At 41.4% G+C, this 286,992-nt stretch overlaps 9 protein-coding genes, 1 long non-coding RNA gene and 3 other non-coding genes across 19 annotated transcripts; 3 read left to right on the forward strand and 10 right to left on the reverse strand.

The window, feature by feature from the left end:
• Positions 1 to 2,649: 2,649 nt before the first annotated feature.
• On the reverse strand, positions 2,650 to 19,361 carry LAMP3 (lysosomal associated membrane protein 3). Its single transcript, XM_053986245.1, has 6 exons — positions 19,188 to 19,361; positions 14,765 to 15,525; positions 13,661 to 13,783; positions 10,839 to 10,896; positions 10,135 to 10,302; positions 2,650 to 6,863 (listed from the first exon to the last, which is right to left on the reverse strand). Exons 1-6 carry the CDS (start codon positions 19,231 to 19,233, stop codon positions 6,724 to 6,726), a joined length of 1,296 nt encoding a protein of 431 aa, XP_053842220.1. The 5' UTR covers positions 19,234 to 19,361; the 3' UTR covers positions 2,650 to 6,723.
• Positions 19,362 to 20,648: 1,287 nt separating this feature from the next.
• On the reverse strand, positions 20,649 to 157,700 carry MCF2L2 (MCF.2 cell line derived transforming sequence-like 2). The gene is made up of 34 exons (XM_053986444.1): positions 157,559 to 157,700; positions 141,210 to 141,293; positions 131,490 to 131,604; positions 126,084 to 126,174; positions 124,799 to 124,918; positions 119,376 to 119,492; positions 116,069 to 116,218; positions 114,964 to 115,088; positions 113,289 to 113,403; positions 112,515 to 112,634; positions 111,822 to 112,013; positions 111,279 to 111,470; positions 110,697 to 110,874; positions 101,784 to 101,887; positions 100,295 to 100,383; positions 62,064 to 62,130; positions 60,818 to 60,933; positions 59,475 to 59,544; positions 54,646 to 54,738; positions 54,060 to 54,152; positions 51,689 to 51,814; positions 47,482 to 47,703; positions 46,139 to 46,231; positions 45,659 to 45,737; positions 42,525 to 42,597; positions 39,313 to 39,422; positions 35,401 to 35,496; positions 32,761 to 32,850; positions 30,595 to 30,666; positions 28,831 to 28,917; positions 26,640 to 26,758; positions 25,983 to 26,095; positions 25,463 to 25,566; positions 20,649 to 24,319 (listed from the first exon to the last, which is right to left on the reverse strand). The coding sequence occupies exons 1-34, from the start codon at positions 157,698 to 157,700 to the stop codon at positions 24,219 to 24,221; spliced, it is 3,858 nt and encodes a 1,285-aa protein (XP_053842419.1). The 3' UTR covers positions 20,649 to 24,218.
• B3GNT5 (UDP-GlcNAc:betaGal beta-1,3-N-acetylglucosaminyltransferase 5) lies at positions 80,615 to 99,678 on the forward strand. 3 transcript variants are annotated; one of them, XM_053986451.1, is made up of 2 exons: positions 80,615 to 80,640; positions 94,978 to 99,678. In XM_053986451.1, exon 2 carries the CDS (start codon positions 95,318 to 95,320, stop codon positions 96,452 to 96,454), a length of 1,137 nt encoding a protein of 378 aa, XP_053842426.1. In that variant the 5' UTR covers positions 80,615 to 80,640; positions 94,978 to 95,317; the 3' UTR covers positions 96,455 to 99,678. The 3 variants fall into 3 exon arrangements, with proteins under 3 accessions (XP_053842426.1, XP_053842425.1, XP_053842424.1); XM_053986450.1 differs by lacking the exon at positions 80,615 to 80,640 and adding an exon at positions 93,968 to 94,008; XM_053986449.1 differs by lacking the exon at positions 80,615 to 80,640 and adding an exon at positions 94,374 to 94,445.
• LOC128812201 (uncharacterized) lies at positions 100,376 to 108,518 on the forward strand. 2 transcript variants are annotated; one of them, XR_008438647.1, is made up of 4 exons: positions 100,376 to 101,773; positions 103,614 to 103,782; positions 105,414 to 105,656; positions 107,644 to 108,518. It is a non-coding gene; the product is annotated as an uncharacterized LOC128812201 (long non-coding RNA). The 2 variants fall into 2 exon arrangements; XR_008438648.1 differs by lacking the exon at positions 100,376 to 101,773 and having other exon boundaries at positions 103,268 to 103,782.
• A 28,622-nt stretch (positions 157,701 to 186,322) lies between the features above and the next one.
• On the forward strand, positions 186,323 to 198,502 carry RFC4 (replication factor C subunit 4). Its single transcript, XM_053986453.1, has 10 exons — positions 186,323 to 186,552; positions 187,130 to 187,208; positions 191,623 to 191,702; positions 192,857 to 192,976; positions 193,827 to 193,970; positions 194,261 to 194,381; positions 194,827 to 194,952; positions 196,516 to 196,596; positions 197,500 to 197,616; positions 198,295 to 198,502. Exons 1-10 carry the CDS (start codon positions 186,428 to 186,430, stop codon positions 198,388 to 198,390), a joined length of 1,089 nt encoding a protein of 362 aa, XP_053842428.1. The 5' UTR covers positions 186,323 to 186,427; the 3' UTR covers positions 198,391 to 198,502.
• Positions 198,503 to 199,390: 888 nt separating this feature from the next.
• EIF4A2 (eukaryotic translation initiation factor 4A2) lies at positions 199,391 to 206,599 on the reverse strand. 2 transcript variants are annotated; one of them, XM_053986448.1, is made up of 12 exons: positions 206,513 to 206,599; positions 206,263 to 206,388; positions 205,353 to 205,398; positions 205,134 to 205,266; positions 204,737 to 204,876; positions 203,439 to 203,607; positions 203,145 to 203,254; positions 202,876 to 203,019; positions 202,344 to 202,481; positions 201,967 to 202,056; positions 201,648 to 201,727; positions 199,391 to 200,197 (listed from the first exon to the last, which is right to left on the reverse strand). In XM_053986448.1, exons 2-12 carry the CDS (start codon positions 206,289 to 206,291, stop codon positions 200,053 to 200,055), a joined length of 1,224 nt encoding a protein of 407 aa, XP_053842423.1. In that variant the 5' UTR covers positions 206,292 to 206,388; positions 206,513 to 206,599; the 3' UTR covers positions 199,391 to 200,052. The 2 variants fall into 2 exon arrangements, with proteins under 2 accessions (XP_053842423.1, XP_053842422.1); XM_053986447.1 differs by having other exon boundaries at positions 206,263 to 206,591.
• On the reverse strand, positions 202,135 to 202,262 carry LOC128812527 (small nucleolar RNA SNORA63). The gene has a single exon (XR_008438753.1). It is a non-coding gene; the product is annotated as a small nucleolar RNA SNORA63 (small nucleolar RNA).
• LOC128812535 (small nucleolar RNA SNORA81) lies at positions 202,648 to 202,828 on the reverse strand. Its single transcript, XR_008438761.1, has one exon. It is a non-coding gene; the product is annotated as a small nucleolar RNA SNORA81 (small nucleolar RNA).
• On the reverse strand, positions 204,953 to 205,023 carry LOC128812537 (small nucleolar RNA SNORD2). The gene has a single exon (XR_008438763.1). It is a non-coding gene; the product is annotated as a small nucleolar RNA SNORD2 (small nucleolar RNA).
• Positions 206,600 to 221,896: 15,297 nt separating the features above from the next.
• KNG1 (kininogen 1) lies at positions 221,897 to 239,065 on the reverse strand. 2 transcript variants are annotated; one of them, XM_053986446.1, is made up of 11 exons: positions 238,796 to 239,061; positions 235,838 to 235,948; positions 234,835 to 234,919; positions 232,390 to 232,562; positions 230,580 to 230,687; positions 228,193 to 228,274; positions 227,535 to 227,701; positions 226,006 to 226,113; positions 224,938 to 225,027; positions 223,271 to 223,430; positions 221,897 to 222,922 (listed from the first exon to the last, which is right to left on the reverse strand). In XM_053986446.1, exons 1-11 carry the CDS (start codon positions 238,988 to 238,990, stop codon positions 222,735 to 222,737), a joined length of 1,467 nt encoding a protein of 488 aa, XP_053842421.1. In that variant the 5' UTR covers positions 238,991 to 239,061; the 3' UTR covers positions 221,897 to 222,734. The 2 variants fall into 2 exon arrangements, with proteins under 2 accessions (XP_053842421.1, XP_053842420.1); XM_053986445.1 differs by having other exon boundaries at positions 221,897 to 223,430; positions 238,796 to 239,065.
• A 2,537-nt stretch (positions 239,066 to 241,602) lies between these two features.
• Positions 241,603 to 251,899, reverse strand: HRG (histidine rich glycoprotein). Of its 2 annotated transcripts, XM_053986405.1 has the most exons (7): positions 251,663 to 251,899; positions 248,636 to 248,743; positions 247,585 to 247,672; positions 246,909 to 247,075; positions 245,158 to 245,274; positions 243,534 to 243,620; positions 241,603 to 242,924 (listed from the first exon to the last, which is right to left on the reverse strand). In XM_053986405.1, the coding sequence occupies exons 1-7, from the start codon at positions 251,858 to 251,860 to the stop codon at positions 242,067 to 242,069; spliced, it is 1,623 nt and encodes a 540-aa protein (XP_053842380.1). In that variant the 5' UTR covers positions 251,861 to 251,899; the 3' UTR covers positions 241,603 to 242,066. The 2 variants fall into 2 exon arrangements, with proteins under 2 accessions (XP_053842380.1, XP_053842379.1); XM_053986404.1 differs by lacking the exons at positions 248,636 to 248,743; positions 251,663 to 251,899 and adding an exon at positions 247,298 to 247,461 and having other exon boundaries at positions 247,585 to 247,670.
• Positions 251,900 to 260,134: 8,235 nt separating this feature from the next.
• Positions 260,135 to 269,990, reverse strand: FETUB (fetuin B). Its single transcript, XM_053986589.1, has 7 exons — positions 269,672 to 269,990; positions 265,244 to 265,354; positions 263,778 to 263,865; positions 263,086 to 263,252; positions 262,148 to 262,261; positions 261,140 to 261,223; positions 260,135 to 260,658 (listed from the first exon to the last, which is right to left on the reverse strand). The coding sequence occupies exons 1-7, from the start codon at positions 269,891 to 269,893 to the stop codon at positions 260,242 to 260,244; spliced, it is 1,203 nt and encodes a 400-aa protein (XP_053842564.1). The 5' UTR covers positions 269,894 to 269,990; the 3' UTR covers positions 260,135 to 260,241.
• A 3,637-nt stretch (positions 269,991 to 273,627) lies between these two features.
• AHSG (alpha 2-HS glycoprotein) lies at positions 273,628 to 280,395 on the reverse strand. The gene is made up of 7 exons (XM_053986590.1): positions 280,113 to 280,395; positions 278,623 to 278,733; positions 277,400 to 277,484; positions 276,395 to 276,558; positions 275,997 to 276,110; positions 275,084 to 275,164; positions 273,628 to 274,255 (listed from the first exon to the last, which is right to left on the reverse strand). Exons 1-7 carry the CDS (start codon positions 280,314 to 280,316, stop codon positions 273,980 to 273,982), a joined length of 1,035 nt encoding a protein of 344 aa, XP_053842565.1. The 5' UTR covers positions 280,317 to 280,395; the 3' UTR covers positions 273,628 to 273,979.
• Between the last annotated feature and the right edge of the window lie 6,597 nt (positions 280,396 to 286,992).

Below are 286,992 nucleotides of genomic sequence, written 5' to 3' on the forward strand. Positions count from 1 at the left end.
AGGAGGTCACCGAGCGGGGGGATCAGGAAGCCGTCAGGATCCATTCCGCTCCTTCAGGCTTTGAAGCTTTGCAAGTCACAAAGCCAAAGAACTGGGTTGGAAGGGAGCTTAAAGCTCATCACATCACATTACATTACTCTCCCTTAAGCAGGGACACCTTCCAGTAGCCCAGGTTGCTGCCAACCCCATCCAGCCTGGCCTTGGATACTTCCAGGGATGGGGCATCCGCAGCTGCTCTGTGCCAGGGCCTCACCACCCTCAGAGGGAAGAGGGAAGAATTTCTTCCCAGTATCTGTCAGTTTAAGGCCCAGCCCACGCCAGTGTGGGGCCTTGCTAAACCTGCCCAGCCCCAGCACAGTCAAAATAAGTATTTCCAGTTGTTGTTTACAAAGAGCAAAGCTGCCGTGCTTTTTCACAACAGGAACACACAAGCTATCAATTGCAATAGCGGCAGTGTTTAATGTCTTAAGTTTTTCTCCATTAACAGTTCCTTACATGAAGAGCATCTTCACTATGCAGGCAATCTCCGCTTGCTCCACTCTTGCTGTTTATACTCTGCCATGGTGACCCCTCACACCAGTGACTGGAAGGTTCAAGTAGGTTAAACAGACACCAGATCAGCTTGGGGAAATCATCCCTTGCACCTGACTGCAAGAGGGATCAGCACTTGCTCTAAGGAGAAGATTTTAAAAACTAAATTATTAAGTGAAGCTTCCACTTTTCTGTAATCCATACACTCCAATCTTCTTCAACATAAGATGCTGACAGTGTAGATCTTACTTTTGCGTTTCATAATCCAGATTTTTAAACGGTTGTGTTTAATTTGTCTCTAAACACAAGATGGCAGCATTTTATGTAGTTTAACTGTTGCACACTGGGGAGAGATGCAGATATTTTATAGTACATAAATCAGAGGTGGTGGGGGAGGCTTTTAGCAATAGAACTAATGGAAGTGGCAAACTCATTTACACTGCAAATCTGCTCTTGGTGGAGGCATCCTGCCAGCAGGGTTTTTAGGGCTTGCAAAGTTAAGAGGGATCACCAAACTATACACACAGATGTTTGAAAGTACAGTGTAATAAAGCTTAAATGCAGAAATAATAATTTCCTCAGTGACACCAGTAATATGTTTGATGTGCACTTCCATAGTCAGAAGCACTCAGGTGAACCTACCAATGTAGTGGATAGATTGGGCTGGCAACTTCTTTTTTTAATTTTATTGTGGAAGCTGGGCATATTTTGAAAGATGCTTTGATTAATAATTTGAGTTGTTTTCTCGTAACAATTTTTCCCATGAGCAGGTTGTGAAAAATGTAATATGAAATATTAATTCATTTTCCTTGACCTGATGACAAAAAAGCCATTCCTTGGTAAAATGAGGTTAATCATTGTCTGGGCTCATGATTCATAGTCTTCAAACATTTTTTGATATGGGAAACCCTCAGTAAAACTGAGGTTCAGAACCAAGATCTGTGTCTGTAATAAACACAGATATCCTGACTCAGACTGAGCACCTTCCTTTTTCCCAAGAGCCATTTATTTTGTTTTTGCATGTTGGAAATACACCTGCTCCTATCTAAAATTGTGAAGAAAAAGCTAAGTAAGAATCTGGGTCAGTTAGTTTATAATTTAATAAACTACTCGGGATCTACCAATTCCATAGGCAGTAAGACTCACTGAAAAAGAGAAACATATGTTTTGTGACATTTTTGTGGCTATCTAGGAAAGCCCAGATGCTGATGAAAGCCCAGCAGTGTTATGTTGCTGTGGCAAATAAACTCCAGACCCATGTTCCCCTGCTTTGTTGCCATGCAATGGCCACAGCCCTGAATGTGAGGAAAAAAGCAGTGTCCAAGTCTTGTCACCTTAGTCACAAAGGGTTAACTCCACAGAAATCTTTCTCTTTTCACACTTGTTATTTTGCTCAAATTGATGCTTAAAAAATACACCTCCTTTTTTCTTCTAAATATTCTGATGCAAATGTTTCTTCAATGAATTCCAAACCTTTGTGCCTCTGGGACAGTCCAGGGTGTGACTCACAGATGGGGACTTTTTGCCTTTAAGTAAAATATTTGACTTTTCCTCCGTATGCCACTAAACCTTGTCAAGAAAGAATTTTGAAACACCAGCAGCCTTTGAGGGCCTACTTCACATACACGAGTATTTACCAGCCCAGCTTTTAAAACGTAAAGAAGTAAGGAATCTTGCCACTAAATAGGTGCAAGCTGGCACAAAATTTAACATTGTACTAGGCCAAGCAAGTGCCAAAGGGCAGAGCAAACTGCCCCTGCTCTCCAGGCAGCCCTGCTTTTCTTCTGAAGGACAAATCAAGGGGCTTGCAAAGTTTTTACCTTGTGACATTAAATTATCCATCATCTAGGGATACACCCTGACACCAGAAATGAAGTGAAGCATAATTCTGGTATTTTATCCCTGAGGGAAGGTACAGCCTCAGTGCTGCCCTCACTGGCACTTCTCCAACAGCCAAGTTCCTCAATCAGCTGCTGGCAGCAGAGAGATTGTTTTTTCTCCCCCATCTTTACCACGTCTTCTGCTTTCCTGCAGTCCATCTAACAACCTTTGCTTCGTGAAGAGCACAACATGTGAGACACACTCAGCCATTTCAGAGATAAAATCATTGCACACTCGAATGATTAAATACAGCCTTTATTGTATGGAAACACCAATAATATAAAAATAAAGAGTATATCTTACTTCTCATAGCAAGTTATTTTTAGCAGCCATACATTATAGCAAGCTAGAAGTGATCAGCCAAGCCATGCTCAGATACTCAAGATGCCAATCTAATCTCCCTTCCTCTTTCAACTGAATTAACAGCTGTTTCTTAATTTGTGCTTGTCCATTTGTGCTTCTCTGCTGTCAGAGAACAGAAAGGACTGAAAGAAATTAAACCCTTCTTTTTAAACCCCTCAGTGACTTGTCTAAGTGTGACATCATTGTGTTTCTGGGATACCCTCATTCTGTCTTGGGTGTGCAGAGACCACGGGGGATGGTCTGACATGGGAGCTGCAGCAGAGCACCAGGGAGCCAACAGGATGTGGGCATGTGCTCACCTCCTAGTCCCTGTGATGGCCCCACAGCCCCCTGACCAGCACACGCTTGAACAGAAATTAAGCTTTGCTTCCCTGGTGGATTCATCACATCACCCTGATCAGCACCTTCTGGTTCAGAGCTGAGTTGATCTGAGCCTGCAGCTGGGGGAAGAAGTGAGCTGGGGTTGCTGAGTCACTCTGGGACCCAGCTGCAGCCTTGTCTCCTCCCACAGCAGACAAAACTGCCCTGCTGCCCCAGGTATGGCCATTATGGCCTACCTAGTGTGCAAGCAGTTTGCCAAATATCCTCCTTTTGTATGGTGTTCTTTTAGGGACTTTTTGCTCAAGGTACTTCCTCAGACAAGATGCTTTAAAAAGCAAGTCTGGCATCACCAAGAGGAGTTAACCCTATAGAGTCTTTCCAGTAGGAGGGAGACCTCAAAGCCAGTCCATTAGATAAAAAAGTGCCAGCTAAATATATTCCTATATTCTGGCAGAAAATAAACATGAGCATCAGCTTTTAGAGCTGCACACAGCAGCTGAGGGAGCAGCTGGGCTGTCTGATTCTAATTCAGCATTAAATCTGGAAAGGCAACACTCCCTGCTATGCTGACACATCCCTGCTGCAGGCTGCTTGGGTTTTGGGGTCAGGGATGGAGGTGACAGGATGCAGGCTGGGAGAAAGGTTGCACTTCAGGGCTGGGATGTCCTGATGCAGTAAGGATTTCTCCAATGGATACTCTACTGCTGTAAAGCACTAACTCCATTGGATTAATTTTGCTGCATGTTGGCAGCATTTCCTGTGAGCATCCAATCGTTTCATTGGTTTGCACCATGTGCACTTCACCAGTGCCAGTTACAGCAAGCCCAGAGTATAATTCATGTACAAATGGCAGAATGCAGCTTCATAAAAACAGCAAACAAAAAATAGCAAGAAAAAGCATAAGAACAAATAAGGTAAATCTGAATCCAAACATTGTTCAATACCAACATGTTGATTCACTGTAGAAAGAAAAAAAAAAAAACTATGAGGGAAAACATTATTTGTGCATCACTAGTGAAAATGCCAGGTGTCACAATATTAACCACAGAATTAGCAGTCATTAGTAACTATTTTCTGTCCTCATGCTGATATCAGACTTTTTTAAAAGACTGAATATTAACATAAAGCAATTTTTCAGAACAGAACAAGCAAATGCTATATCCATGCCAGTAGAAGTAACACAGATCACACAGTCCAGCAATCCAAAGAACATGTGAAATGGGACTCAGCTTTGACAAGGGAGAGATGTCTATTGATCCCCAGGCAGAACAGCTTAGGGCCAGACCATGTGCTGAGCTTTTTAGGCAGCTTTTGTTAAAATGTCCACATGTAACAGACTGGGACAGTGACATCCCTACTGCAGGCACAGGCTCCTTTTCAAATGGACGCTCTTCATCTATTTACCTTTTCTCCCAGACATGTCATTTTTTAAAAAAAAGGTGAATGCTTTAATTGAGTATAAAAATCTGCTTTCTAAACAACAGATTCATAGTATTAAGTAACCCTGAGAATTAGAGGGACATTATTAGGCCCAATGTCTGAGTCTAGTGGCTGCTTGTCTGCTAAGAGGGGTGGAGGAAGGGAAAGTGAACTTGATAAAGTTCACTAAGCATTATGAACAGTGCTGGAGCCCTTTGGAAAAGAATAATTGAAATACTTATATTTTAATTTGAGTATTCAGCTGAATACAGTCTAAATCGTGGTATCTGTACTCAAGGGTTGAAAGTTTGGTGTCCTATTTCTTGTGCTGTTTTACCTTATAAATGTATCCAGCTGTTCCTGTGCTCACAGCTGGTTCTGATGTTTCTCCAAGCGTAAAAGTGCTTCAAAATTATCTTTGTCTTTCTTATTTATTGGTTCATTCAGACTCAAAGGGAACATTTCTAGAGAATGTTAATTACTTCCACAGCTACATATTATACTGATTATAGAGCAGTATGGCCATGTTTCCTGCTTCACACGGACCCACATCTCTAATTAATTCATAGAATGGAAGAATTTATTTTCTTTCTTCATTTAAATAAGTAAACTTGCAATAGTGAAATACTAGTAAAATATCAAAACTATTTTTAAAATACTTAAGGGAATATCTGACATGACATAACCATCAATTTTATCCAGTGAAAATCCAGTGAGGTTTCATCACCATTAATAACTGTGCAGGATTTGGGCCATTATTCATAGAAATTAAATTAACTCCCAGCATTTCCTTTTTGTTTAGATACAGATTAAACTGTCAAGGCATTTTTGCCTATGGCTTCAGTCTTTCTTTTGTTTAATGAGTGCCATTCCACAGTCCTTTCCCAGGCCAAACTTTTATTAGTAAAATTTAAGCCATTAGCCTAACTCCTTGGAGGAAGTGTGCTCTTATATAATATAATTTTCTCTTTTGCAAATGCTTTTCTATATAATTTCTTATCATCTTGATGTCATTTGCTTCAGTGAGCAGATTGTGTGGCATGGGCACATATGTATGTGTGTGTATGTGCACATTTCTGCACATGTAAATCTTTTGTGACAAGAAACTTTTCCTTGTTACAACAAAGAACACGAGCTGGACTTAAATCTCAAAAGCAATTACTATTCTCATGCCTTCATCATTGGTTTAGCAGGAAATAGACTACAGGGTGTATCAGTATGCTTTGCAGCAACTCCAAATTATTTCCACGTGAAAATCCAGCTGCTCAGCTGTGAGCACACTGGAGAACACTCCCTTTTGGGCAGAGTTTGTCCAAGCCTCTGCAAGCTTTTATATCCCACTGAAACCTTGACCATACAGCATCAGTGGATTTCCATTTCTCATGGACCTCATGCAGGTGCCCCAGTGGTGGTCACTTAATCCCAGGCATTTCCAGCAAGTGTGGCATCTTCCTGGGTTAAGAGACTGCCCTGTTGCTCCAGCAGAGGACAATTCCTGGCCTCAGTGTGGTCACTGGGACAGGTCCATGTCTGAAGAGCACATGGGGGATTCCTCAGCTCTCACAAGACCAGGAACATATTAAGCTCCAGGGTAAGAGTCACAATGACCACTCTGTCTTTGCAAAGGGCTTAGTGGGAGAACCCCAGGAGCTTGGCAAGTGTAACTGTGTTTAGGACTGGTGAGAATTTGCTTGTGAGTGGAGTCACACTGACAATTCCCCTGAGATTTTGGCACACACCATGTTCTGAAAAAAGCTTTGAGTGAGCTCTCACTTAGCAGGGTTATCTGTAGCTGTGGGCCTCTTGGTTTATTCACCTGAAGGTCAGACTTACATCTTTTGATAAATCTAAACACCAACATTAACAAACCTGGTGGATTTTCTGGGGGATAGTGATACTGCTTGCTTTAAGCTATTTTTAGGAATCTGGTTTAGGTGATCTGAATGACCTCCTTTGTTGACAACAGAATTTAGCCTCCTCATTTTGGACTACATCTAAATTAGATGCTAAGAATAGCCTAAAGCAGAAGGTGTGAGTTCTCTCCTTCCCACCTTAAAAAAAACTCCTTCCAGAAACATTCATTAGCTGAAAACACATGGTGTTGTGTCACTTAAAAATGTGGCTTCAGGGCAGGGAGATTGCCAGGCAGAAGCAAAAACTCCTGTGACTTCTCTGCTTGCTGCACACACTTGGAAGCACAAGGCCACCTCAGATGCGTTCATATCCTCTATGTGGCTTCCTCCTGGAGATCAGGAAGGTGGCAAACACAATGACAAACAATCCCAGGACAGTCAGGCACACTGCAATGGGAGCTACTTTGCCGTTTCTATCAGGAAAACATTCTTCTTCTGAAAGGAAAAGGAGATCGGAGAATGTTACAGCAGAACACCATACTCCTAACCTGTACATCTGTATCCCAGTAAAGTTGGCAAATACAATCCAGAAGGTCTCAAAACCCTGCTTTCTTTTGTTTTTTCTTTCTTTTTCCTGAGCTGTACTTAGTACACTTTTTATCTGTTATCTTATCTCAAGAAAACCATCCTTGCTCCTTCTACAATAGTTCTGTGCTTCCCTGCAGAGTGGCCCTCACATCTGCAGGAATTGTTTCACCACTCAGCACACACACAGCAGGGGCTTTTTCCCAAAAGCAGATGGGGAGCATCACAATACTAAGTGCCAGCCTGAAAATAAAGAGCAAGACATCCTGCATGGTCAAAAACTGCTCCTATGTGGCATTTGATTGCTTCTTCCCAGTGAAGAAGATCAGGCAGAGACAGAAGCCCATAGCCCAGCACATCACTAGTGCAGTAGGGATCCTTGTTACGTCAGTGTTTTCTAAGGAAAATCAAATTCTAATTGTTCTCTCTGTTTAATTCAGAGTATTTGTGGATAATGGTTGCTAACTCAGAACATTCAGAGATTAGGAAGGCAGAAGCCTTGGACATAGTCCAGGGAATTGCTTTAGCAGTACCTTTGCAAATTTTTTGTACATATGATGATATCAGACACAAATCATATCTTTGAAGGACCATCCAAAGATATTACTCCAAACATACCTCTTATCTACAGAGAGGGCAAATTCTGGCTTCCTCAGCCAGTTCCTACCCAAATTAATATTCAAATCATCCTCTGATTAAACAGAAACTTATTATTTTAAAGTGAACTTCTAGACTGAAGTAAATTGGCAGCTTTCCTATGGAGAGACTGCACCATGTGGGCCACTGACAGAAATGGAAAATTTACCCAGTAACAATGGCAGGATCAGCCTCAAATTCAAAATACAAGTGTAGTCCTGGGAGTGAAGGCAGTGTCTGGGAATGACCACTAATGTGTTATCCCAGAATTGGATCAGGCCTACATCTCCTACCAGATCTACGGGAATGATCTTCCTCAAGCTCCAGGGAAAGACAGACCTTGTCATGCTGCTGCGAGTGGCACCTGCAGAGCAAGCTGTTCTCTACAGGGCAGCGTGGTCAGCCAAACCCCACAGCCAAACCCCACAGTAGATCCTAGCTCAGCAGCAAATCCAGTTTACAGCCAGGATACGAGGGAGATCCCAGACCCTGTGCCCCCTCACTCCCTGGGAGTGTTCTGAGGCAGGATTTGACAGTGCTCAGAGATAAAAACCTCGACTCTTATTCCATCACTGTGCTGGCACAGGTTGTAGCTTGGCTTGGGCTTTTCCCCCATGGGAATTTTATACTGTCAGTGGGCAATGAGCCCAGGGAACATGTGGAGTCCATGACATCATGTCACAGCTCCAGAGCCTCCACATGGCTCTTCCCAAAAGCTGATCCTCTTCTGCTGTAATCCAGATGGTGATGCAATGCCACAAAGCCAGCAGCATGAGCATTCTGTTAGAGGTTGCCTTTTAAAAGCTCTGTCTGGTTAATGTAACCTGCTGTTAAATGAGCTGAAAAGTATTTGCATCTAAGTGTTGTAAAAGCCAGAGATGTTTGAATTGGCCATTTTGCTTTGATTAAACATTGGGAATGAAGGAATGAACTCTATGAACTTAAAAAATTGTTTCTGATACAATGAAGTACAGAAGGCTCTTTTACAGATTTCCAGACTCAAACAGATCAAGGTATTGATATAACACTGCTGTAATCTGTACAAAATTGTAAGGAACTTGAAACCAGTGACCATTAATGTTTTCTTTTTCTTCCCCATTTAAAGATAAGCAAATCAGGAGCAACAGAAGTGAAACTATTAGTCTTTAGACACCCAAAGGGAGAAGCTGGCAATGTGTTAATCATTCCTTCACTGGGGATTTTCTCTTTCAGAATCTGCACACGCAGCCAATACACAACAGTTTCATGACTATTTTATAGCCACAGGGGAATTATTTCAGAGGTGGGAGCTGCTTTCTTAGCTCTCTGATTAAGAGCAAAACTAATTTAAATTTGTATATGGTATTGACTAGCAGAGATTAGTCTGACTTGGAGAGAGAGGGAGAAACAGAAAGCATCTTTCTCAGCTTAGTCTCTTCTAGAGGTGAGACCATACCTAATCCCGTAAGTAATATCATCCATTGTACACATTTAAATGGGAATGCAGGGACTAGATGGGATCCCGTGAGTTCTTCCAGCTCATTGTTATTCCATGAAAAAATTCTCCACAGAATGAGAGCATAGATGGGATTCTCAGTGTGGAGAAGGACCATGTATTTAAAAAACCCCAAATGTTGTTTCCCATTATATTCATTTTAGAATGGAAAAGGGAACCAAAATGATGACCTAACAGAAGAAGAATTGGTCAAACAGAGCCAAATAGAGTCAAAAGACAGATCTAAAGTAAAAAGAAGAATACAGGGGCAATATTTTGTAAGCATACAGAAAGATAAATAGCAGAAGAGAGAATGTTTTATTGCTGCATCTAAAGGGCTGGAGAGCTGGTCAGCCCCTCTGTGCACCTGAGTTCTTCTATGGAAATGCCCTGAGAGGAAGTCTCAGAAAGGAGAAAATGGACAACTTGAAAGAGACTACAAGGTCCCACTGAGTGCCCCTCTCTGGTCTTTGTCTTTTACTGAGATACCTGATTGCCTCTTTGTGGCACTTCTCCAAGACAAACTGAATAGATGAGCATCATGTTTAATTCTGAAGCTGGGAATGGGCCAGTTGTGCTCCTCCTCAGGTGCACATTTCATCATGTCTAGACACAGCTGCTCTGAAAATATCATCCTGCATTCACAAATATCCCTTATTAGCTGGCAGTTTTGCTGTTGCAGCTGAGTGAGTATCAGGAGCCTTTTAGAATAGCTAAAATCTGGCTATATTGAGAACAGTGACCTGGAAATGAACTGTGCACACTGGGGTTTGGGCAGTGCACTGGTGGTGAACACACCTCTGCTTGTTCCAGGAGAAAATGGATGAAGAAGAAAATGGTGGCTGTAGAGCTGAACATTTTTAATGAGCAGGTGAAATAGAAGGTACTGAATGTAGAGGGGGAAGGATATTTTTCCATCCTCCATAGGTACTAGCACTGTGTTGGAAATGACTCAGGAAAGGTTGAGAAAACAGCAGTGGGATGTGTATGGGTACAATTTAGCAGATTACATCCATGAGGCCACCAGAGTGCTGTAGATCTGGGAAGGGTGGAAAAGTGTCCTTCACTCACCTTTTCCAAACTGGTTACCCACAATGTCAAATGCCTGCAGCTGCATATGAACAAAGAGGATCTGGAAGTTCTTCTCCAAGAGGAAGATTTGTCTGCTGGCACACTTAAAGGAATTCCCCAGCTTTGTTGTGAACAGCTTCTCATTTAGGGCTGCATAGAAAAGCATACCTGGAGGCCAGAGAGAGACAGATGAGAATCCACACTGACTCCATTGGAACCAACATCTTCCTGAGGTAAAATGGTCCCAGAGGTGACTAAAGCATGGACATTTTCTCCATAAACTATCACTTATTCTTCTTACATGTTTAAATGAGTGCTTTAGCTATCAATGGACAACTCAGCTGAGCTTAGGTCTGAAAAAGTGGTTAAAATTTCAGATGGTTCTTCAAATCACATTTTAACAAATTGAGTCTGCAAGAGGGGGGTTAGAATTCTCACAGGAGCAGGCAAGGTTTGAAGTAATCTCTATTCTGAAAGGGTGGAGCAGGGAAAGCTTTTGAGATCAAAAAGAAAATCTAATAATAGTGATGTAACTGCAGCCAGGCCCTTTCTCTTCCATTTTTGTACCATAAGATTTAGGTGAATGACACATTGAAAGCTTGATAAAACACATATTTGCAAAATCCAGTGTTTTAAAGATCTGAAAGCTTATCCCACACCCAGAACAGTTTGATATGAAATTAAGACAGGGTAAAATCACTGACCTTCAGAAGATAACTGTATACTGCTCTCAATTTTAGTGACAGAGTAACTTGGAGCTTGCTGCAAAAGAAGATGTATCTTTATTTATAATACATGCTTATACTTGCAGGGGAAAGAACACAGCTTACTTCAGCAAAATGGTCATAAAGAATTTCCCAAAGAATCACTTTGTAAAGCATCACCTTTGAGACCCAAGAACCAACTCTCTTGGATGTATTTTTCTTTTCCGAATCTCAGCTGCATCACCAGTTCTGTTCAGTTCAATGAAATGGGACCATGCAGGTGTCATTTTATACAAACTGCTCAAGCTGGGCACTCGTGAGATACTTGTGATAAGCAATAGAAGGAAGATTGCTGACATGGAAAGCACCTGGCACAACAGCACAGAACAAAATTTCCAGCCAGGTGTTCTGCCTGCATGTGCCCTGAAACCCTGGTGCAGCCTGGACACTGCTCACCCCTGGAGTGTCACAGGGCAAGAGCCAGCCCTGGGAGCTTCTCCATGGTAGCATTGTTGGAGTAAAATGTGATGCCTCATGCAGCAGCTCTGCTATGCAGTTTAATTCCTGCTGTGAGCACACACGGATTAATGAGTGCAGCTGGTGGATAAATGGTAATAGATATGAATGTCTCCTGGGCACTTGTAGGATGGAGTGGGAAAATTGAAGGAAGAAATACATCAGAGAAGAGGTTCTCAGCATTGTTCCAACTTAAAGACATAAATATGACCATTTTTGGGTGGCAGTGCTTTGTTCTGTTTGGCCACGGTTAAAAACTTTGCCTGGGGAAAACACCTGCTCCTACTTCACATCTTGTGGGTTGGTTACACAACTTCCTTTTTTCAAGCCCTTCACAGAGGCCACTGGAGTGGCGAGCACTGAACCATCCCCTCTCCTGTGCCACCCCAGCCCCGGGGCCCGAGCCAGCTCCTCTCCCCCCAGGGACAGCCACAAGTGCCACTGCTGGAGCACTCCTGCTTCAAAGTGCTGAGAGAGGCTGTGGAGACCAAACACAGAAAGCCAGCAGCAAACTGTTTTCTTATTAACTTGAATTTCAAAGCAGTCCAAGCTGAGCCCTACTATGCTCTTGAGGCTTATCTTTAAGTGGAGGGTGCATTGTCTAATGCCATGCCAAAAACCACCTTTTTCAGGGCAAGGCAGGTCAAGCACCACCTAAAGGTTCACATCACTCTCCTTAGCACTGCTGCAACCTAGGGGCTTTCGGGGATACTTGAATCCCCAGCCTTTCCCTAAGGATTCTTGTAATACCAAAAATGCTCCTCTTGTTGCAGGAAGCACACATTTAAAACAAACACTCAAGAGTCTGAACTGATCCTTTGTTTTGAAAGAGCTCCTTCATTTTTTACCTTACTTTTCCTCTGTAGCTCATAGAAAACTTTTAGCGATAAGCTAAAATAAAGATGACTACTAATTGAAATATTTTCTCTGTTCAAGAATTAATGAAACGTGGGGTATAATTTGCTGTTCTCTCTTGGACTTTCTATGAAAATGACTGATTAACCATGTGTACTTTTCCTAATTGTCTCTTACTTGAGCTTGGAACTAGGCTGCAACACTGACATTTAGCTTGGTTAATTGAAGGACACAGATCAACAGTGATGGCCAGATGCAGCTCTCAGCTGCTGTGGGGCTCCAGGACACGGCCTTGATGCTCATTACACCTGCCAGAGTTTGATGGGATCCAACCCAGGCCGTGTTCCTGCCCATTCCTCCCTGCACATTAGTGACTTTATACACTGTTATTTCTGTTTTACCTCTGTTGGCATCATCATGCAGCCCTTACACCTTTCAGGTAAATAGTGCAGCCTCCCAAAATGTGCAAATGCCTGATTTAGCAAGAGGATGGCTGCACTCCGGGATTTTTTCCTGTGCTTATAAAAGCTACAGCACTCTTGGTAGCTTGTGTTAAAGCCACACCTACATGTCATGTGGTCTCAGTGGGGAACATGGAATTAATAGCTATAATGTCAAAAACAAAGCTCAGTTTCCCACTGTGTAAGCAGGATCTCTCATCTTGCCCAAGTTTCTGTGTGTGTTTATACATCTCCCTGGTGTGGTGCATTTTAAGGCCATTTATCTACAATTTTGTTGTTGCAGTTCACATGTTTGGAATTTTCCACTCAGAAATTAGATGAAATTAGACTCCTTCAGCTGTGGATGTGTCATGGCTCCTGGGCACTTAAAACTGCACAGGCTGTCCTTTGAATTTGACAACCCCAGCTGGCTTTAAGGGGACACAAATGGCTGAGAGCAACTTGACAGTGAGAGTCAGAGCTCCCAGCACACCTTGTTCCTGCACAGGGATTCCAGTCCCAAACCCCTTTCCTCTGCACCACTCCAATGCAAACAGCAGAGCTGACCTCCCCTCCCTTGAGACTTTTACCTATGTAAAAAAGAGACTCAGATTTTGCTTGGCTGTTCCTAGACTTTGTGTTGCTTGATGGGCAGCTTTAACACTGCTCTCTGGCACTTTCTGTCAGAGGATGGCAGAGTACTGTGCTTCCCCTTCCCTTCCAAACTGAAAGTTCAAACAAAGCTGATTTAACACTGAAGTCAGTTGTACTGGGAGCATGACATTGCACCAGGCAGCCTCCAGGGGTATTTTCCAATCTGAGTTAATTAAACCATGGTTCTGTGGTTCTAGCCCTTTGGGAAGAACAGGAGTAACCATGCCTTATATACAGATGGAAAACAAGGCCTGAGATAGATAAAATGCCTTTTCCCACAGCTCACGCTGGATCAAAGGCAGCCTAAGTTCTGCTTTCCAGTCCTAAACACTCCTTCCCTCTAAATGCAACAATTACCTTTACAAAGGTGATGTTTACAAATCCTCCACTAAAAGTTAAGTTCAGCTCAGCCTGCACCATCCCACAGCTTCCAGATATCTTTGTGGCATTGGGGTTGATGGTCACATATTCCATCTGCTCCTGTAGAGAAAAGAGACATTGTAGGGCTGCTGATGAATGAAAGCAAACATGCAGAGATTTGATAACTTTAAAACATGCAGAGATTTGCCCTTTTTTTTACCCCCAGACAGGCTCTGCGTGGCTGAATGAGCGGGCTAGTGGTGGTGGCAGCCGAACTGCTGCCTGCCAGGGTTGTTGCCCACTTATAAACCAGTACTGGTGGTTGTCTGACACATCACTGAGCTGTTCCAGTGCATTAAGCTGGCAGAAAATATTTGGTTTCTGTTCATTCAGTGAACTGATATGATTCAGGCAGGGTCAGGTGAGTACGAGTGGTAATTTACAAAGAGGGAGTACCTTGAATTATTATCAACATCTCACTTTGTATTTGTAACAGGGATGGCTTAAGCATAAGAACTCCAGAGCCTGAGGATGTAGCTCCATATGGTGTATTAACGGAGGCAACAAAACCTTAAGCCTGAGGGACAAAATTGCCATTTCAGGTTGTATGGCATCTTTTGCTGAATCATTCTCAGTGAATCACTTCTAGGGGAGAGGAGCAGCTCTTCAAGACCTGGCAGTTCCCATGATCCTAAAATGTCCATACATGAGCATCAGGACAACCCACCTCTAAATCCAAGTCTCTGACCTGGCAATTTCTTGCTTTCGTTGCAACTCACAATGTCAAGCTCTTATCTGAAGTCAGTTCAGATTTTAACTAACCTCCCATTCTGGGAAGCACCCTGCAGGCTGATCCCCTGCCCCAGCATTGCTCCCACACAAATATCACTGAAGTAAGAAAGCACCTTTATGTCCCCTTGGCATCATCACCACACAGGCCAAAGTACAGCAGCTGGGATGCTGTGACACATGAGGGGCCTTAGACTGGCAGCAAACCACTTATTTTGATCACAGAAGCTAATTCTGAAAATGGCTTGGAAAGAGGAAGAATAAACTCCAGCTAATGAATGAAGTCAGTACAAAGCTCAGCTTCCACCTCACCTGTTGTGTATTTTGGGCCATCAGCTGCAGACCCATGACGGCTTTGACGCAGGTCACGTTCCCATCAGAAATGGTGTAGGTGCCTGTGGGGATGGCAGGGGGCTGCGGGGTGGGAGGGGGTCTCACTGTGCTGGCAGGGGACGTGGGGGCTGTTTGTGTCCCTGCATGGGTGGCTGTTGTGTTGGTCACGGCCGTGGCTGTTGGGCCACCAGTGGCTGTTGTTTGGTTCTGTGACCGAGTGCTGGGCCCGGCCCTCTTTGTGCCGGTGGCTGCAGAGGCGGTGATGGCACCTGAGCCCTGGGTACTCGCTGTCTTGTGCTCCAGGGAGGTGTTGGTGGCCACTGCTGCAGTTCCTGTGGTCACATGTGGTCCCTTGCCATGCCTGGTGGAGGACACAGGGGGACTGGTTGTGTTCTTCACTGCAGCTGTAAGCGAGGGCATCGCCGGGGTCGTGGCCTGGCCGGCCGTGCCGGGGCTGTCTGCAGGGGCTGTGGGTACGGTGCCTGCTCCTGCCCGGGCTGCCGTGTGCTGGCCTGCAGCTGATGTTGTCTGGAGCTTCTCCGTTGTCTGCTCAGTTGTTCTGTGGCTCACGGGCAGTGTTTGAAGAGGGCCTGTGCCAGGAAAATGAACTGTGGTGCTTTGATGGGGTGAAGAATGATAAAGGGAAAGTGGCTGAGCAGAAGTCGCGATTTGGTGGAAGGATGTGGTTTCTGGAGACAGTTTGACCCCCAGGGCCACTTCAGCAAAGCAGGAGGAAAATGCTGCAAGGAAACTAAAGTCAGTAGTCTAGAAATCTTTACATTTCACTTCTATGTTGATAACTACAACATACCTGCACTGGCTTTGTTATCAAGTGGGTGATACACTTTCACTCTTCATTTGGCTCCAGTCATGATAGGAGAGTGAAGGCAGACACCCTGTAGAACTATCCACAGCTAGGCGCCACTCCCACAAGCTTCACACCTCTGAGTATTCCCATTCCAGGGGAGCACACTGGCTCCCAGCTCTCCACACACTGAGGAACCAGACCTTGCACAGTCCTCAAGCAGCACAAGAATTCCCTGCAGGAGGTAGTTCAGCAGGATTTGCTGGAAGCAAATTGTCAAGGTCTAAGGAAGATGAAGTGGGTGTAGCAGCCAAAGGGGTTGTTGGTTTCTTACTAACAAAGTGTAGGGAAAGGGGATGTGTCTGTGTGTGTGAAGGAAGTGAGGCAGTGCAATGGTCTTACAGTGATTCACAGGTCTGGGAAACCAATCTGGGAACAGGGAAATTCCAGGTATTTATTTTGTTGTAGCCATGTCAGCTTGAACCCTGGAGTTCTTCCTCCTGGAAGAACCCAAAGAAAGACCATCCCTTTTTCTCATTTTTTCAGAAATGAGAAAAAAAAAATCAGGGTGCAGCATCCAGGAGCATTTTGGACCTTCCACCTAATAACATTTACAGAAATGTGTCCCTTGCAGAAGTGAAAAAAAAAAAAAATCTGGCTCCTAAATATAAATACAGAAGTGAACAAAAAGTGGGAAAGTACATTGTAGAATATTTGAATGTCACAACTCTTCTGTTTAAGTCTTTGTGTGTGTGCAACAAGACTCTGGAAAGACAAGGTCGAGTTAAAGAAATAAATCACTGAGGTATGTGAATTCTTTGATGTACATAAAAGTATAGGTGTAGTTAAATGCTTTACTGCCTAAATTAGTGGGAGGACAGAGATAAATTCTCCAGTTTGGAGACAGAAGGGACCCAAAAGTCCAAGATAGCTCATATTCCCAGCAGTACAGCTTCACAGAGAACGCCTCAGCATGTCTGAGTTCACTGTACACTGGTTCTTTCAAAGAAATTTCTCATGAATCAATGTCAAAGTTGATGGCAGGCAGGCTGCTGAGATTAGGATTTTAGGATAGATTAATGCCAGAGGCACATTTAGAGTGCAAATGGCTGAAATCTCACAAGGTCTTCCATTTATTCATTTATTTATTGTCACTCATCATGAACAGAGGTCTTCAATAATAGCTGAATTCACAAAATCTAACCATTTTCGGATACATATAAACTAAGAATAATGAAACTTACTGGCTTTTTAATCAAATTCAAGACAAAAATCAAAGAAACAAGAGCAGAGGCACAGATCTTAACCCTTACCACAATTTTCCCTTAAAAACAGCTATGCTGGAGAAGAGTAGAAATGTAGATGTAAATACTCCATACTCCTCAAATTGCCTGGGTTTCACTCTGAGCTGTGCAGAACACACCTGACTGCCACCTTAGGTGTTACCATCAAAATGCAAAAATATTGTGATTTTTCTCAAAATGAACCTAAAAATGCATAATTCATATGATATTTTAGTTAATTTTCTCTCTTTTCCCTATGCTTTACCACAGCTGATGTAGAGCTGTTAATCAGACGACTGATCTTCTGTGGGGTTAGGGGGAAGCCAGAGCAGTTGCCATGCATCAGTTATGGGTAGCTGCATCCAAGTGTATCAGCACGATAAAAACAAGAAAGAAGAAGTTGCAATTTTCACTCTTTCTTCCCCTCTAAGACTGTGAAACAATCCATATTTAAATTTTCACGAGTCCTAAATTGTATGTACGTCTTAGTTTTCAGTTCACAGATTGGTTTTGATTACTGACCAGGTAACACAGATGTAGAAAGAAATATTGAAGTGACATTAGAATGCCACCCACAGCTTTTGAATAAAACTCCTCAAAAGGTCATTTCAACCCAATTATTTTTCATTATTCAGCCGGACAGGATGACCTGAGGGGTAAAGGCAGAAATGTCTTTGGAATGGCCCATGGCTCTTGCTCACTGGGTGACTACCAGACTGTTTCTTCAAGCATTTAGGGGCTTCTGCCAGTGCATGATGGCCACACTGCTAAATCCATGGGCTTGGACTGTCATCCCAAAAGGCATTTGGCCACATCAGCTCCCAGGGATGGGCAGGGATCATTCTCCAGCTGCACCCATTGGCACTGGCTGTGTTTGGGTGGCTGCTGGACGTGGTTTGGTGGCCCTGCTGTATGAAGAGGCAGATGGACCCATGGGGTCCCTGACCTACCCTCCAGCTGAGGCTGGGAAGGCTTCCGTCGCTCCTTAGCATGACCATGCTCCTCTCTGGGAGCTTGGCACAGCTCAGAAAGCAGCTGTGAGCACAACTGCTTTGGTGACGAGTTTTGGTCACAAGGAACATCGCTGCTCAGCTCCCAGGTGTTACGGTGGGAAGCTGAGTGCTCAGTGCCATGGCCTGGCTGTGCCATTTCTCAGCCTGTGATGGGGTATGTGACAGAAACTCATCCCCTTTTCATCTAACCACACTCATCTGTTCAGCTGCCCAGCAGTTTTGTTCTGTACTAATTATGTTTCATTCCCTGTCTGCATAGAAAGACTTGACTTTATGACATTAATAAAACATTCCAACAAATTATTAAAGGAAAGATCAAAATCGGCTAAAGAACAGAGGAAACAAGTTCTTTCTGGTCAAACGTGATTGCTGACCACTGAATTATTAGTGTTGCTTCTCAGTCTGATCTTACTCTCCCTTTCATCTCTATGTTTTGGGGCTATTTCAGCAGACTTTGGCTTTGAAGCAGGCTTGGGAAAGCAGAGAGATACAGCAGGAACTGCTCATAGTTGAGTCCCTGGGCACTTTCCCTGCCCATGGACTGGGAGAGGGACAGGGTTGTTCTTTGTGTGATGTGCCAATGGCAAACACTCTCAACAGCAAGCTCAAACCCCTGGCTGTTCCACGGATTAAATCACATTTTGTCCTCTTCACCAGGCAAATTTGGCACTGCTGCAGGTGTTGAGCAGTGCCTTAAAGCACTGGGAGATGTTCCTCATGTGTATGGCTCCCCAGATTTTCACAGAGCAGCATTAAGGATCAAATGGTGGGGTTTGTCATTGAGAGAAGCCCCAGCCTGTCTTCTCCAAGCCTCTGCCTCACTCCCATTTTCCTGATCCTGCTCTGCATCTTGCAGTGCAGATAAATTAATGACTCGAGCAACACCTTCTTAGTTTTTTTGTTTCCTGCTTGTCTCACTCAGGATTTTCAGTTAATTCTGCAGGTCTAGGAATTATTTTTAATTAAGAAAAGCAAAGCCAAAAAAGTCTGCTTCTAACATGGCTTTGAACAAACTCCTTCACACAGAGTTTATGCCACCACAAGAGTTCAAGGGAAAATACAGAGGAAAACATCACAAACTAAGTGTATACCACTACACAGTTTGATACACTAAGTGTATACCAGCTGCAATTAACAGCAGGTACGGTTATTTCTTACCAGTGGGACTTTACTGAAAGCACCCTTAGTGTTAGCAACAAAACTGTCCAAAGTTTTGAGCCTGTTGGGTGCTGTCCTGACTGCAAGGAAACCAAACTGACATAATGTCCCGTTTTTCAGGTAGAAAGGATGCTGTTACTCACCACAGGCGAGGGTCAGCGAGATGAGCTGCCGTGCACTCCTCCCCATGGCCAGCGCGGCTGCGGCGGTGAGAGGCGCGGCTTCTCCCGGGAGCGGGTGCGGAGCAAACCGAGCTTTCCTGCGGGCTGAAAAGTTTCACTTGATGCAGGGAGTGCTCAGTCACATGGCTGGGAAGGAGGTGGAGGGAGAGGGGGAGACCGGTCCCTCTCGTCTGTAAACTCACGCAGAAGGAAATAAATGATGGTTAGGAAAGAAAGTGAAAAGTGAAGTGACTGCTGGGCTGACTGGGAGGAGACCTGAGGCTTTGCGAGGCCAGGGAAAGCTTCGTGCATCTCCCTCCCTGTCTGAGAACCTGGTGCACAGTGCCCCAGCAGAGGGTTACAGCCTGTAAATCAGTGCCTCCCCTGTGTTCTTTAGAAAATACTTTATTTAAGGCCAATATCTTTTATGTTAAGGCACAGGAGGGAGAGGTGCGACCATCTCCAAAGAGCACCTGCTAAAAGCAAGACAGGGCGGAGCAGAGCCCCAGATGAGCTCTTGCCCCATGGGGACCATCCTGGTGTTGCTCCCAGGCCTGCTCCTGTTTGAGGTGGATGGGCAGGGGCTCACTGTTAGTGCTGCATCCAAACACCCCTGTCACCCAGAGGGCTCTTCTGTCACACACAGAGGGCTCTTCTGTCGCACAGAGGGCTCTTCTGTCACACCCAGAGGGCTCCTCTGTCACCCAGAGGGCTCCTCTGTCGCACACAGAGGGCTCTTCTGTCGCACAGAGGGCTCTTCTGTCACACCCAGAGGGCTCCTCTGTCACCCAGAGGGCTCCTCTGTCGCACACAGAGGGCTCTTCTGTCGCACAGAGGGCTCCTGCACAGCTCCCCGGGCCCGGGCAGGAGCTGTGCAGGCAGTGCCGGCTGCGGGCCGGGATGTGCAGCAGGAGAGCATCACTCACTCCTGCCAGGGGCATTTGCCAGGGGCCTGCTTGGGGCAGGGAACAAAGCAGCCCCCACGCTGGCCTCTGGCATGCTCCTAATTCTTCTTTTCCTCATACCAATATCAACTGGAGGAACATGGTGAAGCCAAGGACTTGATAAGTCAGGTGAATTGAAGTTTGCCCCCAGAAATCTGGATACTGCATGAAATCAGCTCCAGTTTATCTTGCTCTGTTTGCACTGTGCTTCTACATTCTCATTTTTACTTGTTTGCCTTTCTGCATGACCCACAACTTGTATTTGGATCAATTAGAACTCCCTAATAAACACTGGTAGGCAAAAGCTCGCAGATATCTCAGGAGTAACTATTATAAAATCATCTACGACTTCCTCTGAGCTGTCTGTGTGAAGCTTTGCACTCTCCTAAGAGTAACAGTGATTCAGAACATGACTAAGGGGGATGGGTAAAGGAAAAAAAACCTACTCTGCTTTTTGACACATGTGTTGAACAAATTAAACTTATATTGGACAAATGTGTCAATTTTTTCAGCTCTGATAATGTGCCTTAACTGATAATTCATTTATTTCAAATAGAAAAAAAATCTCATTTTACTTGTTGCTTCATATAGAGACATTAACCACAAGGTTTTTTACTAGTTATAATTTTTATAAATTTCAAACAAAGTGTGGTTCTACACAGGTCAGAATGGCCTAATTACAGGAAGTTCATTTGCACACTTTTTTTCTTGTAATAAATTCATACATTCTGTATTGACTGGAAAAAAGGACAGGTAATTCTGTTCTCTTTCCCTGTCTGATTATCTCTCATCAGTCACAATATACAAATACATCATTATCAACACCATGGAAATCATGTAAGAAAAACAAACTGTACCAATTCTCAGCTGGGGAGAGGAAATATTAGCAGCTATTTCAGTCCAGCTGCAAGAAGAAATATGCATTTTGGATCTTTTTTCTTATTATTCTTATATATTTCTAATCACATATATATATTTGAAGTCTTTGAGTATTTTTGGAAAGGAAGTGCATGGCCTTTCTCATACCCAATCCTGTTTGAAATATCAAGAGTCTAAGAAAATCGTAGATAATAAAATGGCTTCTCATCACACACATGACCAGAACATGACACACACAGAGCTTTGCTGTCGCTGGCAAGAAAAGCCAGATTTCAGATGTGGTTTGGCTGCAGCTGTTTGAGTTCAAGACAACGAGCACTGGTCTGGTTCTCCACCTGGTGGGGTTCCAGGTGAGAGGAGAGGATCAGGCCTGATTCTATTTTAGCCTGGTTTGTTAAAAGCAAGACTTGTGTGTCATGCAACTGCCCGTCTCTGTTCGCCGTTGGTGCCAGGGAAGGACTCTGCAGCCCACCCACACCTGAGTGAGCACTTTTGAGGATGTGAAGTTTCTGAAGTTTTACAGAAGAGCAACAGAGCAGAGAGAGGAGAGCCCAAGCAAACCCTCATCCTGGAGGGCAGGTGTGACCAGCCCAGGCCCAGGAGCACAGCCAGGCACAGGGCCAGCAGCAAGGGCTGCAGCAGCACAGATTTACCTGGGATCTGGTGTCTTCTACAGCCAAATCTTAGTCACAACCATTACTTTTAAATGACTTCTAAATGGTCACTATAGCATCTCCAAACAACACTGAAATGAAATCCTTATTTGAAATCTATGATTTTTAGGTCCATCTACCTGAATTGGATGGTGTCAAAGACCTACAGACAGAATAAGCATACCCTAACATACACATTAGTCTTGCTGGACTTTACCAAATCATCTTCTAGACTGTACATGGAGAGTCACTCCCTTAATTATCACTTTGCTTGACAGAAATACACTAATTAAAAGACTGCCCTGCATACTATTTTAAAAACTCAAAAAGTCATCAGACCCCATTTTGTCTCATCAGCAAAGCCAGAAGGTTGTCTTTCCATCCTTTGTCCTTCCATCCATCAGCAATGTCACAAATCTTCAATTTGGCAGTTTCATACACTCAAGGTAACCATTCCCTATCTCTCTTTCCCACACACAAAAGTTTACTATACTCAGTAATGTGCAATCAAAGCTCCCTAGCCCTTCCCTCTCCTATGCTCAGGGCAGGGGTAGACAGCAGCACTGTTCCTGTGCAAAAATTACTGAAAGTAATACAGAAACCAGAATGAACTCATTTTAGAGAGAGGATAAATATTTGCACTATGAGAAAATGTCACTGCATATTTCCTTAGGGGACTGAAAGGAATCAATTCTTCCTGCAAGATGCTGATAACCACAGTAGACTAAGAGGATTCCTGTTCCTGAGAGCCTACATGTCACTTTTGAGGTAAATGACCAACTCAAAGAGGCAAGCTCCTACCTCTGTAGGACAAAAATAGCTTCCAGAAAGGTCCTTTAGTCCTGAACAGAAAATGTCAAAAATCACAGTTTAAATATGGAGGGTTAGAAGAGCCATGGGAATCAATCACCACAGTGCAACTTATAATCAAGCAGTAAGTCTTCATAGGCAAAAAAAAAAAAAAATCTGACTAAGCCTTTACCTAGTCCAAGGCTTTTTCTCAAACAGGACTATCTACCTGCTCCACAGCTATCCTGACTCACACACTAAGGTACTTGCTTCCACTGAGACACAAAGGAAAACATTCGAGTCCCTGCGAAGGTGAGAGCAGAAACAATACACACACCTACTGCTTTGCTCAGAGGCTCAGTTAGTAAAGAGTGGGTTTTGGTTTGCTTTATCTCCATTTCTAGTGCTTTTAGTGCCCTTTGTTATTTACATAAAGCACCACTAGTCTGAGGGTTAAACAAAACATCCCTAAGAGTGAAAGCCACTCACTCACTCTTGAGCTTCTTCTGGGTTCACTTTTACCAGATTGATCTTTGCCTGTTTGCAACTCTTACTCAATATTTATCTTTACCAAAGTACTAGCAGCTTTTGTGGGACCTAAGGCCCAATTACCATCAAAATGCCTTCATGCCTTAACAGCTGCTCTAAATGAGCTAATGGATTGTATAGGAATCATAACATCTGTAATCCCTTTATATTATACATTACATCCTTATGTGGCAGAGATTTGGTACAGTCCTTTCATTCAGTCCTGGAAAGAAGTATTTAACAACAACACTTTATCCACTCATTGGAGCATCTAATGCTCACTGCCTATTTGCAATGCTTAAGTATATTCCAAATGGGGGGTGAAATGTATCTACTCATAGCCCAGCACACAAGGAAAGCATGCAGTCTACTCAAACATGTGTCAGTAAATGGCATTCAACTGAATTCTCGGCACCAAATGCAAAGGGTTGTGATCCAGCAACCAGAGACTGTAGAGGGGGCAGAGGAATGACTTAGATTGTAAAAAGAGTTCAAAGTGTTCTTTGTCACAGTAGCTGTTACACATCTTCACTTCCCTGCTTAGCCCTGCAGCTCCCAGGCAGGAGCTGCCACCTGCACCGTGCCAGGTGTGGAATGTGTGCAGCAGAGCCTTCCCGGGCCACCGCAGAGGAGTCACGTCACTGCTGCACGGAGCCTCTCTGATGGTCCCAGCCAGAAGTCTCCCTTCCACAGCCACCCTCAAGTGGGGTGTTTTTGGTGTTGACTGACAGCAAAAAGGGCACATTTGTGACGATGTATCAGCTGGAATTAAGGAGGACCGGGAAGGCACAGCCAGAGGCAAGCAAATGGAAAAACCTCCAGGTGACCCCAGGGTGGAGCAAGGACTCGTAACCACCACGTGCCCCTCTGCAGTGATGTGGTGCTCAAGCAAAGTTGCCAAAAGGTGCGTGCATAGAGACTCTTCAGCTCTGCTGTTGGCCTAATTTAGGCCACATCTTCTGAAACAGTTTGATAATCAATGCAAGAAGCATTTTTCTCCTCTAATACTGAAGGTAGGTTTGATGTTTTCTGGATGTTTAATGCTCCTTTCCTTTTTTTTCCCAGCTTGCCAGGTGGACAGCACAGTTCTCATCTGTTCATGTTGATAAAACTTTAGTGAATTATGAACCTCAGAGCTTGTGAGAAAGGCAACTTTGATCCAGTGCCCACCCAAGATAAAGACAGGTGGACGGGGTCCTGAGGAAGGCTGGTCCTGCTGTTCAGCTGCCAGCCCTCTGTTCTGCTGGGAAACTTTTGGCCACCTCATTTTCCTTCGTGTCTGACTCTACTGAGGCTGTGCTGCAGGAATCGTTGTACATGTCTGAAAAGGAGGACATGGGCATTGTCACTACAATATGTCTACAGGGTTTTTCATCTACAGTCTTGAGGTTCTTTGTTAAAAGCCTGTAATAAAATAAAATATAAAATCACAATTCTCCTGCTCTCCTAATTCCTTCACATAAGGCAAGGGAGGCTTTTCTGGTGTGTAACTGTAATGTGTGCCTGGCTTTGTTTTTATTTTGAAGCACTGGACATGCCAGTGAAATGAGAGCCATCATTGGGCAGGTGAGGAGAGAACTGACCTGCTGTGGAGATGAACTCCATTTACATCACAGCAAAGAATCCTGAGGTTGAAAAAGGATTTCCTCCATTTAAACCAACTGACCAAAAAAATCAGAAGAGATCAGTAACTCAGAATAAAGTGCTGGTATCTTTCCATTGCAGATCCCCAGGAAATGGCTGTGCCAGATTTTGCTTTCTTCTGCTACTAGCAGAAAAGCAGGACACATTTTGGTAAATTATATTTAAGGATGGACAAATATTAGTCTAGAATTGTAAACCTTTGATCTGCAGAGTTGCTCAGATTCAGCTTTTCCAGTGCAACCTGTTTGGGTGTTAGGTCAGAACCAAAGCTGTGACCGGATGGCTTTTAGTACTGATTTGGCTGAAATCTTGCCAGAGCAGCCCTTCCTGCAGCTTTTAGAGCCAGCTGTGAAATATGATGAAGGCAGTAATGGTTCATGAAATTTTAATATTTTCAAACCTAGGCCAGAAGCACAGCCCTGATGCTGGTCTCCATCCAAAGTCTATCCATGCCAGGATCAAAGCTGTCTTGCAGGCACACCCTGTGTATGAGACACTTGGGCCCGCTGTAAAGCAGCCAGCCTGAGTACTGATAGCCATAGAAGTAGGATGGGAGCTTCAAATTCTGCTCAGAAAGGGGAAAACAATTAAGCCAGGACAAGGAAAGCTGCTGTGCCCGACTAGCTCTGACACCCAGGCACCAAATTTCAGGTTCGCTCAGCCATGTCACCAGAGACTGCAGCACAGACATGCACTCAGGTGAGTACTTCAATACAGAAGTGCACTTTTTACCCCTTTTTTTTTTTTTTTACTATCACATTCTTTTTCAGTATGGAGAAAAAAAAATACCACCAAACCAGTAACACATTTTCTCTATTACCTGCATTGCTGCTCTTCATTGTGTTGTTACTGTCCCCCTCTGCTGGCTGCAATATGCTGGAGGGAACCCAGTCGCTTTTCTCAGAGACCAGTTTCTTCACTAACCTGAAACTCAGAGAACAATCAGTGAATTTTCCTACATTGCCCTTTCCTGGGTTGTGTTTCTTAGAGGTGCATGTTTAGGCTATTATTTCCTCAACTATGGAAGAAGGCAGAGGACCCAGGGCAGTCCTACAGGTATCCACACAGAATCACAGAATGACAGGTTGGAAGAGACCTTCAAGACCATCAGGTCCAACCCAGCCCTAACACCTCAACTAAACCATGCACTGAGGGCCACATCCAGTCTTTTTTTAAACACATCCAGGGATGGTGACTCCACCATGTCCCTGGACAGACCATTCCAGAACTTTATCACTCTTTCCATTAAAAAAACTGTTCCATAATAACCTCTATTTCCATCTTTTCCAGGAGGTTCTGGCTGTTCTAGCTGTCCAGTTCTGTCTCTCTGCCATACTCACCATTGACCATTCTCTCCTTCCTGCACAAACTGCACTAAATCTCCATCCTCGAGAGTAAGAGAATCTGGGAAACAGCTGTCAAAACTGCCTTCGACCCGGAAGAGATTGCTCCCCTAAAATGAATGAAACAAGGCACCAGAAATACAATCACTATGGATGAAAGAGCACTCTGCAAGAGATTTTAGCTAAATACTGAAGTAGGCATTTCAAGCTGGCAGAGATTTCTTCTGTAGGCAAATGTTTTTTATCATGTCCAGGTTAAATATTAATCAAAATTTGGATAGACCTGTTCTCTGCATTTAGACTTTAGGCTTAACCCACCAGCCATTATTCTGATATAAAAATTGTGTTTGTGACAGCAGATGAAGTTATCTGGAAAAGTCTGAAATTATTTTTTTTTAAAGACTCAGAGTTTTCCCTCACTTTTGTAGCAGGCAAAGTGACAGATTACAAATATGGGTGACTTTTTATGATCCTCATCCTGATCAACAAAAGTCTTGTAATAATCTTCCAACACCCCAGATCAAATTTCCATCTTCTGTATTCCTACACACCCATGGATTTAAGGCTGGTACGACCCCAAACTTTGCAGGTTACATTGTGATCCTTAAAGAGAAGGAAGTTGTGCTGGGAAAGGGCAGTGTAAAAAGCAATTACATTGTTAGGGTTGGTCTCTTCCTCCAAATCAGAAGAGTTGGAGAGTTCATCCATGCTGGAAGGGATGGCTTCAAAATCTTCAAATGTGTCTAGAGAAGGCATTTGTCTGCTGGGCCAACCTTTTCAAAATACATAAGCCAGAAAGAGTTAGCTATCAGACATTAGCCTCTTTGAGAACCAGTCTGTAAAATAAATGTCACAGGTCCACTTCCCAGTCTTCCACTTACCGAATTGCTGGTACTTTTTTATAGCTTATTCCATGGCTTTGCCATAAAAATTATGTCACAGCCATTACTCTGTCTCAAAAACCTGCACCACTCACTGTGCCTGGTGTGAGAGCAGCGTGTGTGACTGCAGTGTTCACACCCATGGATACTCCCAGTGCTCAGCATTGCTCAATCCCCTCAGCTCAGGAGGTACAAAAAACAAGGACCAGGAATCTTCCTGCAGAGCAAATGATAACTTGTGCTGACATGACTTTCAGAGGGCCATGATGATTCAGTTTTCAGCTTACCTCCATATGTTTAAGTACAAAGCCATGGAATTTTGGTTGACTTCTTATCTCCATCTCACCCTAAAGTGATAATACCACCTGAGCAATTACAAGACTATACCCTGGAGCAGGCTGCAAGTGCAGGGAAGGGACAGAGTAAACAGCAAGGCACAAAGACAGCCAGGGTGGGGGGGTGAGGAGAGATCTCAATCATATTTGTGCTGTTACCTGTCTTACTGCATGATTTTCACCAGAACCATCCCAATCCAGTGGAATGGACTCAGTGGGAGATTTCCAGCCCAAGCTCAAAAGCCAGCCTCTCTTCACCTAGAAAGGCATGTCCGTAGGATGTGTCCTGAGGGAAACTGAGACTGAGCCTTATAAGACCTGTCTGCCTGAGGCTCCCATGGTGCAAAAGTAGCTCAGGCTCTTTTGTGCAGATGGCAACCATCATCTGCACTTTCCTACACTTGATGCCTGTCCCTTTTCTGGTGGGGATGGGGATAACTACAGTTCAGCTCAGAGGAAATAGACCTTGCATCTGCCAAATGTTTCTGCAGCCCTGAGAGATACAAGCTGAATGGAGTCAGTCAATTTACCATTGCCTTCCTAATTAGTGTACCTGCTGGGCATTAGCTGATTCACAGGGACTTGGGCTGAGCAGATGCTGAACTAAATTCTTTACATCCTGTGGACCTCTGCTCTCTTTAAAAAAAAAAAAACAAGGTGAAGCTCTAGCCACAAGGCATGGAGACAGATGCTCACACAGTGGGATTATGCACATCCCAGCACTCTCAACCCACACCAAACCCTGGCCCGAGACAATACAAAATGCAAGCCAGGCAGTTCAGGTAGTAAACAGAAAAGTGACCTGATCTGGGAGAAATAAGTTTATTAACCGGTTTATTTAATCCCTCCCCATGCACATCCTCCCTGCACTGGTTCGTGTAACACGGTCATGCAGCTCTGCAGCCCCTTCTGCCACCCAGGGATTGTCTGCTCCAACAGCTGCAGCCCAGATACAAGGGACACAGGGACCTTCTTCCAGCACAGCTGCATCCCCAGCTATCGCCCCACAGGTATGGTCTCATCATCTGTGCTTTTAAGGATGCAAACCAGCCTCTGAAGTGACGCTGTCCTGTACCAGTTTATTCACACCAGCAATACTAGCAAAGGTCTAAACATACAAGAATACTCTGATTATAATTAACTTCAAACTGCTACTGCAATTTTAGTTCAAATTCACAGGCTGGACTACAAACACCAAGAGAAAAAGATAACCCTCTACTCCATTAGACAAAGCTTCCACAGTCTTTTGCCACTGTCATTTAGAAACCTCACCAGCAAGAATTCCTTACAAATACATGCATCAGCCTCCCCCTTCCATACAAATCCCTATTCTAATTTCAGAGACTAAGAAACAGCTTGTTTTTTATGCTTAATTCTTATAAAATAAGACAGATCAAATTCTGAGCTCTCTTGCTTTCAATTAAAATAATTATTTTCAGCCTGACCTCAGAAAACCAGAATCTGGGGCATTGTTTCTAAGCTAGTGATCCAAGCTTTTTCTTTCATTGTTGTGATGGGAAATAATATTCACCAAAAGAGAAGACTCTCCTTATAATAAAGAGAGTAAATATTATCATGAATTTAGTTGCACTCTCAAATTGAGTTTACTAATAGTTTAATTTTGTTTACCTGTCTGTGAAGCAGATCTAGGTACGGACCTCGTGGTGGAACCAGCATTACATTTAGTCTGGGCCAAAATGGTGTTCTCAAAAGCATCTGTGACAGGAAGTACAATTTGTGTCTTCAAGGTGAAATAGTGACCAGACAACCAGTACAAAGTGAATTCCTGCATCACCTCTGCAACTGACAGTCTCTTTAACAAACAGGTGGACTGGGGTCCAACAGTTATAAAAGAGGAGACACATGACCAGCACAAATGAGTGAAAGGACAGCAGCATTCCACAGAAAAACTGTAAGTCTGAGAAGGACAGAGAACAGCGAAATGAATCAAACAGAAGCATTGATGTTAATTAAGGAAGACAGTTGCTGAGTGAATAGTGCAGTGTTCTATTTCATTACAGTTTCCTTACCCATTTTTAACATATTTTCCTTGCAGCTTTTCAAATCATTTTGTAGGTGATAATTTATGGTTTTGATCCTAATCTATACAGCAGCAAAAGGGGACCAGGGAGACCAGAAATTAATTATTTCACCCCTGATGAATGCAACAGAATTTTGGGGGGGAATCCCTTGTATTATTACCTCAGTCAGAGCCCTGGCAATAGCAGCAATATCTTCTGGTAAAGGGGTGATAATGTTCATTGTTTCCTACTTAATGATACTCAATCTGGTGAGTGATGCTGTGCAGCAGTACCTTGTTTTTAACCTGTGAGGAGCAAGTCAGTTCTATGCTGCAGATAGTTCTTGCACCTTGAAATCCCCTCTGCCCCTGCAGCCACAGGGGATGCTGAGATCAGGGCATCTGCCAGTGCGGAAAGCAAGGCATAAACCCCACACTTTGGGAAACTCTGGTGCTGGGTGCCAGGATGGTTCTAAACCAAGTGCCAGGAGTCACTGGCAGAAGGAAATATTCTGCAAACAGCAAAACTACTTTTGCTGTCTCTGAATTGTTTCTTCCAACTTCTCTGTTCCTCTTCTGCTGGGAGTGCCATGGGAGATAGCTCTGATATTTCACCAGTTCCATCACTGACCTGTTCACTGGCTCTTCCTACCAAGTTTTTGTGCAGAACAACACAATGAAAGGAGTCCTCAGCCCACATCTCTCTCCTGCCTGTCCTGCAGCAGAGGTACCTGGCTCCTTGTGTCCCCCTAAGGCAAATGGTCAGGGGAAGGGGAAGGCTGACAATGGAAGTTGATGATCTTCCAGTGGCTGAGGAACAGCATCCCAATTTAACTCTTTGGTACTGTTTATTAAACAGTAATTTATGAATCTGCTGCAACAGATTGGTGGAAATTCTGCTTGTCTGAAATGAAACACTGCACCTGAAATGGCTATTAATGCACAGTCTAGCCTCCCCTGTAGTCTTCATGCACATGGCTCCTGCTTCTCTCATCAAGAGTAGACACCAACAAGGGAAGAGGGATGCAAGTGGCCAGACTGCAGGTGAAGATGAAAAGTAGCCCCTTGGCTCCCTGCTGCTTCTCCCTGTGGAGGGAGGCAGAGCCAGGCAGAAAATCCAGATCCAGGTAACAGCCTAGAGCTTTACTTCCCAAAACAGGCTGAGAACTGGGGGTTTAATTTAGGCCCATGCCTAGGTGAATATGAGTGCAGGGGACAGGCAAGAGAGTAACAAGCTGTCTTTATCCCAGTTATGCAGATAAACTGACCCCAGCCCTCTAATGAACTCCAGTGTCACCCACCAGCTGTGATGAAATATGAATTCAGTGAGTGATATCAAACAAGGTTTTCATGCAGGATGGAAATACTCCTACCTTCAAACCCCAGGGGAGTTGGGTCACTCTTTATTTCATGTCTCTTGACTTTAACTGCAGGAACAAGGGGACCTGTGTGGAGTTCATAGAGTCACAAGGCTGTAAATATTGTTAAAGGAGAAACTTGCTTTCCTACCACCTGAAAACACTAACTACCTAACACTTTTAATTTTACCCAGAAGAAAGACCAACCCCTGGGTTCTAGGTGGTGAAGACACAAACTTCTGTGAAGGGGAACAGACCCCTTTTGTCAAAAGACATTGAGACATCACAGCAGAAGAATCTGCTTCCCTTCAGGTGTCTCAGAGGCTCCGTCTCACTCTTGCCCAGGAGATGGCACTAATGCAGCCAGACCCGCAGCGCCCGCCTTCAGCCGTGAGGCTGGCAGGGCACAGCCCACAAAGCCAACACTTTTGACCCACAGAAGTGGGGGACACCAGCCACAGGTCCATGTGCAGCGCCTCTCCTGTGCCCCGACTGCAGATGTAGGGGGAGCTGAACTGTCAGGAGTGAGGATCAGGCACAGCAGCAGCTGCAGCCTCAGAAGTGATGACCACAACAGCCTGGCTAGGTCTGCATCTGGGCTGGTGCTGAGACAAGACTCAGGCTTCAGTTCTTTTGTCATCTGAAATATTTTCTTATAGCAGATGCTGTAACTAAAACACTTAATTGAAAAGCACTGATTCTGTTTTCTAGCTTTGAAAATCATTGCAGAAGTCGCTTTCTCAGTATCCCAAGAGATTGCCAACAGTCTTTTGGCAGACAGGATTCTAGGATAGAACTTTCTGATATGAAACTGTAACGAATTTTAACTTTCATTGCAATTCACACATGCTGTCTTTGATAAACCACACTAAAGAACAACCCTTGTTGCCAGTTTTCTTTGTAGAGATGTGATTCATTCTGTTCCCCAGCTTTGAAAATAATTATTAGGAAATAACTCAGTCTTCCCATAATTTAGCAACTGATCATGTATTTCTGAGATGTTGCTAAGGGCAAAAAGCTGTAATAACCTCTTCTCATGTGCTATGCCCATCACTTCCATGTGAGGATGTTCTAGTGCTGTGGTCTAAAGGTGCTGTCAAAGAAACATTTGTAGGTAGTGAGACTATCACATCCTTCCACTGCCCATCAACCCCACCGTGCCCTCATCCCCTGGCAGCCTCATTACAGCCAAGGATGTGGCTCATCTCCTTCACAGCTGTTCAGAAGGCAACAGATACTCAGCAACTTTCTTCCTGACAAGATTTTTATACAAATTAACTCTGTCATTTTGCCTTCTATTTTGATTTGTGAATTGCCCTGAAAATCTTAACCTTGCAAATCAGTTCCTCCAGTCCATTCCAGGAACTGCCAAAAGGTGGCATATTCAGAATTCCATGTAAAACCATATGTTGTATTGTCAAAATTATCACTGACATGTAGGACATGTGCCCACAATGCTACTGATTTTCAACACAATCAACTTGCCTAAATGCATGGGTTGCTTTTGAGTTTAAATCTAGGCACTGGTACAGTAACTTATATTTTGTAAGTGCCTTTTCTAAAGCTAAATAAAGCATATAAATAAAACTTCCATAAGCTCCCACACAAACTGCTTGGAGTTCAGTGCACTAAGCACCCAGCTCCTTTGCACTTTGGAAAATCTCCCTGCAAACATAGTTTCTAATTGTAACAGTGATATTGCTAAACATGATTAAAACTGGCATCTATTGCTCCTCTGGCTTTGACTTGATTTCAGGCTTTCTTGATATCTGCTATGCAATGAGGAGATTCTCTCCTTCTTGAAAGCAGAAATCCTAAAGAGCTTTAAGGAAACAGAAATAATTTCAATTGAACCTCAGTTAATCCAAACTAGGGAGAAGTTGGAAACCTAACCCCACATCAGCCAAAAATTAATCCAATTTCCATGGACACTTTTTGAAGCCTACAATGGAGAAACTGGGAAGAGTCACTCTGTGTGCTGGCAGCACACCTCAATACACATTCCGAATGTCCCGAGCTGCCTTCCTGCAGGTGCTACACTGGTGCTGACTCTTCTTCTACTGGAGCCTCCTGCCTTTGTAAAAACTGAGCCTGAGGTGCTCACTCTGTGAGCAGCATTTGGCAGTGAATGTGCCAGGCAGCAGGCAGGGAGGGGGAGCTAAGCAAGCAGCAGGACAGTACCTTTGGTGACAGCAGAAGCATTAACTGTGGTGCTGATGGAGGAGGCTAGGGAAAAGCGACGGGTAACTTCTCTGTCCTTAGACTCTGGATCTGGGAGAACAGACAGATGCAATGCAGGGCAGGGTTAGAGGTTAATAAGCACTGAGGGTAAAAGATGTTCAAAGCAAAGCAGCAGCTGGAAAAGGGTAAAGAAATGAAAGGTTGCTCCTCTAAAACAGAGAGAAAAAATACCCTCAACAAGGTGAAAAGCACAGAAAGTGTTATTATGAACATATTTTCAAAGCAATTCTAATTGCACCAATTTTAATGTTTCAGAAAAGAGCCATGCCAATTATTATTTTAGCAACCAACTAGTGTCCAAGTACAGCTACAAAACACAGAGAAATGAGCATGATGGCTGGAATGGGCTGTGCATCTACGCATGAGGTTTGGATCATTTTAGACACTGAACTGTTGTTCTGTGATGACTGACCTGAAATACACCAAAAACAAGCATGAATGGTTTGGAGTTCACATTTGTCATTTCTAAAATTTGAACGTGTGAATGTCTGAAAATATTCTCCAAGCTTCCATCTTTACCAGTGCAAACCAGCTCGGAGAAAGTGAAGGCTACATAGTGGTTTTTTGTTTCCTTATTTAGCATCCTGCCTTTTCTCTAAGTCTGCTCAGGAGTAAAGACACGGCTTCCCCACATTTCACTATGAGATGTGCTGGAGTTGTGCCCACCCCAGGGAATATGAACTTGGCTCTGCAAACCAGGATGGCTAATGCTGACCCAGGGGTGGGGAGATGCAGGGTGCTTTGAGTGTGGCTTTGGATACACTTCAGTGCCAGCTCTGGGATGGCTGCCCCAGGGATCTCTGCACTGATGGAGTGCAGGATGCCAAAGTTTCTTCTCCAGACATCAGCATTTCTTTGACTAAAACACCAAAGTGATCATATACAACATTTTCCAGCCTGTCATATCCAGCCTAGGCAGACAGTTCAGCATTTCTCTGAGTATCCATGCTCCACTGCCAGTTGATACCCAATCTTGTTTTCACCCTAGTTAGTTGGGGTATTATATTGTTCAGATCTTCCTTTTTATATGCTCTGGACAGGAGCAGACACAGCAGGTCTGAACCAAAGTATGCTCAGCTTAACACACCATCCTTCACCATGGCCAGTTACAAAAACCTTTAGACAAAGTCTTGAGGAGCAGGACAAGCTGATGGCACACACTTCCCTGTTCCTTTCTCCCATCTTCCAGCCTGCCTCAGCAGCCAGCCCTGCAGTGCTGAGAGGCTTTGCCTATGGCCATGACCACGGCCAGCCGGTCTGTCTGCCAGCAGCTCCCTCTGGGCAGGAGCAGGTCAGCACCACAAAGTGAAACAGGACATTGTGCAAGAGGTATTCCACAGGAATCTCAAGTAACCAGACCCAGCAAGGCTTTGAACTCAGAGCACCTACAGCTGAGGGGTTACGAGCTCTTCTGGGCTGTGCTTCACTGCCTGGAACACTGAATACAAGGCAAGACATTTCATATGACAAGAAAAACTCAGATTAAAAAGTAAAAGAGGCCCCAGACAAAATTGTAAATCTAGACTAGCAAAAATTACAGCATTATTTCTGAATTCTGTGTTTTGTCATTGATTTTCCTGAGTCACAAGATCTAAAATCCACTTATTTTTATATTCAGACATTCAACTTTGTTTGTCCATCTTGGATCTCGCTACTACATACAGCCTTAATCTTGTAGCCAGAATCTTACAGTAGTGATGACTCTTGGTACATTCTTATCTACTTTATCACATTATAATTTAATGCTTCTGTATTTCTGCTTTTATGTTTTCATCTTGGTTCTTCCTCCTTTGATGTTCACCCTCTCCATCACTGCATACTAACCCTTTGTCTCACAGAGGAAATACTATTTATCAGAACAGGAGAAAAGCCACACAAAAACAATAAAGGGAGTAATTACAGTATCTTTTCAGAAAGTGCTTGTAAGTAGTCATTCAATTAAATTTCTATTCACATTGCTTTTTTTTTTTTCTCTTCTAAAGTCTCTTCTTTGTACAGCTGTCACAGGAACTTGCAATGCTCTCTGTTCATGGATATCTACTAAACATTTATGCACAAGTTCTCAAAACACAGCATTTTATGGTGTCATATAACATAATTAAGTGGAATAAAAGCCCAGATCTCCTGAATTCTGATTCCCCACTAGGCCACAACTGAACAATATTTGAAAAAACAACATCCAACCAATGAATGATTTCACACATGAAAATCTCATGTAGCACAACAGATATGATACTCTTTTTCTTCAAGCCTGTAAGCTGCTGAAAGAAGACCATTTAAAACCAGTTCACACTTGGACCCTTGAGAGAAACTGGAAACAAATGTTATTTGCACTTTGCACCAGTAAAAGACCCAACCAGCCAACCCAGAGGTTGTCTTGCCAATGCTGCTGTGGGAGCAATTTTTGGTGACGGTGTCTTTGAGCAGAGGAGCCACTTGTGTGCACCAGGAAGGAGCATTTGGGTGAGATGCAGCAGCACTTTAGGAAAGGATGATGGATGGCACCATGGGATGGAGAGAACATTGTGGGAGTGCAGGAGACAGATGGCCTGAGACCAAATGCTGCATTGGTGATTTTACCTTTGGGTGGAGCTCTGCGGTTGGAAAGACCTTGCAATGTGAATCGCTTTCTAGCAAGCGCTGTGCGCTCAAGGTTAAGGCTGCTGGAAGCATCAACTAGGAGAGAGAGGGAGAGGGAAGAGAAATAAGGAAGGAAGGGACAGCTGTTCAGCTTATGGGAAAGGAAAGGTTAGCACTGGATGACAACTAAAAAGAAATCAATAAATTTTGATTCAGTTCAAGCCTGAGCAAGAGCTAATCAATTAGAAAGGTGACATGAGGTCAGGGTGAATAAACCAGCGGAACCAAACAGAGCCCCTGGGTTGAGTTTGGCTCACTGAGTTTCAATGGAGAACAACAACAAAACAATACCAAAGAATAACAGGTGAAGGGAGGTAGCTCTCATCAAAAGAAAATACAACTTAGCAGCAAGCTAGTGCCTTCTGTTATCATCATTGGTTGGAACAGCAAGGTGTTGGAGAAGAGAAGAAGCCTTGCAGTGCAGGACATGCAAGTGCTGGGAGCAATCCCTCTTCTGCAATCCAGCACTGGCACTGAAGAGTCTGCCCTCACCAGCCCTGTGGCTGGTCCACCTTCAGCCTTACCTGCTGAAGCCTTTCTAAAGCCTCTGAAGCTGGCAGAGTCATGCAAATGATCTCCTGATTTGCTGGGATGTAAGGATGCCATGCCAGCAAAGCTCACATGCCAGGCTCCTGCATGAATAATCAGCCATGCTGTCTGACAGCTGCCTCTGCAGAGATCTGTCACAGATGGATCGAGGTCCTGAGGCTCTGGGCTTGAAAGATACTCAGTTACTCACATTGCAGGAAACAGGACCTAGATCAAACCCCCAGATCCACACATTCCTGCCAAATCCTCCATCTGCTCCTTTCTTGGTGTGGGTAGGTAACACCCAGAAGGTTTATGGCAAAGGAGCAGGAGAAAAAAACATGTGTTGGGTACCTGGTTCTGAGCCTTGGGATTTAACCAATAGATTTTCCTCCTCTTTAGTTCATACACTGTCACATGAAAATCTTTAGAGGGACAAATGAAGACCAAAAGTACAAAGGGAACACAAAGAGACAGTGAATCCACACTGACAGACAAGCTGTGCTTCCAAAGGAAAGTGCATCCCATCACTTCCTGATTTGCAGCCAAGATAATCCAGGATCTGAGGTGCCTGCATGCATAGGTGGGTGTGAGAGGAACAGATTTTAACACAGAAGAATTATGTCACTCTGGTTCAGCTCCTTCTACCCAGTGCCAGCTCTGGGCCAGGCAGGTGCACCTGGTGAGAAGCTGCTCCCAAGCAGTGGATTCCGCTGTGGGGCTGCCTTTGGCTTTCAGTCTGTGTTGGCCATTCCCTGCCATGGCTGCTCCCACTGCCAGGCAATCTTTGAACAGATACTGTAGCTTATAAAGAATTCAAAAACTGGTATATAAAATATATTTACATTCTGTTTTCTTAGGGCAAGAATATCCAGAGCATTTAATTATCAGAGAGTCCCACAGGGAGTACAGCAGTGCCTGTGCAGAGGGGTGGGTTCCTGTGTTAGTTCTTCAGCTCTGCAATTGAATCACTTCACTGAGGGACCCCTTTGCATTTCACAAGTCCCCACAGCCTCTCAGCCCACAAAGCATTAGATACTGGTCTATAAAGTCATGTTGTCTCCACCTGAGTAATTCAAACCTTTTCCTTCATTCTGCAGGTATACCAAATAACCCTGGAAATTATTTCCAAAGATAATAAGAACCAGGTCCTGATGGGCAGCAGGATGAATGAGACCTGCAATGCATACTTGTGGCACAGGAAGCCAACAGCATCCTGGGCTGCATTAGGCAGAGCTGTGCCAGCAGGTGATGTTCCCCCTTGTCTCAGCACAAGAGAGACCCTCCTGCAGTGCTGTCCTGTCCTGGGCTCCTCAGGACATGGGCATACTCCAGTGAAAATCCAGTGAAAGGCCATGAAGATCATTAAGGAATTGCAGTAGCTGACATGAGGAGAGATTGAAAGAGCTGTGATTGCACAGCCTGGAGAACAACAGGCTCAGGAGGATCTTACAAAATAAAGAAGATTGAGCAGATGCTTCTCAGTGGAGCCCAGTGAAAGCATGAGAGAGGCAACGGGCACAAATTGAAATATGGGAAATTCCATTTTAAAATGTGAAAAAGCCTTTTTACTGTGAAAGGGGATAAACCTAGGACAGTGTCCCCATGGCAAATTATGGAGTCATTGTCCTTGGAGCTGTTCAGAACTCAAATGGACATGGCTGTGAGCAGCTTGCTGCAGCTGACCCTGCTTTGAGCAGGGCAGTCAGACAAGGGGGTCCCCACAGGTTCCTGCAGGATTTGCTCCCGTTTTATTTCAAGGCAGTGACTCCACCAGTCAGGTCCACACAAAACACTGGTTTACATGAGAAAACTCTGCCACAGGCACTTGTCAACAAGAATAACAAAACTGAAATAGCTTGTAATAGTACCCTCCCCTTCTGTACTACAGAAACTCCCCAGTATTTTAAAATAATCTGTGTTCACATTAACTACGCTGATACTGGAAGCATTTTCCAGGCAGTAGGTGGCACAAAAGGGACAGTTTTGGCAGAGCTCCAGGCTGTGTGCCGAGTGTTGGGACATTTTTGAGTTCAGCCCCCTGCAGAGCCCCAGCGGTAAGTGCCTCACAGGGACACAAACTCGAGTTTTGGTGGGACATCTAGAGATGCTGGAGAGCATCTCTGCAGAGCGAGGTTTGCAGCTCAGGATGCACAGGACACCCGAATCACCAACCAAGAATGGACTCACTGCCCAGCCCTGCAGAAGAGCCACCCACCCGAGGATGAGGATGCTCTGGGCTGAGCCAGTGGGATCCCAGCCAGAGCCCTGAGGAGCTGCTCATGGGAAAGCAGAAGACAGAAGAATGACAATCAGCACGGAATGTGAGCCCCGTTCCCACACTCTTGAGTAAGCTGGACAGTTAGAAAACATCAGTAATCTTCCTGGATTTTTTTTTTAAGGGTTTCTCAATTTAAAAGGAAAAGCTACTTTTCTGCTTTTTGAATTAGAAAAAAAGTCTAAATGTTTTAAAAATAAAATTTTACTGAAACAAAATTTTAAGATTGGGTTTTTTAATGAAGAACCCATAACTTTTTTCCCAGCATGGAAACCTAATGCAATTAAAAATCTTTTAGTGAATAGCCTATTTTTCCAAGAGAGATATTCCATTTTCTTTTAAAATATCTTTATTTAAAAAGGGCCTGTTACTTTATGCCTCATTTGGGCATTAATCTCTTAAGACCTCACAATTTTCTTTTCTCATATTCGTAGAAAATTCTTTGTTCAACATTAAGAAATACTGCCTAAAAGAGAAACTGCTGTCAAAGGATTTTCTCTTCCTGCTGTCAGATGAGATTCAGTTTCTTTATAGTGTTTAAGTTCTGTTTTATAGAAGATCTATTGTACTTATGGCCTCAAATAATAGAGGGACTTTCTGTGACTGCCTGTGGGTTTATTTACTGTACACCTGAGGAGAACTGATATACACAGAGGAGGCAAAACTCTCTCCTTGACTTAAACAAAGAAATCAGTTAGCAAAGTCTGTAGAAAAAAAATTTAAATTAAATATGTCTAGAAATCAACTTCACCAGGATGCAGAAGGTTAAAACACATATGCTATTGTCCCCTAAGTTCTATTTTTAAACAACACAAGTTGTATACAGAGCACTATAAAGCATCAAAATTCAGACTTAAATTCCAAACCTGGTAATGCCTTTTGGTGCTTACAAATTTTCATGGTACAGTCATTCAGCTTTGTAGCATTGGTTTTTTGATGTTGGGTTAAAACAGCATAGATTTAAAGTATCCTCATCAAACTCCAGAAATATGTGCAAATATAAAAATATTACCCTTTGGGAGCAAAAGCTCTGTCAGAACTCCTACCTCTCTTTTGTCTGGCGCTGGGACTGGAATTCCTGTTTTTATTGTTTGATGCATCCACATTTGATGTCTCAGATTTGTTTTCATATATACTTGATGACTTCCTGCTATACCTTGGGACAAAAGAAATACAAAAATAGTAACAACCTTGGTTAACATCTAATAAAGCACTGAGCACTAAGCATTCTTTTTTTCCACTCAGACATGGAAGCCTAAGAAACAAAGGACTGGTTTTACAATGCTGTGTGCTATAAAAGCCTGCATCTGTGCAGGCATGTGTGGTGGGAAAAACCCATCCTGCCTCCTCTCCACACCACACAGTGAGGGATGTGCTTCATCAGAGTTGAGAAGGGGGAAATGGAGAAACAAGCTGATTGTCTGCACAAGTTCTTTTTGCAAGTGCAGCAGATTTGAAAGGTTGGAGTGGGAAGCCAGGTAAGAAAAGACAATCCAGATTTCCCATCCTTTGCAGCATTTGTCTCCAGGAGAGAAATGGATACTGGATGGTCATGTAGAAGTCATACCATGCATAGAGCAACATATGAATTCTATTGGCTTCCCCAACATCTGTTTCTTCTGCTCTTTGGAGCATGAATCCCAGTGGGATATCCCTGTCTGCAGCTGAATCACAAATGGGAGGATCCACCTTGACAAACCTGCCCAGGTACTGGCCTTGGGTAATGGGACTGAGGCCCCTGTCCCAGGTTTGTAGGACATTCAAGCTGCAAAGGTTTTCTTGTGGTTCTTTGCAAATGTCTGGTGGTTTAATTTGGGTGTTTGACTGTTATCTTTGGCAGACTGCTCCACACAAATAATTTTATCTACACATTTGAAATACTCTTTGCCAAAGTGCCTGTTATTGACATGTATCAGCAATTAAACTGCTGCTTGCAATTAACACATGAACTGCTAAACTTAAAGTTCACAGGGTTTGCTCTGCTGTAAGGGAAGGTCTGAGATATCATTAAAAACTTAAAAACATTTTAAATACTAGAGATTTGTAAATACCTTTTCTAAATATAAGGCAGTCCAGAACTCATTGCTTTGCATTTGAACTTCTGACCTGTTTCTGATGGATCTTAGCAGGGTCTCTGTTACCTCCTGTACTAAATCAAAATGTGATTTTGCAGCCTAATATCGGGTACAAAATGGGGCTCAAAATAAACATGGGAACAAATCCAAAGCACACTCACATTTCCTTATTCTTTTTCCTCTCTTTCTTCCCAGCTAGGCTGGGATAACTGTGAAATATGCAGCTGACAGAGTTAAAGATTTACAGCTGTGAGAAAGACACCAAGAAAATACACACGCTTTTTTGAAACAGCATCTGCAGCCAGATTCCAAGAGTTTGTGTTTATCCATGTTCACAGGATATTTTTACATGGATGTATGACTACATCAGCCATTTCCAACAAAGCAGATAGTTAAGCAGTTAGAACAATAGACTATTTAAGTTTCATATGTTTAAATAGATTGGAAAACAATACAAAGGGATGACTTCATTATCAGTGAAATACAGCAGCTATCCCTTGAGAGAGATAGAGCAGCAGTAGATACCACAGGGCATCCCAGTTTAGGATTAAACAGTGAACCTTGTGGAAGAACTTGGAGAGAGAGAGAGAGAATTTAAATAGATTGAACAGGACTTGGGGACAATCAGTAACTGCCTGTATTAAGGACACTGGCTCTCAGTGTCCCTTTTCCCAACACCTCAGCTCCAATCCCAAGTCAGGCCTGCCTTATGTCATGGAATTGTAGTCCCAAGTGATGTTGGTGGCATGTAAACAGTAAAGGGGATTGTCTTTGTCATTGAACAGATACAGCTTGGGGAGGGGAAAGCATCCTGCAAACAGATTTCCCCAATGTCACAGCAGAGGTTTGACAATTCCCAACAACAGCAGAGTCACTGTCACACATGGGCAACCCAGGAGTAGGTGTCTGTTGGGTAGATAATATGCCAATGATTAATCAGCCTTCTTCTGCTGGCAGAGCACTGATGGTGCTGGCTGCTCTTTAGCAAATGCTGTCTCCACTGGCCTCCAGCACCTCTCACAACTGGAGCTGCTTGGTCATGTCAGCTATGAGCACAGATTGTGCCACGTGGTGGCTACTGCAGTCCAGCCTCTTCCTTCCCCTCCTTGTGTCCCCCCAGCATCCCAGAACAGGCTGCAGAAAGGGCTCCCCAATCTGAGGAACTCTGGATCCACCATTTCACATCAACTCCTGCAAAGTCAGCTTGATGCTGCAATTCCACTGCCCTTGCTTATCTTGGGGACACCCTGATAAGCATATAGCATATTACAGATAATGGGACACCCTGAACTTTGTGCCATTCATCACAGCCCAGAGCATTGTTCTTTAATGAAGACTCACTGTATTCTTCCTGTTCCTATAATAACCCAGCATTTGGAGCAGGAGGATCTGACCTGTCCTTTTCTGGCACAGTTGGCAGAGTGAGGACAACAAACACTTCATTTTTCCTTTGGTTTAATCCACTCTAGGACAAATAGCTGATCACATGGCCTTTCTTCCTGGAGTTAATTTTCTGTTGACATATTTTGTCTGTAATTTGTGCTCTGGAAAATCTCACTTTAAGAGCCTTATAAGAAGGATGCACATCTGGATTCTTCTGAAACATTTTTGTGATTGCACTTCACATCTTACTGGAATAATTTTCTCCTATCCCCAGGGTGGTTCTGCTGAAAGATTTCCACCCTTGAACCCTTAAAAAAGCAAATTAACCAAGCCTAGAGAAAATATGGTGCAGGATTAATAGCACTACATCTGTTTAATATTTCTTGCATTGAGTTGTACAGCTCTCAAAGGCTGGATGTTACCTGGGATGTCCTGGCTTGGTTGAACCTGCTAAAATTTTACAGTGATATCCCATGCCAACTTACATTAAACTTGCCCAGCAACTGGATCATTACAAAACTTGGAGCTGACAGCTCCATTTAAGATCTTGGAAATGTTCCAATACTTTTTGTCTAAATTTGAGTTAATCTTTGAAATTAATTCTGCATTCTGATATTACTTCTTTCCTGAGCAAACCTTTATCTGCATTTATATTCTTTAGAGAATTTGAAGACAATTGAGTAAATTCATACCCAGGAGGCTAAACACAAAAACCTATGAATTTATATACTCCAAAAGCACAAATGCAAGTTTGTGCAAGACAAAACATGGCCCTGATATGTCAAGGCAGCTGTAGTTACCTGCTTGCATTGGAGGAATCCATTGGTGCATGATACACACTCTCAGTGATTCTTTGGTGCAGCTGACTTGCTTCTGTTAAAGAAAAAGTAAAAAGAAGTTGCTCCAAAATGTGTAAGTTTCTTCTGTGTTTATGTAGAAGACAGAGAAAGAAACAGGAGAGGATTTTGACTGCCACAGAAATCAAAATGGAATGCTTGTACTTTAAGAGAAGGGCATATTAAGACCTTAATGAAACCTTTTAGCTCACCAAACAACTCTTCTACTCACTATTTTTTCACCACAAAAGAGATTTCTTTCCCTACTACCTTCTGTTTCTCCGGTACCTCTTCCTAGCTATCTGCATGATATTGATCTGGAGAATGGACATAATGGCCTTTTTCCCAGAATACAAGTTTTGTGGCTCACAGCTTTGTCTGGATTTAGCAACATATGTCCATCAGTCCTTTTGCATATTCAGCCGCATAGCAGAATATATCCCCACCTCTGCAGAATGCTTTTGCTCAGCATCCTGGACCAACAATAATAAGAAAATATTATTCATATGCCACTTGTTCACTCTTTTTACAGGGCTGCAAGGTAGCAACATACTTGTACATTGTCCAGTAAATGCTGAGTGAAGAAAAATTATAAGACAGTTGCTCAGAGCCTGGATTTCAGGGCCAAGAGAGTCAAACACTGAGAAGTGAGGAAGTAATGGAAGGAGCTGCTTTGAAACTCTCACATTGCTGAAATCCCTGGGCTATTTCACTCTGGAAAAAGATGAACCTCCTATCAGTGAAAGAGAAGTGACAAGGGGATGGGGCAGCACTGAAAGATTAAACCCAAGTCCTTTGTTGGTGGGGTAGAAATGTTCATGCTGACTGAGGAGTCGGACGTAGCTCCATTCCTGGTTTGGCAATTGATTCATGGCCTTACACAAATCCCTTAAGCTGTATCAGTAATTCCTTTCCCTGCAAGAGACAGCTGCATTCTTGGGGATTGATAGAGCAAGGGGTTGCCCAAAGCCTGATTAGCATTCCATGCTCACTGCAGTATCTGATGGGGCTGGGTACACACTGAGTGTTTGGACACAAGTGACCCATATTTTAAACTATTTATCCCACCTTCCCTGCCCCTCACTCTTTCACCTCAGCTGGTTCCTTCCAGCATTCCAACCCCCTGTGCAACTCCTGACAACAGTCATTAAAAACAGCCAAACAAACAAATATATCCCTCTTCCTTCTCCCATTGCAATGTTCAGTTGTAAAAATATCCAGTCTTGGATTAAGGCCTCTTCTTCTGTGAGTCATTAGAAAAAGAAAATTTAAAACCACAGGACAAAGCATGTGCTTCCTGACACCAGTTATTGTAGTAAGGAGTTTGATTCATGTGATCATTTGGGAAAAGGCAACGGGAAGAGTTGCAATAGCATATGAGATACAATTTATATCCTCTGTTCTGCTGGATTCACAAGGAAAGCTTGACTTTACTCATAGAGTAGGATGAAAGTCACCCTTGGATGGTTTCGAGACCAGACTGAATAAAGTCTTGAGTAACCTTGTTTGACCAATAACTGACTGACTTTGCTCTGAGCAGGACCTTGGACTGTGATGTTCTGAGGTCCCTTGAAACCTGAAATATTCTAGAATGGTATGCTCTTAGGGCAAAACAATAAAGAACATCAAAATAGAAATGCTTCAATCAGTCTTGATTCCTGTATATTTTTCTCTGGAAAATGCAAAGTAAATCTAATAGCTGATAGATCTTGTATCCTATAGAGATTTCACAAATGCTCATCTGGGTAACATACAGGCTTAATTTCCTTTGCCTAGAAACACAAATGGAGGACTAGCACTCTATCATATTAAATATGTACATTTTCTCCATTAGCAACTCTTTGCGGTAGCCTAAGTAACCAGCTTTTATACTTCAGAAGCAAATATTACAAACCATATCAGAAAGTCTCTAGATCCAGTCCTGAAACTGCACTAACAAGAATCTTGAGGTCTTTCCTCAGCAGTTCCTGATGAGCTAATCACAGTAAAATTCAGAATAAAAAGGAGAAAGGATGAAGACAAGATCAGTAACACAAGACCAGAGTAGTAAACATTGTAAATAAGTGTATTGTTATGGGTTGGATTCAATTGCTGAGGCTAACATTCACAATTGTTTCCTTGTACCTAAGGAGGATACAAGAACTCATTGTCTTTGTGAAACAGGCAATGAAAATAGAGGTGAACTCTAAAGTTAAAGCACAGACACATGTTTCCACCTTGGACAAAATCTGCTAAGGAATTTGAAGGATGTGGGTGGAGAGGCTTTGCTGACCTTGCTTTAAAGAGAGATGAGTGTATGAGAGAAGCAGAAAATGACAGACAAAGGTGAGAGGCAATGGCAAGATTCAGGAAAAGTCTGTGGGGTTTTTCGTCCTAAGAGAATAAATAGCATCTATGATAGCTATCATCACCATGTTCTTTTACTATCTGAAATAACCTGACTGAATTTTGTCTGTCTGGGATTCAATATATCATATAAAAAAAGGGTGTCATTATCTTAGGTATTTAGGAGGCTTCGATCATTCATGGTGTTGAACACATCACAAATCACCTTCATAGTGACATCTCAGTGAGAGAAAAGTGTCATGAACCATGTTTTACAGGGAGGTCACTAAGATGGAAAGATGGGCCAACTGACATTTAGAACATAAGGTGGGTGACTAGATTTGAAACAAAACCCCTCAAAACCCAAACAAAACAAAACAAACACTAAGACAGAGGAGCAGTTGCTGTGTCCAGTCATGGATGTGGAAGGAGACCTTTTGATCCAGGAGACACAGAGTGCACACCCCATCTCCTCACATGCTGAGGTAAAAGGATGCTTCTGCAGTTGTGGCTTGAGAGGGACAACAGAGGAAAACCATGTTCCTTGGACTAACTGTGAATGCAATAGTTATCCCTGTCACTTATAAAAGTCCAAGAAATTTTCTTTGACTGGGACATGGCTTTAAATCCCAGCAATGCTGCAACTGCCCAGCTGGTCCTTGCTGGCTTCACTGGGGGTACTGGCTGGCACTGTAAGCTGTCCCAGGCCCATATTGTCACACACAGCTACAGGGGGAAGGACACATTCCCAGCTGCTGCTCTGTGAGCCCTACCTCTGCATGCCTCCAGCTGTCCTGTCAGGACTTTGCGGATCTCTGAAATCCAGGTGTTTTTCAGCTCAACAGAAGATGCCTGAGAACAAAAGAGGACAAGGCAAAGCAGATCCAGTTAAAACGTGCTGCCAATCACTGGGCTGCCCTGACCTACACTGGCTTGCCAACAATTGGAACACTGTGGCCAGCTCTGAGCAAAGCAGACGCTCCTCAAGATGGAAAAGTTACCACAAATCCAAAGTCCTGTCCTTGCTTTTCTGTCCAGCATTCCAAGAAATTTTCCATTACTTTATTTCTTCTTTTGGCCAAAATCCTGACTATTTTCACTATAAATTAGCCATTTCAGTGCCTATGAAAGTGCTTCAACAATGAAGCTTTCAATGGCTATTGTTTCTGCAGTGTACAGGACAGTGAACATTCTTAAAAACAATTCAATTGAAAGGAAGTATAGCCCTTGGAAACGAAAAGGATTGTCATTACCTGAATGATATAGACTTCTTCTCTTCCATTATACCAGATCTCAAACTTCTTATTATCCCCTTTTACATTTTCTGTAATGCCCACAGTGCTCATCTGTTTCAAAATAGAAAACAAGAAGCTGGAATATGGAAAATATCAATAGTCTTTAAACTTGATCCTCTGAGAAGTATTTTTAAAAGGCTGCATTCACTTCTGACACCTTTGGGAATAATTAAAAGTAAAATTCAGAGCATGTTATTTCTCAATATCTAATTTTTCATTTGTCTTTTTGATTGCTAAAGGGAAAAAGAATGTTCAAAATTAACCCAAGCTAATGTCTGATCTTGAATTTATCCTCTTTTATTGCTTGATCTGTGGATCAGTTTTCAACTCCATCCTGGCTCTTGTTCACCTTGACAAATTTTCAGTTTTAGGACTGTTTTTTTCACTTGCTATCACTGTCCTGTTGAGGTGGGAGAGAAAGAGGGATGGAGTAGGGCTTTGTGAGATTTAATGTCCAGTCTGCAAATCCAGAAGACAAAAAACCTGAAGGAAAAAAAATCTAGATTTGTCAAATGAAAAATTTTTAATCACAGTCTTGAAGTTCAGCTGCTACTAACCAGCTTCTCATCTTATTACTGTATTTGCTAATGCCTCTTGTTCACATTCACATCAGCATTAATTTAAAGATTTAGACAGTGTTCTGCCACCATTCCTTCTATCTCTACAGAAAGAAACTTGAAATGTTTCTGTGAATTGGTTCAAGCCTTGAAGCAGGTTCTGTTACAATTCCTGTACAGGTACCCTGAAATAAGTTTGGAACATTACACTCGATGATCCGTGTTAGCTGGTTAAAGTCACAAGTGTCACACCAATGTGCTTAGAGGGAAAATGTGGCCTACTTATGATTGCCACCTTAAAATGTCCTGACTCATATCTGGAAATTTCACTCTTGCAAATAAAAGGGCACTTCTACTGCACTGATTAATCCGTAGGTGTTACTGTCACAGAATATATTTGCTCAGCTGTGCCAATAGTAAAACCTGCCATAGAACTACACCTGGAGGATGCCCATAGCCAGAACAATGACAGGTCCAGGTCCATTCAGTCTGGCTTCTCTTTATGGGACGCTGGGCAAGAACACACAAGGTGCCCCTTTGTATGAAGTTGCAAAGAACAAGGTTCATATCTGCAGTTACAGGACACATGGCTTGGTTTGGCTCCAGCCCAAAACTAAATGGGAGCTGTCATTTACTCAGGGGTGCAAGACAGCTCCAGGTATGTGCACTTCTTCATATGGACACATCCCTGTCTGTAAGAACACCAGACTTATTTCCCTCCCCCACCATTACTGCATTTATTACCTTTAATGAATTTTTAAAGCTGTATGAAGCTGTCTTCTCATGGCCATCGGTGTTCTCCTCTCGTTTCTTGCAGAAAAGTAGCATCTTTGTGTAGAGGAAGAGATGTCTCTGCATTGGTTTGAATCTAGCCAAGTCCTTCACCTTGTTGTGCCCCTTCTTGTGGTCAGTCCATACGTTGAAGGAACCCTGCATCAACAGCTTGCCAAGCTCACTGACATCCCCCTGGCAAGCAAGGAAAAGAGAGAGCATGCATCACACTCAAACCAGGGTAGTCCCAGGCACAGCTCATTGCTCTGGTGGTGTTTGAGGTTCCAGGCAGAGGCATCCCTTGTGTTGGAGAGTGCACATGTCCCCTTGCTAAGCCTGTGTGGTTTGTGCCCACAACCATTAACTCACCAGTTTCCATGTCCATAATTCCCAGTTTTTCTCCCCACTCATAGTTAGCATTTAAGATTCGTCTTAGAATCTCTTTGGATGTGACACACAGGCTGTCCCCTCTGGTCACTTCAGAGGAAACTTTTTCTGACAAAAACTGGGTTTCAAGGCCCCTGACTCCAAGGCAATAGGAAAGGCCAGCACAGTCCAATGCCCAAACAAAGGCTTTGACTCTGGAAGATCTAGCTTCAGTTTCCACTCTTGTACAAGCTCCCTCCATCCCTGGGCAAAACCTTGAAAGAGCTTAGATGCCTGAAGTCACGGATCAGTGCCTAGAGCTGTGTAGGTATGTAATTCCCTCCTGTTTCAAAATAGTCTTTACAAGCTTTGTCAATAACTTCTTGGCTCACCATCTGCAAACTATGCAATGCTGCACAGCCCTGGGCAAAGAGAGAGTGCATGCACCAAGGAGCCATAAAAGTACCTGAGGGAGAATGAAACTAGGCAGGAACAAGACCTTTCTAAATTAAAGCTCTTGTCTGAAGACCACTGATGGGAAAATACTTCAACTGATATAAATGTTTAGCTCAGATGTCACCAGAACAATCCCATGTTAAAAATGGAGGAACGTGTGTATATAAGACATGGCAATGTCTATATGGTAATGGGATTCAACAAATAATGATAATCATAATTATCTTAGCACAAGTTTTCCTAGGAATGCTTTGTATAATAAGTTGAGGGAATAACCCCAGTGCATTATTAAAGTACTTGCTTTCAACATTTGCATGTTCTGTTGATTATAAGGTGAAGACGTTGGCTCCAAGTGGGAATGTCTCATTTCTTATACTTAGAATTGCAACCTGTTCTCCCTCTCTCTCCCCCTCCTCTACCCTACATTAAACTGCAAAACCAGAGCTTTATTAGGTACTTTTACACTCTATATCAGGGTATTATTAGACTCTCCAAACCATTCAGAATACCTCAGCAATTTAGATAAGTCTGTCATCTTTAATATCTAGATCTGGATATTTTCTTTGTGCATACAGGATTGTGGGTGTTTGTATTTATATGTGCCTGTAGCTTTAAACTGCAAGCCTATGAAAAGCACATTGATATGCAAAGCTAAATTAAAAAACAAAAAAAACCACCAAGCATATTTTCTACATGGTTCTGACAATGGTGAGAGGCTCCTGTCACTCCACGCATTGGTCAATACAGCACTGAGATCCAGAAGCTCAGTTCAAGTCTTGTGACAGGTCAGTCTCTCCAGCTTTGAACCTGGGATTGGGATAATAGTGAGTGAAGTGGGAGACAAGAAAGAGGCAGACAGGGATGGCAGTCTGCAGCAATCCCACAGGAGACTTTGTGGCCCACAAGCACTGCACTCTCTTCAGTGTAGGCAACAATAGGGGGACACTGTTTCTGGTAATTTCTGCTAGTGGACAGCAATATTTTATCCTAAAGGAAGTTTATTTAAAGTGGAAGATTTGGTCACTATCTCAAATATTATTCCCTGTTAGAGCAATACATAGTATCCCATGTTTCCCGTGGAAGATGAGCAATACATATGATAATATATAAGAATCTCTCATCATAATTCATGAACAAACTACCAAGGCCAGACTGTGTATAAACATTGAGATAATAGTAGGAAACACATCTAAATCTTCTGCTCTCTGTGCTTTATTCTACTTGTTTTTTGTGGTTTTGCCAAAAAATAAAAAAACATACACCAAACCAACCCCAGACTTACATGTTAGCAATTTCTTACACAAGAGTTCAGCTCTTCAAATCTGCACGTGCCCTAGTCCAAGAAACAGAATGTGCAGTTGGGACCATCCATCAGCTGTCACAAAACCTGCTTTCCTACTGACATAATATCCCTCTCTGAAAGGTTTTCCAGGCAACTATTTCTATCCTGGATGTGTGGGAAAGACTCCCCAAGATGTGGTGTGGTTTCATTGTCTATGGGAGGTGTTTATTTGGTACCACAGCTGAGCACCTGGGACAGGTAGAACAGGGAGAAGAAATTATTGGGTACATCCTCTTTCACACTTTCACCCCATTTAAAAATCATGTAACAAACCATCTCAGGAATGCTGTCAGCATTGGGCTAAACAGTGGCCATGTCCCACTGTGCCATGTTTTGCAGTTCAGCTAAGAAAGCAGAGGCCAAAAATCTAATCCTTGGACTTACTATCTGGTATTTCATGAAAGGCTGGAAAAATCAAAAGTAGAATTTGAAAAGAAACAGGAATGTTCTGATGAATTCCTGAGTACAAAACTACTCACACTTTAAAGCAAGAACAGAAGGATGACCTCAGCATTTATATGGACAGGAATCTGGATAAATCCCCCCTACTCAGGATAATATGTTACCTTTCTTGGAGAAGCTCTTCTTCCCTTCCCTTTATGGAACTGTTTTGAAATAAATTTTTTGCTGAATTGCTGTAAGTACATACATTTAAACTGAGAAATACAGGAGGAAAGCTACCTTTCTCTTTGGGAATTAATAAGAAACAGTGGAAACTGGGAGGCAGAAGGTGTGCTGTATCCATGAGCTTCCCATGTTCCATGTTGACTGGTTCAAGTCTGCAATAATAATATACAGGCTCTAAAGAGTTTTTCTAAAATGACTATCTGAGACACTCAGACTTAGTCATGACCAGAATGGATTAAGTATGTGCTGCTTTATTTAAGTCTGTCAGGTTTAGGAGATCTAAGATTGTATTTATGACCTGTGGTGTTTCTCTGATCCACAATCACCACACTTATTCCGTGTTTGCCAGTTCAGTGAGGTGGCCACTGCTTCACCTTCAACCCAGTAGAGCTACTGCAGGCAGAACTCACATTCTCATCCCAAATGTAATGCACAGTCCACATCTCCAGCTGTGCAGAAATGGATCTCTGACAAGCAGTTAAACAAGCAAGTAGTTGAATTTATTTATAAAATTATGTTGGCAGCAGGCATGGGTTCCTCAGCTACCAGATGCAGGTGAACTTGCACAAAAGAGAACTATAGAAATCAAAACTCCACTCCCATCCTGATAAACAGAATAACTCTTCCCACCCTGTCTGTATAGACCTCAGCACCTTCTCAGGAAGTCAGATTCCACAAAAAATAGCTTTTTTGGATTAAAGCCTGTTACCATGATGTAAAAATTCTTTGAACAATACTCAGTATATTGTTTCTTTCTTGACATTTTCACCCTGCAGCTATTTCAAAATGGGAAACCACATGACTCTCAGGCCTCATTTTGCTAGACTTTTTTTTCCTTTATGTGTCAATCACTTCCACTTCTCAATTAAGAGATCGTTTTATGTAGTCAGCACTAGTTCTTGAAAGTCATATGACTTCAATGGAGATTCTGCAGAGACATATTTGATTTGTACCATGGCTGTTACTTCACATTTCAGATAACAAGCTTGCGAATCACTGGCACAGATTCCATTACCCACTTTAAATGAAAGCCACATTTTTCTCCCTAAGTGCAAAAGATTTGAAAACACTTGAATTGCACAGGAGTCACAAAGTTTCAGCAAATTTCTTAGCTCTGCCACACTTGTACCTCTCACCTACAAATGAGTTTTTGGTGCAATTACTCAAAAGTTCTGCATTTTCCCCATTGTGCCCCCACATACACACCCCAGCTTCACATGACAGGGGTGCTGAGATGTATTTTTGGTCATCACAACACATCTCTGAGTGACACCCTTCAGGAACGTGGCACAGGCTCCACAAAGCACAGTACCAGCCATGGGCACAGCATGATCAGTGGTGACAGGAACATGGGATGGCTCAGAGCAGAGTAGGAGCAGCAGCAGTTACCTCATATCCTGTGATTGCTATCTGGTGCATGGAATCATTTACTGATTTGATGATATCAAGCACCGTGGCCAGGGCTTCTTCCAATTCAGCAGTACCTTCTGAATTCTTACTGCACTTCAGCATTTCCTGATTAAAAAAATATATGGGGAATACTTGAGAACTTCTGATAGCAGAAGACACCATAAGACAATCCTCCCTGGAATTTGTGTTGCATAAACAAAGTAGCAGAATTAGAGGAAAACAAAAGAGGAACAAAAAACCCCAAATATGACATTCACTAGGGTGGTCATTGAGGACACACATTTGATCTTTTGAACATTTTCAAGTTTAAAGGGTTAATTTAAGATGAGACAGGACCATTCTGACATATTTACAATGAGCTCCTTGCATGTCATAAATTACATCCAGGGTTTTTTTTTTCTTCACATCTGCTAGAAAAGAAACTCAGTATAATTATTTCAGGTGTTAGACAGTTCCCCATTTTCTTTTGCAATTAGTTGCAAAATTAATTTCTAGTCTGAATTTGGCAGGTTTGACATTCTGCATTTTGAGTTTGGAAATATTTTAATCCAAAACTGAGGCACTTGTGTTCCTGTAAAATGCAAAAAGATAGCTCCTGCAAACCCCAAACAGCAGCAGTCTCTCCTCAAGTGCTTGGGTAACCAGGGATGAGAAGATAAAAGCAGGATGCCAGGATGCATTCCTACAGTACCTGCTGCACATTTTCTAGGATGAGGATGGATCTCTGTACAGTGAGCATGCTGCTTTTATCAGCATGATCATATTAGCTAAACTGATTGAAACCAGAGGGTTGCAGTAATTGTGACCCAAAATTCAAATCCAGTCTGCTTGCCACTCAAGGCACACAGCTTCTTAAACATTTGTTTGCTACCAACTTTTTACTGGCTTCCATTTTTGTACACTTTTAAATGCTCCTGCAGCCAGGGAAGGAGTGCACCATCTTCCCAGACCTCATAAACCCTGACAAAGTAAATGCCAATGCCAATGTGTTGTTGCTAAGTACAAAACTGGTCTGACCAGCTTCAAACCCCAATGGCTGAGACCTGTTTTACTTGAGAATTTTACTCCTTGATCTAATCTTGGGTTTATTTAAAGTCATATTTCAAATTAAAAGTAAAATCTGGTTTACTCTTGCTTTCCTGGAGACCTTGACAATTTTCCCTTCTCACAGTTTCAAGAAATAGAGTTCAAGTTTATTTCTGGACTTGTTTTTTTTATTTTTTGGACTTTGTTGATGTAAATCTACTGGAATCAGTGAAGTTGCATCCTTGTCAATATCCATGTTCAATATTTGGATTCTACAGTTTTACATTAAGTCAATAAACAGTTCACAGAAATACAAGAATGGCCAACCAGGTCCTCCCATGGCTTATACTGGCACATTTTGAGCAGTGCCATAGTAGCTATTAGCAAGTTAAATGGCAACCTAAAAATCTTCATTGCAAATTTCAATGCTGTTTCATGACAGTACATACTACTTTAAGCCCAGAGGCTTGAGAACAGCATGTAATATCACCTTCATGACCTTCCCATAGGCAAAGTCAGTAAATATTATTTTTGAGAACTGAGTAGATGGAGACAGAAATTTAAGCCACCACCTTAAAAAGAAAAAAAAAAAAAAAAAAAAAAGAAATCATTGTTTTGAGTGTATATATTTTCTATTGCCCAGTTCAGACCAGAATTTCAAGCATGAACCATTCATGGTTCCAACCAATCGAGAGGAAGTTCACATATTCACCCTGTGGAAAAATGACAGACAATTTGTTCCTGGCTGTGTCTTTTAAAAAGTAGCAGCAAAAGGGAGTGGCTCCCTCTGAAAGGTTTGAGTCACAACCATGGGAAAATATTACTTCAGGGACCTGAAAGAGTTTTGTTAAACAGGGACAGATGTTACAGACAGGATTTAAGGCATCAGTTCCTGTTTTCAAATTGTAAAACCATATACTGATACAATAAAGCCAAGCTCATTTTCTGTTTAGAGATAAATAAAACAATAAATAAGACAATAAAATACCATCTTAAAAGTAAGTAAAATATTTTATATAGAGAGACCTACATGTGTAATAGTATACTGCTATTGCTTAGTATAAGTACTGCTAAGTAATAGCAGTTCCCAATCTAAAACAGATTGGGAACTATTGGGAAAAAGTCTAATCTAAAATCTAAAATAGATTTGGAACAGGAAGTCCCTGTACAAGACTGTTTTCTACCATTTACAACTAAAAAAATACTGAGTATTTGCTGAAGAACTGAGTGAGGATTTATTTCCAGATAGTCCTGACTGATATGCATTTCCAGAAGTAAAACAAGCCATACATTGGAATTTTTTGCATTGCCATGGAGAATTTACCTTTAGCAGCAGCTGGTACTTGGTGATTCTCTGAACTGGCTTTAAGAGATAAGCATCAAGTGAGAGCTTATGATCCAATTTACGTTGACATTCCTGCAGGAGACAACACGGAAGAAAAATAAAATTGTTTCTTGAAACACAGGCAAGTCACCGAGATCATTATCATTTGACAATCTGAAGATCTGTGAATTAATTAAGAGAGAAATTTGTTCCATCTGCATAGGGGTTTCCGGGTTACTTATGCCACAGAGAAAATATATCTAAACAAGAGCTAAGGTTTAGGTTCAACTTAGTGTTGAGATCTGACATTCCCTGCTGATGAGATTGCAATCAGCTGGGATTTGCAAAGCAGCCAGCACTTTTTTGGTGTGGGTATAGCCTGCAGAATCAGGCTCCTGTCCAGGAAATCTACTGCTCTGCCTGCCCAGTCTCCTGTAGAGAATGCCTTGACCCACACTGGGCACCTGCCATCAGTATAAGCATGCAGGAAAGTCTGTATATTACCCTAGGTTTTCTAAAGAGTAGAGATACACAAGGAAAATGAGCTTTCAGGGTCTTGCACTGCTAGTCTGCAATGAAATTCCACCTGAAAAAAGATGCTGTCTCCACACTGTCTCCAGAGAGCTTCAGACCTTGGTTTGTTCTGACAGTACTTTTCATATATTTGGAGGTCCTCCTTCTGCAAGAAAAGAAGAGTTTAGGCAAGGGAAGAAAAAAGAATCCAGAGAGTATCTTTCTTGAATCACACTTTTTCTTACCTTCCATCCTAAGATATGAAGTAATTATTACATGGAACAACTCCGTATGTAAAAACATACTGAAACCACCAAACCTGCTTTTTACTTCTGATTAAGTTAAATACACCTGAAAGTGAGGTTTTTGTTTTTCCTTACTTTTCATACAAAGCAAGGAGACTGCAGACTGGAAGACAGATAATCTAACAGCAAAACCAGTATCTTTTTCAGGGAGGTGAATTGATAGTTTGGGAAAAAAAAACAAAACAAAACAAAAAAAAAGAAACATTAGAATTTTAAAATTTACTAACAATTTTATTAACAATACTGGCATAGACTGTAATTTTTAATGATGACTAAGGTTTACCAGTTTATCACACTTTGAAAATAGTGTTGGCTCTCAACAGTACAAGGACAAATTAAAAAGGAGGAAGTTAGTCATGTTGATGTCCTAGACCAGGCAGGGGGATTTGCTTAAACCCTGTCCTCTCCAAATTAGAAGTGGGTGGATTCACTTTATTTAGCTTTGACTACACTCCAAGTGCTCTCACTGAGGTCCATGGCAAAAATCTCCCTGACTTCAGTGAAAACAGAGACAATCTCTGCAAAAGCCTGGAGAAGGTGTTCTGAGCTCCCTGGGCTCTGTGGGTGGATGCAGGGATGGGTGTTCCTCTGCCACGTTCTGGGCTTGCTGCCTGTGCACCCAGGTGGCCACGGGGCAGTGCCATGGGGCTCCTGAGCAGGGCTGGCTGTGCCCGACCAGCTGGGAGCTTCTCACTTTCATCTGCACCTACCCTGCTGGATGTGACCTCAGCAAATCAAAGAAAACACCAAAAATAAATCTCAGCAATTCCTGTATCGTTCCTCTGCGCTTTCAGCCCACGAGGCAGTTCCCATATACTCCTGCTGCAGGAAAATCACTTCCTTCTATACAGTTACCAGAAGAAATCAGCATTGCTGCTGTCTTCCTCTAGAGACCCATCCTGACATCACCCTGATGAATCAGCTGGGAAATCAGAGCTGTGCCACCTAACACCACACCGTGTCAAGGATTATGCAATACAAAAACCTCTTCTGTTGCAACTTGATAGAATATTTATGGTGCTGTTTCAAAATAGGTGCAGTTTTCTTCACAAAAATATAATTGTTCACACATGTTTCCCTGAAGGGAAGTTAGCAGGGGGTAAACCCCACCAAACTAAAAATAGCAACAAAGCATAATCAAGCATTACAATCTTATTCTAGCTCATAGAAACCTAACTGGACTGGGTAGGAAGAACAGAGAGAGCAATAGACAAGAGAATTATGAGGGATAAGAGAAAAGAACCAATTTAAACTTAAAGAAAAGGTACAATAACCAACAATTTACCAGTAATTTGCCATAGTGGAACCACCCAATGCCAGTGCAATCTACTGCTGCTTAAATCAGTGATACGTGTTAAGGCAGATACTTACATATTTAATTACAGCTTTAAGTTTTGCAATAGTGTTAGGAATAGAATTAGGCTCAAACTTCAAAATGCCAAGAAATAATTGATTGTCTAATTATTCAAATCCCAGTCTTAAATATTCCACACATCTGTATTTTCACATGCAAACGTTCTGACTTCTTGCTGGTACTTTTACACCACGCTCCTCTCTCCTGTAAAGCTTTTCCTTTCCACACTGATTTGGATCCTGAAAGCTCTGTAAGCTCCAATGCACATGGCATATATACACAGCTCCAATTATCTTTTTGACTGCTGATTTAGGAATAATTTTTGCATTAGTCTAGAATTTGACCTTTGAATCCAGCTCACAGGTTCCTGATCAGCTGCTGCTGTCCTTTCACAGGTAGATTCCTTTTCTAAATGCTTCTTTCTCCCTGAATGACCAAATGCCCCAAATGCTGACTCCTATTAAACTATTGCTTTTTTTAAGGTTAGCAATATGAATAAGTGAAGAGTGGTAATCCACAGTGAATCACTCCTGCCAGACACATCACCTGGCACGTTCTGGTAAGCAGTCTGGCACACCTTTGGTTCCATCCTGGGCATTCTTGCCTTGGTTTGGTAAGGTTTCCTTCTTCACACCCCTTTGGAAAGCAGATCAGCCCAGAGTGTCCCCCCTGTTGCTGATAAAGCACCAGAAGACCATTCTGCAAGGAATTCAGTGCACATCCCTCCTGTCTTTGAATGCTGTGTAATCCTTGACCACACAGAGCTGTAAGTAAGGCCAAGCATCTTGCTGATGGCAAAATAGCTGCCATGTTGGTAAAGTTGAGCTAGCTCACTTGTAATTTAGCTCATCTGCAGATCATGCCCTAAACGAGGTCAGGCAAAGTGGGAGGGAGAACAAGAAAGGCATTTCTGGCTCATCTTTTACCAGATTCTGCTGCCATGTTCCAGGAGACAAAGCCAAAGAGAGACCCCACAGCCTGTTTCTCCCATCACCTGAGATGCAGGGTTCACATTCATGGTGACAGCTGCTCAGGTGGCATTGGTGGAGCTGGGAGGGTGTGTGGGGACATGGCAGAGGAATGACTGGCAAGGGATGGAGTGACTTTGGCACCAGAGTGTCTCACTGCAGCTCTCAGGGTACTTTCAAGCAGCTCTGGAAGCAGGTCTGAAAAGGCCCAGTGTGATCAGACAGAGTAAAACTCTTCAATGTATGAATCTAAAAAAACCGGCCTGTTTCTAATCATAGGCCCAGCCTGCTGTTGTGGCAGGATGGTCACACCCATACAAAGGAGGAGAACCTGCAAGAGTGTGAGTTTCCTCCCAGAGCTCAGCATCACTTGGAACAGCAGCTGCTTCTGTTTGCCCCGTCATAGCAAGCACAGCCATAACTCACGGGGCAGCCAGAAGCCACTGCTCAGCAGGAAGGCATAAAAAGCTGCCAAATCATGGGGAACACAAACACACAACCAGACTTTTGTTTGTGCCTCCTAAAAGCAGTCCAACAGAAACAACACATTTCTGGACTTCATGTGGCTTCTTCTAAAAACAGAATATAAGGGTAGGAATCAAAGGTGCTACTGTGTGAGCAGAGACATCTCAAGAGAGAAGCTTGTGCTTTCTTAGTGTGAAATTTGAAATAGCAAGAAAGCAAATGCATGATTTAACCTCTTATTTGATAGATTTAGTGTGGTTTGACGAGGCCACAGAAAGTGATGAGCTAAGGTGATGGAGGGACTGGTTTTCCTTCACTTCATACTTGAACCCCAGCTTTAGTGCTGTTTTCATATTGGTATAATAGTGAGGAGAATTGAGCTTAGCAGCTGTTTTTACAGAGAGACAAGCTACAATATTTAAATATGGAGTTTGAACCTCCTGTAGAATCAGAACATTTCCACATTTTTATACCATGAATTTTAATTTAGCTGCATTCTTTAGGGATATATGCAGCACATGGACTATTTTACATTTCTTGGGTTTCAGAGGTCTGCATTCTTCAAAGACTTCTTTTCCTCATTTGTATAACGATTTCACCACAGTATTTTCCTGCCCAGCATCTGAATCCTATGATAACAACATATGCCTTAGTAGTGTCATTTACTCAAGCTCTAAATGCTCAGTTGTTGAACAGAAGATAATCCAATGGACATATAATCACATTTACACTTGCATGATTCTCTCCAGTCTATTTGTAAATTGGAAGTATACCTTTTGCAAGTATCGCATGCTCAAATTCCCATTAAATCTTAGTAATGTGGCAGTGCTCAGCACCTCTGACTAGTTCATCCAAATGTGTCTGTATTTAATGTGTGCTCTGGAAAAGCAGCAAATGCTACCTGTAGTATACAGTAGAAGCAGGAGGTAGCTTTGATTACAGAGGACACATTTTCCCACTTCTCATGCCACTTCCATTTCCTGTGCAAAACACAGAGCCTTATTCACACGGTTTTGTCAAACTCTGAAAGCAGCAGCAAACCATCAAAACAGTTTTTTTTTTTTTTTCATTAGTAGGGCCCCTGAAGGAGTGCTATATAAACAAGCACCTTTGGTTGTGTTGCAGGAATGAACTAATGGTCAGGCTGAGTGGGGGTGGAGGTGGAGGAGGGACATCACAGGGAGCTCTTGGAGAGCTGCAGCACTTGGGCACTGAGTCACCTCTCAGCAGAGCGGAGAATCCCACTTGGTGAGTTATGTGGAGAAGTAAAGGGAACCTCACAGAGCCTTGTGGGGCTGGTGGGGTCCCTGCAAGGACAGCAGCAGACTCTGCTGAGACAGTTCTAGGGGACCAAGTGTCCTGAATTGTGCAGAGAAGAGAGCGATAAGATAAAGCAGGAACAGGATGTGTTGTCTGCGCTCAGAGCAACCTGCTGTGACACCGATACTGTCCTCTGCTTATTTACTGCAGGGTGGTGTCTGGGTTGCATCATTCTCCTGCTATAGATGTGTCTGATATGAAAAGCATGTCAAACATTTGGATCACTGTTATTTCTTGTTTTTTTTCTTTTAGATGGGACTTAAAATACTTTAAAAACACTGGTAACAGATCTCTTCCTGTCAGTAAACCAGGTAAAGAGTCAGATATCAGAATACATGCTTGGTAACTGTGGCTTAATTTGGGAATATCTGCTTGGAGGAGTTTCCCTCATTCACAAAAGCAAACAGACTGAAAAGATGTGAGTAAATCTGTAAGTACTGTAGGGTAAGACCATAGATATTCATTCAAACCTGAAAAAGGATATACTTACTCTTTTCAAAAAGCATCGGGCAAGAAGCTCAGGGTTTTCAATGCAATTTTCTATCTCTTTAAGGAAAATCCTGAGAGGAAGAAAAAAAGAGCAATGTAAAATCCCACTCACATTGTGTGTTAGCTTCTGTGCAAATACAGCTTAAAGCCTTCATTTTTTGTACTATGAAGATTCAATGAGGAAGGTAACAGTTTTGACACACCAAGAAATATATATTTTAGAAAAATGGGATGTGGCTGCCACCTATTCCCTGAATCACAAATAATATCATATTTTATCTGGTACATCTGATTCCTCTGGCTGTTGAAATTTGTTTCCAATCTGTAGCCCAAATACCTGCTTTCCATTTGGGTATGAGGATTTTTCAGAACAGCTAGAAAAGACAGGAATGCTCTGTCTTTGATGCAGTTGCTCAATCAGCAAGCAGTGAAAATATGGGATGTAGTCCAAAGGCTTCTGCAGTGACAGTCAGTGCACTAAACCTTTAGGGAAAGAAAGATTGGGCTTGCAAAGGGAGAGGAATATCTTTCTCCAAGTGGAAGACACAATCTTTGAAAATAATACATAAACTGGAAAACATTTTTTCTACTATGTATTAAGTACTCTGGCATAATATTAAGACTTGCAAAAGAGATTTTTTAAAATTTATTTTGTTCAACTAATTGTTACATCTTACAGGCAATTATTATTCAAAAGAGTTCCTAAATTCCCACTTTGGTTACAGCCAGTTTTGCTTAAGCAAGGCTAGGAAAAGCAGGATATTTATAGAAGTTGCCCTGAGCTTTGTGTTTTGAAAGCCAATTACAAAAGGATTAATCTTGTTCATAACTGGTATTCTGTAGTTATGGGCTCTGGATTTCCTTGTCCACAGTATTGACATGGCTTCTGGATAAGTTTGTGATCTTATATGTGGGATAAAAAGAAAAGTGGTATCAAATATATAACATCTTCTGATCTGGTAACAGAAATACAGGACAAATAAGAAAATTTCCTCACAGAGGTGTCTTGCCAGACAGAAAATATCAGGATTTAGTCCTGTGACATCTACCAGTGTATCAAGAGAGGTGGTAAAATACTGACCACTAGGGACATTCAAAATGGATCCTGCCAGGAGAAATCACTAGTAAGTGCACAGAGAATACAATCTTCACCCAAAAAAAAGATGAAATAGATGACCTTGGAGGTGTTCTCTACACATGGGTTTTACAGGATATGCACAGAGACCAAGTGAGGATGACTTTTCCTGCCAGTGTAAGTGTGAGCATGACAAAGCACCCAACAGAAAAGGACTGGACGTGATGGTGGCACCCAAGGATGTAGGAGAACCAGCAGTTCCCATGTACCTGTTGTGGAAATAGTAGATTTCTGGGAGGTTCCCAAAAAGAATTTCCTTCTTGTTCTGAAGTGCAGATGGAATCAGATGTACTAAATTGGGATTGTCCATTTCTGAAGCGTACCCCTGCAGGGAGGAGTGGAAAATAAAACCAGCCTGTTTTTACCAGGGAAGAAGTACTGTATTTAAGGCACTGAAAATCTCCAAAGTTCATATGGTTTTGTTCTCCACAGAGCAAACAAAGCTTCTCCAATGCCCACTGCTTTGTTGCTCCCATGAATTCCTGATGCTCATGATTTTCCCCAGAGATTTTACCCTGTAACTGTGAAAACACATTTTAACCACAATTGGACAGGTCATGAGGTTAAGAAAAAATAGACAAAATTATGGTCTAGGATTCAAAAGCCATTTGGGTCATGTAGGGATGGAGACTGCTAAGATTGACAGACAGATATCTTTCTGCTACCCCGCTTCATTGCACAAGAGTTAGTTTGGATTTATTTGTTGGACTATTTTTTTTGTTTGTTTGTTTCTTGTAGAAACTGTACTGTGTTTCTTCAATAATAACTTTGAGAAAAGAACATTCAGATTTTAAACTCAAGAGCAATATATCAATTACCAGAGCTGCCAGCTCCCATGGAACAAATGCAATAAAGAATCAACCGCACGTCCCCAAAGCCCCACCCAAATACAAGCAGGATTGATCCCTACTCAGTTTCTGTCCTCCCACAGACTGGGGACCTCAGACTCCTCACACACTGAATATGCTGGTATCCTATTGGTTTCAAAAGCTCAAGAATTATATTTGCAGCATGAGCTTTTTTTTCTGTGTTCAAGCACAGCATGGGACAATCAAGAGGAGCATGAGGGGTGCCTTCCTTTTCCTCAATCATTTTCCAAACGCAGATTCACAGAATTTAGTGTCTGGCCCCATGGACATCAAAGTGCTGCTTCTGAGACCTATTGGCAATATTTTGAAAATACATTATTAACTCTTTCTCTGTCCATAACTTTCAGAACCATGCAAATTGTCATTCTGTGGGCTTGGGCCAAAGAAGGTGCCTTTTCCTTTAAGGCCTGAGGAAGGATGTTCAAAACATCCTTCCCATTATCCATCTTCAAGGCTGAGCTATCTTGCCAACACAGCCTGTGTGTTATAAACAGGAGGTGGGAGTGCTCAGCCCATGAAGAATGTGCACCTGCAGTGATGACTTAGAGGTTAAGCACCAAAAAATAATTTCAGAAGAGTTTCTTACCTCTATTATACTTTGAAGTTCTTCTACATAAACCCGTTCTGTTTCTATCAGCTCATTGATTATGTGGCTGAAAGACAAGAAGGTAGAGAGTCATAGTGTTAACCAAGCACAAGTGAAAGAAAAAAATAGGATTCCTTACATATACCTGTTTATGCCTTCGACTACATGCAAAAACCCTCTGAAGGTCATTTCTCAGTTCTTCAATATTGTGCTTTGTTGATAAGATTAAAAGACCTAAGCACATCTTGGACTGTAATTTTTTTCAGTTCATTTTAAACTTCAGCTTGGATTTTTCTGTCATTTTTATACCTGCAAACTGGAAAAAAAATTCCCAAGAAGGAAAAAAAAAAAGGTTTCTTTTCTAAGGATAACTAATACTGAATAAAATGAAACTATATGTCAGAGCTATGCTAATGTTTCTATTTCATTTCTTTTATAAAATAAACAAAATCAATGGCTAGACTTCCATCCTTTAATACAATGCAAAAATAGGCAACAGGATGATGTCAGAAGTCTGAAAACATGAAAGTGTATTAGAGGAAATATTTTTACTTCATTTTAGACTTTTCATTTCTAATGTTAGTTTAATGCTCCTAGGTAACTTGAAGACATGTATCTTGAAGATGCCTGACTTATTTCACAGAAACGTAAACGTAAGTAATTCACTTTTGGACAAATAACTAATTAGATTTTAAAATAAAATCACATTAGATCTCTCATGTTTTTATGCATCAAATATCCCATATTATCGAGAAAGTGTTGTCTTTAGTAGTGTTATGAACAAAGTTTTCAGGGTAGCTCCTCCAGAGGTGTGAGCAGTAGGAAAGGACAAGTACCTGGTGTTCTTTTCCTGGCTTGTGCTTCTCGAGAGTCTTTAAGCACAGCTATCTCAAGCCAAAACACATCCCCAGAAGGACACTAGGGAATAATGTCTAGAGGAACTGGAGTGTGGCCAGCCATGAGCAGCACACAACCTGAGGCCAGTAAAGTGTAGGCAACTCTTGGCATCAATACCAGCACGTGCATTCATGCAGCATCTCCCTGCACACAGTGCCTGTGCCTGGTTACCTGGCTTTGTGCATCACACAACAGCCACACCGTCAGCCAGACCCTGGTTACCTGGCTTTGTGTGTCACACAACAGCCACACCATCAGCCAGACCCTGGTTACCTGGCTTTGTGTGTCACACAACAGCCACACCATCAGCCAGACCCTGGTTACCTGGCTTTGTGTGTCACACAACAGCCACACCATCAGCCAGACCCCGTCAGCCTTCAGATCATGAGTCATGATTGTACTGTTGCATCCACTATAAAGGGATTTCCCCATTCTCCACAATTTTTAGCATGTCCTTTTTGAGGCTAAAAAAACAATCATACCTCTGATAAAACCTCATTTGAATGGTTTGGCCAAGCATTTGAAAATAAAATAGCCACATTTCAGCTTGCAGCTTGAAATGCAAAAGCAATGACTAAAATAATAGATTCACTGGTCTCCTTTGGATTTCCCCAGTCCTTTTTCAAGGAAATGTGGTTTTGTAGGCTAGCTGGAGACCACTTATTCAGGTCTCAAAGGCTATTACTCCTTTATGGACCACTGCTTGAGAAACATTATAAATACTGAGAAAACCAGACCTTACCTTTAACTGATGTTTCAAATTTCATTATAAAATATCTGGGATTTCATAGCTGTCTTGACATAATGTCTTAAATTGCAGTGTCTAGCACAAGGTAGGGCAGTGGGTGAGAGCTGTACCAGTGCTCCCCTGGCCACACTCAGGTTCTACTGGCCACTCTTGCACTGGCTGTGGGCTCCTGGTGACTCTCTGTGCTCCCCCTCAGGTGTCCCTAGTTTGGGAGACCCCCCCCCAAAATATTCCACTGCTGATTGTTCCAGGACTGGAGCTGCTCCGTGACTGTCATAGGCAATGAGGGGAGCTTAGCACACACCTGCTGTCAGTATCACATTTAACAAAAATATGAGGCAGCAACTGACAGGATTATTGTCACAGGCAGCTCCTCCCACCCCCTTTTCCCCTTTGACATGCATGACTAGTCTGGAAGTAATTTCTAGTGCAACTGGGATATGTGAGGTAAAGGGGCTGGGGAGAACTTCCACACTGTATTGTTCATTCATTTCAGAGAAATTTTACAAGAATTTGAAGTTTGCATGGCAGCAGTCCAAACACAACAAAACTCTGAGCTCGCTGAAGTTTATGGACAGTTCTGTCAAGGATAACTCCTCACCAAGATCATTCCCAAGCAAACTGGCCATCTCAGCAGGGATGGTAAAGGATTAGGCATCTGACCTAAAAATGTGAGAATCTGAGAAATCCCTAAGGTCCTATTTGTAGGCATCCTTGTTGCTAGTAAAACTTCATTCCACTCAAGTATACTTGTTCCTTCCCCCATGAAACAAAGAGATTCACCAAACCAGCAGAGTTAGCCAAAGGTAGAATATTCTGGTCCCAGTAATACCTGACTCAGTAGTTTTTCTGGCATGGAAATAGTGACGTGAAACACAGCTCAGGAGGTCAAGGCCCGCTGTCCCTCTGTGGAGGGAGTTAAACACGTCCTAACAGAGGGAGCTCAGCAGCCACCAACCTGGCAAAGCCCTGAGTATGGCAGGGCCCCTGCTGCCCCCCTGCTTGGCAGAATTAGGGTGGGTTTGTGGCAGGGATCACACACAGATTCACTGATAGGATGTTGTCAGATGTTCCTCCAGCAAAGGAAATTTCTTGCTATGGAACTTAATTACAATGCATGCACGAGCTCACATTTGCTTGAATGATTGATCTGGGTTTCTAAGGAAACATTGTGGCTTTGGATGCACCAAGACCACATTTCCCACAAGGGGGATTTTACAGAGGTGCCATTTGGGCTGGTTTTTCTCACTTCAGCAGATGTGATATCCTGTGGCCCTGCAGCACTACTAAGATCCACACTGGGCTCAATGCCACTTTCCATGACTCCCAGCTGTGAGAAGCCCTGAAGTGCCAGCACAATATGGATGATAAGAAAGGAGAGAGTAATAAGAAAACAATTTCTGCTTTGTCAATAGTGCTGTCTCTGGCAAGCTAGTCATGCCATGCTGCAGTGAAGAAAAAAAAATATTTCACAGAGGAAGTTCCTCAACAAGGGTTAGAATGTAGGAACTGCAATGGACAACAAAGCATTGGGAAAAGATTTGTTTTTAGCCAAGGCTGCAAGTGAAACCTTGAAACTGAGGTAAACTCTGCCATTACCTATCACCCTTGACTTTTAGAGATGCATTTCTCTATCTGCCCCTGCCTGTGCTGGTATTTAGATCAAAGGTAGCTATTTATATAACTTTGGACTGTGCAAATAGCAATTAGCAGCACTGTTGTTATAAGTATAAACTTACCCTGCACTGTATTGTGTTGTTGCAACAAATTTTTTTCAGTACATATTTATCTGAGTTGGCTTCTTCAGGTAACTGAGGGCACACTTCTAGGAAGGGCCTCACCACAGTGACAATAAAGCAGACATATCAGACCATTTCATCTCAGTAACTCTTTCTCCTTCCTTCTTCTTTAAAAACAGAAGGAAAAAGAAACATAACTGAATTGGCCAACATACACATATCTTGGCCATCTGAAGTTGGCCAAGCTCCCCAGAGTTGTCAGGTCATTCTGCAAGCCTCTGTCACAGTAATTTTGGTAGAATGGTTTCTCTGCTGTGATGTGCTGCCTTTAAAAACCCCATCAAATATAATGAAACACTAAGCAGGAATATTATCTAGAGATTACCACAACCTATTAATATCTCCTCTGGCTAAATCTCAATTGCTTTGTCCTCATACAGTTACTATTTGTGCATCCCGCTCAGATGACAATAGAAACTAATTCAGGATTTTTTTTTTCCATAGCTGTGTTTCTCTAACAAACTCATTGGCTCACCTCCACTCACAGATCCTGTTTCTATGCCAGGATTTGCTATCACACATACCTGTCCTGATAAGGAGTCTTTTCCCAGAAGAGGAATTGAAGACATCAATTAGAATTAAACAAGGGAGCTTTTCTGAAAAGAACCCCTGGCATAAATCATAACTGGTGTTCCAAAATTATTGTGCTGCAGAAAACCTGACTGTGTGGCAGGTGTGGAACCAGCAGAAATGGCACTCATGAATGAGCTCTCCATACCTGGCTTACAAAAGCATATGGTGGCTAGTAGATGGAACAGGAGTATTTTCAACAGCCAGAACAGCAGGAAATGGGTATGCAAGAGCAAAATATTTAATTTAATAAATTAATAAAAAAACACTCCCATCACTTTTATAAATATATCTAATATAGATAGAGAGCTACTTAAATTGAAAATACTGGCTCTTTTAATACCTGAAGCTTCAAATACAATAGTAAGTACTGAAAGAACCTGTGTGCACTGTAATGGAAATATAAACGTAGAAAAAATATCAACATTGGATAGACTTGGACTTAAGGGAAGTCAGAGTGAATAATTTACTGGCTTGCAAAAACGAGCACAGTGGTAAAAACCCCTCTGGTCTAGCACTCTGGCTAGTTCTAAGTACTGTGAAATTTCTATTTCTGAATGTAAATAAAATTTAACAAAACTATATTTTTTGCAATGGTTTCTTCTTTGTAGGTAGTATATGATGAAAGTCTTACTGTTGCAGTAGAAACAGAATCAGCAATAAATATCACATCCAGGTTTGAATTAGAAATCACCACAAGAAATTCTAAGACTGGTCTAATTGTAAAATCTCAAAATTATCTCGGTGCTATGGAATGAAAAGAAACTACAGCATGTCAATAGCTGAGTAGAAGAAACCTCCATTCCACCTACATAATTGCATTTAAGAGAATTTTTTTTTTTCTTTTGTTTCTCACAGTGCTAAAAAGGCCTTTTTCAGTTGAAAAGTATTCTCAACTGAGGTTGTGCAACAACTCAAATGAAATTTGAGTAATGAGTCAGTGGCTGTACTTTACCTCCTGAAATGTAATAAAAGATCATTCTGGATGTAAGAACATTTGTTTCAACAGAACCTGTTGCTAGTTGATACAGTATTTGTTAGTTGATACAGAAAACAGTTCTTATTTCTCTGCCATGTGCTCTTTTTATTGTTGTTGTTTTTTTTTTTTTTTTCAATGAGTGCAATGCCTCAAAAGAACAATAGTTCTTAAAATACACTTCATGGCTGCAAACAAAACCCAACCAAGTAACTTTGAGAAGCATAAGGGACTTAGGTAATACTCCACTCCATCTCAAAATTCGTGCCCTTTACTGAAGTTATTGTAATTGCCTGCTGCAATATCTAATGGATTTGCTCTGTTATGGAAATTCCTCTGAGCAGAAGGATTGCATCTTTGTTAGAAATATATTTCACCACCAAAGTCACCATTTATAATATTTTGCTTCTTCTTAAATGATCTGAACTCTTCATATAAAAGGAATTGTCCCACATTCATTGTTCCCGAAACAATTGACCTTGGGGAAATATTTTTATATATCTTAATTAGTTGGCCTACATTATAGGAACCAGAGCATAGTTGTTAATGGAGAGGTAAATTAATTAAATCACCTACAGAAAGGAATAATATGAATAGAGGACTAAAAGTCACACAGGAGCTGTTTCTCATCTCAACCGTGCATCTACACTGAAAAGATGCATTTCTGAACCCAAATTTGAGCTACCTTTAGACAATGTGGATGCTACAGACTGGTTCTTACTGTAGGCCAAAATAACAGACCATATAGCTGTGTACATATTTTGTCAACTACCCATATTTGTGAACTACCCATCAGGCCCCCCTCGTGATTTTGGTTTTAATTTTGCAGCTCCACTGTTTCTGTTTCATGATAAAGATATATTTAGCTCTGTGATATCTCAGCATTGAGTAATCAATTAGCTAAGAGCAGGTGAATAAATTATATACAAAAATTGTGTAACTGCTAAGAGTTATTAGTATTTGGTTGTATTCCAGCAGATTGTATTAGGTTGGTAGTAAATTGAGATCCATAGAAACTACTACACACACATGCTTGTGAAATATCTGATGTAACTGAGACACTGCAGGTTAACAAATTGCTCCCACACTGTGTAGACTTCCAAGCAATTTCTTTGTTTGTTTGAGATCATGAGTATTTACATGCAGGCCAGAGAATTAACTTAATTACTCAGATTTCAGTATTCTTCTTTAGAAATATTACCCAGTCAAAAGAAAGCGTGGTGATTTCCTAGGCCAGGCAGATCTAGTACAGCAACAAACCATATTGCATAAAGGATTTAAAGTGAGGACAGAAGAGGAAGACATAATTCTTCACTACACTTCCTTAAGGATGGATTTGATCTGCTGAACTGAAGCCATAACCCAATACTGGGTTACCAGCCAACAAAGGAAGCTCACTGTTTTTTAAAATGTAGAAATAGAAATATATGCACATATGCATAAAAGTAAAGGTAATTAATATACTAACACTGACACTCTCATACTTGCTTCTAGCTTAGAACATACCTTGTGAATATATATCAGTCATATATATATATATATACACACACATATATCAGTGAGATATATATATATTCATGTATCAGTCACAACTGATATTCAAAAGATAAGGCCTCTGAAATTAAGCACTTTAGATTTTGCATGTCCTACTCATGTGGGAAATTCACAGGGGGGTTTTTTGTGTCCTGGTAGTAATTTCTTCATGGCTGCCTTTTTCTTAAAAGTTGAAAATAGAGCAGGTAAAAAAAAAAAGTCTCTAGATGTGTAATAGTTTCTGACTTCTGAAAAAAAATATTTAACAGCCCAACCTGACTTTTAAGACAGCAACTACTTTCAGATTACGTGCTGTATGCTTTTTCTGTTCCTTTGTAGACACAATACAGCAATATTCAAATACCAGTTGACCTCATTGAGCAAGAAATCTGATAAGGGCTGACAGTGCGGTGGATTTTCCCACACAGTGTGGTGAAGCACTTTTTCAATAACAGCAAAAGTTACAGTGGTAAAACCCCAAAACTTTCAGATAGACAAGACCAGCCATGCAAAACCCAGAAGTAGGTTAAAGGAAACGTAATGGACTCTGTTTATAGTGAGAATTCATGCTGACTGCTAGAGCTCAGGCTATAAGCAAACCTAAACCTAAACCTAAACCTAAACCTAATCCTAAACCTAAACCTAATCCTAAACCTAAGGCTAGACCTAAACCTAAACCTAAACCATGCCCACAGCCTCGCTCCAAAATTCTCAGCAGTCTCAGGTGGGTATCCTTGCTGTGGGTGTCTTGCTGGGACAGAGAAGGATTTAGGCACTTGTGATTCTGCTCCCTACGGATTCCTACACCACCCTAACCTCTCACTGCAGAGCACCTCTGATAGTGCTGTGACTTACACGCCTCATGCCTGTGGTACTCACTTGTCCCCTTCCTGTCCCTGCAAAGACATTTTGTGCCATAAGGAGCCATTCTTGATTGGAATACAAAAGCTTAACACAGAACTATAATTTACTTCATGCAAATGGCAACACAAATTCTATCCTGAAGGGCCAACTTCTTCAGAAGAGCATCAGTGGTTTTGATTGTCGTGGCAGATATGCCTTTGATAGCTTTGCTCTGCAAGACTTTGTAAGGCCATTTGGGTAGAATGAAGAATTAGTTTTAATAATTTTATTTATATAGTTGTAATTATAATTTATATATTTAATATATTTATATTTCTATATATATATATTTATTTGTATATATTTGTATTTTCTATATATTTAATTATGAGTTATAATTTATAATAATTTTATTTTAATAATTTAATAATAGTTTTAATAAAATTAATAATAATTGATCTTATGGACAGGCCTGAGTTTATGTTGGAGAGGGCTGATCAGGGAAGTTCATGTTGCACTTGGAAGTGAGAGGATAGGTTTGGTGATGATGCCTCATCCTTTGAGGGTCTGTATTTCAAGCACTGGAACAGGCTGCCCAGGAAAGTGGTCAAGTCACCATCTCTGGAGGTATTTAAAAGTTGTGTAGATGTGGCACCTGGGGACATGGTTTGGTGGTGGTCTTAGCAGTGCTGGGGTAATGGTTGCACTTGATGACCTTAAAGGTCCTTTCCAACTGAAATAATTCTATGGTTCTATGGTTTCATTCTGAGATAGGACCCTAAGGAAACTCCATCCTGCAAAATCTGCAGGATTTATTCTTCCTGTAATAGAACACAGCATTGTGCCAGACTTACAATCTATGGTCCTCCAGCCCAAACTCTAGTGTACCTTGGACTCTGCTTTTAAATACGCTCAAGAATCAGCATTCTTTGGGGCCTGGGAGAAGTAAACTCAGGTGTTAGTTACAGGACAACAGCAATGGAACAGGGAGAGAAAATTCTGATAAGCTCAAATGGAGTTTATGAGAGAACTGAAACACATATTATGTGTTGGCACAAATGTGCCAATCTCTTCTTGGCACATTTACATCAGTCAGTAAGTTGTGAACTGCCACAGCTGAGGACAAACATCCCCTTTTTGTGTGTCACACTTCCTCAGCTGCAGCAATCTGGGCCAGAGGGGCAGGCAAGGATCCTGCCATCTGCAGCTACCACACTCCACCCAGCAGGGACTGGGAATCACAGCTCTCAGCAATATCCACATCCATTTACTGAACTATACTTTGGGCAACCCTGTCTGCCACACCCCGAAACACTGCTTGCAGAATTTAATGATAAACTTGGAGAAAGAGGGAGAGGCACTCATGGAAGATATTCCAAACTTAGAAAGAAAATTTAGAGAACTGACAAATAGACTCCATCTGGAGAATGTGTTCAGAGGGCCATGTTACACAATAGGAAACTCAGAGGGAAACTCTCACAATTGCAGATTGCACGAAACTGGAAGGACATTACCCAGTATTTAGGTTTCTTAGGTTTTTCTCTAAGCAGCTGCTAATGGGGAACGTCCAAGATAATACAATGGGACAGAGAGATTTCTAGGCTCATCCACGACAACCATTCCTCTCCTTTTCTCCCCTGAAGAACAGGGAGCTTGGTTTATCAGCCTCAGTGGCTCTTGCAGGTCTTACACAAGCCTTGCCTACGTGGGAAATGCCTTGTTTGTCACTCCAGTGTTTGTAGTTAGAGCTGGGGCTGGGTGCAGCTGCAACGTTGCCTGGCAGAGGTAAGAGCACTGCACCAGGCATGGCTCTTACAGGGGCTGGAGCTCTCGGTGTCCTCTGCCCACACAGGAAGTCTTGCCTGACAGACTGCCGGGGCAGCCAGCACAGACAAATAGAACTTAGGCACTTTTACCAAGAAGAGCACGCTCAGCATCACATTGTTTAGCTCTAATGTAGGTCAGGTGCCACAAAGGCAAGACTGTCCATGCTAGTTTGTCCAACATGGATATTAACCAGGGAACAGTATTTGAAGACAGGTCTGTAATAACTAGAAATACAAATAAAGCATTGGTGTCTTCCAACTAGAGGCCACAGAGAAAGATCAGCAACAGTGTATTAAATAATCTGCATATTCACAGGAACTTTGCAGAGTCTACAGAGGAGCTGCTGGACAGACAAGTCATACTGTGTAAAACAGAATTCCTTTCTAGACTCATACGAAGAAAGAATGTTCCTGCTGGATGAAAAAATCCACATGAATTTTCAGAAGTGAATACAGAATTCTAAACATGATTACGTCACAAATCTTCCAAACCTAGTTATTATATTCCAGTTAATGAGCAGTTTGTTAAATGCAGGAAATAAAGTCAGCAGTGATTTACTGCACAGTGCAATAAATCACAGCTCCATTGAATCACTCACTACATGGAACTGAGTGATCTTGTATCTGCTCTGTCCCGTCTGCTGCTGTGCAATTATTTAGATCAGCTCAGTGTGGGCGCTGAAGTCACTGACATCTGATTAGGCAACATGACGTGCTCTTTGTGCTGCTGTAAATAACAATGTGAAGTGCTCAGCACTCCTTCATGAGCTAATTGACACACAGGAGCTGCATGTTTTTAACTACAGAGTTTAAAACCAGATTCCATCGAAAACGGAAAATTTTAAACTCTGAGAGGTGTGATTGCTCCTGGTTTATTTCCGTGGTTTCCCAGTCTGGAGACTGTCACTGTTCTGCCCTTTACAGAGAAAGCAGCACCACCTGAACTGAGGTGGTATAAAATCACACCAGTGCCCCTCCTTCTCCTTCCCCATCCATCAGCTGATAACACTGACAACAGGGATAATTTCCTCTGCTCCTTGGCTTGTGCCTGTGTTACCTGGGATTTCGAGGTATTATGTATTATGCAAATACATAAAGGCCAAGGACTATAGACCTGCCTTGCTGGACCAAAGCCAGGTTTTTATAGAGAGGTGAACAAGCTGCAGTTAGGGGAGAAACAAACAAAAACTTCAAGTCCACATGTGCTTCTTCAGAGAAGATGCACCCAGTCCCAAGCCAACACAGAGCTGCCTTTCTTTGCATGTGCTCTGTAAATCCTGAGTTGGATCAGGCATGTGAGAGAGCAGACCTGTAGTCCTGTCCTGGATAGGCAGAGGAAGAGGAGGGAGATTGCTGTCCCTTGTCTGTGTGCTTGCAGAAATTTTCAGTGCTTTTCAAGTGGAGCACATGCATTTCTGTGACACAGGACTAGACAGAAGATACCTCTGATCTTAAACACCCCATGTGCCTAAACCAAACCGACCATCCAGGATGTGCATGTGGCCAGCTGCATTCCAGGAGCCTGCCCAGAGCCAGCAGGCAGCAGAACAACTGCACAGAAAACAAGTTGAGGAATTCCTGGAATTTCTGAAGAGCATTAAAATAACCTTAGTATCCAATAGCAAGCAGGTATGAGAGATAATAGCAGAAGTGACTGCTTAATGCTCTTTTATATTCGATTAAGTGCAGATTTTGTTAGAAAACATATTGAGAGTGCTTTTTTCAGCTTTTCTCTACCTCCCAGACTCTTTGGGAGCAAGGACACAAGGACTCCAAGGACTTCAGAAAGCCTCCAGAACACTTAATCAAATACTGCATTGTAACAATAAGAATTTTTTTTCTCCTCTTCATAATAATTTTCCGAGTTCCCAGAAATATTTGGAACTCTAGTAGGAATCCATCTCCCCATGCTATTCTACACAGATTTCTATCAGCAGCCAGATCTCTCTACATGGCAGCATACACTTCACTTCAAAGGTCTTCCCAACCCTTTAGGCTGTAATTAGACTTGTAAATGCTGGAGCCAATCTGCCCAACAGGGAAACTTCTCTAAAAACAAAGGTTTTGTAAAAGTTGAAAGAGATGATGGCAAACAAGAAATGGCTTGTGGCTTCTTGAAATTTCTCCTGCTGACTGAACTTTCATTAAGTCTGGCGAAAGAAAACAGCTCCCTGTGCCTATTGATAAAGTCAAGAACATAGTTTGTCTTTTGAAATGTAGATTCCAATTCTTCCCTTCTACCGGCTGGGAGTTTTCATGAGCCTGGAAAGACATGCTGTTGGGCTCCTACTGTAACACTCACCAAAATCACCTTCTTTCAGTTGTAACAGAAGTCTTATATTACACTATTTTATGAAATTTGTTATATATTTTTACATTCAGGTTATACATATTTTTCCATTAATTTACACACTGAATGGAAACCTTTGCAGCAGATCTTACTTATGTCATGTAAAGGGGAGACATCGTTGTCCAGTCTGAAGAAAAGGCTTTAGGCTTTGGCCTTTTAAAATATAAAGGAGGCTTACAAGAGAGAGAGATTTACCAAAACCTGTAGTGACAGCACAAGGGGTGATGGTTTTAAACTGGCTGAAGGCAGATTTAGATTAGATATCAGGGAGAAATTCTTTACTGTGAGGGTGGTGAGGCACTGGAACAGGTTGCCCAGAGAGGTTGAGGATTACTCTTCCTTGAAAGTGTTCAAGGCTAGCCTGGATGGGGCTCTAAACAACCTGTTCTAGTGCAAGGTTCCCTGGCCATGGTAGGGGAGTTGCACTACAAGATTTTTGGGTCCATCCAATCCACACTATTCTAGATTCTAATATTTATCTCTGCCTCCTGTAGAAGCTCTGCATCTCTGGCCAATAGCTAATGAAATCAGGAAACTTAGTTCTCTCCTGCATACACAGCTCTGATGATTACAATAAGCACTTGGACACCAAAGCTTTTAGTAGCACTCCCTGAGCTACTAGTATTTTTGACACCAGTCCACACCTAAATTTAGCAATTCCCAGATCTAATGTCATCACAACTTTGCTATTGCTGATTTAGAATAGGGCTCTGGCACAATATTCTCATTCTGAAAATAGCTTCTAATTCTTTACCCAGGGCAGAAGTGCTGTCCTGCTCTACCCATACAACCTGATGATTCAGTGATACACTTATTCTCATGTTCAGAGGGATACACAGACTGGAGGTCCCCAGTTCTTGTTAGATCAATAACCCTGACCCAGATAATGAGATACACTGAATCTAAAGGATTCTTAGATTTAAATAATATCCAAATCTACAATGGGAACCTGTCATTCAAGGGCACAAACAACTTCAGGCACACAGGCTGCACACTCCAGGATGTGAATATGCAAAGTGACAGCTGGTTGCTGGTGTGCAGAAGTGATCCCAGATGCTCCACAGGTTTCCTCAGTATGTAAAGCACACTTTATGTGCATGTTCAGAGGACAAACAGTGAGTCTGGACTGTGTACATGCTTGGAGATTATTTTGCATGTGTACAGAAATGCTCCATGCATACATGATAGCTGAGGCCACTCCTTAGTCTTAAACTTGACTCTCTTTCATTAAAGTCACAAAAATGATACCTCAGACTTCAAACCCTGAACTGGTCATTCATGAAGTTAATTCTGTCTGAATATAAATGTAGGAGAGGTTACTGTCTCATGAGAATTTAATTCAGAAAGGAGGGATTATGCTGCTTATTTGACATGCCTCACCTGAGTACAAAACCACCAATGCCTTGCTTATTATTCAGCTTATTATTCAGCAGTAATAGATCTGAATGAAGATGAAACATGAATAACACTGTAACTCCTGCCACTGCACACCAGTCACTTCCAGATACACATTGCTGTGCTTGTAAGTGATCTCTGTCAAGGCCATATTGACCACTCACTGAGAACACCAAATCCACATGCACGATCTGGGGGGTCATCTCATGAAAAGAGTGAAACTGTGGTCAGAAAGCCCTGGAACAGGTGTCATACTTCTGTGTTTTCAAAATGAAGCACTAACACCGCCCAACAGTCCCCCAGCCCTTGTTGCAAGGTGGACTATAAAAATGCTGGGTTTATCAGATCCAAAGCAAAGCCACCAGAAAAATATTCCAAATTTACAGGGAATTCAGTTTCCTATCTGATGGGGATTGCCAATATCAGCTTTTTGGATGGAGTTTCTTGATCAGTTTATCCACTTCATAACTATAAAGGAACAGCTGAGCATCTTTGCATGCTCCCAGAACCTCCATCCTGCCCCCTTCCTCACATTTGACAGTGAGTGTACACCAGCATGCACACTCAGGTAAACTGGTGAGCAAGAGGAGTTGACCCAACTCAAAAGCAACCTCACAAAAAGAAAAAAAAAAAAAAAAATACATGAGGTGAGTGTGTGGAGAGAGAACAAAAGGTGCAGCAGCAGCCCTAAATGAGCTTAGACTGGTTGTGAAATTATTTTCAGAATAGATCTATGAATCAGATTTCTGGCCATAAATTCAAACCACAGAACAGCCAAGCAAATAATTTCCCCACAATAACATTTGAACATAAATTGAGCAATATTCCAGCAAAATAGTCAATGAATGATTTGGCCAGTTTGCTACAGGAACAGGCTGCCTACAGACATTTGTGCAAATGAACTAGAAAGAGTTGCCTTGCTTGAAATTTTGTCCAAAATGCCCAGCTCTGTTATACTTACAGTCTAAGCACAGTCATGTGGTTGTGAAAGACTTTCACACTTCTCATACAAGAAGCACCTGAAGGATACACAAAAAGATGCTGGTTTGGCTTATCAAATAGAACTGTGCTTCTGGGTTTTTAGATTGTCTTTCCACTGATTGAATATCTCTTCTCATGAATGTTGGGTCTGGACTATCCTGGGCTACACTGGACAACACAACAGGTGCTGGTGGATCATGCCGTTCCCTCCTGTTGGGATGGGTCTGTGGGATAAGCCCAGCAGCAGCTGGGCCAGAAGCACAACCCCTCTGAGAGCACTGTGTGGCTTCCTCAGGGCTCCTTGGAGATTCAAAGGCTCAGAAGCATTAAATGACAGACCTCTGATCCCAACCTCCTTGTGCAAATACTTCATTGGTAAGTAGGTTTCTGTGTTACAAAGTATTTTATGGAATTTCCCTCAGACCTTCCGCTTCCGCTGGGCAACAATAACTAAACCATGTTGCTCATACAGTAGGAAGCAATAAGAGCACAGCAGCTCAACACAAATCTGCAGAAATTACAAACCATTCTACAAAACAGTTAACATCTAGGTATTTCTCTGTGTTCTGTTGAATCTTATCAACTCATTATTTACTCTGAAATAGAGCCTGAGGTTTCCAGCTGGATGTGAGGCCAGTGAGTGGCCCATACAGGAATCAAACCCACAGTCTAGGTTGACACTGCCATGGTGTGACTGACTGAGTGAAATGGAAAGGCTGTTTGGGCACCTGCTAAACCCCCATCCCTGTGAGCTGACTGCACTGTCCCACATCCTTCCACTGATAAACCACGCTGCTCTCTGCACAGTGACCTGAGCCTGTGCATGCAGGACAGCATGATTACAGCAGGGGAGGTTTCCTGGGGAAAACTACGTGTGAGGGGCCTCTCAGAACAGCCAGCCAGATAGTGCTGCCTCCTGCTTTGTTGGTTTAGAGACACAACCAGCTCTGCACTTCTGCCAGGGCTGAGTGGGCCTGATACGGCCGAGAAGGGATGTTTAAATGTAATTTATAAACAAATAAGGGTGGTGCTCTGAAAAACTCTCCCTACCAGCATCACTGGGGAAAAAAAAAAGAAAAGGTGGAGCTTAATTTCTAAGTAAGTTTTATCTCAACAGAGGACCTAACAAGATTTGGTTTAATACAAAGGAAATGGAAAGGGGAAGGGAAAGTGGAAAGGGAAAAGGAGAAGGGAAGTGAAAGTGGAAAGAGGGAGGGAAAATGGAAAGAAAAAAATGGAAGGGAAAGGGGAAAGGGGAAAGGGGAAAGGGAAAAGGGGAAAGGGAATTCCATTTTGCATTCTGTTTACTGAAAAATAAAATCTATGAAGAGATGCAGATATAAACTTTCCTACTGCAATTTCGGGTCAGAAGAAGAATGAAGTGTGATTACATCAATGACACTGATCTGGAGAAAATCCAGATCAATCAAGATGGGACATTAGTGAAGACAAAGAAAAGGTTGTGGATCCTTTGAGCAGATGTCACTTTTCAGGAAAAAAGTGGTCACAAATGTATGACAAACTCAGTTTCTTTGCAGTGCTGATTAAAAATAGTCATTTTTGTTCAATAATTGAAATATTTCTGACTTTGTTTTCTATGGAGCCAGTTCTTCAAATATTTTAATTATGTCTGAATGATGTTTCCACATAAACAGACCTTAAATTTTAAAGTTATCTCCTGATTTTGAGACTGACTCAAAATCAGTCAATTTTTTTGTGACTCATTAAAGCTGTATTTTCTGGGAGCTGCATTATCCAGACACAGATAATGCAGAAATGCAGAGACTTAAAAGTAAGAAAGAAGAATAATGTATGGAAAAACACCCATCACATTTGTGAACTAGGGAAGGAATAAACAATCATAATTGTGGTAAGAAAAACGAATGATGCTTTGTTTATAAGGTTATTTCCATTGTTTTTTAAACACTGTTCAGAAAACATGTCAAATCTCCACAATGACCTACAAACTTTTCCTTCTAAGGTGAACTGAAGATTGCACAGAATTACGTTTCGTCTTACTCCAGAATCAAACAGACAAAGAAAAATCTGGGAAGGCTGCTATAAAGTATTTAGTCATACTAAGACACACACAGGAGAAAGGAGAAATCAAGTGAAAAACTCCTTAGGCCTTGAAGATTCCCAAGCAAAACCTTTATTGCAAAACAACACATCCTTCCATAGTATCATCAGCTGCTCAGGTCTTACCCTTGCTCTACTTTTGCTGGGTGACCTTGACAACAGTATTCCTATCTCTATTTTCTCTCTTGTGTGTGAAAAGAAAACAATTCCTTGCCTCACAAAGATGTTGTCAGATTTATGGTTGCAAAGTGACAAACAGACCCTAATTGTCTGATATGCAATAGTTAAATTTCTATGAAGTCAATGATGAGGTCAGGAATGATTCAGATCAATCACAGTCATGTGAAAGAATTAGAGATACACTATGGGTTTGTGTTTGATATTTACAGACAGTGAGAAGTCTATGATTCTGTGATTCTATAAAATTACACAAGGCACAGCATTGTAGTGGCTTTCCAAGTGAATTTGAATGCCATTTTAAACCCAGTTTTTCTCTTTACAAAAGTTAGGCAAAAGCGTATTCAATGAAGGCGCGTTCGCAGCATTTTCTTTGGTTTGTTTTTTAAATACTTCTGTCTCAGTCCTACTGCCCATGGAGACTGACTTACTATTGATGTTCTTCAATGAATCAGGCATTCCCCTCAGGTTGGTGTAAGGAAGTCACCAAGATTTGTGGGGAAGGTGGAAGAGGAAAAGAAACCCTAAATCACGCTCTTCTTTACTCCTCTGAAGAGTCCCAACAGCAAAGTGTGACAAACAAGTTTCACTGTGACCTACAAACTAACTACCCAGCAATAAGATGTTATTTGGCACCTCGGAGACTCAGAGGAGCAATTAGCTAAACTTTTATGGCGTCCCCTAAGAAATTTTTAAGATGTAAGTACTTTAGAACTTTCAGCACATCACTTTTCGCGCTGTGAGCGTCAGCGCATGACAGAGTTTTCCCACGTCGCACACTGCAGTCTCACCCTGCCCAGCCGCTCGGGAGCAGCGCCGCGGGCGGGCAGGGTGTTTGCGAGCAGCGGGACAGCCGAGCCGAGGAGGGAGCCCGGGCCGGGCGCGGGGAGCCGGCGCGGGGGGCGGAGCCGGTGGCTCCCGGGCCGCCGGAGCCCATCTGCTGCCGGGGAGCGCCGTGTCCCGGCCCGTCCCTGCTGCCCGAGCGAGCCAGCCGAGGAGAAAGCAGCTCTCCGGCCAGTTTGGTAGGTGAGCTGCGGGGATCTCTGCTGGGTGTCTGTCGTCCCGCTGCCCCTCGCGCTTTCTGAACTAAGAGCGGCCGGGCTGTTCGTCCCTCTGATGGCTAAAGCGAGTGCCGGGGAACTAAAAGTAGTGAAAATACTCCGGTTTTCTAAATTTTTTTATCTTCTCTGCCTGGCTTCAGGGATTGTAAGAGATGGTCTGTTTAGGGGAGGAGTGTGTCTCACTTCTCCGCGTTTCAGGAATTGCGGTTCCCTGCTTTGGACAAACGAGTTTTCCAACTGCTTTGTTCCCAAGGTCTCGGTGCAGACCGCATCCATTATCGCCGTACGCGCTTGCCCCTCTCCCGTCCTAAAGAAGGGTCTTGTTGGGGTTTGGGATTTCAAATTCCTGTGATAAACGAGACCCAAACTTCAGTGTAGTTTTGATGTCTGTTCTGCGTAACCTTTTAGCACATTAGCACATTCCCCCCAAACCTCTGATTGTCTGGCAGTCGATTATGTTTATAAAAAAAAAAAAAAAAAAAAAAAAAAAAAAAAAAAAAAAAAAAAAGCCAGAAAATTATCAGCCTTTTGTTGTTCTTTCAGGGTCTTTCTCATGCCCTGAGCCTTGGAGGGAAAACTCGCGGCCACTCGAGCATTGCGGTGAAACAACCCATTCAAAGGCGCGCCGTTTCCTCCCGCCCCTTGTTCCAGCAGCCCCTCCCGGCTTCCTATTCCTCCAAACAATTTTTTTTTCCTACAGGAAAAGTGTGGTATTTTTTTTTTCTTCCTCCACTGTTCCCACACAAGAAACTCGCAGATCCAGCTGGGAGTTTCTCCGCGCAGCCCTGCGTTGCAACACGGGGACGCGCCCCCGAGAGCGCCGGGGCTGCCGCCCGCCTGCTGAGCGCGGAACGTGGGCTCGGAGCTGCCACCGCCCCGAGCAGTTTTTGGGCACCCCGTAGGAAAAATCGGCAGGAGAAATCACATTAGGGAAAAGAAGGAGAGTGAACGCTTTCAAAAAAGGCCGTTTGCGCGAAGCAAAGCTTGAAAAAAAAGTATCTTTTTTTTTTTTTTTTTGTCTGTGCTCTTGGCCAGGCTGCGGAGCTCCCGATGGGGGGAGGCTGGCGGCGGGCGGTGTGCAGGGACGGGCCCGCCGGCTCCCGCCTTTGTTCCCCCGAAGGGGCGCCCGCAGCCGCATGGCTGGAAGCTGTTCCCTGCCCGCCGCCCCTCCCAGGCCGCTGCCGGGCTCCGCGGGTGCTCCGGAGGACGGGGATGGGGGAAGGCGCGGTGGCGGGCAGGATCACCATCGGTTTGGGGCCGCGGGGCTGCCGGGAGGTGGCAACAACCATCGGGGGAAAGCCCGTGGGGGCGGCGGGGTGTCCTCCAGCCCGCGACTTTCCCGGTATGTTCGATTCTCCTGGGTTCCAAAGATTTCGAGAGAGCTGGAGATGCCCTTGTTGCCGCGCCGGGAGGCGGGCGCGGGGCGCGGGAGGCGGGCGCGGGTTCGGCCGGGCTGGGGGCGGCGGGAGCCAGGAAAGGGAGAATCGCAGCGCCTCATCCGCGCTGCGGGGAGCACAGAAATCACCTGAGCTCTTTGGGAGACAGTAGCTTCGTTAACTGCTTCTGCGCAAGATCTTGGAAGTATCCGGAGATGGGAGGTGTTGGTGTGAGCAACTACATGGAGTGCAAGACAATGATAAGAACCCCTGTAATTATCTTGGCAAGGCAGTGCAGAACTCGGTACGTGCTGCAGCATCCTCAACTCGGATACCCAGGCGCATGCCTGAGGATCTCTTAGCAGCAGTGTTGAAACTACCAATGCGGCTGTTGAAACCTGGTTTGTATGATGCTGTCTGGTTCTCACTTCTCTGTACTTGCATTTCTTCTAGCAGTTGGAAAGGGAAAAGGATGGGGCTAGAAAAGGAACTCATTATCTTTTAAAAGGAAAAATAGCTGCAATCTAAGGGGGTTTTGTTGAATAGGGCAGGAGACAGTAAGTCACTGTTGATAACAGCTGTGGAATATTCTAGCAGTATTCCAGAAGCCTGGACTGTCACATAAAGCTGGGTGTTGCTCTGGTATTATGGAAGTTACCAGTTGTTTCCCCAGAACTTGTTTCATACAAGTCCACCATCTATTATATACAGAAATGTAGTATCACAGTAAAAATGTGGGGGTTTTTTTTGCAGGTAAGGGGTTTGGAGCTTGTTTGTTTTTCTGCTTAGAAATTTAATAGTATCTGCTTACTGGTTGTCTTCCACTGAGTGAAAAAAAACTGTATCACTTTCTGCTTTCTCTGAGATCCCATGTTATTGAGAAACAAACTGGTTGCTCCTGCTGCCCCAAGCAGCAGCTGGGACAGTCTCTCTGACATCTGGCCAAACTGGAGTAGTGAGTACTGATGATAGGAATGGTAATTCACCTACAGATTAGGGAGAAGCATGTGGAAAACACTGCGAGTCATGGCTTATCGTTGGAAATGCCAGTGGCTGATGTGTTTGGAGTCACTCTGCACCACCAGTGTTACAGCATCCAGGATGTACTGAGTGTTGCCTCTGCCATGGTTATCCCTCTGTGTCTGAGCAGTTGTCTAGGTAATCCTCTAACTTGAAGACATTGGTTACTAGAAGTACAAGAAATACTGAGGGGGTTTTGTTGTTGAGAAACCGCCCTGAGGCATTGCTGTTACTGCAGTGGGTCTGGCTGGGACTTGGGACTGGCAGAAAGAGGTGGAGGGAACCACCTGATGGTTGAGCATTGCACTACTGTGATGGATTAGCACTGCACTACCGGCTCTTCCTTCCACATGGAAGGAACTTGCAGAGTTTAGTCAGACACCTTCCTTAGCTTCCTAGGATGGGCAGATCTCAAGTGAGGCTATCTCATTCAGCAGACCTCAGCAATAACTAATCTTTAAATTCCTGTGGAAAGCAGCATGGCCCACCTCTGTCAGGTTGGCCAGAAGTTGAAAGCAGGATTTTTCTCTCATAAAGGAGACATATCTTTGGATTCTTTGCAACATTTGGGAGATTGTGGTCCAGATCCTGAACTGAGATCTGTGCATTCCTGAGTCTTCATAAACTAAAATAATAGTTATGGATACGAGAGGTTCCACTCTTTCATAAGTTTTCTTTGTAGGACATTTGTCCCTGCAGCAAAGGGGAGAATACTGTGGAAGGATCTTTGAAAGATGAACTTGACTTAAATTTTATAGTCAATGGGGAAACCATAACCATGCATGGAAGTAGGATGATGACATGCCTTGATTTGAGAATTGCAACATTTTAGAATAAACTTGTAGCAGTCCTGAAGCTTACTTGTTGCTTGGCCAGCTGTGTAGTCTGATCTTCAACTCAGAATTGTGACTTGGACATGCTGTGGCTGCTACATGCCCAAATAACTCAGAAAATCTAACAGATCCCAGGACTGCTTAAACAACCTGTAAACAGACGACCTCAGAAAGGGAATGCTATAAGCAAAAGCAACTTAGTTGGCAGCACTGTTGAAGTGGGACATACATGTACACACTGCAAAGACCAAAAGCTGTAGGATTTCCTGCCTTGGCTTTCTGCAAAGCAGTTTCATGAGGTCAGGGTTGACTGTCTGGTACCAACTCCAGATTTCTGAATGTAGTTTAAAACTTGAATAAAAAATGGTCACTCAGAACTCCCAGGAATGTTGCCATGCTCTGAAGGTTCATGATCACCCTTCACATGCAGCAGCTCAACCTCACCAACTCAGATGAGGCAGGAAATTTGGAATGAAGAACATCTTTTGTCAACACAGAGCATATGGTTGGAGGTGCTTTGGGACATGGCAGCAAAGGAAAGGATTTAACTGGTCCTTTGCATTTAGAGCTAAGGAAAGTTTCTTCAGATTGAACATGCTGTTGGCCTGCTAAGACTGTATCCTGCATAATTTGTTTCTCCCAGTCTCACTTCCACTAAGACCTGAGGAGGCTTGTCAGACAAAACAGACCTTTTGTCTTAGGGCAGAAAACTTAATTTTTCTTGTTCTTTAAACTGCTACTCATCAGTAGCAGTTTACAAACAGCGCTGCAGCTCTGTGCCCTCAGCCCTCGATAAGCTGTGTTTTTATAAGGAATATGAAACAGACAGAGGAAGGATGAACTTTCTGCTACTTGACTTAGTTAACTAAAGGATGCTTAGTCTTTAACTTTGCACTGTGCACCAGACTGTGCAAGCCATGTTTTTTACTGTTAAAACCACACAAAGCGCTTTCACGCAAAGTGCTTTCTTCTTTGTAACATTCCTGACTTTCCAGTAACATATTTATTCCCTACATTTTTAGTAGGAAGCCTTCTAGTGAGTGATAAGGGTGGCAAAGGGACCATACCTATGACTAATTGTTTGCTGAGGTTCCGGCTGCTTTGTTAGCAAGCCGTGAGTAAAGTCCTGTGGTAATTACAAATACTGGCTTTCTAGTGCATTGCTCTCCAAGTTCAACTTTCTAGAATGATCAGGCTTCTTTAGCGACATCTTTGGTTTTCCTTCTTAAGTCATGCCTTAAGTCATCCCTGCCTTGCAAGCCTCTGCTCCCATCTTTGTAGCTTCCTTCTGCAGTCCACAGACTGTTTTTTTGTGGTTCTGTCTCTCATTGAAGTGCATTTGTAGTTTCTACTTAACTCCGTTCCACTGAACTGTCCTCCCAGCAGTTCCTAAACTGGTGCTGTGTGTATGCAAGTGCTGTAGGTAGTTTGTTACATTCTTGGCCTTAAATTAATCTTGCAAAGAAGTGTGTATGTGTATATACACACATATATACAACAGACATGTATTTTTACATATGTAAAAATATTATTTTACTGGTTCTTGGTGTTATTGACTAGTGTGACCTACTATCCCTTTCTTCTAAGCTGAGACAAGCACTTCTAGTTAAATGCAAGAACACAAGTTCCTTAATTTAATTTACAAAGACTGTCACCTTGGAGAAATCTCAGTGCTTATTAAACACATTGGGAGTGTTTAGCAGCTCCTTTGTTTGAGTTTTCTTATCTGATTTGCATCTTGAGGAACTCTTTGCTTAGCCCTCTGTTTTGTAGCTTGTTGTGGCTGCTTGTTAGCAGCTCTCAGGGAGGGCACTTGAGCCATGGTGAGCTGGAACTGCGGGATGCTGTTCCTCAGCGGCTGCAGCTCTGTTTCCCTCCTAAGTGCATGGGGTGGGGAAGGAGGGGTGCTTTACTCTGCTTTTCTGCCATGAGCCTGTGCTCGTCCTGCTCCCTGTATTTAATAACTACTAAGAGCAGGCAAGCATCTCTTTTTCAATCCCTGCCCTTGTTGCATTGCAGAAGAGGCTGTATAAAAGCCAAAATTCTCCTTAGTTCCCACAGAAGTAGGAGAGGACTAATGGAATTCATCCCACCCCGTTTACAGACAGGCTTAAACAAAGCCTTGCACCGCTATTATCCCAGCCAATCTGCAGCTCCTTTGTATATGCTGAGGTGGCTCTCGATCCACATTATCTTAAAATCTGAAATGCTTACGTCTTTCTGGCTGGCTTGAAGCAATCATGGAGACCCCCAATATGCATGTAGAAACCTTCAGTACTGAATCTGTTTTTAAATTTTCAAAGAACTATCGGCTTGTGAAATATTTGACAGTCTTGAAAACTTTAAAATGTGCAAACCACACAAGAACCGTGAAATTTATGTAATCATATAAAATAATTTAAATTAAACACTTCACTGATGAACTAATGGAAAAGGATAGCTGGATAGATGAATCCAGATGTCACAGAAGTGCTAAATCAGTGGAGAAACATTATCCTCTCTGGTCTTTTTTGGTGGCCAGCTCATCGAGTACACTTATAATAGCAAAACTTTGCCGTCTTCTATAACCCTCTCCCCTAACTGACAGCCCCTTCCCAAGAAGTGGGATCTTTTATACAAATAGAGATTGGAGAATATGAACCTTACAGGTTTGGATAGTGCTTGTTTGTTTGGATAGTGCTTGGTTACTCAAACTATCTCCCGTGCCTCTTAACATAACAATTCTTCAGTTTCAATGCTATAACTATTTCGGGCTATTCTTTGATCTGTGAAAACTGTGAATGCTTTCAGAATTGAAGGGTGGAAGTTAGAAGAAATGGACAGTCTGATGTGTTCCTATTTCTAGATAATGATTTGCCTCAAGTTAGAGTGACTCCTTAGTTGAATTTAAGGTGCTGTTTGTGTAACTTTAATTTTAAAGTAGTTAAAAATGTAAGTTCTTTAACTTCTGCTAGTATATCTTGAATGACTGGTACTTCAGGCTTTTATATAAAATGTGTGTGTGTTTAGTATATATAAACTTCACATTTACACAGCATCTGCACAGTTTTATCAAATTACTGCTGAGCTACCCCAAATGGTAATTAATCTCTTAAGAAAATAACTGCAGTACAAGTGCTAAACATGAAATGAATGTGTGATAGGACAGGCTGATTGCTTGATTCAAATAGATGCATTTCCTATGAATGAAAGAAGACAACCCACTAGATGGGATTATGCAAGAAGCAGACAGGACCATTAACAGCTTTCCTCTTCCCTCAGCCTCGAGCAGAATACAGCATTTCTCTCTTTCTGCTTAAGTGCTGGTGGTAGCTATGCACAGCAGTGAATGGGAGGGGGTGAGGATGAACAAGAGCAGACTCTGTTCAGGGCCAAAGAACAGTGGGCAATGACTGTCTTTTCTTAAGTGCATGCAGGTCTGTGGGTGTATGGAAAGATGGAGTGGATTGGGCAATATTTGCTCTTGGTGATCTCAAGAGGAGGCCTCTGAAGTGTTGTGGTAGTGGCAGCTCCACTGCAGTCATGGGAGGGGATGAGACATTAGCGGTCATCTTAAAGAGGTTCTCTTCCTCATTATCATTAATCAGAAAGCTCATTTTTAATAATTAATTATATATACACGTGCATCCTTAGATGTTGATAGAAGTATTGCTTTTCTCCACACAGCAGCTTCCTTTCTAGGCCAATCCTATAGTTTAAATTACTAGACCTGTGTGTGTAAGCGTGTGCTGTGCTCGAGGTACAGGTTTGTGCGTGGTGGATTCAGTGTAGCATTGGACCTTGTGCTTGCTGGGTGTGTGCATGTGGTGGGGAAAGCATGGCCTTGAAACTGCAGACCTGGATACCTCCCTCATAACAGAACTGAAAACCAGGCTATGGTCCTGGTTGATGGAAGAGTTTTCAGTAAAAGTGGTGTCAGTTCTGACTGATGGGATCTTGGGATGGGAATGAGCACTAGTGTTCTGCAACCAAGCTTCCTCAAACTCTTGCGTATGTACTTTGCAGGTTACAAGCAAACCTGAAGATTTGTCTCCCTGGGCTCTACTTGTAGGTTTGGGAAAGGATTTGAAGCAGAAAAAAGTGATGCAGGACTTCTGTCATGTTTAGTTGTCTATAGAGCATAAATGGTGTCTGGATGGTAAGACAGCATGAGACTTGGCTGAGTTGAATCAACCATGCTTAAGAGAGCAGCTGAGATGATTTGGGAAGTCTTGATGGGATGATACTCTGCTGTGTGGACTCAAGAGTCCACCTCTGGTCTGTGCTAACTTCAGTGCAGAACAGGGAGAGTTAATCTAATAGAGCAGTAAGAAAACCCACAATACTCCCATACCCTGCAGGTTAACCAGTATATTTGACATTTTTAATACCAACATGTTTTATCATCACTAGTTTAACTGAAAGAGAAAAACACAATAATTTGGCACAAAACCACCCTGCATCCTAATCTAAAACTGAACTTACAAATTCTCATTTATCTGTCTTCCTGCCTCAGTGTCTACATTGTAGAGGCCCATGCAACATCCAAGCTCTTGCTGCAGTGTGGGACATCCATTTGGAGTTAGATGCAGAATTAGGTTAATAGGCTACAGTATTGTCTGAGGAAGAGGGATAGACTGGGAAGTAGACGAGAGAATATTTACTCTGGAATGAAAATCTTAAAACCTAGAAATGGCCATGGTACAATGGTGTTAGCCTTCGGTTTAAACAAGCCCTTCACACACTTTCTGACTCACTGCATTATTTTTAAGTATTCTTACTGGGCAAAAGAAAGGTTTCTGAGAGGCTCCATAGAAAGGCAGCTTGAACTAGTCTTACAGATAGTTGTGTCAGTCTGAAACTTGACTTCCTCTTTTAGTTTGGCAGCTAGCATGGAAAAAGTCTGCTTCAGATAGTTGTTCAGCTTGATCTTCAGGTATGGCCTGCAGACTGGAACAGAAATCACCTTGGATTTGTGGGGAAAATAGACAGGAAATAACATCTCTAAATCTAGCTGCAAATAAATATTTGAATGGGCTTACTTAAAACAGGCACCCAAAAAATTATTGATTAGGTGGAGGCCTGATGTTGTAGCTCTTCAACTGGAACACGCTATGAAACAGGGACATTCAGTATTAATGCCTAACTAGGGAATTTCCATTTTCTTGTCTTCCAGTGCTGAGTTTTGTACTGGATCCTTAACTGCTTGATAGTTCATAATTGCTTTCTCTACTATGGGGAAAATGGTTTTCTTCAGTGTTCAGCTCAAAGCGTGCCATGTTTAATGGGATGTCCTTCTTGCAAGATTGTCTGAAATTCACTTTTGTAAAGAGGTGAATACACTAATGTGGGATATAAAGTAGTGGTGAGCCGTTTGTAATGCCTCCTGTGGTCCTTGCCCACTTCTGCAGGCAAGCTGTGTTTATAATATTCTGGGAGTAAGTGATATTATAATCACTAGAAAATTCATTACACCACTTGCACAGAAGCTTCCAGATAAGACTCCAAATGCAAACAGAAATGGTCTACTGTAAAATGGAGAGGGAGGTGACTTTCCAGAGGCTATAGTAATGGGGTAACATTAATAGCTGCAGTTAATGTGCCCTGCCCCTTTGCTACCTCTTTTTGCCTTGGTGCATGGGAGGAGAAAGGAATGTGTGTCAGAGTCATATGTGTTTAAATGCTGGCACTGTGAAAGTGAACTTACATAAATTCAGACTGCTGTTCAGTGCATCATTAGAGCTCATTGCTGCCAAAACAGATGTGGTGGGTTGTACAATAGGTGCCATTACAGCCTTTGTAGCTGAGTCTCAAGAGTTCTGACTTGTCTGTGTGGAAGTTGAGTGTTTAACTTAGTCCCTCTTCTCAGAACATGAGGACATGTGGCCTCAATCATGTCACTGACAGACAGAAACTTAAGAACATTATCCTTACTGTCAGTACAAAGAACAGGCTCTTTTCACCTCATCTGCTGCATGTAAAACAAAAAAAATCATGTTGGTGCTTGTGCATTTTATGCAAATCCCTTGAAGTAAATGATTCATATTTTGGAGACTCATTCTGGAAAATGCTGTCCTTCCTTCTAGGTTGTATGAGGAAGAGTCTGCAGTGGATATGGGAGGTTAAAACAGCTGAGAACTGCAGTCTCATGTAGACTGATAACTGAAAGATGTGGTCCTTCTCCTCTCCTGCCATCTCCATAAAGGCTGTTTTGGACAACTGATCTTGATAAAAGCAATTTAAGAAGGCAAATCTGTCCTTTCTGGCAGATGTCTCCATTTACATTGGCTTGTAGCAGCTGGGAAGTTTCAGTTCATTTTAGGGGAAATCATTCTCTCTCTTTCCACCCAATAGTGGAAAAGCAGAAGAAATTATTCTCTTTCTTTCCACCCAATAGTTACAGTAAGTGCAAAACCTCTGTAGAAACTAAATCTCTATTGGCAATTAGCTGCTTCCTGGCAGTGCTAAGCATTTACAACCTCTTTCTGCTTCCAGCCCTGAAGGAATTGAACTGCTTTGCTCAATTGCCATCTAAAGCTTTGCCATCCTTTTAATTTCTCTGCCAACATTGCTCAGCACTTGCAAGTTTCAGCCATCAGTGAGAAACAGCAATTGGGCACAGCATCAAATGGCTCATTTTTCTAGGTGGTGATGTAGTTAGTCTGATACAGAACTTCCTTGGACAAAGTGTTGTGCTTCAAAGCCCATTGTTTTAAATAAGGAGATTCCTCTTGACCAAGCAATTTCAGAATCATTTAAGGAGTCTGTGTTTTGGAAAGTGCTGGATGTTTACCTTCATGGAAAGTCAGGTGTCTGTTCAACCTGAGAAGTCCTCAACACATACACAAAGAGCATGTAAGAATGCTGCTGTACCATCCCAGGAAACTGTACCCTGAGTAGGAGTTGCAAGCAAACTCAAGAGCTTGCAGGTGAAGCCTGCATTGGAAGTTGCAAAAGATGGGTTATATGTTCTTGAAACAAAATTTGCAAAGCTACTGTCAGTCATTGCTGCATTATGTTTCACATCTGTGACCTGATTCTAAACTTTTCATAGATCTTTGGAGCACAGGACTATTTCTTTTTGTTAATTCCATTGCCATTGTGACCATGTTTTCCTAAAGAATACTTGTCTGAATTGGCTTCCATTTCTCAACAGTTTGGACAGAACAAGGTATAATAGGGGAAGTCTTTACATTTTTGAAATAATTTTCTTTGCAGACTGTTTGTGACTTCTTTTCATCTTGGTGCTTGCAAACTGTGTAGGAAGGCAGCCTTAGCTAAGCAATTACTGCATCTTTTTTTCCTAAAGTGACCTTCTGTCACTATGGCAGGAAGTTCTAGAAGTGCCAGGAACTGTCCTTTATTTTCTGGCACAACTCACATAACAGAAGAACATGAGGATTAATATATAAGTGCTTAATATATAAGAAGTGAATGGGAAGTGAAGAAGGAGGACATAGGCTTGGGAAGAGATGACAGATAACATAACTTGTGAAGAAACATCAGCAACAGAAAAACCATCAGAGGAACCTGGGTTATATAACCTTGTAGCTAAAGCTGTAAGCAGCAAAGTCCATTCAGGCTTTGCTCCCATTAACTTAGACACATACTTTCATCATCTTCAATTACTCAATTGTAATGAAAAATCTTTATAAACTTGTGTTTTGACAGCTTATTTGATGTGTGAACTTGGCTAGATTTCTTTTGAACTTTGGGTGTAAACAGTACATAAATCAATATTAGTGATGGGAGAATTCAATTTCACAGGAATTACAACTGTTTAAATTGCTTCAAACACAGCAAAAAATGTTTTGAATTCTACTTAACAAATAAAACTCTCAAACATATCAAGATGTGTTCTTTGGACCCCATAGTCCCTTTCTAAACAGATTTTGAAAGCTTCAAGAAAATCCAACTCACTTTTCTCAGGATTGTTCCATCCTTGCACTAGGTTTGACACATCTCTCTGAATTTAAAGCCAGGCAGTGATAATCTTGGCCCATGCAGCTTTAACTGCAACATATCGGTCACCTCTGTGGCTGGACACGTTCCTTTAGTGCTGTAGAAGTAGTGTTGCAGCTTAGAGGATATCTCATGTCACATCTGATATCAAGATGGAGCAAGCAGGATAGAGTGCAGCTGAAACAGGAGCTGAAACACATCTCTACAATGTGACTTCTAACCTGGGCATCCACTCCAGTGTCAAACAAGCTGATATGGAGTAGCTTGTGCGACAGAACTATCCCATCCTTAAAGCAAAAGCCTGTCCTAGGGCTTCAAAATTTCTGTAGCACCAGTGTCTGGCAGTAGCTTTAGAATTGAAAAGACTGAAAGCTTTAGAAACTGTGTGTTATATCAGGTTCTACAAAAGAAAATCCTTAAGTCCTATTGTGCACCTAGGTTAGACACAGCTGGACCTCAATTAGTCACTTTCTGATAATTCCTTCAGGGATTCAGCAGGTTGCTTTTTGGAGGTAAGAGGATGGGAGGAGCTAAATTTGGATTGTTGAGCAACTATATAAACTCCAGAGCTGTTGGAAGCTGTGGAAGGTTAGTGTGGTAAGGATGAGAGGGCAGAGTGACTGTAAGACTGTCCCCAGTAGCCAAGGACAGACAATACATGGACATAGAAATCAGCAGCTCTTCAGATTACTTCTGTTTGGAACTAAGTAATGTTTGAGGTCTTCAGTCTTTCTGGTAGATCTTCTGAATTTTAACCAAGAGTTGCTGATATGAAAGGGCCAGTTGCTACAAGTTGATTGTAAAAAATGGTTCTATTTAAAATAGTGTTTCCTGGTATATCCTGGCAAAGCCATTGTGATCTGAACTTATCTTCTGTCCTGGGTGGGAAGAGTGAAAAATAACTATACATTGTGATCTTTGTCCTAAAATACATGTCGTGCTGGGATGTGGTGTATTGAAGCCCACCCTGTGTATGGTACCACATGACAAAATCTGTAGCTGGGAGTTTTGAGATGTTCTCTCTGGGCAGTCTTAGTTGGTCTCTTGGATTTAGGTTTTTATCAGGGTGGTGTTAGTTGGAAAAATCCCCATGTTGGACATCTTTTGTGTAAACGTTGTCTCTTCGTGTTCTTCCTGTGAAGGTCTGTACCTCTAGTGTCTCATGTCTAGAGTGTCTTTATTTCTCTTTAGGACGTGTCTTGTCTGTCTCTCCTTAGCTGACTTTCCAAAACTGTTCTACTTCTGTCCTGAAACAAACTTCATACTGACTTTTTTCAAAAGTTAAAGTAGGTCCCTAAGGATTTGCTTTTCCATAGTGGTTACTCTACAAACTATTGAGTTTGCAAGTCAAACTACGCCAGCTCCTCTTTCACCCTAGAATATATTCCAGATGCAAAACAGAGAACAGTGGACAGTTGCTACAATGAGTCATGCTTGTGGAAGTATTAAAAGGTTAAATAAACTCCTTTAGCAAAGACAGGATTGCTACAGGATGGCAAAAGCCTACAGTACTTGCAACTGGGGGAACACCACAGGCAGCTCTAATCTTAACTCTGCAGAAAGGAAGGCAGTTACAGGAACTGTGTATGGATCCTTGGTTCTTACAGTCTTTCTCCAGTATTAGAGTGGATCTAACAGCTTTCAAACCACAAGTAAGAAAATGTACAACAAGAGGAAAACCACCTTAGTTATGGTCAGAAAAATGGCTGTCAAGCACAGCTTTATCTCTGTTCCATTGTGTTTCCTCTTGCTAGGGAGAACACATTGATGAGTTGGATTGCTTTCCTTTCCTGGAATGATGAAATTTGAATAGCAGTAAATACGCTGCTGTGGTGTCTCAACCTGTTTTCCAGTTAAGGGAAGGACAACATGACTAAGTCCAAAGGCTGGTTCTTGTAAATGGGCTATAAAAAGTTCTGACACTCAAAGAGACTCCACTTGTGCATTTGTACCTTCAGTGCACATCTCCATGCTTTTTTGGAGAGATGGGTGAGTGGGTATAGACTGTCTTAAATTTCACCGTATTGCTCATCTATAGTCACATTTTAAAGTTTTACCTGAAAGGTTTTTTTGTAAGGAGGATTCTGAACAACTTTTGTCTACTAATGGTTCATCCAATTCCACTGAATTAGAACAAGGAAATGACAGACCAGACTGTTCCAGCCCTTAGCCAGTTAATTTTATAGCTTTTTTTTTTTTCCTCATAGGAAAAGTTTAAGTTCTCTTTCCAGCATCCCTGACTGGATGGTGCTAGGGAGCAGAAAACTGACTCTCTGCATGCCTCCCCTGCTACCTGCTCCATATTTAAAGCTATTTCAATTATGTGCTTTGTGGTGGATTTTCTTGGTGGGTGTGTGGGTTTGGTTTGAGTGTTGTTGGTGGTTTTGTTTTTTTTCTGGAGACTGGTTTTTTTTCCTAGTGGGGAATAACTGTCATGTAGGTTAGTTTCACTGCTACCTTGCAGGGACCATGTCCTTTTTATCTGTGGTGTTGACTGTTGACTCCTTTTACCCAATGGCTTTGGCAATTGCAGACTGTTTCCTGAACTTCTTATCCAAGTGTAAACCAAAAAAGTTGTATTTGGTGATGACTATCCTTGTGTTTACCAAGGTAAACTTTGCTTCAGGTGGTTAAATAGATTGCCTTGTGCTCCCTTTGCTTTCAGTTCTCTGTTTTAAGTTTATCATGATGGCAGTGAACAACCTGACTACCTGGTAGCTTCAGACTCACTCCTTCAAAAGGACCTACCAAAAGTTGGGATTTCTATAACACTCCAGCTTGTCTGCATCCCTGTGCTTCATCTGAAATAGGAGTAAGCTTTGTAATAGTGTTCTATTGTAAAGTTGCTGAGTTTATAACTCTGACGTGCATTGTTTAACTTCATGTTTCCAAAATAAAAAGGGTTTAAACTGATACTATAAAAAGTGCTGACTGACTTTTATTCACCAAACTGCCCATACAGCTTTTCTGTTATGCATTACAATCTGCAATCCTCGGGTACACCAATGCATGGTTTCCATTTTGAGCAGCTGGTCCCCTTCCTGGAGCACCACAAAATTGCCCCAGGTATTCTTATCACTGTTTACTCTATTGTGTTTGCATCATGCTATTCTAGTTACAAGACTTCAGATGGCTAAAACAGTCTCAAAATATTTGTGCTGCACGTAACTTCTGACTTGAAAGTGATAGCTTGTGTTCTCTTGCTTCTGGGGCTGTTTCCATGCAACAAGTGCTTAGTCCATGGGATGTCATTCCTTATGGTGCTAGTCCTACACTTCTTGCTTGACAGCTAATTTTGGCTTTTTATGGGATGAACAAGTAGTTGCTACTTCAGGCTGCTCTTGTTTGTTATACAGCAGAGACAACTCTGGCTACAAGAACCAAATTTTAACGTGCAGGGCAAGAAGGCTGAACTTGGGTGGCTTTTTGTGCTTTGGGTTCTTCAGTTAAACCCTGGCCGGTAGCAGAGACAGCGGCGCTGTGTGAGCAGTGCGGTGTCGAGAGGGGTACCTGTGGCAGGGGTGCCTAGCGGGAGACCCAGTGAGTCAGTGTGTCCGTGTGTCCGTGTGTCCCGGGTAACTCGGGTGCCCGAAGGGGCCGGGCAGAGTCCGTGTGTCCCGAGTAACTTGGGTGCCCGAAGGTGCGGGCCGGGCAGAGTCAGTGTGTCTGTGTGTCCGTGTGTCCCGAGTAACTCGGGTGCCAGAAGGTGAGGGCCGGGCAGAGTCTGTGTGTCCGTGTGTCCGTGTGTCCCGGGTAACTCGGGTGCCCGAAGGGGCCGGGCAGAGTCTGTGTGTCCGTGTGTCTGTGTGTCCGTGTGTCCCGGGTAACTCGGGTGCCCGAAGGGGCCGGGCGGTAACGGCCGGCGCGGGCTCGCGGCGCCTCGCGCCCCGCGGCCGTTGGGCCCAACGGCCGCTGCCCTCAGGCCGGCGGGGACGCGCGCAGCGGCGGGGCCGGCCTGGGGCTTCGCGGCCACCAAGGTGCGGGACGAGGCCATCCCGGCGCCCCCAGGGCTGGGGGGGAAGGAGCGGTGCGGGAGAGGAGGCGGCGGGGCGGGGACACGGAGCGCGGCCGGGCGGGACCCCGAGCGCTGGCCCCGCACTCGCTGCCCGGGAGCAGTCGCAGGGCTCCGCCTGGCTCGGGGTCCAGCCGACTGCCGGCCCAAAAGGCAATTTTTAAACCCGGCCGTTTGTAGCGTGCGGCGCTCTCCGAGCTTAGAGCAGTTTTAAAAGATTGTCATCGGCCCGCTAACGGCAGTGGGGGTTTCTAAGAAAGAGGTTTCTGTGTCAGTCTCCTCTCTCACTGGCCTCCACAAGCTTGCTCCGGGCCACTGACCGCCTCTGACTTGCTGCCAGTCGGCTCTTTTTTTTTTATTTATATTTTGAGGAGTGGGAGGGATGTCTGTATGTGGGTGGTGATGGGCAGTGACTGAAAAGTCACCTCATTTCCGTGACCAAACCTAAAACCAAATGTGTTAATAACAGCTCAAACTTTTTTCCTCTCCCCTTTCAGAATTGGCAGGTGTTCATCTTCATGAAGGAAAGAAACACTAGAAGTTCTGACTAGAACTGTAGTGTTTGCTTCAAGATGCCCCAAAGGGAAAATATTCATCTGCAAGTCTCATCTTTCAAAACTGCCTGTATTCTTTCAATCAAAGAGAAACATTTTTTGAGAAAGATGACTCGTGAAGTCTGTGAACAAAGCTGTCTTCACAAGGATACTGAATGAAAGACATCATGCCTTACAAGGGACACTTATCTTGAAGGGTGACACTGTGCTCTTAAACTAAAACACAGGCACTGTAAAAACACTGATCCTGAACAAAAATAAGGATTATAAAAACTGCATCAGAATGTTTGTTAGTCCCAGAAGAGTCAGAAAATGCCATTTTTTGCAGATATGTGCCACTTGCTTCATACTGTGTCTCATGATTTTTTGGGTACCGTTTGATAATCATATTGTGAGCCATATGAAGTCCTATTCCTACAGATACCTCATAAATAGCTACCATTTTGTGAATGACAGCCTATCTGTCAGCAGGGATAACCTGAACAGAGTATCAAGCTACCAGTACTTGATCAACCACAGAGAGAAATGTCAGCAGCAGGATGTCCTTCTCCTATTGTTTGTGAAGTCTTCTCCTGAAAACCGTCATCGAAGGGATGCGATTAGACAGACTTGGGGTAATGAGAACTATGTTCGTTCTCAACTTAATGCCAACATTAAAACCCTTTTTGCTTTAGGACGACCAACACGCCATCTGCAGAAAACACAGCAGCAAAGAGAACTTGAGCTCGAAGACCAGAAATACCAGGATTTGATTCAGCAAGACTTCTTGGATACTTTTCACAATCTTACTCTTAAATTGCTTTTACAGTTTAGCTGGGTGAATGCTTACTGTCCTCATGCCAGGTTCATTATGTCTGCAGATGATGACATATTTATCCATATGCCAAATCTCATTGATTATCTCCAAAGTCTCACACAAATGGGTGCTCAAGATCTCTGGATTGGTCGTGTCCATCGTGGATCCCCTCCCGTAAGAGACAAGAGCAGCAAATACTATGTTCCATATGAAATGTACCAGTGGCCCTCTTACCCTGACTACACAGCAGGAGCTGCATATGTAATATCAAATGATGTAGCAGCTAAAGTCTACGAGGCTTCATTGACTCTGAATACAAGTCTTTATATAGATGATGTTTTCATGGGTCTCTGTGCCAATAAAATGGGAATTGTACCACAATATCATGTATTTTTTTCTGGGGAAGGAAAGGCTCCATATCATCCCTGCATTTATAACAAGATGATGACATCTCATGGACATGTAGATGATCTTCGCCAGCTCTGGAAGCAGGCTACAGATCCCAAAGTTAAAAAGATTACTTCAGGGATTTGGGGTAGAATGTACTGCAGACTAGTCAATATTGTGCTCCTCTGTAAACTGTACTATGTGGACACGTATCCTTGTTCAGCTGCGTTTTCTTAATACTTGAATATCTGCATTGAAGATCCACTGAGCCAAGACAGAGCAACAACATTTTAGGTGTTTATCCAAAATATATGTAAACATGGAAAGAGGTAAAATTTACACGTGAATACTTGGGGTGGGCAGAGGGAGAGGAAGAAGATGGTCCCAGGGTCCCAGATTCTGTTCAGAGACTTATTGGAATAGCTCTTCTGTTGTACTTCAACATTTTACATTGTAGCCTGTTTTTTTACACCTTTCAAGGGATGCAAGTCTGGATTATAAGTGAACTATAACGGACTTGACTTCTAGACTTTGAAATGCTTGTTGAAAATATCTGTTTCTTTGAACTTGTCAGTAAGTCTTGATGGTTTTTATAAAAGCTATGTGAACTAAAGCATGTGGCAAAAAAATTCCCTGTTATACCAGAATGGAGTAGACCTTTCAAAGCATGAGGAAAGTGGAACTTCTGACTTAATGAATGAGGCTATCACAGTAGTTTAAGGTAGTGTAAACTCTCTACAAATATTCACCATTTCTCAGTGCTTCATATGAAGTCAGTCTGGACATGCATAGCTGACAAATAGTGAGTGCTAGAAGTGAAGACCTGCTACAATTGTTTTGTCAAAGCTGCCTAAATCTTTGAAATAGGGAAACAGTGTCTGGATGCCTTCTGACTTGGTGGTTTTAAATAACAAAGGAACCCCCTTTAGAACCTGAAGCTATAAAAAACCAAATACCACTCATGTGTCTGGTTGGGTTAATACTTCTCTGTTTTCTGAAAAGTGAATCAGCACATTTAAAGAGTCCAATCTTTAATAAGCAAATAAGTTAAATTTTCTTCTAATAATGCTTCTGTTTTCCAGTATTCTAGAGGTGAAAAGCAAGCTAAAGTCCCCAGATATGTTACTTCGATCTAGTTAAAGACTTAAAAAAGCAAAATTTCATGCTTGTACTAACAGAGAGGGAGGATATTTTCTGTATAAACTTTGACTTTGCATTGAAGAGATAGGGAGATGGTGATTCACACAAACTCAGTACACAAATCATAATAACTAAAATATTTCTCCTGAAGTCAAAATTGTCTTTAAAATTCCAGGGTTGTTTGTGTCCACAAACCCCTGTACCTTGAATATATCTCAACATTAATATCACTTGCAAAGGAATAAAATGCCTGTGCTTTGTAAGCCAAAACAGAGCTAAGTGATGTGCAATCTGCAGCCCTTATGAGTTGTCCTGTGGTGCCATAAAGGTACGGCATAGAACCAGAGTTGTAGGCTGCCTGCAGTCCTTGCACAGCTCAGTCATGGTGCTTCCACAGACTCTCAGGACAGATATCTTAGTTGCTAATTGCCAAACCTGTGGCAGCTGTACAGGACTTGCTAGTTTGAAGCTGTGAGTAGTAAATTTGGTGTAACTAACTGCTACTGCTCTTGGAGCTGTGCTGCAGGTTTTCTGGTTTGAATGGATAATGGCATCTGTCAGTGCAGACAGAATCCAGGAGAGAGCTTGCTGACTGTTCTCTAAGCTGTTCAGATGGAGGGTAGGTAGTTACTGGAACTAAGTCAAACATGTAACTTTGTATCATTGGTTTTACAGAAGTAAGATAATAAGATTCCTAACTGGTCCCAAATGTTGGGCATATAAAGAGCTCACAAAGAAATAATTAATCAGCATCAGAATGACTGACAAGTATAACAGCTATACTTCAGAAGGAACAAATCCAGTTCCTTTTCTTGCCTAAACAAATGGATAATAGTACTGGGGATGTAGATCTTTATAACCTGTTGCATACAGAGAAGATGAATGCACATATAGAGAAAGTATTATTGTATATTGAAGGAAGCTGCTTCATCAGATTTCTGACTTCTTGTGAGCCGTTTAAATCAACAAAGCTGCACAGCAAAACTGCACTGCTAGAAAAGCCACCCTGTTCACTGAAGGGAAAGAGGGTCTTCATATGCAGTATGCAACCCAAATGTGCTAGTAAGACTATAGTCTTCCAGCATATCTATGTGTTGGGATTTGTTTTCACTCATATATGCAAAAGTAAAGTAATCTTTAAGTAGCTTTAACTAGCTAACATCTAAAACGCTGCTTAAATGTAGTTGCCATTATCTGAAAATCACTTTTGACCGTTGAAATGCTTTGTTTTACAGTTGGTTTGAGCTTTGTTTGGATTGTTTCTTAATCTTAAAAGGGCCTTGATGTTTGCAGTATGTATTTTCTTTTGCTGCAGTGAAAAGAAGTTGCTTGTTGAATAAAAAGGAAAGCATGAAGGCACTCCTTTCAAAAAATAGAAAAGACATAGAAAACTTCATATTTTCTGGTTCTAAACACAAATTAAGATTTGTACACTTCCATCAGGAATCTTTTTTAACAATAGTCAGTGCTCCAATGCAGGGCTGATAGGTTTTACTTCAAATAAAACTGTATCAGCCTGAATGGTCACTCCTCATTAAGAGTTTGACATTGTTGCACAGCATATTTAATGCTTTTTTTTTACCTGTTTGTTTGGTTTGCATCAGTTTCCCTTTGATATTACTAATTTTTATACAAAGTATTCAATATTTATTCTTAAAGTTTGCTCTGTACCACAGAAAGACAGTTGTTTTGTAAAATTTGTTTTGAATAAACAGACTTATTTCTTTTAAAAAACCTAAGAATACAGAAAAGGTAATTATCTCCTGTTGCTTTCTTTGTAACTGACAGGATCAGTTCTGATACTTTTAAGTGTTGTTCTGAGTTCCCTTTTACAAGAGGACTTCAAATTGCCCCTCATTCCCCCCCGCCTCTGGTGTGTGCAAAAGGCAAAATTGGTGCTCCCAAGAAAAGAGAGAGCTCACAAATTTGTTTACCAAGCTTCTAGGTCTAAAGTTGTATAAAATTGCCAGATATTAGAAGCTGAACCTGTTGTTAATGTTATAATTTGTATGTTCTCTTCAGGCAGCAGTTCCCCTGGAGATGTGTATCTGTCTACATAAGATTTCAGATCATACTTTGCACCTTTGGAAAAGTAGCTGATGGTTTGGGGACCAGACATGGTATTTTCATAGGGTATAATTAAATTCAGATAATTATGATTTGTATGACTCTCCAATTTGTCTGACATAATGTATCAAGTTAGGGTTTTTACAGATGGAGTCATTTGCATCAGGTAGCTCCAATGTACAAGACAGAGGCATAACTAAAGCATGAATTATCTAAATGATAGTGAAGAAGAGAACAAAGGAAATGAAGTCAGAATTGTGGTATTTGGCTTCTTGCGGGGCGGGGGGGCGTTTGTTGTGGGTTTTTTGTTTTCTGGGGGTTTTTTATTTAATTGTTCCCTTTGGCCTAGAAACTGCAGTTCACCTAAAATTAGGTTTGCTTGATACTTTTTGTTGAAGTAAGTGATTTAAGTATCTGGTGCTTTAGAATGTGTTGTTAATAATCTTTTTCTCAAGCTTTTGCAGAAACTTGAGCTTGCAGTTAAATGTCTTGAAGTCCTCAGAGGTATATAGTCAAATGTGAATATTCTGAACACTGTGAGAGGACTTTTTAACACCAGGTTTTTTTTTTGTAAATACATGCAAGGCTTATTCTAAATACTTCTTTTCTCACATCTTGTAATTAATGCTTCTAAGAGAAAAAAACCTGTAAAAAAGCCCCAACACAAACAAAAGATAACTCTTATTTGCTTTTCCATCTGATAGACTCGGTATAAATGCATGGCTGTAAGCATTTCAGTGACTTCATTATTGCTAATTATTTATTAATCTGGGGGAACTTCAAAGAGGTTGTAGAGAATGTACTACAAATGCAGCAATTTGCATTCTAAGAATTAAAAAAAAATACAGTGGCTCGTATGTTCAGCCTTACCTCCTCCTTGTTGACAAGTTCTCATCACTTTCACTGGTCACCAGGACTCTGCTGGATCCTCCTTGACTGGCTTCATGCATCACTTCAATCTGAATGAGAAGGACATGTTAAAACTGAAAATACTTAATTGCTGATGCTTTTATTTAGAGAACTTTAACTCTTTGAAAGAATAAAAATCAGATCCTACCTAACCTAGAAAGTCACTAGACAAGTTCAAATAATTGAATTCTAGATGTGCAGAAATATGTCCTATTTATATATTCCATCCTTGCTCAGTGCTGGCATGGAGGCATTCCTTACTCCAGGCAAAGTCATTATATTCTTGCACCACAGAAGGGGAATTATCTCCTTGTGTAGATAATTACAGGCATAATAATCTGTTCCTTAGACTCTGGAATACTGTTTTTTCATTTCCTGTCTGAAGCCAACCCAAAGACTCCACATTTCCAGAGTTCTTTGTAGAATGCCCTGTGGAGGAATCTGGGAATCCTCCGTGTGCCTCTGAGAAGTGTCTGTGTCCCAGCAGCAGTGCTGGGTGAGGCAGTGCTGAGCACAGGTACCTGTGCAGAGCCCGTGCCCAGGCTGAAACAGAGCTTTTGCACAGCTCTAGTGTTTGTTTTGATGAACACTCACACACTCCCTTGTCCAGTCTTGCAGAGTTAGATCATTTCAAGTGCTCTCCAGGCAAGTTTTAAGCAGGCTTTTCTTCCTTTTGCCTGCAGCTTTAAGAGCACCAAGCACTACTTGCACTTACTCAACAGCCAATCTCTTCAAATTCAGTTAAACAACCCATCTGCTGAGTTTGCTGTTAATCCAAGCCAATATCTAAATCCCAGCAGAATCCAATTTCCTGAGCACTTTCATTTTTAAGAGCTGATTCTTACATTCTATACTACTAAATTATTTAGCTGGTTATATATGATAATGATGGAATCCAGTAGTGAACTGTCCTCATATGAACTATTATCAGAACAATGGGAGGAAAGGGAGGGGGCATAATTTGCAGTGTAGTGTTGGGAAGTGGATTTAAAAATTAATGTATGGATGTTTTATAAAGCCTATACCACAATGCTGCATACACCTAACTACGTGGGAGAAATGCAACTGATTATCTGCATTACTGATGAGAGTAAAACTAATTCTACAGTCTTCTGTGATTTTAGGCAAAGAGGAGACCACCTGTATGTTCCTGCTCATAACTGTGTTTTATTCTGTGCTTATTGCTGAAGCTGTGGGCTGTGCTGGGCATTTCAGAAAATGGGCTGCATTTAATTTTTGCTTTCAGCTTTAGAGGAAAAAATATAAAGTGTATGAGCAAGTCAGGGGTGTGGATAACAGACAAGTTGGGTTAAAGTAGCTTGTCCTTATTAGAGATTTAACTTAGCAATGCTCCAATTTTTTTTTAATTACAAGTATAGGTATGTAAATCTATATGAGGTTTTGAGTTCTCTCACAATATGGGATGTCCCCAAATTACAGGTAATCCTACCTTAATTCCACCTTTTGTCTTCTTAATGCTTTTCTTTTTTGATAACTCTACTTCAGAAACAGTCTTTGGAGGGCAGGAAATTTCTGTAGACCTCCTGTTGGTAGCTGAAAGAGTAGAAAAGAAAGTAACATTAGAAAATGTGCTAAAAGTTAAAATTCTACTTCCTAATAAAAGCAATGAACAAAGTGGTAAATGAGACCTGACTTAGAGAACTGAGCTGTGCTGGAGCAGTGATGGACTGGGTGGAACAGGGGATGGGTTCCCTTGTTCAGTGCTGTACTGTGTCTCAAATTGGCATCTTCAGCTCCACACTGAAAGGATTACTTTGGTTTGGCTTCCCCTGGGAAAACCATCTTTAGGACAGCACAGGTAAATGTGAGCCACCTGTACCAGCCAGGGTAATTGTCACTTGCATGGTGGCAATTACCCAGGAAATTTTGTTTCTGGTCATGGTTTGCTGATTGGTGTTAGATTAAAGTATTGTTCCCTGTAAGGTTTCATTACAACTCTCAAAAGAGAAATCACAGGAGTTCAGCAAGGCACAATGACAGGTGTGTAAGGACAGAATCTGAAGATACTATTTCAGAATATGCCCTGTTGTGTCAGGTTTGGTGGCCCTTGCAGGCTCTGAAAGACCCAGCTGACACTGAGGTGTCTGAGGCTACTGGACAGTCATCCTTAACAACAAAACCACCTGTGCTGAGCCTCCTATCCAAAGCAAAGAGTTAGAATAAAGTATGAAAAGGGGAATCATACATTTGGCTTGAGTAGAAAATAATATCTATTACAGCTTTATCTTTTTTTTAGATTGTAATGAGTTCACAGCACATGCAAGTACAAGGTCAACAGCACTCTCCATTTTCTTCATTGCTGAATTGATATGGGCAGCCATTCATGTCATGGGTGAAAACATATATGAAAGCCAGATTAAATGCTGAAAGAATGTGGGTCAGGCAACAAAGAACAAAATTGAGGTTAAGTCCTTTTCTTTTTTATTCTGGCAAAACTTTCTAATTGAACAAGCACTTTATTCTTAGAAAAAACCTGGTGTTTTCAAATGCATCTGGCAACATTTTGTTTAAGAGGGTTTCACCAAGTTTAATGTTTTGAAGGGTTGAGAGTCTTGATAGTCATTAACTTTTTCTTCTTTGGGAGAAGCTGAGGGATACAGTAAAAAAGATGCAGACATCTTTGAATGAGGAGGACCTAGTATCAAAGGTTTGATGTAGGAGAGGTCTGAATACTTTTTTAAAAGAAACACCTTAACAAAGTTTCAAATGCCCTTATCATTATATTCTTCTTTTAAAGTAGTTTTTAAAAAGACAAAAAGAAGCACATAGAAACACCTCAAATTATATTCAGTCAAAAAGACAACATATCAGTTTCACAGATGATAATAATGGAAGCTGACATTTCTTCTACCCTGTATCTTTTCAACAGCCTTATCACACAACTGGGAAGAGAATTAATTAAAGCAGCCTGTCTCCAACTCTTCCCTAAATCTTCTTGGATTTATCCGATGCTGAATGATATAAGGACTTGGCAATGCCCATTTCATGCCTGTTACCTCCTCACAATGACTCCATACTAGAAATTTTCCTCAATGGAACAGTGAAATCTGGCAGTCACCAGCAGCTATTATTGACTGGTAGAGAATTCTTGTGGTTCCCAGGACAGAGCTGAAATGCAAATGTCTCTTTTTGGCTCTCCCATCACTCTTTCAGAATATACAGCAGGGGATTTGTTTTGATTTTGAACACTACTTTCAACAAATAGCTTTTTCCTATCCCCAAGCAAGCTTTCCCTGAAGTAGTATTTGTTCTCTCAAAGGTATTTTTATTTCATCCCGAAAGTGGTGTACTGACATTTTGGAACCAAGAGAACAAAAATATGCAAGATGCAGCACATGGAAGCTATTGATCCTGATTGTCAAACTTCTTAATGCCTTTCTAATCTGCAGGGAGGGTGACTGCTACTGTTGGCAAAACCAGAATATTTGGTAAGTTTTCAAATGGGTCCTTTTATGTGTTTTCCCATTAATCTCTGAGTACAGTACCTATAAGCATCAGCAAATTCACCCTTTTCTGTATTGATGCAGCCTGGAGATTCTATTTAGCCATAAAGTCTCACCTACCACGATCATGGCAAAACAGGCTGTGCTCAGACCTATTACACTAAAAACTATTCTGGACTGGAGCTTCTCCCAGCTATATCCCATTTATACCTTGAAAAATCAGCATAAAGAAAACAGATCTAAGACTTGGCCACCAAGATATTGTTTCATAATCTTACCCACATCTGAATACCCTAGATATGCTGCCAATGTCTAGTTGCCCTTTCTAAATCTGAATTCAGTCCCTTGGATTGCTCTACAATCTAATTCACAATTTTTATGGATATGTCATGGAAATTAAAGGAAGCAACAGAAATAACTTCAGAAAACACGAGGACTTTTGCTTAGAAGAGCATGGTCAGCAATACCAAGTTGTTTGGCTTATTCATTAATCAGAAAATTTTGTAGCTTGAAGGGATGGTTGATACTGGTATGAAAACCCTTGCTGAAAGCAATCAGCAGAAAATGTGGAAATCAATTACAACTTTGATGTCTGGATCACAACTTGAAAGCTCAGAGAGCTCCAGGTGATCCAGGAAAGAGAGCACAGTGCAGTTTAAAGGAAAGATGGCACATTCACAAGAAGCCAAACTGCAGGTGCTCCTTGATCCAGCAGCCAATTCTCAGGTCAGTTCACAATCTGAGTCTTGGCTTCTTCAGTGTGAGATATTTCAGAAAAGGAGACAGGTACAAGATAAGAAAGCAGTCAAATTCAACTGAGTCTCTGTCAGAGATGAATTTGATTCATATTGACACAGTGAACTTCCCTTTCCAATTAGACCCAGAAATGAACTGAAAAGAGGTAACAAGCTGCTTTGGTTATGCTCTGGAGAATTTTTCAGTTATTGATTGGCCTATAGTCAGAAACTGCTACATGTCACTGCATTTAAGTAGTTGCTGAAGAAGTACAGAAAGAAACAGCCCAAATACCTGCCAATTATTATGGTACTAATTACTGTGGAACTGGAAATATAAGGGAAACTCCCTTATAGAATTCAGTACAGTTGGCTGTTTTAAGGTTAGTACAGTGCTGTCTTGCTGAAGAAGCTGAAAATTACAATGTTGAACTGCCTACTGAAAGAATAAAGGCACAGGAACAAAGGAGAACTAGAAATGATCTAATGTCTGCATGGTTTCAGGGTTGTTTTCATCCTACTGTTTCACACTACTCTCCTGGATGATACATAATGATGATTTCATTTTGAATTCATTAATATTTTAAATTGCTTGATGCTGCTTTTAAAGCAAATATTGTCAAAGGGCATTGTAAAGCAGAGTTTGGGTCTGTCACTTGCATTCACCTGGAGCACCACTACACTTTGCCAATGGGGCTTTAGTAGAGTTTTTTATGAACAAGTTGTATGACAAGCATGGAATCACTGTTGTATTATTTACATAATACTCTGTTGTATTATTATTTGTATTATTTAGCCTATAGCAAATGGTAAAGTGGGCTGTACTGTCCCTAAAGCTGCCAGAAAATGACAGAGACTCATGTGCCCTGTTTTGCTTTGCAGTCTCTCCACCCCTCTAAGACTGAAATAAATTCAGTGAGGAAAACTTGCTGTGCCGCTTGTGAGAAAGAGCTGTGGTTTCACCCATTCACCCCCCTGCTCCTTTGTGGCAGGACACAGGCACCATCTCTCAGGTGCTGATCTCTTACAGGGGGACTACATCCCCCACTGAGGGACAGACTGAGGGACAGACAGAACTGTGGGCAGCTCCCAGGTGCTCAGAGACAGTTGGATTAGTTCACCTGGGTAAGTGACCCTAAGCTAGCTCCTGCTAGAATAAGTAGCAAGAGACACAGGCCATAGCCAAGGGTAATGATACATACTCAGCACCTGCAAGATTTCCCAAACCCCCCTCAAGTAAATGCCACACTTGACATTCAGGTTTGGGGGGAATTCCCCCATCACATTTCCCATCTGTTTTCTGTATGGATTTGTGCATTCTCACTAATCACCTACAGCAGAACTGAATTTTTTTGGCAAGAACAAGCACAGAAATAACTAATGTGCTAAACTTTACTGGGGCTTGCTGGTCATGCTGTCCAACAGGAAAACGAGTTTGAAGATAATTAGTGGCTTCATTGCTGTTTTGAATGCTGGTGATGGCAAAACAATGTTTAGGCAGCTAAAGAAACACCAGAGCAGCTATGGTTTGTCACTTAATGGCTTAGGGCAGAAAGACTTCGCCATTCTTAGGCAATATCATTTAGGCTTTTTCTCTCTGGGAAAATTTCTGTCAAGCCCCCTGAAAATCTGCTGATATAAGAAGCACAGAGCGAGCTTCCTGGATGTGGAATATTCTTCTACAAGGAGACACTACTTGGTTTCCTCTGGCCCAAGTGTAATAGCAATCCCACAGCCACAAAACTGAAAGTATCTTTTTTTCAACTTCATTTATAGAAATATACTGAACTAGACAAACTAGTGGTTTCTCAAACCATTCATGAGTCACACACACCATCTCTTCTGAGTCAGCTAATCTCTCCACAGCCTCACTTCCCCTGCACACATCCCCAGACTCTTGCAAGAAATTCTTCCTTTATCCTCCATCCAGATGTTATTAGTTAGTGAGTGTTATGCACTAGTGACTGTGAGGAATGCTGGACTGAATCCAATGAGCAGTTGTATACATTTAACTGAGATGGAACCAGCTTAAATTTTATTCTTTGAAGAACTGAAAAGGCTCCAGCTGTGTTCCCCCCTTATGAATCTTGTGTTCCAAGATGGCCTTCTAAGATGCTTGTATGGTGAGTCATGGATTTTGTATGTGCAATGTGCTGTTAAACATGTTATTTGTTTAACAAGCTCACAGAAATTTTGACATTGCTGCTCCTGTATTTCACATTTATGTTGCCCACAAAGAACTTCCAGGTGAATATTCTATAGCACTTTGTGCTGCCATGTTCCAACTCTTGTCAGAAAGGTAACTAAAGCAAGACATTTTTCCTAACCATGGTCACTGAGATGGCCAAATCATCTTTTACTGAAATTTTCCAAGAATATGTGAGGTTGAAGGGAATTGTCTTTGGGAAAGTATCATTTCAAAAAGTAAGAGTTTGGGAGAATTACAAGCAAATTAAAAAAAGATAAATGCTAACTGCAGTAATTTCTAGTTGCCTGCATTATCCTTTACAGTTCTATAGTTCATCTCATTGTGTCTGACAGACTGTGTGGTTTGACTCTGTGGACCTATTCCAATTCACTCCATGCTAAAGAGTTTTGCACAGAAATGCAGAGAACAAATGTGTAGTCAGATCATCAAAAATGTTGCCCTCAAAAGTGAATCAGAGCAAAAACATTTCCCTATCAAGTGCCACTTCTTTCCTCACAACAGACATAAATTTATCTATTAGAATTTAACAAATTTAGCTATTAGACAAATTTAGCTATTTGACAAATTTAGCTATTAGAATTCAAGCAGCTTCCACTGGGAGAAAATGGAGTTCTCCTTAAAATAAGGTATCATATATACTACTTAAATATTTTAAAGGCTCTTGTTATAAAAAGGTCAACAGAGTTTTCTGCCTTTTCAGGGTTGATCTGTGAATAATATTTAATCAAATTCTCACAGCTAAAACATGTGCCAAATACAGCTGGCACAGACTTTTCAGCATCAGAATAATTCCAGAACTAGTACTTCAGTCCTGAGTAGGCCTGTCTCTGCAAAATATAGAAGTCCACTTGTGAAACCAGAAGCATCAAGCAAAATTTGGATTAATGTAAATTTTTTCTTCAGTTTCCAGACCCATAGAAGAGTGTTGACTGAAGGAAAGTCAACTCTGAGCTGCCATTCTGGATCTTCACTGAGCTAAAAGATTGCTGAGAATCACCAGAAACCACAAGGACATGCACATGAAACTGTGACAGTCATTTCCATGAGAGAAACCTGCCCTTTCTCTCAGACATGGTATCAGCTATGCCTGTATGCAGAAACTCCATCTCTGCCTACGTATTTGCCCATGTAAAATGGAGAGTCTGACAGTTACAATAATAGAGTATTTAATGTCTGAGCCTTCATACCTGTGAAAATTTTTCCATTAGCATCCTGAATTGGACTGAATTTTCCCTACTGCTCCCTGTTAGGGAAATGGAAAGTCAGCAAGGAAGAACAAAACAAAATCTATTCAGGAACAAATGTAACTTCTTTTCCTTTCACAGACCAACCACCCCAGTGCTGCCATGGTATTGTTATTCTGCTGCCTGGGGACAAAAGCCTTTCTTTCTGGTCTTCTATTTCTGTTTACCACATTTTATTGCCTTTGCTTGCCTTTTTATTTACAGAGTCTAGGAACATGGTATTTTACTGTTGTCATATTCTATTTTGCAAGCTTTTAGAAATATTCAGGTATGTCCTGGGTAACAAATGACAAATGAATTACAAAACCTGTTTCGAGAAGGTGCTCTAAGCCTCTCTCAGGTTTCCAAGATGTTGCTCAATAAATTGTCCCCATAAGTAAATGCTGATTGTGCATTGATGCCATGAATGTGAAGAAAGGACACAGAGGAAAGTCCAAAAGAGGGTAGCTTCAAGAAGAGCAGAATTTCACAGCCTCATTTTCAGGCTTGGAATAGGACTCAGTGTCCCTGGTTCTATTCTCAGACACAGACTGTGAAACACCTTGGTGAATTCCTTGGTTTATATGTGCTTCAGTTTTCTTTCTGAAAAAAAAAAAGAGGTTGAAACACTGACCAGTACTTGCCAAGTGCTTTAGCATTCTGAGGGAAAGGACACTCAGGATTTCAAAGTATGATCCTTTGTAGCAGACAACTGGATAACACCAAAGTGATTGATAAAGAATATGTGAATATACATGCACTATTCACAGCTGTTAAAGTCATTGACTGTGAGTCCCTGGATGAGCTGTAGATCCTCAGGCACTTCTGTTTCTTTGCACAGAGGTACTCTTGGTCAGTCACCTTCAAGAATCTGAATGAAATGGCAGAGTCTGCTTATCAATGTCTGAACAGAACTGGGTTGCACTTTGCACTTTCTCACAACCAGAGTAGCATTTTAACATAAATTTCAGCTACCTATTATTTTGCAACAGGACATTAAAGGCTAAGCCTTGTCACACAATTATCCTCTATTGGGTTGTATAACCATGAACTGCAATTCAAGGGACAGAGCAAGGGAGCATCTCATGGCTTTTTGTGAAAGAGCTGATGGTATGTGGGATGGGCTGTACGAACAAGAATCAAAACTTAGAGCACTGTCATAAACCAGTGGCTGTTCTATAAGTTTCTATCTATATCAACAATTTAATTTAAAAATCTGCAAATGTGCTAAAATGACAAGAAAGAAGTTCAAGAAACAGTTCAAGAGACTGCATGCATAAACAGAATGGCAAGATGAGCTTTTAGTCTGAAGATGCAGTTTCACAGTAGGTGAAAGCCATCCTAAAACTGTGCTGCCACTGACAAGAACTAACAGGCTCTGACCTACTAACCCCATAACCCCATTTTCTGCAACTTCCTTTGCTTCAGCGCTAGTGGCCATGCAGTGAGCAATCTGATGAACACTGACATTAGTGCTGCTTGGAGCAGGTGACTGCACTGTGTGATCTCCAGAGCTCCCTGCATTTCTCTAACTCGTGCAATGGAAAAAGAAGTACTACAGTTTTGCAGTCTGTGTATTCAGTTTTCAAGGCAAATCACAACTCCAGCAAACTGACTGCCCACCCCAGTACAAGAGAGGAGCACAGTGCTGGAAGATGTGTGTGTGGGAGAGCAGGACCTCTTCACAGGCATTGTGTTCTCAGCTTGCCTCAAACTAAAAGAGAAGCTGGAAGTTGAGGTAGGAACTGTACATAAAAAACACAGCTAGCATGGTTTGGGGGAAAAAATGTACAGATGTCAAAACAGCATGGGAACGGGAAGAAGATGATTTTCCTTTGGAAGAAAAGATGAATGCTGGGGAGCAGAGGAGAACAGGAACATTGGTGTGACTTTCTGCTGGTATGCCTAGAAAGCAAAATGGTCAGGCTACTGGCCATCCTAATCTTCCTATTGAGAAAGCAGTTTATTGAATGCTCTTCATGCAAATTAGAGGGGTTTTTTAAGGCTTTTTGCTAAAGGTTCCCCTTTTGAACAGCCCTAAAAGTTCCAAAGGGACAACCTCTTCCTGCCACCGAGCACAGGGTGGCTGGTCTTCAGGATACACTGTTTCAAATTAGTTTCACGCATGTTCCTTTTGCAAAAACCAGCTATCTTGGCTAAACACACGCTAACCTCAAATCAGGAACTTCCAGTGATTTCCAAAGAGAAGCAATGCTCAGCTTCTATGGTTAGCAGAGGACAAGGTAGAAAGTGAACTAACATCTGTGTAGAGGGGGAAAAGCAAAACTTCCACAAATGAGTCAGTGTCACTCACTAATGGACCCTTAATTTTGCAAGTATCTGATTGAAACTTGAGTAATTATGACACTTGAAAGCCAAATATTCATATTACATTACGAGCAATATAAAAGAGGTTCACATGCTTACATTGCAGGCTTGCATTGACTACCCTGGTGTGGGTATTTGAGAATTAGCAATACAAGACACACTGAGACATAGTATGGAAATGTACTCTGTAGATTAGACCTAGGAAGATAAACCTGGTGGGTTTTCTTGATTCACCCTTGTTTGTATGTTTGCAGTGAGATACATTTCATATTCATTTTTACTAGCTGCACCTACAAGGTTGACACTGCACATCAAATTCAATTGTTCATTCTGATAGCAAAAATCAAACATGACTATGTGGACAAAACATTGGTGTGAGTCTGAAAGCAACTGCTCATGGCCTACCTACTGCTGCTGGTCTGGTAATCTTTGGTGATGCTCGCTTTGGGGAAGATTCAGGATGTGGAGCAACAGGTTGTACTGGCCGGGTCTGTTTGGCTGCCAGCTTCTTCAGACTTACTTGCCTCTTGTCAAACATTTCTTGCACATCTTCGAGTTTTTGTACAATTCTTTGGGCATTGGCCTTGACAAAGAAAAGGCAAACAACAAATGGTTGTCAGTGCTGGACTGAGTGAATGAAGAAAGGAATTGTATTACCTGACTCAGACTAGAGCTGGAGATCACACTGTGCTGAAGTTTATTGCAGCCCAGTCCTCACATTCTGCCCAGATCACAGTTTCTCTGACCAAGACATGGTGACTCAAGCAGTGTTTCTAGCACTGCTCTGAAGAAAATGACATAAGTGTTGCATGACTACTCTTATGAGTATAACTTATTGCCAGAAATACTGACCTCTGTGCCCTTTTGGAGTAGGGAAAGAGTCATATTTTAGCAGACTCAAATATATAGCCCAGTACACTTTCATGGACAAAACAATCGGAAATTTTTAACTTCTAAGTGAGCACATGCACATCTGAGGGGTTTTACCTTTATTTCAGGGGTGAGGATCATGTCAAACTGATTGTAGAACTCCTTCGGGTTGGAGAGCTGGTGTTCCTTAGCTGTTACCAAGAACTTCTCAATTTCAACGAGTGCAGTTTCAGCTCCCTCTTGTGACTGGCACTTGTCCACAGCTTGGGAAGCTAAGAGGTAGATTCCAGCTTCACACCATTGGCTTGCCTTTAAAGAAAAGTGGGAGAACAAGGACTTGTCATCACTGACAGTCCAAGTTGTCAGATGTTCCTTCTACTCCATGAAAAACAGATTTGCCCTAACATGTCATTAAAAGGGGATCAATGTTACTCATAGTTTGCCTGCCCTAATTCCTGCCCACAAGTCATTCCATCAGCATATGCAGAATTGAACTTGCTGAACTAATGGAAAGCTCCAATATTTATACTAACATTTACTAAATAAAATGGAGAAAAACCAAACATAACTTTTTATCTTCATCATAATTACCTGAGCTAATAAAATCCTTCATTTTTAATAGAACCTTGCCAGAGCTGTTATCTGAGAAGTTTCACTCACCTTATCTAACTGCTTATGCAGCTCAAGAGACTTTCCCAAAATATCATACTTTTTCTTGGTCTCATTGGTAAAGTCATCACAAATTCGCCTGAGTTCAACACACTTTGGTCTAATGGAGTCAACTGCATAATGGTTGTTTTGGATGAGCTGTTCTCCATGGAGAGCCAGAGACTGGGCCTTCTCCAAAGGTTCCTGTGAAATTAATGAGAAAAATCCAAAGTTAGAATGACATGCCTAATGAGGACAATCCTTTTCTGTAACCCCTCCTGTTGCCTGATATATCTTATTTTATATTTACATTGAAGGCCAACTTCCATGTCAATGAGTACATTGAAACTCGTGAGGGTCCATCTGAACACCAGGAAGCACTTTTTTTGTTGTGAGGGTGACCAAACACTGGAACAGATTGCCCACTGAGATTATAGAGTCCACTTCTTCTGTCTCACATACTGGGGACATTCATTATACAAGGTTTTTTCCTACTTTTTCCCTAGTTTTCCAAGTAATGAAATGGAACTACTGGGTCTGAACAACCCTGGCTTCTGGAAATTAGGGTCTATGTTTTGCAATTTAAAGAAATGACTCATGAGAAGAGAGTAAATCTGAACCAAAAAAAAAAAAAAAAAAAAAGACAGTGACAAGTGCCTAGAATACCATGTCTATAGCAGCTAGAATACTAAATTGAGTGCAAACCTGTCCTTTCTCTTCCAGATGTTTCTGTTCCTTTAGGAGGTTCTCAACTCGAGTCACACTGTCTCCAATGTCAGCAAAACCTGCTTGTGTTTCCATGAGGTTATCCAATGTCAATTTTACCTAAAAAACAACAACAACAAAAACATAAACCAAAACAAAATAAACCCACTCAAAACCCCATCACAAGAATGAAAATTACAACAAACATTCACCTACATCTCTGAGAAGAGTCTGCATCTCAAGTTTACTCTTTCAGTTTGTTCCAAAAAGGAAAATCCAAGGAATAAATCAACAACCAACTATTCTTCAAAGAGTTTCCCTGCTTCTCACTAATTAGGCCCACAAAGTTTTGACAACCTGTAACTCCAGAGTTTATATTACTTCAGAATCTGTACTACTCCAGTCTCTGGGCTGACAGTTGAGCTTTCTGAACTGTATTCCCTTGACTCTGGTGGGATTGGTGACTTATCATCACAGAAGAATCTATGTTTGATAACTTCACACCTAAATGCAAAATTATTTATCAAGATAAATTTACTTATTGGTGCTCCACATTTTGGCCTCACAGTCTGGCACTTTCCTCACTGTGTCTTATTCAAGTGTTGTAAGAAATCTGAAAGCTGTCAAGACTTTAATTTGTGAATATTCATTTCCTATTGCATAATGAAGGTCTTCTCTCCCGACCTCCTTTTTGGACTGCTGGTATACTCTAAGTATGTATAGAATTTGACCTTATTTATCAGAGAAGGCTAGACAGCATGAACAAAGAAATACCTCTCTAAAATCATGTTCAAAGTGTCGAAGCTGCAGGCACTGTTCTAGTTTTAGATGATGCTTGGTCCAAAATTGATCAAAAGCCTTTTCTGTTTCATCCAACTGAGCCAACAACCTGTTAAGAAATTATAATGAACAGAATGTACTTATTTCCTATAGTTCATTTCTTTTAAGTTACAGTAATTGATGGAAGAAAGCAGAGCAGAACATAAGTTTAGGGTGGGGAGCCCTAAACTTATGTAAGAGAGCTCTGTGTCAGCTCTCCCATAAGCAAAAGAGAATGGAATTTGCAGTAGGACAGGTGGGAATGTGACAGATGAGTGACAACTACATGGATCTACTGTGGCAGTTACAGTCCTGCCTCCTGATGTGCAAGAGGGACTCAGAGCTGTTCCATGTGCTGGCAGCCAAGGGCAGCTGTCACTCCCTAACTTCCACCCAATGCTTCAAAGATAATCCATCCCAACTAATGCAGATTGAATATGATGCAATTATTATTTTATGGAATGATTAAAACAGAACTCTACAACTTGCTAATTTTCTTCACCCATCAGAAGAAGGCAAGGGCTGAATCATTTTTCCCAGTCCATTAAAAAAATAGATTAGGAGCTCATAATGACTCCCATGGACATTGCTTTCCTTTGTATAAATGATGAAACATTTATTTGCAAAGACATTAATATCAAGGTGTCATCTCCTCAGTAAAATATCTGACACCAGGCTAGTGAGTCATCTTCACAGTTTCTCAGTGATCCATTAATTATGAAGTAGAACAGTTTTAAACAAGTAGAAAAAACAAAAAGGAAATGTTCTCTGAATATCTTATATTTCAATAGATGGGCATTCTTTGAGCAGATAAGGGATCAGTGCATGCTTAAACAATCAAGTCACTGGGGCAAATGCCAATAGCTCCTTCCTATTTGTCTCAAAAACAAGTTTCTGTTTTCAGTCTGTCCCTGGAAAACTTTTTTTAATCAAAGCTAGTTGTTGAATTCAAGATGAATTCACAAATTCCCTTGGGATGACTGTTCAAAGGATTTTAAAGTATTCAGTGAAAAATATCAGCTCAGCTTTACTTTCAGCACCTTTGTTCCCAGTGAATGCAGACATGCTGAAACCCTAGCATGGCATTTCTCTTTGCTCTGCATCACATGGCACAGCAGAAACTTCTACATGGTGACTAAAAGCTTTATGGTAATAACTAGCATTGTAGGAAGGAAAAGGGGGTTCTCTCTGTGTGTATCTCTGCAGCTGTGACACACAGAATGTTTCAGGTATCATCTTCATCTGCTCCTCCCCCAGTGTTTCATAGACACTCACAAGCACATCAGCCACTCATCTCACAGAGACTCAGGTACTACCTTCTAACCAGGCACAGAGGTTTGGAGGACATGCATGTTATGGAGAAAATAAGTCCCACCTTAAATCTTCAGCCAGGTAGGTAGTGGTCTGACCAAAAATTACCAAGAAATTCAGGACTTGTTTGAAGTTGCCTTGACAGTTTTAATTGAGTCATTTCCTCTAAGGTATTTCCTTCTCTGACTTACCTGTCCATAAATCCTGAGTATGTGAACCAGTGGTAATTTATAACCTGCATATTTAAATTCTTTAAATTACATTTGCATCTCCTAGGAATAAATTGACAAGTTGCACAAGGTAATTTAGCTCCACTGACCTTTCCACTGTGGCCACATTTTCCAGTTCATCTGGACTGAGTTTGCTGTTGGCACTTCGGGTGACCGGCTCCCGGATGCATGTCAGTAAGGTGGCCCCCTGCTTCACTGCTAGCTTCAGCTCATCCTGAGGGGAAAAAACAAGCCAAAAACCAAATTGTATGTACTTCTAACAACACTCACATCTCTTAGGTGACAACAGAGTGATGATAAAGGAGGATTCTTTCATAGGTACAAAATACTTGAAACAAAATATAAATTTTTACCAAAGGTGGTATGTTTTTCTAGCAAATGCAGAGACCTAAATCTTTTAACTTTGAATAGTAGATCTATTTCTGAGAAAAGAAATAGAGTAATTTCTGAGCAGATTGCATATCTGACCAGGCCACTTGCAGAATAAATTATTCTACCACAAATTGAATCTATGCTGTAGTTTGTGAGCTGAGACATTGTCCTTCTTAATGGGATTTCCTCAAACAACATTGTGCCATGCTGAGCCATAGTACCTCAGCTATAAGAAGTCATCCACAGAAGTGTCTTCCCAGCATGGAGCAATAAAAAAGACAGAGGCTCAAATATTAACTTGTCAGACGATGAATCCCCACATCACTGCATAGTTCTTCCATAGAAATTGTTCTTGTGCTAATATAGCTTAAATAGTATTTTTAATCTTGTGTTTAACCTAAGGCATTTGCTGACAGCAGTAATATTTACTTCTGATCCTTACTCTGCAAAGCTAAACTAGCCCCAAATTTTTTTAAACGAAACAACAGTCATCATCTAGTTAGATCCTGACTATCCTCACAGATGTTCTCTGTTTCTGCTCTAATGTAAGTCCATCCTTTCTGATGAACTCTTCATCAGGAGCCCATGCTATTCCAGATGTGATCCCATTACTCCCTCTCACGCAGTGGAAGTGACACTTCCCCATTCTATCATTCCTGAAGCTGTAAAATATCCTTTTCCACATCTGAATCAAATTGACCTCCTGAACCCAGGTGTCTGTCCTCCTCAGGATGAGGAGGACAATGGCAAGTGATGGCAGAAAATTTTGTTAGATCACAGCTCATCTATTGCACTGCCGAAGCCATAGTGGGCAACAATCACCTTCAGCTTGCTGTGGTGGTCGGTGTGTGAGGAGAGAAGCTCCTCTGTGCACTGCACATCATTGGGAAGTTCAGTCTCTGCTAAGTCTGTTCCAAAGGTCTGTAGCATCTGTGCTGTTGTTTTTACTGTCATTGCAAAGTTTTCAATGGCCTGGAAAAGCAAAAGCATAAAGTCACAGATTGGTTATTTACCCATAGCCCTTTAACCACACTTTGTGCTTCAGGCACACCGTGCTGCAAGTATTACATGCCTTAAAGCTGGTCACGTTGCCTTTTTTGGGTAGATGTGCTTAAAGTTACAAATTAAACCATGTGTCACAAATGACCTTTTCACAGGTCTGCACGTATTGTCACCTTGGTGAGCCAGTGGGGAACTCCCAGAGCTCAGCAAACATAATGAAACCACAGAGGACATCAGCTTCAAAGCCAAGCCTGGAATTTCAGATCCTCTGCCCATGCTTGCTGGGAAATTCTGCCATGTTTAAAAATTTAATTAAGGCTTTATTTAAGTTTAGAACACTACTAAAATATACAGGGCAAAGTCTTTATATTTATACAGCCTTTGTTCACTCAGCAGTAATCTGTCTTCCCCTGACTTCTGAATATGTGCATCTCCATCTTGCCTATCTGTAGGAGGTGCATTTTAGTCACTTCCTCCCATCTGTCCATGCTAGTACACAAATACAGGAACAAGTAACTACAAATACAGTTAAAATGCATAAATTCATGGGAACATTGCTGTTTCTTTATCACTTGGGTGCACCAACACAAAACTTGTCATAAATCTGTGATTTTAATGAAGAATGGGAAAGTGAGGGAGGCTAAAAAAAGCAATGCCATCTTCTCAGAGCAGAATATAATGTTCAGACCTGTGACATGTGATTAAAATCTTTACATCTAGTAGTAAGTAACTACATGGGATGTTTTTCCATGATCATGCCCAGATTTGGGGGTGGCAGTGTTGTTCTGTGTAGCTCTTTATTCTTTGTACTTTTTGATCTAATTCCCCACAGGTTTGAGTCAGTCAACAAGCACTAGGAATGCTCTTACACCCAATCAAACACTATGTAGTTGTTGCACACTGCACTCCTTTCTCCAGCAATGATGGGAATTCATTGTTTGCAACCATGACAGATGAAATTATGCTGTGTGCTCAGTGAAAAACAAACTGGAGGTAGATCATCATTCAAAAGGCGTAGAGGGAAATTAGCCCACATTTGTGATCTTAAACATGCCCCTCATGAAGGAATGCTAGCAGAGTTCACAGTCTTCTTCCCTTTTCCCCTATAAATTCGTGTCTGCTTTCAACACAAGCAGTACAGACCCACACATGCTCTATCTTAGTGCTCTGCAGCTGTATGCTGCTGCTCTCAACATTGAAACTACTGGATTAGAGCTGGCTGAAATGCCACACTTCTGACTGCAACACAGACATGGCCATCCATGACCAAAGGCCATTTACTGAAAGCCAAAAATGCACTCTGTGGGCAAGAAAGTCCATAGGCTCCTGGCAGCCAAGAGAGGAGAGCAGAAACAGTGAACGATGTGAGGAGGTTGCTGTGTCACTGCCATTTAGCCAGAGTTTAAAGCTTTTTCAGAAGAAAAGCACTGGCAGAACAAGATATAAGAACACTGAGAGAAGCAGCAAAGGGCATGAAGTTCATATCTCAGCAAGACTGGAAGTCAGATTGTTTCAAGGTGCCATGGAAGACAACACTTCCCTGATGAGAGCCTTTTATCCAGCAGATATTCCTTGGCTGACTGCACCATGAACTTGTCAGTGTTTCACTCAATAGCATGCTTGCCTCTACTCTCTCCTATGTTTATGAGCAATAAATTGTTTCATGTACCTAAGTTACATCTGTGGATTGTTTTTTTTCCAGTCTCTGTGCTTGGTAAAAAATTTTCCAACAAATTTAACCAAAACCTCTGGGGATTACATAGCCCTACTCCTCTAAATTCTTAGCTCGTTTTGTTTGTGTATTTTACCAAAATATGTATTATTGCTTTATGTAAACCCCCTGCCATTAATAAATGATACAAACTTTCTTGTGCCTCTTTTTACCCCCTTCATATTTTCAAATCTTTTGCTGTTTGAAAGATCTTATAGATGATTCATTTTTTCACACTCCCCCTTCCTGCAAGGACAGTTTCATATTTGTGATACTTTTGACACATGAGCCTATTCACTCATCTCAACCCTAACCTCATTATAGTCAACACAGTTATAAATGTAGAAAATCAATGTTAGATGAAGTTCAGATTCTATGTTTTAGAAGCCTGAAATATTTGGTGGTTCTCAAAGAGACTAAAATTTAATTTTATAAGGACAGCAAAGCACAAAAAAAGTATAGCAAGAAAGTGACAGAAGTGATTTGACGTAAATTACCTCAGAAAAACTCTTTTTATGAGTTAGGTGTAACCTGCTCATCAGCAACAACAGACTCAAACCCAGCACTGCTCAGAACTTTGCAAAATATTGAGGCTCACATTGGATGTGGGCTCTAATATATCAATCTTCTAAGTAGACCCACAAAGAGAGATGTAAACATTGTATAAACCCTCTGTGAAATTAATTACTTTTCCAGGATTGTGACCCAGCTTAGCCCATTTTTGCTTAGGAAGAATGAAACAATATTTTGTCTGCTAATGTGCTGGAGTTTGGAGTCTGTTTTTTGTGAACTGTCATCTTACCTGGGCACCATAATGAATTGCTTACATTGTTTTGAAGGAGACACTGAAATGCATTAACCAGCCCAAAAAGGGAACAATCAAACCTGTACAAGTTTCCTCAATAGAATAAAAAAGTCTTTCTGCCTTCCTTCTAACAACTGTTCTTCAATTTCCCAAAATAAGACCCAGTGGAGTGCTAGTATAGGATAGAAATGAAAACTATAACATAGTGCCCTGAATATTTTTATTCTCCTAAAAGCATGGACATAATTAATCATTAAAGTGAGACTTTTGACCTTATTTTTGACCTTTGTAAAGTCAGCAAAGTGCTGCAGCCTATTTTCAATTGCAGCTGAAGGCCTATGAATCCCATCAATTATTTAAAAGGCAAGAGAAGGCATTGCTGAGTGAGAATACCACGACACTGTCAGGCCCTGGGCCAGGTAGGCAGTGAGATACAATTACTGCTTCCATTACAAACTTCTGGGGAATTTGCCTTTCTCTGTTTGAGTCATGGATTTCCTCTTCCCCTGAGTCCCTAGCAGAATCCATAGGCTGTAATGCAACTGAAAAGTTCCTGTTTAATGGTTGCTCTGCATTTGTCCCTGGGACAGCTGTGGTGCAGCAGCACTCACCGTTCGGTGATGGATCCACTGGCTGTGGCCGTACTCCAGGGTTCCTCCCAGCTCCCGGGTCAGCTGGCTCTTGTCAATGTAGCCATGCAGATCAGAGACAGAATTCAACATGATGATCTGAAATGAATCCAAACACACTGTACTGAGAGAAATAACGAGCCTTTCAATCATTGTTCTAAGATATGGGTTTGCCTGAACATAGATGACCACTGCAGTTCCACCAGAGGCCATCAGTTCTCATTTTGCATTTTCTCATGCCATGGCCACAGTTTATTTTTCCTAGATTTTGCCTTCTCAATGTGTACATGGACATGAACTAACCTTGGTTTGATATAATCTTCCTCCTTGCTGGGCAGACTCATTTTGCATGTGCATCAAGAGCAAAAGTATGGTATTGATAATGTTCACACAAACTTCCATGACATATTTTATTCTCTAGATAACATTTATTTACAGAGAAATGGAGGCACAGGCAAGTTAAACAGCTTCTTCAACACCAACCACTTGATCCAGGGAAGTGCTGAAATAAAACCATTGAGAATAAGATTTTTCTTTCTGTTTTCTGATTTTTTGGCACTGTATCTTCACTGAATTCACTGGCATTTTTCCATTTAAAACCATAATGTAAGAGAAAGGAGAAATACACCTAGATCAATTCTTTTACTTTAGAACCTCCTCACCACTAGACTTGCTTGAAGAAAGCAAACAGGATTTGAGTTCAGCTTCAGATAAGAAGCATTAACTTTTGGCAACCAAGTGGCAAATTTGTCAACACAAGAGGTTACACAAGTAACACTCATTTATTGTTGTTCCAACAGCTAGAAGATACGCCATGATTTCAGCAACAGAAGAATAAAAAGTTGAGCACAAATAACTAAGAATTTTAAATAAACAAATGTCAGAAATACGTCAAATGGGTTACTTGACCCTATTTAAAGAAAGCTTAAGTGGCTCTGCATGTCAGCAGACTCCAAGGGAGCATGGTAAGTACACTGACAAATACTGTGGACAGTGAGATGAGTGCAGATGTATGGAGACAAGAAGATACATATTCTAGGCTAAGAGCGCTCTAGGAAAAGCCTCAAGAACAAACCTGAACAAGTTTTTAGCTGATCTTTGTTACAAAATCTTTCTAGAATAATTCAGGTTGGCACGAACCTCAGCTCTCTAGTCCAACTTTTTTCTCAAAGCTGTGTCAGCTGTGAGATCAAACCAGGTTGCTCAGGTCTTTATCCACCTAAGACTTAAAAACATCCAAGGACTGAGATTGTACAACCTCTTTGGGCAGTCTGCTCTGCTGCCTGACTGTCTTTGTGGTGAGAAAGCTTTTCCCTTATGTCAAGTCAGAGCTGCCCTTGTTTCACTTTATGTCAGTTATTTCTTATCCTTCCACCACACACAATCTGGCTGCAGTGCCCAGTAACCTGGAGGGACTGGAAAGCTGCTGCTATGTCATATTAACCCTCCTAAGCCTTTCCTTCTCCATGTTAGACAAGCACAGATCCCTCAGCATCTTCTTACAGAACACATGCTCCAGGTTCTGACCTTCTTGGCTCTCCAAGATTACTCCAGATTAATATTTTTTTTGTACTGGGGGAACCAAAACTCAGGGTGTTCTCAATGTGAATTAATTAGAGCCAAGTAAAGGGGGATGAGTGATCAACCTGTTGGCTCTGCTCCTGTTCATCCTGTTAATGCAGGATGCTGATGGCTTCCTTTGCTGCCAGGCCACACTCTGGCTCATGTACAGTTTGCTGTCTACCAAGTTCCCAGCTCCTTTTCTGCAGAGATGCTCACCAGATAGTCAGGCTACAGTGTTGTCAACAACACAACTGTTGTGTTGTCAGAAGGGAAGAACATGAGTTCTTTCTTGAGTAAGAAAATCCTTCTGGAAGGAAACCCTTTCCCAGTTGCAGGACTTTGCTTTGCCCCTTTGGTATATATAAAATAATATGCTGGTCAGCCTGTTCCTTGAGTTTTTGTTCCAGTGGCCCTGTCTTGGAATATAACATCTGCTCCTCCTGGTTTAGTGTCATCTGCACACTTGATGACAGTGCAGCCTCTTGCCTCTTCCGTGTCACTGATGAAGACATCAAACAGGGCAGGTTCCAGCACGTATCACTCACTACAACACTCCACTTGTTGCCCACTTCCTGGCAGAGTATGACCCATTACCATTACCCTCCTAACCCATCATGAAACTAGTTTTTAAAACCACATATAGTTGCCCATCCATCCAGACTTTAACCTGACTTGCATACAAGAATATAGTGGAGGATGCATTTGGCCCCAGGGACCCATAAAGGCTGAAAATTCTCAAGCAGGCCCTCACTCTGTTCTTTTTCACTTCCAGCAGTTCATTTTCTCCTTGACCCTGTCTTTAAACACAGAAACAAGGAGATCTTGTTGGTGAAGAAACTGTGGCAAAGAAAGGTATCTCAGCCAAAGTTAAAGGAAAAACTGTTCCCTGAATGTGTTATGAAACACTGTTCTGTTATGATCAAAGCTTGGAAAGCTCAAAAAGCTGCATCATCTTGAAAAGGCCTCACACTGGAACATAAAGTCTATGCACTAATTCAGAATTGGAAATCACATTTGAAAAAGTAAATCTCAACTGCTTTGTAGCTTTTCACCATCAGAGATGTTGCTGACAAGTTGGAACTCTTCTGATACTTCAAACCTCACTGAAACCACAGAGGTATGCTGTCATGCAGTTTTCTTTTAGGAAGAATGTTATGTTTGTTTTAACTTGGTATGCTCAGCATGAGCCACAAAACAAACCTATTAATATTGCCAGCTATGGTGATACCCAACAGGGTGTTGGTCTTCACCATGCAGGCATTCCTGCAGGAGAAAGCCTATGAGCAATTCAGCATCCATCTAAAAAACCAATCTAAGAGAGCATTAGCATCTCCCATGCTGCTTGCCAGACTGGAGACAGCCACAGTCAGTCAGCTGGAGAGTGCAAAGGAGCAGCAGTTTAGAAGAGAAGGGTCAGTGTGGAACATGCAGCTGTGGGGGGGCTGCTTCTGGATGGGTTAGGCTGCCAAAAAGAAGTCACAGCCTACAAAGCTCAAGGAAGTATTTGCTATGGACAGATTGTTCAGACTGTTATGTATGTTCTGAAGATGCTTTAATTCACTTCCTATGATGGGAGGTTTCTTGGGTGCATCTCTGGGTGTTCCTTTTGAATTCACAGATTTTAATCTCAGATGAACCCTGCTGTGTTTCCTATATTTCTATGTCTTGATCCTGGCTAATGATATCTACTCAAATCACTATCCCAATAGAAATTTACCTGATGACATTTTATTACCCACATTTGTATGTCAATGTGATATAAATCCTGCATTTCCTTTTTGTGTCTGGCTTTATTTCAGCCTTTATTTCCATCTCCTGTTTGATCTTCTGGTTTCTACTCATTCCAGTATTGATTTAACACAGAAAAATCTATTTTACGGAGCATATTTGCAGTCTGATAGCTCAAATAAACTATTAAATAAAAATGTTTCCTTAACAAACACAAACAATATTCTTGGAGCTCCTTTTGAATGCTCATGTCTTGGTCCTGACTCACTTACAGTTGTGACAGGAAATGCCACTCATCCACAGGCCAGTTATGACATGAATGTTGTCATAGGGCCAAACACACAACATGAACAAACAACCTGCAAACACTTTAAAAGATATGGTGATATTGAAGATAGGTACTGATCCCTAATTCCTTGAGTAAGGACATCTCCAATGGGACAAGAGCTCTGTGATCCTGTTCTCCTGCTTGGCATTTAGGATGCTGTTTTCAAGGAGGACAAACAGACATTGCTCTCAGTAACTTCCCTGCCCTGAAACTGAAGTATGCAAGGACATGCCCAGATGGTATTTTTAGGATGGGCTGCAACACAGGAGAAAAGCCCCTCCAGAGGGCATAACAGATCCAAGGAACTTAGAACACTTGTAGTACAACCCAAGTAACTTAGAACAGCATCAGACATATGTGGGCAGCCTGTCTATAAATCTGACCGGCTGTCTACAGATATCTGGGCAGGAGGCAGCAAGCCTGTCATGCTCTTAGTTTTTGTAAGGCTGCTCTCTAAGAGCTCTGTGGACACACCCAGGATGGCTCAAAATATCCAAAACAACCCCAAACTAAACTGATATCTTGATCTTCCTGCCTGTAAGAAAGATAAGTTAGCATTTCATACTTAATGCAATGCTTGACCCCTGCCAAGAGTAACCTCCCTTCCAACTTCAATCCCTTTCAAGTTTTGAAATGTAACTCTGATGTCAAATAAATTGCTAAAAACATAGGAAATGCTGAATTGTTGGAAAATGCCAGTCCTTGATGAAGTTTCTGGGCTGCAGTCACTGGTACAATGGTTGCTGTAGCAACAGATTGTGGCATATTAAATATAGGTACATCCATTTTTAAGAGTACTATAAAATATTGTATGCAAACATATTTTTTTTCATCAATTTTGCATTTTGTCAAAAGCCACCCTTACCAAATGGCAGTAAATGTTACAATTTAACCACAGTAACCAAATGTCTATTCATGGTTCCTTTCCTGTATGCACTGTAATAAATAGCTGCTGTCTCTCACTTCAGGAGAAGCAGAAAGTGTTTTTAACACCTGAACTTCAAACTTGAGTTTCAACAGAGCTAGAATTTGTTGGAGGAGAGCCATAAGTATTTTGCAAAACAACATAAACCCAAAAGCAAAATCCAAAACAGTCATCTCAAATCCCTCCAGTAAAGTCACTGTGGAACACAGTATGAGTCTGATCCAGGATGAAATATCATCAATAATCATAATTCAAATTTATAAAACTTAAAAATTTTTGACACCACATACAAACATGCAGCTAAAAACATCTCCTAAAAGACCCCTCAGAGAATAATCTCAAACGCTTTCAGGATTGATAACCTTCTTCATATCACAGTCTCATCAACCTACAGCATATGCCAAGTGCATATAAAAATAAGTAAAACACAAACTCTGAATCTTGAGGGCATGGGAATCATAAAAGACATTCAGAGTAAGCAATGTCACAGGGACTGCCATGGATAACCCATCAAACAGTGCAGAATTCAGCCCTAGGCTTCCACTGCTCTGTAGCCCTATATACTTATGTTTGTCACTGGAATGGGATCTTCCTCTGCCTACATGAAGGAAACATCTCCACTGAGTTAAAATGCCAATACTTAAAAACTGAGCCACATTTTATAGCTAGACTGGACGTGGGAACATGTCCATTAGATAGTATGAATCATCCACTACTAAATAACTCTTTGGCATCTCCACACAGACCCAGATGAAAGGCCCCAGGTGCCACTTGCAATCCTGGGTGGTGGGAAATTGCTGACAGCCCAGAACTGCAGAAATGGAGAAAAGAAAATGCATGGACAAAAAACTGCATGCTTACCGGTACCTTCATTTTAAAGTCATCTCGATAGAGTTTGATGCCAATGTCAGCGATTGCCCTTTGGATAAAGCGGGAGGGTCTCAGGACAAACACCAGCTGCAGGTTTCCTGGAAATGCTCCCTGCAAGAAATATAGAATTCTTAGAAGGCACATTTCTACCTTACAAGGGAATTTTCAACCAAGTGTTTCCTCACCAGTAGGGCAAAGTAGGTAGGACTTCTGCTCATTGCCCCAGCTGGTCCATTCAGCACGTGCTCATTGTCACTATTTCCAAACCCAGCAGGAAGACTGACCCAGGGGTTTTACTGCCCAGCCACATGTTGTTTCGTGATACAGATTTATCACAGAGCTCCAAAGTTCCTGACAAATGCCTTTCTCCCCCAGACCCGAATCCTACCAATCCCTTTTGCACCACCACACTAGAATTTTTCCCATTTTTTAGGCTGCAGCCACTAGAGGGCAAAGCTGGCTGCCCACGTTGGACTGGTGAGGGAAGCTGGCAGCACAGATGGATTCCCCAGGCTGACCTACCTATTCACTCTGCAAAGGGTTTTGAATCTTTTTAACCTCACATATTTTTACGCACAGGCAGGCACTCAACATGTTCATTAGATATGGCCCTGCCTGCAACACCCAGCCTACATCTCTCACACTTCTCTGAGCTCATCAAGCATAAAAAAAGGACAATTTCTTGAAGAGAGCAGCAAAAAAGCCTGAGAATAAAAACATTTCTGTCTAAATACCTTGAAAGAATTTAAAGTTGCCTTTGTCATCCCGCCATCCTACACCTCTGTAAGTGCTTGGTCCTCTCACAGTAAATGCTCCTAGTAAGAGATGTATAAAACCAGCTGCTTTTTTTAGCACTGAAAATCAGTGCCCAGCTCTGACTTTTGCAAATAAGATATAATAAGCTATAATAATTTACTACTGTGCAAACACAAATCCCTATTTCTTTCATAAGCAGGCCACATCATCCCTTCTCTGGGGACAGAAGGGGTACCTCTTAATACTCCTCTAGGAACCAACTTCAAGTTACTAAAATATATATTGCAGTCAACCCAGAAAGTAAGGAATTTGTCCTAATTCAGCAGTAAACAAGACTATGTAATTTGTCTCTGCAGCTTCCTCCCTCTCTTATTTAACACTAACTGCAGGGCCGAGGACAATCTGCATCCACAACCAGAAAATGGGAGCTTAAAATGAGCAGAGGAAGCTGTATCGTGTGCTGAAGGTTCAGCAGAGAATTTCAATTTCTAGAAGATAAAAAACAAAAGCAAGCACTTACTGCTATTCGTGTCAGGGATGCCTTGACTGCACTCCATTTGTCCCGTCGTCTGTCTATGATGATGATGAATCCGATGCTGGCAGCCTCCAGACTGCAAAACAGATGAAATAGGTGTGCTGGGTTACAGGGAGACACTCCTGTTCCAAGGCAGAGAACTGCAGCAAAACACAGCCTCCGTAACACCACGCTCAGAGCCCATTATGAAAACACAACATACAGTGGAAAGAATGAGTATTTGGCAGAAATGCACATGAAAAGAAAAGCCAGCAAAATTTTCTCTTTCCAGCATAAGGCTAGCAGCTTACACAAAACATGAATATTTTATCCGCTGAATCTCTCAGCTGCTGTGCTACTCTGCTGCCAGTCTAGGTGACATGAATAGTTCAGGAGCACAAATTACACTGTGCTCCTTTGAAGACAAAACCCCCAGGTATTTTTTTTTTCCTGCAAAATTAGACACCCCCCTACAGTCTTCATTCTCCAAGTATGCTGACACCTGACAGGGGCACTGAGCTCCAGGGCGTCAGTATCCCCTGACTTGCGTACACAAAGCCCAGGAATTCAGTAGGCAAAGCAGAAAATGAAGAGTTCTATTTTGCCAATTACAAATTTGTTCTGGGGTTGCAAGTCATTCAAAACTATCCTTTTCAATATATTGGCTAGAATAACAGTTCCTGTTCCTTCTCAGTGCTTTTCAAGGAGGATCTAGGAGGCAGTGATTTGGTGCTCCATTCCACCTATGTAGACCTCATAAATACCCCATCCTCTCCCTCTCAAAAATCCCACTCTGGAGTGCCAGGTTTCAGTGGGACTGCTCTTCTCTCTGCCTTCCAAGAGCACTCAGCAGTGGAGAAGCTAAGAAGCACACACTGAGTGTCCAGAACCTTCACTAAAGCAGGATGGCTCAGCCATCTCAGAACAAACCAGAGGGAGGCAGGAAGAGTATAAATGTCATAATCAGAGGACATGCTCCAATCAAACATATAATCACAGATTAAGGGAAAAAAATTGTTTAAAGTATCTCCTTGATCCCTAGTCCAGCGTCCATACAAGGACCAACTCAGGAAACACTGTTTCCATGGGTCATTTATCCAAACTCGTGTCAATAATCTATTGAAGACTATCAACACAATAACAACTCTGAGCTCTTGCTGCAGCTCTGCAGGATCAAAAACTGAAAACCAAAATTGTGCAAAACTGGGATGTCATGTGAATGCTCCTAGTAGTTCATACTGATAACAGGAAAACTCACTGAATTTTCCAATTCAGTATTTTTACAGCATTCCTCTGAGGATTACAAAATTCAGTGACAATATAAGACCTTTCCTCTTTAGTAGTGCAACATGCAGCTCTCTGCAGAGGACAGAAAATATGTTTGCAGCAGTGCCTTTCAAGCACAGGGAAGAGAATCTGTTTTACCTTTTATAAATACACAAATGTATACATACCCTTCAGTAGTCTTAGATATACACAAACACATACATATCCTTCAGTAGCTCAACAAATATTCCACAGAATAAAATTCCTTGATAAAGTCCAAATAAAGGCAACAAAGGTATTTTGTATGTATTGCATATTGTTACAGAAAGGATGAGAAACTGAACACAAAAGTCTCAACCTGGGGCCTTCATGTTCAAATGATGTTCAGCATAGCCTCAGTTGTAGACACTGAGATAAGCCAATGGTACTTGTATGTTTACTTTTTGATGTGGAGGTTTTTTGTTGTTTTGCTTGTTTGTGGGGTTGTTTGTTTGTTGTTGTTGTTGGGGGGGGTTGTGGATTTTTTTTCTTTTTAGCTAGATAGGACTGACTGAAGTCCTAAATTTAACCAGGGAAACGGAGAGAGTGTCAGCAAGTGATCCTATTTCAACCAGCATGCTGAAAGGCCATGCCAAGGTCTGAATGTCATTTGGCACCAAGGGCTGGATGCAGGCACACAGCCACAGGAAGAGGCCTGATTGAGATGGCAGCATCAGCACAAGTGGATGTACAGCCAAGAACCCCCACTCCAGTGTGCATCCAGAGAAAGTTTGTTTAAGAACAAACAGACACACACACACATTCTATCAATGTTTTCTCAGTGTCAGTATTGTAATACCTCTACCCTCATTATGGAAATGCATTGGGGTTTCTCCAGTTCTCTGAAAAGAAGGGTTTGAAGACAATCCTGAAGAGCAGATAAACATCAGGCTTATCTCCAAAATAAATTCTGGTACATTTGCCTAGAACCTACAGATGTCTGGCAGAAAGGTTTCTTTCCCTGAATGAAATACCTGCAATCAGCAGAGCTCTTCCATCCTCAGCTCTATATTCAGGTTAGCTCTTGAACAGTGACTTGAGATGTTGAATTTCCTGACCTCTTTTGGAAGGAGAGAAGGACACCTGTTTATCAAAGTACTTAATCCATGTTAAGCTAAAGAGAAAGGAATTCTGGCCATGGAATAAAGCAAGTAAAAAAGGGCTTTGTGGAGCTATCTAGTGCATACACAGAGGTATGCATGTATATACACCATGTTACTGAGTGTCTGTGGATGTGTTTGTATGCAGACTCCTTTGGTGGAGCACTCTCATGAGCAGGTGTTGAACCACAGGGAAAATGAATCAGGTTACAAAAGTCTCACTGGGCTGATCTTCAATCCTATCATATGTTTTGTCAGATGATCATATAAGATTAATCATTCCAGAGGGACTTAGAAAGTTACTAACACTAAGTGAAGTTATCTGCAATCACAGAGCTTATCTCCACAACTAGCATGAACCTTATTGTACAGGATATACAAAATCAGACATTATAAAAGACAGATATTCTCTCTACATTTGCCTGGAAAATGATGCTGATTTCTCTGGTTCACTAAGTTCTGAAGAAGGAAGTATTTTCTATGATAAATAGGATGAACTGCTTTTCAAACTATACCTTATCTCACCTGATTCATGGCCATACCCTTTGCAAGTCCAGAAGAGTTAGAGACAGTTCTCTGTTCTTAGTCACTTTGTTGGATACCTTCATATCTTTCTGGAGAATTGAAGTAAAAGGTGGACTACTAGCAATGAAACTACACACACAGGAATACTGTTATATTACACACAGCACTATCTAGTACAGTAATGCTGGCAAAAGTAACAATGCACACCCTTTACTGCTTGCTGAGGTACATGGCAGAGACACTGTGTGCAAGGACCAGCCAACTGCTGATTGACAGGGCTCTGCTGCACCCAAACAGGTCCACTACTTAGGCCTGATTGAGCTTGAATTCTATATAAGTATGCCATAAATCACACAAAGCTTGCTGCTCAGGTTCTTCTAAATTAACATCTTTCTTCCTCTTCCTACAGAGATAGCGGCATGTCGCCCTGATTATCAAGAGTTTTCTAAAGCCTTCTGAGTTTACATTCTTGTAGAGAACTTTCCCACACAACTTTCTGTAAACAACCTATTGTTTTGCATTCTTTCATAGAGGCGGAGAAATTTGATGTACAGGTAGTTTGTCCAGTGTCGTTGGAGAGGCGGCACGTTCACCCTCCAATCCACTGGCATCTTTGGAGAACTATAAATGATTGGAGTCAGAGAAAATAAATTAGTCTCTTCATTGTGACCAAAGCTGTGGTGCATTTTTTTTCCTTGTGTCATCTGGTGACAGTGGCAAGTTTCATATAGTGACTCAAGAAATGCAGGCAATCTTTCTAAAAGCACTGCAATAAAAACTAGAAAATTTCCTGGAAAATTCATATCCCTTCAGTGTGGTCTATGATCAAACCTAAGAGCCAAATCAATGTGCTGGTATGCAGAAAATGTACCTTGAAACTCCAGCTAGTCACTGACCTTGAACAGGTCATTTAGAGCAAACTGAACAGTCACTCACTCAACACAAGTTTTTGTGAGCCTGTCTGTAGAGTGCAATATTATTCACACTTATCCCATCATCTGTAAAACAGGTATATCACAGCTCTCCTGACTTACAAAGTTTTGAAACTCAATTCTCCATTCTTTGCACATGGCTCTGGAATTCCTCGGGGGAAGAGAAAACACGAACTGAAACTGAGTCAAAGCAAAAGTCCATCTAGCTCAACACCCTGACTCTACTGTTGGTAGATAGTGGCTACTGAGACAAAGGCAGCAGGAAAATGAGAAGGACAATATTTCTCTTGGTATATTCTCCCAAGTCCCAGCATTAAAGAATAAATTAATTTCTTCAGCCTGGGTTTGCATTTGAACCATTGTGTCCAGCTGCCATGTTCATGAATTTAGCTAATTTCTTTTGAATGCATCTGCGCTTTTGGGCTTCACACAGGCTGAAGAAGCTCAAAGGGTTTCTGCCTATGGTGTTGACAATGTAACATGCTGGTTCCCTGACATGTGACAAAATCACTGGGAATCATCTCCCTGCATAGCAAGTACAAAGAACTGAAAAACTAGTTTTGTGCTTTTCTCAGCAACTGCTGCTGTTGTATATACCCTGGGGCTGGTCACCCTCCCAGTCTTGAAGGAGTAAAGAAACACTCAAAACAGAGTGGTGGAACAAAAGTCCCACAGAGCAGAGTGAAACAATGAAGCTGTTAAGTTCACACTATGTGGTTTCCCTCAGCTTGCTTTGGCAACTCTTTGGTAACAACTTTGGCAAATACATGTAGCTGGATCTGTAAAACTTCCCACTCAAACTTGAAGGAGGCACGTTTTCTGCTATGGTCCTCTAAGCACATTTTTGCAGAAGACCACAGAAAGTGATAAATCATTGCTATGCTTCTCACTAGTACAAACAGCCATGGTCTAGAGACAGGATCAGGGGACTGAAAAAATATTAAACTCTCTTAGATAAGCAAAAAGTAATTCAGCAGTCATGCCTTAGCACATTTCCTCAGAGAAGTCAGTTTGTTTCACTGTCCTTATAAAGCTGCAGGCAAAAAGCAAGGAAAACATCCTGGCTGTGGAGCAATCTCCAAAGAAATGAAGTACCTGAAAGCACATGGTGCTTGCTAGAATCTTGTCAGTGGGGAACCTCACTTGCTTTCTCAGCAAAGGGAAAGCAGCATAGAAAGGCACACTCAGAGAAAAAGCAGTCGTGGGGCCTATGTAAGTATGGCTCCTTCTGAAGCAGCTCTTCCCTTATTACATCCAGTGCCCCTGAGGCTCTTCACAAACAACCCCTCTTATCTCCCTTTGATCTGCCAATCTTTGCTGTTGCTCTTCAGATCTATTCCTGTTCCAATTCAGTTCAACCTGCCCTGTGTGAAGCTTTCTTTTCCATGAAAATGACACAATTCCTAGGCCAGTAGATAGGGAAGTTTCATAATGACTGGAGGATGCAGAGGCACTGGTATGTCCCGGTAGCACCACTAAAATCAGCGAGCCATTTGCTTGGGGAAGCAAAACTCTCTAGGAAATCAACAGAAATTTATGCTTAGTCTCACCTGGGAATGCTGGTTAGATAAGTGACCACGTTCAGAAAATCATCATCAGGTATCTCACTGAATCCTGCAAATTCTGGAAAGGTTATAATGGGTGCCCCATCCTTCCCTCTTCCTCCTGCAAAAAAAACAAGTTTATTTGGTGATTTTATGACTTTGGACAGACTGGTCAGTACTCAAGTGGGAAAGACTGGCATATTTCTCCTTGTAAAGCACCCACATCCAGTAATGATCATCAGTTCCCATCTGATACAACTCACTGTGGTTTCATTACCTCTGTTTACCCCAGATGAGATTTTAGCCTTTGAGATTCTCAGCTTTTTAATTAATCTTCTGCACAATTCTGATTAAGTGGTTTTTTTTGTAGCTTTCCATTTTCAAATAATTTCTTGTGATAATATTACGATATTTCCTCATGTACAGGACTCTCCAATTCCTTCTAGACATCAAATGAAATGAAGTAACAGAACACACAAGCTTTGAAGACACACATATAGCCCAAAATACAAGCTTGGGACCAATCCAGGTTTAGATTGGTCTAAATCTAAACCTTAAGAATGCTCAAATGCATGGAAGAATTTTGTTTATCATGCTTATTTGCATCAAACCTCTATTAAACAGGACAGGGAACTGCAAAACTCATAAGCAAAAAGGTTAAGAAAGTCCCTTTCTGAGGGATTCCCTGATCCAAATTCAGGTAGAGCTACAGGAAGCATGGAGCCAAGTCCCTTGGAAGCAAGCAGCCTTTACAGTTCTCCTGACACAGTTCTCCTGACACAGTTCTCCAAGCAGCCTTTACAGTTCTCCTGCTCAGCCCCAAGAGCTGCTGCAGCCCACAGCACAAACCCTGTTTACTTATAGCACCATTCCTAACTTGGTTCCACTAATAAATCTGGGCATTGCTCCAACCACACAGAAGTTACGAGGGGTTTTCTCACCAGCTTGGGCTTAAAGCTGAGAGCAGACTGAGGAGGCAGCAACACATAAAGCAACACAATGAAACAAAGATTTTGTTATAGGTACCCTATTGCTTAGTTCTCCTTAAAGAGGTTATTAAGGATATGCTTTTCCCTGAGTCTTTCCCCATTCTGTGCAGTCTTTATGTAAACCTATTCTTTGCACCAGGCTCAGGAATTCTCTAACAACCCAATACTGAGTGTAGTTCTGCTGTGGACACACTTTTTTGAGTCACACACAGAGGACTCTTGCCCAAGGGACAGCCAGATTCTGGGCTTCTCTTTAGTAAAGAGGAAGCTGTGAGGCAGTAAATTATCTTCCTTGGGAAAATATCCCATAAATTATCCCATTAGGAGCATGGGAGTGGGGATTAAAAAAAAAAAAAAAAATTCTCATTCCTTGAAAGTACCCTCTGAATCCCCATAAATAATCCTTGTTTCCAGGCTGCTCCCATCCACCATTGCCTTTCCCTGTTGATAACCACAGCTGATGCCACAAACCAGTTTCTCCTGCTCTGTTGGCGGTCATTGGAAAGAGGTGCTCCAGTAATTCCTGGCTATTTCTCTGTAGAGTGGACAGTCCCTTGCTAGTCCTGATCCTGCCTCTGCCCTATCCTCACAGCCTTGGTTGGATTATTTAAAATCCCTTCTGTGCTGTCTGGCCATGGAGAGCTGGAATGCTGCAGAACACAATGTTTGCACAAGGTAAAACTCAGAGCGCTAGAAAATAGGAATTTTGAACAAGGAAACTCTTTTTCTTCTTGACATCTGGTGACATGGTATCAGCACACTACCTTTAGCCCCTCATTTCTTTCCTGAAGGTTGATTATTGCTTTGATTACACCTGAAAATGACTCAGTTGTGTGAGATCATTCACTAAACTCACCTCGCTAGGAAGAAAACAGGCCTACAGAGACTCAAAAGTCTCTCAGCCAAGAGGGAAAGCAAGAAAGCCATTATTCACACTGCACTGAATTGGATTTCAAATGCTGAGCAGAGCCATGGCCTCCACAATGACCTCCCCACTGGCCTTGGGGTGATGCCAAATGCTGATGCATGGCAGCTGGATCTCCAGCTGCACTGTCTGCAGCCAGCACTGATGTAAATATGCTGTCTTGCAAATTTAGTCAGGCTTTCCCCAGACTGCTGCACTCTAGACCAGGAACTCCAACCAGCAGGTACCCAGTTAGGCTGGTTTGTTACAGATTCTCAGTGACATCTCCTGGACACAAACAGTAACAGCCAGGAAAATTTAATACCAAATTTGTCTGCTGTCTCTTTGTGCAGAGCTCAGTGTGTGCCAAGGTATTTCACACTTGGTATCTTGTGAACATTCACAGGATTTCTGGGCACCAAACTTAACCATTCACATATTTCAAATATGTGAATATACCTTAAATGAGGGAGATGTAGTAACTTGGAATATTTTGGTTTAAAGCAGCAATATTTGCCACTGGAGGATAAGGTAGAGATTCCCCTGGATCCCCTACTTTAACATTTGATAGTTTAGCTGCAGTTATACTCAAGATTTGTTCAAACTATAAGTTTCAAATGGTTCTTCTAATGCTTCTGCTGATGAGGATCTCTTTGTATCCCTTTTATTTCATCTCCTGCATGTCCATTCACACATGTGCTCTTTTTCCCCTGGCCTCTTCCCTGAGCTGGATGAGGCAGGCTGATGATGTATGTGGGTGTGTATTTTTGTCATGGGATCTTCTCCAATAAAAAGCCATCCAAAGAATGAATGTAAGCAGACTGAACACTGACTTCTTCCTTTCACCACTGGCAACAAATTTAAGACACTTAGGAGCAGCCTCAGACTGAACATTCAACTAAGAGTCAGCAGCTCCTGCCTCTGACTAAGCCACAGGCCCTTAGCAGCTCCTGATCTCCATCTCATTCTCCAATGTGAAGGCAACACTTCCCGCTGCAACCACACCAGAACCCTCAGATGGTTCAGCAGAGCTGTATTTCAGGCAGGGAATTAAAAAAGGAAACCTTCAGTTCTTGCCACACCAGGAAATTAGGGGGGAAGTTTGAGGGAATTTGGTCTTCAGAAATTGTTAAGTGCTATGATGAGAAGAGAGCAGAAATGTCTGAAGTGTTGAGTGACAAGAAATACCACAAATATGTTACAAATGGGTTTTTCCTGCCCATATCTGAACTTCAAGCAGTAGTTGAGTTACAATGGAAAATGATCCATATCCATTTGGATAAGGGATATAAGGGAATCTCCTTAAATACCAAGGGTGTCTGGAAAACTATCTCCTCAGTATGAGTGAGCCATTCCATACATCTAAATGTTAATGCAATTTTTTTCCCTGACACTAATCCAAGAATTGCTGCAGTATGCAAATTTCTGCAGAATGTGAATTGACAAGCTTCAGCCCTTTTTCCTCGGCAGTCAACCTTTCTTTCTAAGGAGTTGCCTCAAGATTTCTTCTAGTCCTTGAAATACTTTAGCTAGATACTACTCAATGTCTTGAAAGGGTAGACAGCACAAACTAAAAGCCAAGAGGGAGAGTCTTCAGTCAGCACCATAGCCATAAGGACTGAGTACATGGAATTTGACCCCAAGAACTCTCTGTATACCATCCTTGTGCTTGCTGGGACTGTGCATAATCCCTACACTCCTGAGCATCACTTGTGAGAAGAGTCCAGCTGCCAAGTAGAAGAGTTTACAGCCCATCGTAAGGCAGGCAGATAGGGACAGAACAAGCTCCAGCAGCTCCACAGGACACCAGAAGAAAAAATTAGTCCTCAATTGGAAAAAAAAAAAAAGAAAAAGAGAGAGTACACTATCTGTAAAATGAGGGCATGAAGAGGGAGACAGAACTGCTGAAGAGAGTGCGCCAATGAGCACAGTAGAGGTGAGAGGGGTTACCTTACAGCTGCCAGAAGGACTCTGCTATTCAGCAGCGCCTGTGCAGCTGGGCTAGGAACCCGAGGACTGCTAAGAGCAAAGGAGCTCTTGAGGCATGAGCTGAGCCAAGAAGCTCCAAGGGAGAAGCAAGCAATACCTTGAGTTTAGTGCAGTCAGATGCAAAAGAAAGACACCCTGAAAAACAGGCATCAGGAGTGTGGCTGTGCCTGGCAGTGTCTCCATGCAATGCACTGGCCTCTGCATTTCTGACTTGCAGCTCTTCCAGGCACCGTTAGATGCCACCCCGCAGCACTCTCCAAGCAGCACAGCCACCCCAGCACCTCCTGGCAGCTCCAAATGCTGGTACCCAGCCAGGGAATCCGCAGCTGGTGGCAGTGGCCGTGCCAAGCAGCAGCCAGGAAAGCTGCAGGTCCGGGCGGCAGCAGGGAAGGTTCTGGCTGTCCTGCAGCTGAACCAACGTGGGGCTCTCTCCTGACTCTGCCTTCGGGCAGCCAGGCTATCCACAGACAGCCTCTGTGGCTGGGTCACTGCTCCTCAGCCACAGCCCAGGCTGCTCCATCAAAAGTAGCCACAGAATTTTGCCTGCAGAGGAAACCCAATCAGATTTTTGTCTCCTATGCAGACCTGAGCTTAACAAGTTGGAGCCCAACTGAAGCAAACAACAACAGGATTTAGAAGAGCAGAGGGCTGAACTGTCTGGTGAAAGCCAAGATTTCCAAAGAAAATATTACTTGACCTTCTGCCTGGTTTGCAGAATGTGAATGACAACACCTCACTCCTCCTTTTCCTGGGCACACTTCTTAATTTGCTCAGCTTTTCCTCTTCACTTGTCACCCAAGGGCAAAGGGAAAGGAAGAACCTGGGTGACAGGTCAGAAGTCAGAGTGAATGTGAAAGGTTAAGAAATTTAGAAGAGACAGCACACAGACTGTATCAGGATTGTACAAGGTACCCCTGGTAATGGGACCTTTACTCACTCTTATGTGTGCCAATCCCCAAAGTCCCAGGACACAGAGCATCATTCATAGCTGCTCCTATTAGACAGACTTTTCAGCAGCCAATGCAGCCTGGATAGCTGCTGCAGTGAAGATGGGGCCAGAATTCAGCTGTGGAAACAAAACAGCTGAAGTATTTAGGGAAGGAATATATCTGGGAGAGAAAAGGTTATGGCAGCTGAGAAAATTTAATTTTGCTTTGCAGTGTAAAGGGTGTGATTGACAAATGAGGTGTGAGTGCTGAATTCTGAGCTTTCACAGCTGAAGCTGTATGTTGGTATGACTGATGTAAAAGCAGAAAGTAATCACAACTGCAGGCCAAGGCCCTGAACACAATAAGGATCTTAGAAAATTTCCCACTCCTCAATTCTAGCCTTCCCACCTAGGCACAAAAAATATCCATGGCTGAGACAATCAGGGACTACCCTGAAGTCCTATTCTATAGCCAGCAGCTCTTTTAACTAGAGATCACCAAATATGCTGACTCCCTTGGGAAATAAAACCAAAACAAATGAAAAGCACCAGCCCAACAAAGGGGCTATAGTCAGGAGAAGTTCCAAAAGTTAGTCTGCAAGTTTCCAGAGCTCACCTCCTCAGCCTGCCACAGACACTAACTCATCAGTTAGTATTGGAAAGTGTTCTCTCAAATGCTGCTGACATGTGCAGGCTTAATTGCTTGGGCCTGCCCACATGCAGAGAGCTCCCTGAGTCATCACAGCCCAGCTCTGACAGTTCATCTCCTGGGTCAGACAGCCAAAAAGTCCAATGATATCTTGGCTGAAGTTTCATTGCTTTGGTCAGGTCTTGCTTTTTCCAAGCTCTGTTGTTTTGGTTTTCCATGTTGATTAAGGGTTGTGAGTGATGAATTTCTCATTAAATCATGTTCCTGGGTCTCAATTTTTATAAAAGATCCAAATTGTCCTTTTGGCAAGGTCAGACCAGATTTTCCAAAAGGCTCAGTTTAAACAGGAAGCAGATGGTCAAATACCCTCCAGGCTTTGCAAATTAAATAAACTGGCTTCTGAGTCAGTTACCATTTTCAGATATACTCTCCCATCCACTGAAGTCTGTTAACAGGAGCAGAACACAAAGAAAATTATTCTCTCTGCTAATACACTTCGTGACAGTTTGTCTAATAAAGTTGTGATTTAGCAACATGATCCATTATTGCTGCAAATGGCAGATTGGGCTCTTTGACAGAGTAATTACAGATAAGAACAGGTTGTGAAGCTGAAGATAAAAAGGTGCTGAGGGGAAGAAATGGTAGCAGTACCAAGAGCAGATTGGTACAGAAGGACAGAAAAGGTATTTTACTAGTGGTTCTTTGCTCTTGAGTAAAAACTGGTGTGTTAGAATAACGAGGCTTTCAGTACTACTCAACTTTGTGATCTAGTTCCCTTAATAGCTACAAGAAACACACAAACCTAGCTGAGCACTCCTGTGTTGTCACAGCTGTAGTCCCATAACTGAGAATTTGGTTCTCAAGGAAAGGAAAAAGGCAGTAGTGGTATCAAAGCTAGAATTTAACCACAAGAACCAGTATTCCTACCAGATCTCACAAGCTAAGCAGGGCTAAATCAGCACACGGGAAAAGAGATGACCAAAGTAAAATTATGTGATAAAGGACATTGCCACAATACACTGCAGCCTTTTCCATGACCTCAGTGGACCAGGGAAGTCTTTGGAGAGTTTCCCAGTTCTTAGCATGGAGTAAGGTCTTGATTAGTCTGGAAGGTGGAGGACCAGGACAAACAGGAGGCTGTTAGTGGGTAATATATACATTATAACTAGATCCTGACACAATAAAACACCAAACTCATTAGACTTGTTATGTAATTCCTACCATCTGCTCCGAGACCACAAGACAGTCAGATCCTCTTAAGAAGTTTGCACACAGCAATAGTGGAGAGAAGTGTTTCTAATGAGTCATGTCCAGAGAAAACAAAGAGCCTTTGATTCAATCATTTTCCTCTTTCTTTTCTGCTTTACTGCAAAGAAACATTGTGAGTTCACTGCATCTGCCTCAGCTGCCAGCTGTTACTAAAAAGGTGGTATTAACCAAAGAAATACTAATTTATGACAAAGTTTGCAACAGTCAAGCACTGACTTCAGTTATCACTGGACAAATGCATTTGAGGTCCACAGGAATGAGCAGGAGAGCTTGACAAAGCTAGAGGCTGTGAAGTAACACAAACCAGACTCAGTGCTACATCCTCTGGGCTCTGCAGAGGCTTGGAAGAGGTGACTGGCTGCACTCTGGGGGCTGCAGCCTCCAGACTGAAATAAATAACCCCATCTAGTATAAATCAGTGTATACCATTGTTAGGAAGTTGCTCAGAGAAACATAATTTATGTCCATAATGCTCTACAAGAACATTGGAATTGCCTTTTGCTGCCCAAGATGGTGACACCAAAGAACAGAAGGGTTTTGGTTGTTTTTTTTTTTTTTTCCAGACAGTGGCTACTGAGCTGCAACTTTTCAATACGGAAAACCAGGAAATAGGTTAAGTATCAAATCTTCAGCCACCATGTAGGCAAGCACTGAAGCACCAAAATATTTGTGGTTGCTCGTACCTAATGAAAAGCAGCTAACAGCATGCTTTGAAGAAAAGCTACAGAGCCATCTGGAAAAAAAATCTAAATCAAATGAGATCATTTATGTGTGAATTACTTTAATAAGTGAAATGAGGCAGAAGAGTGCCCAGTTTTGTTTTCCTTGCATGAAAAAAACCAATCTTTTGCTAAAGGAAAAATAAAGTTACATTATTTAGAGAAATGCATTTTTGAAAAGTATAGTAATGTCTGGCTTGCACCTAAAGTTCTCTTTGCAGGAGGTAATAGAGGGAGAGTAAGGAAGATTCCTGCTATGTTTCACCTATGACTCACCAGTGGTCACCAGCAGAATAAGATACTGGGCCAAAGGGGCTTCTAAGCCTTCCTTATCTTCTTCACGTGCTACCATGGTGATTCTGGAGGGGAGACACCCAGGTTTCCAAATTTAGCTGCAAACTTCAGACTGAAATCAACTTCAAAACTATGAACTACACTGCCCTGTTTTATAGTAGGATACTATTTCTGGACTGTACTGAGGAGATTTTAGATAAGACTGAAAATTCTTAAAATGTAATTTGTTATTTAGGTAGATGGGGGCATGAAAGACATCTTCTCACTCTCCTTTGGTATTTGTTATCAGTACTTCTATGTTGATGAACCAGTAATTTGCTGATTCCTAACAAACAAGCCCCTCAGCCTTGCCTTCTATGAAGAGTTATTTTTCAAGTCTTTAAACAGTTCACATTTAAACAGCCTTGTCTAAACACCTTTCTCATCACTTCCAAGAATAAAAGAATTAGATAAATGTGGAGAGTTGAATTTGCTAAAATAGCAGGTGAGAATACAGGCCCTGCTGAAATTATGAGTCTATAAAGAAATATGAAAATTCTTTTTTTATGTCTACCCTTGACATTTTTATTCCATGTTTAATGTTCTAGCTGGAACTGGAAATGAGTTTTTTCTTCCTGTTTAGTAAACCACTTTCCATAAGTTGCTCATTACATGCTTATTACATGTATTCAGCTTTTGCTATTGGTCCCAAATGTTGCAAGGTAATGGGGGACAAAAATAGCAATCCCCCACATTTTACTGTGTAGGCAATTGCATATGAGGAAATCAATTCTCAACAATCCCTACTTACCCTGCACTGAGCACACAGTGGGATGAAAAGGGTTTGAGCAATTTAATGCAGTTACAGACCCTGTCCTGCCCAGAAGGTTGTGTTCATCAGGAATTCTAGGAAGGTGGGGCCCTGAGATGTTTTACTGCAGATGAGAAGGCAGTTGGTTCCACCTCTGCTCAGTCAATACTCTCTGCCTAATGCAAACCCTTTAGTTATTGAGCTTAGGAAACTGCCACAAGATCCTACCTGCAAGCCTCCCAAGTCAAGTTTTAATACTCAGAGCTTCATAAAGAACTCTGTGTAAACTAGATTTGATTTCTTTTGGCAACTTGGAATGTATTTTAAAATGCAAAGACAGCAAGGATTGGGCCTGCTGAGCTGACCATTTCCAGAGCTGGGTTGGTGCACTTTCTGCACTCTATACCCAGTGTTCCTCTCCACCAAGACGGACAAGCTTCTCAAGAGGACCTTCGTATAATTTCATTATGTTAGCATTTTGTGCAAAATCATGAAACTTCACTGTTTCTATGGGGAAGATGATAAGAAAATTCTGAATTTTCTTATTTGCAGAACAGACAGAAATAGAGACAAAAGGAGTTGCCAGAGGCCATGCAGTCAACAGCAGAGACTGTTTTAGGACCCAGACAAGATTTTATCATCTACAGTATCCAAAATAATGTAATAAATAATTTGCCAAATATTTCAGTATCAGCTCCTTCTTTGGGGAAGGAACTGCGTCACTTTGTGTGATTGCAAACTTCAGGCAAACAAAGGACTATGTAATAATCATATCTTTTAAAGATTAGAACCTTACACTTTAGCAATGAATCATTTCTAAAACAAAGGCAAATGAGGAAGAAGGGGGAGGTAATGAATAGATCCCTGATAGACCAAAATCTTTTCCCACAAACAAGATGCTTGGACATTGTGCAAAGATACGTGGTGAAAGTTTTGTTTAATTTCTTGTTCTCTATATATGTTCCTCCCAGCCCATTGTGGAGATTATGGAAAATTAGCTTGCCTTAAAAAAGCAAGTACAGCAGCTTGGCACTTACCCATACACTGTGGATATCTGATTGCAGCAGCACTTCTCAGGAGCAATATGAAAATACTACTGCAACTGCTGTACAAAGCTGAAACGTGACAGTCAGCACGACACATTCCAGTATGTCTCCAAGAGAATCACAGACTGTCATTACCAGCAACTTCTTACCTGACAAGATTGCAAATTGCCTGTGGAGCTGCTCTATTATATCCACTGCTACCAGCGGCCGTATCTCCTGCTGCATGATTTCATCTGTGCAAGGGAAAACAGAAATCTTCCGTGAGTTCATAAAGCCTCGATGACAATTTATTCCTCCTTTAACAACCCAGCAAAACAAAAATGGCACTCAAAGTAAAGAGCCTAGCCAGACTATTGCCTGAGCTATTATATGACAATTGTGGTAAAGATTATGGTACTTACAGAGTCTCCTCTTCAGCCTATTAACTTCATCTATTGCTTTGTGATTTCAGAGGGCTTTTCATAAACCAGCTCCAGTGGATTTGCCAGAGCTTGCTACAGGTTTGCTCAAGTTGACGGCCTGCTCCTGACCACTTCATGTTCCATATTAAGTCACTCCATTTGGCCTTCCACTACAGCAGTTTTTCAGTCTTTGAAACAGTGAAGTCTACTCCACATACATGGCCCTGTTCCACCCTGAACTCCCCGAACTCTGCTGGAGGACTTTGTGCAGCCAGCCAATCCACAGCAGTTTCCTTTCCCGATGCTTTTTCCGCTATAAGCAAATACATAGTAAAAGGAGGAAATAAGGGGCTGTGAGACTTTCTTCTCATGAAAACAAAGCCTGTTATTTTAACTAAGCCTGTTAGTTTAAACACTAAAAAGTTAAAAAGTAACTTGGCAAGCAGCTGGGCAAAAAATGACCTCAATTTTTGTGTGTGATCTATGGAGTGAAAAGCAATTATAGTCTCACATGGAGCTAATTTGATCACTTTTTGTAACAGGTGCACCTAGATAATTTCCCCAGTCTTCACACCAGTCTAAAGCAGCAACATTTACAAGAAATATCTGCCAACTTAACTGGCAGGATCAAGCTATATGCTCTAATAATACCTATAGGAGCCACTCCTTTAGCCACTGTACAGAACAACAACCAGTCCTGATGTTGTACAGATCATTTCTAAGTACCCAGACAACAGGTGGAAGGAAGGAGGTTGGGTCCAGATAGACCACAGACCTGGGTCAGGGCAGGCAGTTGCCCCATTTAAGCACCAAGATCTTAACTGATGTGAATTCAACACAGGCACTGAAATACTTTTGTGCACCTGGTTTTAAACCAACAGTCCAGAAACAGAGAGGGAGGTCAGAGAGGTTAGAGATTAGCTTCTTTCTCCTGCATCCTAGTCTACTGCCCAAAACACCTTCTCTGTCTTGCTTTCAGACATCCACTCTGATCCTTTCCAGAACTAGGGATCCCAGGTTTTAAATGGTATAATGTCATTTGGAAAGTTTTATGTTCATTTTCAAACACTTCACTAATGCCTTGAGAAGAAGCAGCTGAAGAGCTTGTGTCACAGCAGGTGATACACAATGTAAAAAAAGTTGCACAGATTTTGGCTGATGCAAAAAAAGGGAATGATTCCAAAGAACTGGGCGCGGGGGAAGGAGTCAAGGAGGATGATTCTTCAAATCCTCCTTTTGAACCTAATAGGAGAAAATGCAAACTTGAATGAGTGATGCTTTTGATGTGGGACCTTCTTTTCCATCCTGTTCATGAGGCTCACTATCAGCTCTCTGATTCTTGACATTGTGGGTGGAAAAGCAACCAGAAATCATGAAGGAGCTTGGTGTCAGGGATTGTTATACATTGCCAAAGCAAACAAAAGAGTAGTAACCCATTAAGTTTTCCTCTTTTACTCTGCAATTTCTTCCATGTATATCCAGAATGGGACCTCGGGGGGGGGGGGGGGGGAGGGGGACAGGACTGCAGAGCAAATAAAAGAAAGCAAAATAAAATATTTTTGAATATGCAAGGTTATTTTTTAGAAAGTAGACAATACTATAAGCCTGATTTCTCTCTAGCTGCTGAAGAACAGCTTGTTGATAGTCCTGTTTGAAGTCAGATAAATACTACACTCAAGGAACCAGCAGCAAAAAAGTCCAGTAATCTATTAACACAATTCTCAACAGATACTGAGAAGTGTCCCCAGATCATTGATCCAAAGATTCTACCATCCTTCAGAAACTACACTGGAAGTATTTCTGAATCACCATAACAGTGACAGATTTGCCCTTTTCAAAACAAATGTTGGCAGCAAGATGAAGGCCGAAGAAAGAAACTAGTGACTGTAGCTGATTGTAACAAAAACCAGTCAACATAGAAGTACGGGAAAGGAAGATCAAATTAATAATTTAAACAAAGCTTGGATTCTGAGAACCAAGAAACCTCAGAGCATCACCCATTGAAGGAAATTCTGTTGATTTCATCCAGAAGGTGAAAAGTTATTGTGATATCTGTGCAGTCCCACAGATGGTCAGGTACACTCAGATTTGACCAGGACTGAGATTATGCCAAACAGCTGCAAAAATAGAAAAAAAATGTTTCTACAATGGATGACAGAATCACACGAGAATTTTCAACAGAAATGGAAAGTTAACTAGAAAAGGTGCTACCATCTCTCACCTCTCAGAGACTTGTCCAGCCCTCCAGGGTAACAAACCTGCCAGTAGTTTAGTTTGTGTTTGGTGTTTGCCAATGTGAAGACATCATTAATATCAACCAGTCTTGAGCAAAACAGAAATTTCACCATCCACCCAGCCCCTATTTAGCTTTCTTACCTTGCTCTTAACATAGCTTGGTTTCTGGTTTCTAAATATCCTTTTTATTTCAAAAGATTTTTGTGATTTAAGGATAAGATGAAGCAAAAGAAACAAAAACTGCAGAGTGCCAGTTAGCTCTCTTCAAATCCCCTGTCTGGGCAAGACGAACCACATGGGATTGCTGTAAAACCCACACTCAGGAGGAGATGTTCAGATGACAAGAAAGGTGGTACAAAACACATACAGTGACTAGGAATCACACATTCAATTAGTCAGGACAGTTCACACACTGACATGCTGGGAAAAGCAATTGGAGCAGAAGAAACCAGCAGGAGACTCAGAAAATCTGAGAAAACAAGGGAAGGTGCCTCATGAGCCCAAACAGCACATCAGATCATGTAGCTATGAAATGTCAGCAGCTGTAGCCAACAGCACTCAAGGTCCTGTTTGCCCATTTGTATCCTCCTCTAGGACAGTGCTTAAAGGTAGTCACTCCCCAACATGGAAGAATTTGTAGCACCACCACAGCACAGACCTTGCAGTAGAAGTCCCAGTCCTTGGAAACATGATTGATTACCTGGGGCTGCTGGAGGAAATTTTTAATCTTTGACTAGAAGAAAAGCTTGAAAAAAAATCTTATTAAGCAAACAAAAAGACACAAGTCTAGGTTTGTTTCAAAAAGATGACATTTACCTAGCACCAGTGAGCATTAATCATTTATATCTGCCACTAGCTTTATCCCTGAAGAAGCTCTGAAGAAGCTCTCAGAAGCTCTGAAGCTCTCTGGTCTGTACTGCAAGCCAGAAGGCAGCAGGAAATGCTGCTCACCCACCTGGATAGAAGCAAGGTACCATTTTTCTGTGGGACTGATATTCCAGCTGAGAAACCCTTTCTTCAGGGCGACATGAACTGGTATTGAACTGACAGCTACAGGTTCATGGACACTTCAGAAAAACTTATTCATGTTAGGCACATTTTAACACTCCATGGGGTCAATGGGAAGGTTCCAGGAAGCTGAAAAGCTGCAGAAACTTGAAAACTATCTTGTTTCATAGCACCCCTTGCTAATATCTACAGAGGACATTGGACAGCTCCTGGTCCAATGAGAGTACTGTCTCTGATAAAAGAGAGTACTGTCCTCTGATAAAATCTGTATCTGTATAGGCATGCAACTCAAGATCTTATCAAAACATACAGCTGAAGTCAGATAAAGTTGTCTGCCAAGTGTCTGCAACATATTTATTTTGGTAAACCTGACTCAGATATTTCCCACCTTCTGTGTGATTGCTCTTAGTGCTCTTGTGGTCTTCCTTTTTTTTTTTTTTTTTTTTTTTTTTTTTTTTTTTTTTTTTAAGAGGCAGTTATTCCCAGCCTCTGAAATTTAAAAAAGAAAAATTTAATTTAATTGTTTGGTGTTACAATGAAACAATGCCAATGACACAGGTCATCAAAGATGAACATTTACATATACCACACACTTCTTCATTACTTGAATTAATTGAATTTGTCAGGAAAATTTAAATATGAATAAGGATGTGACAAAAGAGGAAAAAAAATAAAAGAAACAAGTCAGTTCATCTATTCTTGGTTCTCCTCTTAAACTGCTATAAATTCTGTTCCTAGCAGAGGCCAGTTTCAATGCAGAAGAATTAGGCCTTACAGTTTTGCTTCCCAAGGTTTTCTACCAAGGGGGAGAAAAAGAAAAGCAATTACTACAGCCATCTGTCTGGCACAGCTTCTCCTCCTTCCCAGCTCTCCAGGGAGGCTCACTGCAACTGTGCTATCTGATCCTCAAGGGGAAAGCCATACAGTTATGGTTCATAATTCCTCATTCAATAATGGAACCTGCTTGGGCTTGCAGACACACACTTGCTTTTTCTGCGTCTCACCCAGCTCTATGTGCTCCCACAGCAGGTCTGGAGGAGCTACACCAACAGCAGATGGTTAAAAGCAACAAAGAATATCCCCTTGTTCTTTCCTCTCTTCTCAGAGCAGACACAAACTAGTTTACATGCTAATGGCAACCAGTTGTTTCCAACAGCACTGGAAAGGTGACCTGCTGGAGTGAGGGACTGGACTGCACGAGCAGATTGACACAGCAGTGCCTGTTGCTCCACCAAGGACAACTAAAGGCCACCAGCCACACCAGGACACTGGGGCTTCTTTGTTTCTAAGTGGCTGAAGGCTACAACTGCCCGGCCTTCTGCTGACTGCAGGAGAGGATGGCTCCAATCCCCCATCTGAAGTCACTACTCATGGAATAATGGGCTAAAAATTTCCAGAGTAAAGTTCATGTCTTCTTAATGACAGCCTAATATGTAATTCACGGGGAAAGAAGACAGCTGAGAGTGAAAGAATTCTTTTCTGAAATAGTAGAGTACATCAGCCTACTTCTACTTTGTGAAAGCTCTGTCAAAAGTTATGCTCAGAGCTTTCGTAATTTTTTGGAGAAAAATCAGATTGCTGATGTGATGAAAAAGGGTCAGACAGGGTTAAGCATGAAGCCAGATATTTCTTGGCCAGATATTTCATTTTAAGAACATGAAAGGACACCGTACATTATGTGTTCTTATGCTCCTTAGAAAGTACCAAAAGGCAAATCCAAAGTTTGAAAGTTGCAGAATTCCTACAGTCCAGAACTTCTCCCAGGTCCTGAGTCTCCTTTGCTTGCCACCAACAACAGCAAAGTCTAGCAGAGCTAAGTTTTCAAGAATTAAACACACTAAGGAAACAAATTTGCACATTTGACTGATAAGGTTTAAGAAGCCTAAAGGATTTGAAAATATTCCCACCAGAATTCCCAGTTCAAGTCCTTAAGCAAAACATTTCCCTTTTGAAGGTCAAAAAGAACTTCAAGGTTATTACATCAGATAAAGAATCTCTTAGTTTGGAATCCTTTTTTAAATTTCTATTTATTTTTCTTTCTCACCATTTGTGCCCTTTGTTTACTTTCTGAAAAGGTTTGTTTATTCTCTCAGCCCAGGCAGACAAACGGGTCAGTTACTGATACAAGCTGCTGTGCTACCAATTGTTCTAAAGAGGAACTAAAAATCTAGCTATAAACAGAAGGGAAATCTCATCCTTTCTCTTCTGCCGCCTCTTTTTTTGCTAACCCATGTTGAGTCAACTGAAAGCTAAGGCAGGAGTAATGCTATTGTAAATAACGTTGTAAATTGTAATTGTACTGTAAATTTCCTTAGTGATTGCTTCTGATCTGGGTTAGTTCTCTGCAAAGCTGCTTGAAGGGTTCAATTGCTGGTAATGTATAGGAGGGGTAGGGGGTGGCAAAGCCAGGACTACCCTTCCAGGAGAGAATCAGACTTAGGTCAGCTTAGATCAAAAGCCAAAATGAAGCATAGTGGACTGGTATCAACTTTTCTCTCAGTTCACCAAACACGACTGTAAAACCCACAAAGAGCATTTGTTTTAATGCAATTTCTCTTCTCATTAAAGCCAAGTTTCATAGCAAAGTTTGGTAGCCATCTCCCAAAGACTGAAGATCCTGCTAAAATATTAAAGTAACTCTTGGTCATGTTTGGAAGTATCTGTTTAAGTTGGTCGATTTTTAGTTACAACAGCAACCCAGTTTTGTGTACACTAAGGCAGTAGAAATCTGGAGAAGCAAGGTTAGGAGCAAGACTCTGTCTTGAGTGATGCACTGCCAGCATGTTCCAGTCCCTCGAGAAGGGGACAGACTGAAGCCATGGTGTGGAAGGAATTGCCTTGCAAACTTTCCCAAACAATCTCCATGAAAGGTTAGAAATGCACCTTTCTCTGAAGAGCTCAAAAACCTGTGCATCCCAGTGTCTACCTGGGCAGAAGCTGAACTGGTGCTTGATGTGATTTTCTATCACACAGCAGATCTGCTCTGAAGTTTTCTCCTGTCATCACACTGAGTCATGACTGGTATTTCCAAGGCATTCTGTGCAACCTAATGATGGAGGTACAGCTTTACCTGAGCCTGGCTCTGCAGGCACATATTTCTGCTGATTTTAAGTCTTTCAGGAAAGACTGTTCAAATTCTTTGGATCACTGCATTTTTCAATTAATCTCATTCACTAAATTTACTTATTTCAACATAAAATTGCAAGAGTGAAGAGGTCACAGATTGAAAAGACCTGTTTAGAGGCTGTGTTTTCCTGTGCTCCAGGAGTAGTTACAGACTTTAATATGTTGTTTTTACAGGCAGGCACAGTACACATTAGGAGCCTATTGTGGTTGACTTATAAGGGGAAAAAGTAGAGCTGTTCATATATAAAATTGAAATCTTGCCCTCCCAAATGGAAATGCACCCTCTAGGCATGATGTCAGCTTTCTAAGCCCATGTCAAAATATTTTGGAATATACTTCCTTGGATGAAGAAACAGATTTTGCTGCTTTTTACATTTAACCACATCTTCAAAAACAGTCTTTGGATGTTCTTGTTTGACAGAGATTTTTTGTTTGTTTTTAAAGAAGTCCTAAAATTGATTGGAAAATTAAAAAAAAAAAATTTAAAGCTTTCTTCTGCATAGGTAAACCGTCATTTTGATTTACTGTTGGTACATTCTGCAAAAATACATTGGTGTGTACAAATTTATACTTACAGTCACACTTCAAGGATTTCAATGACTATTTACTGTCAGAACACACCATACATTTATGCACACATTTAGGAATTCTCCATCAATAATTCCCATCAATGCTAAATTTACAAACTAATATAAAATACTCAAAGCACTCTCCACTGTTCAGTTCAGTTCATACCCTAGCCTATTATGAAGATGCTTCTTATAATACTGCTGTAAAATCATAAGAGATAGATAAGAAATTATTAATAAATCTTCACTCTACATTATGAATTATCCATAATCCATAAGAAAAGATCTAAAGAAACATCTGCTCAGCAAGATATTGCTTGATTTCACAAACCACCCCCTGGTGGGGGGATGCTACATCCTACTGTCCACAAAACTGAAACTTCCCTAAAAAAAGGCATTAAAGGCAAAGGTCTCATCTCAGTATTCAAGAAATAAATCCAGATTTATAGCAGCCTGGGACAGCCTCTTGCCTAGTGCCTCAGTAGTAAAAACTGAGTTTTGCCAGAGAAAAGTTAATTCATCTTCTTCCCAAAATCTGTCATTCACAACAATGCTGGATTGCTAGAACGCAAATTCCTGCTCAGAGAATAGAAGAAAAGAACATTTCCATAATGTCATGTTAAAAACCATCATGAATAACAAAAGCCACAAAAGCAAACTGCAAAGCTAAAATATGCTCACTACAATGCCTGGACACTGAGCTAATCAAGAGATACAGCAGACTGTACTGCAGACTTCATTCCTTTCTCCCAGAGCTTGCCAGCAGACAGTTTCATAGCTGAAACTGTATCTTAGAAAAATTCTAGCCACTGAACTATTGCATCTAGCAAAATAATTTCAGAGCCTATTCACATAATTTCTGCGCTCAGGAGTTGAAGGGCTGGTTGCTTGCTCATTGCTGAACAGAGGCCAGTTAGCTCAAAAATATTTCCCTGGTTACTGTATTGGAGACAAACAGTGAGCCACAGCAGCCCCCACTGCTGCCAGCAGCGCTCTGAGTGTATCTCCGGGACAAACACTGCTCACAGCCGACCTCTGCCCAGGACAGCTCCCAGCCACCCTCCTGCAGCCTTCTCCAAGCTGTCACCAGCAGCTCAGTTCAGAAGCCCCCAGAAAAAGCAACAGAAAGACACCGCAAAGAGCGCTGGCTCCCCTGCAGCCCCTGCAGCCACTCACGAACCCTCCCTGGTGAGGCACCCGGCTCCTCGCAGTCCCGCTGTGGCAATGAGGTCACCGAGGCACAGCGTGGGGAGGGAGGGATGGAGAGAGGCAGCACTCCGTGCAAGCAATCCTGGATCCAACCAACGGTGCACCCAAGTGCTGACGCTCTGCTGGAGGAGTCTGCACAAATTGCTTAGGAACAGCTTCAGGACAAACCACAGCAGAGACCTCTGACTCGCACCACGGCCAGGTTCAACCCTGCCCGACCTGCAGCTGCCTCTCCCCGCCCGGACAGCTCTCCACGCAGGCCCCTCCAAAGGGACACTTCGGAGGCATTCACAGCTTGGCACAAACAATAAAGGCACAGCCCAACAAACAACAAAACAGATTCACTTGCTCAGACTAAGGCATGGAAAGGCTTTCATTAAAATAACCTTAAATAGTAGGGTATTCGGGGCCAAGGGAAACCAGCAGTGCTGCTGTGAATAGCTGTCTGGAGTACTATCCCAAAGGCACAGCCACACATCAGAACATAGTGCTGTTATTTAAAGACAAAGAAGACTGCATGAGGCTTATGAATTTGGTAGGAAACATGACCTCGGGTTTTGAACAGTGGAATAATCACTTTTACATATTTAGTTCAATGAATACTTCAGAACACAGGCTTTCAGTGCATGAAGGGAGTACACATGTGGCTTGATGAAGGTGACATCACATCTATAGCAATCTGAAGCAACACTGGGAAGCAACATTAACATTAGGTTAACTCATAAAATTTACTGTCCCTTTACTGCCACAACCCCCAGCAGCTCAGTGGCTTTAGATACAAGTCACTCTTTACTCAGGCTACAGTAGCTGTCCCCTAGGATGTGTGATGCAATGGTAATATCCTGTTTGTTCTGCTTCTTCAGGCTCCAAAAAGACAAGTGTCATTCATTTTATAGATAGGGAAATTGAGGCACAGGGATAGGAATCCAGGTCATCAGTCAACCTCAGTTTTCCCCCTCAGTAAATTGAGGAGCAGACCAGAGTTTTTTGTATAGACAGGCTACTGGACAGTGGATCTGTCTTAAGGATAATACACCAGGTATTTCTTTCCTTCTCCCATCAGCTAACCAACACAAACTATGACAACACTTATAGTATAGCATGAGAAAACTAACAGGATTTTCTGTGTAGGTACAAATAAATGCTAGATCTAAGCAGAGCATCACCATGCTTGGTACAAGATACACCTGAGAGCTTATGACACCTGTAGCTTTACAGACAGACACTACTTGGTGGATAAAGGTACATCAAGAGACTGGAAAGATGCATGGATTTTACACTGCACTTCCTTTTCCAGCCTCCCTTACACTGCCTGCCAAACAAGAGAATTCACCAGCTGTAGTGGGTGGGTAATGTTACTCTCTGCTGCCTGTATAAATGTCCACGTGTAACCAATGTACAAAATCTGTCTCCCATTCCAGACACGTTTTGTTCTCCTGGGAGCTTCCCCTCCAGCTCTGCTTCTGCAGAGCGAACTGACCACAGCCCTGTTAGCCACCGAGCCCAGCCCGGCCCCGGGGCAGCCGAGACAGCAGCAGAGCCGGTGCACAGCTGGGTGCCCAGCCAGGTGTGGGGTAGCGCGCTGCCCCCTCTTGGCACCATCCGTCACCTTCCTGCCGGGATTGGCCTCCCTGCGACACAGAGGGACAAGCGTCACATCGGTCCCAGTGGCTGATAAATGTGCCAGATGATTACAGTCTAAAAAGCACTATAACCCTGTGCACAGAGATGCTGCAGAAGTAGCAGATCCAGCCGTGGAGTTAGACGATGAAATGTTACTCTGCAAGTGAATGTAAATTACTAACCTAATGTGGATTCAGGATATAAGGAGAGGAATGAACTCACCATGGAAGTGGCACCAAGAAATTCCTCTCAGGCCACTACATTCTCCTCGGGGAGTACTTTAAGTTTCATAAGCTAAATTTACAAGTCAGACATCTTTTCATTTGGGTAATTAGTACAGGTGATTTCAGTATGCACCAGCAAAATGTTTTTGCCAAGCTTAAAAGGCTTAGTTGTGCCTCTCTCAGCAGAATAATATTTTGTACTATCCAAATATTGTCTCACCAACATACAACCCATAGAATAGGGTAATACCGACATTTCAGTTTTTCTTACTGGGAAGCAACTGTACTACACATTTAAGTTAACTTGAAAAAAAAAAAAATAAAATAATATTCAAGGACTTATCGTCTCTGGCTACAATAGCTACAATATACCCCAGTTTCATGGAAATAAGTTGCACCATGTCAGCATCTGTTTCCACATGTTCATGTGTTCATGCCTGTGGGTGTGGGCCTCCAAAAGCATGACAAGGAATGGCTCATACCCAAGTGCCTCTAACTCAGAGATCATCATCCCAGATTCTTTGACTGCAGGGCCAAAGAGGACCACTAGGTTCATTGTGTTTGACTTGTTGAACACACAAGACGTTCATGGAAATTGGATTAAACCAGCATTTTAGAAAGCTCTTTAATCTTATGTTAAAGACTTCAGGCAACTGCAAATCCACTGTTTCCTCTAGAGAAGGCCTAACACAAAGAAACTGGCTTGTGTTTCACAGCTCCCACTATGACTTACAGCCCACTGATTTTTATTGTGCTTTTGACTTGAAAATTTAAGTTGCCCCCCATTTCATCCATTCTCTGACACATGTCACTTTTTGAGTCTAGTGGTAAAGTCAAGGGTAAATGGAACAGAGTATCCCTTTACCCCTTCTCATTCCCCCTTAGTTTTTCCCAATGCTAGCAAACAATGACCTTACTAATTAACAGTATCCCAATTTAAAAATCAGGTCTTCACTCCTGTAGACCTCCTCAGAGGCATCCCCAGAAGCACACTGTCTCAATGTGTGACTCAGGAGTTTAGACAAGTAGCCTAAACTGAGCAATCCCCAATATAATGACTCATAGGCACAGGTTCTGAATATAAATAAGGCATTGACTCTGTGCAAAGCAAAGATGTTGGGATATTCCAGCTTAGAAAAAGGAGGAAAAAAAAAATGCTTGGTCAATAATTCTTGTCTGTTGTAAGAGCTTGGAGGATTTTTTTTCCCTTGAAAAATTGAATTAACTAATAGGATTAGAAATTTGTGCAATAAGACACATGGCATAGTCCAAATATTCATATATAGCTGGGCTGCTCCAAACAAGCATTTATTTATCATTCCCTTATACTTGATCCTGAGTATCTCTGGTAGATAATGTGCAGGTGGTGAAGAAGGAAAGTCCATGTCATAGAAAACTCACTGGTCAGGCTAATCCATAGCAAGATTCAGGTAATAAAGCTGCAGTACAATTTGTATTAAAAAATCAATACATTAGCACAGCAGAATTGGGTCTTTGAGTGAGGTTTGAAGCAGCAGAACTGGCTGAATTTGGAGAATAAGCTCTGTGGGCATAATCAGGGTGAGAGCTCTGCACAGGCACTCTCCAACCTCCCAGCATACTCAGCACCACTCTCCCCTGAAATCTTCTCCCCAGGCAGTTTACACTACAATTTAGGTAATAAAGAAAAGCAAACTGGGCTATTATATTGTGGTAATAAGTCCCACAAGTTAACAAAACATTGCCAATTATAGCAATCTGTCTATCCATGTTTAATGCTTTTCCATTTCACTGAGTTGTTTCTTGTTCTGGTATCATGGGAGAAAGGGAAAAACATAAATACCCACAAGGCCTCTGCTCTAACTTGCCCTCTGAGAATTTGTTCTCTTGATCTTTGCAGTACTACATCTCTCTCAGAATTCTTTTAAATGAAAATCAAGCTGTGCCTTCCCTATTTCTCTCATAATTGTCTGGATTTTTCTGATTAGGTAAACAGGGGTTTAGTATTTCTCAACCACAGCAGAGCACACTGCATATTAATGGAACAGGTAAAAAGAAACACAAGCATCTAAGATAATAATCTTTTTTCAGAAAAACCTCTATGGAAAACAGAATATTTTATTTCAGCTATGCTATATGCAATGAGAGCCAGCTGAAAAAAGTTATCCCAGGTCCCCAAAGTAGCATTTTTTATTAAAGAGAAGAAGAAATACTGAATGCAAATAGAACCAGAACAATTTTGAGCAATACACAAGGAGCCACTCTGACTGAGTCTCAAGAGATTTAGAAATACCTTCCACTTATACTTCAGATTTTGGTCTTCACATGAAATAGTCATTTTCTCCAGTAACCAGTACCTTTGTGGAAAGGTCAGTCATTTAAGAAAGGAAAGCATTTCTCATTTATTTTACTACTAAAGGTGGAGAAGCTCCAAAAAGTCCAACAAATTTCAGTCTCAATTCATTTCAGATGGGATTTCCTTCCAGAGATAGCACCATATTCCTTAACCGCTCCAGTACTTGAGTCCCTTTTCCTCCCTGAACAGATGGATCCGAAGAATTGGTTTTCAACTCCAGCAGTAAGAGAGACACAGCAGTAGGACTGAGAACAACCTCCCATGATTGCTGGGCAGACAAAACTGCAGCATTCCTCTGTCCTACACAGGACAAAAGCAGAAACACTGCTAGCATAACAGACAGGCCCCCATCCTACTGGCAAGGAGCCTCTTGCCTGGTTTTGCAGAAACAGCAAAATCCTGAAAAGCTTCAGTAATAAACTGCAAACTCCTTAGTGTCTGCAGATTCACTACCCTGATTTAAGCAGCCACCAGCCTTGAGCGCAGATGAAAAACACACATTTATTCCCCTAAAAATAGAAAATCCCCTTGCAGCCCCAAGCTCCACAGCATGCAGAGACACAGCCATAGCCAGCACAGGATCATTCATCCATGTAAAACCCCCGTAGGTGTATGATCCCCTTGGAGGACTTGAGCATCGTAACAAGAGAGAGGCTAACGGAGCATCTGGGGACAAAGAGGCCAGTTTGGCAAGAGATGTCCTCAAGCATTAAAGGTGTTCACCAGCAGCAGGGTGACATAGTCAGGTCTGTGCTGAAAAGACATGTGAGCCACTGTGCAAGAATGCTGCATTTCATGGCAAGAGGCTATGCTTTGCTTTCAGCCTCAGTATCTGTTTCATGAGGAACTGAGGGCACTCCAACAATGATCAGCCCTGGACTGGGGTCCCTGCCACATCTCTGCCTGGCTTTCTGGGGGCTCCTTCCCTTTGGTTCTCATAGCTGTGCCATAACCAGCACCTTGGGGCTGCAGCTTCCAGAGTCTCAAGGTCACATAGTGGTATTTAAAATAGCACCATTTGTACACCAGACCCCAGAGGGCCCTGTAGGCAGCTCATACAGCCTGTTGCAGGGAGCCAGGGCTGTGGAGCTCTGAGCAGGCATCACGTGCCCAATAAGGAAACTGCCCTTTAGCTGGCCCCTCACAGCAGCACTTCCTTTTTGTGAGCATTCACTATTTTTATCCCTTTACCTGAACAGAAGCCTACAACCATACTTCTAACCACTCATCAGAACAAATCACACTGATTCAAAGAAAGCCTTGAAACTTGCATTATCCAGGAATATGGAAGATCAGACTGGAACTGGAACAGAGGAACTGGAATGGCTTGGCACAACACTGCCTGCTGTGGGGTACCGCTGATAGAAGTCAGGTAACCTGCAGACCACTGCAAGCATGTGGCCTCTATTTCTGCTGTAGTTACCTGCATATAAGTTACCTTCCATATAGTCTCATTATGATATCTAATATACAAGATAAAATTGCCACAGAATATTCAAAAGGCTCCACAGGCATGGTCTGTATGTATGTCTTGGGGATGGACAAGGTGAAAATTGCTCCATATTTTGGAGTACTTGAAGTACTAAGTAAACATCAGCCAATTGGACCTTAGTAACACTCCAGCTTGATCTTTAAACTGCAGAAAGGGTACTCCCCCTAAAATGGTAAGTCAGAACATGCCCCAGGGATCCTGCATTGCCACTATGTTCAGAGAAAGTCCAAGAAAAAGGCAGTCAATGAGTCTTTGCTTGTAGGACTAGGGGGGGCAGACAGAATCCAAGTTCTCTGGGACAGATAATCTTTCTGCCTCTGTGTTTATACAGCACAGACAAGTAAGGGAAACTGGTCTAGTCATCAAAGTAGTAATATGAAGTAGTCATAACCACATCATCAGGTTCCACTTTTTATGGAGGCAGGTAATTCCCACTCCTACTTTACAAATAAGAAAACACAGGCCAAAAAAAACCCCACGATGAGTACAAGGTCAGAGTCAGTTCAGAGCAGGAGAAAACAACCCACGCAGTGTTGTTATGAATTCCTGTGCCACCTTGCCAGCTCCTTAGCCCCCTTCTAAAACTGTCACCACACACAGAGCTGCCCCAGTGTGTTCTCACAACTCAGACAGCTCCAATACCTGCTGCTGAAGGCACCTTGTCCTCAGCAATAACTGAACTTCTGCCCCTATAGCAGAATTTAATACTGGCAGAATTAATACTAAAGCAGCGAAGATGTTTTCTGCCTCACAAAACGACAACAGGCTCAGGCTGATCTGACGTGCTCTCTGTTCCCTAGCAAAAAATTATTTTCCAAGGGACTTCCACCCATAATACTATCCCAGGCAGTCTCTCAACATGAGAGCAAGAGAAGGTGTTTCCCTGGGAACAGTAACCATGGCAAAGCCCTTACTAGTCTCTTCCCCTCTCTACTACAGGAAGAAAAAAGAGCAGCAGATGTCTGAGCTCTGCCTCCAGCAGGTCCACAGGCCCACAAAGCTATAAGCAACCTGATCAAACATTCAGGAAGGAACTTCAATGAATCCACTGTCTTTTACTGGATACCAGACATTTCTGCCCTGCTGTGCTGAACTCGGAATGCCTCAGTACAAAGAGGGCAACTGGAAACATCAGTGTTACTGAAAGGTCAGCCAAATACAACAATGCATAGGTAGGCACTGAGCCCAAAGATCAGCATGGATAGATCACTCACAGAAGCAGAGGTACAATGGACTGGCTTTGCAGTTTTCAAACCCTGACATTGTGCATTAGAGCCCTATTAAAGAAAGCATCTGCAAAGCCCAGTTTGTGAGCAGTGGCTGCAGCTGATACCCTGCTTCTGGTCTACCTCTTTTTCTACAGAATATTCTCGATTTAGCAGATCAAATGCAACTCTCTTTGCTGAAGACTAATTAAATCATAATAAACAATTTAACTTCCAAGTACAATCATATTGCTTGCTTGTGGGAATCTTCATCATGCACTAGTGAACACGTTGTAAATTTCTGGATTTGAGGTTTACTACATATTTATTCAAGTAAACAGGGCAAATGAAGGGGGGCTCTTTGAAAAATCTTCCTCTCAATGACACAGAGAAAAAGTGTTCTATGATTCAGCAGTCTTGATATGTCAACAGACAGTCAGCAGCCTAGATTTCAAACTGCATCACTCCACTTCAGAGTTAGCATGCAGTTAGCACAAATTGCTAGGTACCAGTAGCTTATACTAGCAACCACCTGAGAGTGGAATACTGCCCTGTACCTGGGCTGACTCACACAGAGCACAAAAAGCTCTATTGTGCTACTTTCCGAATTAAAAAAAAAAAATCTTTACAGAGAGGAAGATATTGACATTCTACATAGGAATTTAGGAGCACAGGGTGACAGGATAGGCTGGGTCATGACACAGACTGCTCCAGCTCTTTACATTTATTTTTAAAAAGTATTTTCCATGCACAACAGATACCTACTCCTGACATACACAGAAAACTCAGTGTCTAACACCTGAATGAAATAAATATTTATTCAGAATAAGTCTAACATTAATTTTAACCTCCTTTAGGTCAAATCACTGCAAATATCCCAGAAATAAACAGCCAAGTCAAAAGCTGCAGTCACACCTGAGGTAATACCCAAATCCAGCCAGTTGCCTTTAATTATCACTGACTCCTCAGAGAAAGCATTAAGAATATAATCTCTTTTTGCAAATTGCCTAGGGATGCAATGCAATTACCACTACGAGAAGATGCTATTTTGTTTAAAGATGTTACACATACCTTTCTTTGCCATGCGCTCCAGTCTAATGCATTCTCCTATAAAATCATGATAACATTTCATTTCTCCTTCTGTTATCCGGACAGCAGTGAAAGGCAGATTCCTGGGTACCTGTTGTCCACATTTCCGACACCGAGAAGCCATTGCCACAGCTCAGGAGACTCTTGTCAGGAATCTGCTCTCTGTTTGCTGGAATCCAGCCTGATTCTTCAGCTGTCAGTCCAGCCTGGTGACTTTATCCCACTTAGTTCATTCAAGGTCACCCTCGCCAGCAGGATGTTCACCATTGCAATTGGCTAAGACTTTTATAGGCTTACTGACTGTGTTTGTTTCTCCCTCCTTGCCTTCAATATCAGTTTACTTTAATCTCTCATTCAGAATGAAAGCTGTGAACCTCAGTACAGCCCATGCCCTGAATGGCTTCCTTATCATTAATTTAAAGCTGTCTTACAAGCAACAATGAAGAGAAAAGATCCCAGAAGCACATTGCAAGATCACAGAATGACTCTTAATGAGCATGCCAGATATGTTCACAAAGAATTTTTCTTTGAGAATAGGTTTTTCTTCATGATTTTTGGTTCCTTTCAGGCTTATGGTTTTATGATTTTTCATCTCTGAGAATGAATTTTTTTACTTCTGCATTTCAGCTTGGACGGTGCAAGGAGACTGCTCTGCAGAGCTGCTCAACCAATTACTCACACGTCTGGCAGTGGCACTGGGAGGCTGCAACTGTACAGAAAAGCCCTCTGCTGCTGTGCACAGTCCCTGCTCATAAGATCTGATAATCGAAATGAACAGAGTAGCAAATGGAGGACAAGGGAAATATTGTTGGCAGACATGCTCTGCTAGCTGTGTAACTCCCCAACTAATTTTTTTTAAACAAAGAAGTTGGATCCATTAGTTAGACACCAAAGTCACATATTTGAAACATCCATTTAGAAATCCCCCTTGGAAGGCGCTGGATATTTAAGCTGACTTTTTTTCCCTTTTAACAATTACCATAACACGAATCACTGGTTAGAGAGCCTTATGAAGAAACTAGTTATTGAGGAACTGAGGGCAGAGAACACTCAATCCTGATACATTGAATTAAAAAGGAGCTTTCCCTAGGATCGGCAGGGGACTGCACAGGAGATGCATAACAGGCACAAGGCCAGCACTGGTGACAGTGCAAAGAATACAATGAGAACCCAACAAATCAGGGCTGAGCTGCCACCCAGAGCTCAGCTGCAGTGACCTGAGCACAGAATGAGTTTCCTGCAAGGATCTTACACACAGATTGAGAACTTTTGCCTTCCTCTGCCTCAGTCACTAACACCTGTTGGCACTTTACACAGTGTCAGAATATCCAGTGCTGTTCAGCTTGTGACCTGCTCAGATCACAGCAGATCCCTAGATGTGGAGTGGGAAAGCAGAAGGCTAATTAATCCAAATCAGAGAATGACCTAGAGGGGACAAAGATGTCCAGGAGAAAAAAGCCTCCTATGGTGCCATTACTAAAATGCTGAATAACTGGCTGGACTGCATTGAATGCCTGTAAGCTGAGATACACAAAAGTCAACTCACCAGCTCCTACTTCTTTCCCATTCAACGAACTTGCAGCTTCTCCCCAGCTAGCTCTGCTGCCTCATGCACACAGGGAGAGATGTTTAAGCTTCCTAAGCCAGCACACTGAGTCTCAGAACCTCTTCTTTTGATGAAATGAAGCTATAAGGGACATTTCCACTCTTAAAGGTAAAAGATTTTACTACCCTCATCTCCAAATTTGCTATGTGGTATGAAGTTGCTCACTCTCCTGCTCTTTGCCTTTGCCAAAACCCTGCCTGCAAAGTGAGAACATTGATGTACTGAGCTGTTGAATAACCTGATTCATTAGCATTTGTAAAATATTTATTAGAGCTTCCATAGAGCAATCCCTAGAGGAGAGCAATATTTTACAGACAGGGAGAGCAGTGGCACAGAAGACAGAAATACTTTGTAGAAAACTGTCATGATGAGATAAGAAAACTAGAAACACAACCCTGTAGTTTTATCTTTAAACATTTTCCTCCCTCATTTCTTTCATTACAAGGGTTCAAGGTGTCCTTCCTTACAGGTGCAAACATGATATACCTTGGCAAATAAACTTTTCTGACAAAACATTCACGTCTGACATACACAGAAGAATTGCACTTCAACCCTGCACACAGAGATAAACAATGAAGGAGAATCCAGCGTTTGTGGAAATACATTTCTGTCTGCCATCCTTCCTCGCGTACGCTGCTTCCCACCAGTATCCACATGGCTTAGGAACAGAAGGATCTGTGACATGCTGCATTCCAAGGGGGAGACTTGATGCTGGAAGTGGACACAAGAAAAAGTCTGGCCTGGGTGTGAGCTTTGGAAGCACAGGTAGCCACACAGCACACAACAGGGAAATCACCTAAAAAAGTTTCCCAGCCTTTCCCTAGGAAAGCCTGATGCATCACAATGCTAAACACAAACTTCTGCTACCTGGGGTACCACTGCCATCACCCAGCTCCAGACACAAAAATAACACATTTAGCACACATTTAGCAACAAGGCACATAAGGGTCACCTCAGGGACTGAGTGCTGTGATGGATGGACAGAAGGATCTGTTTGCTCTACTGTAAGTTTCACTGCACTCCCATTCACAAGCTGGGCTAGCTCCTCCTGACACATATGGAAAACCTGACATGGGAGCACTGAGACCTGCCCTGTTTCCTGTCACACAAACGACCTCTTCTGTACTGCTCTGGCTGTGTCTGCACAGGAGCTGCAGTGAGGGCTGCCTTGCAGGAATTCTTCTATGTAACATGTTACCAAACACACACTCCATGAGGATGATGTAGAATTCACAAATTTCCTCAATTAGCTGGAAGGTACCAGTCTGTTTGAAAGAAGAAGGTTGTAGTGCAGGGAACAGGTACAGAAGATGGTAGGCATGCTTCCCTGGGTCTTCTCCATAATAACACAGAATGGAAGGGCATTGCTTTCCTGCTGCTCTAAACACCCATAGCAAAATTATTGGAAAATCTAAGGAAGGAGGAGGATATTTTCTGGTCATGAATTGCCAGCATTGCCTAGCAACATAATCTGGGTTGGTCTGTCAATGAATAAGCAAGTAAATAAATGTAAGAAAGTGTCATCAGAAATTAAAAATTTTAAAAAACCCCATACAATAAAAATAAATAAGGAGAAAACTCCACCCTACAACCCAGATACTCTCAGATGCCATTGCCCAAAACAGCCTGCAGAAGTGCACTAGTTCCTAGTTTCATTAGAAATACCAGTTTTCCTTGGAATTGATGCTTGCTGGAAAGTGCTTGCTGCCATGACTGTGTGACCAGAGGATGGCAACAAATTTAAAGCCAGCTCAGTTAAACCCATTTAAGCCCCATATCTCTTCTCATGAAACAAGATGTTTCTGCCCCAAAAAGCTGTGCTGTAATGGTTGGTATCACTGTTAAGCACAAAACATGAAACAAACACATTGGATCTCAATGATGCTGAGCCCAAGAGACATAATTTCTTGTGAAGAATCAAGATTTGAGTTTGGGAACAGCATTTATGTATCAGAGGAAGGAGGGAGAGAAGTCTGCTTCTGCTGCATGTGCAAATGAGGCAGCTAGAAAACACTGTAAAACACTTGCTGTTTGCAACTTACCCCAGTCTTTAAAGCAATTGAGGGGAAACAGGCGTTGCTTTTCCATCAGAGCCTTGTAAGAACCATTAAGAAAGTTTATTGTAGAAGAAACTGAAAAAAATACCTCTCTTGTCCACCAACATTTTAGAGATGACAAAACATAAAACCCAACAGCAAAAAGGATCTTATTTATTCATGAAGACCAGCAGCTCCCCCACCTATGTATGTATTATTCTACAAATCTAAGAAATAAATAATCTAAATCCAATGCCACTATAAAGACTGATACACACAAAAGCTAAGAAAATAATCTATATTTCTTTCCTGAAACCCAAGCTTCACATTTTCCTATTTCATTATGTTTTATCTGATGTTTGAACTAATCTTTGATAGCTATGCCGAAACACATTTTCATTTTGCATATACCTCAATAACCTTCCTTCTGCCTCCCCATCTCCCAGATCTTGAATCTGATAAGCCACAAGGCATTTCAGTAGTTTGTCACAAAGGTTTCTTTTCAGAGCACTCTTGGTGCAATGGTAGCATCCATTCCAGTGTTCAGCTAGAAAATAGAAACTAGTCTTTTTTATTAACTTTCATTTATTTTCTTCCAACTAATAAAAAGCAGACCAGGACTTCTCTCCCTCCCTTTTTAATAAAGGGCTATATCCCAGGCATTGTTTTAAACCCCAAGGAGTTAAAGGAACAAGAAGAGGAAAAAACATTTCTGTTCTTGAAATTCCTTGTAGCATACAGCACTGTTGCAATTGCAACATGCAGTTCCTGCACTAGAAGGCACTAAGTCCAGTGCCATATGGCTTCAGAATCTCATTACACTGATCTGCTTAAAGCGATTTCTTAACGGACAAGCAAAACATTTTTGGTCACCTTCAGCAGAGGGAAACAACAATTCTGCCACTGTTGACGCACATGAACTCCCACGCAAACTGCCAAAAGCAGGAGCCAGCAGTGAAGATCAAAGGACAACCTTAGCCAAGGAACTTTTGTTGTCACCTCAAAGCTGTGAAGACATCAAGGGTATTCAAGGACCATTATCATCATTAAAAAAAAAAAAAAAAAAAGAGAATCCAAAACAAATAAACAAAACTGCAGACAAAAAGAAACCCCCAAGCCAATGACATCACTGCTGGATTAGACAAGATTCTCAGGAGATCAGGAGGGGAGCAGAATCTTCACAGGCCAAGTAGTGGGCACAAATTTTTGCTGCACCTGCAGGGTTTATTTTACCTGGCTTTCTTGATCTCTGCAACTAAGAGCAGATCACCAAGAACAGAAGGTGTTTCTGTCCTGCTAGGTCTCTGCTTGGCAAGATAAACAGATCCCAGAATTACCAAAGTGTAGCTGCCACAGGAGTGCAGAGTAGCTGGATCTAGGGTTCAGGCTTGGACGCAAAGTGATTCCAGTCTTGACAATGAAAATGGTTACAGATATACGTGAGGCCAAGAGCCTTTCTGAGCAATCTACCCAAAACATAAATGGCTCTTGGCTTAAAGTCATGGGAATAAACTGAGAGACAAGCAAATGCAAAAGAAATACAAGAGAGAGACACTGGGTAACACAGAGAAGGCTGTGATCTATAAAACCAGGCCTGTCAGATCCCCATTCTCCATCTCCTAAACTCTATCACCAGTGCATGGGCACAATCTTTGTGTCATGGCCCTCCAGCAGCACCATGACAGCTGGAAAGGACAGACCCTGGACATTAAGAAGGGAACATGTTTTCTCCTCTCTGTGCTCTGCCACTGACACACTGAGTCACTTCCAGGGCATGGTAACCTGATCCTTGCTGTCATCCAGAGCACTGCACTGGATTCACTGCACTATTCCTCTTTCTTTCCCCCTTCACCTCTTTCTCCCTGCAAGGAACCTCTGAAGCATTCCCAGTGCAGAACGGCTCCTGGATCCATGCAGCCAAGACCACCAGGACAGCTTGTTTCCCTGAGGAGCAGCTGTGCACATTCCCTGATGGAAACAGCATTTTTGCTTGCAATTCATAATTTGAAACACATAAAGGAGAACCAGAAAAACACAGGGATAAAAATAGCATCTGTGAGCACCACAAGGGCTGTTGATACTCCAGGCTTTTGGACACAAGCCAAATGCTAGCTGAACAGGAAGAAAGAGCTTCTCACATTACAAAGTACAGTAAAGGCCTTTCCAATGTTTTCTTGCCATCTCTCAAGCACTCAACATCAGTTACCACAAGGGGTAGGAGACTGGGCCTTAGGGACTATTGATTTTTCCCTGTTCGTCTGTGTGTGCACTGAGGTTCAGTCAGTCACTGGGCAGCCCACAAGGAAAAAGAAGCTCTTGTAGAGACTTTCCTGGACACTGCTTCGCCTGACTGGGCTCTCAGCTGGCAGATACACATCAAACACACTCCTTTAACATCCCCAGGGCAGGGCTTGTGTTCATCTAGGGAACTGAGGATAAAATCAGTCAAAGAGGAGTTATTCCCTCTGCTCTGGAAATTGTGAAGTACACCTCCTTTTATTTCTGCAGGCCAGGACTGCTCTCAGAAACTAGAGGTCTGTCCTGAAGGACCTGCCCACACAGGGGTTTCTCTGTGCTGACCACCAGCAAATGAGAGGCTGGAACACTTTCCTCTGTGTGCACCTACAAGTGCAAACACACAGGGTAGCTGGATGCTTGCACACACCTACCCAGGTAACAGGAATTTGTCCTGCTCAGTGCATTATACTGCAGAGCTCTTCCTTCCTCATGTCCACTCACAGCCTGAACCCCTGCACCATTCCCAGCCCAGTTTACCCACCCCAGCTTCATCTCTAAGCCACCAGCTGTAACAGATTTAAGAAAGACACAATCTGTAGTATGATTTCCCAAGTCACACCAAAGCCTGATGTGATGCAGGAAAATACAGGTATGGATAATCTGCTAACACATGCACTGGTGTGAACCATGTGTGCTCTTCCTTCACCTCTCCCCACCTGCAGAACTGCATCACACAGCAGGCACAGAAGGGCAAGATGTCGCCACACACAACCACACCCCCAGTCCTCTCCCTCTCCTCCTCAGCCAGCACCATTACTGGGTTTTGTCATCATACACAATCTCGAATATGTAAATAGGATAAATTTACAGGAAACCAAGAGTTTCAGTCCTTTGTCAAAACCAGGCAAGAGCTGCTAAAATTACATGGAAAAGGGCCAGCTGGGATAGAAAAAGCATGAGCATGAAAGCCTCATTTCCTTTCATACCAAGACTAAAATTATTCATGGATCTATATTAACAGGCAAGTATGCCCACACAGTAAAAAAAAAAAGACATCTGTAAGTCAGCTTCAGGTACAGAAAGAGTATAGAGCTGCACCTGAGTGAACTTTTCCTACAGGAAGCAGCACAAGGGTTTCTCTGCAACATCACACTAATGTTGTGACCTCCCCTGTCAACTCCAAGAATCCCACATGCAGCATTCACGTGCTGAGAGGTGCTGAGCATTGTCTGCACATGGTTAGACCTCCAGCCCACATGAAATAAGGACAGTGCTTTGACTTCAACAGCACCATGGACTTAAATTGCCTAAAGCTGAGTGGTGCAGTGTTTTGATGAGATAAGAAATTGCTCTTTAGTCTGTCAGGAAACCTCATCACAAATGCTTTCTGCTGACCAGCAAAGATTAACTCAATAAAATGTATCTAAATCCCACATCCGTTTATGGATCTTAGTCCCAGCATAAGTTCACTTCATGGCATGTAGCACTAAATAATGCTTTGTACTTCTCCAGTGATTCTCAGCTGAGCACTCTGGCACCACAGAGAAATTGTTACTCCCATGAAACAGACTATTTCCTTTCTAATTGTCAATAAAAGGATACCGTTTAAGAAGAATATTTTTGCTTAGATATATTTGACAATGCATCTGAGAACTATTTGAAGAAAGCTTGTGGGGGAAGGAATAATTTCATCTAAAGTTTTGCCCCACAAGAGCCTAAAAATGGAGAGGAATACACTAAAAGCATATATCCCCGCTGGCTTGAGAGCCCTTTGAATTGGCTTAGCAATAATTTCACCCTTTCTTTAACCACTTCTTTGCTGCTCCTTAGTAGCATAAATGCACATAATTCTACACAATATTTTCCTGTCTTGTCTTTAAATATACTTGCTTCAAGAATAGCAATCAATTGTAAAACAAACCAAAAAAACCCAATATTTTTAATTGTATCAGAAGCATTGTAAGAACCCACTAGTGAACTTTAAAATCTCAATTCAAATAATGAAGCATAAGGAAAAAATTCTTCAGCTGGGAATCGAATCCCAAGATATTCATACAGTTTGTCTAAGATCAATTGCAATTACTGCAGTAAAGCTAGAAAATAAAGAAATGTCTACTAGCATACTAAGAAATATCCCTTTCTTGATTGTAGCCTTAAGCACGGCACATAGAGCCAATGTTATTTTATACCACTTCATTAACATTTATTTCTCAATGTTATTTTATACCATTTGTAGATATTCCCATCTTTCCAACATTGAATTTAAAATAGAGTTCTGCTCATTAAGATCTTGCAGCATTATCTGTATCAGTCTAATTACTACTGCACACACATTCAGGCTCAGCAGGTCTCATAGTGAAGGCAGCTGAACTAAAACTGCTAAGAATGAAAAATGAAAACAAAATGCTAACAAGGAGTTTTATAATCAGGCTCAGTGACTGATTCTAAATATCAGCACTGGCAGTGGACATGCCAGGTATTTTAGAGCATGTGAGCTTTATTGAAAGAGTATTTTGCATTTGGCAGCAGCACGGACTCAGGGTCCTGAGTACACCAGTCAGCCTGAACTGCCAGAGCATTCTCACCTGAGGCTTCCACCAACACACCCTCTACCCAGTGCTTCAGCTACTGCATTTAGGAGGGTCCCCAATCCCTTCCCCTAATGCTGTGGGTGATGCTGTTTTCAGATGGTTTCTCTGCTGTTCCTGACCTGCAGTTTAGACTTGTTAGATTAATTTAGACCTGATATCTCACTTGAATGTCTCCATCTTTGCTCAAGTATAGTAGGACAGCTCTCTAGGGAGTGAGAATGGACATTCTAATGCCACTCTTATTTTTCTGTAAGTAATATTCCTAGGTTTCATATTTGCTGGCAGATGTTTAAGACTTTTAAGAACTTCTGTAGTGTTTAACCATGTTATCAAAACCACAACAGATTCTCATGTTTGCTGAAAGAGAAGTTGTTATAAGATTAGACTTTCCTATATTTTCTACAGATTAAAATAAACAGATGTGTTTACTCCTAAATATGAAAATGGATGTTATGTGAAACTTCAACTATTTTTCCTAAAAAGATCAAGAATAGCACACACATAGTCAAGTGATGTGTCCTCCTATAGTATAACCCAGTTTGGATGAAAAGCTAAAATAGAGAACCTGGCTACCCCATTTTCAAAGGTTCAGCCCCCAACTCGCTGTTTATCTCTGGTGACCTCGATTCTCTCCGAATTAGTGCTGTCGGTCCTTTGCATTCGGATGCTGTTGCCGCAGGAGCGGGGAGATGCGCCGGTTCTGCGGGGCTTGGGCCGGGAGCGGGTCCCTCTCGGGCCGGGAGCGGGTCCCTCTCGGGCCGGGAGCGGGTCCCTCTCGGGCCAGGAGCGGGTCCCTCTCGGGTCGGGAGCGGGTCCCTCTCGGGCCAGGAGCGGATTTCTCTCGGGTCGGGAGCGGGTCCCTCTCGGGTCGGGAGCGGGTTTCTCTCGGGCCGGGAGCGGGTCCCTCTCGGGCCGGGAGCGGGTCCCTCTCGGGTCGGGAGCGGATTTCTCTCGGGCCGGGAGCGGGTCCCTCTCGGGTCGGGAGCGGATTTCTCTCGGGTCGGGAGCGGGTCCCTCTCGGGTCGGGAGCGGATTTCTCTCGGGTCGGGAGCGGGTCCCTCTCGGGTCGGGAGCGGGTTTCTCTCGGGCCGGGAGCGGGTCCCTCTCGGGCCAGGAGCGGGTCTCCACCCCGCGCCCTCCAGCGGCTCCTCCGCAAACAGGCAGCGCTGGCAGCGCCTACATCTCTCCAGCAACGGAGAGCAGTTCCTGGGTACCAAACCCGGCAGAGCCATCACATCTCTTGGAAAAGTGGCTTGAAGGAGAGAGGCTCCTCTGCTCAACCCTGTAACAACATCCTGCCTTTCAGCTGATCCGGGAAGGGTCTGGCTCTATCATTCAGGGTCTGGGGCAGTGGGAACTGCAGTGTCAAATGGCGCTGCTGTGCCCTCTGCTGCCCTTTCCCCCGCGGCGGAGGATGCTGCTCTGGCACAGCTTCTTCCTGAGACCAACACATGCACACACCCCGTCCCCAGGCAGAGCCCTGCTCTGCTATCCTGCTGGAAAGAGGATTCAGGGGATAACCGCTTGTGTTTCATTTCTGCTTCCTATTGCTGGACTGGGAACACCTCACACAGTGGTGACACCTCAGCTCTAAAGGGGACAGTGAAGGAGGTAGTGTGTGGCCTGTACAGAGCTGCTGCTGCATTTATTGGGGTAGAATGGGCACAAACTATCACTGACAAGCTCATCTTTGCTCTGTCCAACCACTTCTGCTCCTCACAGGGCACTTGCTGCCAGCTCTCTGCTCCCATTCAAGATAAAATGATGCACAAGGCTCTGCTGTATAGCCAGAGTGTAATTCAACATTATCCAAAATGACAATTGCACATTGCTGAAACTGCATTCTCCCCTAGCTGAAAACAAAACCAGGAAGATGGATTTTTATGAGCTACCAACAAAAATTACTAAAAAGTTTACTTCAAACTGAACTGTGACTTCAAAGCCAACTGTGAAGCCTCTCCTGGTTTCACCAATGTGGAAAGGGAAGAGAGACACAGATAACAGTACAAATATCTGAGACAGATGAAATTGTGAGAATAGTTTAGAATCTCTCATTAAAAAAAACAAGAAGTCTGTTTTCACAGAATAAGCTGATCACCATTACAAGGATTAATCAGGTTTTCCTGGGAACCTTCCTACACCAACAACTGGCATGTAATTGCCAGAGCTCTCTTATCAGTTATGCACCTGCTTACAGCTCAGGGTCATGCTAAGGCCACAGCTATTTCAGTTTGAAATAACCTTTTCTCTTGATATTGCAAGATCAATAGTATGGCTCCTGTGCATGTCATCAGCTTTGGCTTTTATGCTGCAAACGCCAGTATTGATCCCTCCAAGAATTAAGCCTTGGTTTCAGAGACCTCTGAACCACAGTGTAATGGATAACAGTGAACTTCAGACTCCAAGGGGGGGAAATATTTATAGTCATGCTTTGTTAGGTGAAGGATTATTGATTGATAACAAGAAGCAAACTCTCCTGATAGTAATTCTAGTCACAGCAATTTGGTGAGAGTATGAAATCCATACCAGACAAAAATGCATTTGAAGTGTTAAAGTTGTAATATATATGATTAACAGGCAGCATATTCAAACTTCTCACATCCAAATAATCTAATTGCAATTTATCATTGCTACTAGAACTGCATGTGCTTGCTGTGGTTCTTTCCTCAATACCTGTCTGTCAGCACGTGCACATCCTTGGAAAGTTATGATTAAACTGGAGATATTGCAGTAATAATAATTGGAGACGCCAGTAACTGTGGGCTAATTGCCTACCTATGTATAACTAAAATTCTTACAGGTCATGGAATTTAAGGGCAAAAGTCACTCTCCTGAAATACTGATAGACACCCTCTCTGGGTTTAGATTTTCTTCACCTCTTCACATTGAACCTGAAGTGGTTTTCCAATGTAAAATGTGAGTACAAAATCTCTGAAGCTCAAGGCATGTAAGAGGAGAGTCAGATTCTATCAGCAGCTGTTGCCAGGCAGCCCACAATGCTGTACATCAGCATTGTTTGTCTTGTATTTATGTCTCGGAACTGCAGATAACTGCTCTTGTATTTGGGGCCAGCTGTAGACAATGCATTGCCCAAGGGAAACTGGAAATCACACAGCTCATGGTCATGCAGAGGAAGCAAGAGCTAAATGGTTTGCAGCCTCTCATATCTCGTTGCCCTGGGCAACAGTCTGCACAGTGGAAGTGGCATATTCAGCCTTCCTCATACGAATTCTGTAATTTATGGTGTTAATATATGGATTGATACTATGACAGCCCCTCTGTAGTACTATTGGGGTGCTCACGCATTAGGTGATATGGGTGGGTGCATAAACAGTCTCAGGATAAGAGCTGCTGGTTTCCATCCAAGATCTTTGAGACACAGATGGAGACAACTGGAAGCACAGAGATTATAGGTTGCACTCATGTATGTGGGGAATCTGAATCCAGATCATCTCAACATGGCTTTCCTTGAGCTCTGACAAACTAACTCGGGATCCTCATATGAACCCAGGACAATGCTGACAGTAGGTGCTAACTGTGCTGCCTCTCATAACTATTTGCAGCAGGGGCTACAGCTGGGTCAGCTACAGCTGAGTGCACTCAGACAAAAATAGCTGGTCCCATGGAGTGCTGAGTACCATGCAGTTCCCCATATTCACACAGAAACAAAGAGCTCTTTGCACCTTTCTGGATCAGAGCCACTTTGTTGTAATATTGATGACAGATCATTTCCCATCACCTCTTTGCAATGTTTCATAGGATTTTAGCTTCTGCAGAAATTTAACCTTTACTCCCATGCTTGAGTAATCCAGGTCAGGAATCAGTGAATTTTAAAATCAAAATAACATTGGACTAACATTCCAAAAAGGACCTTTCTGTCTCTGTTTAAGCTTCCATAAAATCACCTTTGCATTCACTGTAATAGTCCTGCACTTACTGCAACTGAGTCCCCAGGGAACTTCATCTGTGCTGCATTCATACACCTCTGGAATCAGGGAAGCTCTGCAGATAGAAGAGAGAGCTGGGCTGGCTGGCTTGAAGGGCCAAGCAAGCTCCTGTGTGCTCAGAGCAGGAGAGCTACTATGAGATGGTAGTACCTTATACTGGAGCCAAACCATGGGCACAATCCATCTTTGAGACAGGCAGAGTAATGGTACTGAAATGAGTAACAGTCTCCATGAAGGCATAGACACTCAGTGCTTTGGCTGTGTTTGTTTAGCTCCTGACTGCCCAAAAGATTCAGGACTCAAAAATCATGACAGCAGTGATTTTGGAACAACGTATTTTCAACAACACTCCAAACACAATGCACAGCAGGTGCAAAGCTGATTTAGAGCAGGAGTGTGGGTGTGGGTGTATGCATGTTGTGCTGGCAAACAAAATAGACAATCATTTCATGACAGCATGGTTTATTGATCCTGGTAGTCTGTCCTTCCTCTGGCCATTTTTGGGGGATATTGTACTGTACTGTCAGGTCCCTGCAATGGCTAGAAAAGATGGAGACAGGACACAGCAGCTTTGTAACCTAAATCTTTGGGTCCATGGAAATTTATGATTGTCTGTCTCAGTTCAGGACTTCATTCCATACTACAGTGCAGGGAATATTCTAATAGAAAACAGGATGAATGCAGAATTATATTCAGAATAATTCATTCGTACTAAATTATTTGCAGGCCTCTGCTGAAAAGGCACCAGCCTTCTGCAATGCTGCACTGAAAAAGACAAGTAAGTGCACATAAATGTAATGTATTTCACCCTTGAATGAATGCTGTTGCTTCAGATTTTACCAGCCTGAATTCACATGCTGGACATGGCCATCCTCCATGAGCTCAATCATTCCTCAGAGGCAGTTATGCTTTTGGACTCAGAGATGTAATCTGTGCTGTGCTTACATGACAGTGGAGCTTGAAGATACTGTGATCTCAACCCAACCCCTACACATCTGTCCCAAAGTGGAGCCTGCTGTCCTTTGCTTCACTAAACTGAAGAGCTTTTCACAGTGCTCCTGCTCCCTAAGCAGTACCTCTTTCCATGCCATGCCTTACAGATCACTTAAGGTATTTACAACTGATGTTTTTCTATCTATGCATTGTAAGAGTTGGCTGTTTCTTCACCCTGTCTCCCTTCTGTTCCTTGGTTTCAGTTCTGGCAGCATCTGCTGCACTCATTAGTGTGAGTCACTGATCAGCAATGATCCATGTGCCATGTTATCTCTTTTACATCATTCTCCAACATTTTCTCACGTGAGCAGCATCAGGCAGCTTTGCAGAGAACTTAGATTGCTGCCAGTCATTGACCCACTGACCACCTGGGGCAATCCAGATGTTACCGTGCTGAACTCTAAAGGGAGGTACAAGAAGCCTGGCCAGCCTGGCCTTTAGGCAGGCTAAAGCACAGCATTAACACAAAACATGTATGGTTTCTCTTCTCCCAAACACTTGAACACAAGCCCAGCTCTGAAGAACAGGAGAAAATATACACACAGGACTAGTATCATGTACCACACACTGTGCTGTCAGAATTATTTTAGCAGTCACCTGGGCCCCACTCAGAAAAGTTCATCCTAGATCAAACACTAAGTCCAGCCTTGGGACTAAGAGAGGCCTCAAACTTGGTACAGAAGGGGGGAAAGAGTGACAGCAATGGAATTGATTAGCTTATTTTCTACTCAATGAGATGACCTGGTGCTGCAAGTACCCTCCCAAATCCTGATCATGTTTCCCTCAGGGAGAAGTCCTCTCAGGGGAACTCTTGCGTTTAGACACCATATGGAAGGCGAGAAAAAGGAATTAAATAAAAGATGAGGCAAGAGGTGGGAAAATGTCCTTGTATTTAATGAGCTGCCAGACAATGTGATAGATGTCAGCTTAGTTTAATTTCCAGTGAGGCCATCTGAGCTCCCCTCTGCCACAGAGAACAGACAGGGGCTCCTCTCTGCCTTCTTTTGGTTCTATTTGCTTTTTAAGCTTGGGCCTTAGCAATGCAGAATGGTCACTACTCCCTGCCCTGTTAGCAAGAAATGACTTCTGCCAGCACCAGCATTTCTCATTGTGCCTGACTCAGAGACCTCACACAGGAGGAGGTCCTGCACTTGCTTTTTCCTGGAGATTCCTCCCACTTCCTCCTTCCAGGTAACCCAGGGCTTGCCCTAGAGTGTTTAAAAGCAGACCGGGAAGTGCCACAGTCTGTCTAGCTCATTGAATGATGGTGTCATTTTTCCCTTGCTTTTGACCTCATTAAGCTACCTCATTCTTTATTAAAAAAAATTGTTATTTGATAGCCAACCCTCTCCCTACCCCCCCCAAAAATAAAAATGTGCCAAAAAAAACCCCAAAAAACAAACAAAAAAAACCCCACCAAAACCCCAGGACCCAACAAAAGACTACCATATTGTGTTAGCAAGAGCCTGCTCTGGAAGTCAGAGCTTTCTGCTTTCTGCTCCACTAAAACTGCCAATAGAGGGCTAACATGCCTGAAACATAGGAAGCATCAGGAAAATCATGAGAAGAGCTGACCCAAACAGCAGACTGACTTCCTTTTGGCTGAAGCATGTATCCTGGAATAACTCATTTGAGTCCCAATTATTTTCCAGGCACTAAAAAATGAACTGCAGAAGCCAGCAGAGCTTCTAAGGACCTGGTGTCTGGCAAGCACAGCTGTGGAAGGGACCATAAGAATCACGACGACTAACAGCTAAACTTGGATCCTGCCACCTGACTTTCCTTTACTAATTTCCTTGTGTGTTAAACACTCCTCCATGCCAACAGGCAAACCCTACAAGTTATTACTAAGGTGGATTAGAAAATAAAGGGCAGAGGGAGACTGCTGTAGCATTAGATTTAACAGCAGCAATGCAGAGGCTTTTGAAAAAGAGAGTGACTGAGAGATTGACAGATTGGATCACACCTCAGGTCCATCCAGCCTAGTTCCCTGTCTCCAACAGTTGCCATCACAACATGCGTGAGTAGAAAGTGTGAAAACCTTGCAGTAAGCAGATGGTGGATAGCTACTCCTATTCCCTTTTCTCCCCAACATCCTGGTCTCTTACTGGCATGAGAATGAAAGCTCAGGGTGTAACAATCAGTTTTGGAGAGGGTATCAATAAATGAGAAAACAGGGCTGTAAGCAGCCTTTCAATTCTTTGGGGCTCTTCATGGCTCTCCTTAGGGCACGTCACTCTGAAATAAATTAGTAATGGTATCACACCCAGATATTGCAAGGTTTTTCTTAAATCCTGTCAAGGATGCCAGGATCACATCCCATACAAAAAAGTATTCACCTAAAGTAAAAGATGGAATGTAAAAGAGGGACATCTCTGAGCTGTTCTCTCCTTGAAACTGAAGCAGTCTTAATGCATGCTACTGTTTCTGGGAAGCTCTTTAGTCACCTCTGTCTTTCTGAACATGAGGCCAACCTATCACATAAATATTTTGCCTTGAGACAAACTAGTGTTCTGGATCCCAACTCATAGCAGTTTCTTACAATCTTTATTTCTGATAATGTCTCTGCAAACCAGATTAGAATGTGGGCTTTAAACAAGTCTGTGGTACTTGCAATATTCTACATCTTGGAAAATGCACCAGGTACACCTGCACATCTTTCATGGATTTCTCTGAGAGCTTACTTTCCACTTTTTATAGATAGAAACATTAGCAAAACACTTTTAAACAGTTTTATTAAACAGTTTCCAGTGAAACAGCTGCACAGAATAAGCCATATAGAATAGGGTAAAATTAATAATCACAATCTATGAACAAAAAAGTAAACAAGTAGCTTATTTAAGCTGTTAAACTAAAAAAAGATAAATTGCTATTATCTCTACTTTCCCACATTCCACCCTCCCACATGGAATCTCTGAGGTCTAATAGAATGAGCTTATTTCCCTTGTCTTCACTATTTTCATCTTTCTCTTCAGATACTATTTTTATACTTGGCATGAATTCAATATTTTTGACCTTTGTCACTTCATCACGTCTGGTAAAAATTGGTCAACAGTTTAAAAGCTTTACTGAGGTACAAAGATAAAGACAGATAACATGATCAAAGCTCAATTTTTTTACAGAAGTAGGTTAATGGGGAAATTTCAACCTACCATTTCTTATAAGCTTGAGATCCCAAGTAAATTTAGCAAACCCATTTCTGCAGTTTTCTATTGTCATATTTTATTGGGAATGCAGTGATTGATGCCCCTCCCATGCCTGTATATTATTTTGGGTGAGGAAATCTGGTGTGCTGTGGTAAATGGAAAGACCACTTTCCACTTGCTGTGCACCAGAAATCCCAAAGTAGGACAGAAACACAGAATCTGTGGTTCAAAAAGAGTTCCTGAAATGCATGAATGCTCTAAAACAAAGGCAAGAATTTTATGTTGCAGAGGAATTTGATTTAAGCCTTTGCATAGGAGTATCAAAGGGCCTATTTGATATGGTACCTCAAAAGTTAACTTCCTAAAATATCCCTTTTTTGTGTCCTTGATGTCCACAGACACATATCAGAAACATTTCAATTGTTTGTCCAGCTGTGACATATTAGATTATTGGTGGCTTTGTAGCATAAAGCAGATTCTGTGACTTGTGATGCTTAGCCACTGGCCTCGGACAAGTGCCAATTTGGGTTATTCCATTCTGCTGACCTAAATTCCTCTCACACAGTCAGGTGGGTGCAGTATCATCCTTTGCTTCCTGTCCCATATTGTAACACAGCTTCTCTTCACACACACACAGGTATCTTACACCACTCCTCAACTCTGGTGGTTAAGCCAAGAGTGATAGGAATTGACATACCATGGTTAACAGGAATTTTAAGTCCAGAGATGTCAATCCTAAACTAAATTCAGTCAGTGACTTTACTTTTGATTTCCATCAAGTTGTTTAAATTCCTTTTTGGTTTTTTTTTCATAAAATGAGAGACTGGGGAAATATGAGTGTGTAAAATCAGATGAAAGCTGACACTGATGTATGGAGTTATTTTTTGTATATAACATTTGTGCATTGTAGTGCTTTCTGCAAACTCACATTAGTGCCTCTCCTACCAGGGACACTGACAGTCAGCTCATCTGGGTCCAGTTAACACTTGAAGGGGAGGAACTCTTACAACTTCATTCAGAATTATGGGGAGATTGTAACAAAACCCCATCTCCCATGTGCTGTGTAATTCTTTATGGGCAAGAGAGAAGCCAAGCTGCTGACCTTCTGAGACACTTCACATTGGATCTGGCAGCTCCATCCTATCATAAAATCATTTTATGGAAAAAATCTGCAGAAAATGGGGCACTGGGTGGAGGTGCTTGTGTGTGCAGCTGTGCCCAGAATGTTGCCCACACATAGCAAAGCTGGCATCAGACTTCTGGGGGCCAACTGCCAAGTGTGGGTGGGTAGTGAGAGCACAAAAGCCTTTTCCTGTGGGATTTGCAGGCTGGAAGAGCTGTACATGTTCCCACAGGCAAACAATCCTGCAGTCAGCACCACCCTGCAAAGCTCTTCCCTCCCCACCACAGAAGAGCTGCCACTTGCCCACCTACCCAAAGGACACGTTTTTTCCAAAATTGATGAGTGTTTCCCCAACACCTCCCAAAAAACAAGTTCAGTGAAAGTAGGGTAAATTAAAAAAAGACTCTTGACGTGGTTTTGGTAACAAAATTGGGTAGTGTTGCTGCTAAATCTCAGATAGTAAGCAGAAAGCCTGCTAGCATTCACATGCTCCTCCTGTCCTAGGCACCTGTGGTGGCCCCACTACCTCATCCACACCAGGACAGTCAGGAATAATCCCAGGGAGGCTGAGGGAGCACAGGGCTACTTAAGAGCTCTAATTTGGTCTTCTGTTGTTTTACACTTTGTGGAGATGTGTTGTCATGCAGGTTGGTACTAGAAAAGTACCAAGTTAAGAGAGTTACTGTGGAGCAGAAAAATACCTTCAAAGCTTTGATTTTGACCCAGGTGAGGTAGGTACTGTATATATGAAGTCTGTAGCAGGATAAGAAGCTTTTTTTTTTGCTAGCACATGAAGTGTGTAACACAACATGAGTCAGCTAATGAGGGATCAAAGCTTTTGCCCAGGACAGATAAGTTGAGCCCCAGGCAACCAATTATGTGACACTCTTATTGACACACTAAAAATAAAATGGTGTGTCATTACTTCACACAGACCAAAATGATTCTATAAAGGTTTTATTGAAAATGTAAAGGTCTTTCTTTTTAACATTCCCATAAAGTTCTTGTTCAGCATTTCACAAATTTTGTGAATAAATTTCTTCCCTCCTGCTCTTGGGTGAGCTGGGAGCTGTTCTCCTAACCAAGAGCTGACTACATTCTAGAGAGTTTGAACCCCACCAGTCCAAGTGGCAATATGAGAGTGAGAGTTGTAAAAATAGTAAACACTATAGATGGCCAAGGATCCCCTCAGTTTGCTAAGGCTGAGAGCCCTTTCACTTGTTTGAGCTGTAAAGATTCCCAATGAACATACAAGAGACCTCTGCAGCTTCTCAGGATTATATTTCCAATAAACTACTGCTGATTCAGCTAAGGCACCCATGTTACAACTTGTGATTCATAAATATGGAGCATCATCATCATGGGTTTGGAAGAAACTTTTTTCCTTCAGCCAATAACAAATATTTTAATGTTCCTTTCTTCCAGTTTTGCACAACTGTTTTTGCCACTTACATGATTCAATAAAAAATGAACTCTGCCTACAAAAAGGCAGGCAGACTCCACAAGTAGGGTCTGATTTGTAGGTTTCAAATGGCTGGGGAAATAGTGGAATTATCCTTCCCTGAAGGAAGCTGATCAGTTAGGCTCCTGCCTCAGTGTAGAATAGAAAAAACACCACCATCTATGATCTTCACTCCTCTCCCGAGGACTGGCCTGCTGGTTGACCTTCAGGAAACCAATAAGACTCTCTAGCATCAGCCTCATGACCCAGAAACCTCTCTTGAATTTAGCAGAGAACAGGGGATTCTAGTGTCCAGAATGACTTCCTATTAGACAATAGTATATTACACAGTAGGTAACATAATGCTATGTTACCTCTACCAAATCCCTCCCGATTTCAAGGAGAGTCCTTAACACAGATGATGGGACCTGCATTGAGTTTAACAAGAAAACAAGAAGACATACCAATCTTTTTGGCTCTCCTGAAATACTTAATAATAAAAAAAGGAGTATGCCTCATATTGAATTCCAAATCTTCATTAAAAAAATGTGAATTCATGTGACTTCATGTCAATCTGAATTTGCACAATTGCAAAGCAATTCATGTTGGCATTACTGGGTCAAAGAGCCTGCTGCTGCAAGCTCTCCTGGCAATCACACTCTCTCCCACAAGCTCCTGCTGAGGTTATCCTGGAAAAGATTTTGGAGAGATGGGGCCTGGTCCTAAATATTTTATTGACTTTGAATCTGCTTTTGTGCTATTTCTTTATGCAAGACAGTGATTGCATGTGCTCTATTAAACTTAGTTCAGCTGCCATAACTAATATCAAACCAAAGAATAATGTTGGTCTAAAACCTTACTTATATATTCACTAAAAGCCAAATTTTGGTCACATGCTATTTCATATACAGATTGAACAAAACCAGTGACAAAGGCATTTCAGGAACCTGTACAACATCTTTGGCATTCACAGCACACAATCCATTGCAAACACTGACAGCTATAAAATTTGCTCCTATGCAATTCAGCAAAAAATGTTCTGTTCTCTTTATGTGATGCAACACAGCTGCAATCTGCTTTAACTCAACTATAGGTAACAAAAAAGGGTCACAAAGGCTTTTCTCAGCTGATATTTTAATCACCAGCATAACCTACTGGTCTTGCTAGTTTCAGGTTCCTCAGTTCCTGGTCATGCAGTCCCCAATGCCAGCAGGTGGGTATCCAGCTCAGATGCATAAGGATGCCAGTGAAAGTATAGGGCCTCATCTGTATTCACTGGCATTTGAATGTTAGAAATAGTAAAATCAAGCCTGACAGAGAGAAAAGCTTTTGAGAGCCTGTCCCTGTCCTAGCACCTTCCAGAAATCCTGAAACAGCAAAGGCCATGAAAAGATTCTCTGAGAATGGGCTGCTATTCCAGTATCACAAGCAAATGCACAGCACATTAGCGCTGCTGTTGCTCCAGCATCCTCCCACACCCCCTTTTCTCCACCACCTCCCCGCAAGAACTATGCTCGGGTATTTTACACAGATCACTTCACAGGTAGGACATGCTGCTCTTACTGTTCTTGCTTTTCAGAGAAAACATGCTTGAAAAACAAACCAACAATAAAAGGCTGTGTAATTGCCCAAAGCCAGGGATTCGCAGTCTGCTGATGGCTCCTATTTCACACACAGGTGTGATATTGTCACACAAAGGCAGCAGCATCTCCTGGGGGAACAGGGCCCCCAAATCCACACAAATGTAGTAAGAAGAAAAATAAAGATGCCTTACCCACATGGGTGATAACCGTAGTCAGTCGCTGGGTGAGCTCCTGATGTGACATCTCTTCTTCTTTTAGCCAAAAAAGCATTTCACACAGGGAACTACACAGCATCCAAAAAAAGATGCACCCAGAGTGGGAGGCTGCACACTCACTGCCTCACTTGCACACAAAGCAAGGACCACTCCCACGGCACAGCCCTTCCAGCTCTCACATCTTCTCTCAGCTGCTCACCTCTTCCATTTCGCTGCCATCCATGCATGGACCTTAAAAATCTCCTCCAGACGGGGACTTTACCTCCCTTGACAGAAGGAAGGGAGCAGGAGGGGGGAAATATAAAATGGGGGGAAAGCAGACGAGTTGATTGCTTATGGCTTTTTTCCTCCCTTCTCCCGCGGATGAGGCAAAGGATAAAAAGACGAACCAGCAAGCAGATACCTTCCTCCAGGGAGACTTTTGGATGGTGATGCTGCGAGTCAGGGAAAAATCCTGGAGGTAGGAATGGCATCGGGAGGAGTGGAGCTGGTAGGAGAGCTCTAACAGCCGCAGCTGCTCTGCGACGCTCCCTTCACCAGCATGCCTGGGAGCGGAGAACAACACGCACACAGCCTCCGATGCTCCCCTCGGCCCCTGGGGCCCGAGTGCCTTGCAGGCTGTCGTTGAGTGGAACCCCACAATGCCTCCAGAGACCCTCCTCCCACCCCCTGTTAGAAGCCCCTGCCTGCGGGGCCGCTTCCATGGAGGGGGAGGGGGGCACCGGGCGTTCTACATGTGTTGTGGCCAAAGGCTTTGCCGCTCCACCCGCACGGACAGGATCCCTGGGATCCTGGTTGAGCCCACAGGACCCTCTCCAGCTGCACGTGTGCAAGCAGGGTGAATTAATCAGCCGTGGGTGCTGGGCAGGGCTCACCTGCGCTCGTGGGCAGGCAGGCACAGGTGACCTTCAGTGGCCAGAGCAGGTTTGTGGGGAACAGCTGCCCCCGGGTGCCTGCGGCACAGCTGAGCCTTGCCCGGATGCCTGGCTGCCATGGGAAAGCTTCATCAACCCTGCCGGCCACTGATCGCAGCTGCGATCCGAGAACAGGGAGAGTAAGGCAGGCAAAGAAGCGAGAAAGGGCAGAACAAGCCAGGGACTTGTATGTCTCCATTCCATCCCTCTTTGCACCTCATACTTGGAAGCCTACCTGAAGCTCCACACAAGGTAATTCCAGAAACACAGAAAACTTACTGCACAGCTAAAATGGAAGAAATAAAAGAGAAGGGTGCAGCTGCCTGTAAGATCTGCTCTATTCCCACAGAATTAATTCAGCTCTAAATCCAGAACCCTACCCATGCGTAGAGTTTTGCTTAAGTCCACCTTTCCAAACACGCCAAAGAACCTGACAACAGGTATGCCCAAAGCTGGAGCTGTAAAACATCCCTGTGGGCTTGTCAGATCTTACAGCACAGTTAGTGAGGCTGTCCTGCTGTTGCAAAAAGATTTACCTCTGTGAAGAGAAAATCCTATAATCAGCTGGCTGACCTGAAAGCCAGTCTGAATACCTGCGCTGTTGTCCTCATTTTTGGATGACTGACCAACTATGCCAAGAGGTTCCTTGCATACTTCTGTTCAGTTAGTTTAACAGCAAATCTGTCTGAAAACATGAGGAGGATGACTTCAGAGCCACCCACCAGGCAACATTTTGGGATTAAAGCAAAAGCCATTCTTTTTTCTGAGATCCAATTTTACTGCCTATCTAGGCAGTAAAGGTCTAACTGCAAAGACCTTGACTAATGTTAAAAGGATTCCCCCAACCGGGGAAGAGATGCCATCACTAGGGGAAAAAAGTATGTGGGAAACAGCCTGACATCTAGCTTTTTTTTTTTTTTTTTTTTTTTTTTTTTTGAGGGATTTGAAAGGTCTGGGATGCTTTGTTTTTTTCTTGAAGGGTCACAGATTGCAGGTAGGAACATAGCACTAGAAAAGTCATCATGTTTCCAGACGCTTAAATGATTTTTTTAAATTTTTCTTTTTCTGCAGGCCCAGACACTGTATAAGCCCATTCATAAAGTAAACACACTGAAAAGCAGAGTAAAGGATTTGCTCTCACTACTCCTACAGCAAGGCTGTTCAAGAACATCAAGGATAACTAAGAGCCTCTGTCTAATTTCTAGCTAGATTAATTCTTAGCTATTTTAAGACCATATGCTCTTATACCAACATTGTTATTCAGCATCAGGAACTGCAGATTTGTGAATATTTGCTATTTTAAGATCCCTTTTCTCTTATTATTTGCTCTTGCTATGTTAATCTGCTTTCTAGCTTTCTAGCACAACTTCAATAGCTTTTGAACTTGTCAGTCAATTGCAATCCGGTTCAGGAGAGAGGAATTCTCACAGGTTCACTGAAACTCAGCCAGGTGCACAATGTCTGAAAGGGGGAAGAATGCAGTAGGGACCCACTAATTAATCCTGGCTGCTCCCTGCCCAACTTAAACTTTGGGGGGGCGTTACATGGGATTCAGTCCAAGTTATGGCACTGTCCCTTCCTTCTGATGTGAGTGATAACAAACAAAAAGGGGGAATTTTGGTGGGAAGGTTTGGGCAGCAGGACAGAGCCATGGGATAGCAAACTCCATTAGTTTTACCAGTTACAGGATGATTTCTTTACACTGCCAAGATTCAGTGGTGCCTGCATTAGAAAAAGGCTACTGTTTGTTCATTGTGTATATTGCCATTACAAATTCCCAAATGGAAGAGCCACTGGATAAAAGTCAAAAATATTGCAAAAGCATGGGTGATCCACAAACCCAAGTTGAGAAAGGGAAAAAATAGAAGCCTAGACTATAGGGATCTCTTGGAGACACAGACAAATGAAAGCCCTGTATCTGTCACTTGAGGAATGGTTGAAAGTTGTTGAAGTAACTTAGTCTATCAATGAGGTGGTAACAATTTCCAGTGCTGGGATTTTTTTTTTTTTTAAATTGAGCCAGTACTTTTACAATAAATACTGACTTCCCCTCTGAAAGATAAAAGCCCTTGCTGATAAACATGAGGTAGAGGTACAGAAGATGATGATCTATATTCCAGGCAGGGGTCTCACTGAAAACAGAATCAGGGGCTGTGAAAACACCATGGTTCCACTGCTAAGATGATGGCCAACAGGCAAAACAATTTGATTTTTCCATAGAATGACAGCCTGACAAATCACCAGCTCTTTATTAGATCCTGAATCAAACATCTGAGGCCAAAGCATTGTAAGCAATTCTAGTAAGCAGTAAATTGCACACTGCTAACAAAAAGTGTTTATAAGACTCTATGGCCTGACCAGTATAAGGGGAAACTCAAAGGGGAAAAATTATCTTTTCTTCTTTTTCATCTCATATAGCTATATATCTTTCTTCTGTCACTAAAAAACATTTAGTCAACTAAGCCTGAAGGGCCATTGAGAATCAAAATGAGATCCATCCCTGAAACTAGCCTATCTTCTTCACTGTCTTGATTATTTCCATTTTCTCAGTCCTACATAACCTTTACAAATTCACCCATCTTTTAGTTTATTGTTAAAATCTCCTTCCAGAACAAGATTACAACCTTCTGGTGCACAGAGTGCATCTGAAGACATTTCCATAGCAGAAAAATAGGCAGGCTGATGAAATAACAGAAGTTTAGAATCCCTTTACCAAGTTTTTTCCTTTGAAATCTTTGGTACTACTTTGATATCATACCCCTTCCCCCTTTGTCTCTAGACTGACTGATCCCTGTATCAAAGGCTGCAACTCTGTTACTTGCTGGGAAGAACTAGAACATTTTTGGCACAATTGGGAAAGGTAATTACACTGTCACCACTTTTGACTGGCTATGGCAGTACCTCAGAACTGCAGCATATTTCCATTAGTAGAAGAAACTGTTAAGTGAGTCAGATACTTCTTTGATTCACACGAAAAGAAAGCACCCAGAGTGCCACTTCCTTTCTGGAACATCAATCACATAGTAAAGGAAAATAGCACTCCATATTTTAAGTTTTCTTACTTTTATTCTATTTGGAACACTTCAGCCAACAGTGCTTTTGATTGGCTTTTAAGAGAGTCACAGTGCTGGTGCTTCTCTGCTGTTGTCAGCTTTCCACTGGCCTCTTGGTCAGCTCCTGTGACAAATCTGGGCTTCTCTGCCAAAACTTGCAGGGACAATTTTCTCCACACACAGCTCCCCTGACAACGCCTGAGGCTCTACCCTCACACTTAGCCTCTCACCTAAGCTCTTCTGCAAAGCCTGACCTGCTTTGCCTCAGATGCTGTTTCAGTTACTTGAAAAGGAGCACATCTCCTTGTAAAATCTATTCTGAACAAAAAGAGGCCACTGAAGACACAACACTAGTTTTAGCACAATTCTCTGCTCCTCCGCCTCTCTTCCTTCCGAATCATAAACCTTTTTGTCAACATCATTTACATCAATCATTCACTTTCTGTGCTCCAGAGCAAGTGTCCTGACACAGGCTGGGGCAGTGGCCCATCTGTGAGCAGGACCATTAATATACCCTCAGGAAAGAGAGCATGAAACAGGCCACTTAAAGAGATTATCCCTCTCCAGTATTTCCCTGTCAGATTGCAGTGATCTCTGGTTCATGGACTTTTTGAACTAAAGTCTGCATATGACTGATAATATTTAATACTCTATTTCTTCAAGAATCCATCTGGCTATTTATAAATCAATTTATAATTTTGATGGCCATAAAGTTTGATAGTAACAAGACTTGCAATTTAAATATGCATTGTGTGAAAAAATCTACTTTTGGTTTTAAATCTGAAGCTTGATAGTTCAGTTTCAGGCCTCTGATTCCTGTGTCTTGAGAAGGAATGGATACTTTCCTGTTTGCAGTATCCACCTTAGCCATGGTTTTTTATGCAGTGATCATATCCCACAGTTACCTGAGCTGAGCTGAGACAAATGCTGTCCTAGTTATTATATCTAAGGGAGGAAAAAAAAGAAGCCCATTGATACCTTCAACATTCTTGCCATGTTGCTTTGAACCTTCTCTTGTTTATGCATCTTGGACAGTGAAAACCTCCAGTGCCAGTCTGCTCTGTTTTGCTTACATAATTCTGGTGGATGTCTTCCAATGCTAAGAGTTAGGAGATAAATGTTTGCTGTTAAATTTTTACAAAAATCCATATGCATAAAAATGCCTATTTTTATTGCATTCATTTCTTTCAACTCTTTCCTCTTTTAAAACAAAGCCTGAATTTTAGACAAAGCTGTTGAACAGAAGTGATTCTGTAATTTTTAGGCCCAGCTTACTTTTATGAACTCTATGTAGTTTATTTTAAGGAAGCCACTTGTCCTCTTTCAGCATCATAAAATCCCTAAATTGATCTCATAGGAAGCTTTCATGTCAACTGACTGGAGGTCTAGATTGATGGAGGCATGGGGAGGTCTCCAGGGCAGCAGGCACAGTAACTTATAAAGGCAAATGTCCTCCCCCTAATCAATTCTCCTGCCCTACTACTGTCACTAACCTCTGACACATTGGTTTTCTGTCAGATGAGCTCTTGAACCCTCATTCTGTCGCTGTACATCTGCAAATGCCTCACATAAGACTGGTGTCCTGGTTTCACCTGGGATAGATTTAGTTTTCTTTTTGAATTCAGTGTGAGAATAATGCTGATAGGAAACTGATGCTTTGGTTGTAGCCAAGTGGTGCTTACCCAAAGTCAATGTCTTACATTGTCCCATGTTCTGCTAATGAGGAGGGGCACAAAAAACTGGGAGGGTGCATGGCTGGGACAGCTGACCTGGACTGGCCAAAGGGATATTCCAATCCACAGAATGTTTTGCTGAGTGTATAAACAGGGGGAGTTGGCCAGGAGGGGCTGATCACTGCTCAGGGATAGGCTGGGCACCAGCCATCACTTGGGTATGAATCACTTGTCTGGAGTTTTATTTCTCACTCTCTCCTTTACATTACAATTATTATTGCTATTTTTCTTGTTATCTTCAGTATTATTATTATATTTTACTTGGTTTCAATTATTAAACTGTTCTTATATCAACCCACAAGTTTTACTTTTTTTCTGATTCTCCTCCTCATCCCATGAGAGGGACAGAAGTATGTGAGGACTGTATGGATTTAGTTACTGGCTGAAGTTAAACCACAGCAACTAGGTCAGCTGAAGGAGCACTGACTAGGCTGGTGTAAAAAACAATCTTGCCATGGAAAATGCCAGACAGAAGCAAATGAGAGGACATGGTAACTGAGTTTGATCTGTTTGACCTTAAGATGGTGAGTGAATGCAATTCAACAGAATAGAGGAAGCATAATTTTCAGTCCTTATACATATGAGGGAGAGAGAGGAAAAAAAAGGGAGAGAGAGAAGCTTGGGCTTCATTATTCCTTTCTAGAATTTAAAATTTTTCTTAAGGTAATGAAACTAAAAGTTGTGTTATGAAGTTTAGTTAATGTAGCAGAAGGTAAATTCCACTGCTGAATTGAATCTCAGGCTCATCCAGAGTTGTCAAAATGTGAAATGCAAGGTACATTTGAGGTGGCCCCATTAAGGAGAGTGGATTGAATAGAGATCAACAAATAGAACAAAGCTTCAAAAAGACAGCAAAGCTTTATACAATTGCAGAAAGAAACTGATTTCAGAAATAATTTGTTACCACGACTTGGAAGTACCAAACATAATCACAGTAAGGAAAAAAAAAAAAAAAAAAAAAGCATTTTCATCTAGAACAAAACAACTTCAGTAATTATATGTGTGGGCATTTCTTGCTAAGACTACAATCTGGATTTCATTCTTCAATAGAAGAATGCCAGATGAAAGGAAACAACTTATTTAAAATTGCCCAGACACGAATTACAGGTTTGACTCACTGACAGATTTATGTATTTTTAGCTGACATTTTTTCCTACATCTCTCTTTCCAAAGGCTGTTCTTCTGTTGCCATAGAGACCATTTCCAGTCTCTTTTCACTTCCACAGGGTCTATTCTGGGGGATCACTAATGCAGCTTCCCAGGCCACTCTGTCTGTGTCTTGTGCCCTGGAGTAGCCAAGGGAAAACAATAAAGCAGAACATCTGCAGGCACACAATGCAGTTCTGATAGTAGCAGAAATACTTCCATTTTTTTACCCACAAAGCTGGTGTGTAATTGGAAGGATAAGCTGCAGCCACCCAGCACACGGAAATGTGGGCGTTCATCACGACTGCCACATCTACCAGGATGTTTTCTCGTCATTTAAAGGGATCTGTCACATCAATCACACTCCTGAATTTACTTTTTTCCTGGCTTAGCTATGATGGATGTCATTAGAAATAATGGGAAAACACAAAGGATTGACTTTCGCTTCACTCCATCACCAATAACCCTGAGCCTGCGCACCTGGGGGAGCTGTTGGCACGGCAGCAGCGAGGGCCGGAGCAGGTTTGAGCACCGACGCCCGTAAAGGCCCAAATGTCTATCCCAGGACAGGCCCTGGCCAGCCTCGGGCTCTCCTGGGTTTCATTTCACTTCCAGCGCCCCCAGAGGCACCTCAGCCGTCAAGGGAAGGGAGCAAGCCCTGCCTCAGGACCGCAGAAGGTCCCCCTGCGGAGAGAGGTCCCTCCTTCGCTTGTTCTCATGCAGTGCTTGTTCTTTTGGGGGTGGGGAGGGGGCTCTTTTTGTTCTTCATTTCACGCTCGGGGACGCGCACTTGTGGGGACGCGCGCGGCCGCCCTGAGGGGCCGCCCTGAGGGACCGCCCGCTTCGCGCCGCCCGCGCGCGCCGCCCCCTCCCCCCCACCCTTCAGGTACAGGAGCGCGCGCGCGTGACGTCAGCGCCCGCCCCGCTCCTCGGCGCCGCCGCACTCTGTGATTGGCTGTCGGCGGGCGGAAGCGGCCCGTGCGCGGGCGGGTTGGCGGGAAGGGCCGGCGGGGCCTGAGGGGGTCTGTGGCTGACGGGGCCGTGAGGGGCCCGGCACAGCCCGGTACAGCCCAGCCCAGCCCAGCCATGCAGGCCTTCCTCAAGGGCCCGGCCTCTATCAGCACCAAGCCCGTCGCTGCCAAGGAAAAGAACGCGGCCGGGAGCAGCGGGGAGGGCAAGAGGACCAAACCCATCCCCTGGGTGGAGAAATAGTAAGCGATGCTCTGGGGCAGAGGGAGCGCTGGCCGTGAGTGGGGGGGTTTGGCTCTGGAGGGTGCAGAGAGTAGCTGGTGCATAGGAAAAGGGGGTCGCAGGTGTGGGTGTCCCTACCAGGGAGAACAGCTTAACTTTCCCTGTCATGGGGGAACTCCAGGACTGGGAGGTGCTGTAAGTGCCCTTTGTGGCTGGTACTGAGCAGAAAATCTTGGCCATGGCAAACTGTGTTGTTTCATCGGTGTGTTTTGGTGCATGAATGCATTTAATGCTGTGGTTTTTTGAGAAACCTTTATCACAAAGTGGTAAAATACTGCAGTTCTGCTTTTAAAAAACATCTCAGACAGGTGTTTACAACAGAAAAAGACAGGCAGCTTCCTGAGGAATTAGCTCACTTCAGTAATAGAGACCAGAGGCATTAGACTTCCTGTGGTGATTTTGATATCAACTACAGAGTTCACTGTAATTCTTCAGTACCTGATGTAATCAGAAGATGAAATGTTGTTTTTTCTCAGTTTCAGCTTTCCTATGAAACTTTGTCAGCTAATACATTTTATTTAATGTCTTTTTCTTTAGTCGTCCCAAAAATGTGGGTGAAGTTGCCTTCCAGGATGAAGTTGTAGCTGTGCTGAAGAAGTCCCTGGAAGGTGCTGATGTGAGTGTAATGACAACATCTACCTAATAAGCATTTTTAGATAGACATTTGAGTCAGTGGTAACAAAAAATTCTCTTTTCCAACTCAGCCATGATTGTTTTTACAGTAGTACTTCATGAACAGACTAAGTGACTTCCTCATGATATATCCTGTGTGGTATCCTGTTGTGATATATGTGTAAAGCTTCTTGTATTCCCAGTCCTCTGAACACTAGAATTGTAAGTTCCATGATGCACTTTGGAATTTTTCTAGAAAAGCTCAAATAGTAAACTTCTTGTTAATAGCTTCAAACCTGGAAAAGCTTTTATTGTCTCCACACCTGCTACTCCACTAGTACTTGTGACATTCATGTTTAAGACAAGAGGAGAAAGTTTTTCTTTCGTAGACAAGTCTGAATTGCCAGTTACTCCTAAACATTTCTAGTGATCTGTCAGTGCTTCTGTGAAACTGCTGAACACTAAAAATTTTGGTTGATGAGGGAAATTTAATTTATAAGTGCCAGATCTACTGCTTGGATAGTGATTCCCAAAATTTTTGGGTTAAAGTTTCCAAGTAAGTCTCCTTGGCTTTAAAAAGGTAAATATGTCAGTTGCAGGGTTGGCTTGTATGTCCTAAGAGAGTAGATGAGCAGAGCATTTGTAGTTACATTTGTTTACTCTTGCATTTGCTTTTGGGTAAAATGTAGGAAATATTTGGTATGTTTGATGGTTATTTCTTCCAAAGCAGCTGATGTGGAGGTGAAGGGGCTGAAGGGAGAAATAAAGTACCTAGCCAAGAGATGTCTCTGCTTTCTTCCAAATCTGAACAATTCCTTCTTTTATACATACTGAGACTTTTTTTCTTCCTCACCCAGGACAATCACACCTGTCTTCAAAAGCTATCTGTTTTCATGGGCTATGGCTTTGGTTTGCTCTGCAGTGATATGAGTCTGTTTATCTCTGAAAATGATAATTTAATCAAAGCTTGCAAAACAGACATACCTTCTTTGTCTGAGTGTATGAAGCCAAAATCAAACTGGTACAGCACAACTGTGAAAGATTTGTGCTTCTTTCTTTAGCTCCTTTCTCCACATTGTTTGCTTTGAGAATGCTCTTGTAATGTGGTACCCCAGAAATCTGTGTTTCAACAGCAATGCTGCTGGATTACAGTATTTATAGAGGTAATTAGGAATTATTTATTGAGGTAATTAGGAAGGAACTGTTAACAGCAAAGGAGAAATGAGCTGCTGCCACCTATTCTGTCTGGACATATCAGTTGTGTAACATTGCTTAGGTGATGGGTTGGGAAGTTCTATTTTGAGCAACAGATATTTAAAACCCTACAGCTTGTGGATCAGCAGTGTTTCTTGGATTCTGAGCCTAGTGCACTTGTGTTGACTTTTGGCCTCCTGAGTTGAAAAGACAAATTATAATTCCTCCTTACGGTTAGAGGCTCTGTATTTTGCCATAGCTATCCAAACTCAGCAAGGCATTTGAGAACAAAATCATCCAAGTACTTTAAAATATTTGACAGTAATATATGAAACTAATAAAAACAGACCGTTTTATTCATTTCTTGAAAGGACTCATTCTGTGAAACAGGCAAAAGTGTAATTGAACTCTGAGATAGCTAGTACTTACTTCAGTAAGTACACATTACTGCAGAGGCTCTTACTGAGTTTGGTGATCTGGTGAGATCAAAGAAGCAGCTGTGACAATGCTGTAGGTTTGGGTAATGTGCTTTATTTAAACCATAGTGGTGGAAATGCAGAGTCAGTCCTCTGTCGATTGGCCTGTATTTGTGGGCCTTGATTTGGGAGGTGCTAAATGGAGCAGGACTTGTAACTCCCTATAACTAAAACATGACTTGTAACTCCCTATAGGCAATATACCTCCATCTATAACAGCACACATCATCCTGTTATAAACTGGGGACAGCAGAGTGCAAGGGGCTTTGAACTGAAGAAATTGATTTCTGTCTGCCAGGAGTGTTGATTTGTTGTTGTTTTTTGGCAAAGAAACTGAAAACGGTCATGATATTCTTTAGTTTTCGTTTGCTTCATGATACCTTTATAACTGAAAAGAGAGTGCAGGATTATCATGGCAATTTCCATCTTCACTTGTACTGAAACTTCTGGAAAAGCATCTGAGATTTGCACTGTATGAGGTAGCTTTCCCATGAGCAGAGTGATGTCTGCAGGTATCCTGCTTACTCCTGGCAAGCATGGGAAAATGGATAACCAGATCAGGTTGCAGTTTATTTAAAAATACTGCCACAGTTACATAAAGGATTAGGTTGTGCTTGGTGAAAAATGATGTAAATACTTCAGTGAGAAACCAGCATAAATGAGGTTGAAACAGAAACAGTGATAAAGTTGTGGTGTAATGGAATTAGGAAGCATTCTAATTAAAACCTTTTACCTGCTTATGCTTTTTTTGAGGACAGTAGTGTGTGAATTATTAAGAGGCATGAAATTATGAATCTCCTCACAAACATCTACCCTTGCAATGTACCAACCTAGCACACAGACTGGTGAATTTTCAGCTGTCATTCAGTACACTTTCCATCTCTCTGGCTGTCACAAAAGAGGGGGATAATACTATTGTGGTATCTAAACTTGAAAAGGTGTTTGTTCGTAGGGGATGCTGTTTGCTTATTAGTAATTAGGGAAATGAGCAACAATTGATTGGCAGAAAGAGCAGGCAAAACTTGGAATTCATTAATTTACTAGAAATTGAAAATTGAAATTCTTCTATCTCGAATTTTAGGGTACATACACAGTTGAGTCTGTGCACTGTGTCTTGTCTTAGTTGTTAAAATGGGATGTTTGTTACCAAACTGATTGTCTCTATTTCATTTTCTGATTATGGGTTGTGTGCTTCTGCATTTTTCTCTGTTCTTTGAATGGTTTTGGGTTTGCTGTTTCCATTCTGTCTGCATTACATGCTATATTCAGCATAGAATTCTCTAATCTAATTTTAGTTGACTCTTTAAAAATAGAATGCTTATTAAGGGCTAGAAATCAAGTCAGCCTGAGAGGTTTGTCCTTTTGCTATTGGTTGGATGGAACTTCTGGATTTTTGTTTTAAGAATATAGAAGTGAAACATCCCCTATTGTCAAAGACAGCAATTTAAAGTGATAATTTATAAAACTGATTGCTTGAAATAGTAATACAGAAAACTATCACTTCTATGTCAGCTGAAAAGCTTCTTGATTTCAGCCAAAATTCAGTCATGGCTTGTACAAATTTTGTTTATGCCAGCTTTGTTCTTAGTGTTGCTCAGGTGTATTTATGAAGATCAGTCATATTCCCTCTCAGCTTTTGTTTTGCTGAGTTGACTAAATCCAACTCTTCAAAAAGTCACTTCTCATAAGACAGGCTTTTCACTCCTTTAATCACTTTTCTCAGTTCGGATTCATTATCCTTGTCTAAGGATGACTTGAACCGTGTGCAGCTCATTACCTGTTAGTATTAATAATTTACATCTGCATTAAAAGTGCAAGATTCGGACCACAATGTTACACAGGCTTATACTGCTCCTCTGAGAGACAAGACAAAACCAGCTTATGTTTCATTCCATCTAATGAATTTCAGATATTTAGCAGATACTTAGTTATGTTCTCAAATTGAGAGATTTTTTTGCTTTGTGCTGCTAAATGTCATCCTAAAATTATTGTTGCAGTCTTTGCTGTGCTGCTTTGATCTTCCTGTGTCAGCATATCTCCTTAATGCTGTTGTATTTTTCATGCTGAGGTCATTAATTAAATTATTTTAAAGATCAATTGACCTAATTTCCTTAAGAAATGCCAGTGGTCACCTTTGAAAACTCCTTGGATGGGTGCAGGAGTTTGCTGGGGCTGTGCAGTGCAGTGCAGTGAGTCGGTGGCACTGTCCCCATGGTCGCTGTGGGGCTGTGTCCACACTGCCCTCGCTGCAGCCCAGCGTTCCCGAGCTGCCCCTGCTCACTGCAGTGCAGCTGGTGGCAGCACAGAATCCTCAGTGTGGTTGGACAAGGCAGGCTGGGGAGCTGAGAAAGCAAAGGATGGTTTCATCTGGTATTAACTGCTGGTATTACCCAGGGTTTAAGGCCACTCTTGGATAAATTTGGGTGTTACTGCAATCAGAATAGTAGGCTCTGTAGGCTTTAGTGATCTCAGATACGCCCTGGAGTGTATATATAAAAATAAATATAGATTGGAATATCAGTTTGAATAGAACATGGGATGGTGCCACCAAATAACGCTTGTTCATGCTGTGCTATAAACAACAACTGTTTGTCCTCCTTTAGAGACCAGAAGAGAAAAACTTGCCATTATTTACTGTGAGGAATAGATCGTTTTTGTTCTATTAGGTGCTCAGATTGTCAGTACGTTTTCCTGTTAGTGGAATTTTTTTTATTTCCTTTTCTTACAAATGATGCCTTGCTGTTTCAGCTTCCCAATCTGTTGTTCTACGGCCCACCTGGAACTGGAAAGACTTCCACTATTTTAGCAGCTGCTAGAGAACTGTTTGGGTAAGCTGGAATCAAGTTGCTTCAGTGTAATCAACTGTCACATGTCTCCTAATCATGTGATGAAATGCCTCTGGTCACAACCTGCTCTTAGATAGTTCCCAGCACTTTGTCAGGAATAACTTCATATTCTAATTCAGCTCTAACATAAGATTTCTTTCTCATTTGTCCTGTCACAAGTCACCAATTCCTGTTACCAGTAGGCTACAGACTGGCAGCCATGTAACCCCCTAACAAAGAGTATGGAAAGAATATGGTTTGCATATAATTTACTGAACTTTGTAAAGGAATTCCAATTTTTATGGTTTATTTAGTAAGTTGTTAGGTACATATAGATCTCAAAGTGCTTCATAGAATGTCTGACTTTTCATCTCTCTGTTATGCACATTGAATTGTGTCTGGAAAGCAGTATTGGGACTTAGACTAAAATTCAGCATGTATACATTAATTAACTCACTTGTAACACTTGAGAGATTTTGAGTAGTAAATTCAGTGATCTATAAGCAAAAGATGGATGAGAACGTGGTTTGATGTTATGATCAAAAGTAATGCTGAATTTAATACCTCCCCCATCCCATTTGTCATCTTTAATCTTTGACTCACTGTTTTTTTGGAGAGAACCACTTCTACTTTAGTAGGAGGGAGACAACTCCACATTGTGAGTTCACTTTAATTCCCAGGATTTAAAATCCAGTGTATTAATTGTTTGTTTTTTAAAATTGAGTATAGATAGTACTGCAGGTGAATACTGCATGTCTTATACTTTCTGGATACTTCATTCTGGTAGTAGTGCTAGTGACTGTATTGTGGCATTTTACTTGTTATTTCACATTGCTCACGAGCTGTAAGTAAAAAGGCATGTAATATAGTGCTCTGAACGTATGAAGCCAACTTCCTACTTCTTTTTTTCCTGTTTAACTGATATAATTTTATACTTCATTGTTTTCTGTATCCTGGGAGGAGATTCTAAAAGTATCTAATGGAAATTCATACTTAACATTTTATGATCTCAACTTAAGTGGCTTTTAACAATGTTATTTAGTAATGCTGATAAAAATATTCCCTGCCATTCAAAACAGCCAGAAGGGTTGTTGTTATATTTTATAACATATCATTATAGGGTTAGCAGCTAACGTGTTGTAATAAAAATTTTGCAGGCCTGATTTATTCCGGCAAAGAGTCCTTGAGTTAAACGCTTCTGATGAGCGTGGGATACAAGTGATTCGGGAAAAAGTGAAGGCTTTTGCTCAGCTAACGGCGTCTGGAAGCCGTTCAGAGTAAGTGCTGGATCAAACCCCCCCTGCTTAGACAAAGCATGTGGTTGTTTTTGTTTCTACTATAAATGATGGGTCAGCACTGCCCAGAAGTTGGCAAAACACAGTGCTGTGGCTGAGCTTTTACTTCATGGAATTTCACATTGGGAGTTTGAATAACCAGGAGGATTTTTACTGTTGCTGTTAGCATTGGAGGCAGGCAGAAAAATCTCCACAAGGTCAAGACTTCTGGGTTTGGGCACATGTTGTTGCCTTTGCAGATGTTGTCTGACTACCACAGAAAAATTTATTTGGGTAAATTGTGCCAGAAATTTCTGGTCCTTCTGATCTGCAGGAATTTCCACAACATGGGTGTTGGTTTCTAAAAGGATTCTGGTGTTAGGTGATGGGAAGCTCAGTGCAGGTCAAGCCATGTGTATGGACTGTGGAAAGTAGCAGGAAGAAACTGCAGGCCAAGACAGCCTGACTGATTTCAGTACAGTACTGGAATCAGTCTGTTGAGTATTCTTAGGAGTTTAGGGAATCAGGAAGCCTGTAAAAAGAAGAGCTACATAAGGTGTTAAAAGAAGCAGATTACAGCAAGAGTATGTGTTTTACAGGACTTCTGCAGTATTGAAGTGTTGGTCTTTCTATGGGAACTCAGTTGCTGCCTTTATTGCAAATATTAGTCTTAAATCTAAAAATAATTTTAAAAAGATTGAACCTCTGAATCTGTTCTATTTTTCAAGGATAAATGCTTAAGTAAAATATTACTTGCTGCTTGCAGTGATTTCTCTGTGTATGTTTTTCTTTTTTTTTTTTCCTTGGTCTGTGCATGTCATGTCTGCTGAATAACAGATTTCTAATTTTTCAGTGGTAAAATGTGTCCTCCCTTTAAAATTGTGATCCTGGATGAAGCAGACTCTATGACTTCAGCAGCCCAGGCAGCCTTAAGACGCACAATGGAAAAAGAATCTAAAACAACACGGTTCTGTCTTATTTGTAACTACATCAGCAGGTACACCTGGAATTCGTTGCTTATTTGGATTTGCTGTCTGGTCTGTAGTTTCTTTTTTTTTTCCCTGCTTAAAAGTTGATATCTAATTTTCATAGTTTTCAGTTAATAGTGATGTCACTATATGCATGCAAGCCTAAAACAATACTTAGATTTCACCTTTAATTTTTACAATGTTGCAGTTTTTAGGGTTATTTAAACCTTAAGGTTATTTTAAACCTTTTCTGCCTTTGTTAGCTTTGTCTGTGAGAACTTGACCCACGCATTCTTTACCCTGTCCTTCTTTCTTTCAGAATAATTGAACCTTTAACATCTCGATGCTCCAAATTCCGCTTCAAGCCTTTGTCCGACAGTATCCAACAGCAGAGGCTATTGGATGTTTCTGAGAAGGAACATGTGAAAATCAGTAATGAGGTAACTTTGTGGTTGTCATGTAATTTTACTGCTTAATCCAGTGCATAATTGCATGGCAGCGAAAGAGGCCAAGTCAGCATACTTTTTCCAGACTGCTCAGTTGTATGAAATAAAATACATAAACTCATTTATTCTCCTTCCATAGATGAGATGAATTTTAAGTCATCCTAAAACCAGAAGAATGTCCACCAGAGAAAACTGAAGCCAAACTGTAGGGCTTTTTGTTCTTTGCTGAGAGTAGTGGCATTAAATTGGGCTTCTTTCTCAAACTGCCAGCACACGTTTGTGTTAGTAGAGAGGTTGTTTTGTAACTTGTGTATTGTGCTTGGCTCAGACAATCTGCTTTATGCACTACTTGGTGTTTTAAAGTAACTGCTGAAAAAGTGCATTAGATTTTAATTAACAGTGAACATTTAATTTAGCGTTTTCTGACATTATTTTTCAGGCAATATCATACCTGGTGAAAGTGTCAGAAGGAGACTTAAGAAAAGCAATTACTTTTCTTCAAAGTGCCACTCGTCTAATGGGAGGGAAGGAGATCACAGAGAAGATAATCACTGAAATTGCTGGTGTAAGCTGTGCCTTACAGTTTCTCTGGAATTACTCTGGAAAGCATTTTTCCTACCTCTATCTACCATTGCTCAAAGTTCGGTTAAAAATAGTTTTATACTCACTAGTATTGCAGCATGGTAATGATGCCCTATCTACCAGAATTTTAAAGACTGCTTGATTCTGTACACTTATTACATAGCAGGTTTCTAGCAACTTCTGTAAATCATGGAAAACTGTAGAACAGTCTTATAATTCAAACTGAAGTTGAAATAATCTGCCCATAACTGCAAACCCTGGAGAGTTTTTGTGGGAGAGTAGATGAGAACATTTTTGGTGCTTTTCAATATGTGTGTGTGTATATGTATAGGTCATTGCAATATTGGTTTGGAAGCACCACAGGAAAATAACTTTCAGTAGCAGCTCATTTTCAGCTTAACGTTCACAGTGAGAGTGACAAGGATCTGTGTGGATCCTGCTTTTTAATGAAACAGCAGTGGTTTGTTCTAGAATGACATGGGTAATACTGAAAGGCACAGGAGAAACCTGAGAAAAAATACGTTTAATAAAACTTGTGTGAAGGTGTTCCTATAGCAACAAAACACCCCTGAAGAAGGAAAAGTGAGATTAGGAGCTGAAGAGCTGAAAAACAGATGGGCTTTAATGATGGACACACTTCCCATGAAGGTGCTGCCATTGTAGCTCATTGTAGGGGTTGGGAGGTTCTCACTTTGATGAAACCAGAGGCAATTGCTACTGTGCAGAGTTTTACAGAACAATTTTAAGCAATTTTCACAGTGAAGTCACTGTTCAGTTTTGTGTATCTGTAAAACAGTTTGTATCTGAATAGATATCAGACATCTGAAACCTGGCAGAAATTGACTGTAATGATAAGAAAGAGAAGCATGACATGCCATTATTGAATGAATAATGCTTGTTTAAAGCAAGGGAACCAAACTTTACATGTTCATAAAAACTTGAAGTTCTTGGTCATTCACAACTTCCATGACCCTGGAGTGACCTAAGTACTAAAACTTCATAAAGAAGCTTTGAAAGCAAACTGTCCAGGCACTCAACTGACAGGAATGACAATGAGTGAAGGGGGAAAGGGGCAGCTCTTCTCTGCATAGAGTGACATAATGGCATCTGTCAACTGTTTTCCTTCTGATTTATTGTCTGATCTTGTTGCATTGGGCATTTTTTAGATGCCATTGATTTGTCACTGGAAATAAAACCTATTTGCTATGTTGTTTAGGTGTAGAATGGTACAGAAAGCACTGGCTGATCTAACTGTTGAAGAATGTCCTCCTCTTAGTCAGTGTCCTGAATAAGCAGTTGGCTTTAGGAAGGTGACTTTGACAGTCTATTGTCTTGATACGGTTTTTCTTTTAATATCAGCAGTATAGGACAAATATAATAGCCTAGTTCTCATTTTTAAAATTTATTTAGTCTGTCTCATATACTTGCTAGAAGTGGATGGGTGTGTAGAGGAATGAAATCCTGAAATGGCCTCTGCCATGAACAGTTTGTTTCTGTAAGCATCAACACTGATTTTATGTTTAAGAAATATCACTTCTGTTTACAGGTCATCCCTAAAGAAACAATTGATGAACTGCTATTGGGCTGCCAGAGTGGTTCCTTTGAGAAACTGCAAACACTGGCAAAGGTAGAGTTCTCTTAGTGCTTAGCCTGGGTATTTCTCTCAGCCAAGGCCCTGTGAATCCTTTGTTTCCAGGCTACAGCTGAGGAACATGTGGCCTCAGTCAGTTTGGATGCACATTTGGGAAGTGTCTTTTACCAGTCAGGACTCCCAGTCTTTCCCTTCTGAGGAAGAGCTGTCAAAGTTGAAAATAAATTTCCCTACCAATGTGACTCTGGCTTTCTCCTGGGTTAAACTGATGGCAAGTAGATCTGTTCAGCTGAACAGAAAAATAAAGTTGCACCAGTGCTGTTTCTATTTTCATAAACTCCTCTCTCCCTAAATGGCTTCACTGACCATTGTTCTCAGTACTTGACATTTTTGTAGCTGGGCACTACTTATTTTTTTTAAAGCTGTCTTTAGTTTCCATGGGTTTTACTTTATTAAAAAGTTTGGTCTTACAGATCTCTCAATTCCTGAGACTAGCAATGACCAGATGAAGAAAATAAATCCTAAGTAGATGGCCCTTTAAAATGTGAAGGCTGTGAAACTGCTATCTGATGCTGTGGATGCCAAACCCTCCTAATTTTAGAATAGGATTGGACAGGTTCAGTGGATGTTATTAAATGTTTTAAATGTCTCATAAACTTTCTGAGATGTAAATTGTCAGAAGCTGGAAGCATGTTTGGACAGAACCTCTGTGCCTGCCTTGCTCGTGCAGCCTGTCCGAGGTGCTCACGCTGGGTCACTGCCAGGCTGGGTGCAGGGCAGGGCTGTGCACAGGCTACTGAATCGTCCTCTACAATGTACAAGTTCCATACTAAATTGCAGTGCAGTCTCTCAGATCAGACAGAATTTTTCAAGATTATCTTTCCAGTTTGTGGTGTTTCTGCTGCTGAATAACTTCCATTTTCCTCTCTCCATGTGCAGAATCTCATCAATGAGGGGTTTGCTGTTGCTCAGCTTGTAAACCAGCTGCATGACACCATTGTGGAGAGCGAAGATTACAGCGATAAGCAGAAATCTGCCATAGTTGAGAAACTTGCAGTAAGTCTAGCTTGAGTTAAAGAAATCAAAACATGAATCTCTACAGATTGATTTTTGTTTGCAATCTCTCCCAAGAAGTACATGGTGACTTTTTTGTTTCGAATGATTCTTGGTAGAATGTAAACGTCTGTCGTGAGAAATTCATAAGGAATTGAAATCTAATTAAGTGAATTATTATCCATATTATGTTGTTCTAGCGGATTCGATCAAGAGATTTGTGGATTTGGTTGTCTTGGGGTTTTTTAATATAATGTGGAAGGGAAAATTAGGATGAGAATAGGTCAGCACTTAAAAAAAACTTAGGAGCTGCAAAATGCAAGTTTTTGTTCTGGTGAATAAAAGAAGCCTTTCCAAAAAAGAGAAGATTCATTATATTGCTCCGTTTTTGATGAAGAAGGAAAGCCAGCTGTGGTGGAGGTTTTGCTAAAGTCACTAGGGCCAGTGCCACACCCCTTTGTGTATGGAGCTTTCATGTGGTGGCCTTCTCTAGGGGATGAGATGGAGGCTGGAGAGCAGATGGTTCCCAGTCCAGTTGGAGGGGGGTGTGATGTGGCTGCTGGAGAAATCTGTGCTGATTAAAAAACAGCTGGTAAACTTCTTGTTTTCCACTGTACCCCAAGACACAGCTGCCTTGAGCATTGCCATTTTTAGAGTTTTCCCTTCTCTGTTCCTCTGCAGGAAGTGGACAAGTGCCTGGCGGACGGTGCTGATGAATTCTTGCAGCTGATGAGTCTCTGTGCCCTTGTGATGCAGCAGCTCACACAGAACATCTGACTCCTCCAGCAGCCCTTTGTTCCAGAAGTGGCTGGGTCTCTCAGAGCAGGGACCTGTGTACTTTTTTTTTTTTTTTTCAATAAAAGAACTGCACTGCAGTTGGAAAACCTGAGGCTGGAATATTTAATATTTAATTCAATTTTTTACACTGGGTAAAGGGCACAGGGGTCTGTAATGCTCCTACTGTGCAGTTCATTGCTATGCACTTACACATGGAAACAAATTATCAGGAGTATATCCATACTAAAGTCTTCATCAGCTGCAAGCAGGGACAGAAGGAAACTTAGTCCTTGTAGCCTATATTGGCTTGGAACAGACTGACTTGGCAAAATGATTATATCCCTATAGAACACAGCTTCAGCTGAACACAGCCCACACCTCCACAATCCTGTATCTGATCCTTTAGGGTTAAACAGCAAAAAATCACTTTACTAGTGACCATATTGCAACTTTTATTCCATTCAAGCTCTCAAAGAGAAAATGTTCAGCAAAGGGTAGGTCGTGTTCTGAAAGGTGTCACTTAAAATTTCCTGTCACCTCACTCTGTTCTTGCTCACAAGCAATTTTGAAGCTGTGACTTGGATAAGCATCTTTGAAAGAATATGTGCTAGAGATGCTGTCGTGACCACCTGTCCCTCGTTCCTGAATGGCTTGGGAAAAAAAATACCCTTGGATAGGTATTAAGCATAAGTGATGCAGTGCAGAGCTTTTTCATCAAGCCAGCACCAATTATTAAGCGAGCCTTTTTTCTACTCTGATGAAAGGGTGGTTCAGTTTTAAGGATGCAGGTGCAGCACCCCAGAGCTTGGTCACCCAAGGCCACACTGGCACTTGAAGCTCGCCTGCTCTGGAGTCCAGAACCAGCCCTGCAATTAATGACAAAGTACAGGAGCTGTGAGCACAAGGCTGCAGCAGTTGCCAATTTCAGCTCCCACCCTGAGACAGTGCAGGTTGCTATCACCCTCCCCTCAACCCAAGAAGCAACTATTTACAATTTAAGTGAATATAGAAGTATTTTATTGAACATTCAAACTTCATTAAGACATGTGCAATATGGCAAATTTTACTGGGTTTAACCCTAACTAAGACAATAGTATGATTGCTTGCTTGCTGGGGCTTAGCAACAGGGTCCAGATCACACTTACCACTAATTAAATACTTTATTGAATAAATACATATGAAACAAAAATGCATTTTAATGCTCTTATAAAAGTTTAGAGATTTTGAAAGGCCTTTCCAATTTAATCTGAGGTGTAAGTACATACAATAAAGGAAGGTAGGCTAGTTTAACATAATTGGCTGACTTTATACAGCACTTATATCTTTTAGTCCATAAGTAAATTATTAAATGATAAAGAACATCTAATACAACCACTTCTATGGAACTAGGAAATAAATTTCTAATAAAGAAAAAATTTACAGACCCCATGACTTTCCACCCAACCCCAACAGTCTAACCCTAAAGTGGACAAAGCCAATGGCCTTCCCCACAAGAGCTCACGACAGAAAGTCGCTTCTCTTATCAAAAATCTGTATTTCTGATCCGTAATGAGCATTGAGACAAGATTCAATATATCCCCAAAGAAAGAAGCACAATGCGCGTTGTGAATCGCCTATTCAGCAACAGCGAGCACTGGATTCACAACCACCTCATCCCGGGGATTAAATGAGATCAGCCACATTCATCGGCATCTCCTCCACTGTAGTATTGTAGAAAGTCTCAATGTCTCGCAGGATCCTCTTGTCCTCTTCAGTGACAAAATTGATAGCCACACCTTTTCTGCCAAAACGGCCACCCCGGCCAATTCTGCACAAAAAGAAAACACATTTACAGTCAAGTTAGCCTCACCCATCTGCTTTACATGTCTGCAAGATCCATTCTTGACTGCTGCTCTTATCTGCCACTGGCCAGTCTATGCTGCCTTAAGAGGGCCAGCTGCCACCCCAGTCACATCTGGTCAGGAAAAACCAGCAGCTGGTGCCAGCAGCACACCAGGTCCATTCCATGGCAGGCAGCAGGGCACACACGGTTACTCTTTGGCTGCAAAGTAAGATCTTCATTTAATGCTTGATACTGTGTTCTGAAGTCCTCTGTTCAACTGTGCACCCCACCCCTCATGCTTCACTCCCAAGCACAGAGCACACGCTGTTTAACAATCAGGCTGTTACCAAGTTAATCCGATTTTATCCAATAACATGGAACAGCACACTTAATTTCAGAATTTAATTCAACCTAACTGTTTCCAGTGGGAAAACTTAGGGTTTGTTAGTTTTCTTTCGAGAGTAAGATCCAAGTTCAGCATTTGTGTTTAAGCCCACATCAGTCACTGACATATCAGTGCATGTGGTTTAGTTATACCCACCGTGAGCTCCACCTCCCTACAGACTGCACAATAGAGCACCTTGCCAGCAGGAGCTAAATACACAGAAAGGGCTCACAAAACTTAGGGGATAATCATGACAAAATAAATAAATAAATACCAACTCGCTCTTTATTCAAACTGTGCCGCTTACGAATCCACGTCCTAAATTACGTCAACGTCGTTTCTGAGCACCATCTTGTGTCATCAACTGCCGCTATGGACTCCTGTATTTTTTTACATCAAGTAACAAAGCACAGTTTACTTCATATTTAGGGACAGTCACTAGAAGCAGTTAACTAAACCTAGGGAAACAAACTCAAAATTGCTACCAGAAGACTCCACAGAGAAGAATCCCACACTAAGGAGCCACCAAGAGCAAACATGGCACACACCACGTGGACACAGCTGAACCTCCACAAGCAAAGGCAGCCCTACAAGCTAGGAGTAAGTAAGGTCTGTCTTGTCACCGAGCAGCAACAACTCCAGGTCAGCCAGAACCCAGACCAAGCTGACCCTGCTGTCAAGATGCTGCACTACTAATGATTTCACACTCATATGTCACAGCCTACATGACAAGAGGCAGTTCAGTTGCTGGCATCTTCCCCACAACAAGGTTCATAGTCACCACTGAATCTGTTACATATCTAAGTTTTCCCACTGCTTCAAGTGTTCAAAAGTTCTGCTCCTCCCTTGTTTCAGAACCACTGCTGTTCAAGGCAGGGCTTTTTTAAAGCCAATCCACAAGTGGTTTTGTTCCCTGCTAGCTCTGAGAAGTTTATGCATGGATGCCAACACCTCTGGTTTGGTGAGGACTACAGGATCAGGTGAGGAGGGTGTGAGCCAGTGCCCATCCAGCACAGCACAGGGACTGACGGAGGGGCAGAGCCAACTGACCTGTGAATGTAATTCTCACGATTGGTCGGCAGGTCGTAATTGATAACCAGGGACACTTGCTGCACATCAATGCCACGAGCCTGCAAAGCAACACCAAGTCTTCAATTCAAGTTAGGGGCTATTTTCAAATTTACCTATCTCAGGCTTTTGTCAACCACATCATTAGTTATGAACTACAACTGCATAGTCCATAGTGGAGCATGGTCTTTGCTGTTCCAAAAAGCTCCCAACAGTTCAGGTTACAAAAACCATCACTCATTTATGAAGCTTTTGGGGCAAGGCTGGAACAGGAATATATTCAATGGAATACAATGCTCACCAGCAAGTCAGTAGTGATCAGGACACGGCTGGACCCTGATCTAAACTCTCTCATGATAACATCCCGTTCCTTCTGGTCCATGTCACCATGCTGGAGAGTTGAAACAAAAAGCTGCAATCAGTACAATTCCAATGCTCCAAACCAGAATATTCTTTAAAGAACAAAGGCATGTATGAATCCCAGCGTCCCTACCTGCTGTGGGAACGAAGCAGGTAGGGATAGAAAGGAAACATTTTACTTTAAGCAGGGGGAACGATAATACAGCACTGCACAGCTATATTATAACTTTCCTGCTTCTCACTAATATCCCCTCATCACCATTTCTTTTCCAGTAAACACACAGCATTTCAGAAGTGACTGGAAGCAGCAATTCTCACCAGAGCTGAGACTGTGAAGTCCCTGGCATGCATTTTCTCCGTAAGCCAGTCTACTTTTCTCCTTGTATTCAGGAAAATAACAGCCTGTGTAATGGTCAGTGTTTCATACAAATCACAGAGAGTATCCAGCTTCCATTCCTGAGGAGAACAAAGACCATCAGGAAACACAACATGACACAGACAGCTCAGTACACAACACTAACTTCAAGCAAGGAATAGAACTCAAATACAACAACCGATTAAGCCTGCTTTGGCACACAACTACATTCAGTACAACCTGGAAACTAAGCCAAGTTTTTGCATCAATTGTTGCACCAAATCTTCAGACACAGGACACTGGACATTAAGAAAGAGGTCCACCCTAGTCCTTTTTGATCTAGTGCATAGTTTTTCTTCTTCTTGTGTTTACTCTACTAGCATTATTGCAGAAACTAAAGCTCAGCCTTGGTTTCCGCAATTTTAGCACAGTGCTTTAACAAGAAGGTAAGAGAACCTAACTCCTCCTGCCAGAACAAGTACAACCAATACCAACCTCTCTCTCAACATTAATGTAGAACTGCTTGATACCCTCCAGAGTCAGTTCCTCTTTCTTCACCAAAATACGGATGGGATCTCTCATGAACTTTTTGGTCACTTCCAACACATCCATTGGCATTGTAGCTGACAGCAACACAACCTAAAATATATCACTCTGTGTTAGCACATAGCCCATTACAACGATTTTCATTTATGCAATTCAGTTCTCAGCCACACTATAACCAAATCTCCATGCATCACTTTACCATGTGAAAGCTTTTTTACCTGGATGTTTGTGCTTAGTTTTTGAAAGATCTCATAAATTTGATCCTTAAATCCACGGCTCAACATTTCATCGGCTTCATCCAGAACAAACATTTTGATCCATTTTGGTGCTATTGGAAAAAGAGAAGCACCTCATAAAAGTTTCAGAAATACACAATCCTTTGCATGCATTATGCTTCTGTACTAAGCTTTCCAGCACAACTCTCTACACTGAGAATACACTAAAGCTCTTAGTGGGTATGAGGCCTTCATTGAAAATTTTATCAGCAAGTGCACACTGAGGTTCATACTTACAAAGATAACGCCTGTTCAACATATCAAACACACGCCCTGGAGTTCCCACCACGATGTGTGGAGCCTCAGCCTGGAGTTTCTGCATTTCATTGCGCACGTTTGTGCCACCAATACAAGCGTGGCATGTTGCTCCCATGTAGTCTCCAAGGGCCAGGATTACCTTCTGAATCTAAAATAGAACCTTCCATTAGTAGTTGTAGCACAATAAAGCTTAAGCCCCATTACCACTGGCTTTTAAGGACTTAGGAAGCCAAGACACCAAAATAAGGGCTATGGAGGCTATGGAGCCCTTAGAACTGAGAGCTGCTAAAAGACTTTGCCCAACTTCACATAACTCAAGTTGCTAACTAGAAACCAGAGGAAGTTAAGTTACATTTTTTTCTTACTGGCTAAACTTGCTGATTGAGTGACTGCCATGAGATAATTAGTAAGCTGAGAGCAGAGGCACCAGAAGTGAGCACCAGTGCTCAGCTGCTCAGGCCTGCATGTTAAGCACTTGGGACACTCTTCTGTGAACGCTCTCCAATGGCACCACCACAAGCCAGGTTTTAAAACAAGCCTCACCTCAGCTTTAGAGCAGAACAAAGGCATAACACTCTGATAAAAGGCCCTTATTCAATTTATTTTGTTTTCTGTCTGATTTAGTACATTTAGCTTTACCTTAAAGAACTGTCACACAGTACTGGCATTTCAGTCTAGTTGAAAATGACAAGTTTTCTACTTTAGAGTCGGTTCAACATTGCACTTTAAGACCCCTTATTACTGATACTTATCCTCAAGATAAGTGTCCTCGAAGTCATTACCACACACCCACTTAACATAACAGAATACCAAGCCTTGAAGGTGAAAGACATGCAATTATGTTGTCAGGAAAACATAAAAAGATACAAAACCATTTAAAAGTAACCAAATGCGCACTGCAGTTTTCATGTTGCACAACTGCATTTAAATAGCTTCCAAACAAGCGTATTTTTTGTTTCCACTCAGAACACTGGCTTTAGTAATTGTGTTTTTCTCCTGAAGATGATCCTTTCACTTTACACATAGCACAGCAGCTGCCTCCTGCACCCTTGTCCCAACACGCCCTCTGTGTTTATTAACTCAGCTCTTTATGGAGACAGAGAACCTGTGGGACAGAAGCCAGTTTGTATCCCCCATTACTTCACACAAAAAGGGTTCTGAATGGATATTTATTACAGCCCCTTAAGAAGTCTGGTAATGTTGTCTCACAGTTGTGAAACCTGAAACCTATGCAACACACAAAAGTTTTTTGTTTTTTTAAACTACACTATCAATACCTGTTGAGCCAGTTCTCTGGTAGGGGCCAATACTAGTGCCTGGGACTCCTTGAGATCAATCTCCAACTGCTGCAGGATGGAAATAGCAAATGTGGCTGTCTTGCCAGTACCTGACTGAGCTTGAGCAATCACATCATACCCTAAAAAAAGTAGGATACACATTTACTGCTCCCACACGGGTCAATCATGTTAGTTTTACTTAATTCCCCTTGAAGTAAGTGATCAGTACTAAAGAGGTCTCTCCATTTCAGGTCAGTCCCGAAAGATGGTGTACCATCATATCACTTGTTCAATGAAGACTGAAAGTAGTTATTACTGCACACTAACGAAACAACATGTGCATTTTATAATGCTTTCCTAATTATCCGATGTTGGTATTAATGAATCTACTGCATACCTTTGATGCATGGAATAATAGCTCTCTGCTGAATAGCTGAAGGCTTCTCAAAACCATAAGCATAAATGCCCCTTAGAAGGGATTCTTTTAAATTCATATCATCGAAATTGTCAACAATCTCATTCCAATTGCTCTGTAATAAAAAAAAATAATAAAAAATAAATCCAATACCCTTGTCCACCAGCCATTAAATTCTCAGGTCAGTTCGTAAGTGCTCACCTCGATGACACCATCGGGCTCCATTCCCTCTGGGCCGCCATGGTCTCTGCCATGAAAGATAACACGCTGTTAGCACAAGAGCCACCACGACGCAGAAGCGAGCCGACACGTCGGCTAAGACAGCGGCGGGGCCCGTGGCAGATCATTCCAGCAGGTGCTCTGAGCTTCTGCCAACGGACAAACTCCTACCCCTCTTCCTCAGCGGCCTGGGCGCCGCCGAAGCCCGTGCCCGGCTCCCGGGGCCGGGCCCGACGCCGCGGGCATGGGCGCACCGAGCGCGCGCTCCCGCGGCGGCGCGCGAATGGGGGGGGGGGGGGGGCGGGCGCGCTCCCGGCGCTGCAGCGGATCCCCCCCGCCCCGCCCCGCCGAGGAACTCTCGCGAGAGCTCCACCCCTGGGATTGCGCAAACCGGGCGCTGCGGGCGGACGGCGCCGGGCGATCGCCCGGGGGGGGCTCCCCCTCCCCCCGCAAAAAAATACAATGGTCTCGCCCTCAGCGCGGCCCGAAAACCCGGGGCGAACCGACGGCGCGAGGGAGAATCGAATGTAAAAAAAAACCATCCACAGAAAGGCATTTAAATATTTAAACTACAACACAGCTATATACGAATTAATTTCGAAAAAGTCCTTTTTAAGGCTGACTGGACTGCTAAGAAAGCCAGTAACGAAAATCGAGCCCCAAGGACTAGAGCTAAACCGTTGCTGAGCCGCGAGCAAGGGGAGCGCAGGGACCGAAACGTCTAGAACGGGAGGGGCCAGGGCGCAGGGCTGGTTGACCACAGCACCCTGCCTCCCCCAGGGCGCCCCGGCTCTCACCCCTCGACCCCTTTCGATTTTTCCTCTCTCCCTGGCCACCCACGCATAATCCACGAACCCCCCGAATTTGGAAAGAGCCCAGGCCCCCACCATACCTGCTATAATCCGCGGAGCCCCCTGACATGTTCCGATCACCAGCTCTGTCCTCAACTGAAAAGGCAAGCCCTCCGCGGCGCCCGCCTTATATAGCCGCCCTACTGCCGGACTCGTTGCTCTCTGCTCTGCGCATGGATATATACCTTATGCCACACTCAAAAAAGCAAGAATCCCTCCGGTTTAAGCCCTGTACCCCAAGAGATTCCCGCCATGCGAATTTTTCAGTTAATCCGAACGTTGTGTATGTACCTCTGGGGTCCACGAGGCTACGTGGAACATAGAACTACTTTTTTTGTCAGATCGCGGAAGGATATTGCACCATTGAGTGCGTCACAGCGCCCCACTCCTTCCTCCCTCTGCCTCCCCTTCCCCCCCACGCGCACGGGGTTTCCCGTCCGGTCCCTGCTGCAGCGCGGGGCGGGAGGGGGAATGGCGGCGCCGGCTGGGCCGAGCTGAGGGGACAGCGAGCGGCCCTGCGGCAGCGGCTGGGGCGGCATAGCGGCTCCTTTTCGTGGTCGCGTTTCCCCCACCGTGTTGGTTGTTTTTAAAGCCCTGGAATCGGGGGCATTACAGGAGAGGGAAAGAGGCTTCGTCGGGCGGGGACCCGCGGCCGCGCATCCGCCCCATCCGCACACAGAAATGGCTCCCGCCTCCTCCTCCCTGACAAGCAGCACATACCCCGAGCTCTCCCCCTGCGCTCCCGGAGCCGGGGCAGCGTTGGTCATGAGGGAGCAGCGCTGGGAGCTCACGGAGACGCCCTGAGGACGGGGGCAGATGGAGGCGCCTCTGAGGGCTCCTGGGCCCCGGGCTCACACCCAGTGCAGGCCGGCGGGCCCGTGGCTGAACCCCACAAACTTGTCCCGAGGCGCTAAGGGTGGGTCATTCCTGAGGGGGATGCAGGAGTATTTGTAGTAGGCAGATTAGGTGGTTCTCAGGGTGCTGCCGAAAGCGCGGTGCTGCGATGTGCTGCAGATCCCAGTACACAAAAAAAAAACCTGACAAGAGTGATTTAAAGGTTAGTGCAGTCCAAAATAAAGCACTGAGAGAACTGTTACTGTGCAAACCGACTACATGATCATGCCCAACACTTTCTACTGTGGTAGAAAAAATATCAATCATTTTAATGCTCTTTTCAGGTTTCACAGTAATCTAATCTATTCATCAGTATTTCTTATGGAGGCAAGTAATACCAATTATAAGCAATAATTTGTGCCGCCTTTGTATGCATTATGTGTATCACTTTGCAATCTGTTTCCATAGTGATTATATATGAAGAAATGGAGGCAGTGCTTGAAAAACTCAACCCTTTACTTGTCTAGAATATTGTAAATTGTCTAGAACTATCTAGAATATCATAAAGGGAGCCTTTCAAAGACTGTATTAACCTTAAATTTTCCTATGGTAGCATTTGCTGGGGCAATATTATCTGTAGACATAGTACAATCTACTACTATCCCAGCAAAATTATATAAATGCAGCTCCACTGTCAGCCTATCCTAATGCTCTCAAGTTCTTTCTGTCCACCCCTGCTGGGTAGAAAATATTGAGGATATTTCTTGCGTTTGCAGTTCAGCTAGACACACAACAATAGCCAGAGGCCTTTTAAATGAATGATGCCAGTTTGCATGGACTATTAACCTCTGGTTGAAAACCAAACAGGATGGACTGAAGAAAGAATGTGAACAAAATTTTGGGCTAGCACAGTTAGATTTCCTACTGCATTAAAAGTGATTTGAGTCTAAATGGAGAAATAACACTACTGAATATTTGTTAAGGATCTTGAATATTTATTAGGAAAGCTGTTGAATTTGTTTGATGAATATTTTTATTCAAGCACTGCCTTTAAGTCTTAGTAGATTTTCAAATCTGAGAGGAAAAGATTTCCAGACATGGGAATTTCAGGAAGGTAAGCCATCATTCTTCACAGACCTGAAATGGCATCTCAGAAACAAGTATCTGCTTTATCTTTTCCAATAAAGAAATCAGTGTCATTTCAGACTGCCTGGGTATTCAGATCACTTTGAGTGTTCAGATTTGACAACAGTTTTCTAGTAACGAGGCTTTCCTGGCTTTTTTTTTTAAGGAGAAATTGTTCTCATTGCTCTAGCTTGCTGCAAATCTTGTTTTACAACTCTTGGTCAAACTTCATTCTACTAAAAAAATAATCAAAAACACCTTGAAAATTTTTAACAATTATCTTCAATCAAGAGGGACAATTTTTAAAGTTGGTATTGTAATTTACTGGCTAAAATAGTGGGGGATCTCTCAATTAAATGCCAGGATTTCTCGGCATTAGGCAACTACAGAGCCAAACAGGACCCCTGAGCCCCTGGTCACTGGCCTTTATCAAGAAGCTTGAAATATCTCTGTCTCTGAGGATTTTGTTCATTTCTGATTCACCTAATGCTTAAATATAAAGAAAAGCCTGTGAGCAGACTGGTTTCTGCTGTCATGTGGTCATAGCAGAGTTTGGCAGAATTTGGTCAAATCATTTGATCACGTTATTTGTTCTGATTTGTGGTTGTTTTGATGCAGTGACACTCCTCAGTCCAGTGGCCCCTTGGCAGATGCTCTATTTGCCTCTAGTGGTGTATGACTGGAACAATGAAATTATCATTTAAGAAACAAATCATCAGTTCCCACGTGAAAGGCATTTATTATATGGATGTTGCACATCCATATTGTATATTAAGGTATATGAGAAAAGGAACCCAGTGTTTCTTCTCGTGGAAATCATCAACTTCTTTCATCAAATGAAAAGATGAAAAAAAATTTGTTTCATAAACTTCAAGCAAGCGGTTGGAAACACAGAATTGGTCTTCTTTTTTTATGAAACAAGATATCTGGGCTTCTTGTATTAGCAATGACCCCTAACTGCACTAGAGGAAAAAATCCTACATTTTATACCCTTTAAAACCTCTGTACAATATTTGAGAAGTATCTCTTTGGTTACAGTAGTGCAAACAGCCTTTCATGCGTGTTTATATCTATTTTGTATATTTTTGGGCCAGTGTTAGCCATACTCTGCCTGGAATTATTTGTGTTCTGAACAGGAAGCATCAAACTGAGAGATACCAAAATTTTGGTCAGATTTTGCCACTGACAAAAATCTTGTTATGACACTGGGATTTCTTGCGATCCCCTGGCTTTAAATCTGATTAAGCTTTTAAAGCAGCCTCATCTGAAAACTTGCTCCCCAAGGCCCAGGTTCATGTTATCTTCAAGCAGTAGGGATACCAAGAAGACACTAAATAATATGTCTGTGCTGCTAAAGATAGGATCCACAGCCACATATATATGTGCACCTAATATACTTCTGTAGATGTTTCCCAAAAAGACAATCCCAGTGAATCATGAGCTCTTTAGTGAGAGTGAACATAATAATATGTTTATTAACAGGGGTAACAGATGGACTAGCTGGTTTAGCAGCTGGGTTTCCAGTGATTATTCATGCAGACTGAAGTAAGGAGTGACGTATTTAAAGAAAGCAGTAGGAGCTGACACCTCCTGAAACTGAGCTCCAGTTGAGCAATTCCTGCTCACCAATGTTCTGGCGAAGGCGATGTACAGTTTGCATTAGGAAATCTCAGAAATCACCTTTTAATAATCTCATGGCATGATTTGAATTTGCCATGAAACTGCCAAGTACTTCATAGGAAACCTGCAAGATCCCAGAATTCTTTTCCTGCATTTTTAAGTCTGCTGCCAGGGTTCAGACTGTGTATTATTTGATTGCCATGACTGGCAGGGCAAGGAAGGTAATGATAAACAGAGAGTTTGCTCACAGTAGGTCATGTTAAGGATCAAGATGGCTTGTTAGGGTGTTGCTAGCAAGAAGTGATATTTTCAGTTCAGCAGTCCCAAAGGATCCTGCCTAAACAAAAGCATGCTTCCTCAGATGTAGGAGTGGATAGGTTCTGGAAAACCTCCAGAGGAGAAAGAAAGTCCAAATTCCTGGAGTCCCATGCTTGTTATTTAAATGCAGTCAGGGTGTCATTAATGCTAGCAAGCATTTTTGGTCACTCCATTGAAATTACAATCTTAAAAAGCTGAACAATAAGAATGTAAAAGATACAGTGTTTTTAATGGATTGAGAATGCTGGCTTTGTATTCTGTACTACCTCAGTGTAATCTGAAATGCACATTATGATGACTTTAGTACATTGGGTTGTTAGGCCTGCTTTGTCATCCTTTTTTAAAGTTATTTTACAACTTTGTTATGTTTTGACAGATATTTCTAGTCTTTGTAACTGTAGTCAAATTTGTGTTGTGAAATCTTAGTGATGTCCCTGTTGAGTGAATTGAAAGTACATCCAGAATTTCCTCTCTCTGTCCCAAGTTCTGTCTCACTGAATAGTTGTGCACTAGGCCAATAAGGAACATATTCAAAGATGCTTAAATTATTTAGCTGCCAAGCACTATGGAAAGACAGTGGGATTTAAACTGCTTTGGTTGATTTAATTGCCCCACATGCTCTGTCTATTCAAGATATTCAGGCTTGTGCAGAGGATGTGGGGTGGACGGGGCCTTTTGCTGGCCAGCTGACTCATTTGTCTGAAATGTTTGTGGGGTGGTTTATGGCCTGTGCTTCCTAATTGCTTGGAGCACACGTCTCCAAGGAGTGTTCCTGCTTCGGTTGTGCAGAATTTTGTTTCTTAGCTTCAGTTCTCTCATTCCCAGTTAGATTTTTTTTATTGTAATAATTTGTTAAAGTATTTAAGACTAATTTACTTGTGTTTTTTTTTTTTTTAAAGAAACATCAAAGTTGTGTGAATTTAATCTTTCAGGTTCTTCATCCATTAATTAAACTCCTCTTAGAGTTTGGAGTTTAAATTCAGACTTGTAGTGACCCTCCCACATTCAGAGGTTTGGAGTTATTTGTTAGTTATTTCTTACCCTGGAATGATGAAGTTCTTGCTGATTTTTTAAGAAAGATGGTGTTTCTTCTATACAGTGGGACAGGTCTTGTAAACTGCTGCTGAAAAGGAAGCGGCAGAAGTGCTCTGGGCCCTCAGAGGAGCCTTGGTTTCTCAGCCCTCTCCCAGGGGGTCAAAAAATCTAAAGAACTAAGGGAAGTTAATTGCTACTTATTTTTATTAGTGGGTATAGTTGCTTACAAAACTTTAAATTTGTGAAAAATTTCCCTTTTATTTTGGTTAGCATTTGGTTGGTCTTCTAATAAAATCTAGGGTTAATTCTAGAAAGTCAGTATTTAATTTCTTAGTGGAAGTATGTAAATTACTGTTAATTCTTTAAATGAGTGTAACATAAGAAAACTGTCATATGGACTCACTTATGGTAGTCTTGTAATTTTAGTAACAATTCTGGTAATAAGAAAACTGTTGGCACAATAAAATCTTAACCTAAATACTTGAACCAGAAATATGCTTTTCTTTCTATGATTTTTGTGGTCATCCAGGCCTCTGCATGTTATAAAACTCAATAATTACAGTTTTACGTCTTGAATGTTCTTCTTGATTGAGCACTTAGATTCTTTGTTTCCAAGTTTTCAAGATTTGTAGTCAAGCCCAGGACATGAAATCAGCTTCGTTCTGTTCCTCTGTTGTGCTAAGGACTCCTAGTGTGACCACAGACTGGAATTCTAGCACTAAAATTGAGCAGATGATATTTATTAGACTTGCCATTGAATGAGGACTCTTTTTGCACTTCAGTTTTCTTCTCTGTAATGTGGGGGTGATATTTTTTCTCAGAGGTTATGCATGAGCAAATCCTTGAAGAATGTGGGGATCAGTAATGGAAGGAGGCCTAGAAATCTTTGATAGAAGTTGCAGGCTACTTTCAGGGTAGAGTCTGTTCTTTATATTACAAAAGTAAATAATGCTGAGAGATGAACCAGGTGGCAGATGATAACACCATGACACAGTTGTGGTTACATTTATTTTTTAAGCCATGAAATACTGCATGTCATATATTTCTGTGAGACAACTGGCAAAAAATATTTTTCCAGTTCTGAGAGAAAGGTAAATATAAGCCTGTGCATTATTTTGAAGAAAACTGTTTTCCTTCTGCTATTGGTTAACCATCTCTGCACATTGTTTGTTCTCATGATTATACAAATTTGCCATCCACTGATATTGCTTGAGTTTTTTAATTGCTGTTTTCAGTTGTTTTAAGTTTTGGAACAGCCACTACAGGCACACCTATATCTGTATTTAACTTGAGTACTTTTCCTTATTGGTAAAAACGCTGAGTGTTACGTGCTTAGTAGGAGGAAGTAATGCATGGGAACCAAACCCAAGATGAAAACACCAAAAAGGCCAAGCAGTTCTTTGACTTTTACAGGGGTAAACTCACAGGACCCATTAGTGGTTAAAAAAAAGTACTAATCTCTAATATATGCTGTAGATATGTGTACCTTGATAGATGCCCTGTGTCCTGACTGGTGACAGCAACGAGCCATGTGACTCCGTCCGTCCTCATCCCAATCACACTTTTGGACATCAGAACAAACACACTGTGCTTTCCAGAGTGTGTGTGCAGCACTGTGAGGTATGAGAGCCTACCTCAAATTAGTGACAACAAAATGTCTGGTGTTATCAGCTGATACAGCACTGCACAGAGAGCTTTCCTTTGAGTGTATTGCAGGCTGTAATACACTCTGTATTTATTGTCAGAATGTTTCAAATGTGTACATCTCTAAGCAGCAAGACATCACAGAAATAATTTCATTTTTCCCTAACAGAAGTGCTTTCTGTCCATATCCAGCATTGGATATTAACTGAATTCTCTTGTTTCTTTTCTATCAGAGTATTTTAACCTTCACAACAGTGTTTTGCAGTTTATAGAGCTTGTTGTAACATGTAAAACTTAACAATAAAGCTAAATACTTTGTCATTAATAAAATGAACTGTGTGATTGGAAGTATTGGCCTCAAGGTAAATCTTAATTTCTATAAACTGAAAGTTTCCTACTGAGCTTTACTTTTCATAAAAAAAATTGAGACTGTTCATTTCTTCAGGTAACTATAGTTCAGATTCCCCAAGTTTTGTTTCTGTCACTAATACTGGCACAATGTGAAACTATAGATGAGTAGTTTCAGCTTTGTGCCCTTCTTTCATCTCTTGTAAAATGGAAATTATTATCTCTCTTTGAAGATTCTTTTTTTGTAAATTGCAAATTTGTAAATTGTAAAGCTGGGACTGATTGCTTTGCGAGCTATGCTTCAGCCTGAAAAGCAGCCAGCTCAGGGTGGGGAAAAGTTTAAAAAAAGTTTTAAAAATTAATCAACATTCTGACTTGTTTAGTCATTTTATTTGTTTTGTTTGTTAATCCTTCTGAGGTTTTTTTGGATGAAAAATATAATTATTCAAAGGCTTTTCTCTTTAACAGCGTTAGAGATACATGTTGTTCTTGTGGCTGAGTCTCAGTTGTATGCCCATGAAGCTGAAGTGCAAAGTGAACTGCTAAATGTAACTACTCTGGTTTTTGGAGCTTCTGTTTAGTGCTAGGGAGCCTCTGTAGGCCAGTCCTTAGCCCCAATTGTTTGTGCTTCAACCCATCCCAGGACTCTATTTTATATTATTTTGTATGCCAACTGAATATTGCCAGATGAAACAAAAATGAACATGTGAGGTGCTGGATTAGCAAGGAATTCAATGTTTTCCTCTCAGGTCGTGCCCAGGAATACCTGCCCCTGTTTTCCACATTTTCCAGCAAGTGTGGACATGGGCTGGTGCAAGCACAGACAGGATGCAGGCGATCCCTTTACTTCAGCCAGGAGTAACTGTGGTGTTGCTCGGGCCAGTCTAGGACATGCACTTTAACACATTATGTCACAGCAATTGGCAGTGGCCAGAAATCTTTGTTCTTTACACAGCAGGATAGAGAAATGCAAATTCATGCTGAATTGCAGGAGTATATCAATTGATTTATTTTGTGCATGTGATAAAAATGATTAGATTATAAAATACTGGCAGTTTTTTTGCAGTATATAGAGAGAATGTATGTGCCTTTATTCAAAGTATTTTTATCTTGTGCTTTGATTAAAGAGCTTCTGCTAATAATTGTTTCTGAGTCTTAAGTAGTTGGGGTTTTTGCTGTCATATTCAGCATTTATTTGTAGCTCATTGTTCTGATTAATTTAGAAGTAACAAAGTAAGAAATCAGGAAAATCCTGATTTTGAAGCAGGCAGATGCTATAATACTCAGTAACTACCCAATTACTGGTAGTTTTCCTTTATTGCTTTTTTGTTCTCTAAGGTTAGTGTTATAAATACATTTCTGAATGTATTTTGGTATATACTTTTCCATGAGTTACAAGATTATAAGATTTTGTATGCCATTATTGCCTTTATTTCAGCAGGATTTTAACAAACAAAGCACTGATTTAATTTATGTACTAATAACAAATAAAGACTCCGTCAAAAAATGATAAATTGTTAGAGGACTTTATTTGAATATAATACTGTGTATATCTTAAGCTCAGAATTCTCTTTTTTCACCTTTCTGTCCAAGAAAGCTGCGTTATCATAAAGATGATTTTACAGTTAATTACCCAAAAGAATTTCTCTTATTTCCTTTTACTATTATTCATTTGCATTGCTAATATTCATCTCTTCTGGGAATACAACTTTGTACCCCCTGGGACACACTTTTTTCCTGGATAATTGTGGAATTGTGTTTACTAATTTACTAATCACATCACAATTGTCTTTGCTGATTTCCTGGGCTAACAGGCTGTGTATCTTTATGAAGAGGGAAGGAGAATGAAGTGAGAACTGTAAAGGACTGCTGCCTCAGAACTGCTGTTGCCATAGAGCTGCTAACAAGGAAAAAAAAACTGCAGCATGGATTTCTTGTGCTGCTGAAGGTAAGATGAGGGCACAGCAAAGACTGTAGGAGGGGGAGGGGAGGCGAGGCAGGGGGAGGGAGAAGAGGAAGAAAGTCTGCGTCCTTGCTGTCTAAAAAAGGAAATTCAGTGTCAGTGTTCATGAGCAGAACTGCTGGTGCAGAAGAACAAAGCTATCTCAGTTGTTTAGGGTAGCAGGAGTGATGAGCAAGCGAGCACACTCCCATGCTTTCAGGAGGAAATGCTGCAAAGAAAGGAGGGAGAAGAAGAGTGACTTTTTCCTTTAGAAAATACTCACTGCTGCTTCAAGGTAGCTGCTTTTTGATACTACTTGGGCATTAACATTATTACCCTGGGTAAAGACAGCCATGAAAAAACTCAGTAGGGAGATAAACAAGAAGAAAAAATGGTAATAAAAAATTCAGCATAATCTTGAGCTGATGAATATGGTTTTTATGTATGAAAATGTCTCAGTTGTTACATTCAGCTGTGCAGTGCTGTGAAACCTTTCAAAATGCAAGTGAAATTATGTTTTTTGTGGTAAGATTGTTGTGATATTTTGATGTATTATCAACCTCTTATCAATGCTCTTTTGTCTTCTGTTATCTAAGTAGATGTCTTTTGAGTGGAAATGTATAATAAATAAAAATTAATATTAGATACTCAAGCATACTGACTACAGAACCAACATCAGACATGCTTTCTGTGGGATCTCTTTAATGGAGTGAGCTTTGTAGTAGTTTAAGACTTCAATATCATTACAGAATTATCTGCAACACACTCATGCAAAAGCTGCTGCTGCTGCTTATACATCTGTCTATCATGATACAAATTTTTGCTGTCCTTCACCTGCTCCTTCTCCCAGTCACTAGGATGTTTCTGAGGTGTCTGAACCCATGTGCCCTACACAGCAAACCCAGCACACTTGCCATGTTTGCACGTGGGGCCTTGAGGAGAATAAAACAAACTGTGGAGGCAGTGAGAACACTGACTTAGCTATGTTGATACTCCTGTGTTGATATTGCTTAACCATCTGTTTGCTGTGTTATTGAGTGTGCTTGGATAGATCAGCCCTTTCTCACAATTTCTTGTTTTGCACTTTATCACCATTTATCAAATAGTGTTTGACTGTTCTCCTCTAGTCTGTTTGCAGTTTGGGTCAGAGTGATTTTTTTTTCTATAGCAGCCTGATAGTAAGACTGAGTAATTCAGTCTGTTAATGTTAGGGATTCAGATTTTTATTTTTAGTATTACCATCTCTCACTGTAAAATTGTTATTTTTTGAGTGTATAGAGTTTAGCTCATACATTTCCCAGTCATGAATGGCGCTGGGGGAGATCTATTAATCATGAATGCATAAGTTTCCATTTTCAAAGTTTGTCATGTGGAATTGGATGTTCAAGTGTATTTTTACTAGTCAGAATCATTTTTTCTTTTAATTTTGCCAAACTTGTAAGCTATGGAAAGTTCTCCTGCATTCTTTAGAACATTATTTCAATTTACTTTGTTCCCCAGTTCAACTTGGTGTTGATAACATCCTGTTAAGGTTTGTGGGGGTCCTCTGAGCCAGTGCATGTGAAGTTCAAGTCTTAATCCATGACTGAGGCATCCCCTGGCAGTACAAGTGCTGGTGATTTAGTTCAATGTCAGCAAGGGGTTTAGTCTCTTTCTCTAAACAATTGATAATGCCTTGCTGAGTGAATAATTGTGTTAGGACTGATTTCCACAGAACATTAGGTGCTACATTTCAGAAGAGATCACTGAACTTCTGAGTCAAACCAGTTTGGGTTCTTCAGAGACATGAGATGATTATTCAAACAAGTATGACTGTAATAAGCACCTCTGTAGAATAAGTGCTAAACAAGGAATGGATGGGCCCTATCCAGACAAAAATTTAGTTGCCTTATATAAATATTTAGTGGATGGTTAGTGTTGCAGTCTAAGATCAATGTAATAGTTTTTCATTGGCAGAGGGATGGGCAGAAGCACAATGTTGCTAAATGACAAGGTATTCTCATAAATTTCCAAATAGTATGAATATTTATTTCTTCCAGTTGATGGATTGATGGTGGTTAGTGTGTATTTACAGTGAGTAAGAGCAGAGCTACAGTAGTGCTGTTACAGAAATGTCTTGAGTAGAGTGCACCCACATTATAACCTTCATATTGCTGCTGTTCCTATGCCAAACTGTCAGCTACAACCCACAGATCTATCAACTTGAGTCAAAGCTTCAGAGGCATCTTTGTTGTCTTATGATAGAAAAGCAACTTAATGAAGCTGAACAAGACAGAGGAGTTGATTGTAAATCTACTAATCTGTCCACATGTTTGTACTGAATTCTGAAGAAATAGGTGATCTTGTAGTTTATGCTTGGTTTGTCTGCGTCTTCCACCTGGTTAATATTGTGGGAGTGATCAAGAGAAAAAGGAAGTATGGCAAACATTGCCCAGAACACTCTAATCTCTCTATTTGGGCCAGGAAAAAAAGCTCTTAAGCCACTAGTGCTGCTGTAGTTAATGCCAGGACTTGCACCAATTCTGAAAACACTGTAAAATACAAAAGCTTCTTTGATGGCTAATGCTGTCCATAATTAACTTTTTGAGGTGTTGCACTGCTCAATTTCCATCTCAACCACTCCAGGTAATATCAGCTTTCCACACGATAGGCTTTGGCTGAGTGGTCCAAGACCTGATTTTTGAAATGCTGAGTACCCATAATGCTATTTAAGGTTAATGGGAGCGCAGACTTCTCAGCAAAATGTAAAATCAGGCTTCTGCACTCAAACGGGAGATTAGTTTAGCAGTCACAAGACTGCTTAAATGATCAGTCTGAATTCTGGATTCCTTCTGGAACTGATTTTTTTTTCTTTTGCAGAGCCTGAGTTATGTCCCATTATACCCCTTTGTTTTTATTAATTTTATGAGCATTACTACTCTTTTAGTCAGTATACAGCTAGTAGAACAATTGGCACATAAAAGGAAGATAATTCAGTTATAGTAGATTTACTTCTTCGTAATGTTTTATGGCATTAGTCTTTTTTCTATTGGATTAAATGGCAAGAAATTAACTTCTGCTGACATGCTTAACAGTTAGAATAAGAAATAAAGCAATGTTCCTTTACCTGTGTCTGGTGGATTTTTCAAGGCACTGAAAAATGTGTTTTGGGCATGTAGGACAAAGTCTTTCTTTAAACATGCTCCTATTGATATTCTGTTGATAAGCATTATCTTCCCCAACTTGAAAACAACAATCCTCAATTCTTGTCCAGCCCAATTGTTTGAGTTTTCTTATAGTAATTTAAGTTTCAGTTAAAAATACATCCTTGTTCATTCTCTACCTTAGTCAGACTTGTTTTGTTCCCTTGTTTTTCACTGAAACTATAGTATTTGTTTTGTTTCAAGCCAAATGGTCTATTGGATCCTGTGCTAAGTGCATCCAGTGGAAAGTGGAGAAACATCCACCAAATTCATACAGGGCCTCTCATAAATATATTTTGTCTTTGCATTTTTAAAACAAATATACTCCTTTGGCATGACTCTGGATTCTGCAAGGAAATGTGATTTTCTGTGGCTTAATTTGAGTAAAGTAAGTATTTTAATGCCTGATCTTCAACCCACAGATCAGCACTATCTGTAGTCATGGCAGAAGAGAAAAGAATCACTATGAGGTTTCTAATCCCTGTTACTCCATAGTGGTAGGAGTTACTTCTTTGAAGGTTATGGTTGAGTTTTCAGTGGGCAGCAGATTGAAACCATTGCAGGAGCTGCAGTATTAGGAGCATTCATTACAGCAAGATGCCTTATCCAACTAGAAAAACCTTCTCTTTACTCCTTAATGCACCCTTCCTCTTATTTTAGAATGCAGTAGAAACATTGTGTTATTAATTACATTTTCCCAAATGAACTTGCATATAAAGCTTAATTAAAACTGTGGGAGCTGCATTACACTAATGTGGTCTTGTAAACACAGAAGAATTCGGAATTGTGGGTGAGTAGCTGGTTACAGAATTGAAAATATTTATCCCTATTGTTATTTTTAAAGAATGTATGAGGAATTTGTACATTGGATTTGGTACAGCTCTGTCTACATTACAATGGCCATGTAGTAGTGTCATTTCTAATTCTGTAGCCACTTAGACTCATTTATCCTCAGAGCTGTTATTCCTAAATTGGGAGCAATTATCTTACTGGCTGAGAGACCTGAGAAAACAAGGAAAGTAATGGGTTCTTACATCCTATCAAACAGCAGTGTTCATCATTAATGCTCCACATGTTCTGATGTCAGGTGTTTGCACAGCTCTCTCTCATGGCTTACACTGTGAACATAGCACTGGAGGATGATTGAAACTGCTGAGTGTGATAAAAAGGTCATGTCTGAATTATGGCAAAAATCCAATAGTCCATCCATAGTAAAGCTGACGAATTTTTCATATGGTCAGTTAAAATATGGGTTTTGTCCCATTGTCACAGATGGAATGAACAGGGGAGGGAGCACATTACATTCAGACAGCTGCAGAATGGCCATCATGTGGCTCTGGATGTCAGCAGTACAAGTAAACAGAGGTTTAATTCAGACATATTTTCATACCCCAGACTCCTAGTTCCGATTATCTATATCAGTAAGAATGCAATTTTTCTGGTGCGGGAGTAGCCCTTATTTTTCATGCTAATGGAATTACATTTAGAGTGTTATTTATATGCTTTGCTTATAGTAAGTAACTGGCAAGCATCGAAACTCTATTGCTAGAGCTTAATATTTAAAACAGATTGCACAGATGGGGTGTTTTTAGCTACAGTGTTACTCACCCAGAAGAAACGCTGTGTTAAGCCTACTAAACCATTCCTGGCGATGACAAACCTGACAAAATTTGGCGATCGTAAACCCTGTGACAAAAGTTGTGCCATCTGCTGGCCAAGGCGGAAAGTGCTCGTTAGGCGCTGCGGGCCTGGATCAAGCGCTCCAGCGTGATTCCGGCAGGAGGAGAAGCTGGGAGTTTTGCAGAGCTTTTCAGCAGCTGAGCGGGAACAGGCCTGGTCGGGAGTTTTCTCACAGCAGCTTCTTCCATCTGAAAGTGCTGTTTTGTGATAATTGAAACTTTCTATGGGAACATGTCAATGAGGAATGGAAATGTTCTGTTCCAAAAATATCTAAAGATTCTGTTTCAGAATTTTTACACACAGAACACTGATTTTTACTCTAGAATGATTTTTTAAAAGTGATTAGTTTTGCAAATTATATAAACAAATTGGACTTGTCATCTTTATGTTAATAATGGAACTCACATCATCACTATAGCACGTGGTAAACGACAGTTCAGTCCTGTGTCTCACTACTCGTGGTTGTGTATGTGTGCTGTGTGGGGAGAATACATCAAGAGTGTGATGGTCCTTTCATCACATATGGGAGACTGGAAATGGAAAGAAAACTTTGTTTTTCTTATATTTACTTCTTTATGTCTTTACTGTAATTTTGTATTAATTATTAAATTGCTACTGTAATTTAAAGAAAAACTGTTTTGAGCTGTTAGTAATTCAGTATATACAAAGAGTTTCCAGTTATTGCCAAAATCGTACCAATCAAATATTCAGAAGAAAAGAAGCAGAGAACTAAAGATAACTCTCAAGGCTTTCATTGGTATAGCTTTGTAAGTTTAGTTCTTGTCAAAACAAGAAGATAGCCTTTGCATATTATGCTGCAAGGAAAGGAATTAATTATAAAGGCTGGATCTGATTAGTGATGGATCCAGGGGTTATTATTACTGTATCTTTCTTTAAAATTGGGCTTCAGCTAATTTTTATGACTTCTGAATGATTATTTTCAGAAAGAAAGGAAGTATAATGGTTCTGATACCATCAGTCATGATAGATATCTGTCTGTCTGTCTATCCATCCCTATGTGGTAGCCAATTATACTGTGTAAAAAAAATTCAGATGCACACAACCATGCTGAATTTTTTTCTCACAGGCACTGTTTCTAATTTTAGATTTCCTTCCTTTTTCAATACAGTCTAATGAATTTTCTAATGCAATTAGAAAAAACTGAACCAGGCATTGAGAATGGGAGGTGCTATGCAGTAGCATAGTATTGTCTACACTGTCAGGGAATGCTTAGATTCAGGCACTATGAGTTCTGTTCTGTGATGTGTTGGGGACTCTCCTGCACAAACAGAGAGACCCCCTCTCTTTCTTTTTTATTTCTGTTCTTGCTTCCCTTCTTGAGTTCCTGTCTTTTATAGTTCCTTGATGATTGTACTTTCACCCACTTTTCCATCCCATTCACTCTGTTTCAATTTTTACCACTAATTTGCTATTTTCTTTTGTTCTTCTCACCCCAGCCATATCATGCCACCCTGCCTCTGTTCTTTCCACTTCTGTGTCTTCTGACCTTTCTTGGTAGCTATCTCCTCTCTGCAGATCATCCTTTGCCTGTTATGCCAAGACTCCTGATCCTGTTCCCATATCTTTTGCCTTTTCTGAGTAGACTTCCCCATCTAGTTCCTCCTCACTGACTGTAGAAGCACAGCACACAAAAGGACCCATTCTCAGCTGTTGAGTATAAAGTCTTGATGCCACAGCAATCCTAGCAGCTGGGATGAGCAGAATTGCAGCTGTGGTGGAGGGCATTTCCACTGTGGTTTCAAGTAATGTGGTCTTTTAGAACAACATCAGTGAAGGGTTATCATTTGTAGGACCTCACCCTGTCACTAAGGCTTTACAGGATGGAGTGGCATTTCAAACTGGTGAACTTATCTGGCATTGAAGTATTTACTTATTTATTGCTGTGTGGTTTTTGGTTTTTTTCAGCTGAATAAGTTCTCACATCCATACAGAGGGAAAACATATTTTATTTAATAAGAAATATTTGGTGTTTTTTAGCTAATACATTGCACCAAAAACTCAACCTTTGGAAGATACCCAGAATACAAAAATCTGTCCAGTCTCAAAATTATGCACAACCTAATAATGGAAGAAGGCATACAAATTTTAGGTGTCTCAGGAGTTCGTAATTTTGTCATCTGATCTGTAGAATTTGTGCATCTCTGCTGAATGAAAATCTGGCAATCAATGTGCTTCTCTAGGAAGTTAACATAATATGTATAGGGAATAATAAATCTGCTTTATTTAGGATTCTCTCAGCTGTCCCTGTTATCTCATCCAACAGAACAACCACTAGTGATAGACTGGTAACAATATTGATTTGTTTAAAGAAATTAACAGGTAAAAAGGTTCCTTTGTTTTATTTTGTTCTTTAAATGATCCAGTCCAGTAAATTAGAGAAAAAATATTTCACATATCTAAGAGAGATTCCCTTGTTCTATATTGTCTTGTTTTACTCATATTTTGTTGAGATTCTTTACGTAATCTGCAAAATTCTTTCTGTCATTGTTTTAAATATAATACAGTAAGATTTGATGCGGTGATTAAGTTTGTGTTTATAGAAAATTGAGGCAGATGAGTTACACAGATTTACATATTTGCAAATATATGCAAATATACAGTATTGCCATATGGTCATAGGTCCCCAGAAGTGCTGGTGACCTACTTGAGTATTTCAGTTAACAGAATATGAGCTTTTGCCTCTTTGTGTTTTATACATTTCAAAAGGCAGTATTCTTCTTATTTTCTTTGTAACATTTCTGAAAAGGATCCTGCAATGTTTGAATTATGCTAAAGCATCTGTGAGATCAAAATCTTCCTCGTTGTTTTCTGTAGCTGGATTGATGTTTTCTGCTGCAGAAGGCAAGAGATCCTCATTTGTGAATTCTCTGGGAAAGCTAGGAGGGGCTGGAAAGCCCACAAGTTGTTTCCATGGTTTTCCAGGACATCTGGGGCGAGGAGATTCTGGGCGATCTGGCAACCCATTAAATAAAGAAGTATCAGGAACAATTAGTGGCTCTGCAGGTCTACTGGTTTCCTCCCTTGCAACCCCTGTACTAACCAGCTCTAGTGCTGTTTCAGCACTAGATGATGGGAGGGTTTCATTTTGATTAAAACCCCTTTCATTTGACTCCTCAGAAGATTTGGGGTTTGGATGTTTATGTTTATTCTTTTTACTGTGTTTTTTATGCCCGCACCCATGGCCACTTCTGCGCCCACAATCAGTGTCATGCCTATGCCTTTTGTCATTGTCATGATCCTTTTTAACTCCATGCCTGTGCTTATGCCTGTGTTTGTGCCTGTGTTTATGCTCAGGTTCACCTTCGCCTTCTGGTTCCTGTCCATTGTCTTTCCTCGTTTCTGTGCTAGGGCTTTGACTTTTTCCTTCATTTTTATCAGCATATGAAACTGCATGTGGCTGGCTTAGCATCACAGTGCTCCGGAAAGGTGTGAATCCAGGAGGCCTTCTTGCAAAGAACACCTAAAAAACATTGCAATAGTAGCCACATTTGTTACATGAAAACAGAACAATTGCTTCAGATGTGGGAAATTCAGAAGCTGGCTCATTGCAGTACATTAATCATTTAGCAGATTTTAAAATTAAAATCTAAACTAAACAAGTATCTTTTCTGTGATAAGCATACAAACATAAACATCCTCCCAAATGATTCAGGAGTATTTTAGCAGCTAAAGAAAAATTTCTGAAGTTTTCTGATTATCACTGAAGTTTTGTCAGTGTAAGAGAGGAATTATACTACAGAGAGCAAAACTTATGTACTGGTTTTAATTTATGAACAATACAGTTGGATTCTAGGACTAAATGTCCCAGCACTTGTTAGAGTGTTACACTCCCATGTATAGCATCAATTTATGCTGAAAGTTAACACATCTCTGAATATCATCATTGGCAGAATATACAGAAGATCTGTGTAATTTTGTTATATAAAATGTAACTATTCAAATTTTTACTTCTAGATTTGACATATTCATTTCAGAATACTGCCTGGAAATAACACACAGAGATTAAAGCTGATAATATCAAACATTCTGTTGTTATTGAGTCATCTCTACTCCCTCATCAGTGTTCAACTGGAAGACAAAGGCTGTGAATGCAGGGTGTACAGTCACTCTACAACACGAGTTTCTCTCCACCAAGTCTCTGATCATTGTCTAGCTGCAAATCAGAGTTATTTGAGTTGAAGCTAAATTTGAAAGTTGATATGGATAAAATATTGTAGTGAAAATAGAGAGGAGAGACATTAGTTGATACATAACAAATGAATATGTAATTATGAAGGTGATGAGCACAGTAAAGTTATTAGTTATGAAGGCAGGGTAATCTGTCGTTATTCAGTGTTACACTGGAGTCTCTGCAATCCTCAGAAATATCCGATAATAAAATATATTTGTATTTCGTTGTGAGATTTTCAGACTGACTTGCATTCAGGACTAGTCTATCGTGGAGCTGAGTAGGAAGAAACTGGAAGATCCTTGTGCAGAGACTGACAGCTGCAGCAGGTGCCACTCCACTCATATGGAAAGGTTCACAGAGCTTTGGAAGTCAGTGGGATGTAATTATTGTGCCAGCAAATACATTTTTATTTCAGCTTTTAAACATAGTATGAGTAGCAATTTTGGGGATTTGATGGGGCTTGATAGTCCAGAGCTTAACTGAGAATGCAGAGGAGCAGCCAACAGGCAGAACTTCTCCCTGTCCCAGTGTCTTTGTGTAATCACCTTGTTGGCCATTGTCTCACCTTGTGGTGAAACTGCTTTGATGTAACAGGTTGTTGAGGTTAGAGGGTGAGAGAAAAGAGTGTGGCATTAATGAGACTGTTAAAACAATTGTGTTCCTTTATTTTTGGTATAAAATAATAATTGGATAATTATAAGATAATAATAAGATATCTTGGAATGGATAAAGAATTTATTGACTGCCTTTTTCCTACACTCTGCTTAATAGGATGGGTAATGAAGAAGAATCTTACCACTTGCTGCTCTTCAGAGCAGTTCACCTGGGGATAGATTTTATCCTGCCACGGGATCACGTGAATTTGTGCGTCGCATGACAGTGATGCCTGTTAACAAAACAAAAACCAACGCATTAAGGCAACAAAACTTCAGACACAAAGGAAGAGACTTGGGCCTGAAAAATAAACTTTTTTAAAAATAATACTTTAAAATCCTTGGAACTTTAACCAAGTGTTTATGAAATCTATCTTAGTGATGGATAGTTCTGTATTGGGACACATCACAGCTTAGCTTTTCAAGGTTGTAGTATGCCTGTGTGAACACTTTAATTCAAATTTGGATTTCAGATGAAATCTTGAAAATTGGATTTTTCACCTCCATCACTTTTGGAGCACTAACTGCATAATATTCCTAAGAAATATTTTTTTGCATAATATTCCTAAGAAATATTTTTTATTTATGGCGTTTCTTCTACTAAAAATTGGGAAATTGGGAAATTTAAATAAAGCCTTATTTTTTCTTTTTAGTGCCTGCTGCACTAACAAATTCTAAAATCTCACAGGTAAGCACTGTTCATATGGTGGGAAAAGAGATGGTAGATAAAGGCTCTCTCCGCAAACAACCCCCTTGCCAATGGTTTCTGGCCCTATCAGCATTCCTTTCCAATGTCCAGAGCATATTTTCTCACTATCAACAGCATGGCACGCACTCCAGAAATGTCATTCCTTTGCTCGCAAGTAACAATCCAGTCTCATGTTTTCCTTAACTGCAAGTCCACAGAGTCAGGAGTATTGCAGCTATTTCATTTGGCAGCAGCCTTCTGCTCTCCTTTCTTTGATTGATTATTTTCAAAAGAAAGTTCCTTTGGTTTTGCAGTGAGCACTGATCCTGCAGCTGCAGTTCAAGTTTCAGGATTTCTTAACTTGGGTTACAAACAGTGAAAGCTGCCCTTCTTCTTGGAACAAAAGTTTACTGAAAGAGGTAACAGAACCCAGGATGTGATTTTACTTAAGCATTTACAGTTTCTGATGCAAATCAATTTGTCCGTAAGAAGCATTACAGTTGGCAAGATTATCATTACTTACACTGTTTGATGTGGCTGTACAGTCTTCATTAAGTTTTTCAAACTCACTCTTGGAGCAGTTTGTCTTCCAAACTGTAAATTTTACTCGATACTTTTTTCCTGCAACCACCTGAAAAATTAGCAAGAAAGCTTTCTGCACTAAAGGCATTTTATTAAAAAGGTTTCACAGGAAAGATGATTTTCTACAAGCTTATACTACTTGTATTCTACAAGTCCTAACCACTGGGCCAACATATGTGAACAACAATATTAAAATATTTGGCAGTAAACTTATCTGCTTCTAATCAAGTAACTTGTTTACTCCGGTTCCTATTCTCAAAAATTCTAGCATTGAAGCTGAAGGAAACAGAAAAGGTCAGAATAATATTGGGCCCACAGTTATTAAATGTCTGCAGTAATTTCATTAGTAACAGATGAAATCATTAGTGATAGCAGTGTAGAGAGCCAAATACGATGTCAGAAAAGTGGAATGTGAGTAAAACAAAGTGTGTGATGAACAAGCTCAGTTGAAAATGAATCTATTTGCCAAACACATTAAAGAGAGAAACTGCATGGGTTCAAGAATGTGCCTGCTATGAGTTCTCATAGCATTTTTCACAGAGCTTGAAATAATATATCTTCCTTCGGGGACATCAGGCAAGACATGAAATTCTATTTCCCTGAAATCTATTTTAAATGTGTATGCATGCTAATATCAGTCATCATCGGGAAAGTCAGAAGGAAGAAAAAAGTTTGAAAGAAGAAAAGGCACAGATATTATCAGTAAGATAATATGAGCTGTTTGGAAAAATTCTGGTGTGCTTTTAGCGCCTTCTCCAGTGATACCTCATGCTCAGGAGTAGTTATGACCAAGCATTTTCTGAACTACTCCACTGTCAAATTTTCAATTCTATCCTAAACTTCTATTTTGATGTGTTGGGACAGTAAACAAGGCTTATGCAAACACTGACCAATATTATCCCCCTGATTCCTCGTCCTTTATCAAGTTCTATTTATCTGTATGTATTAAGTTATGCACAGATGTCCTTTTCTGAATCTAGCTAGAGTATTATTGGCAGCACAATCAGTATATGAAATAACACATTTCTAAGGGAAATTAAGATGCCTCATTTTGGACCATACAACAACTGTAGGGTGGACACTGCTTAAAATAACATGGCGAGTATTGGTGTCGTGGATCAAGGGAGTAGTCCTGTCTAATAAAACTTTTATACTTTAAAAGTCTAAGGTATGTTACAAAGGTAAAAAGTAGGGTAGATACACAGAAATCAAATTCCCTGAGCCAACCTTCTTCACATCCTTTTAAAATCAGGTTTTTTTAAGAAAAAAAAAAAAAATCAAGAAATTTTTGAATGCGAAACAGTATGGATTAGATTTTACAGGAAAAATTGAATGGATATTTCAGTTACCTCATGTATCAGCACTTAGACAAAAACATTATTTCAAATCTAAATACAAACTTTAGGTAACATTCAGCTCAGGCCAATAATAATGTCATGTTTGTTCCTCATCTCTGTGATATATCCCAACCTGAACTGTCGCTGATTGTATTTCTCCACCTTTATAGTAGAAGTCATCATTGCTCTCCGAATTATACTTCTCTGTAGAAACCTTCAGTAGTTCCTTCAGTTCTGGACTGTCATTTGGGATCGTCCTTGGACAACCTGGGCAAATGGCAGCAACTACCATTTCTTCAACTGAAAGAGAACAACAGGTTTCAGATCTAAGAAACAAAAGGTTCCATGTAGATAAAGCAGTTATAAAGCCCTGCTTTCTGGAACTCTTCATATTTGGGTCTATGAAATGAAAACAAAATATATTTGAGTTTTATATGATCAGCAATATCATATCTAAAAGAACATCAGCACCTACTGTCACATGGGACATTTAACAACAGTTCTCTTGTAGAAACAAGAATTGCGTGTGCTGGTTGTAGGTAGCCAGAAAATGTGGAGACGGAACAGCTACATGTATGGAAAGACCTGATTTGGGTGAAACAAGAGGTGCATGTAACTGGCAGTGAATTTGTGTGTTGAATAAAATCTAGTCTGAACGGGTGAGAATGCAGCATTTACTACATGCAATAATATCTGTGTCCAGATAGGCTGGAGAAAAAAGTAGCAATACATAACAATAAAAGGCACTGAAAACTGTGGAACTTTCAAAACTGAAAGTCCCTAGGACATACCTGGAAGCTTGCAGTCGCTGGCGGTATCTACGATCTCTGCCTGAAGATTCTGAAATGCTTTGGCCTCACATTTAGCTACACGCTGGAGTCAAAAATGCAAAACAGGTCCTTGTTATTTAGAAATAATGAACAAGCTCGCATCCTAATACCTTCCTGCTAACAGAATAAGTCAAGCATGCTTCTGATAATTCCTTCCTTCCTTCCTTCCTTCCTTCCTTCCTTCCTTCCTTCCTTCCTTCCTTCCTTCCTTCCTTCCTTCCTTCCTTCCTTCCTTCCTTCCTTCCTTCCTTCCTTCCTTCCTTCCTTCCTTCCTTCCTTCCTTCCTTCCTTCCTTCCTTCCTTCCTTCCTTCCTTCCTCCCTTCCTCCCTTCCTCCCTTCCTCCCTTCCTCCCTTCCTCCCTTCCTCCCTTCCTCCCTTCCTCCCTTCCTCCCTTCCTCCCTCCCTCATAGACAGTCTGCAGAGGCAATAAATAATCAGAGTTCAAAAGGACTACTCAGAGAAAATAACACCCTAAAAGAAAAGCCAAATGAACTATTTGTATGTGTTCATTAAAGAAAAAAATGAGAACGTCTACAAGCCAAAATCATATTTTATAGAGAACTCCATGGAATTTCTGTCTCAAACTGTAAAGACCAAAAAGAAAATTACACAATTATCAAATCAAATATTACTGAGTTTCTTGTATTTTCTCAGGTCTTCTAAAGGAACTGTGGTAGATAACTTGCTTAAAACTGCTTTGATATCTTAAAGCTAGAAGAAAGCAGATACTGATCGTGGGGTTTTTTTAAAAATTATAGAGCCTAAAACCAATTCCACCATTCCAGTGATTAAAAACAGTAATAAGGAAAGAACTGGGGCAATGAATACATCCAGGAAAAACTGAGGTTTTGTGGTAAGCAGAAGTCATATTTTGCAGATTTGCCAAAGTTATACAAAGCATCAACAAAGGTGGGTAAAGAGATCTCTTGATATACAGAGATTTTAAGAAAGGTTTTGGTGAAATCCTTTATCAAAGACTAAAGAAATCCAATTAGCCATAAAATAAGAAGGAAGACTTAAAATTCAGACCTTAAGACCATGACAGTTACTTGAAAATGTAATTATAAAAAATCTACTTAGTAGTATTTTTAAAAAACTAATGAAGAATAATGTCAAGGCTTATTATCCAGGTTAAAGGGATTGACATAATGTCCCAGTATAGCTCAGTGGTTCATATTTGTGTTATACAGGGTGCAATTCTGGCCCTCCCATTTGAAGTTTAATAGTACAGAGCTAAAGGTATGAGAAAACTTCCTTGGAATTTGGAATATTCCAAGGTATAGAATATTCTTGAAATATGGTATTCTATCTGTCAGTGATCTACTGGCAAGTTCAGGGGATAAGTGCTTATGATCTAATTCCAGAAGCCCTGTGTGACCAAAGCAGTATGTGAGTGAGGCAGTGCTCCTGCAGTAGGTGAGGTGACAGAAGTCACCACCTCTGGGTGACAGCTGGAGAAACTCAGACTCAAGCTGTTTAAGTAACTTGCTTAAGTTTAAGGGCACATGGGTAGTGGAGGGATTTGCTTCAGCTAGTCTGACACTCACGCTTCTGTTATTTACCAGTGCTGTCATTATTTCCTTTTTTGATCAATACATCGGAAACATTCTTGAGATGCACAAGGATTAATTTTTGAACAGGAGAGGCTCTTGAAAGTAACACTCAATGGTGCATTTCCTCAACAGCTGAAACAGATGCCATTCTGTCCCCTCCCATTTACCACCACCATTCATAGTGACTCTGCATTCCTGCCCTCTGCCTTGTGTTTGCAAAATTGTTTTTCTGATGCCCTCATGAGCTGGTTCAGTGAGGTCAGATGAGAAAGGAAGCCTCTATTTTTGGTACAGCTCCTTCAGTTCCAGGTCAGTGAAGCCAAAAGAGTACCTGTGTTTGCAGCACTGTTTAGCTGGATTATGTATAAATTATGTGAATAAATTTCTTCTGAAGCTATTATTTGGACTGTGATAAAGGTTAAGTAATAATTCAGCTACTGACTTTTCTGAGAAAATATGTCTTAGGCTGGAAATTGTGCTAATTTTAATTATCACTTCTTGGGTTGTACATAAGTGACTCCTGGAATACCTGGATAAAAACTTCTCAAGGGATTTATTATTTGGGTAAGACTGGTCAGATTCTGTGGTGTAATCTGTAAACCTTTCAGTGGTCCTCTTAGTCACTGATTCAGAAGACATGGATGTCCTAGTTACATAAACAGTTATGTGTAAGACTGGATTTAAACTTTGTTTGTGAAATGAAGCAAGACTATAAGTGTTTTCTTGAGTCAGATCTCAGTGATTATTTGTTAAAGTGATATTTTCTTGATAAACAGATTTTTGAGATTACTTACACCTCTAGAAGTGATTTTGCATTCTGGAGTTAAATCTTGAAATTGGTCTTTGGAGCAATTAGTCTCCTCAATTTCATATCTAATTACATAATTCCATCCAGCTACCACCTGGAAGAGATATTTAGGTTATATATTATGTAAAACAATGCAAACTAGAAAGTTAAACTATTACATGAGGTTAGCAAAGAAAGCAAAACTACTCATTTAGTGCCTTCTATCTATCAAATCACTTCGCACTCATTAAGCCACAGATTGTTCATGGACAGCAAAAAACTATCTTGTCGTTGCAGTACAAAATGTAAACTAAGTCCTGCTTTTATTAGAAGTGCACTTTGTATTTGGTGTCCACTTCTGGCAAGCCTGCAGCCTCACACTGCTGGGTTTCTTGTGCTTTCCTCCAAAGATCTGTTACTTATTACTGCCCGTGACAGGAAGCTGGACTAGATAGATGACTACAGTAACACAGCCTGGCAAGTCCTGCATTCCTGAGCATGGGACACAGTAAAACAGTATCTGAATAATGTAACTTTATACTGCTGGCATAATTTTTTGTTGAGTGTTCTGCATTTATCATCTACCCATAATTGTGTCTATCCTGGGCTTTACCTTCCCACACACAGTTTTGTCCAGGTTCATAACCCGTTTTAAAATTTTTCTCTCCAGGAAGCTGTTCCGTTTTCCTAACAGTGGCTACTTCTTCTCACCCATGAAACCTCTACAAATCATAGTGTTGGGCCATGTAACATTGTATTAAAAAGGAAAAACAATCAAATATAAGAACTTGTTATCCCAGATCAATTGAAGTGGAGAGCTCTGACTTTTCCCCGTTTGCCAGAGGAGACATGATGGTTCTCTTTCCAGCTGCTGGATTGCAGTCTGTCTGCAACACTTTGTCATGTGGCCTAAATGTTGTGCAAGTTTGTCTTTCAGCAAAGAGGATTGCTGCCATCAGTAAATATAACAAGGACAGTCTGGCTTAAATCATGAGTCAAGCTGACATGAGACCAGAAGTTTCTTTTTGGCTTAGTAAATATACACAGGTTCAAAGAAAGGGGTCTGTGTTTGCTGTTGGGTTGTACACTAGTTAAAAACCAAATAAGAAACTTTACTTTCTAGCAATGTCACACCAATCCATAGGAAAACCTTTCACAGGGAAGGAATTATTGCATGAAATACCAGATGACACAGAATTTCTGCAACCTCAGTAGTCATTTCTTGCAAAACAGATAATCCCATGAGCAGAAATCTTGCAGCAGTGGCATGCTGGGGTTTTGGGTTCTCTTACCCATTTTTCCTTTGTGGGGTTTACCTATCCTATCATTGCATGTTACCTATCCTAGCAGTGCACATAGCAGCTGCTGACAAATGGGCCCTATTGCCTGCAAAAACAGAGATGCCTGCTGCTGTTTGAGAGGCTGGTGAGTGTGAGAGACATCTGTGCAGGCTGGCACAGCCCCTAGGAGGGATCTGCTCCTGCTGGAGCCTCAGGGCAAGGCCAAAGGAAGTACCCAGGAGGGTCTGAGATGATACAGGTTGCGTGTGCCAGACCAGAATGCAAATAAACCAGTGCTAAACAGTGCTTAGAAGCAACTGCAGATTTTTTTAAAAAGTGTATACTATCAGTTGAGAGCTCTGAAAATCCAGTAGGTAACTGTTAATGATTCCTTATAAATGAAGATAATTATTTATTGAGTCTACCCACTATATGCATTTTGTATGCTTTAATATCAGAAATATACACAAAACAAACAAGGTACCTGCTTTGGGTTGGATTATTTCAGTAAAATGTAGAGAAAAATCATGCACAAACCTGTCTCTTAGCTTCTTTTATTTCCACAAGCTTAAAAAGGGCAAGTTCATCACTGTGCTTGTTAAACTTCTGAATGGCTTTTTTCAGAATTTCTGACACTTCTGAGCCATCACTTGATATATGATGAAAGCATCCAAGACATGGAGCCTTAGTAAGTCTTATCTTTGACACATCTGGAAAAGAAAAACCAAAAAACATAGGGCTTCATGCTAAACAGCCTTAGATTTTCATTTTTTCCTATCTGGGAGTGTGCAAGAACCTTTCCTGCTTTCAGCTGGTGTGATAAGCAAACCCTCTATTCCAGTTTCAAGGCCTACAAAGACATTTTTATATTCAGGAACATGCTCTGGTTGTGGGTGGCAGGGGCCATCCATGACCTTAGGGTCCAGGCATGGTTTTGGCAGTGAACTCCATTCCAGCATTTCAGAAATTCTTGCTTTTCTGAACTTCAGAAAACTTGAATTTCAGAAAAATCTTGCATGTAGTTTTGACACAATTAAGGAAGGTACATTACTCATTCAGCCAGGGATGAGCCAGTGGAGACTACAACTAAGGGGATGGTTTTCAGATTCTACAAAGCTCACCCACAGAGTGCAGCTGCTTGCTGCTTGCTGTCCTCACCACATTTCAGGATGGGGACTTCAGCAGAAGTGTTTGGGCTCACCCATGTGAGCTGCTGTGACTCTGAGTGCCCCAGGGACTGTAGTTGGACTGTTCTGCTGTCCCTACCAGTCACCGTGGCTGCCAGTTACCACTTGGTGCTACCTCCAGGCTAAACCAGCTGGATTGGCTGGGAATAGACAAGCTTGACAGGGATGCTCAAACTCCTGTTTCCTACTACTAATCCTATTAACTCTCTTTCCTTTCTAGTAATCATGGACTGGATTTTCATAAATTAATTTTATAGTTCAGCACATAAATTAATTTCACAAGTCAGTGAGCTTGAGAATGGAAGTGGGACAATATGTGGTCTCTGTGGAATTGAAGTAAAATTTATGTGCCTGATCTTCAGCTGGCATAAACTGGCTTAAAGGAAGTTATGCCAGTTTGCACCAGCCAGGAAACCAATCCAGGGTCAGTTAGATCAAACTGTTCCACCAAAGAGGCTGAACAGTGTGGTACCAATACAGTGGGGAAATCCCTCACCTGTCAGGTGTGACCAAAGTATGTCTTATGTTGACTCAGTAATGACAAACAAATACCTTACAGAAAAGTATGACCATGTTTTCAGTAAGCAGTCACAAAGGAGATAATGAACCAACAGCACCCCTACCTCTAGACCAGCTGTGGTCTCAGCACTTTCATAAGGACTATGCTGGACGAATGTGTAATATTTTCCAGTGTTGTTACAACTTGGTAAGAAGAGATGAGTTCCTTAGGCTGAACACCTGATTCATTTAATTTATATATGGGGATTTTTTGCTTTCTAAGCAAGGATTCAAATGCAAATTTCCCGTGGTCTCTGTGGGATTCACACAACTTTTGCTGGCAACTAGGTGTCACCATTGCCCTACAAATGCAGCATTTGTTCAATGCAGAACATGGAGTTTGTGCACTGCAGTTCCTGGAAGGACACCGTAGGTAAAGCCATTTCAGCTTTAAACAGGATAGCTAGGAACAAAAAGCAAATATCGGCTGCCAAACATCTCAGAAACTGGGGGGAATATTTCTGTAGTTAATAGTTCGATGGATATTTTAAAGTGAGCTTGGGTATATCTTTCAGAGCACCAGGGATAGAGATCTCAGTTGGAAATCTTTAAAACAATGTGATTTCTTTTTAATAAGGAGAATTCCTATGTGAATGTAATAGTCATATGAGTGTCTTATAGGTGAAAAATAGTAGTATTTCTTATTGTTAAGGTGTAAAAGATCCGTCTCTTACATAATTACATCACTGCCAGATTTCTGTTTTGCAAATGAAATTTTTGTCTTTTCTTGTTTGGGGTAAATATTTCTTTTGCTAAACTTTAACAGCAAGAATTCATTAAATTTCAGTTTGGAGAAAATGAAGGTGCAATTTTGTCATACCAAGTATTTTCCAGTAATTCCTCAGACAATTTTATGTTTAAAAAAGTAAGGACAGAAAGTTGAAGTGTGGCAAGTTGCATCCAGTCTCTGAAGTTTTTTGTATGCTTTTGGTCTTAAGCAAACTAATTTTAATTTGGCATAATTCTAGTGCTTGAAGAAACTTACTACACATACATGCTGAATTTTATTATCCTGGGCAGAAACTGCCTGTGCTTCACTTATTTAGTCTCTATGTGTATAACAGTGAAGTGAAATTTTATCTTTAACCAATAATTGCTTACAAAAGATTATTTATAAATGTCTGACTAGAATGATAAAGAGCTTCTACCTTTAAAATTACTTGAAAGTCTCAGTATTGTATATTCAATTTTTATTTGTAAATGTATTTGTTGAAAGCTGTCCCAAATAGTTACATACCTGAGAAAATTTTGCATTCTTGTGAAACATTAGTTGTTTTATCAGCATCATTCATATGAACTCGAGCTGTGCATTCTCCTGTTTTCTGCAAAAACATATGGCAACAATTGTCTGAAACTTGCTAAATAAAAATACAGTGCTTTAGCTATTGAACACAGCTGACAGTTGCAGACTGATTCTGGGGAAGAGGTTCATGTGTATATTTGTAATAATGTCTAACTTGCTGTTTTGTTACTGAAAAAGGATCAGTTTTGTTGATATTGAGGAAAGTAGGGGACAAACTGAGCAGATGACTTGAATGATGCTTTGTATTTGTATGATGTGCATTGATTAACTAAAGACTTTACAGTCAGAATAATGGAAATGAACACATGCCCAAGACTAAAGACTGTATAAACCATGTATTTATGCATTTTCCTCTCTACTAGTACAAGGTATGTGGCAATGACCATGGCATTTCACATAGATTCAAATCATATTGTCACCATGTTCCCTTCCTGTGCACTGTGTGAAAGAGCAGTGGCATGCCCTGGGAATGTGCAGTGTCCCTGCAGTGTGTGCCCCCATTGTACCTCCCCTGGGTGCCCTCTGGTAGCACAAGCCAGACATGCTTGGCACTGCTGAAAGCCCTCTGCCAAAATTTCTGCCATAGTGGCTTCCATGTGACTGTTTGGTTGTGCAAGTTTCCATTATACATAATTAATACCAAGTTTTACAGTCCTTACACTCTCACAGTGCACAAATCTTATGTTGGATTTATTGTGAACCTTCATACTGAAGCACTGAAATGTTCCTTTCTGCATATATTCAGAATTGTACCAGAAAACTCAGGACTATAATGGTTAACTTTGGGGTTGTAAACATTTCTGTACTGTAGTCGTATAAGCTCTCTAAAGCAATGCAGCTAAAAAAGTTAATTCTTCTACTGTATTTTCCGCAGGCAATTGTGGTCCTGGTCCTTATGTTTCTGCACAGAGAACTTTTAAAGAGAACAGATACTTACAGCCTCTGCAGATACTTTGTAATGACAGTGTTGCCAGTGTTTGTTTTCCTCAGCGGTGCAAGTGCTTTCAAGTATTCTGTATTTCACATAGAACTGTGGGTCAGGACCTGCCTGGATTAAAACAATATACATTTCATCATTTGCATGGTAACAAATCAAGTGGAAAGATAAGAGTTTCAAAAAAGTAAATACTATTATTTAGTTACCTTAAATTTTATAGTATGGTTTCCCATTAGCTGCTGGTCTCTCAGATCTTGGTAGTTCAAATATTAACTTACCTAATTATATTACTTAGCCCTTACCTACAATGACAATATGTTGATATAAAGCATACAATATGCTTAACGCCTTCATTTTAACTTGTAGTACCAATGGGTTTAGAACCAAAAAGAAGTGGTTAGCTTTTATACTCTCATTCATATGTACTCCAAAAAAGCCATTTTGGGTGGCTGCTTGGATAGTTAGCATAATTGCCAGCTTAGACTGTGCTCCTGTCTGACTCCCTCGCTCTCACTCTTGGCCTCCTCCCAGATCTGTCCACTTTGTTTTTGTACAGCTCCCCTGGCAGCCCAGAGGCAGCCTGGCAGTGCCCAAACAGCCTCTGCTCGGTGGTACCAGGGAACTTCAGCTGCCTGGCCTGCCCGGGAAGGGGGAGCAGAGATGTGCTCTGGAGACAGCCTTGAGCAGTGCCTGCGGTTTTCTACAGGCATTGGAGGCCTGGCTGCAGGGCAGGACAGCCTCAGGTATCCCATAAGATGAAATAAAAAACATTAAGCAAAGTTTGGCCTGGCCAGTGTAAGCACTTCAGAATTTGGTAAATCAGTAGTGGGCATTTTCTTCTTGCCATAAACCAGGTAGCAGGCCTGTGCCTACAGGTGACAGTGACAACACTGTAAGGTTTGTGGTTCATCCTCTAGAGAAGATATAAAGTCAGAAGTTACTAACCTTTTACAGCCACTAAAAATGCTCTGCCAATGTGACTTTTGAAATACAAACAGGCAGCTGCTGTAGTTTAGCACCAATTATTCTAAAATATCCAGTTATTTTTCTCTGTCTCTGCTGGGAGGATTAAACTATAATTCTTGCCTTAGTGCTACCAAAAAAAATGAGGCTTAGCTGATGTGGTTGGCATATTTACACTGATGCAGTAGACACAGAATTATATTCTGCCTTCTCTTAATTCCTGATGTGTATTGCTATAGGTACGAAGAAGTATAGAGGTACCTCATATAATAGTTGTAAAAAAGGATAAAAGGGGCTCTAAGAATATAATAGACTTAGTCCTCAGCAGGTAGAAATTGACTTTTATGGAACTACATCAGATTATACTATTTGGGATTTAAAAAGAGCCAAATTCTGTTCTCTGTTACAGTGTTCTAAATCTGCAATAAATCAGCTCAGTAAGTAAGCGAAGTAAGAAAAGGCATTGTTTCTGTATTATTTGCTATTAGTTTATTACATTACTATTATGAACAGCTATGCCTTTAACTGGGCCAGGTTTAGTCTTTCACTAGTAAGCTTTTATGTCTTATTACCTTATCAATAATGAATGTACATGAATATGTAATAACCAGCTATTTAATTAATGCATTCAACATTGTGAGACTAGTGAGAAATAAAATCTATACTCTTTTTAGAAAAAGAACCTCAAATATGAGGAAATTTCAATTGTAGATTCCTTTTCTCTATTTTTTACTTAATATCATAATCAGATCAATGACTCAAAGTAATAATCGATTTCCACTTTGTATCTTTTAAGAAAAGATGGCTATCTAGAGAAGGAAAGATGAATAATAATTGCAATAAATATGTATTCTTAAAAATATAGCATTGTTTAAGATAGAATTCTGAAACTCCTATCTCTCCTTTAGGAACACCAGCAAAAGGAAGGTAGGTGGTACTACAGCTCTGATATAGAGATATTTGCATTTGGCTGTTGTTAAGAATGAGAACGTTAAGAATGTTCAGTGAAACTATTCATTTACTTAATGTTAATTATATAAAGGGTTTTCTGATTTTACTCTTTGTCTCCACATGCTAAAATCTCCTGTGTAAACAGGAACACGAGAGGGCAGGTGCCAGGAGATGTGGGTAATTTGCTGTAAGTGTTTAGCAATGCATGGCTTTTTTCTGAGGTCAATTTCTGTCTGGGTAAAAGTGTCTTGTGATTTTGGAGTGCAAAATATTCTCTCTAACACTGGATTTCTTGTGGTTTACATCTGAAAATCCAATTCAGTAGAAAAAAATGCTAATGTTATTTTCAAGTAAAATAATGCTTGTCATTATTATGGTAATACCATCTTTGTATACCTCTCCGAGGTAAATACTCTTTTGTTAGATTAAGGCTATATAGAAGGACTCCAGGCAAAGGATCATGTTGCATTCATCTTTCCTCTGTAATTTTAGCTGTCACCCTATTTGACTACAATACCACCTACTGCTTCTAGATAGATCTGTGACTTAGGACTGGTGTCAATCAAATAGTATTCACAAACAAGTCAGAATATTGCCAAACTTTATCAGGTGATTCTCCTTTATGTGCAGCACCAGCTCTTCCCAAGTCAAGATTATATTAATATTTTTTATAAGTGTGGTTTTGCCATTGGGCTGAAAACCTTACAGATGATGGAAAGGAGTAGAATTCCCAATAAAGAAAAAAGAGAACAGAGTGGAATAGTAAGACAAAGTGTGTTAGTGATAGAAATTTTCTATTCTTTAGTCCTCATATTAGTAAGCAATTCACCAGCACACAGAGTTCTGCTGATAAAAACATAATATACACCCCTGCTTGTCAGGGGAACAAGTATCTTACTGTGGAAGTCACTTTGATTTTTTTTAAACATTTTTGGAAGACAATTTGCTGTCATGCTTGCCCCCTTACAAACGAGATGGAGATAAGCTGATTCAGAGTGCATAAACAATTCCAGCTTTTTTTTTTTTTCCCCAAAATCTACTTACAGTTCTCTTGGCTTCCATCACCACATATAGAGCAAATTGGTTACCAGTTGTGCTGTCTCCATTGTATTTCTTCAGTGCTGCGTCAACAGCTTTAAAGACATCAGGGTCATCACAGTCCGAAAACTCAAATGCAAGAGGAATGGCTCTGCTAGAGAAAAAACTACAGCAGAGTGTTAGTACAATGAAGGCCTTCATAACTGGATGAAAAAGGCCCTCCGGATTAGAAGGCTCTTTAAGAACAAAATGGAAAAGAAATGCCTGACAGGATTTTAGTCACCTCTTCTGTTTTTCAGGAGGAGTAGTTAAGTAAACAGAATGAGTGGTTTGCTGGGGTTGGTTGGTTCTCATCATACCCTGTTTATACTGCAAATAAACTTCTGAGTTTATCTAAATAAGCTTTGTTTGTTCACCAGAATGACACTAAGGTTATCCACCTGCCATCAAGATAACAGGATAAATGGCTGCAGCTGGGGACCAGTTTAGGCAAAGTAAAGCAAAAGAAAAAGAAGTGGCTGTAGTTTTCTGACTTCTTAACACCTAAGCTGCTACCGAGAATGAATTTTACAAGGCTTAAATAAAACATCCAGGAAGGTCACAGTGGCAATGAAGTTTTGGACAACAACCTTGTAAATTTTATAGATCTGTTTAGTGTTCAGGTTGCAACAGTTCTGAGAACTATAGTACTCAGAACATGTTTGAAAAGTCTTCGGACGCATGCATATGGTTGAATGTCTCATAACCCTTCAATAGCACTTGGTAAACCTTGTTCTTCATGGTCCTATTGAGAAGTCCATCTCTGCTGTCATGTGGAGACTGCCTGGTTTAAGGATTAGTCAGTGATCACAGTGCTTTGTAATTGTTACAGATACGTGACACACAAGAACAAAGGATTAAACACTATTGTCTGAGTCTGGTCAAGCCAGGATTAGAGATGGCTGAGAATTGGTGCTTGTCTCCCCTGCATGGCACCAAATAGCTTTGCTTTGGGTCTATGAACACCTTGGGACTGCCTTGGCTCCTGTGTTCCAGCTGTTTCCTGCTGTATTGCGTTTGTGTGGCAAGGTTTTGGTAGCAGGGGATTACAGGGGTGGCTTCTGTGAGAAGCTGCTGGAAGCCTCTCCTATGTCTGACAGAGCGAATGCCAGTCAGTTCCAAGATGGATGCAGTTCTGGCCAAGATTGAGTCCATCAGTGCTGGGATAGTGCCTCTGGGATAACATAGTGGTGAAGGAAAAAAAAAAAAGGAACTGGGAAAGAACCAGGGAGAGAAGAGTGAGAATATGTGAGGAAAAACAGCTATGCAAATCCCACAGCCTGTGAAGAATGTGTGGGAGGAACTGCTGTGGGTGAGGAGCAGAGATTTTCTTGCAGCCTATGGAGCAGACCATGGTGAGGCAGCTGTGCCCCTACAACCCCTGGAGGTCAGTGGTGGAGCAGGGATTCACCTGCAGCTCATGGAGGACCCCACACCAGAGCAGGTGGATGCCCAGTGGGGGCTATGACCCTGTGGAAGCCTGGGCTGGAGCAGTTTGTTCCTAAAGGACTGCACATCATGGAAAGGACCTACACTGGATCAGTTCATGAAGGACTGCCTTCAATGGAAGGGATCCCAAGTTGGGGCAAGGGAAGAGTGTGAGGAATCCTTATCCTGAGGAAAAAGGAGGGGCAGAAGCAACACATGATGAGCTGACTGCAGCTCCCATTCCCATTCCCCTACACCAGCTGACAGAGAAGGTAGAGAAAATCAGGAGTAAATTTAAGCCTGGGAAGAAGGTGTTTTAAAGATATTACTTTATTTCTCATTCTCTTACTCTGGATTGATTAGTAATAAGCCAATTTTCCCGAGTCCAGTCAGTTTTGCCTGTGAGGATATTTGGTGAGTGATCTCTCTATCCTTACCTTGACCCATGAGCCTTCTGTTGCATTTTCTCTCCCCTGTCTGGCTGAGGAGGGCAGTGACAAAGCAGCTTTAGTGGGCACCTGGCACCCAGCCAGGGCAAACTCACCACACTTGTTACAAGTTTTGATTAAAGAAAATGCACTTTAGAGACTGTGGATAAAGTACACCAGAAATAAGTTTGTTCATACATGATAACAGGCATTTAAAAATTAGTCAATCTTCACTCAGTCACACTGAGTCCTCATTTTTTTTCTTTTTCTTCAATGTGGCCTTTGCACTGTGTTTCACTTTATGCCATTAAGAAGCTATTTGGATGATCAAATTACTAACTTTTTTGAGATTGAGCTTGAGAATCCCATATTCCTGCTGATGACATAGCTGTTCTGAACCAGCTTGCTGGTCCCTGGACAGACTGAATGGACTTGACCTTGATGGGGGCTGGAGTATAAAGAGGCACCACTGTTCTTTTTTCCTGCTCCTCCCGACTCAGTTTCCAGTGAGGAAGGTTCAGCAATAAAGAAAACATTTACATGAAAGAGTTATTACATGCATCTGCTTTTCTCGTCCCCTGAGAGCAATTATGAACTATTTGAGAAGGGCTGTCCTTGACTGCAATATTTCTATGTATCACCACCAGCAGCTGTAGCGATGGAAGCACCTGTGCAGGCCACCCTGCAGTGAGACAGCAAGTCATTAACTGTTCTCAGACCCCTTCTAGATAACAGTGCTAACCCAAACACCATTAGTCAATTTATGCCAGAGTTTGCTTTGTGGATGTTTAATACCTAAATAGCTTAATAGTTTAATATAATTTCTAGTTCAATATCTAATAGCTAATTATGTGTAGTAGAAAAAAAAACAAAAAAAAAAACCAAAAACAAAACAAACAAACAAAACAGGCAACTGTGTCAAGAAAAAATGGTTGAATTTTTTATTTTCTATAAATCTGTATAAAGCATGAATGTAGTGTTATGGATTACTTTTTTATGGAAAGCAGTCCAGTTTCCTCTAGGTCAGATTCCTTGGAGAAGTACATTATAGTTATGAATGATGAAAAAAGGAAAGATTTTAGATGGTAATTTGCATTATTAGAGAATTTTCCTTTTTGTTAGAACTGAAGGAGCATCATTTTCTGGGGAGATTTTTACCCATTCAAATTATCTGAGGGACTCAGAATTTTGAGCCTTTCAGTTACAGTGGAGCTTGAGATAGCCATGATGAAGAAGCAGGTTGAAATACGTAATGATTATTTTCAGTGATTCTCCTTCCTAGAAACAGAATGCTTTTCCCACTTCTCCATGTGCTGTTTTCATTGACTGTAGAAATGCAGTTGCCCATGAAATTATTGAGCCAGGAACATCTTTCTCTGAGGTCATATAGGAGAATTTTCTGTTACAAGGCTATGAGGAAATAAAGGCAAAATCTTTGGGAGGTCAAGTTTGGGTTTTCCGGGGCATGATTTTGATCGTGTAGGGTGATCCGGAAAGCCTGGATCTTCTGCCATTTCTTTTAGTTTTGAGCCAGTGCTGGAAAAGTGAAGGTTGCATTGGGATAGTTCAGGAAAGTTTGCAGTGGGAGGTGTGAGAGAATCCTGCTGATTTGGAACTGGGATGCGATAGACAGCTCCTGTTACTTGGCATGGAAAATACTTCCCTGATATGCTTGTCTTGTTGTGATGATGTCTGTGATAGTGATGACAGTGATGAGGAGGGTGTCCTGGAGGAGGGGGACAGTGCCATCCATGGTGGTGAGGAGGGTGGTGGTGATCTGGTCCATGGGGAGGGGGACAGGGTGGTCCATGGTGGTGAGGAGGGTGGTGGTGATCTGGTCCATGGGGAGGGGGACAGGGTGGTCCATGGTGGTGAGGAGGATGGTCATGATCTGGTCCATGGGGAGGAGGACAGGGTGGTCCATCGTGGTGAGGAGGGTGGTGGTGACCTGGTCCATGGGGAGGGGGACAGGGTGGTCCATGGTGGTGAGGAGGATGGTCATGATCTGGTTCATCATGGGGAGGAGGGGGAGAAGAAAGTCCTTTGTTGCTGTCTTGATCTTCCTTGCTAGATTTGGAGTTATGCTCAGGGTCTTCAGGTCTGGACTGAGAAGAGGGGGGGCATTCATGTCTGTGGTGATGCTTATGGTGATGTCTGTGACCAAAATGATGATGACAGTGGGGATGTCTGTGTGGATGTCCCAGAGCTGAATGTTTCCATCTTCGCCCACAGCCATGGTGCTGTTTATAAAAACACCAGGGAGGAAGTATTAATCAGGTGTTGATAGAGCAGAAGAAATTGATGAGAAAGAGAGAGGTGGGAGTTAGCAGGTTTGCATTCATAGCTCTGATGATCTTTAAGAGAAAAAAACTCTATTTTTTTCATGATGGAGGAGAAGGAATAGATAATAAAATGCCAAGTTACTGAAAATCTACTGGAAACACTAGACCATGTTGAAATTATATAACCAGCTGAGAAGTATTTGTGATAGATCAAAACAAAACAAATCCACACTGGAGTAGCTGTTGTGATATAAACTGGAATACCAGATATGATAAAGATCATCTCCCCTCCCCTTGCTTTCTAAAATTCCTTTGAACTTTTTTGCCAATCTCTACTCACTTAGTCAAGTGATCGAACTGAGAGAAGACACACTTGGAAGGAATAGTAGGAACAGCTCAATTCTGATTCATCCTTTGACTGACCTAGGACTTGCCATCAGTCTGTCCTGATGTGCTGCATCACACCCAGGCAACAGAAAACTTGCATAAATGTTACAATCATCTGCCAGTCTGGACTAAGCAAGGTTCCTGCAACCTGCATGAGACGTGTCCATAGAGAGTACATACCCAGGGATGGTAGATTTCACAGCTTATATCTGTTCCATCAGCTTCATCTGCATCACTGATAATTCTTGCCTTGCAGAATCCCATGTGCTAAGCAAAAGACAAGGGAAAAAACCCACAATGCACACCTGGGTTCTTGTGATGGAATTAATACAAGTTACTGAATGTTCAACGTTTTACAAGTTAGGCTATTCCTTTGACACATAAGTATATTGACACAACTTAGCCAGATCCCGAGCCTTCCAACCAATGCTTGCCAGTGATTAATAATGATTAATATATGTGCAGTTTTTGAAGGTTCTTGACTCTTCATGTGATGCACTCTACATGCACTTTGTCACGTGCACCTAGTGGCCTACTACTCTGCATCTCACTTCCCTTTTGATGTCTAAGAGATTGGCCAGCCACTAATGCCTCCAAAATGAGTACCCTTGGGTGCCTGATTTTTCTTGCTTTTTTTTTTTTTGTTCTGTCTTTGTTTGTCAAACATCTGTTCAGATTGGACTATTCTGTAATTCTGCTCAAAGCTCTCAAAACCTGGCACTGTGTAGCTATGCTGCTTCAGATAAAGCTCAAGGCAGAGCTTTCTTGCATTTATTTTTTTAAAAGCAATTTGTTGTAATTTTTTTGCATTACTTCCCTTAGCATCCTGTGTGCTGTGACTTTCTCTTGCTGTCCCAGTTGTTGTGTGTGGAATTGTTCAGGTGAAAGAGCACAGAACACAGGTGATGGGGTCTGTGTGTGCTCTCTGTACTGGGTGCTTTGTCTTGATATTTGTTTGGGTCACTAGTAGCCCATTGCGTTCAGTGACTGCAAATGGTAACGGCATTTTGCACACAAACAGCAGCATGGCAGCACTGAGAACAGAATTCAGACCCTCTATTGCCATCTGCCTTGTGCTTTGTTCTAGTGAACTTGTGGCTGCCTTACCAGTTAATTTACAACCTTTTCCAGTCTTCTGGAATATAAAAAACCAGAGAAGATGATGGATGTAAACCATCAAACCGAAACGGATGTAAACCTTATAAACCAAAAGTTTTACATTTTTTTTCCCATGTTTTATTTCATTATTTCAAGTTCATTTCTGGGAAATAATTTATTCTGAAATTATGAGATCTTGCCTAGCTGTTTCTTTGGTGTAGACTATAATAGTAATGGGAAAATGGGGTGAAGAGAATACTTTGATAGTTTTCTGCAGATGACCTTGAGTTATTCCACTCTCCATTCTTCTGCAGCAGAGAAAAAAGTGACCCTGAGCTTACTGGGATTACATAAGGCATATATTTTTTTCAGGATCTATGACTCATATTGGTGTAAAAGTTTTTATGGACATAGCATGAATGATTTGCTAGGGATTGGCCACAATTTGAATCCAAAAGCCAGATACAACCTGAAAAACTCTAGGCCTCTAACATGCCAGATTCCAGTTACATTAGGATTTGAGAGTTCAGACTGTTTCCTTACAAAAGATAATAGAGCAGCTGTAAAATTAGGATCTGGGCTTGGACATGCTGGATTTTTATTTTTGAGTTTGGCTGCATGCTTATACTAAACACTTGAAAATATATTGGTAGAACCTTCCTGGTACCACCCCTTATATCAGTTCTCGTTCTAAGACTTTACTTACAGTGTGCCAGTCATGCAGAAAATCACATTCCAATGCCTGATCTGTTTCCTGCATAGATTTTGAACAGTTGGTCTCTTTTATAGAGAATCCTAATATGTGACCTTCACGGGAGGCAGTCTGAAACCAAGAGGTCAAAGAAGAAGTGGTAACTAGGTGTCTTTAAAGTCTTGTAATTTTCAGAGCAATCATACATCATCTCATTGTCAAAATCCCATCTACCTCAAGCTTTCCTTACCTGTCCTGTTCAAATGTTCATGCACATACACATATTCAGCAAGGAAAACAGGTTAGATAATTTATATCTCACACCCTTACAGTTTCCAGGAATGCTTGCTTTAATTCTTTGTTTAGTATGTGTGTGTTATAAAATCTGTTACTTTTACAGCCTGTGTCTTTAGGAAGTAGTGTCCTTGGAGTGTTCTCCCTAAACTGAACTGCTGCTTCTGAGAAAGTAGAAAGATCTATTGGATGGCAATCACCCATTTCCAGTGATGGGAGTACATAGTATTAGAGTGCTGATGTTAATTTGAGGTGAAATTCTGCCAGTTACTGTGATAATGTTGCTTTCTCTGTTGTCAAGGGCATTAGTTATGGAGAAAGCCTTACTCCATACGAACATGGGAGAAAGCCTTTGTGATCCTATTAAAATCCATAAAGAGGTGTTTCATTTTAATTTCCAACTATAGCAGTACTTTTATTTCAAGTCTGTGTTGAAGGTGTCTTTAGCATGTGTGCATATACGAGTTTCACTAGTTTAACTAAATTGGTTTAAAATGCATGCACATACTTTATGGTATGGTTTTTTATTGAAATTCATAGTTTCTGAGTGTTAAAATCCAGTGGTACAATGTAAAGTGTTGCTGTAGCTGAAGATGGTGAAGTGTGAAAACAAAGTGTTTGGGGAGAAACAAATGAACCCAGACAATGTGAAAACAATCCCTTTCTAAAAGGCAGTAGGGATACAAGGTGCACAGGGCTCCAGTGTGGGACACTGTCAGGTTTCCGAGAGATATTAAAAGCTGCAGGGGGGTGGGTTTGGCATGCTATCATTTAGGCAGTTTCCAAGATCAACATGTATTATGGTGGGAGCCATGGGACCTCATTACAGAGGTGTCCTGAGCTGACATATGTGTTGGCAGAATGATCCTGTGCTGTTTGAGTGAAAGTCTCCAGTATCTACCAACAAGAAATTTTGTTATTAATATACTTCAAATCACACAAAGGGTAAGTCTTCATGTTGACCTCACTTAGATATGGAGATATTTACCAGACCCAGAAGTTCTTCAAGAGTTACAGTACAAATTCACCCCCCTTCCTCAGAGTGCTGCTTTGCTCTGCAGCAAGAGTCAAAATGATGCTGAGCATGTTCCCAAATGGTTGTACCCATTTGCTAAATATTCTAAGAGTAAAAAACTATCCATCTGCAACTGACAAAAGTGTGACTGCAATAATACATGACTGTCCATCTCAAAGTCTGCTCAGTAGTAAATAAACTCATGTATGTCATGTATGTCAAAATTAAAAAGAAGGCCTTGAATTCTGAATGCCATCACACTGCCATAGTTCTTTAGCAAATGAGAAGTCCTTTTGCTTTCACACACCTAAATTGAAGTTGATAACAAGTCTTTGCTAAAGTAGGACCTTCAACTTAGATCTGATGCTAGAAGGTTTTGAGTTCTGGTCCCATGGTCTTGGAGTTGCTCACAAAATTGTGTCATTTCTAAGGAATTCTAGGAGAAAATGCCACTTACCATCTTTAAAATTCTTTCAACCTTATCCACAGCAAAGTTGTTTGTGTGGTTACCTTCACTGTTGAATTTCTTCAGGGCCTTTGCAGCAATATCTTTATGTTGCTCAGTGACTTCTAAGGCTTCAAGTTTCACAGGACAATCTTTGCACTCTACTAAGTCAGGTGGAACTGTGAAAACAAATAATTGACTAATATTACAGTGGATATTAATACTCTTGGGAGTGTGCCCATGCCTTTAATGTGAACTCATAATGAGAAACTTAAATGCAGTATTTCCTTGGAAGTGAAATACCTGTCCCTCACTCCACAAATAAGAGTTTGTTCTGTAATGTGAAACAAAACCCAAACCCATGAAAATGAGTATTCTTATAAATCACTTTAGAATCTTACCACCCCAAATGTGCAGTCTTCCCGAGTTTACGTTTGTTCCAATATTCATTATCATATTTTGGTAGACTGGAATGGTGATATCAGCTGACATCAATAAAGTCTGGTTTAGAGGAGTAGGGTAACCTTAATTCTATTACTCATTCTTAACATTCCATTTGAATTATCTAAAATATGAATTACAAGCAGATGAAAGGATCTGTTACGGTTTCCATACACTGGTAGTGTACAGACTTTGGTTCAAGGGCTGGTTTAAGGTATGCATTGGCTTACAGCAGTGGTTATTTTACCTGGACTTAATGTACAATTAAATCCATATAGTTGAGGTTTCTTCAGCAGATGGTTTGTATATGTGATAATCTTACATTGCCCAAAGTCCTGAGAGGAAAAAAGAATACATGATTATGATGTTATTTTCCCTGGATTTAATTGGATGTAGGCGATCATAGAAATTATACCTCCTTTTAATATGCAGTACCTCTAAGAATAACAGATGTGGTCATTAATGGAATGTTTGATCAGGTACCACTCAAAATTTGTCTTCAGATAAAATGGGATCTCTCTCTACAAGAGCTTTTATTTTAATTCTCAGTTCACATGGTTGAGTAGACAATGGAAAACTGAAACAGCTTTCTTAGTCATCCTGATACTTATTTAGAGTGGATAAGACAAGAAGGGAAGGTTAAAATACCAGGTTACGCAAATCTTTGTCAAAAGTGGGTGGACCTTTTCATTCATTCCTTTTCTCCATTAAAAAAAAAAAAAAGAATAAATGCTTTCTCTTCTCTGCTCCTGGCCTTTCTGCTTTGTCCTTTGTCATAGTATCACAACTCCTATGTAAATAAAGTTTTGGACTGGGAGTTGTCATCACTGGAGTGCAAAAGAAAGGACAAGTATTGCTGTATATCATTCATGTAATGACACTACCAATATTTCACCTTGTCATGCCACAAATGTTATGACAGAAAACTGACAAAATATACCACTGGTATTTCTGCCTCATATACCAGGAACATGCTTAAAAAATAATTTCTAGTGCCCTTTAGTTGTCAGCAAATTACCCCTAAAACGTAAGATCTGCTACAAGCAATGAAATGTGGAGTATAGTTTCTTTGAGACAGCAAGTTAAATAAAGTTATACTTAATTGAAGAGCCAATCCTTTCCCAAGCCTTTAGCATATGTTTAACATTCTAGAATTGGATAGATTTTGGTTTAGAATGAACCATATTAAAGCCCAGTCTTCACTGAGCGATTTTGTGACACAAATTTCTGGGCAGTTCAGATGAAGATCAAGTTAGTGCATTATTGGTGTATGAGTTAGTGCAGATGCCATTGCTTGCCATTGGATAGACGTCACTGTATTCACAGGACTCCCAGTGTCTTCTGGATAAGACAGAGCATTCTGTTTCCAGCACATCCAAAGTTAAGTATAGTACCGTTGAATTTCCCTGGAAGAGAAGTGCAAGTAAAAAAAAGTTTGTAGACAAGAAGTTGGATCTGAAAGAAACTTTTTTTGAGGTCGCAATGTTTAATCTTTAATGAAGCTTCTTCAGTTCTCTATTAAGGTTTTTCAAAGCTGACAGCATAGAAAGTGTTCAGGCTGGAAGGGACCTTTGGAGGTCATCTTGCCCAGCCACTTGCTCAAGGCAAAACTGAAACTTCAAAGTTTCAACTGCATTCTGTGTATCACCAAGACAGACATCCCACAACATCTCTGGGCCATTCTAGTACTTAACAACTTTCTCCACGATTATTTTTAGTCTTATGTGTAGTCAGAATTTCCCTTGCTGCAACTTACACCTGTTGCCTCTTATCCTTCTGTTGATAACCTGTGAAAAATGTCTGTTGTTAATCTGACATTCATCAAGTAGGAAAATGCCAATGTTAAAAGGTCGCCATTCCCATTTCTGATTTTCCCGTGGAACATACTGTTCTATTAGGACATCAGTTGTCTAGGGAGCCAATTATGTATCTACATCCATTTCAAATTACTTTAGTGACCAGATACTCTTTCAGAACTTTGCTTCCTGCTCAGTTTATTCAGGGAGTGATGCAACAAAACTCTAATAATCCCAATCAGAATCCTTAACTCTGAAACTCTTCTAGTATGTTCTGTCTCCTGAGCAAATACTGTTAGGAGAATTAAAATTTGAATTTGGATGGCAGTGTAATAGCATGTGGTGCTAAGAATTTTTCTGTGGCCCACAGAAACAGTTTTGGAATGGATTATTTAAACTTTATTCAGCCCTTGTATGCACATTCAGAATAAACACATATGTATTTTATTTTGTCATTTAGATAAAAACATGCCCTGCACTGTGAATAAGTGTCCTTGGGCTTTATGAAGTTCCATCCATTCAGGTTCCTCTTTCAGTGTTTCTTTATAGATAAGACCTTGTTGAAGAATTGCTGCAGTCTAGTGCAATATTTTCACTAGTGAGAGTCCACCAATGTCATGTTAAACACTAGTTTTGCAATATTTGTATATCTTACCATTGTCTCTAATTTTAAAATAGGGGTTAAGTGCCTACATTCAAATATGGAGTAGAAAATTCCTCTGTTCACCTGCTCAATAGCTCTTGGGGAAAAAAATGTATCTTCTTGGTTGTTTTAAAAGCATTTTGCTCACTACAATTCTGCACATGTCCAGAACTGTTTTGTTTGGGATACCTGAGTATCTTATGCTTCTAGAACTCCTGTGTAAACCCAGCAGAGATTTGGCTGGAATTGCTCTGCTTAGGTTTCTGAGGGGGCTGGTATGATAAACCTGTTGCACACTATTGCATGGAGGAATAAAAATAGTATTTTGGTGTTTTTTTTTTTTTTAAATATATACATATTCTTAATGTTATCTTGGCAGTGGAACCAAAAAAAATTCTTGCACGATAACGTGCATTATTAGTGTGCAGGAGATCACATCTGGTGGCTTTGGGTCTGAGAACGTACAGAGACCTTACAGGGAGCATTCTTTAGCAGTCAGATAGAAGTATCTTTTCTGTTCTTGTAGACACTGTGTGACAAATGAAGCTGTGGCCCTGGACTGCAAAGATGGCAAAATTCATTAAGGGTACAAAGCAAAACAAATGTGGTCATCTAGTGCTTCTGGCATTCATCTGGAAGTCTGAATCCTCAGCACTAGTCCATATTCCAAGTTACGGTTTATACTTTATATAGTCAATAGTTGCTTAAAATGTAGAAACAGTGAGATTTTTCTTTTTAGACACAACTTTGCTTTTTATCATTCATTCATTCAATGCATTTTGCATGTCTTACTTCCTGGTGGTACCACTTCAGAGGGGTGGCATACACATAGCTACATGGCAGCAGAATTCTTCAAGGACAGGAGACTTCAGGGTTTAAATCTCTTAATGTAGAAGAGATCCTTCCTAGATGAAGCTCTTTAACTGCCTGGCTGCTGTGTACAACCCAATGGTATAACTTGCTGCATTCTTGTCTTTGAAAAGCCAAAAAATCCATCAGGTTTTTTTGCAGGTGTACCTGAAAACCTGTGACAACCTGGGCTTTGGGTCATTTTCTGAACCTGTACTTGTCTGTACAGGCAGTACTGAGCAGCTCCATCAAAAACTAGCCTGTTTTTTCTGTTGCCATACTGAGACTTCTGGGATGGTGCATGTGTGCCTGGATACCAGTTTCATAGTCAAGCAGCTAAAAGCTACCAGGTGGATTAGTAAATCTGCCTGTCCTTGGTCTCTTTTATGTACTAGTTAAAGACATTTTTATTCTATTGCTTTTTCTGCTATTGATTTGTTTTGGCATTTCAGCAGTCATTGAGAAAGGCTTATGTATCTTCTCTAGGAAAAAAAAATAGTAATAGGAAGGACATAGAAAATGACCGATAGGGATTCTCTATCCAGTCCCTCCCCTGTTTTGCAGAGTAGCATCTCCTTTGACTTCCTCTGCCTTTTTCCCTTTCCACCAGTTTCTTCAGCTATCTCTGAAATTAAGATAATAACAAAAAAACAATCTTGCAGGATACATTGGTCTAATTAATGTTAGACATTCATGGAATAAAGAAACCTTCTGAATATAAATTTTGAATATAATATCTGAAACCAGACAGCAGACAGAACAGATTAATTTCCAGAGCTGTATAAAGCTGTTCAGAGCATCTTGTATGCAAACATCCTGCTGGGCAAGAGAAGAGAGGCCATTCAGCATTGTTTGAAATCAAGTTTACGTGCAATAAATCATACACAAATGAATACAGAGGTGGTGTAAATCACAGCTGATTCACTGGAATACATCAACATTGTTCTAGTAAAGCAATAAACATAAGCTCTTAATGACCTGGCTCATTATTTAAAAATCACAGTCTTGTGTAAATCAGCCTTTAAGTTCATACTTACTAAATGTAGTTCATGTGCATCAGCAACACGGAATAAACCAAAAACATAACCATCTCTGCGATGCCTGTTGACCAAATCCAGGGCCACTCCTGCATCTGTTTCAATGGTGTTACAGTCTGCAGGTTCAATGCTTATTTCGTTTTGGGCTTTAGAGCACTGCAGTAGTGTTAGAAAAAAAGCTGAAGCTAGAAGCAGCATTTTGTTTGCAGTGTTTGGTCACTTGTGCCCATGCCCTGATAAAGCCAGCCTGCTTTTAAATCAGGGCAGCACACCAAAGTTATAAATGAATGCTAAAAGGGCATGGTTTTACATAAATTTAAGTGTCGTGTCAGACAGCCATTACCTTGACCCTGGATTAACATTTGCAAACAGCGAGTAAATGATTATATAGTGATTGAGCAGATTTTGAGGAAAGTGGGCTTTATAACACTCTCTGAACTACCCATCAAAGGGCCCCTTTATGATTCTTTAGGCAGACATTGTGCAATGGTGCTTTATCGTGGAAAGTACTTCTAACTGTGTAAGGCTGAGCCTGGCAGTAAGAAGGTCCAGTTTATGTTTGCAGATATGACACAATCTTGGTCTTCTGTTTACTATTAAAACAGTTGAACTGAAAATATACTGAAATATTTGTGGTCAAATTATAGTTATATCCATATCCCTGTTTTTACAGATCCTTAGCCACCAGGCAACTAGTGAAAGGGAAATAAGGAATTCACTCAGATGTGGAAAAGGGATATAGCTCATGGTGCACTGCAGGTTGGTGCTCTGTAGCTGCTATGTGAGTACCTGCTACTCCTCCAGCTCAAGAAAATTTAGAGCAGATTTCTATGAGCTTTACATCATTTCAGACTGGTACTCAGAAAGGGACTGACTGGCCTAATAGCTGTGTAATCTAGGTATGGCAAGAAGTTACATAAAGCTGCCTTCACATTCTCAGCCTGAGCAGTTTTGTGTGCTTTTTTGTCTGTGGTAACCTTCTTAGACTTGTTTAGAGAATTGCTAGTAGTTTTTCTTTTTGTATTTAATAAAATAATGCAGTACTTAGTAAGATTTATACCTTTCAAGGATATGCCAATATCCTCTCCTAAGCAGAAAGGATGAGATGTTGTCTCACTGTATTAAAAATCTTTTATTCAGGATAGTTTAAGATATTCTTAAAAGGCAGTAATTGCTTGTCAGGGAGTGACTGAAGATGGAATACAAAATTCAAACACTGAATAAGAAAATACGAAAATGCAAAGTGAATCCAAAATGACAAGGTCAGACTCAGATGAGGAATTTTCCATCTCTAGGTTGATGTGAAGACTGGATTAGCTTCTCACAGAAAAGGTGCTGGCTGTATAATTGACTTGGGGCTGGAAGATAGATGATCTGTAAGGTCCCTTCCAACTCAAAGCATTCTATGATTCTATGACTTGGATTTACATGCTTGACCATGAAGGGTTTTTTTACTTCTTTTTTTTTTTTTTTTTTTTTTTTTGAGAAACTTTCAGAAATACAGTGAATAATCATCTTTAACAATTACCTCATTTAATTAATCTTTATTTTTAAAAATTCCATCTCTTAGCATGTCTGTTGTCTAAGAAATCATGTTTAAAAATGAACTGAGCTGAAGCAGTATATTTCATTCATAGTTAGTTCAGGACACACTTAACAGTTCTCTAGTAACAGATAAGCTAAATGGAACATCTTATAATATTAGAGCCAGGGGCACCCAAAACCATAATGAGTAAGTTTAAAATGGTTAAAAATAGTCCCCTCACTTGTGGAATTTGTTGCCACAGAAAGATCTGGATGCAGATACTGTCATGGGGGGCAGAAATTGCTTAGAAAACTTTATGGGCAGCAGGTCCTGACCTGGATACCAGAAGGACTCAGCAGAAGAATGCTCTTTAATGTCCCTGGTGCAATGATTCTGGGTGCTGGAAAAGTACACGGGGAATGCTTTGCAGAGAGGGTGAGGTCATAAGCTTCTTCTAACCACAACTGCCTTTTGCCACTGGGAGATGGATACTGGGCTGGATGTGCAACTGTTCTGATGAAATAGGGCATTTCCTTTGGCTTGGTTTTATAATATTTTTCATTATAATTACTCAGAATCTCTTCCAGAAGATGGAAAAAAAAGCAGTGAAATAAATGTTGTGTAAATAATCAAAGACATTTGAAATATATCCCATCAGTTAAAAATAAAGTTCCTGTCATTACTGTGTTCCAAATTGCACCCCAATTCATTTGTTACAATGAATTACTTGTTAATTTTTTCAAATGGGCAGTGATACTGAAGAAAAGCATTGGATTAGGTGATTTATAACATAATCCCTTCAGCCGTCTGTTGTTTGCAGATTGTTCTTTTTTTCCTCTTCTGTTCTGGGTTGTTCATTGTGACACTTATAATTTTTTTTACCATAGCTTATGTATATTTTATGTGTGAAATTGAAACAGTATGAATAAACAGTGGAAAATGTGCAATTCCTGCAAAATTGACTGCAGAAATAAAGTAAGATTCTGTTCCAACTCTAGAGAGTTTTGTCCTTGATTTCTTCAGAGAGGAAAGATTGGACCCTTTTATTAAAGTACAGCATTGACAAGAACTCCAGGCACAGTAAGAGCAGTTAATTAAATATTGGTTATATTTAAGTCAGAATAATGTATTTTTATCACTTCTTCTTCAGTTTGATATCTTCTAAAAAACTTATTTTGTTTTTATAGTTATTACTTTTAAGTTTTGTGTGTTGCTTTAATGAAGGCATCTCTGTACATAGTTTGCTGGAAGGAATAGAAATATTTATCCAAACATGGAATTTCTCTTGTGTAGTGTATCAAAACCTCATTTATGACTTTTACCAAGGCTTGACTTGCAACAGTAAGAGGTGATCCACATTCGAAGTTTAAGGATATGGTAATAAACATCCATCCTAAACCTCTCCAGAGCACTGGGAGAGCACATCAAAGAGGCTTATCTTCCCCACTTGAAAAACAGTGTATGAAATGCATAATAAATCTAGAGGGATAGGAGAAGGAGAGCTGACACATAAAGGAGATGATATGCAATAACCAAATCCTCCTTTCCTAAAGTACAGCTGTAATTATTTACAGACATCCCTGGTTTCTTGGGAGCACAGCTGTTATGAGCAGATTGTTCTCTGCCTTCTGCAGGAGTGCTTCACACCCAGGCTGGTGTCACCACATGGCACAGCTCGGTCACCTGTGCAGGCAGCAAAGCCTTTCCCATCTCATACTGTGCTGCTCTGCAGCCACTCCTGTTCCTGCTCCCAAGCCAGAGCCCGGCTAACACAGACACATGTGGCTTTAGCTGCTTAGAGGTGAATTCTGGGCTGGCTTCTCTTTTTTTTTTTTTTCAGTTTAAAATTCCTCAGAGCTTCAGGCCTTATTGGTCTTGATGCAAAAACCAAAAAAGATTTGCAGTTCTTAGGGTGGCTCTGCACTTAACAGGAATGCCCCCAAGTAGGACAGAAAAAATATGTAAATGTGACATGTCTTATTTTTATCTGCTGGGTGTAAACAGGATGCTTCCAATGCAAATGCAAATTTAGACAAATTTGCTTTGGTTATGGTTTTCAGAGCAGCAGCTCCAGCTTCCTCTCTCTGCCTGCAGCTTATTTTTCTTTACCAGTCACCAGTTTTTTTATCAAACTTGTAGAAGTTTCATCACCTTGTCTATCAAATTTCATTCAAAGAGACCTTAAGTTCAAAAGCTATTTGGAGGAGACAAACTGTCAAGTGAGGAGGTTGACAACATAGTTACAGAAGTCTTGTTGCTCAGGAGGCCTCAAGGACTAATACAGGGAATAAAAAGGGTGTCAGTATTGCTTGTCTTGTCCTCAGTGTCTTTGGCTGCAAATTGCTTTTCAGAAAAAAAGCAGTCTAATTGTAAATTGATGACTGTAAGGATATGTTGAAAGACTGAACTTTTTGTAGAGGGGCTTGAGAGGCTGGGGGAAAAAGTGAGGTTGAGAATTTGATGTTAAGAATGGAGTCAGAAGGAATTCTACCTCTCAGATGCAGAAGAAAATGCTTAACTATGAAGTGTGTGCAATAGATAGGTTCTGAAGTCACACAAATAGAATTTATACTTAGTTTTTATTATAAAAACCTTGTTTTTAAAACCCATTTAAGAACTTTGATGTCTGGGTCTTGCTTTTAAAAATCTTCTGTTTCCTTTGAATATTACTGTTCCTATTTTTGCATTCATGGTGCCTCACCTATCTTCTGAGGTAAAGGCTTGAAAATAACAGATAAAAATGTCAACAGTCCTGGAGGTCATTGACCATCATTTATCTATGCCTGAATTAAAAATGTTGTCATGTGAAATTGGAATGTTTGCTCAAACATCAGACCACATTTTAGACCACATATTGCCCAGATAAGTTATTAATGAATGATATTACATCATAAGATCAATAAGTGTTGAAAAACAGTAAAACAAAACTGAAAAGTGAATTGGGAATTGTCTGCCCAAATCCATCTGCTTCTCATCTCCAGTACTGGATGAAGGGCTTCTTTGTGTCATTGGCCTGTTTTCTGCAGGACAAGGACAAGCAGCACGTAACAGTTCAGAGTCCCGGGAGGAGGTGAGGAGCACTTGGGGTGTGGCTGGAGGGATGCAGGGTGTGGTACTGCCCAGCTGCTTTGCTCACATTGCCTGGGAGCTGAGGCCAGGCCAGAAGATGGAGAGGTTCAGCAAAACCTGGGTGTGTTTTTAGGATAATTTCCTGTCTCAGAGAGTCACTGTGTGGGGGCAAGCTGCCCATGTGGGTGTGCTGGAGGGAGAATGCTGCAGTGCTGGCCCACTCAAAGATTGGCATAAAGGTGCTGAATCAGCAGCAGGATTTGAAGTCCTGATGACTAAATGCTAGCAGCTGTTAATAATAACAATGCCATATGGAGTGCTGCAGTATCCAGGTGTGTCCTGAGGACAAAGGAAACACAGAAACTATACTTCAGACTCCTTCTTGTAATTCAAGAATTTAATCTCGGACATCAGTACTGGGACTCTATTATGGCAAACACTGGTGGTGGCCCAGGTGACACTGAAACTGTGTATGGACTCTGTGCTGGAGTGGCCACAGCAAATAAAGGAAATGCTCATGACTCTGCACTGACCACAGGTGCTTTGCTGATCTGTGCTGGAGGTACAGTTACTGCTCAAATAAACACCCCTCCTTCTTCTGTTTATTTTTAAATGAGAGAAGTCTTTGAACCCAAATCCCAAATCCAGGTTAGGGAAATTATTGATTCAAATGTAATTTCTGAGCCTCATCTGCATAACAGGCTACACAGTATGCAAATGGAATGCTCAAAACTGGGCATCCAGACTTTCCAGTTTCCCCTGCTTATGTTCACACCAACTCCACTCCATTTATCTTCACTCACTGTGGCTGTGCAATTTACTGTTGTAAGGAGCCATCGTCAAGAAAAAGAACTGAGTGAAATGGGGTATTCGTGGCTGTGACTAGCAGTTAATGAAGCTGATTTCTTCCCCAGTGCTCCTTTAGGGGAAGAATGTGGTTGTGTATGTTGATAAAATCTCAGTAGTGTCATTAAACTGATGGAGCCACAGTGAGAATAGAATCGACGTGTAAACAGTTAATAAAAAGGACTCTGCAGCAGAAGTGAGAAGTGTGGTGATTAACTGAAAAGAGGAGCAAACCCAGTGTTTTGAAAATCCCTGAAGTGTGACTGGCTGTTGCCCCAGTGCTCTGTTCCCTGACTCACTGAAGGCAGCCGTGGGTGCTCGGTGTGAGGCCATGGAGCAGGGCCTGGGATCCCAGATTTTGGCATATGGCAGATCAGCAGCTCCTGTCCAGGGAAGGAGAACACACAGGTTGTGTTAGAGAAACCTGAGCTGGCAAAGGTGAAACTTCCCGAGGGAAAAACAAGATGCTGTCATTCGATGACTTGATAAAAAAGAGAATGCTGACACAGCCTGGAGCTCCTACTGCAATAAGAATTAGTTAGAATTTGAATTTTAGGATTTTTCAAGAACTATCTGATTTTGAAAGTTTTTCTACTCTGAAATGAATTAAACCAAAATATATTGAAGTTTCTCATAATGTAGGATTGAAATGGAATTATTTTTGGCTCAGCTGATATGTTTCACACATCAGTTTTTAGCTAATTTTAATCCTTGAAGCAATTAAATTACTTCTTTATATAAAATTTATGTTTGTAAGATTTTTTCAGACTGAAAATGCAAATATAGTTTCTGTGAATATAATTCCACACATTTCAATATTATTTTGGCCCCACTCAAAATAAAATAATACTTTATATTTTATTTATAATAATAAAATAATATATTTTAATAAACTTGCGTAATGCCAGGATACTTTGACAAAACCATAGTTTTTTGTTGGAAGGCTCTTTAAATGTAGAAATTTTCCAGGATCTCTAGGGATGATACAGTATCATAAAAGCTTCAGAAACAATATTTTATTGATTTTGTTTTGAAGAAATGCTCTTACAGATCTGGGGGCAACTGGAAAAAGGCTTTATGGTTTCATACAAACCCCTTAATTATTGCAAATATCAGTGTACTCCTGGCCACAGATGACATTTCTTTCCTATGTTCATTCTTTTTCTTCTTGTCTTCTCATTTATTTATGTTTGTTTTTGTCAGTACAATTACCATGTCTGACTTCAGTGAAATCGATTTTTTTTTGGCTGCAGGCTGTCGAGTGTCCCTGTGGCTTTTATTATAAAGCAGTTAATATCACCTATCTCAAGGAAGAATTAGGCTGATTTTTTAAATCATTGTTTTTCCTGCACAGCAGCATCACTAGAGCATAACAATCTCAATAGCCTGGATTTGATCCTTCACCAGCCAGAATTATGTGCAGAGGCTTCACACATGTGTAGGCTCTTCCACATGCTTTAAGTGAGGTATGAAGCATTAAGAAAAAAATAATCTCTCTTGAGATTTTCTACGGGAAATAAAAAAAATAGGCTAAGCTCTTCCCATTATGATTAAGAAGTTTACCCACAAAATAGCAAAACCTCACTAGCTTTTATTGCTACCCAGTGCTGCAGTGCTGTTCCCTGTCCGTGCCCTGTGCCGTGCTGTGACCCTCTAAGGCCCGGGAGCGTCGCTGTTCGGGGGTTTTTGGTGCGGGGTGCCAGTGAAGCGATACGCGGAATAAATAAATAGACTCCATAACCTGGGGTAGTTATGAAGTGGGTATGTATGTCAGCGCCCGGCACAAGTGAGATAACTCTCCAAAACTTGTGCCCCGAGCCTCGGTCTGACCCACACTTTTATTCCCAAAGGTGTTCCACATGCAATACATTGCACAACTTTGCCGTGCATATTCAACCCCTGGCCCCGCCTGTCCTCGCCTCTCATGCTAAATAAATCCACGCCCTCCTGGGCGCGCGTGGTTTGCTGTGGTGGTCGTACGGGGGTCTCTCGGTGGTCCTGAGGCTGAAGATTGTGGTCTTCCTCATGACTGAACTTTTGAACTTTTCCTCTCTGCGCGTGCGCTTTTGGTCCTTTGGTGCTTATCTGAGTAGGTCTGTCAGTCTTGATAGGCTTGGAGACAGAGGAGCTTCTTTATCTGGGTTCTTTGCCTCTTCTGGTATTGTTCTTTATGCAAGAAGCTTCAGAAATTTGCATTTTCCTATGCCCTTTGTACCAGGCAGAGGTTTCGTAAGTAAAAGGTTAAAATTCAATACATAACTCTACAAGCTAAATTATAAATGCTTCATTCGTTTTGTTAACTTAACTCCAAAAATCTCTCGGTTTCACCAGGCTCAGCACACCGGGGCTCTTCCTTGGTGGCCTTGGGGACACAGGCTCCCGGGCAGTGCTGGGGGAGGCCACGGCCGGGGCTGTCCCGCCCCGCTTCCCTCAGGAGCTGCCTAAAGCCGAGGCTGCAGCGTCTGTGCCCTGCCCGAGCTGCAGCTCCTGCTGCACGGCAGCCGTGCCTGCGCCCGGCCCCAGCCGCAGAGGCAGCTCCAGACCTGCAGCCCCGTGTCCCTCACGCTGTCCGGACACCGCTGGGCTGTGCCTGGCTCGCTGCCGTGACCACACACACCATGCTAACTCACGCCCAGGGCTCGCCGCCAGGCCTGCCTCCCTGCCCCAGCAGTGAAGTGGCTCCTTCAATAACCTGGCCGTGCCCTGCTCGGCTCCCTCAGGCACCGCAGGACGGGCCCCTGCCCCGCCAGCCTGGCTGTCGCACTTGGCTCATCTCCCCATGCCTTGGGGAGCAGCCATCCCCCTCCGGGCCTTGACGGATTTTGCTACCAAGGATATTTTTTTTTCTGATGTCTTTGGGCTGTCTCAGCCCTGCAAGTTCTTTTATCCTGCACAGTTACCTTTCCTTCATGCTCTGCCTGGTGGGGGAAATTTGAAAATTAAAAGCCAAATACTTTTGTTGGAAAATGCCTCGGTTAAATTTCTTGTCCCAATCTGTTCTTGTGCTTTCGTAAAACTGAGAATGCCAAAGATGACTGTAACAAACTGTTTATTTATTTGAAGGTGTTACACAAATTGAAAACCATGTTGCCATTTTACTGTTATTTTGTTGCAGATAGTTGAGGTGCTTGGGTGTTGGCTAGACTGTGGTAGGCTTTCTAGTTATCAGAGGATGGAGGATGCCTTCTGTCTGCTTTGCTTCTCCTGGACATGAATCTGATAGAGAAGGTTCTTCAGGAAAAGGGAGAAGAATGGGTCCAGTGACTGGTTTGGTTAAATCTGGTTTGTTTACTTGAGTCTTTTCTCCATCACACTTGTGGGCAGATCCTACAGCCTTAGGAGGAACTGGCTTTCTGTCTTTATGTTCATTTTGACTTTCTCTTAGGTTATGGAAAGTGATGTCCTCATTTGAAGGGGGTAGAATTTTAACCCAGCCCACTGTTTTTTCCAGGTGTGGGGAAAAAGGATTGGCATCTGAAGGGGAAGCCTGTTGATCCTGCATGGATTTTCCAGGTGTCTGATTAGCTTCCTGGTTTTCCTCTTCAGTGGCAGGATCCTAAATAACAAGGAATAAGCATTATCTAAATTGAAGCAGTTCCAAATTCCTTCAGATATGAAGATTACCCCTCACACTAAGGATCTGCTGCATCTCTAGTCCTCCAAGACCAGCTACAGAACAGAAGCTCAAAGGCTAAATGGATGTAACTGCTTCTTGTGCCAGTGGAGATGGGTGCATGAAACTTGGGTAACTACAGTAATATCCCCTTGCATTCTCTTTGTGATTTACAATTTCATTGTAGGGTGTTCTGAACACATTCTGCAGGATTGTCTCTATACTCACTCTATTGCCTTTTTATCCACCCAACAACAGCCCGTTTTATCACAAGAGAGATTTCTTCCTGATCTGGCCTTATCACTTTCTTGAAGCACATCTTTGTGAATAAGAAATCTTAAAAATGGCTAGGCTTTCAAAAGTTCAATACTTGTTTTGTAAAGGAGTATTACTCTTGCAATATTAAGATTAGATTAAGAAATACCTGCTGAGTGAAGATTTCACAGGATATTGTGACAAACTGTTCCGCACGACTGTTTACTACGGAGCCTTTGCAGAAACCGATTTTCTGTAAGAAGAAAGTACAAGCATCTTTTCACATGGAGCCCTGATACTAAGCTCCTATCTTGTAAAGTAAGTGATTATGAAAGGCTGAATAGTTATAGCTTTTAAGTGTATTTGTAGGGATAAACAGCTTGGGCAAATTTTTATTTTGGGATTGGCAACCTCACAAAGGCAGGCAGTGTTTTGATAAAGGCCCTGTGTTTGCAAAGGAGGGTTAGGTAACACAATAGCAAAACTAAGCTGGCTACTAAAGGCCAAACTACAACAGTTTGCTTAAGTTCTCCTGCAGCTATATCCCTATGCAGGCAAGTTCTGTGTGAAACATAATATAATTTTCCACACAGAACCAATTTCACGCCATACTAGTGAAAGAAACTGTGACAAAAATACTGTTTCTAGTCGTTGTGTATAGGTATATACATCTTTAGTTATTATGGCTATAAGTATCATGGCTTGGATCTCACTTAAGATGGGGCTTGAAATGTTACCTCTTGACAACAGTTTTCCAGTTTATCTTACATTTTTTTTCCTTAGTTCCTAAATGTTTTCCTTAGCTGACCTGATCGTAGTATGAATATACTCTTCATGCATTGTTAGTGATTTATTGTCTATGTCTGTTTCTTTGGAGGAAATCCTTTAGACTCATTCAATTTTGTGAGGTGATTGCTACTCCACCTTTTTCTGAATGGTATTTTTTTTGTTTTCTTTGCTTATAGACTTCTGGGAAGAATTCAGAACTCTTGCTGAAATGTTTCTCTATTCTAAAGCAGTCTGTAGACTTGCAAGACACTATAGAGCTATGATCCATAAAAAGATCACTGTGGATTTTGGTTCTTGTCTGCAAAGAGCCAAGGAAATAAATACTAAATATTTGCTGAGGAATCATAGTATCTGGAAAACTGGTGTTTATACAAGGAAATGTACTTACAGCTACTTCTGGTGGAAGTGGCTCACACATCGAGATGTCAGCAACCACGTCATCTTTGGAGCAAGATGTCTCCTGAATTAAAAACTCCACAAAATGTGCAGGACCAATGACCCACTGTAAATGAGAGGCCAGTGGCAATTAGAACTTGTGCATGGGTCAGGAAGAATAAAGAATTTCTACTGAGCTTGAAATTTATTAAAAACTCCTGCTATGGAAGGAACAGGTGATACCTGGGCATTACTGTTAGTTGTTTTACAGTGATTTTTTTTTTTGCCAGTGCTGCTTTATTGCCTGGTCATTTTTTTACTTCTTATATATGCACAATCTTAATAACTCATAGATTGGTGTAGTGGAAATGGGTTTACATTTTGTCATAAATTAGCATCCACATAGAACTACATAGCCAAAGACCCTCTTCAGTGTCTTGTTGACAATATCTGGTTGTTTTAATGAACAAGATCATTTTACTATTTCTGAAATTGGGGTTAGAAAATTGAAGGGATTAAATAGTATATTGTAGTAATACCAGACAGTTTAGATAAAGAAAAACTTTGCTATCTACACATACTGAATTTTAGAGAGACTAGATAATACTGTGGTAAACAAAGAGTATTTAGCCATGAGATCATGAGCTCTCTGTTAGTCTAAAATTAGTTCTAAACCATGCTTATAATCATTCAGTGAATTACAGGTATGTATTGGAAGGTATGACTGTGCTTTATTAAATAATTTCTATTAAGGGAAATGTGAATTCATGGTGGTGGAAGAAGAAAGAGTTAACAGTGAAGCTTTTCTGAACTTTGGAAGTAAGTCTATGTCTTGACTTCTGCATTTCTTTTTGCAAGAAATGGAATCAGAGACTTGGATCACAAAGATCAGGAATATTCTTAATAGAAGGATTCTTGAGGGCTCAGCCAATCAGATGAGCCTTGGATTACCTGCATTGAAGCTCTTGTGACATTGAGGACTGAGAAGTAATGAGTTTGTTCACTCTCTCCATTGAACTTGGCAAGGCTTCGGACAGCAGCCTCCAAGTATTCAGGCTTAGTTGGAGAATCATCAACTGGGCAGTCAGGACACACTGACCAAATATATTTGCCTGGAACTTTTTATTCAAACACAACAATGTTGTTAGAGAAGACATAACCATAAAAGCATTGCCAGTGTAGGTCACTGTAAATGCATCTATACCCCAACCCTGCCTACTCGTCTTCCACTCCCCTGGAGTAAGAATATGTGGTTTGCACCCCTCAATAATTTTGAATCTTTATGTATTTACAGACCCATAAAAATGTTGCAGTGGAGGCAGATACCAAAGGAAAAATTCAACCTATTCACAGTGGGCTTGCTGTTTTTCCTTGCCTTTCACAAACCCACAAAAACGTTTTTTGGTTCAGAGGGTAAAAGCCCATCTAGAGGCTCTGCTGAGTGTCCCAGAGGTTAAAACAGTTATTACTGAACTCTTTTGAGCTGCATTACCTCCCTGGCCTTATGATCACTGACTTGAGAAAATCAGGGCAGCTGAAGCTGAAGATACTGCAGAGTCATAATTACATTTAAAATTTAAAGTAATGCTATTTGGCAAAGATTTTTTTCCAGTTCTCTTATAAAAAGTATGTTAAAGACATACCTGGTTGTAAAGTGCACTCATAAGTATTCAGATGAGCAATATTTCTTGCCTGATTAATATAGATAATTGCTTTGCATTGACCGTAAACCTAAAACAATATGAACATTTAGAAACAATTAATATTGTACCCTTTACTGATCATCTAGTACCTAGACAGGAGTGGTTTATTTTCCTCTTGCATTTCTGGAATTCTTTTCAATACAAAAGTTTTGTTAATACTCAAATGACAATGAAGCATATTTCTAAGCATCTCATTTAAAAACAAAAGGCCAGCTCATCCCCTGGTGTGATTCTGAGCTATACAGATGCAGTGCTTGACTGCTGGGTGGCCTGCCCAGGGCCACTCTTCTGGCAGCTGAGAAGTGCCCAAGTGTCACAGAGTGCTCCTGGGTCTCTGTCCTGGGCTGGCTCTATGTCTGGAGCTCAGAGAGTTTACACCCAGAGATAATTCAGATGGATCCAGTCACCTGTCTTCCACTTTCCCCCTTTTCCCTATAATCATAGGGAGAGTGGTAGGAAGGACCATAAATCAGTTTTGTGGCATAGTAGGGTCATCCTTGCACACAAAAAAACTCTGACTTTATGGCTGAAAAAAATATTGACCTATTAATATCCATTGTGCTTTTATATTTAAGAGTTGAAAGTATGCTCTCTGAGAGCTTCTTAGATATTCCTACATGTGTGCTCAAGGCCTCTGGACATGCATTTCTTGGCTTCACTGAAGCCATATAAACCATATAGGCTTTGTGCCCTTTTTCTGCTGAAAACACTGTAATGAGAAGTGAGTAGAATTTTTTTTTTTCTAGCTTTTCATTGAAAAGTTAAAATTGATTGGCCTTAGAAGCAGTCCAGGAAAATTTAATCATAACTTTATATATAGATATATATATGAGAGCCTTGTTCCTTGTCATTCTTCATTTTCTAAGAGTTTTTTTTTCAGTTGTTCAGAGCAGTTTTTGTCACCTGTAGCAACAGTCTTGGACCACTTTCTGTCTTTGCAGCTTATCTTGCTGAGATTTCCTTTTTCTCCTATTTCAGTGCAATTTTTGCAAAGTTGTCAGAATAAAAGTGGAATTAAACTAAACCGAAAATCACATGTTATATAAAAGTATGTTTTTTTTAATTCCCTCCTTGACAGGCTGTCTTTAAAATACACTCTTATAGGGTTGCTATAAAAAGTAAACCATTACTCTAAATAGTGTCCTAGCATGACTATTTAGTTTGGTCTCTTTATTAGCTCTGGTCAAAAATTTTCTTTTAATTTCCACTTTTTAAAATAAATCTTACCAGTCTATAAACTGACTAGAAGGTTACAGAGTAAAATTGTGGATGTTATAGAATGGCCCTCAATTTTTTTTCTAAGCTTTGCTGCCCACTAAAAATGCAAGTGTAGGGTTTTTGCAGTCATCAGTAGTACCTGAATAACTCATCATATGTGAGATTAAATAGAAAAATAAAATCCTTACAGTTGAATGAGCAGGTCTGGTGTTACAGTTCTTCCACAACTTTTTGCTGAGTACATGGCACTCAGTATCTACGACATCCAAGATGAGATAGAAGACAGAACCAGTGATCTCCTGAAAACAAGAAACAAAAGGGTCACATCCCAATTTTGTATCAAGAAAAGTAGGGACTCATAAAAAGGAGAAATGAAGAAATGGAAAACACACAGGTGGAATGCAGAGATATCCTGAGAACTGAACATCTCTGTGACAAAAGTGGCAAATCAGGTGAAATTCAGGTCCTGTTAGAACAGGCTTGGTCATGCAGCTAACCAGCTTTATAGAAAGAACAGTCCTTTGGTCAGTTTAATTCTTCTGATTCTGGAACCAACCAGAACCCAAGAATAAAGGCTAAACATGTTGATGTTTTCACTGTCAACTGCATTTTATTATCAGATCTGAAAGGTATGTTATTTTGCCTGAAATAAGAATGAGATTGTAAATACCACAACTAACAAAAAACTGCGAACATGGAACATTCCCAGCAGGCATTAGAGAGAGAAATATCTTATTTCTTAGGGCAGTGTCTTCTTCAAGTCTGGATGCTTTGCACTTGCTGTAAAGAGGCAAAGGCTGCATTGATAGAGAAGCTTAAATATTCTCTCAGCTGTCAGGGAGTTCTGTGAGAGACCTTGCAGAGTCACATGGATGTCTCAGACTCACATAAAGCTTCAGTCCAGTTCTGACCTGTGCTTAAGTCCAGAAACCTTTATTCAGTTCACTGCAGCACAAAGCAATTCAGGCTCATCTTTCCAGGCAAGAAGTACAAGGAGGGACTAAAAATACAGCTCTGTATATCTAGTGCTTACATCGTGTAGTGCAGGAAGATGAGATGCTGCATGGTGCAGCTCCTCATTCTGCTTCCACTGTAGACATGGGTAAGCACCTTTCCAGCATATTTATCAAGGATACAGCTTAGTTGGATCATGTTTTATTTATATCCTTAGTGGAAAGCTGGATGTCATTTATACAACCTAAAGAACTTAGATGTGAGCGTTAGCTGCATGTTTAGACTGAGATTATGTCTTTGCTGCAGGGGGAGAAAAACCAAAACTGAATGGCAGCAGTGTTCATTCATCCCTGCTTGATTTCATTGGTTTGTGGAGAAAACTCTAAATGGGGCAACAGTCTTGTGGAAGTCTGGGGCCAATATCTGTATCATTTTGACTTTAGTTCTGGTCTCTGTTTAACAGTGTCTATATGTCAGTCCATAGGGCCTATGAAGCTGGAGTACTGTTGGCTTTTTTGTCTTCATACTGCTTAGAAAACCACTAAGTGGTGTCTGCTCTGGAGCTCTGAGCAGATTGAGAGATACAAACTACTCTGATCACACCTATAGAGATCTGAGGGATGGTGATTTTATGTGAGCTCTACCATGTACACTAGTAATACTAAACCCTTTAAATATGAAAGGGCAAAACTAAAACAAATATAAAGAATTATTAAATTGTTTTGTTACCATTGTCTCTTAGTTCTATTCTTATATATGCAACTTCTCATGCTTTCTACTATTTTTTGTATATTCAAATTATCTTTTTTTCCTAAGTGTTCTATAAAGTGATCTGGTAATGCCTTACGCTGAGATCTCAGGGCTTGCTTACACTAATCCTGAGGTTTAATTTGAAGGCTGTGGAAAGATCAAAAGTTATTTTGACAAAGAGTGACACTGAGGTGCAGCAGTGCTGTTTGTGCAGTGCCACAGCAATATCCCCACACCTGGCTGCAGAGATCCTTCTGTGGAAGGGACTAATCATAATTTTCTGTTTACATACAAGATATCTAAACACCATGATGATAATTCTCTTTAATATGATAGCTAATACAGCCTAAATCAGTAAACACAAAGTAAGACCAGTCAAAAAGTAACTGCTATTTGCTGAAAATGTGTTTTGGAGTAGTGCAGCATTTGGTACAAATTTGTAACTTTAAATGTAAGAAAAAAGCCATCACTAAGACTATCCACATGAAGAAGAAATAGCCAAGAAAAATGTACATCTTTAAGGGGTCTTATATTTGGAATTGGTGACTTGAGCTTTCAAACTGGTTGTTAAGGTATTCTGGAGGCAAAAGCACACAAATACCTCATTAAAGAAATGTTCTTATAATCAAATGTGTTTGGTGTTAGATATGTTTCCTCAGCTGAATCATGAATATTTATTATAAAGAGTGGTGATCTTAGAAACACTAAATGTTTCTAGATTTTGGTCTCCCAAAATTGTAGACCAAATTGTATTTCTTGTTGCCTATAGGTCTCTTGTATAATACCAGCTCTAATAAGCAGATAAGTTTGTTACAAAATCTACACATCTTTTGGTCTACCTGCTTCTGTATGTATCATTCTCCCCCAGAGAAATGATAATTTGGAGCTTATTCAGAGCTCGGCAGATCACTGAAGATTTAATCATCCTTATTTTAATTTTCATTGCAAGACCATTATGCAAAGGCCTTTTGATATCTGCTTAGTATTGAATAAAAAGTTGTATATCTTTCCATTGCCAAAGAGATCCTTCCTCAGCACTGCAGGTGCCAGGCTGCAATGTGTGCTGGGCACTGGGAGCCAGAGGAGATGTGGCATAAGGGTGACCTGGTGCAAGGGGAATAAATGAAATATTTTGGCATGTTTTTGTAATTTTGGTTAAGTGCCTGTCAGTGAAGCTAATCATGAGTATCTTGTATGAAAGCAAGCTCTGTCCTACTTGCATATAAGTTAATAGCAGATGGCTCATTAGTTTCAATTAGAGCAAAGCTGAACCACAGGTTGCTTAAGGGCAGATTTAAATTTGAAGTAACTTTGAAAATGTTTTTATCCTCAGTACTGCTTAAGAAAGTGAAAGGAAGGACCACTGACTGGTGCACAGGGAAAAAAAAAAAACTTCTTAATTTTTTTGAGAGGAATGGGAGGTGGCATAAGGATGTTACTGTCCATGAACCTATAAGTACTGCTCCTTTTGTACTCAGTTCCAGCAACCATGGGACAAAAGGCTTAGAATGTCTAGTTTGTTATTGCAATGTCTCGAAACACATTATTTACAGCATACAATAATAGGTGAAAAAAAAAAAAAAGAAATCATAGAAGTAAATAAGTAAATTAAACCCACAGATGAACAAAGTATGCTTGCTCTAAAGCAATAAGTTAAGTCTTTAGGAAACTGAGTGACAGACAAATCACAGCCCAGGACCAAAATTCTCCAGTGTTGAGATATCTTTGGCACAGGTGAAGGGAGAAGTAGAGAGATAAGTGAGGTGGTTTGCAGAATGTCTGCCCCTACCATGCTGCACTCTAGAGTGGTCATAGGGGGCTCTAATTATTGTCAATAGGGAATAGCCCCAGGATGGGGTCTGAGTACCAAACTCCATGAAATAGCCCCAGGAAGGGGTCTGAGCACCTAAGTCCCTGCTTGGTGATGTGGATTCTGGGCCAGTTCACCTGCATCATGCAGAAAAATTGTGAAGAGACCTGATCCAGTTGCTCAGCAGGCACATTCTGTCACCTGAGCAAGGCAATACAGAGAACATAGTACAAAACACAGCAGAGCATCTTTAGCTGTGAGATCTGGGGTTGCTGGAGTCCACAGTGTGCCTGCAGGTGCCATGTCCTTGTAAGAGCAGCAGGAAGAAATGTCATATCCTTGCCAGCACAGATCTTCAGGCATCTGGCAACGAGCCTAATTTTCTTTAGCGTTCAGAACTAAGCCTTTCAGGTAAGCTTATGGGAAGTGAGCAGGCATTGCAGGGAATGCTAGCAGCAGGCTTCCATAGTGCCTAATCTGCTGCAGGCCCTTGTGAATTCATTTCAGGCTGTCCTTAGTTAGTGCCAGTAGATTCAGTTATTGTAGCACAAAATTGTCATAAATTAAGCTCACACAGAGAAATACAATACTTGAGGAAATTGAAGTGATATTCTGTAGGTATTTCCAGTGCATTTTTTGCCCTTGAACTGGTTTCAGGTTTCTTCTGGAGAATGAGTCATCTTTTAGAAGTCTGTGAAGGAATTCCTTGGTCCCAAGCAGGATGTGTTTACACCTGTTAGTGCTCATATCTTTTGTGCAAAACACACTCTGACTTACTAGCCTTTGCACTCCAACTGCTCAAGGCAGTGGGAGGAAGGTGTAAAATGAAATTAAATCAGAGTAGTGGTGTTTCATATCAAATTTGAACTGATGCCTGGAGCTATTCCAAGGGCCTGCAGCAGAGAGTCATGACTGAGATTTGCTCTCTAATTGCCCACAGTGTGATGAAATTGTTTCTAGTCTGTGCATAAAGCTGACATGGCCTCTGGAGTCCTGTGAATAGAGCTTTGCATTTGCCTTTGGAAGTATTTCTTCATTCAAGTAGATATTTCTGAGAAATAGACACAGGGAGGAGCATATATTGAGCAAGAGGGTGACTTACCTGCGGCTGTTCTAGGGCACTGACAATTCTGTAGAGGCTGAGTATGTAGCCCTCTTCTCGGTCAGCATTGACCTGGCGGAGGGCCAGGTCTGCAGCTTCCTCCACTGCGGCATCATCGCAGCGGGGGCAGAGCAGGGCAGCCCCTGCTCCTTGGGCAGGAGGGGCAGCAGTGCAGGAGCAAAGCACCTGCATGCCAAAGAGCACCCAAGCAAGCCAAACCATCCTGCTTAGAGAGCCAGTGCTGCAGATGAGGGTGGTCAGTCAGGATGGAGGGGCTGAGACCTGATGAGATAACAGACCTTTATAGTGGAGCCGTGTCTCTTTATAAACTTGTGCCCCCTTTTTATTGCATACTGACCATCACCTTTAAACCTACAGCTGCAACAGTAAACACTAAGTCAATGATTACAAGGTTTTACAGAAGTGTTGTTGCTCCCTCTGAGACCAGACATCACTTTTTCCTCCTGGCTTTCCATCTCTAATTTGGACTTCACTGGGCAGATCATGCGATTTTGACCTCATGGCAAGGGATAAGAATGCACACACAAAGCTGCTTCCTTAAGAAACCAGATTTGCTTGAATAAATCTATGTGCAGAACAGGTCTGGCTCCAATTCTGTTCTGTCAGTGATCCAGTTCTTCTGCCAAATAAAACGAAGACAAAGGTCTCAGTAATTTGAACATAAAATGGATAAATGCCACAAGGTTGACTGATTTTGCACTTTGTTAAGTGACAGTTTTAAACAAATATATTGACTCTATTATATGCAGTCAGTTTGGTTGTGATAGAAAGCTCAGTTTGGATTAATTCTGTGGGCATTTATATTCATCTGGATACCTACAGCTGAATGGTACTCCTTAGCCTTGGAGGCATTGACATCCCTCAAGGGTCATAGCAAATTCTTCCTGGAGAAACTTTAGTTTGAAATGACAGCAGTGTGCCTTGTGAATAAGCTGTCAGGACCTCCATGCTGGAGACAGGGGGGAATAGCTTTACAAGTAGCTTCTATCTTGAAGATTTGGAGAAGTGACAGGGACCATTACTAGGGGAGGATCCCAGTAAGTGTCACTGGTTTTCTACTGAGGGGCAATTCTGCAGCATTTCACCTTGAAGGATACCAGAAGCTGGGTTACTGTGTCCCTGGCTCTCATTTTTTGTCATGGGACTCTGTGATTGCACCTTTCTGCTGGAGGACACCAAGTACCTTTAAGTTTGAAAGTTCTATTGAATGAGGAAGAAAAAGTGTAAGTGAAGGGCATAATTGTCTCTTCAATACTACTGTGATGTTTGGAGTAGTTAAAGATTTCTACATTGCCACTTTTTTTACTGGCTGTGTAAAGAATCTTAGCCCAAAAGTGTTTAAACCATCTGGGAGACAGCAGAATGTGTCCCAGGGAATGTCCATAGAAAGCTGGGATTATAGATACAGCCAGAAGACCTGCAACAGCACTGGAGCTGAAACTCTTCTAAGACTTTGTTTGGTGGCAAAGGTGCAAAACTCTGATAGCAGGACAGAAGGGACACATGGCTGCTAGAGTGAGCCCCTCATGCATTGGGTGAGGGATAATGCATGGACTGTGTCCCAGAGGGATGGGATACAAGGGGTGAATGTTGAGAAACATTGCTGTAGCCATAGTACAGGAAGCACAGCAGCAGCGATGCAGACCCGCTCCCATTGTTCCTTGTGCCTGGGGATGCTTCCCCTGCGGCTAAAGGATAATAACTCATTTTCTTTATCCTTACAGTGCATGGCATTTCTATGGAGATGGGTGCCAGTTAGTACTGGCTGTGTCAGTGCTTCTTATAATAGGGGATTGTTATATCCCTGACTCTGTTCTTTGTACTTTTCCTCTGCTTGGAAAGGAAAAATTTCTCTGTTGAAGTGCTGACCTCAAAACATGGACACAGCTGGGAAATCCAAGCATGTTCAGCCAAAGCAGCACATGAAGTACATGAGCTTTTGCAAAGCAGCGTCTGAAAAAGCTGAAAAACATTGTCAGCCAGCAATGCAGACCTGGTGAAACTCTTCATGCTGCATTTAAAGGGAGGAGACATTTGTATTTCATGTACCACCATTTCATATGTCTCATTGCCCTGAGAATCAATTGTTAAGTACTGAATCTGTTAGTAAGGCCCAGGTACATGAAAATGGGGCTATACTGGTGGGAGACAAAGTGGTTGCTTCAAAGCAATCATGGAAAACAGATCTGTAAGGGGGCATGACATGTCCTTAAGAGGACAAGTGTTAAGGAGAAGATGAAGTGCAGCTACCAAAGTGGAATGCACTGAGAAAATTTTTTTCTTCCTGTTTTAGAAAACAAGGGATTGGTTTCACCAGGTACAGGAGAACATCTGTGAAGTATGGAGCCTGCAGATGTTTCTGCTACATATCTTTTCTTTGTGTGGTTTGGAAAGGCAACAAGAAACTGCAGCATTTCTGGATTTCAGGGATCTCCAGGGGCATGGATCCCTTCTATAAACATTGTTTCTGCCATCAGAAAATTTTCTAAGCCTGGAAAACACTCTCTCTTCTATAAATTAGTTTCTATTTCATTATATAGAAGACAATTTCTACAGTTTAGTAATGGTGATTCCTGGTTTAGAAAAGTTTTGTGTATCTGGTGCCACAGTGATGCAAAACAGAATTGTTGCAGTTTCATTAAATCCTGTGCTGTGTCTCATGCAGTGAGATAGGAAGACCTCTTATCTTACTGCATTAAGAGATTTCTAGAGCTTAATACTAGCACTTTTTGAAGGAATGGCTGCATGCAGGTTATACTGGAGTCACTGCTCTACAGAGAAGCAAAAACACCCTGAGCCACTGACTGGCTGTGGCTGGTGCAATTGCCCACAACACTCTTCCTGTAAAACTCAGCATTTGCTTGAAATGTGAGAGCAGCTGCCTTCGCAGGCAGAGCTTGCCCGCAGTGTGCTGCCATCACATTAGGCTGGGGTTTATAGAGTCTGGGCTGATTTCCCTTTTCTTTACACACCCAGCTGAAGCACTGGTGCAAGTGCCAATGACTTTTCCCTTCCCCATTGACACAGCAGAGCAGAACCTTTCTGTATTGTGATCTGTTGCACTATCACTAAGAGCAAGTGTTAGTTGTGTTGCTTACTGAGTCCTGGATGGTTGTAACTAGGAGTACAGGACAGGTTATTTGAAAGAGTTCAGAAATGACATGTGTTCTGCAATTTTTTGCTGCCTGCATGATAATTATCTTGTAGCAAGTGCTGTTCCTGGTTAAACATTCATGACTGTCTTTGAGACTGCTCCCCAGGGCCTGCAGAATTCCAGTCTGGCTGGCAGTAAAGATCCTTCTGGCCCCAGCTCCTTATTAATTTGCTACCTAGAATAGATTCTGCCTCTAACATGTGCCAGAAATTCAGGGAAGATTTGACTGCTACGATATTGGTAAATTGCCATTCCTGTCAGGGCCCTGTTATATGAGATACATGCCAGTCATATATTTTTTATTCCCTTGAATTGGTATTTCCTCATATGCACACAGACCATGCAGGACCCCATGATTGTACTGCACCTGTGTGTCTGCTGGAAGACAGACAATACACATGTATTTGGCTGCAGGGATTGATGCTTTCAGCCTGCCAGCAATGAGAGTGTCCTGACTCTCTGCTCTTTTCATAGACATGGATGCTCTTGTGCCATGTCCAAAAGTTTTGAGGTACTTCTGGTGGATATCAAAAGTAGGTACATGGTGGGAAACATTATAGGTGGAAGGGAAAAGTAATTTTTTCCTGCCACTTCTTTAATGTTATTGGTGTGTGATCAAAAGGGAGGACTGACCTGATTTTCTGCAGTGCTCAGCACCCACACATCCCAGTGAAGCTGATGAGAAGTGCAGGAGCTTAGTGTTTTTGAAATCAAGCCCAGAATATGACTCATAATGCTGTGAAGGAGATACTTGACAACTAAATGAAAATATATACAGATAGAAGGTAGCAAAGCTTTGAACATTTTATTGTGAACTAATCTTTCAGGTGGTGTTTCTGTCACAAAGCTACAACTGTTGTATAGCTCTTACAACAGTTTCACTGAAACAATATTTTCTGTATTTTAACTAGAGAATCCCTATATGCAAAGTAAACTACTGCTATATGTTGTAATCATCGATATTTTGGAGCAGGCCTTTGCAAGACCACGACCATGGCTCTGCTCTCTGGAGGGTAAAACTCATTCAGGCTCAGAGTCAAGCATTCTCACCTATTAGTAGCTGCTGTTGTGGTCTGTGTGTTGCTGTTGCCCTGATCCCTTAGTTTGGCTGCATTGCATGTCTGAAACACAGCCTAGATATCGAAATGGCGAATCTTCCCAGGGCAGGGAGGAGGAGGAGGCACAAAGCCAACTGGGCGAGGTACTTTGTCATGCTGAGCAGCCTCTGCAACTGCTCTCTTTGTTACTGATTTTGCTGAGAGCATGGAACGCAAAATTTCTGAAGAGCTGGATTCAGATGCAACGGGGTTATTGTGGAAAAGCCCAAGATTATGGTTTGTGACACCTACAGCACTGGGTGCTAGTCCTGCTGATGTGTCTTCACCTGGATGAGCATAGGTAACTCCAGGCTGGAAAATAAAAACAGGTCATGTTGGTTTTCAGCGATTTGGGGCTTTTCACATACAGGTAATTGATATCTAACTAGGTACCCTGCTCCCAAATAGCTATAGGCCTGTAACCCAGGTTCAAATGTTCCTGACTATCACAGAAGTCTGATTTGCATTGGAACCCATGCACAGGAACCCAGGAACACAATTTTATAGCCAATGAATCATTAGGACCAAATTCTATGCTATATGATCTTTCAGGGCCACCTGCACAGCTGATGAAACATTCAAGACCAGCTGTCTCATTTTCTCTTTCATATACCTCTTAGCTAATTACTGTTGAGCTACCAAGAGCTGCTGTCCATAGGAAGTGTTCAACCACCACCTAGTCCTCCTGAGACCAAATGTAGGCTAAAATACCTGGAGAGTATGGAGAGGTGCATGTTTCCCTCCCCTTGCTACAGCAGTGCGGGACAAGGTCCCTGAATTCAGTCATGTCTAAGGACTAAAAGCCTCCAACCTCACAATGCTGATTTCTGTTTTACATTTATCTGCCCCATCCCTTTAGATGAGCAGAGTTTGTTTCCCTTTGCCCTGATAGACATGTGAATCTCCCAGATGGTCAAGAGGGCAAATTGTGTCAAGCATGGATGGCAGACGTGACTTAATTCCCAGCACAGAAATCCATGGGATAATCAGGAGCTACCTTGCCTTGGCTTTTAGGATACAAAGTTATCACAGGTGGCTAATGCAGTCTACAATGAAACAAGTAAACTCAAGATGATGCCTTGTAACAGTATTAGTAGGCTAGAATGCCCAGAAAAGCAGGGGAATATCTGGAGCTGGTACCTGATGTCCATACAACTGGCAGTCCACCTGAAGGTCTTGTGAGGGACGTTTTACCATCACTGCTGTGCAGAAACCAAAATTCTGGCAAAGCAGAACACAGTTAAGAGAAAATAATTAGAAAATAGAGGGAGGCTGGATCAGAACTTTTAATTTCAGCACATTTAGAAATGGCAACTTGTTCTTGTGTTTTATCTGAGCAATAAAGCGCTTGCTTTTTAACCTACTGGGCTAAAAAAAAATCTCTAAATGCATAAGCAGCAAATAAGGGAAACTCCTCTGTTCTTCTATAGTAAGAGCCTTTCTATGTCTGGATATGAGGGAGGGATAGAATATATAAGAATCTAGGTAAAGAGCTCCCACCCCCTAAAACTGCTTAGGACTCAGTTTCATCAGAAACAGAAGAATTTTAACATGGTAAAGTATACAGTATAATTCTCAAGAGCATATATATCAGAACTGATAGCATTGGATTTGTAGGAGGGAGAAACAGTCTGGGTTTTTTGTTGTTGTTGTTGTTGTTGGGGTTTTTTTGTTTGTTTGTTTGTTTGGTTGGTTTTTTTTATGTGACTGTTTATTGTCCAGTACAAAGCGCCTGATTTTCTCAGGTGCTCATTTTAAGAACAAACAAAAATATATAGTCTATTCATTAAAAATATTCTGTCTTTGATCCTCAAGCCTTTTTCAAATGTATTCAAATCCATGAGAATTCAGTCCAGATACCTTAGAGAAAAGAGAAAGGTGTGATATAGCTTTAAGAATGATACATTGAAAAACATATCATGATGGTACACATCTCTTGCACTTTGATCCCCACAGGGGTCTATTCCTGCTCCAGTGCAAGCACATCCCAGCATGATGCTGCTTTTGTACCTCAGAGCTGGGGAGGCTGGGGCTGGTGTGCTGCCATACTCACAGACTGATCCTCAGGCAGTAGCTGACAAGCCCCCACGTTGGCTTTAGCTTCTTCTGCAGAGCAATTCGTGGCACCCACAGCAAACTCAGTAACAACAACGTGCCCTGGGTGATACTGATAAAACAGGAAAAATGTTTGACTGACTTTGCACTCAGAAACCGCAGAGCTGCTGAGAAAAGATAAAAGGCAAATGTTGTGGCTTCATCTCCCACTGGAATGAAAGGGAATCCTGTGGCTAAAATGACACATAATAGTTGGGAAATTAAAAGCAAATCAGGAGGGCGAATTAGAGCATGTAAATTGTGTCTGTTTGCAAACATAACTAGGTAGCAGTGCACAATTACTGTAGATGAAGTATTATGTTTACATGAAAGGCTAGACATAGCTCTAGAAATTACCTGTATTTTGGCTCTTCCGATCTCAAGGAGTCTGAGGTAAGAATCAGTGGTTTTGCTGTTGTAGTCATTGAGTGCAGCTGACACAGTCTCTAACACCTCTGTGTTGTTCAGACTTGCCAGCAGTGGACAGTCAGGGCAGACTTTGAGAATGTCTTCACTGGAGTCTGCAGGAGGAATAGATCATGTTTTGATCAGATTGTAAATTGTTTAGAAAGGCATTATAGGCCTATTCAGTAACACAAAGCACTGTTTAAAAGCTTGTCCCAAATTAAAGTGGCAGGAATTTTTCCAGTGCAGGCTATAGATGGCACTGTGTCACACGACTTGGCCAGTCAGATCTTTCTGCAAGGAAAAGTGCTGTGGACTTCAGTGGCACATTTTATGTGTTCTCACTCAGTTTTTAGAAAATTTTCTTTCTGGAAACCTCTCTATGACACCAGTGAAAAGGTGCTTCAGCTCACACAAGGAATGGTAGAAAAATGAAGATATCTTACCTCATTGGAATTGTGTTTGTGTGTGTTATTTCAGTCATCAGTTTTGACAGCAGTACTGTAGACATCTCGTACAGAGCAAAGAGATCTCATGCTGAGCAGGCAGAATAGACATTCTGCTTTCCCATGGCAGTATTGAAAATGCTGGATTTAGTAAAAAAGCTGCATCTGCCAATGGCACTCTGATGACCAACAAGCACAAGTAAACTCAGACCAACAAGGAATCAAATTCTTAAGGTTAAACTGCTGACTGAAAAGACTCAAATCTGGGACTTGCTCCCCAGTTAGTCTTACAGTATCTTAGTTGTCACAGTAAAGAGGAGCAAAGAGAAACAGTGGGTTTGTAAAGGAATGAAACCAGGAAAGGGGTCTGGATTTAGAAAACCCATTAACTGTTGTCCTTTATGCCATATTTATAGCCAGCAGTTTAGAATCAGAAAAGCTACTGAAGTGTAACCACTGCTATAAAAATACTCCAGCCTCTAGATTCAAACCTACAGAACAAAGCCTTTACCTGCATGTGAGTGGCATTTGCTAGCGAGTACAGATAATGTCCCATCCACCTTCTGCAGTTTAACATCACAGTCACCCTCAACTGCCTAGAGAGACACAAAAATCAAAGGGTTACATTGTTGGATTTTCTGATAAAGGGCCACTAAATTTCAAAGAATAGATCCTGGCTGACCATTCCTTGCAACACCAGTCTGATGGCAAAGGCACTGCTAGGCATGTCCTGATGTCTGTGATTTTGTAAAAGGCAGATCAGAGCTACAAAATCTGGATCCAAATCTGCATCTCAAAAGTATCAAAAGTACCAGGGTAGCAAGATTGTGGACATTTAGTACAGGTTTGTCTCTCATATAGAGCAAAGAATATAAATACTAATGAATTAAGACCTTCCGCAGAGCTGTTTGATAACGTTCTCACTAATCTCAGCTGGTCAGTGGCCATGGTAACAGCAGAGTGTGCTGCCTTCTGTGAGCAACATGATCCAGCAGGGAAGAGATGTCAAAGGCAAAGCTGGAGTCACTGGGAAGAGGGAACAGTAAGAGTTACCTCCCCCCTGATGGAAAATAGAATCTGAGCCCTGATGAATACAGGGGTAGATCATGATTCATATTTAGTGAGCTCTGTGAATTGGGCCCCATTCTAGAAACAGCAGGCTCAGACAACATTTCCACTGCTTTGGTCAGGGAAAGCGTCTCACAGCTGGATCACACTTGCATAAGAACAAAATATCAGAGGCCAGTAAATTCCAGCTGCGCGTTACTTCAAAGGCAGAGCCCTATCTGAAGGGAATAGCTCATCTGCAGTTGTAACTAGGAAGAGATGGCTTGGTGGAACTGCACCAGGTAACAACCCACATGTAGCCAAGGGAAGGGTATTTTTGCACACATTGACAGCCTGCCCTGTCTGGTTTGCAATGAGGCAGTGACTGAATCTGACTGAATCTGGAGCCCCTAAAGAAGGCCCCATGGCATTCATGGACTGTGTGTGGGATGTTATGTTGGCAGAGATCTGTCCTCTTCAGATAACAGGACATGAAAGAAATCCAGGAGTGAAGTCCTTCATGACATGAAGGCAGTGAAGTCAGCAAGGAGCTTACAAGTGGTTGGGTGGTTAAAGGCTGTTACAGGGATATGACATTTGCTTGGGAATCTGGTGCTAGCCTGGCCTCTGGCATCAACATATTGAACATGCACCTTTGGACCCAGCTGGTATTGTTCAGGTACTCACATGTTCTGCAAAGCTCCTCACTGTGCAATTTTCAAGAGGTGTAGGGCTGAGAATAGGGCACTTGGTCTCCAGTAAGTCAAGTTCAAGAAATATGATGTCATTATTTGGCCCCTGAAAGAAAAAAAAATAAACCATTGGAATTTATGTAATTTCTTCACAAAACATCACCAGATTTCTTCCCTGGGGCTGCACTTCCTCTGTTGCTGACTATCATGGGTAGCTCCAGGTACACACCAGAGTAAATGAAAAGGTATTTACTTTTAACTTCATAAAAAAACAAAAAAAAAAAAAACAAAAAAAAACAAAAAAAAAAAAAAACAGGACTCCAAATCTGGAGTAAGTCAAGATAATCACACTGAGTTTATTCCAGCTAATAAGGAACAGGCTCATAAATTTGGGAAAGTCAAGCTTGTATGTAGTGAGTCAGTTCTCTTAAGTTAACTTAATTTTATTTTGTTGGATAGCTTTAAAAAGACAGCAGCTTTATTTTTGATGAAAAAACATCATGTTTCTATAACCAGATCCCAAACACCAGTGAACATTGACCTGTCTCGCATAGTCCATTGGAATTACACTGAATTGCATCAGTTCCTTTGCATCTGTAACACAGGACACAGTTCCTTGTGTTCCCTAGGTCCCAGATTGATTCTGATATTTGAGTCATGAGTGATGCCATTTAAACCAATTAAGTCATTTTAGTGTAAAAGCCTTAATATGAACAAAGCAGTGTCTCCAGTGTTTTTGTATGGGTAACTCTGGACATGCTTCTAATCTCATTTATGTCTGTTGTAGTCTTTTCTAAACTTATCTTTTGGTATCCTCTCTTTCATAACAAGTAGAAAACAGCCACAGAGTTTCACTCATGTCTATCACTCATGTCATGTTTTCACTCATGGGACTATTTTCCATGTTTTAAGAGAATCAAAGGTTCTGAATTGGCACATACATTGTATTCATGGCCTTTTCTATGGCCTTTCTAGATGTCTACAATGACGGCAATAGATCTTAGGGGGAAAAAAGCCACTGTTATTTCCATTTAGACCCCTTGGCAGCTCAATGGGACATTAGGTAAAATTAATGCCTACTACAAAATCACAAATAGCATGGAGTTTTGATAGGTATGTGTTTAGCCAATAAGTAATTACCTGCATCTCAAAGATTATCCTCAGTTTTTCTCCAGATTAGCTACTGGGCTTACGAATCAGCACCTGGATTGATCTGCCCTAGCAAATGTGCTGCATTTGTAAATCGAGCCCTTTCTAGCATATTTCAAAAATGCCTGAACATTTCTCTCTCCCCCTCTGTTCTGCTCTTTGAGAGATACATTCCAGTGACCTGGATTCTCCACTGCTACCAGGTGTCCTTGCCCCATTTAAATCAACAGAGCCATGCTGATTTCCCCATGTGAGGATACAGCCCTTGCAGGCCCTCGGTGATTTCCAAGCATGCCCAGGTGAACACAGTGTTCTGCCTGCGAGCTCCTCACTTACCTGGGGTACCACGCGGATATCCTCGATTCTGTTTAAGGCAAACTTGTATCCATGATGACTGTGGCCATTAATGTAATTCACAGCAACTTCAGCTGCTGCTTCAGATTCTGGGTCATCACAGCCCAAGGGAGCAGGGGGAGCTGCTGGTACAGCTTTGTGAATTGGAAGCTGAACAAGCAGTATTAAAGCTACGAGTGCCTTCATGGCACCTGAGGAAAACTGATCCCTTTCAGAAATAAAGATCTAAGAATACAGCTCAGATGGTAGCTAGGTAGCGAGAGCTGGGGCCTCATTTATATAGTACATACCTCAGATTTACATGAGCACACGCCTGATATTTGTCCCAGTTCCAAGAAGCACTGCAAACAACAAAAGAGAAAAGTAAATGTTAGGACATCAAGCTGACTGATTAATTTTGGCCAAAGTAAATTTTATCAGGTAGGATATTGCGAAGTCTGCTAAAGCAGCTTAAGAAGAAAGCGTCAGCAAAAATGTAACACAATTTTTAGACACTTCTACCAACCAAATACTGTCCATGGAAGAGGAATGTGATCCCTTCTGTTAAATGTGTAGAGATGCTAGTGCTAATTAAGCTTTCTTGTAAACAGGACACATTCTGTTGGGGCCCAAATCTCACCAGACACCAATCTAAATTGTGAGATCAGTAGCATGATAATTTAGAAAATGGAATTTTAAGTAGTTCTAAGGATCACATTCAACAGCAAATGTAATTGAATAGCAACTTTTGCTACTGAATTTATTTGGAATAGGAAATGAGGCATAGTTCCTAAATCCTTTGCATCAGCTCTTTCTTTCTCTGAATAATCTGAACATGTCCAATAGTTCTTGGAGTTTTATTTTGCAAAGCAGGCATCTTGTAGGAATGTTTCTGGAATATGTTGTACAGCTTTAAGGATTTGGCATAAGATCCTAAAGAGCACAAAGTATTTTAAGGTGGATATGGAGGAAAATTAGCTGCTTAAATGCTTAGGAATGCTGGATCCAATCTTATATTTACATTCACAGTGTACATATTTACAAAAGAGTAACGGGATAAAAAAATAATCCATGTAGCAAAATAAAGCATAAAGCATGTATGATGTGTCCAGCATTTACAATCTGTAATTTAAGGTGAGATGACTTTGGCTAGATAGATTCTAGCTAGGCAGGCTGGCTCAACCAATAGAAATGGTTTTCTTGCAGGGGTTTCAGAGCAGGTTTCTACCATCCATGCAGGGCAGTGATCAGGCTGCAGAACAGTAAAGGTCCCTTTTGGCTTTAACATGTCTGAACCTCTGCTGTCATTTTTAGAGCTGAGGAACTAGCTGCAGATTTGAGATGAATAGAAGGACTTTGGCATAGTTAGAAGTTGGAGGTTTTTTTACTTTAGATAATAAGTATTTCTACTCAGCTTACACAATATTGTGAGAGAGGATAAAAATTTTGGGAAAAGAAGCAGTCTTGAGTCATACCTCTCTCCCCTAGAGTCTGTGAATACAGGAAACACTATAAATTGAAATGGTTCAGTTGGACAGATTATGTGATAAAGAAGGAGAATGAGAAGAGACTAAAAAGATTGGATTATTTGCTTCAGTTGTGTGGCATGAGGTGTGTTTTGGATGCTAGGATTTGCAAATTGAAGAGATTCATGGCAAAAATAAAGACTTTTTCTCTCTCACGCATTAAAAAGTTGGTCTAAGCATGATTTGTTTCTTTTCCATTACTTGAAGCAGGGTTTTTTTTGGCATTTGTTCTGTTGTGTAGATGATCATTTGCTTTCCTGACTTTCGCCTGCAACAATTAAAGAATGAAGGTTTGGTGTCCCAAAAACACACTTTAAGTGTTCCTTGCGGGCATCTTTTGAATCACAGCAAATTTATTTAGAAAGACAGTATTTTACTCTTTACTGTTAATGCACAGTTCAGTTTCTAACCTGTAAATATTTTCATTCCCCTTTTCCTTTTTTTGGTCTGAAACAGTGAGGTGAACTTCCACAAGATGCAGATTGAAATTGTTTTTCACCTGAGTGACATATAATTATCCCAGTGAAGGACTTAAAATATTATTTAGAAATTTTGTGTGGTCATTACTCAGCTTCTTAGGTTACATATTTTCTACTTAGAATTGCAAATGCTGTAGGATGTATAACATTTCTGCAGTCAAGCTCTGCATATTCCTAAATGTAATATATAACCCAGTTCAGTCAACTTCAGGTTCCAGTTTCAAAGAACAACTTAAAACCTCAAATAGCAAACAGGATTTATTATCTTCTTTCTTCCCTCTTCATTGTCAGTCACATTCCGTATTCAATTTACCAAGCAGGACAAAAAGGAAATACTTTGAAGCCTGCTGCACCTCTCCTTAGTTTCTCTATAGGCTTACTCAAGTCCTTCCCCTCTTGGTGACTGTGTGAACTTTCTTTGTGGGCATACAGAGGATGAGAAGTGTGCCCACATGATTATTAATGTTCAGTGCAATGTGGATTGTTGGCAGCTAGCAGGTTTGCAGTGACTTGTGATACGTGTGAGGAAATTTGTGTTTGGTTTTTATGTTTGGGAAAGGAGTTTTAAAATACAATCAGGTAGTTTGGGTACAGGTAATATGACAAAGGAGCCTTTCACCTTTTGGGTACAGACTGACACACATCTGCCTAATTAATGCCTCTGGAGGTGGGATTGCTGGTGTCAGTTCCCTGCAGGCCTGTGGCCCATCACAACTGTCCTTTTTACAGCACCTTCACTGAAGAGGCAATAATTGCAGAGATAACTTCTCACTGAACTCAGGACAGATCTATTCTCTCTCTTTCATGCCTGAGACATAGTAACACATTGTCCTGTATTTGCAGTAGTGGCTGCAAATAGTTCTTACAGCACAAGAAAATACCTGAATCCCATGGGCTCCTGCACAGAAGGTGACATCTCAACCCCACTGAAGTGAACAAGTCTTTCACAGAATTACAGTATCACAGAATGGTTGACTTTGGAAAGGACATCTGGGGGTCACCTTGTGCAACCTCACTGCACAAGTAGGGAGGGCCACCTTGAAACAGTCGCCCAGAACCATGTCCAGGTGGCTTTTGATTATTTCCAAGAGAGGAGACTCCACAACCTCTCTGGGCAACCTGTGCCCATGCTTGGTCACCCTCACAGTAAGGTGCGTTCCCTGATGTTCAGACAGAACCTTCTATTTCAGTCTGTGCTCGTTGCCCCCAGGCCCATCACAGGATACCACTGACAAGAGTCTTGCTCCATCCCTTTGCAGTCTCTCTTTTGGTATTTATATCCATCAGGCCCTTCCAAGCCTTCTCTTCTCTGTGCTAAGCAGTCCCAGCTGTCTCAGCCTTTCCTCACAGGAGATGCTCCAGTACTTTAATTACCTTTGTGGCCTTTTGCCACATTGTCTCCAGTATGTCCCTGTCTCTCCTGTGTTGAGGAGCCCAGAACTGGGCACAGAAACCAGGTGTGACCTCACTAGTGCTAAATACAGGGGAGGGATCACCTCCCCAAAGCTGCTGGCAGTGCTTTGCCCAGTGCAGCTCAGGGTACTGTGCAGCATGGGAACATCATTGGCTCAGCTCGGTGCCTGCCAGGACCCCCAGGTCCTTTTCTGCCAAGCTGCTTTCCAGCTAGGTGTTGCTTTCCAGCATGTTTCCCTACATGTGCTCCCCTGGGGCAGGATTTCAGACTTCTAACTCAACTTTGTGAGGTTCCTGCCAGCCAGTTCTGCAGCCTGCCATGGTCCCTCTCAAAGACAGCATGACCCTGTGGCATACCAGTCACTTCTCCCAGTTTTGCTCATCAATCAGATCACTGCTGGTGTTAAGCAGGACTGGACCCCAGTATTGCCCCCTGTGGGGTGCTGCAGCTGACTGGCCTCCATCTCGACTTTGTGCCACGATCAGCACCTCCAGGCCCAGCTCTTCAGCCAGTTTTCAACCCACCTCAATCCACCTTTCACATCAGTGGTGAGAGACTTGGGCCCTGGTGAATTAGGTTGCCTGAGAGACTTGACAAGGCTTCACTGCGATGGAAGCAGAACGAGCTGGGTTTACTGCACTTGTTATATAAAATACAGTATTGATTCTATGCTCAAAAATTGAGGCTCCACTGAATCTCAGTTCTTAATAATTCATATAAACCACAATGGAAAGGTGAGTTGATGGCTTTCTTTTTTTGCTTTCTCTCTTTTTTTTTGGTTGGATGCTTGGAACAACTAGCGATGATTGGAAATTTGCTGCCCCTGCTCAAACTCATTTGGAAAAAAAGCAAAGAACCACTTTCCTAGATGTCAAATGGACACCTTCCTGAGCTTAAAATTCAAGCAAATTAACCAAGCAAACAGATAAATATCGTCTTTTTAAAGCTTCACATCAAAGTTAAACACTTGTGGGGATTTCTGAGGCTCTCTTTTCAGATTACTAAACTGACATTTTTTGGTAAAGCAGACAGCACTGGTCCAATTCTCTGTACCACATCAAAAGATGCATTTCTGAGCAGTCAGGCGTTGTACAGTACTGCAAAACTTAATCACCTTTTGCTTTACACTTGATTAAGTACATTACTTTTGGATCATCGAGTTCACAAGATATTGGAACATCAGGGCTGTCTCCTATATAGCCATCACCTACTCAGAACCTGCACGCGAAGGCAAGAAAATGTCTGCAGGGAAAATGTCAGAAAGTGAAAGTCACCAGTCTTGTCAAGGCAGCATATTGCTCCCTTAAATGACAGTATAATCAGCATTTAAAAATAAAGTGTGTGAAAACCCATAGAGGTCTGAGAAAAACCTCAAGACAAATTAGACTAATTGATTTGCATAGTCTTATTGGCCCCTTTCCACTACCTGGGCAAATCTTCAGCAGATGTAAATTGGCTCAGAATCACTTCAGTCCAAGTCCCCCATTGTCCCTATAACAGGAATTTCAGGCTGAAGAAAAACTGTGGAGTCTGAACAGTTTTACCAGGCTGTAATAGTAGACTATTATTTGTAAATTAATTTATTTTTCTTAAATATTAGAATCTTTAAGAGAAGGAAGGCTGACCACATGCCCTGGTTTGCTGTGCTATTTGCAGTTGAGAAATTTCCTACTGTGAGATATAAAGTGTGCAGACATGGCATCTAATTTGGGAGCCTTTAGTCCTGGATGTCCAGCTAGAGATTCCTTTTCAGTAAGCTTTGCTGATCTCAATCTGTTAATCTTTATTTTCTTTTAACTGTAGGATGAAAATAACTATTTTCCCTTTTAATTCTGCTATCTGAAATAATTCATAGGATTTTGTAAAAATGTTTGGTATCACTGGTTAGAAGGATATATTCAAAATATTAGAGGAATCCAAGAGTCAGGAAAACCAGATGCCAGTCAGTAAAAACTTAGATAAGACTATTTCCTGAACTTATCAGAAATGTAGGAAGATTGAGAGGATTGAAATTCGGTCTTCCAGATTTAGTATTTATTATTTCAGAGACATTTTTCACTGGTTAGAGTTTCTTTTCAAAAACTGTATTGCTTTTATTTTTCTTTTCCTTTGAAAGAGCATAAAAAGTTGTCAAGAATTTTGAAATTTTTACTGAAATGGAAATTTAAATTTTTGACCAGCTCTCCCAGACAAAGCTAACCAAGTCTATTTCTGTTCCCTTCTCTCTTGTTCATTTTGCTCTTCTATTGTGTATGCCACTGGAATACTTGAGTGCCTTCCAGAAGTACATCAACTGACAAAACTAGCACTTGTTACATGAAAGTCTATTCTCTTTCTCTTCCCAGTGGGAAGATTATATAAGATGTTTTGTCTTAGTGAAGTTTTTGATTGATTTAAATTTTCCTCCCCATTTCCACATTTTCCCTGCTCTGTGTTTTGATGTTGCAATCAGTAAGAAGAGCAGTTTTATGAGTTGAGGGTTTTCAAGCCCCTGATTGACTTACCCTGTGTTACACTGACCTCGTATGGGAGACCCCCCCTTCCTAAATTTGTTATTTTTTTTTACCCTTTTATCGAGGTCAAAGTTATTTATGTTGCCATGCAACTCTAAACAGTGGGATATTTTTGCTTCAGCCCTGCAGGGATGTCATGGTTCTCTCAGTATCATTCGTGTGCAATTTGATGGGTGTGGGAAAGCTGTGTTGGAGATGGATAGGTGGCAACTGTGAAATCAGAGATTAGCAGCTGCGGAAGGATTTGGGGGGTTTTGGCTTTATGTTCTTATGCTATAGTTTGTTCTTCCAGCTCCTTTGGGTGTTCCCTGATCATTGTTTCATACCAGAACCTAGAACAAACAGAGCAGGATACCTGGGAAGAGACTGCAGGGCTGAACTGCAGGAGCAAACAGTGGATCAGCAGCAGGAACAAGGTATTTCACACTGAGCAAACAAATGCCCTGCAGTCACACTGACCTCTCCCCATCTCCATGAACAGCAAGGGAATTTCAGCTCCACTCCCTGGGAGAGCCAGTGACTGTCCTGGCATCACCAGGGTGTCCACAGACACATGGGTCCAGTTTAAAAAAGCAAATTGAAACATGCCACATTAATTCCTTCTACTTACAGGAATCTTTAAAGGTATAAGTGCACAATTTGTCTGGGTGCTGTCATGTTCTATGACGCTGTTAGTCTCTTTGATGGAGAACTCCACATGATAACTCCACATGCTATCTTCCCTTGCTGAGTTAAACCCTGAAATTTAGTAGCAAGTGTTAGGGAAGCCTGCTGTGCTCTCTGGATTCCCACATGCTCAGCTGCAATGACATATTTTTGATGTGAGAAACAAAGTTCACTCTTGGCACTGTAGGTAAGTGCTCTTTCCACTGAGTTTTGTAGAAAAAACTGCACATTCATTCTTATGAATTCTTATGCTGTGGCAGTCTGAGAACATGAAACTGTTCCCTA

Source organism: Vidua macroura, chromosome 10 (genome assembly GCF_024509145.1).
Source record: "Vidua macroura isolate BioBank_ID:100142 chromosome 10, ASM2450914v1, whole genome shotgun sequence".
Lineage (NCBI taxonomy): Eukaryota > Metazoa > Chordata > Aves > Passeriformes > Viduidae > Vidua > Vidua macroura.

What these genes read in the sequence shown, in the direction of transcription:
- LAMP3 (XM_053986245.1), bottom strand. Translation starts at nt 19,233, where the DNA reads ATGGGGAGGAGTGCACGGCAGCTCATCTCGCTGACCCTCGCCTGTG. An exon ending in TGGCCCAAAATACACAACAG is followed by an intron (nt 13,784 to 14,764) that starts GTGAGGTGGAAG and finishes TTTTCTCTACAG; the next exon opens with GAGCAGATGGAATATGTGAC. An exon ending in TAAACATCACCTTTGTAAAG is followed by an intron (nt 10,897 to 13,660) that starts GTAATTGTTGCA and finishes CTTCTTTTGCAG; the next exon opens with CAAGCTCCAAGTTACTCTGT.
- B3GNT5 (XM_053986451.1), top strand. Translation starts at nt 95,318, where the DNA reads ATGTTTGTTAGTCCCAGAAGAGTCAGAAAATGCCATTTTTTGCAGATA.
- MCF2L2 (XM_053986444.1), bottom strand. Translation starts at nt 157,700, where the DNA reads ATGGCTTCTCGGTGTCGGAAATGTGGACAACAGGTACCCAGGAATCTG. An exon ending in GAGACAGCATCTTTTTTCAG is followed by an intron (nt 54,153 to 54,645) that starts GTGGAATTTCAT and finishes TGTCTCCTGCAG; the next exon opens with GAATGTCAACGTAAATTGGA. An exon ending in GCTTTAAAAATTCATTAAAG is followed by an intron (nt 46,232 to 47,481) that starts GTAATAAATGCA and finishes ATTTTGAAACAG; the next exon opens with ATGAGCACTGTGGGCATTAC.
- RFC4 (XM_053986453.1), top strand. Translation starts at nt 186,428, where the DNA reads ATGCAGGCCTTCCTCAAGGGCCCGGCCTCTATCAGCACCAAGCCCGTC. An exon ending in ATGTGAAAATCAGTAATGAG is followed by an intron (nt 194,382 to 194,826) that starts GTAACTTTGTGG and finishes ATTATTTTTCAG; the next exon opens with GCAATATCATACCTGGTGAA. An exon ending in TAATCACTGAAATTGCTGGT is followed by an intron (nt 194,953 to 196,515) that starts GTAAGCTGTGCC and finishes TTCTGTTTACAG; the next exon opens with GTCATCCCTAAAGAAACAAT.
- EIF4A2 (XM_053986448.1), bottom strand. Translation starts at nt 206,291, where the DNA reads ATGTCAGGGGGCTCCGCGGATTATAGCAG. An exon ending in ACATTAATGTTGAGAGAGAG is followed by an intron (nt 202,482 to 202,875) that starts GTTGGTATTGGT and finishes TGTTCTCCTCAG; the next exon opens with GAATGGAAGCTGGATACTCT. An exon ending in TGATCACTACTGACTTGCTG is followed by an intron (nt 201,728 to 201,966) that starts GTGAGCATTGTA and finishes GTTGCTTTGCAG; the next exon opens with GCTCGTGGCATTGATGTGCA.
- KNG1 (XM_053986445.1), bottom strand. Translation starts at nt 238,990, where the DNA reads ATGAAGGCCTTCATTGTACTAACACTCTGCTGTAGTTTTTTCTCTAGC. An exon ending in TGATGGAAGCCAAGAGAACT is followed by an intron (nt 235,949 to 238,795) that starts GTAAGTAGATTT and finishes GTTTTAATCCAG; the next exon opens with GCAGGTCCTGACCCACAGTT. An exon ending in TAAAAGAAGCTAAGAGACAG is followed by an intron (nt 230,688 to 232,389) that starts GTTTGTGCATGA and finishes TATCTCTTCCAG; the next exon opens with GTGGTAGCTGGATGGAATTA.
- HRG (XM_053986405.1), bottom strand. Translation starts at nt 251,860, where the DNA reads ATGCTGCTTCTAGCTTCAGCTTTTTTTCTAACACTACTGCAGTGCTCT. An exon ending in TAATTGTACATTAAGTCCAG is followed by an intron (nt 247,076 to 247,584) that starts GTAAAATAACCA and finishes TTGTTTTCACAG; the next exon opens with TTCCACCTGACTTAGTAGAG. An exon ending in GTGAAATCTACCATCCCTGG is followed by an intron (nt 242,925 to 243,533) that starts GTATGTACTCTC and finishes TTTTATAAACAG; the next exon opens with CACCATGGCTGTGGGCGAAG.
- FETUB (XM_053986589.1), bottom strand. Translation starts at nt 269,893, where the DNA reads ATGGTTTGGCTTGCTTGGGTGCTCTTTGGCATGCAGGTGCTTTGCTCC. An exon ending in TGAGTGCACTTTACAACCAG is followed by an intron (nt 263,253 to 263,777) that starts GTATGTCTTTAA and finishes TTGAATAAAAAG; the next exon opens with TTCCAGGCAAATATATTTGG. An exon ending in TCACAAGAGCTTCAATGCAG is followed by an intron (nt 262,262 to 263,085) that starts GTAATCCAAGGC and finishes TCTCATTTACAG; the next exon opens with TGGGTCATTGGTCCTGCACA.
- AHSG (XM_053986590.1), bottom strand. Translation starts at nt 280,316, where the DNA reads ATGAAGGCACTCGTAGCTTTAATACTGCTTGTTCAGCTTCCAATTCAC. An exon ending in TGAGGAGCTTTGCAGAACAT is followed by an intron (nt 277,485 to 278,622) that starts GTGAGTACCTGA and finishes GTGTCTCTCTAG; the next exon opens with GCAGTTGAGGGTGACTGTGA. An exon ending in TCGGAAGAGCCAAAATACAG is followed by an intron (nt 276,111 to 276,394) that starts GTAATTTCTAGA and finishes CTGTTTTATCAG; the next exon opens with TATCACCCAGGGCACGTTGT.